Source organism: Narcine bancroftii, chromosome 14 (assembly GCF_036971445.1).
Source record: "Narcine bancroftii isolate sNarBan1 chromosome 14, sNarBan1.hap1, whole genome shotgun sequence".
In the NCBI taxonomy this organism is placed as follows: Eukaryota; Metazoa; Chordata; class Chondrichthyes; order Torpediniformes; family Narcinidae; genus Narcine; species Narcine bancroftii.
In genome coordinates, this window is record NC_091482.1 from 9,062,594 (window position 1) to 9,323,253 (window position 260,660).

At 40.0% G+C, this 260,660-nt stretch overlaps 4 protein-coding genes across 12 annotated transcripts in view; 2 read left to right on the forward strand and 2 right to left on the reverse strand.

Annotated features, from left to right (window-relative positions):
* The window catches only part of LOC138750000 (small G protein signaling modulator 2-like), a 291,864-nt gene extending 285,181 nt beyond the window's left edge, over window positions 1–6,683 (forward strand). Inside the window, exon 24 of the mRNA XM_069912144.1 lies at window positions 6,507–6,683. The gene's annotated coding sequence lies outside the window, so the exon portion shown is untranslated. The remainder of the gene's footprint in view (window positions 1–6,506) is intronic.
* The window catches only part of mnta (MAX network transcriptional repressor a), a 165,912-nt gene extending 87,810 nt beyond the window's left edge, over window positions 1–78,102 (reverse strand). The window contains exons 1-5 of one of the 4 annotated variants that reach the window (XM_069912151.1): window positions 78,007–78,102; window positions 70,458–70,537; window positions 28,409–28,913; window positions 16,611–16,652; window positions 16,390–16,501 (exon numbers count right to left, since the gene is read on the reverse strand). In XM_069912151.1, coding sequence (XP_069768252.1) covers window positions 16,390–16,501; window positions 16,611–16,652; window positions 28,409–28,913; window positions 70,458–70,467 — 669 coding nt within the window. In that variant the 5' untranslated portion in view covers window positions 70,468–70,537; window positions 78,007–78,102. Of the gene's footprint in view, window positions 1–16,389; window positions 16,502–16,610; window positions 16,653–28,408; window positions 28,914–51,269; window positions 51,578–59,977; window positions 60,854–70,457; window positions 70,538–78,006 lie in introns of those variants that run through there. The other 3 variants (XM_069912152.1, XM_069912149.1, XM_069912150.1) reach the window with 3 other exon arrangements.
* Window positions 78,103–80,094: 1,992 nt separating this feature from the next.
* mettl16 (methyltransferase 16, N6-methyladenosine) lies at window positions 80,095–153,606 on the reverse strand. 3 transcript variants are annotated; one of them, XM_069912146.1, is made up of 11 exons: window positions 153,438–153,606; window positions 146,687–146,815; window positions 127,110–127,306; window positions 115,155–115,295; window positions 112,092–112,207; window positions 110,371–110,513; window positions 102,245–102,314; window positions 101,222–101,311; window positions 88,119–88,292; window positions 86,190–86,777; window positions 80,095–81,578 (listed from the first exon to the last, which is right to left on the reverse strand). In XM_069912146.1, the coding sequence occupies exons 2-11, from the start codon at window positions 146,812–146,814 to the stop codon at window positions 81,513–81,515; spliced, it is 1,713 nt and encodes a 570-aa protein (XP_069768247.1). In that variant the 5' UTR covers window position 146,815; window positions 153,438–153,606; the 3' UTR covers window positions 80,095–81,512. The 3 variants fall into 3 exon arrangements, with proteins under 3 accessions (XP_069768247.1, XP_069768249.1, XP_069768248.1); XM_069912148.1 differs by lacking the exon at window positions 153,438–153,606 and adding an exon at window positions 152,959–152,981; XM_069912147.1 differs by lacking the exon at window positions 153,438–153,606 and adding an exon at window positions 151,568–151,772.
* LOC138750003 (lissencephaly-1 homolog) lies at window positions 151,842–242,151 on the forward strand. Of its 4 annotated transcripts, none has more exons than XM_069912155.1 (11): window positions 151,842–151,920; window positions 178,593–178,823; window positions 216,150–216,234; window positions 216,980–217,054; window positions 218,233–218,439; window positions 222,126–222,294; window positions 223,462–223,564; window positions 227,306–227,534; window positions 230,930–231,031; window positions 235,662–235,818; window positions 238,048–242,151. In XM_069912155.1, the coding sequence occupies exons 2-11, from the start codon at window positions 178,792–178,794 to the stop codon at window positions 238,119–238,121; spliced, it is 1,233 nt and encodes a 410-aa protein (XP_069768256.1). In that variant the 5' UTR covers window positions 151,842–151,920; window positions 178,593–178,791; the 3' UTR covers window positions 238,122–242,151. The 4 variants fall into 4 exon arrangements, with proteins under 4 accessions (XP_069768256.1, XP_069768255.1, XP_069768254.1 ...); XM_069912154.1 differs by lacking the exon at window positions 151,842–151,920 and adding an exon at window positions 153,902–154,017; XM_069912156.1 differs by lacking the exons at window positions 151,842–151,920; window positions 178,593–178,823 and adding exons at window positions 214,498–214,570; window positions 215,168–215,255.
* The last annotated feature ends 18,509 nt before the right edge of the window (window positions 242,152–260,660 follow it).

Here is a 260,660-nt window from a genome sequence, read left to right on the forward strand (position 1 = left end):
TTACATAAGAAATTGAAGGAATATGGAGAAGTGTCGGGGTACAAGATTAACGCAAGTAAAAGTGAAGCAATGCCAATGAATAATGCGGATTTCTCAAAATTTAAGAAAGAATCACCATTCAGATGGCAAATGCAAGCAATACGATACCTAGGTATACAAATAAATAAAAACCTCGGCCATCTATATAAACTCAATTATTATCCACTAATGAAAAAATTACAGGACGACTTAGAGCATTGGAAAGACTTACCACTAACACTAATAGGAAGGATAAACTGTATTAAAATGAAGATTTTCCCAAGGATACAATACCTATTTCAGGCATTGCCAATACACTTGACGGAGAAATTCTTCAAGGAGTTAAAGAAAATAATAAGGAAATTTTTATGGAAAGGGGGGAAACCGAGGATAGCACTAGATAAATTAACAGAATGGTATAAACAAGGAGGCTTACAACTGCCAAACTTTAAAAATTATTATAGAGCCGCACAATTAAGATACCTATCAGATTTTTATCAAACAAGGGAAAAGCCAGATTGGACTAGATTAGAACTAGATAAAATAGAGGAGAAGATACCTGAACATATTATATAAATGGGATGAAAAATTGGTACAATGTAGGAATTCTCCAGTATTACATCATCTGCTCAATATTTGGAAGAAGATTCATGTAGAAAGGAATAAAACAAATTACCAATTACCAAAACTACTACTGACGCAAAATCAGCTAATCCCTTTTACAATAGATAACCTTTCCTTTAGAGAAGGGGAGAAAAAAGGGATCAAAAGAATAGAAAATTGCTTTTCAGGAAATAAATTATTATCCTTTGAACAAATGAAGGATAAATATAATATAACTCACGATACAGTGTTGGCATACTACCAACTGATATCCTACTTGAAGGACAAATTGGGAAGCAGTCTGAGGTTACCAGAGGGAAGTAATTTTGAATATGTGTTTACAGACACAATGATAATCAAAAAAATTATAACAAATATGAATATTAAACTGCAAGAAAAGGAGAATGAGGAAACAAATGGTAAAACTAAACAAAAATGGGAACAAGATTTAAACAAAGATAAAGAAGGAAACATGGGAGAAGTTATGTTCTGGAACTATGAGAAATACAATAAACACGAGGTTACGTATGATACAATATAACAGGATACACAGGCTATACATTACACCTCAAAAGTTAAATAAATGGGACCCAACAGTATCTGACAGATGTTTTCGTTGTAAAAAGGAAATGGGAACAACAATTCATGCAATCTGGACATGTGAGAAAATGAAAAAATTTTGGGAAGATCTAAACCAGATATTAAATAAAATCACAGAAAGCAATATACCAAAACCGAGAGATCTTCCTCCTAAGTAAAATAAAAAACAAAGAATTTGGACGATTTGGATGGTGCACAAAAAAGATTTGTTAGGATAGCCCTAGCTGTAGCAAAAAAATGTATTATGTCAGCCTGGAAATTAGAAGATAACTTGAGAATACAACAATGGTATATAAAAATGAATAAATGTATTCCATTAGAAAAAATAACATATAATTTAAGAAATAATATTACAATATTTGAACAAATATGGGAGCCATACATGAAACACAATAGAGAAAATCTACCAGGGACATCTACCACCTAAAATGACAGAAGGAGAAGGAAATGAAAAGAATTGACTCAGTGGAATTTCTTGTTTATTTTTATTGAGTGACAACATTGTTTGACGGTTTAATGCATCTTAGATTCTGTACTTTAAATGAATGGGAGGGGAGGTAGGGAGGGTGGGATGGGAAGAGGGAGGGGGAGAGAAAACGACACTGTATATATTTGAAAAGAAAAATGTATGTATCTTGATCAATGTGGTTGAAAGTGTGAAAAATAAAAAATTTAAAAAACAGTAACCCAATTTTCACTGCAATTCAAAACCATGCTGTCTTAAAAACAATACTGGAAGGACTCATTCAGTTGCTGCTTTCAATGCCAACTGGAATATATGAGGAAAACATTTGGTCAGATATGTCAGGCTGAAGTCGCTTTTAGATGGACATCTTTTTAAAAAAAAAATTAAATTTAGACATACAGCATGGTAACAGGCCATTTCAGCCCATGAGTCTCTGCCGCCCAATTTACACCCAATTAACCTACACTCCTGGTAAGTTTTGAACAGTGGGAAGAAACCGGAGCCTCCATAGACATGGGGAGCATGTACAAACTTCTTACAGACAGCGCGGGATTCAAACCACAGTCCCAATTGTTAGCTCTATAAAGTTCACCGTGCCGCCCACATATATCTGTATAACAGTCAAGAAAAATGGAACAGCCTGGGTGCCGGCTGTCAGACTATGACAAATCCCTAATGGGTTCCCTACCTTTGTTGTGGGTGTCTTGAATGTTGTGGTTTGTTGAGTGTGGGGAGACAGGACTCAACAGCAAATTTTGTACATAATTGATAACTGATTGATTACTGGAAACTGAGTTCAAGTTTGAAAATTTATCAATAAAATATTCAAAAAAAACAGTAATCCCTTATTAATCACAGAGCAGAGCGCGTCGGAGTCTCCCTCCCACCCACCACCCCTACCGAAGATGCGATTTACCAGGATCATTGTTTAAAGATGGCTCACAAAACCTGTGAGGATCCCAACCACCCCAGATGCAACATCCTTCATCTGGGAAGAGAAACAGGAGTTTCAGAGCCAGATCCACCAGGCTGAGAAAGAGCTTCTTCCCACGAGCAGTGAGAATGCTGAACGACTCCCCGTGACTCTACTACTTATTAATAATATTTATTTTAATATATGTATATAGGTTCTGCGTAATTGTGTTATTTGTCTGTATGTGTGTTTGCAGTTTTTTTTTGCACTGTGGACCAGGTTGTTCAGATACAATCGGATGATAAATAAACTTCAACATTTCTAATAGTGAGGCATAATGTGGCCATTTAGACCTTATGAAGGGTCACTGACACCACATCATCCGTGCGAACGCAAGTTTCAAGGCCAGCCTGGTCCAATCAGACACATTCATACATGTCTCAACACTGAACATCATGGTGTTACGAGCCCAAAGGACCCCAAAACCCAGCAGCAATAGATATTAACCAAGACAAGTAGTTTTTTTTTAAAAACAAAAGAATATTTTTAATCAACTTTAAACATGAAAATAGAATCAAACTTTAACTTATCTCTATACTTAACTAACCCAAATTAACCTCCTTCTAATTCTAAGTGCATGTGTATGTAATGTGTGTGTAAATTTAAGAAAAGTTATTTGGTTCACATTCAATCTCACTTCTTCTTCCAAGTTCTCTGGATGCAGGCAATTCTTAAATTGTGCACAGAATTTAACATGTATAAAGTTCACCAGGCTTTGGTGAAAGGTAAATGTTTACCGCTCAGGAAGGTTCTTGCGGGGTGTGCAGAGAGAGATTTGTTGTTCTAGGATTTCTACAACTGAGGTACCACCATGAGTCACCTCAATGTCTCGCTGATGAAACTTGACCCATCAGCATTTTCCAGAAGGCAACCTCTATCACAGAGTTCCTTTCTGTTCCTCATTCCAAGAGAAACATTAGACAGATAGCACTTCCAGCCATGTATTGTTCTGGAACTTTCAGTTTCCAACCAGCTCTTCCTGGCTTGCACTGTTCAGCTGCTTTCAGTGTCAGACACACAAGCTGAGAGAGCTTGTCTTTTCTCTCTCTCTCTCTCTCTAAACCATCCAGCCTGTCTCCAATTCCAAATAATGGTCTATGCATTTCATGACATCATTTCAATTAGCACCTACTCGTGAAATGTGCATAAAAGTCTCCAAAGATCCTGCAATGTTACTGAATATAAATTCTTCAGTCTTTCAAATAAGATCGCTTTTAAAATTTGTGTATGTATGTAACCCCCTAATCTTACCAAAATTTTCCCAATATTTATTCATTACAATGGCCTTACTAGAGAATAAGTAACAAACTAAAACAATGACGATTAAATCTCTCCCCACAGATGCTGCTTGATCTGCTATAAATGCTTCTCATTTTAAATGGATTTCCAGCATTTGCACAACTTTCCTTCGCCATATCTTTGCCTGTCATGCCACAGGTCTCAAAGGAACTTCCCCACTGTAGTGACTACTGTTATGGAGTAAATCATGTGTTGCAACAGATGCTGTCGTCAAAGTCTGAACTAATGGAGTTATACAATTTAGCACGAATAATCTCATATTTCAGAAACTATGTTTTAAAAAAGATGACAATTTATTTATTTATGGGGATAAACTGAGTACATCTTCAAGATCCATTAATCTGCACTGTTTTCATTAACTAGAATAGCCATTTTCAATGGGTGCCACAGTACACCTGGAAGGGGTGGGGGGGTGCACAGACTGAAAACATATTTTTATGCATTTTATGTAGTTGGTAGGAGAGAAGTATGGAAGAAACCAACTAAATGACTGCTTGACAGGGAAGGGGACTTTGAGGACAAACTTTGAGCAGAGTCCTAAGTGCAGGGGGGCGAGGTGGTGCCAGAGCTAAAAGGTTGAGAATGGCTGATCTAGCAGCGGACAAGATTTTATTGTATCCCAGTGTTCCATCCTCCTGTACTGAACAGAACCTCAAGTTCGCTCCACAAACTCATCTTAATCCCTGTGTTCTGGTGGTTAGCACAAATATGTAGCCATAGAACCATAGAGCTGCAGTGACACAGAATGAGACCCACTGGTCGATCTCCTCAATACAGAATCCCAGCAGAGCAATCCTGGTAATCCCATTCCATTGGAATTGACTCTCTCAGTTGCCCTCTTAATTCACTCTTTCTTGATTTGATTCTGCTTCCCCCAGTCCTGTCCTGCAGATAATGAATTTCATATTATTTTATAAATTATAGAACTTCATATTCCATATAAAGGACACTGTTTGACTTTCTGAGTTTCTAGCATTGTTTTTACTTCAACCACAGTGTCTGCAGATTTTCAGGTTTTATTTCCAATTTCATATTATTATTGAGTAAGAATATTTTACTCACATCTGCCATGCATCTTTTTAACCTGAATTTTTCAATCAATCTCTCCAGCCCTGGAACCATATGCTCATGACAGTGGCATCTCTGTATTAGACAACAGAGAGCTGAGGAACTCAGCGAGTCAAGCAGTATCTGTTGGGCAAAAGGGATTGTTGATGTTTCAGGTCAAAACCCTGCATCAAGACAGAATCCGGGAGAGGGGGATGGTTGGTGATAGGTGGTCTGAGAAGGGGTGAAGGATGGGGTCAGCTGTAGGTAGGTGGAGGAGAGGAAGGAGTGGAATTGGGAGGCATAAATATCTAACTGCACTGTGCACGGGCAGGATTATGAAGAAAGAAACAATAAGGAAAGGCAACAGATAACCCTTAGCCAATTTGTAGCATTGATGAAACATGTTGAAACCCTTCAGATTGGTGCTATTTCTCTGCCAATAAACTGATTTGGGATTTGAACATCACCAAAGACTCTCAAAAACTTCTGGAGGTGTACCGTGGAGAGCATTTTGGCTGGTTGCATCATTGTCTGGTACAGAGGTGGACGAGATAAAACTCGGCCTGCTACATCACAGGCACTAGTCTTCAGACCATTGAGGACATCTATAAAAGGCGGTGTCAAGAAAGCAGCCTCTATCCTCAAGGTCCCCCACCACCCAGGCCATGCCCTCTTCACTCTGTTACCATTGGGGAAGAAGATAGAGGAGCCTGAAGACGAGCACTCAGTGACACAAAGGCAGCTTCTTCTCCACTGCCATCAGATTCCTGAATGAACAATGAACCATAGACACTGCCTTACTTTATCTTTTTCTTGTACTATTTTGCATTTATTTTGCAACGTGATTTATATAAATGTTGGCCCCAGTGAAGCAGCTGCAAAGCAAAGAATTTTGTGACATGTTCTTGACAATAAATTCGGATTCTGAGTGAATTAAATTCATTTGAAGAACTTAGGGCAGCTCATCTTAAATGATGCAGGTTTTGTCTCATGGAGAAGAGGTAGAAAAAAGGAGATGGGTAAAAATCGATTCACTGGACAACTGTTGTCACCTTCCATCCCTAGCTTCTCACAAGACGCTTCCAATAAATATTGCAAATGCTACTGAAAATGCAGGCAGAAAACAATGCAAGAGTCCCCAGTTCAACCATTTGCTTGTGGAATAACTGGGCTGACTTGGATCTGGTTGTGATGGTCTCTGAATAAGAGACCAAGTACTTCAACATTGCACTTAAAGTAGGGCAAGAATTTTGATTATTTGGCTTTGGATTCTATCCAAAGCTCAAGTAACCCATCTTTCTTTCTTCTTGACCAGTATAAAAAGAATGAGATATCCAGGGGTATAGTCGCATAACAGTTACAATGCTGGACCAACCAATTGACTACTAGATTACACAATTTCATATACCATGGCAGACGGGAAATATAAAGTTTTAAATTTTATTTATAGCATGGTAGAAGCCGATTTCAGCCTTTTAACCCTGTACATTTTGGCAGGTGGGAGGAAACCAGAGCATCCTGAGGAAACCCATGTAGACACGGAGAGAACGTGCAAACACTTTACAATCAGCGCTGGATTCAGATTGCTGGGCTGTAATCGTGACATGCTAACCATGCCACCTAATTCAATTAACCAACCAACCTCTGGAATTGAAAAGCTACTACGAGTAACCTATATGGAACATTAATGTCCTTCAGGAAGAGTAACCTGGTTGAGGAGGGTGGGGGGGGGGGGGTGAGAAAATGGCACTGTATATATTTGAAAAGGAAAAAGTATGTATCATGGTTAATGTGGTTTATGGTGTGAAAAATAAAAAAAATTAAAAAAAAAAGGAAGAGTAACCTGGTCTATGTGTGACTCCATACACAGCCAACAGCAAATGAAAATAACTTCCAAGTTCGAGAGGATTAGGGGAATGGCCAAAAAGAATCCAGTTTCCAAAGCAAGAAATTGCACAAAAATTATTCAATAAAAATCTGCTTGCATGTTTCGTGCTTCAAAGAGGTAGGTGGCTATTCAATTCAAACCACAATTCACTGGCAATTTGTTCCTGTTACTTCACTTATTTATATTTCATTGAAGCCCTTACAAAAGCACTCTTGATCACTTTTCAGTTTGCACACCATTATATCTTCTAACCCCCAGAACATGGTGTGGAAATATTCACTCACGAGAACTCGTTTATGATTTTCGGTCTGACCAGCACACACTGCACCGACAAGCAACTTAGTCATCTGAAGACTGTGGACTAGATAAAGGGCAACAACATTGAGACATTTTACTGCACAAAAAAAAGTTGAAAATATGACTTTGTTCTGGTTCCACAGATTTTGATGTTTCTAAGTAAATTATTTGTGGAGCGCAAGAAATAAAGAGATAAAATGCCTGAAAAGTTCAACAAATTAGGCCACATCTGTGCACTGGGGAACATGGTTACCATCAAACCGACTTTCAACAATGTGTCACGATTACACACAAAAGCCCCAAATCGTGACAGGAACACACAAGCTTCTGGCTGAGATAACAGTGTCCCCACTGAGCTGAGCGAACAGTACTGTTTGTCAGGGTAACACCATGGTAATGGGTATATTGTCATGCATACAAGTACAATGTGCACAAAAATTCTTCCTTCTTACAGTTACTTGGTTTAAAAAACCCTCAATAAAACTCTTTAAATTATCTTACGGTAAGAGAGTAAATATAAAAGATATTCACAATTATATTTAATGTAATTAAATATTCACAATTACAGCAGTGGAAATAAAATAGTGCACCTGGTATTCCCAGTCTCCTGTCCAAGATCTGACCAGGCCTGAGCCTGCTTAGCCTCTGAGAGCGGACGAAATTGGGTGTTTGCAGACTAGTGTGGCCACCAGAAATTGCATTTCAAAAAGCACAGAATACAAATCGAAATTTAAGGACAAACTGAAAAGTTATTAGGATTGCTGGAGTCTTACAGGGCTTGGGGGGGGGGGGGGGAGGTGGCTGGAAAAGCCACTTTTGATTTCTGCGATATTTCCAAAACAACTGCCCTCTTTATCCAGGAAAATTCCACACCAGGAAAATTCCACACCAGGAAAATTCCACACCAGGAAAATTCCACACCAGGAAAATTCCACACCAGGAAAATTCCACACCAGGAAAATTCCACACCAGGAAAATTCCACACCAGGAAAATTCCACACCAGGAAAATTCCACACCAGGAAAATTCCACACCAGGAAAATTCCACACCAGGAAAATTCCACACCAGGAAAATTCCACACCAGGAAAATTCCACACCAGGAAAATTCCACACCAGGAAAATTCCACACCAGGAAAATTCCACACCAGGAAAATTCCACACCAGGAAAATTCCACACCAGGAAAATTCCACACCAGGAAAATTCCACACCAGGAAAATTCCACACCAGGAAAATTCCACACCAGGAAAATTCCACACCAGGAAAATTCCACACCAGGAAAATTCCACACCAGGAAAATTCCACACCAGGAAAATTCCACACCAGGAAAATTCCACACCAGGAAAATTCCACACCAGGAAAATTCCACACCAGGAAAATTCCACACCAGGAAAATTCCACACCAGGAAAATTCCACACCAGGAAAATTCCACACCAGGAAAATTCCACACCAGGAAAATTCCACACCAGGAAAATTCCACACCAGGAAAATTCCACACCAGGAAAATTCCACACCAGGAAAATTCCACACCAGGAAAATTCCACACCAGGAAAATTCCACACCAGGAAAATTCCACACCAGGAAAATTCCACACCAGGAAAATTCCACACCAGGAAAATTCCACACCAGGAAAATTCCACACCAGGAAAATTCCACACCAGGAAAATTCCACACCAGGAAAATTCCACACCAGGAAAATTCCACACCAGGAAAATTCCACACCAGGAAAATTCCACACCAGGAAAATTCCACACCAGGAAAATTCCACACCAGGAAAATTCCACACCAGGAAAATTCCACACCAGGAAAATTCCACACCAGGAAAATTCCACACCAGGAAAATTCCACACCAGGAAAATTCCACACCAGGAAAATTCCACACCAGGAAAATTCCACACCAGGAAAATTCCACACCAGGAAAATTCCACACCAGGAAAATTCCACACCAGGAAAATTCCACACCAGGAAAATTCCACACCAGGAAAATTCCACACCAGGAAAATTCCACACCAGGAAAATTCCACACCAGGAAAATTCCACACCAGGAAAATTCCACACCAGGAAAATTCCACACCAGGAAAATTCCACACCAGGAAAATTCCACACCAGGAAAATTCCACACCAGGAAAATTCCACACCAGGAAAATTCCACACCAGGAAAATTCCACACCAGGAAAATTCCACACCAGGAAAATTCCACACCAGGAAAATTCCACACCAGGAAAATTCCACACCAGGAAAATTCCACACCAGGAAAATTCCACACCAGGAAAATTCCACACCAGGAAAATTCCACACCAGGAAAATTCCACACCAGGAAAATTCCACACCAGGATATTGGAAAATACTGCACCACTTCAGATGCAAATTATTTTAAGCTACTTCCAACAAAATGTGATCCAAAGTTTTACTAATCCACCTGATACATTGCAAACTAGAACAAACATTACAGCACAGTACAGGCCCTTCAGCCCAAGATGTTGTGCCAAACCATATATCTACCAAAAAAATAAAACCCTCATGAGCTCATAACCTTCCAGTTTTCTTTACATCAATACAAGATTACAATTCAAATAGTAGTCTCATGACTGCAAAACATATTACAAAATGGAGAAAAGGTGCTATTTAAATGCAAGCACACTCTTTTTACACCCAACCTGAAAATTCAGACCATTTACACCACCTGAAAAATTGAGGAAGGAAAACTGAGGCATAATGATGCTTTTAATCCAGATCCTTCTAAATCAGTCCTATCCACAAATCTGTCCAAATGTCCTTAGAATGGCAGAATTGTATCTGCTTCTACAGTCTCCTTCGATAGCTCACTCCAGACACGGATCACCCTCTGGGTGAAAAAGCTACCCCTTCAGATCGCTCAAATTTCTCCCTTCTCACAAATCTATGCTCTCTAGAATCATCTACCCTGAGAAAAAGACTGACCATTCTCTTTATCCATGCCCTTTATGACATTATAAACCTCTGCCAGGTCATTCATCAGCTTTTTATGTTCAATAAATGCTATTGATAAAGTCTATACATTTAAAAAGAACTGTATTTTTGGGGTTTCCCACAGAGGAAGATATATGCAAATATGTAGAACACCTTCAAGAGGTGTAGGGCATCATGTGTTTTAATTTGCATCTGAATAATGAAGAGTTGGAAGTTGAGGCATTTGAAGTTATTCTGAACAGTGTTTATGGTACAGTACACAAAGATAATGATCAAAACTATAGGTCAAGGGCAACCATGATAATTAATGAAGCAAAAAACCAATCCAGGGATAAACACTGCTGCAAATACTTCAGTTGTAGCCCAAGGTCTGAGCCATTTCCAACACCTTATGCAGAGGCAGAATGTGGTGAAGTTGTGCACTTGCATGGGAGATACTTGTTCAGGTGGGCTGAATATTGGTTGTGAAATTAACCACATAACCATATAAAGCACAGAACAGGCCAATTTGGCCCTACTAGTCCATGCCGGAACAAATCCCCACCCTCCTCGTCCCACTGACCAGCACCTGGTCCATACCCCTCCAATCCTCTCCCCTCCATGTAATTATCCAGTCTTTCCTTAAATGTAAATAACAGCCTTGCATCAACCACCTTTGCCAGAAGCTTATTCCACATCCCAACCACCCTTTGCGTGAAGAAATTTCCCCTCATGTTCCCCTTATAATTTTCCCCCTGCAATCTCAAACCATGGCCTCTGGTTTGAATATCCCCCCACTCTTAATTGAAAAAGCCTCTCTCTGTCCCTTTTAAAATCTTGAACACCTCCATCAAATCCCCCCCTCAATCTTCTACACTCCAAAGAAAAAAAGCCCCAGGCTGCTCAACCTTTCTCTGTAACTCAAATCCTGACATCCTGTCAACATTCTCGTGAACCTTCTCTGCACTCTCTCTATTTTGTTTATAGCCTTCCTATAATTCGGTGACCAAAACTGCACACAGTATTCCAAACTTGGCCTCACCAATGCTTTGTACAATTTCATAACATCCCAACTCTCGAATTCAATACTCTGATTTACGAAGCCCAACATTCCAAATGCCTTCTTCACCACACCATCGACCTGAGTATCAGCCTTGAGGGTACTATTTACCACAACTCCTAAATCCCTTTGTTGCTCTGCACTCCTCAATTCTCTACCATTCAATGTATACGACCTATTTAGATTTGCCTTTCCAAAATGCAACACTTAACACTTATCCGTATTAAATTCAATCAGCAATTTCTCAGCCCACTCATCTAGCTTTCCTATATCTCTTTTTAAGCGATGGTAATCTTCCTCACTGTCCACAATACCACCAATCTTTGTATCATCTGCAAACTTAGTTATCCAATTCATCAACCCTTCTTCCAGATCGTTTATATATGTAACAAACAATAGTGGACCCAGGACCGATCCCTGAGGAACTCCACTAGTCACCGGCCTTCAATTTGACAAACAATTTTCTACCACTACTCTCTGACACCTCCCATCCAACCATTGCTGAATCCATTTCACTACCTCCTTATTTATACTTAATGCCTCCACCTTTTTTCCTAACCTCCTGTGGGGAACTTTGTCAAAAGCTTTACTAAAGTCTAAATAGACAACATCCACAGCCTTCCCTTCATCAATCTTTTTTGTCACCCCCTCGAAAAACTCTACAAGGTTTGTTAAGCATTATCTACTCCTGACAAAACCATGCTGACTATTACCTATCAATCCCTGTTCTTCCAAATATTTGTAAATGCCATCCCTCAGAACACTTTCCATCAACTTACCCACCACAGACATCAGACTCACAGCTCTATAATTTCCTGGCTTACATTTGGACCCTTTCTTAAACAGCGGAACAACATGAGCCACCCTCCAATCCTCTGGCACTACCTCCGTGACCAGTGACATCCTAAATATCTCTGTTAATGGCCCCACTATCTGTACACTAGTCTCCCTGAGTATCCTTGGGAATACATTGTCCGGACCCGGAGATTTGTCCACCTTTATCTTTTTTAACACTGCCATCACTACCACCTCGGTCATCCTTATATGATTCATGACCTCCCCACTATTCTTCTTTATTTCAACTGGAACAATATTTTTTTCCCTAGTGAATACCGAGGAAAATAAATCATTTAAAATTTCCCCCATCTCCTCTGACTTTTCACATAGCCTACCCTCGCTATCTACAAGGTGTCCAATTTTATCCCTCACTAATCTTTCACTTTTAATGTACCTATAGAAACCCTTTGGATTTATTTTTACTCTGCCTGCCAAAGCCCCTTCGTGCCTCTTTTTGGCCTTTCTAATTTCTTTCTTAAGAATCCTTCTACACTCCTTGTAGTCCTCTTTCAATTTCTCATCACCCTGCTGTTTATACCTCTTGTACACCTTCCTCTTTCTCCTAACCAAATTTCTAATATTCCTCGAAAACCAAGGCTCCCTATGACTTCCAGCCTTTCCTTTGATCCTCACCGGGACATATCTACTCTGTACTCAAAATTTCTTCTTTGAATATTCTCCATTTTTCAATTACATCCTTCCTGAAAAAAACATGTCCCACTCAATACTCCCCAAAGCCATTCTCATTCCTTCAAAATTTGCTTTTCTCCAATCCAGAACCTCAACTTTAGGCCCTTCTTTGCTCTTCCCTAAAACTACCCTAAAACTAATAGAGTTGTGATCACTAGACCCAATTTGTTCTCCAACATTCACCTCAGACACCTGACCTATCTTGTTCCCTAACAGGAGATCCAGTATTACACTGTCCCGAGCTGGTTCCTCTACGTATTGATTAAGACAACTATCTTGCACACATTTGACAAACTCTAGCCCATCCAGCCCTCTTAATGTATGGGTATCCCAATCAATGTGAGGGAAGTTAAAATCTCCCATGATCACTACCTTATGTTTATTACACATATATGCTATCTTTTTATAAATTTGTTCTTCGAATTTTCTTGGCCCAATTGGTGGTCTATAATATTAGTGCTCTCATGCCTCCTCCACCCCTCAATTCCACCCAAACAGCCTCACAGGACGATCCCTCCAAAGCACCCTGCCATCTCACGGCAGTAATGTCCTCCTTAACAAGCAGAGGAACTCCTCCCCCTTTTTACCCCCTGTTCTATCACATCTAAAACATTTGTATTCTGGAATATTTAGTTGCCAGTCCTGACCCTCCTGGAACCAGGTCTCACTAATTGCCACAACATCACAATTCCAAGTGCCAATCCATGCTCTAAGCTCATCTACCTTGTTCACTATGCTTCTTGCATTAAAGTACACACATTTCAGAGAATGACCCTCACATATATTCCCTATTCTACCTTTTACCTTAACCTCCATCCTTCCTTTGTTACCCTTATCATTCTTAACTAGGTGGCCATGCACCCTAGACACTGCTCACAAACTCTGGGCTCCACCCCCGTGCCACACTAGTTTAAACCCTCCCCCACAGCTCTAGCAAATCTGCTTGCTGGGATATTCGTTCCCCGCCAGTTCAGGTGGAGTCTGTCCCTTTTGTACAGGTCCGACTTTCCCCAGAAGAGATCCCAATGATCCAAAAATCTTATCCCCTGCCCCCTGCACCAGCTCTTTAACCACACATTCATCCTCCACATCCTCCTATTACTACCCTCTCTAGCGCGTGGCTAATCCAGAGATTACTACCTTAGAGGTCCTGTTTTTTAACTTCCTGCCTAATTCTATGTATTTCTGTTTCAGGACCTCATCCCCACTTCTAACTAAGTCATTGGTCCCCACATGGACCACGACTTCTGGCTGCTCACCTTCCCCTTGCAGAATGCTATGTACTCGATCAGAGATATCCCTAACCCTGGCACCAGGGAGGCAACAGGCCAACCTGGATCCCCGATCTCGTCCAATAAACCTCCTATCTGTCCCTCCGACTAATGAGTCCCCAACCACAATTACCCTGTTCTTATCCCTCCTTCCCTTCTGAGCCTCAGGGGCAGCCCCTGTGCCAGAGACCTGACCCCCACGACTCGTCCCTGATAGGCTGTTCCCCCCCCAGCAGTATCCAATGCCGAATACATGTTGCTGAGGGGCACTTCCACAGGGGTACTCTGCACTGGCACTCTCCTTCCTTTCCTCACAATCACCCAATTCCCTGACTCCTGCCTTCTAGGGGTGACTGTCTCCCTGTAACTCCTCTCAATCACTGCCTCAGCTTCCCTTATGATCCTCAGTTCATCCATTTGCAACTCAAGCTCCCTAACACAGTCACTGATGAGTTGCAATTGGATGCACCTTTTGCAGGTGTAGTCGTCAGGAACAGCTGTGCTGTCTCTGACTTCCCACATCCCACAATTGGAGTTCTTGACTACCCCATCTGACTCCATTACCTCCTTTCTCAATGTATATAGGTTATTTAAAAGAAAAACTAAACAGATAATACTAAAAGATTAACCAAAGAGGACACTTACCACACAGGGAGCTCCTTCTTACCGAAGTCCCTCGAGCCAAAGTCCCAAGTCTCCACTCCTTCACTGCCCCACTCCTCACTGGCCCCTCCCTCCCCTTTCACTCCTTTTTATTGGCCCCTTGACCAATTAACCCCTTGACCAATTAACTCCTTGACCAATTAACTCCTTGACCAAAAATTCTTACTGACTTTCTCAAAGCAAAATATTTTTGCATTTGAGGAGATTAAGAAGACCACTACATCAACTGAATTTATACATAGGTTTAAATAATTAATCAACTATATAGTTTTACATGTGTAAATAATTTAGCTAATTACATGATTCTAGTGTCATGTTTGCAGGACGAGTAGTGTATATACACATGGAGTGGCTTCAAGACAATGTAACTGTTGTTCCCCAGTGCCAGTAGTGAGTACAGCATATCACACAGTAATTCTGATACATTGTAGTATCCTCATGCTGGGAGCACAGCACATCATACAGCAAGTAAAACACAAAGTCTGCAGACACCATGATTGAAGTAAAAACACAATGTTGATTTTCTCCAGCATTGTGCCTTTATTTATATCACACAGTAGCTCTGATACATTGTTATATTCCAAGACTGCTTGTGAGTTTTACAGCATATCATACAGTAACTGACATATTGTTGTATCCTAATGCTAGTTGAGTACAGCATAACATACAGTGCAACTCTAACACATTGTTGTATCCTAATGCTGGTGCAGTAGAAGTCCAAAAATATGGACTGCTCAGGGATTGGGTCCATCTGGATTTTTGAATTTTCTGGATTCCCGGGTAGTACTTTAAAAATTAAAATTTAAGGTGGAATAAAGACGTGATGAACAGGTACATTTTGATAGTTTACAGCATCCGTCATTTATCAAAACGAGCAGTTTTAAAGAAAAATAAAGCCAATGGGCAAGGTTGTGTGTGAATGCTGTGCATCCACAGCGCTGAAGCACGCAAAAGGCTGCTAAATTTTAAAAGTTTGAGACTTCTCGAAAAGCCCAGATTCTCGGATGGTCTGGATTTCTGGAATCTGGAATTTTGCACTTCTACTGTAGTGAGTTTTTTGTTGTTGTCTTGAATTAAGGATGTGTTTGAGCTCTATCTTCACTGCAGCAGACACACACTCACACTCTAGAAAATATTCTGAGAACTTGGTGTTAGGTTGTACATCTCAATAAAGCCATCATTAAGAAATCCTAGAACTGAAGCAAACATCAGGTCCAAAACAGTACCATCACCCCAAGACAGGTGTCGATCATACAGTCCAGACCACCAATACCACAACCTTTCTCAGTTTGAATCTTGCTGAAGGTCCTCATTTAAAATTAGTAAATGCAAACTCATTGTGAGCACATTTACTTATCTCAGCTCTTCTATGATTTTTCTGGCATGTATCGTTAGCTTTGATGGACAAGCGGCGTTATTTATTTCCACGGCAAACTTTTTACTTGGTCGCATTTAAAGTTTTATGGATTTTTTTCTGAGTGGGAACTACAGAATTGCTTTCTAGAAAATGCCAACATCGAAGAAGACTGACCACAGAGGCTGAAAAGTTTCCTTTGAATTCTTGAGCAACAAAACTGAATTTTTTACAAATCAGCAAAATCAAGACTTTTTAATTTAACTCTGCCAAAGAAAAATCACCAACACCACAAATCTGACTGCTGTGAAACAGAGAGACTCGGCAGCCTGGTCATTCTGATTCCCTGGAAGTTCAGTAAACATTATCAGAATATCTCCGCATTATTCATACCTGAATATATCGCAAGGCACTCCGCAAAACACTAAGGTTTGAAGTTTTTTTATCATCCAGATTGGGGATGTTCTTTTTCAGCGTTTCAAAACATTCCTTTAAATGAGCACGCCTGTGAACCAATCAATGCAAAGGAGACATTAAACTCCAGCAATTTTAAAAAGGCAACATTGCCTGTATCTTCCCATCCAGCCAGAATATCGATATCAGCCAGTACATACCTATTCTTCTCCAGTTTATTGTGGACTTCCCGTGTCCCTGCCCTGGAAATGAAAAGGAAGAATTGTTTACAGACAATTCCGGTTACTCAACCAAACTTCACAAAAAATCAAATGCAATGAAATTAAATGAAAGGTAACACTTGTGAGTTTCACATTCATCGACAGAGGGTTCCAAGAATCCATCAATGCAACGTGGTCTGCAATTTTTCTGTTCATTCACATGCTCTGCATCACCTGCCCTGTGCTGTGAATTGGTTGGCGCTCCTCCAGATTTCCTGCAAAAGCCATTTCATTCTGAAGCTTTTGGCATCAACATGGTGCGCTCCTCTAAGGTCTTTTTTTTAATGGCTCTACTGGTTTCAAAGCTGAATGCCCTCAGTGAGTCTGATAATCTTAACTTGCTCTGCCAAACTTAATGAGTTACATCAGTCTATGAGCCTCAACACAGAATGTTTAAACATCTAATCCTAGTCAATGAATATTGATTAACAATTTGATTAGAGATTACATTACTATCCAAAATCAGTTAGCCTTAATAAAGGGACCCCCTGGTTTGTCATTTCCTCTGGGCCTACTGAGGTTTCCTTTAGATTAAACACCACAATTTCTATTAAATAAGTGGGTCATGGTGCAGACGACGTGGTCCTGGTTTTTATTTAAATCCCTTACCCCTTTTTATTTAAGCACCTGGGGTTTTTTTTTCCAGTTCTTCACAAGGGTCATTGACCTCTCTGGTCAATTTGTATAATTATACAAGTTTATTCTCGGTTGTATTGGGGCATGCAGGGGTGGAGGGGGGAGGGGAGGGGAAAAAAAAATCAGACTCAGCACGTTATACTTAAGTGTGGTAAAAAAGTGTATTGTTGCCAGAATTTAGGAGTCTTTGAAAATCAAAAATAAAATATTTTTTAAAATCCACAATTTTTCAGACTAACCTTTGAACCTGAGAACTCTCACAGCCAATAGACTTACTTTTTTCTATTTCTACATTAAAGCAGCTTGTTTTCCATAATCCAAGCACATGTTAAGAGTAGACTACAGAGAGCTGGCTATTTGACCCATACCAGTTTTGTGAAGGAGCTATCAAAATTGCTCCATTTCCTTTCTCTTCCTTCCAACCCTCAATGTTTTCATGCTCATTCATTTACTGGGCTTATCTAAATTCCTGCATTACAGTGCAACACCGACCACACTTCCTGAGAAGACTGAAGCAGGCAACCATCATGCCAACCTTCTGCAGGAGCTCTAACGAGAGTGAGGTACTTGTTGCTGCAGAGAAATGATTTGGAGGTCAAACCACAGGACCACAAGAGTGGCAGAGAAGATAATGGAGGGTCATTTCCTTTCCCCCCCCCCCCACCCTCCCCAAACTTGAAGTAATCTACCAGGATCGTTGTTTGAAGAGGGTGGGCAAAATTGTCAAGGATCCCTACCACAGCATCTTTCAGCTGCTCCCGTCAGGGGAAGAGATACAGGAGGATCAGAGCCAGCACCACTAGGCTGAGGATCAGCTTCTTCCCGTGGGCAGTGAGAATGCTGAACGACCAAAGGATCTGCTCACACTAACCACCTGAGACTCTAATCTTTATTAAGCAATATATTTTTTATATGCTGCATGTATATTTGTCCAGAGCATTATTTTTTTGTCTGTATGTGCGTTATGTCTGGTTGTGCGCCTACATTCTTTGCCCCAAGTACTGGAGAATACTATTCCGTCAGGTTGTACTTGTGTAATTGGATGATAATAAACTTGAACTGTGAAGATTTAAAAGGGAGCCAAGTGTAAGAAAGGTAAAGTCCACAACGACATTATGCAAGTTTGATGGCAGCACACATATCCCTCGGCCACCTCTTCCCAATTACACGAAGAGCAGACCACAGGGGCTAGGATTAGGTGTCAGGAACCCCCGTGGTTTAGAAGGCAGAGATGTACTGATGTAAGCAATCTGCAAGGTCAGGAGGAAGTGGCATTTGTTCATAGAACTCCAGGTGAAATTTTAAAGCAAGTGGGAGAAAAGGAAAATATAAAGAACCCCATTAAATCCTTCAAATCAAGGAGAAGTTAACAGCCATTAATGTCCAAGTTGACATTTTTGTAGGTTTTGCTATCCAAGGCCAAGGCCAAACAGCCGTTTATTCCTAACAGAATTATAAGCGTGGTTAGTTTTACAGTTAGCGCAAAGCCTTTACTGCGCCAGTGATCGGGAATGGACCATGGTTTGAATCCCACGCTGTCTGTAAGTTTGTATGTTCTCCCAGTGTCTGAGTTTGTTTTCTCCGGGGGCTCCAGTTTCCTCCCACCATTCAAAACATACCCCACAGCCCCATGTTGGTCCCCACACTGATCCCACTGCCCCATTCTCTTCCCACAGCCCCATGTAGGTCCCAACTGAGCCCACTGCCCCTCGCTCTACCCACAGCCCTCACACTGATGCCACTGCCCCGCTCTCTCCCCACAGCCTTGGGTCAGTTCCCACAATGATCCCACTCTTTCCCCACACTAATCCCTACTTACAAATAAAATGTTTACAGGTACACTACAGTATCCCGTATAGCTTTGCTAAGTATATAATATTGTGTTCTCACAACATCCACATCGCATAACATCCAGTTTCACAGAACGTATTGTTAAGTGGCACATACCCTTTTGCCCAATGGCTTGGCCTGCACAGCGACAAGGAATTCCATAAATTCACCACCGGGTAAAGAAATTCCTCCACATTCTGAGTCTGTGCCCTGTGGTCTCAGACTCCCCCCACCATAGGAAACATCCTCTCCACTTCCACTCTATCCAGGCCTTTCAGCAATTGATAGGTAAAGCAGGGTAGTTCAAACCTTCCAGACAATGTGTTTAAACCATGACTAGCAGCATGCAGTTTCTACACCTCAGCTGCAACTTGCATCCAAAAAAAATTTGTCAGGAATAGAATGGAAAAAAGGCTTTGTTTTGTGCAAGAAAGAGTCAATTACGTAATGCAGGGATAGTGAGAACAGTCACAGTTAAAACAGTGGAAGGTCTGTATCTTTTGCCAGCAAGAGACCCATTTAAGTCTGAAAACGGCAGGAAAAATTATCCTTGAATCAGCAGATTCATGGTGGAGGACAAGGAAAGGATACTGATGCACAGTTTCACGGGCACCTTGATGACTACACAGAATCATAGAACAATTACAGCACAGAAACAAGCCACCTTCGCCCCTCTAGTCTGTGGCAAACCATTTTTTTCCCCAAGTCCCACTGACCTGCACCCTGCCCATAGCCCTCCCATCCATGGACCGGTCCGAATTCCTCTTAAATGTTAAAATTGAGCCTGCACTGTATGTTTAACTATATAAACCCACTGGGATTGATGGTTCTTTGTTGATTTGCTTCAAGCTGGACTCAGTGAAATGTGGGTTCACCTTCTGTATTCTGTAGCGATGTGGTAGCCAGTGGCAAGTGTTTTTCTGCAGACAGAAAGGCACCAGGAGAGAGTCCATGCCATCGCCTCAACTTTCCAAGTGGTACTCCCACAACCCCACTTCCAAGTTGATCGCAGCATTAGAGTTTTGACAATAAGTGTGTGGGTGGGTGCGCTAGAGATATTGCTGCAATAATATTTAGAACCACGTAATCCAAACTTGCTGGTGGCTAGTGGTAGAATCAGAAATCATAGGGTCAGCTTGAGGTCCACTTTAGCAGAGAACTGCATGCTAGAACAAAGTGAAGACTGTACAAAACCAGAATTCTGTCCTTTTGAAAAACGAATTCTGCTCAGTGGGTGAGTGAACTTTGGATAAGGATTCTGCTCAGCAGCTACCCCACCATAACCATGTTTTGTCAGAAGATGTACATTCAGAAAAGGGCTACATATTCTCAAAAAAGGGCAAGGTGTTGCATTGCAGACATTATGTTCACTGTTAAAAGGTCTCGGAATGCATTGTCAAGACTTTCTAAAGCCAATAGTTTGTGACCCAATCAAAAGATTTTGGCTTTGCATCGAGGCTTACTGAAGTTTACCACTGTGGTGCAGTCTCCAAATTAAGCTACGGCCACCTTATTCCAAGGGAAATTTGTGGTCTTGGTCCCCAACCAACCAATTTTCCCTTGCAACCGCTGCAACTGTGTCTGCCTGTCCCGCATCGGACTTGTCAGCCACAAACGAGCCTGCAGCTGACGTGGACATTACCCCTCCATAAATCTTCGTCCGCGAAGCCAAGCCAAAGAAAGAAGAGAAATGGGTAATCAGTAACGATAGTTATGGAGCAACCAGCCACAAATGCCAACTGGATGTGAAAGAAGTTCAGATCCAATAAAACAATTTACCAGCTTTTTGTACCACAGTCTTTTGATGTTCCAGAAGAACAAAGATCCCAGCCATCCCAGACAAGCAAAAAGCCAAAGTTCATCAGGAAAATAATTCAGATCTGTTCAATTTTCTTAGAGTTCTGATGCTTTTGTGTGATCATGAAGTTTCCATCAGCACATCAGCCTGGTACATCACCAGCAAAACCCTCCCAACCCATCGAGAAAATTTACAGGGAACATCTTTTCTTAAGTATGGTTTTTTGCTCTACTAATAAGTAGAAATTCTGCCTGGCCCACAGGTAAAAGGATCTCATGGTTGCATGTAAAGTCCTGCATGTTCTCTGTCAATAAATCTGAAATTTAAACTTTGACAGCTCATGTCATTGATGCGGAAGGCTACCGTCAAAATATTAAACCAGGAATTGCTTTTGTATCATTCCTTCGGGCTTTATCAGGGTATATTTTACCAACTTATGTGGAATGCACAAATAACTCTAACTGAATAAGGGTCGGTATTTTCTTTAATGTTTTGAGGATCTTTGTCCAGTTCAGAAGGATGAACAAAAAAATATCATTTCACAAAATTGCTCATTAAAAAAAACTTCAGAAAGATGGGGACTTTTAAATATATACTTGGCTAAGGGGATCCTGGAATTTCAAAACATTTTGCAATGACAAATAACAAAATCACTATTCCATTCTCCAGAAGTCACCCTGAATGTAATCTCAACCTAAAAACAATGGAATTCTCTTTACATTTTTTTTCACCCAATCTACAGCCTTAAAGTTTAATCCCTCTCTTGGAAGTCACCCATCAGTGGCTAAACAAAACATTCCATACTTCAAGCAAACTCAGAGGTCCCAAGAGTTAAGAAATACACGTGATTCACAAACTATTGCAGAGATATGGGGCAATCAAGGCTCACCACTAAAACCTCATTTTAATTTATTAAGATGTAGCATTGAAGCAAGCTGCAGCTATCTGTATTCAAGGCTGTCAAAGATTTAATTGTGAACTAGACCACAAAGGAAATCTTTAATCCTCGTTATTGTTATATAACTGGCCGACTTTAAGATAAAAGGCTATTTTGGGGCTTCTTTCCTAATGAAAGAAAATGATGGGGTTAATACTAGATTGATTCAATAAACGATTGCACTACACTTCATTACACTACATTAACCTGGAATAGGGACAGGCTAGATAAACCGCTTCTAGATTCACAGCTTTCGACAATAGTTTTTTTCCCCCACTCATCACTGGCAAGGTCAACATTAATGCCCCTTGAACTGAGTGACCTGCTGGGATATTTCAGAAAGGTTACCAATAAGTGCTGCTATATAGGATGATCTGAAACTTTAAAATTTCGCCTCAAAAATCAGGGGTCATCTTATACACCAGGTCTAAAATCCGAACTTTGACAGCAAAGTCTTAACACTCTGCCATGTTCCCCCTCCCGCTGCATATCCTATCCCCACCCCGCCAGTTCCAACTCAAGTGTCCCAGTCAGGGCCTAGGCGCACTCACACTGACAACCCAGCTCGCGTACATGCAAGTGTCCCAGTCAGGCCCTCAGCGCACCTTCCTCGCATGGACAACCTGGTTTGATTCCGTCCAAATGGCGACAGTGAAAAGAATGCGTGCACATTGAGAGGCATTGCCTGTTCTGCAGGCAAACCTGTGCGTGTCCAACAAAGTCTCAGTGTTCCCCCGCAGGGTCCATCTACTGTCGGTTTGGAAAAGGCTTTAAACAGCCTGTGTCAGGAACCGACAGTGGTTTCTTTTAAATTATGCCAATAAAATTAAAACCTTTACAGGGTAATTTGGTATTAAAATATCGTGACAACATCACTCCAATGGTCAGTGGTCAGTGCCAGACTTTGGAGGGTGGGGGAGTCATCCTCTACAAAGAGTATAACTCAAAACCTACATTTTAAGTGAAAAATCTGGGATTGTTCCATACTCGTGTCATTCTATAGTTGGCATTATGGTAAGTGTTATTCATACTGGGTCTTGGGGCACATGAGCTACAACTGGTAGAGCACCAAATCTGCCTCCATGAACAAGCCGAAAGATTCACAATATCTGGTTCCCATGAGTTAGTCTCTAGTAGCCCGCAGCCTGTGAGGGTTCCTCAGCCGCTAAGCCCCTCATTCCTCCTCACTGACCCTTAAATTTCTAGAGTAACTGACACAAGGTGGCTACAAAAAAAAAATCAGAGTTTATCAAGGGTGGTGGTAACAGGAGAACAGGGACGGTGGAACAATGAGCCCTTCAAGCCTACTCCACCACTGGTCGAGATAATGGTGATCTTCTACCTCAGTATGATCATCACATCCTTCCATTCCTTGACATCCAGAAATTTCTGTTTATATCCTGATATTTGCCTGTTTTCAATGTATTCAATGACAGATTTTCAGTTGTCCTGGGCAATAAATTCGAGAGATTCACCATCTGCTGAGTGAAGAAACCCATCCTGGAAGATGCAAGATAAATGGATGTATCCTTACCAGCTTCTGAATTTATTGTCACGTACGCGTCACAAAATTCATCGTTTTGTGTGAGCATTGCAGTGCAAACACTTATATAAACCACCTTACAAAATAAATTAAAATAGTGCAAGAAAAAGTCAAGGTAAGGCAGCGTCTATGGTTTATTGTTCATTCAGGAATCTGATTGCTGAGGAGGAGAAGCTGTCCTTGTGCCGCTGAGAGCTCGCCTGCAGGCTCCTGTACCTTCCCCACCCCCGATGGTAGTAGAGTGAAGATTGCATGGCCTGGGTGGTAGGGGTCTTTGAGGATAGAGACTGCTTTCTTAAGATACTGCCTCTTGTCGATGTCCTCGATGAAGTGAAGACTGGTGCCCGTGATGTCACAGGCCCAGTAACAACCCTCTGGAGTTTTTTCTTGTCCTGAGCGTTGGCACATCGAACTGGACAGTGATGCTCAGTCCTCAATGATCTCTTCCCCTCTGCACTCCCAGTCTTGACGAAAAGTTTCCAACCCGAGAAACATCAACAACCTTTTCCAACACAGATGGTGCATGACCTGCTGAGTTCCTCCAGCCGATTGCAAAACTCGAAAATCTGTAGACACTGCGGTTGAGGTAAAAACCCAATGCTGGAGAAACTCAGCAGGTCAAGCAGTGTTCTTTATATAGCAAAGGTTAAAAGTACATAACCAACGTTTTGGGATAGAGGCCTTCATCAAGCTATGGAAAAATGTCAGCAGGCATCCATAAAAAAAGAGAGGTGGTGGGGGGAGGGGGGCGGGCGGGGGGGGTGGGGGAAGAGATGTGGTCACAGAGGCAGCAGATTCTGAGACTAGCCTCCGCAGCAAAGAGAAGTACCTTCCCTACGTCCACCCTGTTGAGCCCTGCAAGCACTTTGCAAAGTTTATTGAGATCACTTCTCCTTTTTCTAAACTCTGGAGAAAAGACACAAGTAGCTTTGCAACAACTGCCTTCTTGGAAATCATCGCTCACCATCTGCCTATTCCAATAAATAGCCACAAGGTGGTTTATTTTCTGATACCCCTGATCAGTACCCATGGATTGGAGGGTAGCTAATGTTACCCCACTATTTAAAAAGGGGGGTAGAGAAAAAGCGGGGAATTATAGGCCGGTGAGCCTTACATCAGTAGTGGGCAAAATGATGGAATCCATTATTAAGGATGTAATACCGGAGCATATGACTAGCAGAGAAGGGATCGGACGGAGTCAACATGGATTTACAAAAGGTAAATCGTGCTTGACAAATCTATTGGAATTCTTTGAGATGGTGACAGGTAAAAATAGATGGGGGAGAGCCAGTGGATGTGGTGTACCTGGACTTCCAAAAGGCCTTCGATAAGGTCCCGCATAAACGACTGGCTTCCAAAATCAAGGCTCATGGGATTGGGGGAAAAGTATTGATGTGGATTGAGAACTGGCTGGCAGTGGAAGACAGAGAGTTGGGATAAATGGCTCGTTTTCTGAGTGGCAGGCGGTGACCAATGGGGTGCCACAGGGATCTGTACTGGGACCCCAGCTGTTCACAATTTAATTTCATGATCTGGATGAGGGGATTGGATGTAATATCTCCAAATTTGCAGATGACACTAAGCTAAGAAGGGTTTTGTGCACGGAAGAGGGGGTCAGGAAGCTCCAGTGTGATTTGGATAAATTGAGGGACTGGGCAGATCCATGGCAAATGCACTACAATGTGGATCAATGTGAGGTTATCCACTTTGGTAATACAAACTGGAGGGCAGATTACTATTTGAATGGCAATCGATTAAGAGATGGGGAAGTGCAGAGAGACCTAGGGGTACTTGTACACCAGTCTCTGAAGGCGAGCATGCAGGTACAGCAGGCGGTTAAAAAGGCAAATGGTATGTTGGCCTTCATATCAAGAGGGTTTGAGTCTAGGAACAAGGATACCTTACTGCAGCTGTACAGGGCCTTGGTGAGACCCCACCTGGAGTATTGTGTGCAGTTTTGGTCACCTTATCTAAGGAAGGATGTTCTTGCAATGGAGGGAGTGCAAAAGCGATTCACCAGGCTGATCCCTGGAATGGCAGGAATGACTTATGAGGAAAGATTGCGCAAATTGGGATTGTACTCGCTGGAGTTTAGAAGATTGAGAGGGGATCTCATAGAGACCTATAAAATTCTGGCAGGACTGGACAGAATGGATGCAGATGGGACGTTTCCAATGGTGGGAAAATCCAGAACCCGGGGCCATGGTTTGAGGATAATAGGCAAACCATTTAGGACCGAGATGAGGAGGAATTTCTTGACCCAGAGGGTGGTGAATCTGTGGAATTCATTGCCACAGAGGGCAGTAGAGGCAGGTTCATTAAATCTATTTAAGAGGGAATTAGATCTATTTCTTCAGTATAAGGGTATTAAAGGTTATAGAGAGAAGGCGGGGACGGGGTACTGAACTTTAAGATCAGCCATGATCTTGTTAAATGGCGGAGCAGGCTCGAAGGGTCGAATGACCTACTCCTGCTCCTATCTTCTATGTTTCTATGTTTCTATCTCACCTCTACCTTCAAAACCAAGTTCACATGCGGGGAGGACAAGAGTGAAATGGAAAATAGCAGGGGCTCTGCAAACAGACAGTTTGATAAAACTGGCATTACTGTTTAGATGCCACAAGTGGAAATTTTCTTGCCCACGTACAATGTACGTGACTAAACCTTATACAGTGTTTCAAAACAAGGAGTGGATCTGTACAGACAGCCCCAAGTCACAGTTTTTTTTTGAGGGTGGGGTTGGGAGGGAGTCCCATTTTTAGAAAACGCTCAACATTATGATTTCCTATAACATGAAGCTGCCTGCCTCAAGACATGGGAGTTGAAAAAATAATAAATGTTGTGCTTATTTACCAAGTTTTAATTTCTACATTGTGGGCGGCAGTTAGCGCAACACTATTATAGCAGCAGAAACTTGGGTTTGAATGCACTGCATAGGGAGTTTGTTCATTCTCCCTGTGTCTGCGAGGGTTTCCTCTGGATGCTCACCCGCCAAAACGTACAGGGGGGAGGGTGTTGAAGGATAATTGGGGTATTTAGGCGGTGCGGGCACATAGGCCGGAAGGGCCAGTTACGGTGCCACATACATATATATTTTAAAAATTAAATTCAAATTAATTTGATAGGAATTAATTTTCATTCCGTACCCCAGATTATTTGGAAGTGATACGTGAATTCTGTGAGGGTAAATTTCTGGTACGACGCAAGTTTCAACTGTATCACATTTCTGAAACAATATGTTCACACTAGGTAATTAAACGCATGACGCCAGAGGTTCTGATGTCACTACACAAAAAAAATGAGTTTATTGTCATATACATGGTACAATGTACACATGCAGAAAAATTCTCACTGGCTGCAGTAATATGGAAAATGGTAACGCTGTCGGAGCTGCTGTAACTGGAGCACTACTGCTGGTGAGGATCTGCGGGGAGCAGAGACGCAATGCTCCCTCGGGGCCCTACTGCCCAGTCGGGCTGCCATCAGCTCTGCACAGCCTTTAGATGGCCTGCTAATGAAGCCGACAGCGGTTTTATTTCAAAGTTCTGTGGCCACGATAGGTTGCAGACTCTGGGGAAGCAGGGGGGCTGGGGCAAGGCACCAGAAAAAACAGGGAGAACACCCTCCCGTCTGAAAGGGAGAAGCAGAGGAGACGACCCACGGGACGGTGACGGACCAGTGAGGGGTTTTGTGGCTGAAGAACACACGGATGGTGGGCTATTGGTGGCTTGAGGTGAGGTACAGCACTTGATGGATTCACACCACAGGCAGTGGACAGCTGGAGACTAGCTCAAGACTGGCTGAAGGGGGCAAGGGTGGGGGGGATAAATACGGACAGTGTATGTCACATGAATGTTAAAAAAAGATGATATTGTTTGTTTGAATCTATGAAAATCAAAATAAAATATTCCAAAAAAAAAGACTGGCTGAAAGATATTGGAACTGGGATGCGAGAGGGTGCTGAGGGTTCCTGACTGTGTCGGAGGTTTGGATCTAGAGCTCGGGCTGCTGATGGTTTGGACTGGACAATGTGTGGCTGCAGGAGTGAATCCACAGACAGGCATGAACTTCAGGCAATTTCTGCTGACCGCAAACCTGTCTGCCTTACAGCAGACGAAAGCAAATTCCGTGTAATATTGCCCTGTCTTTATTACATGACAATAAAAGAAACTTACTACCAGAAAGGGAAAATCTAATTAAATTATCTCAAACTGTTTGTTGGGCAATGCCACCAATATTTTGCATTTCACTCTCATCTTCATTGAATTTCACTGCCAGCACGGCAGGCGAGTGTCTAAGGATCAACATAGGTTCAGCGTAGTTTGGCTCTAAAGGTTGTCGTAGCTGAAGGGTGGTCGTGGGGACAAGCTCCCACTGCTAAACAAATAATCTTCGTGGCGTGCATCTCAAACAACTTCTGATAACCAAGCCCAACTCTCCTTCACGTGGGGCATAGTTTTTATGCTCGGCGGAGCTGTTCTCACTGACAGGAGAAGGGGCAAAAGCGCACCACTGGCACCTTGAATCCAGTTGTTCCAGGCAGTTGGGGCTCATTAATAACAGATGGCAACTCATCTAGAGAGAGAAAACTCCGATTTAAAACTTCCTTGTGGCTATATCCGCTCATGATAAAGGCTTTAGGAGTAAACCCCAAGGAAAAATCCAGAGTTGGAGTCCTGAAGGCGGCTGAATGCTGTACCCAGCACCGGCTCGGCAACTCCTGTGATGCTGTTGGCACCAAACTGTATCGACCTTTGTCCTTTCTTTGGACATGTCATTAGAATGGGGTGGGGTTCCACTGCATGGACAACAGATGGATTTCCATATCAACTCTGCCCTGGCTCACACCCTGAAGAGGCCACTGCAACTACTACCAGCAGCACAGTACCATGATCAACCACGACCGACGGAGGCCACACAAAGGTTCAATGGAAGGATGTGTTGGAACATTGATGGTTTAGCAGTAACAATAGTCAATAGTATCAGTGACTTACCCTCCAGGCCGTCGCCTTTGATCTTGGGGCTTTCCATCATCCAGAGAGCTTGACTTTAGACTTCCCGGCTGCTGTGACAGAGGCAACTGCTGGATGACATGGTGTGGCGGAATTGCAAGCACCGAGCTCGGAAGCTGCTGAGGTGCGCTGCTTACCACCGCTGGACCATGGTGCGGGTCGGCAAATGGCGAAATCGGAGAAGGATGGAGCACAGGAGGCGACCGGGAAATATCTCTGGCAATGCTGGTGGGGCTCCGGACTGGCTGGTGATGATGTCCGACTTGTGGAGGCAGCGGGGACGGGGTCAGAGAAGGACTGACCACGTGCGACACGACGACAGTAGTGGCGGCGGCAGCGAGAGGAGGCAGAGGCTTCTGCACCAGGAGGGGTGGGGCAGTGCGCAGTTCGGGTACAACCCCTTCACCGTGAAGGACGTTATTAACTCTTTCCAAGTCCACTTTTCTGCGTTCTGGCTCCCTTTCCAAAAGGAGGTTGTCATGTTCTTCTGCAAATTAAAAAAGTTAAGAAATTAAAAGTTAAAAAGAATCTCAAGGTTGTATGTGATGTCATGTATATACTCTTGACAACCTCAAAAGACTGAGAGCAAAAACAAAAGTCAGGGACATTGTGGCGCACAAGTTAATTTGCTGATGACTGTGCTATGGTTGCCCAATGTCTTGAAGCCTTACAGGAGATCACCAGTTACTTTGCCAGTGCTACCGAGAGCTACGGATTGACAATCAGCCTGAAAAAGACAGAGGTTCTGTACCAACCAGCCCCTGGCTCAAGCTACGAAGAACCAACTGTCCTCATTGATGACACTCGTCTAAATGCTGCCAACACATGTTTTGCTACCTGGGCAGCACAGTAACATCCTCAGGTTCTTGAGATGTAGATATTGAGTCAAGAACCAGAAAGGCCTGCTTTGCCTTTGGTCAGCTGAAAGATCGGGTTTGGTCACAGAACATCAGGTTGGCCACCAAGTGCTAGGTGTACAGGACCGTTGTTATATCAGCCTTGCTATCTGAATGGGAGAGGTGATGCCCATATCAGAGTCACTTACGTCAGCTTGCAGCAGCGTCACCTACGTTCTCTGATGAAGATCACCTGGTGAGACAAGGTCTCCAATAGTGAGGCCCTTTCTCGAGCTGGAACGCCATTAGTTTCAACCTTGGTGATGTCAGCTCAACTGCACTGGGCAGGAGGTTGTCAGAATGCCTATCGGAAGACTGCCCAAGGTCAGCTTGAACGGCCAACTGTCCAGTGGTACCCAAAAACAGGGAGACCAGCGACTACAGTACAAGAATGTCCTGCACGGGAGCTTCCAGAAAGCTGACTTGGTCTCATCAACGTGGGAGGATCTGGGTCAAGGTCACTCGGAGTGGAGGGATGCCATCAGAAAAGGTGTGGATGCTGCTGAGAACAAGCTCAAAGAGGTAACAGAGGAAAGGCACAGGATGCCCCACAACAGAGCTTCTGCCCCTGTTGCCCCTACAGGCCCCACCTGCCAAGCATGTGACAAGCAGTGCCTGTCATGGATCGGTCTGTACAGCTGCTCCAGGACACACATATCAAACCCCACAAACTGACTGAACGGAACCAACATCACGCTACGGGATGGATAGGCAGAAGAGGATACTCTTGACAATAAATTTGAACTTTGACCCAAAATTATTTCCGTGCCCTTTTAGATGCTTACAGACTATCAGATGTGTACTTGACCGCCATCAAATTCCAAACCCAAATTTAATTCGAACATCTTACTTCATGAAATGGGATGGTGGAAAATCCCATTTTGGAATATTTTACACAAATAATTCTCACTCTGTTGAATAAGTAAGTGCCCTATTGTCTGAAAAAAAACAATCAAGATATTTTGACTACGGTGCTTAAAATAGTTATCCTGGGGCAGCAAAGCAGACTGTTCTCGGATCCGGAGAAAGCCCAAGAATTTGCAGAACGCCTGCAAAACAGACAGAGAGATGAAGAGACGTAACAAGAAAAAGAATGACAACAAACTTCATATAAAGAAGAAAAATAATGTATAAGTAAGAACTAAGAAGGGGAAGAAAGGAAGTAAGGAGGGAATTAAGAGGGTGAGCTTTGTTATATGTGAAGATAAAAGTTTTTTCTGGAGGGGGCTGGGTGGGAGAGAATAACAGTCACTGCGAAATCAGTTGACGCTTGCGAGCGGGTTCGCAATCCAAATGGAGAGGGGAGTTGTGATTGCCCGGCAAGGGACAAGGGGCAACGCAGAGAGGGGGGGACATTTGGGGTTAAGGGAATTTTAGATGTGGGAATAGTGGAAATATTTTATGTTTTAGAAGTGTTGACTTACAGTGTGTTCGAAAAAAGAAAAGAGAAATGGATAAGAAGGAAAGGTGGTGATGAGGAAGCGGAAATGAGAGGTAAACAAAGTATGAAATGGCCATATTAATGGAAATATGAAATATTAAGGAAGAAACTGTTAAATTTACTGAAGAAAGAAAAAATTGATATAGCATTCGTGCAGGAAACACATCTAACTGAGTGGAACACAAAAAATTAAGGGGAGACTGGGTAGGGCACATAATGGCAGCATCATATAATTCAAAAGCTAGAGGAGTAGCTATATTAATCAATAAAAATGTACCAATCAAAATAGAGGAGGAAATAATAGATCCAGCAGGGAGGTATGTAATGATAAAGTGTTAGATATATTCAGAATTTTGGAATTTGCTCAATGTATATGCACCTAATGAAGAGGATCAAAAATTTATGCAAGATATCTTTTTGAAGATTGCTGATACGCAGGGGAATATACTGATAGGAGGGGACTTTAACCTTAATTTGGACTCAAAGATGGATAAAACTGGAAAAAAGACTAGCAGAAAGAACAAAGTAACCAAATTTATGGTTAAATCGATGCAAGAAATGCAATTTTTGGATACAAGGAGGAGACAACACCCAGAGGAGACAACACCCAAAGGAAAAGGAATGCTCATATTATTCGGGTAGACATAAAACATACTCAAGGATAGACCTGTTCCTGTTGTCAGCCCACATCCAAGGGAGAGTTAGAAAAACGGAACATAAAGCTAGATTGTTATCGGATCACTCACCCCTGTAATTAGCAATAGAGCTGGAGGACATCCCACCGAGGATGTATAGATGGAGATTAAACTCCATGCTACTTAAAAGACAGGATTTTAGAGAATTAATTGAGCGCCAAATTAAAATGTACTTTGAAATAAATACGGAATCAGTGAAATATATATTTATACTATGGGATGCAAAGATATTTTGACCAGAAGTACTCATCCACCGTCAAATTTCAATCCCAAATTCAATAAGAAAATCTTGATTGAATTTGGGATCAAACTTGATGGTGGATTTTGATCAAGGACAGAGTATTGTGCAGTGGTTCTCAACCTTTTTCTTTCCAATCAAAATCCACTTTAACTAATCCCTTTTCTATCTGTGCTCTGTGATTAGTAAGGGATTACTTAAAGTGGTACGTGGGTGGGAAGGGAAGGTTGAGAATCACTGCTCTAGACCCAATTGTTACTGAAATATTTTGCTTGAGAAAAATTGTCATTAGCCCATTTCCTTTGGAGTGATGAAACCGTGCACATAACGAGTCAATAGGTACGATTAAAAAATGGTTTTTAAACATTTTCTTTCCACCCACATACCTTCTTAAGCAATCCCTCACTAATCACAGAGCACCTATTGGCATAGGGAATACTTAAAGTGGTATGTGAGTGGAAAGAAAAAAGTTGAGAACCACTGCACTATTGGGAAAAGTTGAATCCAAGTTATATTTGCATCCGCAAACATTGAATTGCTGGAGAAATTCAGTGGGTCCGGCTGAATCCGTGGCAGGAATGGTCGAGTCTACAGCGGGAAAGGGAGAGTTTGATGATTATCAAGGGGCAGAAGATGCTGGGGAAGAGCTAAGAGAAGAAGGGAGACGTGAAGAGACAGGTAGAAGAAAAGACCGGGGGGAGGAGAGGGAAAGTGGGAGGAAAGTTAGAGAGAAGAGGCGGAAACAGTGGAACTAGAAAGAGGTGGGATTAATTAAAATGAGGAAAAACGGTATTCATGATATAATTCAATAATTTTCGTTCCCACTGCCACTGTTTCCAACTTTTCTCCCGTTCTTGTTCATCTAACTTTCCCCCACCCTACTCTCTGTGATTCCACCCACCTTGCCCATATCCTATCACCCCCCTCCCCTTCCCACTTCAGTCTCGGTGAAGGGTCCTGACCCGAGACGCTGACTGACCATTTGTCTCCACGGATGCTGCCCGACCTGCTGAGCCTCTCCTGCAATGTTTGCTCAGGGTTCCAGTTTCTGCCATTTTTGAGTTTCTCAAATTTGCTTTAATGAGTTCGCTCTTAAGTAGATTGACTTGGATATTAAACAAATGCTCTGATCTCAATAATATCTTCATGAGCTCAGATCACAAAGGAAGCTATCATCTGCTTTGACTCAAAAAGATTAAAAATTGTCTAATGGTTTTAATTACGCTCACAAGGCTGGCATGAAATCAAGATTCTGGGTCATCTCCTGCCCTTTACCTCACCCATTGTAACCTGGACCTGAAAAGAACAGAGCTGATTTTTTTCCTGTGACACCCACAGTTGGTCACAGTTGAAGCCCTAACTCCAGTGGTAAATCTTGGAGTTAGGGCTTCAACTGGGGTCAGTTCCAATATGCTGGCGAATCCACAACCACTCAATGACTCGGGGGGGGGGGGGTGAGGGTCCTCTCTTTTGCTTCTTTTTCTCTGAGTGTAAGGGCACCCGACAATTTCCGCTAATGGCAAATCTGTCTGCCTTACGCCAGGCAAAAGCAAATTCCATGTAAAATTACATTTTCTACTTTATTAGTACATGACAATAAAAGAATGTTGAAACTTGAAATGATAAGGTTGCAGCTCAAGCCTCAATTAAGCACAAAAACCTAAGCTAACTGCTCAGTGCAGATTGGAGGGGCTTTCAGATGCTTCATTAAGCTGATGCATCCCTCAGGAGACTGTAAAGAAGAAGAGAGAAGGTTTTTTTTCTGGACTTCACTAGTTCAACATTAACTATTCAGACAATCTAGGAATTATAACCTAACAATATACCCAAACATGTTGTACACAAGAAAGATTCTGGATTTCCTTCCAATGAACCCCAATCAGTGAAGAGAGCAACATCTGCTCCAAAATCACGTTCAGCACCAGCACTCCACAAGGATGCACATTCAGTCCTCTAATAGCCATTACTATTCCAACTCCATCTTTAAGATGGATGGTGACACCACAGTCATAGGTCAAATAAGGATGAGACCAAAAGGCAGAGGAGAGACGGAGAGTCTGATGGAATGGTGCCAAGATAGCAATCACACACAACGCCAGTAAGGCAATGGAGCTGATTGTAGGTTTCAGGAGTGTGGTGCTATGCCATAGGTGCTCTTTGGTTCATAAAGGATTACTTAAGGTGGTATGTGAGTGGGGGAAACCTTTTACTGACTAGAAATGGAAGACCAATCCCATCCCGGACTTCACTCCCATCTCCCTGTTTCCATCAGTAACACAGGCTTCCACGTAGCTATCAGGCTCCTGAATGATCCCTACATCAGTGTTTTTATGCTGCCCTGGCTTGGTTCTAATTGATCTCTTTACTGTAACATTACAATTATGCTCTTGCTCTTCTACTTTGCATGCACAGAGTTGCTCAAAGAAGAATGCCCTCACCGTACCAGGTATAAAGTGTCAGTGAACGCGAATTAAAAGCAATTCCAAGTATTTACCATATTCAAACAAAGGTAAATTATATTCCTCAATTTGGAGGAAATTAAAAACCATGTCCAAATCGACCTAATCACAGCTTCTTGATTTAAATTATCCTTTAAACGTTGATGGAGTGCTGTATCAGGAATCTTGGCCGTTTCCCAAACAAACACAGAATTTATGATGAAGAAATCTAAGGTGAAGAAAACTCATGGGCTGCTTTGAATTCTTCCTATTAATCGAGGTGGTAATTGATTGAAAATGCTAACGGAGATATTGTCTAATGCTGCTATTATTCTGACATTCCAAATGAAGCACAAACTTCCCTCTTTCCTTCTTAATCCACAAACTGTAGCAATTAAATTGAATTTGGTTCTCAAATTTCCAAAAGTTGTAAGCTTCGAGTTCAGTCTCTCAACTTGCAAAACATCCAATATGATCTCCAAAGCATTCTGCAGCTCATCGAATACTTTAGCGAGCGATCCACGATGCAAGTGGAACTGATGCTGCGACTGTAGTGGAAACACAATGAACTGCTGGAGGAACTCAGCAGGTCTCGCAGCACCCAAAGGAGGTGACGATGTATTACCGACATTTCAAGCCTGAGCCCTTCTTCAATCTAGAAGAACTCAGGCCTGAAACATCGGCTATAAATCTTCACCTCCTACAAATGTTGCGAGAACTGCCGAGTTCCTCCAGCAGTTTTTGCCTTCAGTCCACGATGCCGCGTAACTTTTGTTCTTCACTTAGTTTTGCTTAATGGCCCTTGGCCTGCCTTTGCTTTCATTTTAAACCCACCATTGACCTCACGGGATTTAAATTTTAATTCAGTCATCGAGTTTTATGGCAAGGGAAAGGCCCTTCGGCCCAGCTTGACCTTGCTGACCAAGTTGCCAACCCATTTGCCTACATTTGGTCCATTCCCTTCCAAACCTTTCCTATCCTTCCACCTCTCTAAATATCTTTTGAGCATTATGATTGTTCATCTCTACAGCTTCAACTGGCAGTTTGTTCCACATTCCTACTGCACTCTGAGAAAAATTGCCACCTCAAAAATTGCTTCTCACCTTAACCCTTTTGACTCTGTATCCCAGTTTTCTGGGACTGGTTTTATACCTGACCACCAGTGTTCATTCTGTAGTTTACCCATGGACCCAGTCTGGATGATTTATTTTGAAAGGTTAAAAATGGCCAGAGACCAAAGGGTTAAATCTAGTCCTAATTTTGGATTCCCCTACCCTGGGAATCAGGGAATCACTAGATGGACCCAACTCAGCCTCCTACACTCTATGGAGAAAAGCCCCAACTTAGTCAGCCTCTCCTTACCATTCCCTCCTTATCATTCCCGGAACCATTCTGGTGTAACTTTTCTGCACCTCTTTCCAGCTTCGTGACTTCCTCCCTATTGCTGGATATCCCTCATATGGCTTCATATTTAAAAAAAAACAGCATATTAAGATGTTCTGATGAATCCGGCTTTCCCAAGAAGAAAATCGAGTTACAGGGAAATGTTAAACAAGATAGGAATGAGGGGAGATTTGATAGAGGTTTACAAAACTATGATGGGTATAGAGTGAGTAAATGCAAATAGGCTTTTTCCACTGGTGTTTGGTCAGGTACAAACCAGAGGACATGGGTTAAGGTGAAAGGGGAAAAGTTTAAGGGGAACTTCTTCACACAGAGAGTGGCAGGAGTATGGAACAAGCTGCCAGCTGAAGTAGTGAGTGCGGGCTCAATTTTCACATTTAATTAAAATTTGGACAGGTACATGGAGGCAGGTCAGTGGGACTAAGGCAGAATAACAGTTTTGCACAGACTAGAAGGGCCGTTTTATGTGCTGTAATGTTGGAGGCTCTTTGGATGCATTGACATGGTGTTTAACTACTGGAGATATAATGTTTTGATGATACCAGTTCAAAATGCACCAAGTAACAAGAATTTAATGCAACAGAACATCAGAATAAAAAGCAGGATCCATTCATTTGCCTCTTGAGGACCTGCTCCACCATTCATCAATAATAGCTGATCTTTCAACCTTTTGCCAGTAATATCCCCATATCTTTTGCCAGTAATATCCCCATATCTTTTGCCAGTAATATCCCCATATCTTTTGCCAGTAATATCCCCATATCTTTTGCCTGTAATATCCCCATATCTTTTGCCTGTAATATCCCCATATCTTTTGCCAGTAATATCCCCATATCTTTTGCCTGTAATATCCCCATATCTTTTGCCAGTAATATCCCCATATCTTTTGCCTGTAATATCCCCATATCTTTTGCCAGTAATATCCCCATATCTTTTGCCTGTAATATCCCCATATCTTTTGCCAGTAATATCCCCATATCTTTTGCCTGTAATATCCCCATATCTTTTGCCTGTAATATCCCCATATCTTTTGCCAGTAATATCCCCATATCTTTTGCCAGTAATATCCCCATATCTTTTGCCAGTAATATCCCCATATCTTTTGCCAGTAATATCCCCATATCTTTTGCCAGTAATATCCCCATATCTTTTGCCTGTAATATCCCCATATCTTTTGCCAGTAATATCCCCATATCTTTTGCCAGTAATATCCCCATATCTTTTGCCAGTAATATCCCCATATCTTTTGCCTGTAATATCCCCATATCTTTTGCCTGTAATATCCCCATATCTTTTGCCAGTAATATCCCCATATCTTTTGCCTGTAATATCCCCATATCTTTTGCCAGTAATATCCCCATATCTTTTGCCTGTAATATCCCCATATCTTTTGCCAGTAATATCCCCATATCTTTTGCCTGTAATATCCCCATATCTTTTGCCAGTAATATCCCCATATCTTTTGCCAGTAATATCCCCATATCTTTTGCCTGTAATATCCCCATATCTTTTGCCAGTAATATCCCCATATCTTTTGCCAGTAATATCCCCATATCTTTTGCCAGTAATATCCCCATATCTTTTGCCTGTAATATCCCCATATCTTTTGCCAGTAATATCCCCATATCTTTTGCCAGTAATATCCCCATATCTTTTGCCTGTAATATCCCCATATCTTTTGCCTGTAATATCCCCATATCTTTTGCCAGTAATATCCCCATATCTTTTGCCAGTAATATCCCCATATCTTTTGCCTGTAATATCCCCATATCTTTTGCCAGTAATATCCCCATATCTTTTGCCTGTAATATCCCCATATCTTTTGCCTGTAATATCCCCATATCTTTTGCCAGTAATATCCCCATATCTTTTGCCAGTAATATCCCCATATCTTTTGCCTGTAATATCCCCATATCTTTTGCCAGTAATATCCCCATATCTTTTGCCTGTAATATCCCCATATCTTTTGCCAGTAATATCCCCATATCTTTTGCCTGTAATATCCCCATATCTTTTGCCTGTAATATCCCCATATCTTTTGCCAGTAATATCCCCATTACTTTTGCCTGTAATATCCCCATATCTTTTGCCTGTAATATCCCCATATCTTTTGCCAGTAATATCCCCATATCTTTTGCCAGTAATATCCCCATATCTTTTGCCTGTAATATCCCCATATCTTTTGCCAGTAATATCCCCATATCTTTTGCCTGTAATATCCCCATATCTTTTGCCTGTAATATCCCCATATCTTTTGCCAGTAATATCCCCATATCTTTTGCCAGTAATATCCCCATATCTTTTGCCAGTAATATCCCCATATCTTTTGCCTGTAATATCCCCATATCTTTTGCCTGTAATATCCCCATATCTTTTGCCAGTAATATCCCCATATCTTTTGCCAGTAATATCCCCATATCTTTTGCCAGTAATATCCCCATATCTTTTGTCTGTAATATCCCCATATCTTTTGCCAGTAATATCCCCATATCTTTTGCCTGTAACATCCCCATATCTTTTGCCTGTAATATCCCCATTTCTTTTGCCAGTAATATCCCCATATCTTTTGATTATTTCAACATCTAGAAAACAAAGAGACTGTTGGTAAAAATATAGATAAGAGAAATCCCAGTGAAAAAAGTTACCAAAATCCAGGAACTGATAAGCAGGAAGAGGAACATCAGTTCAGTTACTGCCTTCAGCTCAGAGGTTGCATGAATTCCAATTGCAATTCCAGTGATATTTCATGACATTTTTACGATACTGATTATAGCAAGTCAAAGGATGTACAGGTTTATAAATGGAGCACTGTATCATGAAATCCACAGTGAATCTTTACAGGAATATATTGTTACTATGGTGTCAATCTATAAACTGGGCTGGGTGAGGACTTGGACCAACTTTTTAATCGAAACACCACTTTTAATAAAGCAAAGTGCTTCATACCTTACCTAGCTTCTAAAATATATTTTCCACAAAATACAGCAAGCCGAACTCTTGTCAGAAATTGCAAATATATCCTCTCAGGAAACCATGTTAATTTCCTCATCAAAACAGCTGGTTGGATGCACTCTTCAATGCTAACTCCTTACAAGAATGCCATTTTATCGAGTGACTTCCAGAGGAATTTTCTGAGTGGCTAGATATCTATGTGCACAGATCTATAATGAAACACAAAAGCCTGAAGATACAGTCCCGTGGATGAAGTAAAAACACGATGCTGGAGAAACTCAGCAGGTCAAACAATGTACTTTAGACAAAGCGGATAAAGATACACAACCAACATTTTGGACTTAAGCCCTTCATCAAGGTTTGGAAAAATGTTGGCATTTAAACAAATGGTGGGGGAGCATGGTCCCAAAGGCATGATGTAATAGCTAGTCAAGGGAGAGAGAGCATAGCAGCGAGCAGGGAGAGGAGGGATAGCTCTGTGAGGAAAGAAGACAAGGGGAAAGGGAAGGGAGGGAAAATGGAGAGATGTTTAGCAGAAACCAGAGAAGATGATGTTAATGCCATCAGTTGACTTCTCCGGTTTCTGCTAACCTCCTCTCCATTCTCCCTCCCTTCCCTTTCCCCTTAACTCTCCACCCTCACAGAGTCATCCCCCCTCCCCCTGTTTGCTGCTGTGCCCTCCCTCCCTTAACCACCTATTATCTCCTGCCTTTGGGACCGTGGTCCTCCCCCTCCATTTTGTTCTGATGCCTACTGACATTTTTCATACCTTGATGAAGGGCTCAAGTCTGAAATATTGGTTATACACCTTTATCTATGCTATATAAAGTACACTGACCTACTGAGTTTCTCCAGCATTGTTTTGCACATCTAGAATTCTGCTGCAATGATAAAGCAATGTCTAAAAGTAGTCTGTACCTGTAAAACAAAAAGTTTAATTACTGAAAGCAGCTCTTCCGAAGGTTATTTAGAGATTACCTGCTGCCAGCAAGACAAGTTTGCAATTTAGCAGGTGTTTGTAAATTGACAGACCTGTGTGAGAAGGAACCAGTATATGCCCTACTTTTTATAAAGATCTGACAATCACAAATGCACCTGAACTGAGTTGATTATGCAGTTGTGGATTTTGTGTGTATTTCAGACAGACAGACAGAGCATTGCCTCAATACTATCCATCTCATTCATCATCTGAGGAGGATGACAGTAGAACTAACCAGCATACATTTGATATTTTGGACAATGATACCAGCAGCCCAGGTTCCAATCCACGGCTGGCTGCAAGGAGTTTGTACGTTCTCCCCGTGTCTGTGTGGGTTTTCTACGAGTGCTCCAGTTTCCTCCCACATTCCAAAGACTGACAGGGTTAGGTTAATCAGTGACATGGGCTGGAAGGGCCTGTTACCGTTCAGCGTCTCTAGATGAAATGAATAATTCACAGAATATTCTCATGCAAGTAGAATATGTAGCAAACAGCACCCCCACCCTCCCCCAAAAATAAATATATTTTTTTAAAAAATCACTCATCTACATTTTGTGCCTTTATTTATACAAATGAGACAAGGGGGATCTCATTGAAACATTTCGAATGTTGAAAGAATAGATGTAAAAAAGTCATGGCCCAAGAGTCTGGGACAAGCAGGCAAGGATGGCCACTTAGAACAGAGATGAAGAGGAATTTCTTCAGTCAGAGGGTGGTGAATAAGTGGAATTTGTTGCCACAGGCGGTCGTGGAGGCACGGATGGCGAGGCTGTTGGTGTCAACATAAGGAGTGCTCCACGTGTCTGCGTGGGGTTTCCCCGGGACTCCAGATTCCTCCCCCATTCAAATGTACCAGGGGTGTAGGTTAATTCGGTGTAAATCAGGCCCAAAATGGCCTCTAACCGTGCTGTATGTCTAAATTAAAAATTTAAAGTCTTTGGAGGCATTAAAGGCAGAGGTTTGATAGGTTCCTCGTTAGCTCGGGGAAATCAAAGGGGAGAAGGCCGGGATGTGGGGCTCAGTGGGAGAATGAATCAGCTCATGATTGAATGGTGGGGCAGACTCGATGAGGTGATTGGCCTATTTTTGCTCTTATAGTCTTAAAAAACATCAGTGAGTAAACAATGAGAAGCTGGAAAGACTCATCAGGTCAGGCAGCAGCCAGTGGTAAGTCAATGTTTCAGGTCAGGACCCTTTATCGAGAGGAAAGTAGGAAGAAGAGATGTCAACTAATGGGGAAGGGGTAAAATGGTGACACTGGGGGGGGGGGGGGAAGAGTTAGACAGAAAAATAAGAACAGAAGTGGGGGTTTATGTAAAATTAGAAAAATCTGCATTCATGCCATTGGGTTAAAGGCTATCCAGAAGGAATGTGATGTGTGGTTACTCGAGTTTACGTTTGGCCTCCTCCTGGCAATGAACGAGGACAGACGAGTCAGTGTGGGAATGGTTGGACACTGGAAGTTCCACTGAAAAAAAATGAGGGCGTTCAGCAAAGCAGCCTTTTGAACTCACCAATGCAGAGGATGCCATATAGAGTAGACCAAATGTTCAACTTCATTATCACCTGACTGTACAACCCCCACCCCCCCCCATCAAAAAGGGTTTCTCCAGATTACGAGGCATGCGCGCGCACGCACACAATATGCTATTCATAATTATCACAAATGCATGTACATAGAGATATAATTTAAAATAAATATTTTGGGATGATTTACTTGGTTACAGGATGATGTTCATTAATCTCACAGCCTCCAGAAAGAAGCTATTTCCCAGCCTGGCAGTCTTGATTTTGATGTTCCTGTACCTTCTTGATGTTAGTGGATCAAAGATACTGAGGGCTGGAGGGAAAGGGTTTTCTATCATTCTTTGAGACACATTTAGACAATGTTCCCGGTAAATGCCATCAATAGAGGAGAGGGAGGTGCCAGAGATAGTCTCGGCTGTTTTAATGATCCTCTGCATTGACTTCTGGTCCAATGTTTTGTAGCTACCATCCCACACAATGATGCAGCCACACAGGACACTTTTAATTGTGCTCCAGTAAAATGTTGTCAAGATAGAGTGGGGGGGATGGGTGAGGGCGACAATGGTCATGCCCTCCTCAACCTCTAATCAGATGCTGTGTGTTCAGGATAGATCATCCTTGAGAAGCACACGAAAGAATTTTGTGCTCTCCAATGGTTCCATGATCCCCCTTGTCTACATCGTGTAATAGAGAGTGGTCCACCTTCATCCTCCTGAAGTCCACAATTATTGGATGATGTGTATGTAAATTTTGAATTAAAAAAAAATTTAGAAATACACGGTAACAGACCATTTTGGCCCATGAGTCCGTGCTGCCCAATTTAAACCCCATTAACCGACACCCCCACACCCCGGTACATTTTTGAATGGTGGGAAGAGACTGGAGCCACCGGAGAAAACCCACACAAACAAAGGGAGAACGTACGAACTCCTTACAGACAACACAGGACTCAAACCCTGGACCAATCCCAAACACTAGTGCTGTAAAGGCCAAGTGTGCTCTGCCTCACCTGGAAGGACTGTTTGTGGCCCTGGATGGAGTTGAGGGGAAAGATGTGGGGACAAGTAAAAATGGTCAAGCAATGTTTCAGGTCTGAACATTGCACTGTTCATCTGAATAGCAATGATGTGATTACTTTATTTCAATCAGGAGGTGCACCTCAAGTGGGAAGAAACCCTTTCCCACTTCCTTTGTGCAGTCTTTAGTGCCTGGACCTTCCCATTCACAGACTACATGATGAATGCGCTCTCCTCTGCACCCCAGTCCAGTCCCGGCAGAGTTTACGCACCACAAAGAAGAATCCTTTCAATTTTCATTCTCACTATACCACCCCCCCCACCCCGTGGTTGCAGCTTTTCTCCAAGAGGTTATCAAATTCACGGAGGTCTTCCGAACTCTAGCAGCACCTGCATCCCATCCACAAACCACAAAGTCATCCCAGTGAAACAAAATAAAATGAAAGACCGCTCAGTCAGAAAAGACAGGTCAACAGTGTGTGCCTTTTTTCCCTGTTTATTTTCAATTTTTGTTTTAGACATTTTTTTCTTTTGAAAATAAGTTGAGTTGAGAGTTGAAAGGTTGGCTGGTTCTGCGTGATGCAGTGTGTCACCTAGCTCTCTGTTATAACCATCTGCAGGGTTGAAGAGGCAATCCTTTACTTTGATCAGTACATGGTGACTGGCCACTGTCGTGCCAGGACTGCAGAACAATTAAGAATGAGGAACTTGTAACGTTACTGTCCCTGGTTGAAAATTTCAGGGCAACTCAAAGTGAGACATACGGGGAGAGCTATGGTGTTACGGGAAAGTCAGTGGCAGGTTCAGGGGGTAGTACGTGAGCTTTTATTTATCTTTTTCTCAATGTATTAGATTAGGATGGCTCAGACGTGGTGCAAGATATTTCCAAAATAGTGTTGGCTCTCAAATTACCATGACAGCAGGCAAGAACATCACTGGAGTCTCCCTTTCCTCTATAGGCGATATTCACTGGGAGCAATACTCAGTCTAATTGATTGTCATCTGATTACACAAGTACAACCCGATGAAACGGCATTCTCCGATCCTCGATGCAAACCACACAGACATTAACACACACACAGAAAAACAATACAAATACAGGACAGGTATATCACCACAAATAAATAATAAACATTGTTATGTAAATATGAGAGTCTCGGATGGTCAGTGTGAGCAGATCCTTTGGTTGTTCAACATTCTCACTGCCTGTGGGAAGAAGCTGTTCCTCAGCCTGGTGGTGCTGGCTCTGATCCTCCTGGATCTCCTTCCCGATGATTTTGTGCATCCTCTTCAGAAAACTATTGCGGTCTGGGGGGGGGGGGGGGAAGGAGGGAGATTCAAGTGATCCTCTCTGCCACCCTAATAGTCCTGAGGATTGACCTCCGATCCATTTCTCTGCGCAACCGTACCACACTGTGATGCGGCCAGCCAGGACATTCACGATAGAGCTCCTGTAGAAGGTTGAAATAATGGTGGCCAGTAGCCTTGCCTGCTTCATTCTTCTTAGGAAGTGCAGTTGCTGTTGTGCCTTACTGACAAGTGTGGAGATATGAGTCCACATAAGGTCACAGGTTAAGTGAACTCCAAGGAACCTGGTGCTCTCCACTCTCTCCACTACAGAATTATTGATGTACAGTGGAGGATGATCATTCCTGGTCCTCTTGAAGTCCATGATCATCTTGTTCACGATGAGAATCAGGCTGCAAATAGGACTCAAAAAATTATAGATGACCTTTTTACATCCAGCACACAGCATCTTTGATCTGCTACATCAGGAACATCGAAAATCAGGATTTCCAGGCTGGGAAATAGTTCTTCCTGCAGGCTAGGAGATTGATGAATGGTATCTTGTAACCAAGTAAATTATTCCAAAGATTTATTTTCTATCTTTCTGTATATGTGCTTATTATGTGTAGGGCATTACATGTGTATGTGTGTGCATACTGTCCAGATAAACACTGTTTCTCCTAGCTGTATTATGTGCAGTCAGATGATAATAAACTTGAACTTGCTAACCTGCAGATTAGTTTATATTCTAGGTGACCCCCCCCCAGTTCGGTTCTTACATGGGAGAATACCTGGAGTCCTGACAGGATTGAAAAATATAGATGGTGGATGTCAAAAATGAAACTAGAAAACAGTGGAAATAGTCAGTGGGTCCAGGACCCATCTGTAGACCCTGTGACAGAACCAGCAAGGCCAGCCAGCAATAAGGACCATGCTATATTATCATTTTTATTTAGCCCTGTGAAATTAAGAGCCAAGAGCAATAAGCACCTATAGAGGGAAATAGACAGTCAATGCTTTGAACCAAAACTCAGGTTTTCACCGAGTTGCTCCAGTATTCCAATTTTACTCCAGATTTCAGCCTTTGCTGTTTCTGGAGTCTCAAAGTGAAGACTATTTGCATTGATGACCAACCAACAACTCCATCCTCCCTCAATCCCCCAGTGGGTAAAACCTCAACTTCGGTTGGTGTGGCAATTAGCACCAGTAATCGGGACCGGGGTTCTAACACGCGCTGTCTGTAAGGAGTCTGTACGTTCTCCGTGTGGGTTTCCTCCCACCACTCGAAACATATTGGGGTGTCGATTAATTGCGTGTAATTGGACGGCACGTGCTCATGGGCTGAAAAAGCCTTTTATGTCTAAATTTAAATTTAGGCACTGGATATAAAAATTGGGATGGTGCTTTTTGTATGAACAATGTCACGCGCAACTGGAAAGGTACCAGGAGTCGGGTGCTTGAATTATGAGTGAGAGGCTGAATAGGTACGTGGTTGCAGAAGGTTTAGAGGGACATGGCCCAAAAGCAGGTAAATGGGAATAGCGTGGACAAGTGGGGCTGAAGGGTCTGTTTCTGCAGTGGCGTCACTAGGGTTGGTGTCACACCCCCCCCCCACCCCTTCATGGATCTCCTCCCGTACCAGACCATACAGAATCCTTAGTAACGTTTTTTGTACTAATGTTACTCCTGAATCGTAATTTCCGTATATCACTGAATATAGTGAGATAAACAACCAGCAAAATTAAAATGACACCTTTAAATTACAATATCATACGCACAACTTAAATGTATTTAAAAATACTAATGTCCACAATATTGTAGCTAAAACACCAGAAAATTTGACAAAAGCAGCGACTATAAAAACACCAGCAGCAATGAAAACATCAGCGTATGCTTGTAGCGAGTGAGGACGAAATGTCATTGTAATTAGGTAATAATGACAGCTCTGACCGGAGCGCATTAGAAGGTACAAAAAGTAAATTAGCATCGAGTTTTAGCCTTGTAGATATATTGATACATGTCAACTGGGATTTCAAAAAATGTTTTGTTGTTATAACTAACAACAGGGATATTTTTATAAAAATTATAAATTTCTACTGAAGGACTGTACAAATTTTTTTATTTTTATAGACAGTCGTTTTGGTATCACCCCCTTTGATGGTGTTTCCCAGTGTGGTCTACACCCCCTTTGATGGTGTCACCCAATGCGATCCACACGCCCCCCCCCCCCCAACCCCCTTAGTGAAGCCAGTATGTTTTATGAATGGATAAATCTGATTTTATTGCTGAAATGATAGTGGTGGTAGCAGGCTGCAGTCCTGTCTTGCCTATTTCACTGAGCAGTGCCATCAAATGTCCTGATATGGCTGTAAACCAGAACATTATTGCCTGCGTGTCATCTGCTGAGTAACGTTTGGCTAAAGGTCACTCACAACTCCGAGATGGAAAATAATCTTTGCACTGTTCTGCAAACAAACCAATTGCATGGCCTGATAATGAAAACAGGATTCTACAAGACACCTGAACCAAGTGACTGGCACAGAGAATATCTCCTACACTCCACAAACTCGATTCATTTTGAACAGATATATAAAAAAATCTGAACTGATACCAGAAGAAGTTTGCGCTCCTCGTTAAATGAGAAGCAAACCCTCATTTTCTTCACAAAACATTTCTAATTCTATTTAACGCAAGTCACCAGAAATTTAGTCTTAAACCAGTAAGTTAAAGAAACTTTGAATTTTAAACGTCAATTCCTCTCATCTCAACTTTAATCGTCAGAAAAGCAGCATTACCAGTATCTTTATAACGGCTGTCAGGCTCCCCTTACCACCCTCCCCATATACCATCCCAGCACCACAAAAAACCGATCTGCACACTTTTTCTTGCACTGACTGTAATATTATCTACATTTTATGTAATTTGTTCATTTGTTTACACTTTTAGGGTGGTATGGTTAGTGTATAAACAGCGCCAGTGAGCAGAACTCGAATCCGGCGCTGTCTGTAAGGAGTTTGTACGTTCTCCCTGTATCTGTGTGGGTTTCCTCCGAGTGCTCCAAGATGTACCAGGGATGTTGGTCAGTTGAGTGTGAATTGGGCAGCATGGGTTCGTGGTCTGAAAGGACCTGTAACCGTGCTGTATGTCTAAATTTAAAACTTTTTAATTTAATGTATATGTATCTTCTTGAGTACAGATTTTTGTACTACCAATAATTCTGCATGGCTCACTAAAAAAGGAATCTCAGGATTGTATGTCATGTCATGATTTAAGTTGAAGTTTGAACATATTATCTCTCTATACAGGATAATTTACTATTTGAGTTGTTTTTTTTTGACAAAAGTACCTGTTTGGCCTCACCGACAAAGAATTTTGGTGCACAAGTGCATTGTATTTGTGTGTATAATTTTGCCCAGTCCTAGGATATCTGCTTCTCCCACCAGTAATTAAGCTTTAGGTTTCCAGGCTCCCAAGAAATTCCCACCACACAAGTTCATCCTGCATTGGCTGCTGAGTCTTCAGCTAATAAGGTCCCACGGTTGGAATTCCTGAGCTAAACCATCCAGATCATCCTCCCCCACTCTCAAATCCCTATCCCTTGACTTTATTGTTTGATTATTCCTCCCAGCAAGTGCCTGAGGTTTAACATCTGTTTTCCACTCATCTCTGAAAGCTGCATTTTCTGACATCAAAGATGGTCTACACAATGACGAGGTGTTAATGAATCACACAAAACTGTTCAAATAAGGAAGTGGCAAACTGGTACTGATGATAAAAATCCATTTATTTCCCCTTTCCAGGAATGAACTTGTCTGACTGTTTAATCAGCAGATTTCTCATTTTCAAGTGAGAGAGGAAAAGAGAAATCAGTGACAGCTGATGGGATGTGAAAGGGGAAGAAAGGTGCACATTATTCTCACAAAGGTGTTTCAGACCTCCCAAACCGCTGAGAAGCCAGTTTCTGTGAGCGATTGATAGGACTCTCTTGCTGGAGAGTCCAAGAATAAGGGGGCACAGAGTTTAAATAAGGGATTGACTGTTCAGAATTGCAACAAGGAGAAAAGTCATTAAGTGACAGGCAGGATCTCCTTGGGATTCCCTGCCCCAACAGTGTTTGATCACTGAGTATATTCAAGGCTTCAACCCCATGTCCTTGCTCACAAAGGGACTCAGAAAATGGGAACCAAGCTCAAAATTGGACAGGACCTATGATCTAATTAATGAAATTTGCGAATTGAAGGTACAGTGAATGGTGACAGAAGGTTGGCTAGCATTAGAACAGGATCTAGAACAACTGGGGAAGTAGGCCAAGGAATGGCCATGAAATTTAACATAGACAATTGCAAAGTGCCACAGTTTGAAAAGTCAAACCAGAGCAGGTCCATAGCAAAGTCCTGGAGAGTGTTGTGGAACAGAGATCTGAGGGTATGGCTACGTAGTTCCCTCAGGCTTCTACCACTTACTTACACTCTAGGGGAAATTTACAGAGGTAAATTAACCTTCCAATCTTCACACCTCTGGGATAAAGCCAAGGCATCTGGAGAAAATCCACACAGTCACAGGGAGAACATGCCATCTCCACCAACAGCATCCAAACACCCAAATCTATAATAATGGTTTTATTTTTATAAAAACTCAAAAATGCAGGAGGGACTCCAGCAGGTTACGCAACGTACATAAGGGGTAAAGATATACAAACACTGTTTCGGGGCTGAGCCCATCTTCAACTACCTTGAGGAAGGGCTCAGTCCCAAAACAAAGGTTCTATATCTTTACCTCCTACATGTTTTTACTACAATCAGAGCATCTGCAGACTTCTGTGTTTCACTCTGTTTTATTTTAAACTGCTTTCATATTGCCTTTTTAAAAAAAAACTCTGCAAGCATCACTTTTGTAAGGCGATACTTCACTTTTCGCACTCCTACACTCCCCCCCCCCCCCCAACATCTGCAAATGTACTTGTGGCTCTTCGGTTAAGCTTGCATCTGACTACCCTGCGATGGCACGTTGAATGCCTGCATCTGATACCCACTCGTCTCCCTCACCGGGAGTGTTTGGGCAGCAGGCGCAGAATTCTGAAACGAAAACAGATAACACTGGAAACTCTCAGCAGGTCGTGCAGCAACATCTGCGGGGAGTGAAACAGAGTCAATGTTTCAAATCGAAACACGAGAGGCTGCAGATGCTGGGAAACTGCAGCAACATACACTCGTGGAGCATCCTCTGCGACTCGTGTTGTTTGGGGCATCAGGCAACACTAATATCCACTCTTTGTCTGCCTTACGGCAGGGACAAGGTAATTTGGTATAATAGGACATGTGCTGCACTATTACATGACAATAAAGGAATCTTGAATCTTCTACACACAATGCTAGAGGAACTCAGCAGGACAAGGCAGGATCCGTGGAAGGCAAGGCCAAAACCTTTCATCGAGTATCCTTGCTGACGATCTATTGCCTTCCACGGATGCTGCCTGTCCCTGCTGAGTTCCTCAGGCAAAGTTTCAGGTTGAAGACCCTTCATCAGTACTGGGTTTCCTGAGGTTGGAACTTGAGCAAGGAGTTATTTGGATAAAGGATCAACGGCATATTCATAACCATGCAATTGTACAGCAGAGAAACAGGCCCTTGGTCCACCGTGTCCTGGTCAACTGTTGTACCTATCTACTGTCATCACGTTTACCCACATTTGATCTCTAACTGCTATGGAGCAGCATTTCAATTGAGTCATAATTTATGGTCATGAACAAGTCCATGAAATTCGAGGTTATTGCAGCAGCGTCAGAGCCAAACATTCATTTTATAACCATCTTACGACATGACTATAAAAAATTTTAAATAATAGCCCACAAATAATAAGGCAGTGTTTTTGGTTCAATCATTATTCAGGAATCTGATGGCGGTGGGGAAGAAGCTGTCCTTGTGCCGTTGAGTGCTCGTCTTCTGGCTCCTGTAACTTTTTCCTAATGGTAGCAGAGTGATGGCCTGGGTGGTGGGGGGGTCTTTGAGGATAGAGGCTGCTTTTTTTAAAGACACCGCCTTTTGTACATGTCCTCGATGGAGTGAAGTCTTGTGCCTGTGGTGTCGCAGACTGAGTTAACAACCCTCTGGAGTTTACAACCCTCTAGAGTTTATTCTTGTCCTGAGAGTTGGCACCTCCATACCAGGCAGTGACGCAACCAAGCAGAAATGCTCTCCACAGTACACCTGTAGAGGTTACCGAGAGTCTTCAGTAACATACCGAATCTCTTCAGAAACCTCACAAAGTATAGCTGCTGGCGAGCCTTCTTTGTGATTGCATCAACTTGGAGGCTTGTCTTAGAGCAGCCATTCCTACGGGGGCCCTACAGGCATTGCCTTCCACGGATCCTGCTTTGTTTTCTTTGCACTTCGCTTAACAGAATTATTTTTTTTAAATGTAGTCAGTAGGTGAGAAGTTCAGAAAAAAACAAAACTTGCCTGCTTCACAGGGAAGGGGGCCCATAAACATTGAGCAGAGTCCTGGGGGGAACCAGCTGGGAGAATAAAAGGTTGGTCTGGACTCTAGACCAGTGGTTCTCATCCTATGCCATAGGTGCTCTGTGGTTAGTAAGGGATTACTTAAGGTGGTATGTGAGTGGGGAAAAAATAGATTGACAATCATTAATCTATACACTTCTTAAATGTTGTGGGAGCTCCCACTTCCACCACTTCTTCAGGCAGTGAGCTCCGAACATTCCACCTCAGATCTCCTCTACGTTCCTATGTTCTCTTGGTTTGTACACAACCAACAAGAGGACAAGATTCTTACTATCTACCCCTCATAATTTTGTATAGGTCTATCAGATCACCCCTCAGCTTCCTCCAGTTCCAGGGAATCAAGTCCAGCCTATCCAATCTCTCCTCACAACTGAAACATTCCAACCCGGGCAGCACACTGATGGACTTCCCCTGCACCCTCTCTCTCAAGCAACCACATTCTTCCTACAGCGTAGAGACCAGAACTCTACCCAATTTCTACAGATGTCTGGTGGAAAGTGTGCTGACCAGCTGCATTACAGTCTGATATGGGGACACCAATACCCCCATGCATAAAGTGCTGCAAAAGGTAGTGGACACAGTCCAGGACATCAGAGGCAAAAATCCCCCAACCATTGAAAACATCTACAGGAAACGCTGCCGTCAGAGAGCAGCAGCAACCATCAAGGATCCACTCCATCCAGCACACGCTCAATTCTCACTGCTGCCATCAGGAAAGAGGTACAGCTGCCACAAGACTTGAACCACCAGGTTCAGGAACAGCTGCTACCCCTCCACCATCAGACTCCTCAACCACAAACACAATTGGGGACTCATTTAAGAACTCCTACTTTTGACTTTATTGTGTGTTTATTTTTCTCCTCTCTGTACTGCACAGTCATTTGCCACATGTGTTTCTTTTAGACATACGGCACAGTAACAGGCCATTTTGGCTCACAAGTCAGTGGCGCCCAATTTACACCAAATTAATCTACACCCCTGGTACGTTTCAAACTGGGAAGAAACCGGAGTCTCCAGTATAACCCCACGCAGATACGGGGGAGAATGTACAAACTCCTGACAGACAGTGCAGGATTCAAACCCCAGTCCTAAACGTTGGTGCTGTAGAGGTGTTGAGCTAACACCAACTGTACCCTGTACATTGTTCAGTTTTTTTTTGCACTACTAAAAAATGTGGTAATTCTGCCTCACCTGCAGGAGATATTAATTTCATTAATATCTTGCAAGTTTGACAATATGTGATGCATGTCAATGGAAAGAACGCCTTACGACAACAACTACTACAATGTTTTCGTATCGCCTTCATCTCCATGAAGACTGAACTCCACACGATGGGAAGAATGTTCTTTGTTCTGCTTTTTCTCTCTGGGTCTGAAGAACCCCAGCCACCAGATGGAGTTTTAACCACGATTGGATGATTACTCCCCATACCAAGACTTTCTCTTCACTTACTCTCGCCAATGTGATGCATCTGGGTGGCACTCTTGGTGCAGCCGTTAGCAGAACGTCTTTACAGCGGCAGCGATCACTCGCCCCGCCTCTCTCAGTTCCGGAACACTGCTCCCGACTCTGCTCTCCATAAAAGCAACACTGGATCCTCATTATAGGATGTCACCATAAAAGGTAAGGTCACCTTTTTTTTCCTCCTTGAGCCAGCTTTAATGTGGGTTGCGCCATAAAAAAAGGGCTACTGATTTTCCATTCCTCCTCCCCACTTGCTGATTCAACAATGATGAATGACTTTTCTATACTCAGTCAGGTGAGTTTGGCATTACTGCTAATATCAGTACTTCTTGTCTGCCCTGAATTACTGGCCTAGAACCACCTGCATGTGGGACTAGATCAGATGTGCAACTTGGTCAGCGTGGACAAGTTGGGCAAAAGGGCCTGTTTCCCTGCTGTATACTTCAACAACTCAGCTATTTAAGGAACTGGCCAACTCACCCACATCACAATGGATTTAGGGTCACAGGGGAACAATAACATGCCTGAAAGGCATTAATGAATGTTTTTCACTATTTAGGAAACAGTTGCGTCTTTATAACTATCGGGAGTTTCAGTAACTTGTTAACGATACTTGTTTTTTCATTCCAGATTTGTTTGGTTACTTGAACTTTCTTTTTACCTTGATAGGATGTTTTTTTTCATCTCTGGATCCAGTCCAGTAACTTTGTTATGCTAAAAGACTACACATTTATCTGAGAAGACATGTTGCCAGAATAAGATCAGGTTTACTCCACAGTTTGGCTTGAATTATAGGGGGAGGGTTTGTAAACTGGGTCTTTATTCACTGGAGTATAGGAGGTTGAAGTTTATAAAATTACAAGGGGCATGGTAAAGTTAATGGTGCTAGTCTTATTCCCAGGGTAGATAATTCTAGAACTAGAAGGCAGAGGTTTAAGGTGAGAGATTTATAACCATATAACCATATACAGCACAGAACAGGTCAGTTTGGTCCTACTAGTCCATGCCGGAACAAATCGCCACCCTCCTAGTCCCACTGACCAGCACCTGGTCCATACTCCTCCAATCCTCTCCCCTCCATGTAATTATCCAGTCTTTCCTTAAATGTAAATAACGTCCTTACTTCAACCACCTCCGCCGGAAGCTTATTCCACATCCCAACCACCCTTTGCGTGAAGAAATTTTCCCTCATGTTCCCCTTATAATTTTCCCCCTGCAATCTCAAACCATGGTCTCTGGTTTGAATATCCTCCACTCTTAATTGAAAAAGCCTATCCACGTTGACTCTCTCTGTCCCTTTTAAAATCTTGAACACCTCTATCAAATCCCCCCCTCAATCTTCTACGCTCCAGAGCAAAAAGCCCCAGGCTGCTCAACCTTTCCCTGTAACTCAAACCCTGACATCCTGTCAACATTCTCGTGAACCTTCCTTGCACTCTCTCTATTTTGTTTATATCCTTCCTATAATTCGGTGACCAAAACTGCACACAGTATTCCAAACCTGACCTCACCAATGCTTTGTACAATTTCATCATAACATCCCAACTCTTGAATTCAATACTCCGATTTACGAAGCCCAACATTCCAAATGCCTTCTTCACCACACCATCGACCTGAGTATCAGCCTTGAGGGTACTATTTACCACAACTCCTAAATCCCTTTGTTGCTCTGCACTCCTCAATTCTCTACCATTCAATGTATACGACCTATTTAGATTTGCCTTTCCAAAATGCAACACTTAACACTTATCCGTATTAAATTCAATCAGCAATTTCTCAGCCCACTCATCTAGCTTTCCTATATCTCTTTTTAAGCGATGGTAATCTTCCTCACTGTCCACAATACCACCAATCTTTGTATCATCTGCAAACTTAGTTATCCAATTCATCAACCCTTCTTCCAGATCGTTTATATATGTAACAAACAATAGTGGACCCAGGACCGATCCCTGAGGAACTCCACTAGTCACCGGCCTTCAATTTGACAAACAATTTTCTATCACTACTCTCTGACACCTCCCATCCAACCATTGCTGAATCCATTTCACTACCTCCTTATTTATACTTAATGCCTCCACCTTTTTTCCTAACCTCCTGTGGGGAACTTTGTCAAAAGCTTTACTAAAGTCTAAATAGACAACATCCATAGCCTTCCCTTCATCAATCTTTTTTGTAACGCCCTCGAAAAACTCTATAAGGTTTGTTAAGCATGATCTACCCCTAACAAAACCATGCTGATTACTACCTATTAATCCCTGTTCTTCCAAATATTTGTAAATGCCATCTCTCAGAACACTTTGCATCAACTTACCCACCACAGACGTCAGACTCACAGCTCTATAATTACAAGGCTTACATTTCGACCCTTTCTTAAACAGTGGAACAACATGAGCCACCCTCCAATCCTCTGGCACTACACCCGTGACTAGTGACATCCTAAATATCTCTGTTAATGGCCCCACTATCTGTACACTAGTCTCCCTGAGTGTCCTTGGGAATACATTGTCTGGACCCGGAGATTTATCCACCTTTATCTTTTTTAACACAGCCATCACTACCTCCTCGGTTATCCTTATATGATTCATGACCTCCCCACTATTTTTCTTTACTTCAACTGGTACAATATTTTTTTCCCTAGTGAATACCGAGGAAAATAAATCATTTAAAATTTCCCCCATCTCCTCTGACTTTTCACATAGCCTACCCTCGCTATCTACAAGGGGTCCAATTTTATCCCTCACTAATCTTTCACTTTTAATGTACCTAGAGAAACCCTTTGGATTTATTTTTACTCTGTCTGCCAAAGCCTCTTCGTGCCTCTTTTTGGCCTTTCTAATTTCTTTCTTAAGAATCCTTCTACACTCCTTGTAGTCCTCACCTTGCTGTTTATACCTCTTGTATACCTCCCTCTTTCTCCTAACCAAATTTCTAATATTCCTCGAAAACCAAGGCTCCCTATGACTTCCAGCCTTTCCTTTGATCCTCACTGGGACATATCTACTCTGTACTTTCAAAATCTCCTCTTTGAATATTCTCCATTTTTCATTTACATCCTTTCCTGAAAAAATCATGTCCCACTCAATACTCCCCAAAGCCATTCTTATTCCTTCGAAATTTTCTTTTCTCCAATCCAGAACCTCAACTTTAGGCCTTTCTTTGCTCTTCCCTAACACTACCCTAAAACTAATAGAGAGTTGTGATCACTAGACCCAATTTGTTCTCCAACATTAACCTCAGACACCTGACCTATCTCGTTCCCTAACAGGAGATCCAGTTATTACACCGTCCTGAGTCAGTTCCTCTACGTATTGATTAAAAAAAACTATCTTGCACACATTTGACAAACTCTAGCCCATCCAGCACTCTTAATGTATGGGTATCCCAATCAATGTGAGGGAAGTTAAAATCTCCCATGATCACTACATTATGTTTATTACACATATATGCTATCTCCTTATAAATTTGTTCTTCCAATTTTCTTGGCGAATTGGTGGTCTATAATACACTCCTATTAGTGCCCTCATGTCTTCTCCACCCCTCAATTCCACCCAAACAGCCTCACTGGACGATCCCTCCAAACCATCCTGCCACCTCACGGCAGTAATGTCCTCCTTAACAAGCAGAGCAACTCCTCCCCCTTTTTACCCCCTGTTCTATCACATCTAAAACATTTGTATTCTGGAATATTTAGTTGCCAGTCCTGACCCTCCTGGAACCAGGTCTCACTAATTGCCACAACATCATGATTCCAAGTGCCAATCCATGCTCTAAGCTCATCTACCTTGTTCACTATGCTTCTTGCATTAAAGTACACACATTTCAGAGAATGACCCTCACATATATTCCCTATTCTACCTTTTACCTTAACCTCCATCCTTCCTTTGTTATCTTTATCATTCTTAACTAGGTGCCCATGCACCCTAGACACTGCTCGCAAACTCTGGACCCCACCACCCTGCCAAACTAGTTTAAACCCTCCCCCACAGCTCGAGCAAATCTGCTTGCCAGGATATTGGTCCCCCTCCAGTTCAAGTGGAGTCCGTCCCTTTTGTACAGGTCCGACTTTCCCCAGAAGAGATCCCAATGATCCAAAAAACTTATCCCCTGCCCCCTGCACCAGCTCTTTACTCACGCATTCATCCTCCACATCCTCCTATTACTACCCTCTCTAGCGCGTGGCTAATCCAGAGATTACTACCTTAGAGGTCCTGTTTTTTAACTTTCTGCCTAATTCTATGTATTCCTGTTTCAGGACCTCATCCCCACTTCTAACTAAGTCATTGGTCCCCACATGGACTACGACTTCTGGTCCATGCGAGTCCCCAACCACAATTACCCTGTTCTTATCCCTCCTTCCCTTCTGAGCCTCAGGGGCAGCCCCTGTGCCAGAGATCTGACCCCCACGACTCGTCCCTGATAGGCTGTTCCCCCCCAGCAGTATCCAATGCCGAATACATGTTGCTGAGGGGCACTTCCACAGGGGTACTCTGCACTGGCACTCTCCCTCCTTTCCTCACAATCACCCAATTCCCTGACTCCTGCCTTCTAGGGGTGACTGTCTCCCTGTAACTCCTCTCAATCACTGCCTCAGCTTCCCTTATGATCCTCAGTTCATCCATTTGCAACTCAAGCTCCCTAACACAGTCACTGATGAGTTGCAATTGGATGCACCTTTTGCAGGTGTAGTCGTCAGGAACAGCTGTGCTGTCTCTGACTTCCCACATCCCACAATTGGAGTTCTTGACTACCCCATCTGACTCCATTACCTCCTTTCTTAATGTATATAGGTTATTTAAAAGAAAAACTAAACAGATAATACTAAAAGACTAACCAAAAAGGACATCTTACCACACAGAGAGCTCCTTCTTACTGAAGTCCCTCGAGCCAAAGTCCCAAGTCTCCACTCCTTCACTGCCCCACTCCTCACTGGCCCCTCCCTCCCCTTTCACTCCTTTTTATTGGCCCCTTGACCAATTAACCCCATCACTTTCACCAAGCTCCTCTTCCTCCTCCGACTCACAGCCCGGGATCGGAGAGGCAACTTTTTAAACTCAGAGGCGGGCACAATTACAACATCCAAAACGCATTTAAGAAAGGTTTGGAAGGAACTTGGCCAGATACAACCATAAGGGACTACCCAGAATGCCAACTTGGTCAGCATGCATTCAGTATCTCAATGCACAGACCAGTCATTTTATGTTAGCTATTTTTTAGTGAGGGTGGCACAGTTGGTGCAACGCCTTTACAGTGCCAGCGATCGGGCCCGGGGTTCGAATCCCTCACTGCCTGTAAGGAGTTTGCACGTTTTCCCCGTGTCTGCGTGGGTTTTCCCCGGGGACTCCGGTTCCCTCCCACCTTCAAAACTTACCAAGGGTGTAGGTTAATAGGGTGTAAATTGGGTGGCACAGACTCATGGGCTGAAATGGCCTGTTACCGTGCTGTATGTCTAAATTTAAAGGTTAAAAAAATTAAATTTAAACCCTTGCTTTTAACTTGCAAGTGACAATGCCAAACTGGGGAATGGATAAAAAAGGAAAGCAAAACATATAAGTCTGCAGACACCGTACTTCAAGAAAAAAAACCCCAGAAAGCTGGGGAAACTCAGCAGGTCAACCAGTGTACTTTATGTAGCAAAAATAAAGATATATAACCAACATTTCTGGCTTTAGCCCTTCATCAAAGTATGAAAAAAGGTAAACAGTTGCCCAAAATAAATGGTGAGGGGAGGAGCATGGTCCCATAGGCAGGAGGTAATAGTCCACCAGCATACAGGGTGAGGAGTAATGGCTCTGTGAACGGAGAGGGAAAGGGGTGGAGAGCTGAAGGAAAGAAAACAAAGAGAAGTTACCAGAAACTGGAGACATTGATGTTAGTGCCATCTGGTTGAAGAGTGCCTAAGTGGAAATTCAGGTGTTGTTACTCCAATTTACGGGTGGTCTGGGTTTGACAGTACACGAGGCTATGTGTGCATGGGAGTGTGGCGCAGAATTGAAGTGGTTGGCCACTGGGAGATCCCTGTCATTGGTGAAGGTGCTCAGTGCAGCGATCTCCCAGTGTGCCCCCAGTCTTTCAGTGTAGAGAAGACCATAAAGGGAGCACTGGATGCAGTCGATAACTCCTGCAGATACATTAGTGAAGTGTTGCTTCACTTAAAAGGACTGTTTGAGGTCCTGAATGGTGGTGAAGGAGGAGGTGTGGGCACAAGAGTGACACTTCCTGTGACCACAGGGAAGGTGCTGGGGGTTGAGGGTGCCACAAATGGTTGAGAGGGATGAGTAGATGAGGGAGTCCAAATGGAAAGGGGGAAGGAGGCTGGTGTCAAAAGGAACACAAGATAATGAGCACAAGATGTTTTAGCACTGGAGCCGATGCAGATCTCCACAGTTCCCTCTCCCCAGTTTTAAGAACAACCTACCAAAAGGGTGGGTCAAAGATTCACTAGAAGATTAAGGCTTTAGTTGAAGCAGATGGGTGCTATCTAAAACATTTATCTTCCAACCAGCAGACAAAACAAATGTTAAATAAGCAGAGGTCATCGTCCCTCGTCGGAGAGAGATTTAGTTTGAAAATGCCAAGTGGAAAACCAGTATGTTTTTGTTTCAGCAGAAGGCATGGCTTCCGTAACTAGATCCTTGGATCTTGCTTTGCATCTGATGATGTTATTCACATTCTCACACCAGCTTGTTAAATCCACAAGACCAGCAGGCTGGGGAGGAGGGACAGACGGGAAGGATGTGCCAACAATTGCGTGCCTGGTTCGGGTTGGTCTACCTGTTGTTCAAGAAGTGCTTTTGATGAGATTGACAGATCGTCATTTGGGGATAATACTGTTCCCTCACTTGTGACTCAATAATCCCTTCCTCATCACCAACCAGAAAGAAAGCAACAATATAAATCACCATCAATAATGAGAAGACTATTTAGAATTAAATAAATAATGAGAAGTTTGTTGTCACAGGAAAGAGTTGAGGGGGGGGGGGGGGGGCGAGAATTCTCCGTGCACTCAGTGTAGGAAAATGTTAAAGGTATTTCCACTGCACACCAACAACTCTGTAGCAGAGAGTGGAGAGCACTAAGTTCCTTGGTGGTCACTCCACATCTCACTTGTCAGGATAGTGACCGTACTTTCTGTGAAGACGGAGGCAGACACCATTAAGTCAACCTTCTGTAGGAGCTCTATTGAGAGTGTCCTGGCCAGTGTGGTACGGTTGCTGCAGGGAAATGGATTGGAGGTCGATCCAGAGGGCCGTAAGAGTGGCAGATGGGATCTCTGGAGACTCCCTCCCCACCATTGACACGATCACTAGGATCTTGTCTGAAGAGGACCCCTTCCACCCTGTGCACAGCATCTTTCAGCTGCTCCCATGGTGGAAGAGATCCAGGAGGATCAGAGCCAGGCTGAGGAACAGCTTCTTAACACAGGGAGTGAGAACGCTGAAGGACCAAAGGAACTGCTCACACACACCATTTGAGACTGTCACATTCATGAAACAATACTTAATATTTGTAGAGATGAAATACTTGTCCTGCTTTAATTGTTTGTCTGTATGTATGTTATATATGTTTGCACCAAGGACTGGAAAACATGGTTGGAGGTGTGCAATCAGATGACAATAAAAAAAAAGGACCCCATGACTTGACTAGAGGCAAACAGACTGTTAAACTGGGGAAGCCATTTCCCCTTTAAGTTTTTAATTGTCTCTTTGAGAAAATGAATGATGCAACACCATTCACTCATCACCACATCAAACCGTCTAATATGAAACCAGTTTCCATTTCAGGGTAGACTGGCATTTGCAAACTCCAGTTACCGAGGTCTTACAGACAGAAAGGGATCACCTCCAAGACAGGAGGGATGGGCTTGACGAAGAAAAAGGAGAGTACGCGGGAGAGAGGTGCTTTGAACTTCAATCACTCGACAGTTAATCCTCCCACCACATGCAAACCGATCATCAGACAGGGTGCCCAAGGTGGAACGGATCTGAAATTTACAAGAGACAGGCTTGCCCCAACGCACGTGGTAGCGGGGTGGAGTCAGACACGTCACCGCTGCTACTATTATTAACAAAAGCTCGTGGAGCCAAGGCTGGAGAAATGTATCTCCCTGCTCCGTGCCTCCCCTCATGTGCATCTGTCTCCCCCCCCCCCCCCCCACCTTCCTGCGGGCGACTAAAGAAAAATTAGAACTATCGAATGACACCTTCCTCCCCTCGCCATGATGCGTCATTATGCAAACAGACTACAGTGTTTTTTTACACGTCTGTCTCCGCCCTGCCTCCGGCAAAAAAAATCCTCTTACACACACTGCAATTTGCTGGTTTTCAGTAATACGGCGGGGCTTCGATCTCCACATCCCAACTGTTCCACGTGTCAATTTTAACGTCTGCAGTCTTACACTGAGAAATGCGTTTGCCTGTCAGTTGCACCCAATTCCTGCAATGAAATCGACTCGTAATTTATCCCAGCGTTTGACTGCAAAATGTACACTATGGAATTAACCACGTTCTCTCGTCATCTCAATTTGAAACAGTATCACGAGTAACAATGAAATGCAACATCCAAACTGCTACACTTGAAAGAGACTCGTGCGAGAAATGAAAGGCGACATGGATTTTCTGCAACTCGAGTCAGTGCAAGAGACAAGCATCCGCATTGGTCAGAGGAGCGAGAAATGTTACATCCACGCGCTCTCTTACCACGTGTTCTCTGTTGTTGCGCCTGTAATTCCAAAAACCTCGCAGCTTCCAACAGTGTTTCGATACTCATACTCGATCCTATCAATCACTTTTTAAAAAAACCACTGGGCGATTTTTCTTTTCTTGCAGTTGAGACACCAGCGCAGCAGGGGAGGGGGGGGGGGGGCAAATGTGTTTAGTTTTAATTTGGTTGCCTTAAACAGGCCCACTGGACCAGATCAAGAGGAGAACGAAATCTCCTTTAAACCCCCGGAATCTTCCAGATGAGGGAGGGAGGGGGGAAGGAGGGAAAAGAGGGGGGTGGGGGGGAAAGTCTCAAGATGGCGCAGTACACTGCCCCAAAATCCAGCAATCACAACAAGCAGTAACACTGCCCACTCGCAGTCCGATGCAAACCACGTCCCAGATCTTACAGCGAGACGGATGATGCTTTCAACGCAATTCTGATCAAACGAGAGCTCCTGGATTCCTGGCGCCTCTTTTGTTACAATTGGTACTCCACATGGAAACAATCCACAATTCAATTCCACAAGCGAGCACTTTTTTGATACGATCCCCTACGTTGCAATGTATCCAAATGAGGCAAAAAGCCCTCGGTGGAAATTCACCAGTCTTTGCAAACAACCACCACGGCACGGCTCATTTACATCTCACTTGATCCGCCCTGACAGTCACACCAATCGCGCTGGAGAAAGCCTAACAGTAGTAATTTCACACGGACGCCCATCGTTAAGCTGGGGGAGGTTTGGTTAATAAAGGCACATGAAAATACCGAAAGATTGTGATCTTTTAACGTGCTACAGCCGGAAGGTGTTTATTGCAGAAGGCTTGTGATTTTTTTTCGCGTGTTCTGTCACAGACACGTTTCCCAGGGCGCTGGCTCCCTGCCACAGGTTGAGGTGAGGGTTTTCTCGGGCCAGTTTGTGCACTGGTTTGCCATTTGTTTTGCACGAATCGTACAAAATGGTGGCTCAGGCTAGGGAGGGTGTGGTATCAGGAGACAGAGGTTGCGGAAGGGAGTAAAAATGTGTTTGACAAAAACCGAAACGGAACAACGTGGTGAAGGCGGGGCTTGTATCAAACTGGACGCGTGATGTTTAAAGGGGTGGATCGTGGTTCTGGCGTGTAGCCACAGACAATTGCAGGTCGACTTGTGAAATCGAGTGGCAAGTTTTTAAAAAAAAACCTGGCTTCCTCGCGACATGGACGATTTCTCAGTCGGAGCCCTGTATTTTGTGCGTGGAAGGTTTGGGTTCATACATGATCCTAAAACGAAAGTGATCTGGATACAGGGGTGGTTATAAACCTTGACAACCAGACGTCTCGAACTCCAGCTCAACCTTAACTCTTTGCTTACTATGGTGTAGGATGTTTAGAAAGAGGAAAATTCTTACCCAGCGTAATATTCAAGCCCTAGCTCCCGAACACACACTCCAATCAATGTGGTGGGGGGGGGGGGGGGGGGGGGGAGGCAAGCAGGAGTGAAACTTCTGCTCTCATTTCTCCTGATCCTGTGGTTCGTTCATTGAATATCTCATCAGATTCTTTTATTGACATGCAATAAAATAGAAAATGTGATATGGCATAAAATTGCGGATTTGGACAAAAGTGGGCGCTTTTTTCCACCATTCAAAAAATGATTAGCCCAGGGTCAATGGTGAAGAACAGACCAGATGGTTTCAGACATTCCAGGATTCGCTCGGCTAAAGGAATCGCTGAAACAATAGTGAGGTCATGGCAAATTGAATTTAACGGTGTCAGGATAGCACCATCTCTGGTCTGTGCACAAATTGACCCGTTTTGATGCAAGTAACGTTGTCTTCCCTTTCCTGCGGGTGCTGCCCGGTGTCTCTTGAATTCTGGACAGATCACATGTCAGAGTCGCAATGTTTTCCCCAGGGTAAAAATGCCACAAGCGTTTCAGGAGTTCTGTGTGGGGCAGATTTTATTTTTCTTACAGAGAGTGATGGGTGCCCGAAGCAGATACGATGGTTAAAAACGCAATGCTGGAGAAACTCAGCAGGTCAAACAGTGTATTTTATAGAGCGAAGATGTACATAACCAACGTTACGGGTCTGAGCCCTTCATCAAGGTATGGAAAATGTAAGCAGGTGTCTGAACCAAAGGATAAGGGCTGAATTTCTCTATGGTGTCTACCGCAGATACTATGATGGCATTGTATGTTCTCCCTGTGGCTTCCCCGGGGTTCTGGTTCCCCCCGCCCCCCGCAATCGTTCGAAACATTCTGGAAGTGTCGGTCAATTGGGTATGTCACACCATGCTGTGTGCAGAAACTTGGGCATCGTGTTTGGCTGAGGGGCTTGTCCCTGTGCTGAACTATTCCATAAATGAACAAACCCTCACCACACCATCAGCCAGCAACACCTCTGTCGTGCCCTATCAGTACCAAGAGTAGGCTGAGGGAACGAGAGGCTTGAATAAAAAGAACCTTGCTGGCCCGGATTCAGGGAGAGGTGGCTCAACCTTTATGGTCCAGGACCACAGGAGAGGAGTCATAGGGTATGAGTCATCAGTGGGCGGGCCAGCTCCATATATACAGTAGCCAACAATAACTATATACAATGGTACATAGTGTGACATTCATTCTCTCTTTTTCCCTCCACCATGGGACTAATCTTTTAGCTCTCTCCAAACCAGCATGGGTATGTATAATGGGGATTTCCATTGTCCCCTCTCACATTGATTTTATATATGTGTACACACTCTCCACTTCCATTTTGGACCCTCAATTCTTAGCACTTTACATTATCAGCCACTGTGGGGAGTTGCCAACAGGCCAGGAACAAAAAGTATGGTCCAAATCATAGTCCAGTGAAGACTGGAGCTGTAGCCACTGTTAGTTCATTTACGGGTCCCAGATTGCATTCTTCTATCCAGGTAACACTGACTAATCGACTTATGTCATCCTTTCATCTGTGTGGTGGTACACCCACAGCCTACTACAGGTATCAACCTCTGTACCTGCAGGAGTGTAAGGGGACGGGACAACACCTGGCCGGCTGTCAATCAGTCGGCCTGAATGGATCAAGCCCCACATGGTCAGGTGTCAATTATCCTCCGGGATATAAGCCTGCGCCGTCCTCCCAAGGCCTCACTTGGAGTTGCTGCAGCCATAGCCTGCCTGGCTCTGTGGAAGTCTTTGTGGATTAAAGCCTGTTGTACAGTCTTTACCTTGTGTGTGTCTGATTCTGACTAACAGCGCACCACAGTCTGATGGTGCCTATCTTTGACAGTGGCCTCAAGGGGTTGCAGACTCCAGGGACTGATGCAGGGAACCAGAAAACTGGAAGACTGCTCTCCCTCCCCCAATTCGAGAAGGAGATGCAGAAGACACAGTGACCACAGCGGCAGTCCAGCAAGGGGCTCTGAGGCTGAAGGATACACAGATGCGAGAGGGTGCCAAGGGCTTCCTGACCATTTGTGTCAGAGGTTTGGATCTGGATTTGGGTTGCAGATGGTTTGGATTGAAGTCTGTGAGGCGAATCTATGCACACTAGGTGACTCTGGAGTGACTCTCTTTTACTTCTCTTTCTCTGACTGTAAGGGGCACTGGGCAATTTCTGCTGATGGCAAATCTTTGTCTGCCTTACGATAAAGAAAATTTTGTGTAATATCACATTTTCTATTTTATTGCATGTCAATAAAAGAATCTTGAATCTGATGAGATATTCAATAAACTAACCACAGGATCAGGACAAATGAGAGCAGAAGTTGGCCATCTTGCCCATCAAGCCTGCACTGCTATTCAATAAAATCAGGGCTGCACTGGCATGGACTCGGCTGCACTTACCTGCTTGTTCCCTATAACTCATTCTCCCCTTCTTTGGGGCAAAGAGGTCAGCGTAATGCTGTTATAGCGCCAGCGATCGGTACCGGGGTTCTCATCCTGTGCTATTTGTAAGGAGAGCCTTAAATACATCTAATAAAGCAGCCTCTACCAATTCCTTGGTTGGCAAATTCCTCAAAGAAGGTCTTGCAAAAGGAGAGAGAAAATTGCAAGAAGGATGCAGGCTATGGGAGGAATAATAAGAGGGAAGGATGACCAGTTGGAAGATATTTTCTCCAAGAGGTGCTTATTGTTATGAAGGGGGATTTGACAGAGGAGATGTTGAGATAATGGGAGTTTCCAGAAGTAAAGCAGAGTCACTATTTAATAAAAGAATGAGTAATTTCATTACCCAGGGTGGGTAGAATGTGGAACCTATTATGCATGTTGAGGCGTACAGCATTTTATATTGAAGGGAAACCTAGATAATGTGATGAGAGAGAAAGGAATGCTTGATGAGGGAGGAGGCTTGTGGAACTGATACACTGGTAGGTTAAATCTAATGACATGTTTCCATTCTGTAATTCTATGCAAGTTTACAGAAGGGAATTGTGATCCAAAATGTGCATCTGTTTGTGTTTTTGGCTACTCCTATTAATGCAACCCCATGTGACACTCTTCCATACACTACAGCTGCGTGGAAATACTGAACGCTGATTTAACAGGTTACAACAACCACCATTTTCAGGTGGAGCTGACAATGCAGAGAAGTAGAATATTGAAATTGCCAGGCAAGTAGGATTTCAGAATTTATTTGGGGTCTTACAAATCCACTTGCACCTGACAAAGCAAAGTTAGAATCAGATGGGCCAAATGATCATTGTTAACTGGTTGCATTTGGTCAAAGTCATACTACACAGGAGGGGCTGCAGTCTTTTGGTTTCTCTTTTTGCTTATTTGTTTTCCCTTTTTTTTTGTTAGCATTTGACAAAATTGTGTTTTTTAAAAAAAAAACATGTGATGTATGAAATTTCGGACTCCAGAAAACTACTCAATTGGAATAAGTGGAGTTCGCATTCATAGACCACTTCAGACTTGCATTACAATATATAAGTCACGCAGCATCTGAAACATTGACTACCCAATTACTTCCTACAGACTCTATTTGACCTGCTGTGTTTCTTCAGCACTTTTGTGCATTGCCCTACTGCAGACTTTCCTGTTTAACTCAGATGTATTTAGTTGTTTCTTTGACAAAATCTTAATTTTCTTCCTTGTAATCACAAAGACCTTCTTTTGGATTTTTCACCCCAGAATATCTGGCGTTTTTACTCTTCTGGCCTTTTATACCACTGCCCAGAGTATCCCACAGGCAGACGGGATTGGTTATGTCATCTAGAAGAGCAATATGAAAGCCATGTGTGTAACTCCTACATGGATGCCAATTATTTTTGGCCCAGAATGAAATTCAAACTTCTAGGTAAATTTCCTCTTCCTTTTTTTTTGGTAAAAATTGGAAGATTCAACTCATATAAATTTAATGTGGAATATTTCTTTGCTTAATATTCCATACATGTTAATATTTTTTTTGTCAAAGGGCATAGAGTCAAAGGAAAAATAAATGGCTACATTTGTGCAAGTGCATGGTTAGGTTGCATGGAGTGTTACAAGAACAATGTTAAGGCTATAGAACATGATATTGAATATTCACGAGTGATTCTGGAATGATATTAGCATACGAGGAATGTTTGATGGTTCTTGGACTGTACTCCTTTGAGTTCAGAAGAATGAGGGGTGACCTCATAAAAACATTTCGAATGTTGAAAGGCAAAGTTGTTTCCCATGGTGGGGGAATTGAGGACAAGGGGGCACAATTTCAGAATTGAAGGGCTATCTGGAGTCAGGCTATCAAGGGTTATGGGGAGAAGGGATCAGCTCGTGACAGAATGGCAGAGCAGACTCAATGGGCTGAGTGGCCTAATTCTGCTCCTATAAGATGTCAGAAATATTTATGACTAACAATTGCAAAGCCCTTTAATTTCCAAATCCATCTGGATCTAAGGTGTTGAACCTTGCAGAATAGGGTGACTGGGGGAATCAGTTTCACAATGCAGCTCCACTTGATATGAGGTTCAAATGAATCTTAAGATGTCCATAAAATTATACCTCAATAACTTTTTGTATTTAAAAAAAAAATAATCTGATTGCTCAGTTGAAAAAAGATAGGATAAAAGTAATATTAAGATATTGTTAAATTGTTGTTAAAGTTCCTCACACAGAGAGTAGTGAATGCGGGCTCAATATAACACTTAAGAAGAATTTGGACAGGTATGTGGATGGGGGCGGTATGGAGGACTATGGACTGGGTGCAGGTCAGTAGGACTAAGCAAAAAATGGTTCAGTGTTAATCAGGCATTTCAGATTGAATTGCAACATTTCACACTGAGTAAATATCCCTCAAAGCATAAACATATTTACGATACATATTGCAAAATGGTGCAAATAATTTTGAATCTAGTGTCTGCAACATGGAAAGATATCATGCTAAGAGTATTTTTTTTCCATACACCCGAAATTTTATGGGTTATAACTTTTTTTACACAGGAATTGATGAGGTGACTATCTCTAAATCATTCAGTATTTGTAGCATTTCATTTCAATAGAAGGGAGCTGTTTGCAGAATTAGATCCTGGTATTTGTCAGCCCACATGAACAATATAGTTCTTGAATAATACTCCCACCACTTGAGGAGATAGATATTTTTCAATCATCTTAAATTGGACTACAAAAAGTATAACTGGACCTGGGTTAGATTGACTTAACTCTAGCCATATAAAGAATCCTGACTTTGAAAGAAGAGGTGGCAGGTAAATCTACATAATCCTTTCAAAGTTTCTGTGCTCTGAAATAACACTGGACAATGAAGATTTTGCTTCCTAAACACTTTTGGGTGTATTTTCTTTCTTTTTCTTTTTAATATATTTTTTATTGAGTTTAACATATAAGCATACATAACATATAAGCATACATAAGAAATGATGATTCAGTCATGGCTATCCCTTGTAGTCGAGGATGATGGACTTCATTCTGTTGCTCCACCAGGTGAAGATGTCTGTGCGTGTATTTGTTTATCACGTACTTGATGTTGCACTCCAAGCACACGATACTTCACAAATCAACCAACTAGTTCCAATTGCATGAAAACAATGACAATTGGAGCTGATGGATTTGTCACAGTCTTCATCCACCTTCACAGCCGTTGAGTTTGAAGTAACTTTGACCACCTGTTCCACCGTTGAGATCTTGGTTGGATTGTTCTTTGTCCAGGACCTCACCCTTGACCTTACTGCCATGGGTGACCCTACCAGGAACAATAGCTCCAGACGGCACCGCTCTTGGGATACAGGTACACACAAGTTTTTCCACCACAATGAGGTGACAATTCATGGAAAAGAAATGACGATTACATAATGAATTGATTGTATACAAGCAAATATATACCAAAGGGAGAGGGGAAAAATGAGTAAGTAATAAAATGGGCATATCTACATTATAGTTACTTGTAATAACTCCATCAAGTAGTAAACAAGGCTTTTACTTAAATGTGCAGTGCTCTCCACCCCCCCACCCCCCAACCAGGCATGGCATAGGGCCCCTGTAAAAATGGCTGCTCTCACAAAGAAGTCTCACCAGCAGCTATACTTTGTGAGGTTTCTGAGAAGAATCGGTATGTCACTGAAGACTCTCGGAAACTTCTACAGGTGCACCGTGGAGAGCATTTCTGGTTGGTTGCATCACTGCCTTGTATGCAGGCGCCAACTCTCAGGACAATAAACTCCAGAAGGTTGTTAACTTAGTCTGCGGCATCACAGGCACCAGATTTCACTCCATTGAGGATATGTGCAAGAGACGGTGTCTTAATAAAGCAGCCTCTATCCTCAAAGACCCCCACCACCCAGGCCATGACTTCTTCTTTCTGCTACCATCAGCAAAAAGGTACAGGAGCCTAAAGCTCTCAACGGCACAAGGGCAGCTTCTTCCCCACTGCCATCCGATACCTGAATAATGATTGAACCGAAGACATTACCTTGCTATTTGTGCACTAATATTTTTATTTTTGATAGTAATGTTGTAAAATGGTTATAATATGAATGGTTACACCATGACACTGAGGCAAAACACTGAATTTCATGACTTGTTCATGACAATAAATTCGAATTCTGATTCAATGGTCTTCATTAATTTGTAAATTTCATATCACTAAGGCAATCCTTTCATCGGTCCACCAGAAATTTTCCTATCCATCCCTTTACCATCATCTCTGCAACTTAAAACTATACTTCCACTTTGGAAGTATAGAGTCTTTGACCTGAAACGTTTCTCTCTTCTTCGGTGCAACGTGACAATGTTGCGTATTTACATTTGCAGATTTTATTGAACAATAGATCTGGACTTGAATGAAATTTCACCTTGATGGATCTGTTGTCTAATTCATTCTGAAATCCTGAGATGCATGCTGTTAACCATTCCTGGACCTGCAGATTCCCCCCCCCCCCCCATTCCTCTTGATTATTAATCTAGTTGCTCCTTCACTGTCCTACTTTACCCCTCAAGTTGGGGTTTCAATAAATGTTCTTCTAGGGCAGGGGTGTCAAACTCAAATTTACGGAGGGCCAAAATTAAAAACTTGGACTAAGTCGAGGGCCGAACTAAATATTTATTGAAAATTTTCAACAACATCTGCATGTTTTCTCTTCTTTCAACATATGTAATGTTAAACTTTTTCTTATTAAAATAAATGTTTAATAATAGTTTGGATAAACTCTTTCATTGTCATTGGGCCATTTCCTTTGGAGCTCTGAAACCGTGCAAATGACGAGTCAATGAGGGATGATTAAAGCAGTGGTCTTCAAACTTTTTCTTTCCACCCACAGACCACCTTAAGCAATCCCTTACTAATCACAGAGCACCAATGGCACAGGGACGCGAGTGGAAAGAAAAAGGTTGAGAACTGTTGTATTGTGGTAACTCCACATCTGATTAGGTTAATTGTTAGGCAAGTGGTCAGAGAAGGACCCCCCCCCCCCCCAACCCCAAGAAAGGCTTAAATCACAGGAACAAAATAAGCTTCCGTCTCACTGCTCCCAATCTTACACACAGTTCTGATGTGGAATGTGGGGTCGCAGCTCCACGTTCACCCGAGTTCAGGTGCTGTCTGTGTGAAGTTTGTACGCTCTCCCCTTGTCTTGGACCAACAGGTCGGTCGCCTGACGAAGGAACCCGAACCCCCCGTTGAAACGCCGGCGTCCGGGGCGGTGGAGGAATTGGCTGAGAAGAGCGTGTTGCTCCCACCCCCTCCCATGGTTGGAGAGGGATTAAACTGCGATCTCACAGCGCCGGGCTCGTCTCCAACAAAAGGAGCGGGAGGCAGGGTCCGCCGCGCACGGAGCGAGGGGGAAGGCATCGCCAACGAGACGTTCGGTCCGGCGTCGCCGCTGAAGCGCAGACCCAGCGAGGATGGTCCCCAACTCCAGCAGCGTCTGTGTGTCCGGGAGCCGGGCAGGCTGAGTGCGGCGCTCCGATCCCCGGGATTCGGGACTCTGAGATCCCTCCACACCTCCAGCGTCTTCATTTTCACCTTCAGTGTGCATGCGCTATACTGGCACAGCGGCCAGCGGGCCAACTCTAATATATATTTAATATGATCTTGCGGGCCAAATATAATTATATTTGGCCCGCGGGCCAGAGTTTGACATGTGTGCTCTAGGGAAAAGTAGGCATCTCCTACACGTGCATCGGTGTTAGATTATTTCAGAGCACAGAAGCATTGAAAGGATTTTGTAGATTTTCTTGCCACCTCTTCTTGCAAAGAAAGGCCACTTTATATGGCCACAATTAAGTCAATCCAACATCAGTAATGGTGACTATAAAAGTACCAGAAGTCACAAAAGTATTTTTAGTTTCTCAGTGTGCAGTTGAAAAAAAAAATCTATAATTATAGATTTTAGATCCACAAATGGGGATTACTCAGAACAGAGTATGTTGGACTGTCTGATGTCAACGTTGCCCTGTCTACTCCTTCTTACTGTTATCTGGGGACTTGCCAACATCTAGAGGTTCAGGTGCATATGAAATTGTGACCCATTCATTCTGAACCCAACCAGAGCCAGTCTGCATATTCGGGTCCCATTGGGCTCAGGAAGGGTAGTCATGGAGTTGTGCAGTGTGGAAACAGGCCCTTCAGCCCAACTTGTCCACACCCACTGAAATGTCCTACCCGGCTCCATTTGAGTTGCATTCCTCTATAAGGCATCAAAGGTTATGGAGAGGCTGGGCAGTGGGGCTGAGTGGGGAAATGGATCAGCTCATAATTAAATGGGGCAGACTTGATTGGACTGTATAGCCTATTTCTGCTCCTCTGTCAACCCATCCTATCGATGTATCCAACTTTTTTCCTTAAACATTCAATAGTACCTGAATGACCCCTCAAGTTCCTGTTAAATCTCTCCCCCCTCCATTAAATATATGCCATCTGGTTACCAATTCATCTACTCTGGGCAAAAGATTCTGTGCACTTACCTGACCTATTCCCCTAGTGATGTTTCCATGCAGACAGCTAAAGGAAAGCTGGAGGCAATCATGCCATCAAATCATTCTTCACACCAAAAGTCCTCGACTTCTCAATAAGCATACCTGGGTGCATCCAGATGTGATGGCATCGTGATATGCAGTCAGAAGGGAGTCTTACGAGGGTTCCTTAGCACTGATTCTTGCTGAATTCCATCCAGAAGGTTAGTAAGGAAACAAGGGCAAAACAATTGGCATAGCAATTAGCAGAAATCCTTTACAGCACCAGTGATCAGGAGCAGGGTTCGAATCCTGCTCTGCCTGTAAGGAGTTTGTACATTCTTCCCGTATCAGAGTGGGTTTTCCCCGGGGGCTCCAGTTTCTTTCCACCATTTGAAACATACAGGGGATGTATGTTAACTGATGAAAATTGAGCAGCACAGACCCGTGAGCCGAAATGGCCTGTTACCATGCTGTATGTCTAAATTTAAATTTACAAGATATATGCTGGTGGGGGACTTCAGTGTCTCAGTACGGTACTCAAGTTCGTTTATGTGTCATCTGATTGTACAGGTGCATGAAACAGCGTTCTATGTTCCACGGTGCATAACAGTGTAAAACACACATACAGACACAATGCACGTAGAGATAAACAATACATTTACACAGTACATATGAACATATATTAAAATAAATATTATTAATAAATAGAATGTTTGAGCAGTCATTCAGCGGCCTCACTGCCCGTGAAAAGAAGTGCTTCTCAGCCTGCTGGTATTGGCTTTGATACTCCTGTATCTCTTCCCCGACTGGAATAGCTGGAAGATGCTGCATGTAGGGTGGTAGGGATTCTCCCTGATTTTTGCGAGCCCTTTTTCAACAACGATCCCAAAAACAAAAATCCCATCACTGGGGGGTCAGGCGGCTCCAGTGATCCTCTCTGCCACTTTTATGGTCCTGTGGATTGACCTCTGATCCAATGCTCTTCAGCAACTGTACCACACAGTAATGCTAATAACTCACTGTCCTTCTCTACACCACTGACTCACTTTCCCTCCTCTCAACACCACTGGCTCATTGCCCCTCTCCCCTCACCACTGACTCAGTGACCCCCCCTCACTACACTACTGACTTGGTTCTTCTCAACACTACTGACACAGCCCCACATGCGCTCGGACACCTTCCAGCTACCAGTGACCATATTCATTTATTAATATCCGCACGTACAGTAGCTGTGGCCAAGAACAGAATTTTTCCAGTTTTAGCCTGTGTAACCCAGTTCAGTGTTGCCCCCGTTGCTGTGGCCAAGGTCAGTGAATACAGCATTATCCCAGCAATTGAGCCCGAGGACCTCTTGGTTTGCTCATTGTTAAAGGAAGCAAAACGTTCCCTGACGATTGAACTAATCAGTTCTACGTGTCAGGATTATCATAATGCAGGCACCTCACAGACCATAAGCAAGTAGATTTGCTAACAGCAAGTCCAGCAACAGAATCAGACTTGTGTTTGGACTCAGTGATTCGTGGATTCCACCAAGAGGTCACCTCTGAGAAAACACAGCAGGATCAGTCTCCACGTGTCTGATGGTTTGCTGCATGCACTGGATTTTATCCTGTCAAATGTTTCAGAGTGTTATCTAAGAATGTTACTGAGCTATCGCTGACTGAAACCATATGGGAAGGATAATCTGACAGGAATCGTTTCTTCACCACACGCTATTGATATATAGTCAGCATTTGAGCATTTGGCTATCATGTGGTATGTTCTTAATGACATGCACTTCCTCCCTCTGCACCTCATAACCAGTGGAGTAATTCCAAAATATTGTGCCAAGAAATAAAAGCTGAATAACTCTCACATTTCTTTCAATGACTAAAATCTCTTCAAGTTAAACATAACACACTGTGGCTTCAAATAAACTACCAGATGCCACTGAAAGGAAATGGAGAACAGACCAGGAGTAAAAATCAGAAGTAAAACACAAAAGTCTGCAGACACCGCGATTGAAGTGAAAAAACCCCCCCACTCTGCTGGAGAAACTCAATAGTGTGCCTTTGGCCCGTCCGCATCTGTGACAAGGATCTCCCAGTGGCCAACCATTCCATGTCCCGCTCCCATAATCACGTGTCTGTCCATGTCCTCATGTACTATCCCACCAAGACTACCAATAAATGAGAGGAAGAAATAAATGAGAGGATTTTTTCCATCTGGGCACTCTCCAGTTGGATGGCATTAACATCGACTTCTCCGGATTCTGCTAATCTATTCTCCAATCTCTCTCCCTTCCCTTCCTCCTGTCTTCTTTCACTCAGCTTTCCACCCCCTTTCCTCTACATTCACCGAGTCATCCTGCTTGCTGGTGTTCTCTCCCTCACCTCTCCACCTATTACCCCCTGCCTTTGGGATCATGCACCTCCTCCCCCACAATTTCGTTTGGACGCCTGCCAATGTTTCCATACCTTGATGAAGGGCTCAAGCCCGAAACATTGGTTAAGTATCTATCTTTGCTATATAAAATGTGCTGTTTGATCTGCTGAGTTTCTCCAGCATTATATTTTTATTTTTTTGATTGAAAAGAGGGTTGGTGCGAGAACACAGCCTTGCTTCACGCCATTGTTAATGGAGAAGGGTTCAGAGAGCTCATTGCTGTATCTGACCCGACCTTGTTGGTTTTCGTGCAGTTGGATAATCATGTTGAGGAACTTTGGGGGACATCCGATGCGCTCTAGTATTTGCCAAAGCCCTTTCCTGCTCACGGTGTCGAAGGCTTTGGTGAGGTCAACAAAGGTGATGTAGAGTCCTTTGTTTTGTTCTCTGCACTTTTCTTGGAGCTGTCTGAGGGCAAAGACCACGTCAGTAGTTCCTCTGTTTGCGCGAAAGCCGCACTGTGATTCTGGGAGAATATTCTCGGCGACACTAGGTATTATTCTATTTCGTAGAATCCTAGTGAAGATTTTGCCTGCAATGGAGAGCAACGTGATTCCCCTGTAGTTTGAGCAGTCTGATTTCTCGCCTTTGTTTTGTACAGGGTGATGATGGTGGCATCACGAAGATCCTGAGGCAGTTTTCCTTGGTCCCAACAAAGCTTGAAAAACTCATGCAGTTTGGCATGCAGAGTTTTGCCGCCAGCCTTCCAGACCTCTGGGGGGATTCCATCCATACCTGCTGCTTTGCCACTTTTCAGTTGTTCGATTGCCTTATATGTCTCCTCCAGGGTGAGGACCTCATCCAGCTCTTGCCTTAGGGGCTGTTGAGGGAGCTGGAGCAGGGCGGAATCTTGGACTGAGCGGTTGGCACTGAAAAGAGATTGGAAGTGTTCTGACCATCGGTTGAGGATGGAGATCTTGTCGCTGAGGAGGACTTTGCCGTCTGAGCTGCACAGCGGGCTTTGGACTTGGGGTGAGGGGCCGTACACAGCCTTTAGACCCTCGTAGAAACTCCTGAAGTCGCCAATGTCCGCGCTGAGCTGGGTTCGTTTGGCGAGGCTAGTCCACCACTCATTTTGGATCTCCCGGAGTTTGTGCTGAAGATGGCTGCATGCGCGACGGAAGGCTTGTTTCTTCTCTGGACAGGACGGCTTTGTAAGGTGAGCCTGGTGGGCAGCTCGCTTCTTTGCCAGCAGTTCCTGGATTTCCTGGCTGTTTTCGTCAAACCAGTCCTTGTTTTTCCTGGAGGAGAAGCCCAGTACCTCTTCAGTGGATTGCAGTATGGTAGTCTTCAACTGATCCCAGAGGGTTTCAGGGGATGGGTCCGTGAGGCGGGTTGCATCGTTGAGCTTTGCTTTGAGGTTTGCCTGGAAGTTTCCTCTCGCTTCGTCTGACTGCAGGTTTCCAACATTGAACCTCTTTCTGGGGGCTTTACTGTTCCTGGGCTTTGGCTTGAAGTGAAGGTTGAGCTTGCAGCGAACCAGCCGGTGGTCAGTGTGGCTTTACGCGCTAGGCATGACCCAGGTGTGGAGCACATCTCGTTTGTCACTTTCTCGCACCAGGATGTAGTCCAGGAGGTGCCAGTGTTTGGATCGGGGATGCATCCAGGTGGTCTTAAGGCTGTCCCTCTGCTGAAAAAGGGTGTTTGTAATCTTCAGCATGATGCTGAACCAAGTCATGAAAGACCCCAACAATGAAGACGCTGTTTACATCCGGTACCGCACGGATGGCAGTCTCTTCAATCTGAGGCGCCTGCAAGCTCACACCAAGACACAAGAGAAACTTGTCCGTGAACTACTCTTTGCAGACGATGCCGCTTTAGTTGCCCATTCAGAGCTAGCTCTTCAGCGCTTGACGTCCTGCTTTGCGGAAACTGCCAAAATGTTTGCCCTGGAAGTCAGCCTGAAGAAAACTGAGGTCCTCCATCAGCCAGCTCCCCACCATGACTACCAGCCCCCCCACATCTCCATCGGGCACACAAAACTCAAAACGGTCAACCAGTTTACCTATCTCGGCTGCACCATTTCATCAGATGCAAGGATCGACAATGAGATAGACAACAGACTCGCCAAGGCAAATAGCGCCTTTGGAAGACTACACAAAAGAGTCTGGAAAAACAACCAACTGAAAAACCTCACAAAGATAAGCGTATACAGAGCCGTTGTCATACCCACACTCCTGTTCGGCTCCGAATCATGGGTCCTCTACCGGCATCACCTACGGCTCCTAGAACGCTTCCACCAGCGTTGTCTCCGCTCCATCCTCAACATCCATTGGAGCGCTTTCATCCCTAACGTCGAAGTACTCGAGATGGCAGAGGTCGACAGCATCGAGTCCACGCTGCTGAAGATCCAGCTGTGCTGGATGGGTCACGTCTCCAGAATGGAGGACCATCGCCTTCCCAAGATAGTGTTATATGGCGAGCTCTCCACTGGCCACCGTGACAGAGGTGCACCAAAGAAAAGGTACAAGGACTGCCTAATGAAATCTCTTGGTGCCTGCCACATTGACCACCGCCAGTGGGCTGATATCGCCTCAAACCGTGCATCTTGGCGCCTCACAGTTTGGCGGGCAGCAACCTCCTTTGAAGAAGACCGCAGAGCCCACCTCACTGACAAAAGGCAAAGGAGGAAAAACCCAACCCCAACCAACCAATTTTCCCCTGCAGCCGCTGCAACCGTGTCTGCCTGTCCCGCATCGGACTTGTCAGCCGCAAAGGAGCCTGCAGCTGACGTGGACTTTTACCCCCTCCATAAATCTTCGTCCGCGAAGCCAAGCCAAAGAATGTTTTTACAGGAGTAGAAGTCATTCATCTGTGCCGAAGTTCATCCTCTGAATAACTGCCACACACCTTTTTAAACTCACAAGACAATAGGGGAAAGGGCGTACCCAATATGGGCCTTAGCCTGATGACCACCTTCATGCGGTAGGGACGCCAATGCAACATGGCAGCCACCGAGACCAGCTCTGACGAGAATGCCTGTGACTGTTTATTTTGCTCACTACTGCCACCCTGAGTCTGGCCAGAAAATTACTCCACTGGCTTCTTCATTAAACCTTTGCAGCAAACTGAATACCAAGACGGAAGGATCGGAAAACTCACTTTTTCCTCCCTGCTCCATGACCACCGCCGACAGGGCCTACAGGACTTCCAGCACCTACAGGGGTGGCAGCACCCACTTTGAGAATCACTAGTTATATAGAAATAAATGTAACAACGTGATGGAAATGTATGGATACAAAACTAAGGGTGAGAAGAGACTTTGAAAGATTTCCTTTTATAAATAATTTATTGTGAATAAAGTCTATTTTTGGCTCAAAAAATTCTAATCACATGCTGAATTTTCCCACACACCTACTTAATTTTCTTAAGAAAGATGATTCATCCAACTATCTTATCGTAGCAAGGCAGTTAAATTACTTATTGGTCAGTTTCAAAAGACCAGAACTATTCACTTGTAGAAATCAGTTCAAAGTTGCTAGATAAGTTAGAATCCCTGAATTGTTCATCAGGTCATAAGACCATAAGACATAGGAGAAGAAAGAGGCTATTCAACCCATTGAGTCTGCTCCACCATTTAATCATGAACTGATCCATTCTCCCACTCAGCCTGGCCTTCTCCTGAAAAACCTTTGATGTCCTGGCTAATCAAGAACCCGTCAGTCTCTGCCTTAAATACACCCAATGGCCTAGCCTCCACAACCTCCTATGGCAACAAATTCTACAGATTTACCACCCTCCGGCTAAAGAAATTCCTGCACATCTCTGTTTGAAGCGGATGCCCTTCAATCCTGAAGTTGTCCCACCAGAAGAAACAGCCTATCTACATCTACTCTGTCCATGCTTTAGAAATTTGACATGTTTCTATCCGATCCCCTCCTCCTGAATGATCCAGAGATCATCCAACTTGAGCTCTAATTCCTTCATGCAGTTTTGGAAGGAGCTGCAGTTTGATGGACTTCTCAAAGATGAAGGTCATCAAGGATACTTTTTGCTTCCCTGACTATCTACTGCCCTGCCCTGGCTGCCATTCCCATTGTCTATTAAATAGGAAAACCTGTCCTTTCCTTACCTCAGCATATCTCCTGTTGACTGTTGGGAGGTCTGTAATACAGCCTCAGCAAAGTGACAACACCCTTTCTGCTCCTGGTCTATACCGGTAGGTCCTCATTTCAGGAGGCCTTCTAGGATATCCTCCCTCAATAGTACAGTAATTTTTTCCTTGACAGTGTAACACCATCTTTTTTTTTGTTTTTACAAGCCATTGGTCTCACTTGAAAATTCTACACCAATGGATACCGAGTTATCAGTCCTGTCCATCTCTCAAATATTCCTCCATAATAGCAACAATGTTGGGTTAAATAAAGCAAGGAAGACAATTCCACCATGCACACAGCTGCTCCCGTCGGGGAAGAGATACAGGAGTATCAGAGCCAGCACCACCAGGCTTCTGAACGCAGGCAGTGAGAATGCTCAACGACTGCTCACACTAAACCACCGGAGATTCTCACAGTCATGAAAGAACATTTATTTATTTATATAGCTGGAAGACTGGTCCTGTGTATGTATTGTTTGTCTGTATGTGCATTATGTCTGGTTGCATGTCTAAATATTTTGCACCGAGGACCACAGAACAGTTTCATCAAGATGTACTTGTACAATCAGATGACAGTACACTTGGCTTAATCTATCTCTCTAAGAGATGTAATTTTACCTTTGCATCCTCCTCGTGTGCATTTACCTGCCTGCTCTGCCTACTGGATGTAATAACCTCTCTAATAGGTGATTGCACCTCCACATCTGAACATCTTCTTCGATTCCTTTGCCCCTCCCAACCAAGTGTAGATCTTCTCCCAAAACACGAGCAAACCTTACTGCTAGCATATTGGTCCCATTCTGACTTAGGGACAACTCGGCTCTCTTGTTCAAGTCCCAACTTTCCCAGGAGCTTAAAGCCACACACTGATCAGACCCATCCTCCTATTCCTTGGGGCACCGGCAGCAATCTGCAAGTGACAATAGGGATCCTGCTCATTATTGGGATATCTAACTCCCCAAACCTAATGCGCAGAACATCATGCTTTCTCCTATGTATGTTGTTGGTGCCAATGTGTACCCTGCCCGCAGGCTGTTCATCCTTCCCCTGCAGAATATCCTGCAGCTGTTCCAAGGCACCCTTGACCCCAACATCAAGGAAACATTTCGTTTTGCTGTAAAATTCAGCAGTTGCTTGTGTCTCCATACCAACCTAGTTTCATTTGAAACCTTTCCCACTCATCAGAAGGCGCAACAGCAACTGTGCTTCCTGAGAAGACTGAAGCAGGCAAGGTGAGCGGCCGCCATCATGTCATTCTTCTACAGGAGCTCTATCGAGAACATCTTGGCTGGCTGCATCAGTGTGGTACGGTTGCTGCAAAGAAATGGATCGGAGATCGATCAACGGGGCCATTAGGGTGGCAGAGAGGATCACTGGAGTCCCTCTCCACATTTCTCCCCCCCCCACCCCCAATTGACGTGATCTACTGGATCATTGTCTGAAGATGGCACACAAAATCATTGAGGACCCCTTCCAACCCACACACAGCATCTTTTAGCTGCTCCCTTCAGGAAAGAGATACAGGCTGAGGAACAGCTTCCCACGGGCAGTGAGAATGCTGAACAACTCAAAGAACTGCTCATACTAACCATCCAAGACTCTCATTTTTCCATAACGATATCTATTTATTTGAAAATATGAATACTGTCCTCTATATGTATTATTTGTTGGCATGTGTGTTGTCTGTTTCGTGGGATTGTACTTGAACAATCAGATGAGAATAAATGTAACTTGAAGCCACAGAAACACCTATCTATCCCCCTCTAAACCCATCATTCTCCCCTTCTGTGCAGCAAAGCCTTCTGTGGGGCCAGGCGCTTGGCTATTGCAGCCTTTTCCTCCTGTGAGGCCAACAATATCCAACATAGTGCACCTGTTTAAGATAAAATAACCACAGGGGCTCCTGCACAACTTGATGGAGAAATTAATCATGAAGAATTCAATACACCTAAGGGAGGGGAGAAAAAGTCACTGTATATGTGTGAAAAAGAAATAGTGTATATCATGGCTAATGTGATTTATGGTGTGAAAAAAAAAAAATTAAAAAAAAAAGAAATACAAAAACCAGAAACCAAAAAAAGGAAGAAAGTGTGGGAAAAATGTGCAATCACTTTTTCTTTTAAGCCCAGATAATTGTTTAAACTAATAAATCAGACAATAACCAAAAAAAAAAAAAAAAAAATTCAATACACCTGCAATTTAAAAAGGCTGTGTCAACAATGGTGACAATAAGAGCACGGTCACGAAACCCATGTACTCCTCATTCCTTTGGAGAATTTCTTTTACATGGTTCTGCTTTCATGTGACTCGAGGATCTCTAAATTGGTTGATTCTCAACTGCCTCCCTGAACCGAGCAGATAACAACTTGGAAAAGGTGTCAAAAATTGCTTTTCAGAGGTAAACAAGGATTCTTCAGAGAACCAGAGCAATACACCAAAGAAACTCAGCAGGTTTTGTGGTGTTGTGTGTGGGGGAAACGTGGCCTCCCTGCCTGTCTGGAATGCACGTATTGTGGGTGGTTACGAGTCCTTCCTATGATTCAGAGGTCACATCACCTGTCAATCAAGGTGGGACTTTGGCCACTCATTAATGCACACCTTGCCACTGGCTAATTTAAATCACCTAGAGTCATTATTGGCTCGAAGCACAGATTAGCACTGTATATAACACCAACACACAGCACATTCTCCCCTGCCTCATGGTCCAAGCCCCAGATATCACTCCACGTCAGGTCGCTACTATGGACATTGCTAGTAGGGTGGATACTACACTGAAGCTAAACTGTTAGTAAGGTATTGTGATACGTCGGTACTTGTAGAGACCCTCAACCCCCATTGGTCAGGGAACCAGGTGTGTGCGGAAATCCCTGTTTTAGTATGTGAGCAGGTTGAGTATAGGTTTATCGTTGTCGGAGTCCAACCAAAGTCCGAGGTGAATACCTATATTATCACTTAAATAAAGAGTGATCAAGAAATGTTTATCATTCTCTCCTGTTTGTTTCCCATGTGTTAATAAAAGTTGTGTGCGATTGTGTCCAGACTCGTCTTTCTGTGAACCCACTGAACCTGATATTCTTCTCAACATGATATCCTTGGAAAGCAATAGGCAGTCGACTTTTTAAACCCCAGCCCTTCATCAGAGACGCCAAAGATTGAGCTTTTGCCTGAACATGCACAAAAGTGATGGGGGGAGTGGAGGATAAGGGCATCCATTCAGAGGCACTGGAAGCAGAGATTGGGTTCTCACTGGATCAGTTATGATTTATTATTATTATTATTCACAGTTTAAACTTTTGTATTAAAACCATATTTTCTATTTGGGAGGAATAAGGGAAGTAAAAGAGCAAGATTATAGCAAACTACCAACATAATTAATTTGTGAAATGAACACATAATTGGCCACTGAACATCAACATAGATTAGGTGGGGTTACCAAAAAAGGAAGTACAATATTAATAAGAAACTAAGAATTAAAGGACTAAATTTCAAGCACATCATACAATGCGTCAGCTAATTTGAGAATTAGGAACAGTTTAGATTCCTGCAAAGGCGAATAGAGTAAAAACAGTGAATCAGAGTCGAGAAGGAAACATGCACGTGGACTGTAAAAAGTTTCACACGTGTGTTCTTTGGCTTGGCTTCGCGGACGAAGATTAATGGAGGGGTAATATCCACGTCAGCTGCAGGCTTGTTTGTGGCTGACAAGTCTGATGCGGGACAGGCAGACACGGTTGCAGTGGTTGCAAGGGAAAATTGGTTGGTTGGGGTTGGGTGTTGGGTTTTTCCTCCTTTGTCTTTTGTCAGTGAGGTGGGCTCTGCGGTCTTCTTCAAAGGAGGTTGCTGCCCGCCGAACTGTGAGGTGCCAAGATGCGCGGTTTGAGGCGATATCAGCCCACTGGCGGTGGTCAATGTGGCAGGCACCAAGAGATTTCTTTAGGCAGTCCTTGTACCTCTTCTTTGTCTCTGCTCCATCCTCAACATTCACTGGAATGACTTCATCACCAACATCGAAGTACTCGAGATGGCAGAGGCCGACAGCATCGAATCCACGCTGCTGAAGATCCAACTGCGCTGGGTAGGTCATGTCTCCAGAATGGAGGACCATCGCCTTCCCAAGATCGTGTTATATGGCGAGCTCTCCACTGGTCACACGTGTGTAAAGAGTAACAAAAATGCCAGTAGAAAAATGTAGTTCCTTTACTGTCGGAAATGAGAGATTTGTAACGGGAAATGGAAATTAAGTAAATATTTTGACTTGAAAAGGGGTACTCAGCAATCTTCCACAAACCTTAGAGAACCAAGAATTTAATGAAGGTAAGAAACTGCCGGAAATTAGTATCAGCAAGAAAATAGTATTGGAGAAATGAATGGCACTAAAAGCTGATGGACCCCAAAGAGATGACAACTTGCATCCCAGAAGTAGGAGAGGAGAGGTGGTCACCCCATTGAATTAATAGATGGATTGGTTACCATTTTCCAGAAATCTATTCAGGTGAGACAGGAACGTTACCGCTATAACTCTCAAGGAAGTATGAATGGACTGCTCTTTTTATCCCTTGTGGGCATTCATGAGGCTAGGAATCAGTGCTGCCCAGTAGACTATAAGCTTTGGGGTCGTGATTTTCAAATACTCTTTTCCACAGAAGTCCAAAAATCTGTTAATCTTTTGAACAGGAGAACTCGACAGCACCTAGGAGATCCCTGCAGAAGGAGTGAAGGATGACCTGTTGGATTGGATGGAGAGAAAGGTTTTATTTCTGTGGAAGAGCTAAAGCAGAGGTCATCAAAACATAACAGTTATTGAAACACTAAACAGAAATTCAGAAACTTTTTTTGCCCATGGAGTGGCGAGAACAGAACTGTTGCTATAAGGACTGGATGAAAATAACAACTTTAGCAAGTTGTTCTGGATTCCGAGTTAGAATATGGGGGAGAAGGGAATAGACAAGTTTGGTGACAAAATTAGGTAACAAGGAAGAGCTTCAAATGAAGTATTCAGGGCAGTACAAATTTTGAGTCTAACTTACTGTTTCTGTGAGTTTGTATACTATCTCAAAGAGATAGGTGTATCCCACAAATAGGCAAGACAATTTTGTCATGACAGAACTGTCAGTCATAGCCTTTGAAGGAGGGTGACAACTCACAGGCATTCAGGAGGCTAGGGATCATTGCTGTCCAGTCGACAATAAGCTTAATGCTAGGATTGCTAGGATGTTGCCAGGTCTTCAGGAGTTGAGTTACAGGGAAAGATTAAACAAGTTAGGACTTTATTCCTTGGAGTGAAGAAGAATGAGGGGAGATTTGAGAGGTTTACAAGATTATGAGAGGTATAGACAGAGTGGATGCAAGTAGGCTTTTTCCACTTCGATTCGGGGAGATAAATAAGCTGAAAGCGAAAGGTATAGGGGAAAATTTTTCACTCAGAGTATGGGAATGTGGAATAAGCTGTTACCTGATGTGGTGAATGAGGGCTCGATCTTGTGTTTTAAGAATAAATTGGATAGATACATGGATGGGTGACGGAATGGGAGCAGGTCAGGTCAGTGGGACTAGCAAAATAATGGTTGGCACAGTCTAGAAGGGCCGATTGGCCTGTTTTCTGTGTTTTAGCATTCTATGGTTTGATTGTGGTCTTGATTTTCAAATACTCTTTACCTCAGAAGTCTAAAATCTATTAATCCTAGGGATTTGAAAAGGAGAACTCAACAGCACCAATGAGAATTCCTGCAGAAGCTGACAACCAGCATCAGAACATCATTCAAGAGGGTGAACCCTTGCAAGGCATCAAGCCCTGGTGGTGTACATGGCAAGGTACTGAAAATCTGTGTCAACCAACTAGCCAGAGTGTTCACAGACATTTTCAGTTTCTCAATGCTGCAGACAGAGGTTCCCACCTGCTTCAAAAGGGCATCAATCATAGAGCAGAGTGAGCTGCCTCAATTACTTTTACCAATAGCACTAAGTTCTTCTGTGATTAAATGTTTTGAGAGCTTGGTCATAGCGCCAGAATGAGCTCTTACCCAAGTAAAGATCTGGACCCTCTGCAATTCACGTACTGTAACAATTGCTCCACAGAAGATGCATTATCACTGGCTCGCTACTCATCTCTGGATCACCTGGACAACAGAAGCACGTATATCATGCAACAGCTCAGCTTTCAACACCTTCATAGCCTCAGTGTTGTGTCTCCAAGCTCCAAAACCTGGGCCTCTGCAAATGGGTCCTTGACTACCTCATCAGAAGACCACAGTTAGTACGACGTGGAAAAAAACAACTCCTACACACTGACAATCAATCAACAGAGATGCATCTCAAGGATGAATGTTTATCCCACTGCTCTACTCGCTCTACACCCATGACTGGGTGGCAAGACACAATTCAAATGCAGTCTACAAATTTGCCGATGTGGGTAGCATTACAGGCAGCAACAAGGAAGTGTACAGGAGGCAGATAGATCAGCTGGCTGAGTGGTGTCACCACAACCACCTTGCATTCAATGTTAGCAAGACTAAGGAACTGATTGTGAACTTGAGGGGGAAATCAGGAGGTCATGAACCAGTCCTCATTGAGGGGTAAGCAGTCCAAAGGGTCAAGAACTTCAAATTCCTGGACATCACGTCTGTCGTAGCATTTCCATGATGACACAATCATGAACAAGGCTCGTTAGTGGCTGTACTTAGTGAGAAGATTTGGCAGGTCACCAAAGGCTCTTGTGAACTTCAAGTGGTGTACCGTGGAGTGAATTCTGATTGGTTGCATCCCTTTCTGGTACGGAGGTGCCAATGCACAGGAAAAAAAACCAGAAGATTGTAAACTCAACCAGGGCCATCATGGGCATCAATCTTCACTCCTTCGAGAACATCTACAAGAGGTAATGGCTTAAGAAAGCAGCCTCCATCTTCAAGGACCCCCACCATCCAGGCAATGCCCTCTGTTACCATCAGGAAGGAGGCACAGGATTCTGAAGGTTAGCACCCAGCAGCATAAGGACAGCTTCTTCCCCTCCGCCAACAGATTTTTGAATGGATAATGAACCACAGATGCTACCTCAATTTCTCCTCTTTTGCTCAAATTTATTGATTTTTGAATGTAATTTATAGCAATATTTTCACTGTTATTGCTGCACAAAACAACGAATTTCGTGACATTCTTATGATGTATTCTGGGATTCAATGCAAAATGGGAGAGGGAAATTATACCAAAGGCCACATGGTGGCACCAGGTATTCTAGTTTCAAACAGCATTTCGAGCAGGATGGAGTTTTGAGTTGAATTCATCCCATCTATTCACATAAATGAATCAGGGCAGCCAATATGTTTGAGCAAATTAAAAAGAGGCCCAGACAGTATGGATCCAGACCCTTCTTCTCCATCGTTTTACAAAGGCGGAAGGTGCAGTGGAATGTGGCATTTTATATTTGAAAACAACTGCTGCCACAAAGTTCTCAGCTACTTGCTGTGCATGGACAAACCGCTCTTGTCACTTTTCTCACCGAATTCTATGGGCCACCCTCACCTCCACGCACAGATACTAGTAGACCCTCGCTACCGCACTTCTGGAGCTCGCTCGTTACAATTCTGCACCGCCATTCATCTTCTGCCAGATCTACATGTTAAAAAACCATTTACAGAGAGCGCAAGATTTGAACCCCCGTTCCCAATCGCTGTAAAGGCATTGTGCTAACCACTAAAGCCAACCACGCTGTGTGCAGGGTGTAGCTTTCCCCCACCCCCCACTATCAACAAGTGGTAATTCTGCCACCCCAGCAGGAAAAAAAGTCTCAGGGTTGTATGTAATGTCATGACAAAGACACACGCCCAAAACAGAGGTCACCCTTCCTATAGATGATGCGTGACCTGTGGAGTTTTTCCAGCACTTGTGAATTGCACTGTGGACGTGGATGCCCTCTTTTGAGCTGATTGATCTGTTCTGAGACTATCCCTTCTGAACCTTTTTCCTCTCTTTCAAAGTTCACCATACACAAAATTATAAAGACAGAACAAAGGTTTCATTTTATAGTCTGAATTATAGCCTGATTAAATCTGATTTAATTGAATGGACAATTTCTTTAATAGCATGCATATTGATTGTTCACTGGATTTCATGTTATAAAACAAAATGGCATGAACTGCTCCCTTTAAAAATAATTGTACAGAAAAATGAAGTAACTATTGCATTCACAGGGTAAGAAAAAATCTCAGGGTTTACAAAGGGATTTGAATAGTTTTGAATAAAATTGGAAAGTGGCATTTAAAATATCTTTATATAAAGGAATTAGTTTTCCCCTGCCTGCCTGTTTCTTGCTTATACCTTGAAGAAGACTCAGGCCTGAAACATTGGACACCTTTTCCTCCTGTGGACACTGTGAGACCGGCTGAGTTCCTCCAGTATTTCTGTGTTTCTACCACAATCACAGCGTCTGCAGCGTTTCACCAGTTCTCCCCTAAGGTTATTTGTTTTTTGAACGAACCAAAGACCCGAGCTTTCTAGAATTCTTCAGAATTCCTTTCAAACAGAAATTTCTGAGACGTGAATAGCTGCCAAGTGTCTGTGACCAGGACAGAACTCCACTCTAATGTCTCACAAAATTCATCTTCTGTGATCTTGTTCTTGTAACTTCTTTCTCCTATTTCCTTTTCTCTCTCCTTCCTCCCACTTTGCTTAAATTGCTTCAAGAATTCTGTTCTGGCAGCAAGGACACAATGATTTATCTGAGACATTAGCTTATTGGGAAAACACGAAACGAATGTCCAAGTCAGCATCAAGAGAAAAAACACTTCATACAAAGGGGGGTAAAGATGATGGAAATTCTATCAAACAGAACAGTGGATGCAAAAACTCTGGAATAATTCAAGAGCAAACTGGGAGCTGCAAAGTGGAGTATTCCAAGTTAATTCTGAACGTATGATCTAAAACGTACTAAAACTGCAATTATCCTGTGTAAGTCGAATTCTTGCATGAGCAGAAGTCATCAGGAAATCAGATTGTGACTTCTCTTATTTCCAGGCCCATCTCCTTGGTTGGAATCAACTAACTGAGCAGATCTTTGCAAATGAATCTCCTGATAAATTAGCTCCAAAACATGGGAAATATTTGTTCACTGAAGTCATAACAGCACAGCAATTTGTTTTATTTTTTTTATATATAACTCCTCTGACGAGGGAAAAGGGCTGCATGCTAACTGTATATGCACTTGGTTAAAAGAAACACACCATCCTCAAAATCCAAAAGACAGTATATAAAAAAAACCAAAATCTGGTAACGCATGCTTGGGATACTGAATCAGAAAAATAATTAAAATACGTTGACGAGATGAAAATATTGCTTTAACTAACCACCAGTTTGAAAATCTGATTTTGCAGATAGGTAGAGAGCTGGTTCATCAGGTCCCTATTTTCACCCTCAACCCAGTGCATTTCGACATGGACATTCTTTCCATCCTTTTTCACGTTCATCAGGCATTTGAACAAAAAGCAGCTCCCACTCCCTTTTGCAGTTTCTTCTACCTCCGGGCTTGCTACAGTGGAACTGGCTTTTGCCTGCTCAATTGCATCAACGGTTCCAAAACCAGGAGAACCCCTCTCACATCTCAAATTTTCTTCATCAGTTTCCATAGAGTTTTCGTGATCAACCGGCAACATGCTGAAGAGATTCCTACTCCCGTTAACTGGGAGCTCCCCTTCATTATCTGCTTCAACATTGCTTCTCTCGGCACCGTCAGGACCTGTACTGGCACAAGAATTATTTTTAGAGGCACTTTCTGCTTCTGCAGCTTGCAATGCATCTGACATGGCTCTGGGGAGCTCCCGAAGCTGCCTCGCTTGATCTCGTTTCTTTCGACGAACATGAATCCAAGAGTTACGCACGGCTGTTAGGAATAAACTGACTTCATCTTTACCACAGGGCACGCGTTTAAAAAGGACCTGGGGAGACAAAGGAGAACTGCTGTACGGTAAATGTCAATGAGGCCAAAGTGATCTTGCAGCTATTCATGCGCTGCTGCTCCTTGTGTTTGAAACAATGCTTTATTGAACCTGTGGGGAAATCCAAGGACTGGAGCTCATTAAGACCTGGAATGGATAACTTATTGCAGGAGAGAGATAATTATTCATTTTTCAACATGTCAATAAAAATCTGCTGCAAGGAGAAACTGATTTTTTTATTTTGATTTTGGAGTCTGAGTTATCAAATAATTTGATACACCACAAAAATTGCAGAGCTCAGGACTAATACGTGTTGAAAGACCTCAAAATAAGTGTGAACCCTAACATAGTTTACTTCCATGACATTGTCAATTACATTTTCAAATTGGAGGGCTTTTAAATCTGGCCTCAGCAGCAAACAATAAGCATTGGAAACCGCTGGGGCCTTGGAAATTACTGTTCAAAACATTTCCGTTTTCAAATAATTTGGATTAAATCATGCAAATAACATGCAAAAAGGAAAACGTGAAAGGCCTACACATCCCCTTCAATTTCTATCAGTGACTCTAAGAAAATATTTTGTAAATGTTACTTCATTTGCACACTTAACCTGTTCACCAGTTTACATTAAAACCCTGAGTAACTGTTCACATGGTGCACTTGGTAAATATAATGATCTGGTCTTTTAAATTTTGAAGTTCTTGGGCAGGGCTGGGATGCAGAGACGGTGATGATCTTAAATCAGGGCGGATTTAGAGTCATTACATGCTGCAATAACAATATTTTTAAAAAAAGAAAGAGTTATTACATGCTGCAGTTTAGCTCCATAAGATTTGTGTGGGGGAGAGGAGGAGGACTTGGTTGGAATTCATGATCCTACGACATTTTTCCCTGTTTAACAGCCTACTAACAAACCAGAAGTATATATCTGAAGCTTTGGTATCACTAATAACATCACGGCTTGGCAATCCCTGAATTGTCACTGTGGTTTAATTATCCATAAAAAGTAGATACTTGTACACTTTCATCTTCCAATGTTCTGCAATTACCAAATATGCTCTATGGAATATGCATTAGTCTTTCTAAAAATGTATAATTTCCTTATCACTCCATTGTATCCACAATACAAAAGTCAAATCCCTAATGTAATATAGATTTCTAGGGAAGTATAAGATACTACTTGATCCTTGGCTTCAATATCCTATCAATGACTGTTTCTCATGTCTTGGAATGGAGATTTCTACTTGTGATATTAAGACAAAATATAGAGAATAATACAGTTTAACATTCAATAGCAACACCATGGATTCATGTTACAAATAGAAAGAATCTGAGATTTACCTTCAATTCAGTTAGAATTTTTTCCACTGTTGCTGTCACCACTTCTGTAGCTTTAGAAGATACAGATCCTGTGCTTGTAATTTTATTCCTCAGTTCCTTAACTGTAGATTCCAACACCATGAAAGCAATGGGTTTTCGTGGCTTCTCCAGTTTCCTTTTCTTGGATGGAGGAGACTGGGGTGATAAAGAAAGAGCATGCTCACAATAGGTACTGCAACAACTCTTTACGAATCAATTACTGTAGTGTTTACAGAGAGAGAAAAAAAAATCAGGCAAAGTGGAACACTGCAAAACATTTTGCAACAAATTCTTAGCTTATTAAACAAAATCTACAGCTGGGTATTTAGTTGAACCTCACCTTGACTTGCAATAAAACAATCACTTTAATGTTCAAGTTGTAAAGAATGTGAGGTGGTAATACAGCAGTGAAGAAAAAGGACATGTAAAGTCTGAGTGAGTGGGACAAGCAGTGGGGTCTCCCCTTGACTCACGAGAGCAATGGACTGAAATCAGAGTGTCTGAATTTTAGATCAGGTCAGGAGCGGGAGAGAGGCGAGAATAACATGTACCTTTTTCATGGCTTCAGAACATGATGAATGCTTTAAATCCAATTCCTTTAGCATGAAGTCACCATTGGTATGTTGGAAATACAATATCTAATTTAACAGCAAGTCCCACTTACCTCAAACCTGGCCCTCTAGTTCTAGACTCCCCTGAGCTGGGAAAAAGATTCTGACTACATATCCTATCCACACCCATCTTAATTTTATAGAACTGTACCCTTCAGCCTCCAACATTTACAATGAGAATAAATCCTGCCTTTCCAATCTGTCCTAACCACAACCCTTCATTCTGGGTTGGATCCCAGTGAATCCTGTTCGCACTCTCTCTGTACATTGGTGATATTGATGACGGCATTTGTACGGTAAATGGAAACCAACCTCACACAAAGAGAAAGGACGTTAATTCCAGGAACATTTTCAATTTACTGAAAAAAGTTATGGTTTAGAAATAGTTTTACTACTTTGTAAATGTTTCTTTTCACATCAATCAAAGTGACATTGGCATTTACTGGATTAAGTAATTTAGTGAATTAGAATTATCCAACCTGAAAACAATTTCTGTGCGTTTTTACTACAATCACTGCATCTGCAGACTTTTGTGTTTCACTCCTGCAAAACTTTTGATGATTGTCCATTTTTATTCCTCATCCAACTTCAGTTCTACCATGCCCCTCCCTGCTTGGTAGATCTACCTCACAGTCTTGGATAATGTCTTAGGACAGTTATTAATGTGTGGTGGTTTAGTCAATTTACACCCCCCCCACCCCCCCCCCCCAGCAGCAGGACTGCTGATGCCCATTGAATCCCTGCTCCAATTAGATGACTCATCAATGGTTCAGGATAAAGGGAATCAGCCACTCAGGATTGAGATTTAGAGAAATTTTCTTTCAGAGATCAGGAATCTTTGGAATTTGGTTAGAAAAATGCCCAGTATTTGGCAATTTCAAGAATGACAGGCTTAGATTTTAGGGAAAGATCAAGTAGGGAAATGTTTGGTCTAAAATCAGACAGGATACTCATGAATTATGGTAAATGGTGGTTCTTGGAGTTAATCCTGCAACTATTTGAGTGCAGAATGCAATCAAGCCTCATTTTCCCAGTACAATACACAGCTATACAATCATATAGTGTGCAGCAGGTGAACAGGAGTAATTCCTACCTTTAACCTATTAAATACAAATGTTCTATTTCCCTAAGTAACTTTACTATCAGAAGGTAAGGCATGCTATTTGTTTCCACAAGGAGGTGGTTTTTAAAAAGTGTTTTTTAAAAGAATCAAAAACTGGATAATCCATGGGTTACTGAAAATACAACACTTCAGTAAAGATTAAGGCAGAAAATACAGTGAAACCCCATTATAACGCGATCATTGGGGCTCCATAAAATCTCATCGTGAAAAGTGGGGTTGCGCTAAATTGGGTTTCACTGTATTTCCCTGTTAAATTTACATACTACACCATCTCCGTTTCTCCTTTATTTATTCTGTATGCATTTTAAAATCAATCCGGGAGCCCGATGCCAGAATCCAACGAATCATTGTGTTATATCCGAATTTGCGTTAAATCGTGGTGTGCAAAATCGGAGTTTCACTGTACCAATGAAAGAATGTTTGCCTTGATGTGATCGTTTCTTGGACTCACAACTACCACACAGTAAATGACATGAACATTACTGGTCAGGGTTAGCACAAAGGGCCACTGAAGAGATGGTTAATTATTTAGTTCTAAATATAGAACATTAAGTGATGCTTTTAACGGGAATGATTTTAGGTGAACCAATTGTATAAAAAGCCACTTTAAAGTTTGCTGAAAGCATGAAGTATGTTTATCTGAGAGCTTGTTGAAAATATAGATCGATTAAACAACAAAAATCTATATTTAACTGAGTCAGTGTTAACCATAGAAGACTTTCCCCTCAGCTTCAATCCTCTGCTGTCCTAAGTTTCTTGTGATATTGTTCAGTTAGTAGTCCTAAACAGTGCGTGTCCACAACTGCAGAGATCAGATGATGTAATCCTCATTTCACTCTGCAGATCCACGTCAAGAAACAGGAATCATGAAACAGCAAACCCCAGTGAACGTTTGCTCTCATCTGCTGAAGCCAACTGTAACATTCCAACTGCTCTGTCTGAGAAAATTTGATTCAATGAGGCCTAGCAACTATAATTTATTTCATACCTTAAATTATATTTTGGTGTAGACTGAACAAATGTCTCTCTCTCTGGCTTGGCTTCGCGGACGAAGATTTATGGAGGGGTATGTCCACGTCTCCTGCAGGCTCGTTGGTGACTGACAAGTCCGATGCGGGACAGGCAGGCACGGTTGCAAGGGAAAACTGGTTGGTTGGGGTTGGGTGTTGGGTTTTTCCTCCTTTGTCTTTTGTCAGTGAGGTGGGCTCTGCGGTCTTCTTCAAAGGAGGTTGCTGCCCGCCGAACTGTGAGGTGCCAAGATGCACGGTTGGAGGCGATATCAGCCCACTGGCAGGCACCAAGAGATTTCTTTAAGCAGTCCTTGTACCTCTTCTTTGGTGCACCTCTGTCTCGGTGGCCAGTGGAGAGCTCGCCATAGAACACGATCTTGGGAAGGCGATGGTCCTCCATTCTGGAGACGTGACCCACCCAGCGCAGTTGGGTCTTCAGCAGCATGGATTCGATGCTTGCGGACTCTGCCAGCTCGAGTACTTCGATGTTGGTGATTAAGTCATTCCAATGAATGTTGAGGATGGAGCGGAGACAGCACTGAAGGAAGCGTTCTAGGAGCTGTAGGTGATGCCGGTAGAGGACCCATGATTCGGAGCCGAACAGGAGCGTGGGTATGACAATGGCTTTGTACACGCTGATCTTTGTGTGTTTCTTCAGGTGGTTGTTTTTCCAGACTCTTTTGGGTAGTCTTCCAAAGGCGCTATTTGCCTTGGCGAGTCTGTTGTCTATCTCTTTGTTGATCCTTGCATCAGATGAAATGGTGCAGCCGAGGTAGGTAAACTGGTTGACTGTTTTGAGTTCAGTGTGCCCGATGGAAATGTGGGAGGGGCTGGTAGTCATGGTGGGGAGCTGGCTGATGGAGGACCTCAGTTTTCTTCAGGCTGACTTCCAGGCCAAACATTTTGGCAGTTTCCGCAAAACAGGACGTCATGCGCTGGAGAGCTGGCTCTGAATGGGCAACTAAAGCGGCATCGTCTGCAAAGAGTAGTTTACGGACAAATGTAGTTCTAAAACACATCTGTAAAGGGTAGTGCAATTTCATGTTACATTGGCCCGTCACCCAGATTGGAGTCATACAGAATGACTTCAGACCACCATGTCCAGTCTATCATTAATCTTATGTTACATTCTCATCACCCTGCCCCCCCCAAAAAAAATAGGCTACACAACTCACACTTCAGGAAAAATGGTCAATTCAACTACAGTGTATCAACATACCTGCACCAATGTGTGGGATCACTTCTGTGCAATTACAAACAAACTTCACAAGCATCCAAATCAGGACTGAACCAGGTTCTTGGTGCTGCAAAGCAGCAGCTTTACGAACAGTGTCACTGTGCGACCTAATAAGATGAACTTTTGAGGGACTGAAAAGTGTGGAGTGCAGAATTTCTACAAGAAGCAAGTCTTCCCCTAATTTTCCTTCTGGGGATTAAAAAAAGGAGTAATACTTTCTTGAACAGAAAAGCATCCATAATAGTATTTCAATGCAATTTAAGGTATGAAAATATTTTGAGGTGCTTCCACGTCAGACATAATGGATTCATACAAGCATGATCTGCTTTCTCAAAGACGATTTTTTTCCCCCCCCTCATACAATAAACTTGTCATAGGTCCTGTACCCTAAGAAAATGCAGATCTGCATTACAACATTGGCACACTAAGATAATTGATTTTGCAATTTTTAAACACACCTTGAGAACATACAGAATAAAATCCAATTCAACTAGTTGTATCAAATGCCTGAAATTATTCATAATGTAGCAAATCAGAAAAGCTAACAATGAACTTCAATATTCTGTCTTAAGTGGTGTTATGAAGTTTTATTTACTTGAATGATCTTTGCTAACTGTGGTAACACCAGAGGCTAGTGGAATAGATATTCCTGGATCCACAAGGCAATAGATAGCATCTAATTATAGCAGGAGACTAGAGTTAGAGCACATGACTCACTGGCATATGTATCAGGCCATTTCACCAACGTGTAGTACTTGTGGCCTACTGGTAAACAAGCAGTATTTGCATCTTCGGTTATAAAAATACTTCTGCTGGATTTCTGTGGTCTTTCTCATTTGGGTTGATTTTTTAACTGGCTTGACGCCGTACTTTCTTGTCATCACTCCCGTCACCATCCTTGTCAATCTTAGATTATTGATGAATGTCTACCTGACATTGCATTCCCACCTTTTATAAGTCTATATTTGAGGAATTGTTAACCAGGTCAAGTTTTGCCCAAATTTCTGTCCTTTCACCACCAACTCTTGCAGATTCCTTCATAAGTGGCCAATAATGAGTTTCACTCTATGACAAATACATTTTTAATTCTGCATCGACGTAGAAATTCCATCTGGCCCACAGGAATAAAAGAATTTCAGGGCTCTATGTGATGTCTTGCATGTACTCTGACAATAAATCTGAACTTTGAATAACCACACAACCCAATTTCTTGGCTTTTTTTGGGCTACAATGAAGGTTCTACGCCACTAGAGGGCCTCATGTTCAAATCAATATCAATTCAGTGAGAGTTATCCAAAATGGACAGTAATTTAAAACTCAATTTGTGAAAAGTAATGTACATCTTCATTTACAATATTATCAATGGAATTACAGGAATATGAAGTTATTTGGTAGATCTGTGTTGAAGATGGAGATGCAACCATAATCAAAGATCTGCCATTGTTTCTTAAATACATCTCAGCAGAGTGCAAGTTTAGCAGCGATGGTGTACATCTTGGGGTTAGGGTTACATAGTTTAGCCATTTTACATTTAATGTAATATGAATTAATACCATGAATGCATTTTTCTACAAGATATTCTATTTGAATTACTGTTTAAGGCTGAGACAAGTTTTCTTTGCGATTAATTAACGAAGTAAAGCGAAAAATAATAATACTAAATTTCAAGTTATATTTTGTTTTCACACACATCTTTAATGATCCCTTTGCCAGGTTTATTAACATAATTTTTCAGTGGCTGATGGTTGGTATGATGCCAGTAAACAAAATAATGTCTCTGGAGACAGCTTGCACTACCAAAGGAGGCAGAACACAAGAAAATAAAAACATAAGGCCAATCAGCTCCCCCCTCACCCAGCCTGCCCTGTCTCATAATATGATCATGACTGCCCTCAACTCCTGTGCTAGCTCCCCATAATCCTCAATTCTGCAATTTTTCAAATATTTATTCATCTAATGTTTTTGCTTCTACCAAACAAATAAGCTTCACTCTGTGGTTAGTATTTCATTGTGCATTCCAAAAATCTTGGCTTTTCTCCCCTACCACAATGAAGAGAATTTTTAAAGATTCACTACCCTCCAAGAAAAAAATTGCTTTGCTCCTCAGTTTAAAATGAGGTCTCAGATTAGCGTAGTGGTTGGTGCAACACTGTTACAGCACCAGTGATTGGGACCAGGATTCAAATCTCACGTTTGTAATTCTCCCCGTGTCTGCGTGGATTTTCCCTGGGGGGGGGGGGGGGGGGGCTCTGGTTTCCTCACACCATTCAAACGCACTGCAGATTGTCGCTCAATTGGGTGCAATTGGGTGGCATGGACAGAAATGGCCTGTTTCCGTGTAGCATGTCTAAAATTAAAATGACTGGCCCCTTATTTTGTAGATGAATCCACGTGATAAGGATTTTCTAGCTCTCCAAGAATTGATTTTACAGACTTGTAGAAAACCTATTCTTTATGATAATGTCAGAAAACTTTCTGCCTTTAATTTTATTTTCTAGTCCTCCTGTGAACGTTCTGCATCCAGTTTGGTTTGTTAATGACTTAACAGCCTTAGCATTTCTCATACACTTTTCATTTCAGTTTCTTTTTAATTTATCCATTTAGTAATTCAGGGAGGGTTAATTTGGATGTCCTTCATTTAGTACCCGCAGAAAATGTACCCGAACTATTTCCTCTCAAATAGTATTTAGTTTACCAATCTTTGAGTTGCATTAAGTTTTTCCACTCAATTAAATTAATTCTCATCAATTTGAGAGTTTTCCCCAGGGAAAAAAAGCTCTGGAAGTGGATCCAACTGGAAGGTTTTTTTTTAAATAAAAAGAGTGTGCACTGAGTCAGCTGAATGGTCTTTTGGGATCATCGGATTCTCCAAGTAGAAAACTCCAGCTGAAAAACTATGGGTATACCCTTCTGAACTGTCCTATTCTGTGTTGTACCTTTTACAATAAAACCCTCCACCTATGGGGATAAGTGGATGTTGGATAAGTGTATTTTCCAGTCGCTTGAGATTGTGTGTTGAATGATTGGTGAACTAACAGCAAGGCATGCCAATTTTAAATTTCCATGATTTTTACCTAATTATTTTCCTCGATTTTTTTTGCTGGTCACCTGAATTCCAGATAGCAGGGGTTTTACTCTACTACAATGAATTGTAGAAGATGGTGACACAAGGAAAGTAAGACTTTTAACACGATGGTAAAAATTCATCACACACTAAGTGGTAATATGATAGGAGATAACTTCAATATCAAGTTATTTGGCCTTGTCACTGTTGGAAACTGCTGAATGAGGCTCATAGGGTTACGCACATACAAATACTAAAAAACATCAATGGGAGACCAACTCCTGGTGAACATATGAAGAAATATTTTTATATCTTCTCAAAGTGTCTCAAGATGCTTCACACAATTATTTACTTTTTAGCACAATTAATTACTTCTGTACTATAAGGATTATGACACAGAAATTATTACACCATTGTGCACCTGCAGTATCCAATAAACACCACAGTGATGACTAACTGGAGACTGCTTTGGATAGTTTTACTTCATCAATGGATACTGGCCAAACACTGAACTCCTGGCACGTCTTGAAACAGAACTTATTTTTAACTCTAACTCAAACCTGAAACTTTGCTGTTGGTTTGAAGAGATGGGGGTGGGTAGAAGCCTGTTTTCCTGCAATTGGTTCAGGTAGAGAAAGAAAAAAATTCAAAACAAAACACAGTTTGCTGCTCTTGATTCACAACTAACACATCTCTTTTTGTTGCTTGGAAGAAAAAAAGCGTCAAGAAAATTCAGCTCCCGGCCATATAAAATCGGAAGTAAACTAGGCCAATTTTTCTGCCCAACTTGCTCCTTTTGTGTTTCTTGGCAGCCTGTCCTGATTGTGGGTCTTCAGGAGGTGACTGGGTCAAAGAGAGAAAAAAATCCCCCTGAGAAGAACACTAATCGCTGTGCACATCAACTGCAGCACTGAATGGAACTGTTGCTGGGTTACTGCGAATCAGAAACCACCAGCGCACTGGTGGCAGGTTAAGTGCATCTAATGGAAGGCTAGGGAATGTATTATTAACAACGTGCTGCTACCCAGACTGACAAATATCAGCTTCTTCTCGTAGGTTTATTAACACCCAAAACATTGTGCTCAATGCTCTATATTTCCAGTGAAGAGAATATCTGGTATGGTTATTTTAAATGTTACATATTCAAAAGCATTTGAAGTAGTTTAAAAAAAAAATTAAATCATGATTTACCTTGATTTTTAATCTTTGGCTTTGAGACCAAGCTCACCAGGTGCTCTCAATTGTATTGGAAAATCATTAGTTATTGCTGATTCCTGCAGTCACTTTGACTGTATTTAATGCTTCCTCTCCTATCAAAATATAATGTGTCTTTGGAAATACTTGACATATTTAGACAGTTTTTTTTTAAAGTCAATTTTTCTTCAAAGCACCACATTTACAAAAAAAAAGAGCAAAACAATTCACGTCTCTGTCCAAGGATAATAAGTCACTTCAGCTGAGGATTTTCCTGAAGAGGTCTGGTATATATTGCTACATCAAGGTCATTTCACCAGTCATCTAATTTACTTTAAACCTGGTATAATGCTTAGATATCAATCAGGGTCCAAACTAACAAGGACTGGTATTCCAAGACTGCAGCTGGAGTCCCTAATTTCTACAATTACATGTCCAAACCACCCCATTAAAAGAGGATCTATGTTGACAAGGACTTAACAATGACAAACATTCATAATCTTTACTTCTGGATACACAAAAATGGAAAAAAAAATAAAAAGAATACTCATAGAAAACCTCATTAATTTGCAAAGCAGTTAATGTGTATCAGCTGGCGTGTCACTGCTGCTCCAGACTGCGTAACACAAACATTAACAAGCCTGAGAATCCCACACTGTGCCCGAGGGGAAGATGGTAACAGGCAGAGGTACCCCAGGAGATTTCTCTCTGAAACTAGGGAAAGCTGCAGAAAAACAGCACATCAAATAGCACACAAAGTACTGTGAACCTTAATAGTACTGCAAAAATCTAAAAAGAAAACTGCACAATGAGAGAAAAAAAATGTTTTGAAATTTAAAACTAGCTCTCCTGATTCTACAGGGGAGTAGAGGAAGTAGGAACAGGAGTAGGCCAAAAATGGCCCATCGAGCCTGCTCTGCCATTCAATACGATCATGGCTGATCTAACTTATGACCTAACTCCACCTACCTGCCTTCTCCCCATATCCCCTAATTCCTCTATCATGTCAAAATTGATCTAACTGAATTTTAAATATGTTTAATGAGGCAGCCTCAACCACTTCCCTGGTTAGAGAATTCCAAACATTCACTACTCCCTGGGAAAAACTATTTTTCCTCATCTCTGTCCTAAATCGACTCCCCTGAATCTTGAGACTGTGAACTCTCGTTTTAGTTTCCCCAGCCAGCTCAAAAAACCTTCCTACATCTATCCTATCCATACCCTTCATAATCCTATATGTTTCTATAAGATCTCCTCTCATTCTTGATATAAAACAAGCAGAATGGTAGCTATAAAAACTGAAACATACTTTGATAAATCCAACAGTGTAGATAAATATAGGAAAGTAATTGTTTTATATACTGAAGTAACCTGCTGGCAACAAAATTCTGTGTGATTGTTTCATTGCTTTGCAGTAATAACGCGTAGCAGGTTAATAATTGGAAACTTGTACGTCACCTTTGTTTTGCAGCAGCTAAATTTGAAAGGACATCAAAATGTTGTTTGGAGCAAGGTTGTCTGTGCCCATGTGTATTGGTTGAGGGATAGAATTAATCACAGAATAACTTTGCTTTATGTTCCAATTGCTGGATTATACAATACCACATAGAAAAGAAAGCTCCAGGGTTCAAATCGCAATCTGCTTCAGAAAATAAATCAAAGCTGAGGTGTCAATGGGATAAAATAAAAATGCCAGTATCCCTAGACAAGGTATCCAGTAACCCTGTTGCAAAGATGCTAGTGTGAATACAATTAGGTTGTGATGCTTCTATTACGTCTTGAAGAGGAGACTAATCACCTTTACACACTTGGGAGAGGTTGCCAAAATACTATGAAATTATATCAGTCTGTGTTTAGTACTTTAAATTAAACGGGGAGGAAAAAAAAGGAAAATTTAACAATGTACAAAGGCAGTTAATATTATGAATAATGGGAAAATGCAAAATGCCCAGAGATTTTAACAAATTCCAAGGCTAATTAAAACTAAAGCTTTGGTGCTCTATCGACATCCTTATTTGTAGTTTCCCAATTGCCTGAGGAATCTTCTGAAGATTAATGAAGTTATTTGATTGATTGGAGATAGACAAAAGCTTTCAAAAAAATGAAAAGTCCAGCCAAAGGCAACTTTAATAATTTCTTACATTAAAGTATGGTCATCCTTTATTTTTAAAATTAAATGTGCACAAAATAATTCAAAATTATTAATGAGTCTTTGGAGAAAATAGTTTGGTGATTTGGGAATTCATCAGGAATTATGGTACCCTGTAAATCGATACTTCCATTCAAGTTCTGAAACATCTGGAAGAACAGGAGAATGAGGGAGCGATAGCTAGTGACAAATCTCAAATCGTAACAGCAACGTCATATGTTGCAAGTATTAAACAAGTACTACACTAAGACAGCATCCATGTATCCAACCAACAATAACCTCAGATACAATAATGATCACTGCATGCTGTGCTCAGTCAAATGACAATGTAAAATGGAATTACAGTGATGTCTTCCAACATGAATAGTGGCATCTCCAAAGTCATACACTCCTTTGTTGTATCAGAACTGCTTTTGGACTGAAAAATGGTTATTTCTTGTTTAGGGAACAAGTACCACCAACCACTGCATTGTTTATTGTACATTATGATTATCAAAATAAATACTGCAAGTAAGAATCAAAATATGTAACAGTGAGAGAAATTAACCTTAGCAAAAACACATCTGGATTTTGAAGGAATTAATCAAAAAAAGTTGCACCAAATATTCAAAATTATGATTTAAAATACAAATTGTATATAAATGTAATGTATGTATCTTTCCTCAATAGAAAAGTTGAAGAATGAGGAGGGACTATCACATTAAGATAAGAGATTTAAGGAAATTTAATGCAGACAAGAGTGAGGTGTTGCATTTTGGAAGGACAAACCAAGAAAGGACATGCACGGTAAATGGTCGGGCACTGAGGAATGTGGTAGAACAGAGGGATCTAGGAATACAAATACATAATTCCATAAAGTGGCATCACAGGTGAATAAGCATATTGGCCTTCATAAATCAAAGTACTGAGTACTGGTGATGGGATGTTATGTTAAAGTTGTATAAGACATTAGGGAGGCCAAATTTGGAGTACAGTGTGCAGTTTTGGTCACCTAAATGCAGGAAAGCTATTAATAAGATAGAAAGCATGCAAAGGAGATTTACTAGGACGTTGCCCAGACTTCAGGAACTGAGTTACAGGGAAAGATTAAACAGGTTAGACTTTATTCCCTGGAGCATAGAAAAAGGAAGGGAGATTTGAGAGATGTATTTACAATTATGAGGGAGATAGACAGTAAATGTAGATTTTTCTCACTGAGGATAGGTGAGATACAAACCAAAAGACATGGGTTAAGAATGAAAGGGGAAAAGTTTAGGGGGAACTTCTTCAGAGAGTGGCGGGAGTGTGGAACAAGCTACCAACCAAGGTGGTGAATGCAGGCTCAATTTTAACATTTAAGGGTAACTTGGGAGAGGTATGGCGGGTTATAGTCTGGGTGCAGGAAACTGTTTCTGTGCTGTAATGTTCTATGGAAACAAAATTATGATCACAATCTTCAAAAGAGAATTCACCAATCTGAAAGAGCAATCCTATTTCCAATTTCCCTAATAACCGTTATGACATCCTATGGGCCTTTTACAACCCTTTTTTCAGTGGGTGGTTTACTAGTTATTTCTGATAGTCAATTCATGGTTATTCAAGATATTTCGCTTTGTCAAATGAGACTGGGATTCAATTCCACAGTATTTCCCCCTTCAGTTAACAAATAATAATTTATTTAATTGAAATTTAGATTTTTAAAAATTTAGACATACAGCATGGTAACAGGCCATTTTGGCCCATGAATCCGTGCTGCCCAATTACACCCAATTAACCCATAGCCCTGGTACGTTTTGAATGGTAGGAGAAAACCGGAGCCCCCAGGGAAAACTTATGCAGATATGGGGAGAACATACAAACTTCCTACAGCCAGTGTGGGATTTGAACGTCATTCCTGATTGCTGGCGCTGTAATGGTTTTGCAATAACCGCTACGCTAACCGTGCTGCCCTTGCTTTTCTGCTTGCATTTTTCAGGAATGTTTTTGTAGAAAGACGAACTGTTAAAATTTGCTGTGGATGGTTCTTCTCGGACTTGTCTACAATATAGCCTGCGATATATTCCTTCATGTTGTCATTTAAAGGCACAAAGTCCTAAAGGTGAAGCAGTCCAACTCTCACAGGAATTGTGAAATAGTTTAAAAGTATGAATTGTATCAGAATTGTCAAAAGCTTTGAATTGCAATGCTCTGGCAATTATGACAATTACAACATAAATGCTACTAATCACTGGACTCTGACAGCCCGACCCATCCCTTTTGCTAGCTAGCTCGTTAAAGTAGCACAAAATTATTTATTCCCCAACAGTTGTTCACAATTGCTAATAAATTTAAATTTTGAAGCTCTAAAATTAAAACATTGCATATTCTCAACGCACTTGTATTTACTGGCTAAATAGATTTAATAATATAATTTTATTCTTTCTCCAACTGGACCAGGTCTTATTCAGTGAACCAGAACTGATAATATCAATCCACAACTGCAGCAGGACCAATATTCATGTCACGCCTGTAATTTTACGCCTCAACATTCTTTGGAAAGCTGAGGCTTAGAAGTGCAAAGCAATATTATTCTATCCCGCAAAGCACACATTTAAACTCCACTTTAATAATGTTGGCAAGATTATGGAAATAGTTGGCCCTGTCTGTAATCTTCCATTTTATTTTAAATTGGAATAGAAGATTGAAGACTGATTACGTCTCAGTGAATGCAATACTTACAGGCATAATTACATCGTCATAAAAACTCCATGCCAAAGCCCACCTCATGGTTCGTCCTTGACAGAATTCAGTGTGAGTGACTTTGGGGACCTGGGTGACATATAGCAGGTGCTTAGACACAAAAAAAAAACAAAAGCTTGACTGATTGTATGTTAACAGATGCATTTGGCCTGGGGTTGTCAATTTTGGTTACGTCAATCAAAGACAAATTCAGTGAAATATTACAAACTCCATGCCAAAGCGAGCACTATTTAGCACAATAAAACTATCATGTGGGTTTTTTTTTCACCCCAAGTATAATTTTAGTGCAACATACACGGAAAGAAAAATATCCCCCGAAGGAGATCAATTGCCTTCAATCTGTCAATTTAAATTATTCACAATCAATTCCTCGGATGGCTATTTTTTTAATTAAATTTGTTCTGCATATTGGCTCATTAATGGTGCAGCTCCTTTCATAGCCACTGGGAACAGAACTTCATTATTTTTAAATATCTCCCTTTTTAAAAAGTAAAATGATCCTAATTCACGTTTAAACATTAACCCAATTGTGAAATCAGGAAAATGACCTTCACCCTGGCCTCTGTCACTATTTAGGAGCAGGCATTTTGGAGTGCTGCCAATTGGCTTTGTGCTTCAGAAAATAACATGCTTTTACTGGTTTTCCTTAGCACAGAATACACTGTACAGTGAAACTGTAAGGATGAATCATTATCCAATGAATCAAGTCTCAATGGACATTGCCAGTAAATGCTTCACTGTTTATCACAAGAACTAGAACATAGTCATACAATGGATTGCCAACTCACACAAATTTTTTGGGGAACTCAAAATTACAAGGTAAATTTAATGAAAAGCCAAAAATATTCTCAAATGCCAGATTTCCATTGCAAGTCTGCCAAATTTTCTGATGTCTGATGCATACAAAGTATCATTTCAATGGCGAAGCAGTATGTTGGCTAGAATTCTCTTCAGAATTAGAGCCCACTCTCTTTTGTTTTGGCTTCCTCATTCAGTTCTTACCCCTTGTTGTCGAAGTTCTTCTTTCAATGGAACCAAACTGCATTTCTTCCCCAACATGCAACTATACCACCTTGAAAAAGACAAAAAATAAAATTGGCAATACTATCCAATGTACCCTAATTGCTTGAATGACACAGATTTTAACCTGTATTTAAAGAGCAATATTCACATCAATTATTATATGACAAGTTCTGGTAGACTTTATGTAAATGCCATGAAAAGATCGACTGAAAGACACTTCACTAACTGGTACTCTTCAGAAATTGGAGCATTTCAGATGGACTGGCCAGGTTTCAGAGACAGTATTGAGTATTTAAAGCAAAAGATAAACTTTTGGTGAAGATGGGAGCAATATTCAGCCAGTGGAGCACCTCGGCTGTGTTTTGCTCATATCAGCTGTTTGAATAAAGTTGTGAGAAACAGCACTGGGTTCGCCCAGGATGAAGAGCTGGTTGATGCTGATCACTGTTGCAGTGATTCTCTTAATCTCTTTTCCTTATCCCTGCTTAGTAAGTCACCCTGGTCAGAGGCTTTATCTGAAAACTTGGAATGGGGGTGGGGGGAGAGAGGGGGAGTTTACTATATATATTGTTATTGTTCGTCTTTCGGGCAGCTCCGAGAAGGGGGAGGAACCTGCAGATGCAGCGACAGTTAAATGATTCAAAGATTGTGATTGATAATAAAGTAAAATGTTTTAAACTTTATATATTCATACAAGTGAAGTTTGTTCAGTGCAAGTACCATAGAGTACTTTTTTTTTAAAAAAAACTGTTTATTCTTAATGCAGGTGTATTAGTTAGGCATTGTCAGAGTCTGTTTCAAACTACTGCAAAATACACTTTTCCAGCATCTACCAATCCCTATAGGTACCAGATCTTTGACAGTACAGGTATAAGCACCAGATTTAAAAGAGAACACAAACCAAAGCGGCAATTGTGCTGAGGGAGCCCAAGTCAATGGGGTCTGTGACAAGGGTGACTCTGTCCTAACACGGTGACAGAGCCAAGGGTGACACGATGACAGAACCAAAAGCAAGCATGGCCTAAGGTGGTGACAGAACCAAGAGCTATCCCGGCCTAACATGGTGACAGAGCCAAGAGCAAAGGCAAATTATTTTCTCAGCCAAATCTTTGTATGAAAAGCCTTTTTATGAACTCTTCCATTAGCACTACAATGGGCTCCAAGTACTTTACCAAAACTATCAGCAGGTAATTATTTTTTTCCCAGTAATGTGCGCTGTTGATAATTCAAAAAAGGATTAAGAACTGTAATTTGTGCGCTGGTTGGGTCACGTCTCCAAAATGGAGGACCATCGCCTTCCCAAGATCGTATTATATGGCGAGCTCTCCACTGGCCACCGTGACAAAGGTGCACCAAAGAAAAGGTACAAGGATTGCCTAAAGAAATCTCTTGGTGCCTGCCACATTGACCACCGCCAGTGGGCTGATAACGCCTCAAACCGTGCATCTTGGCGCCTCACAGTTTGGCGGGCAGCAGCCTCCTTTGAAGAAGACCGCAGAGCCCACCTCACTGACAAAAGGCAAAGGAGGAAAAACCCAACACCCAACCCCAACCAACCAATTTTCCCTTGCAACCGCTGCAATCGTGTCTGCCTGTCCCGCATCGGACTGGTCAGCCACAAACGAGCCTGCAGCTGACGTGGACTTTTTACCCCCTCCATAAATCTTCGTCCGCGAAGCCAAGCCAAAGAAAGAAGAAGAATAATTAATTGCAGTAAAAAATACAACAATCTCTTTTCTGGAATTTTACATCTAAGCTCCCTTTAGTAACTGACAATTGAGAGGGAGGTACCAATTGAACAGATAGTACATGATGGTGGGAAAGGGTGGGGAGGAGAAGCAGGTCTTCTCCAGCCTAATAGCCAAGAGTGACTATTGTTCCTTGATTAAAGAAGCATCACCACTCCCACCCGAATTTTCCAACCACCCAGAATACACAGCCAATTTACAGCAGTCAATTAACCTACCAACTATCGGGTTTATGACATGTGAGAGAAAACAAGACCACTCAGGTGTAATCAATGAAGGGTCATGTAATATTCAAATTTTAAATGAAATTTTGAATGGCATTTTTAAAATCAAATGAAATCCTGAAGGACCAATTTGACGACAAGAATCTGCAGTGCCATTTTACTAAGCTCTAGCAATTCAGTCATATTTCCTAATAGTCTCCAATACCCAGATCACCTCATCATTCACAAAATTCTACAACAAAGTATTCTGCATCTTGTATCTCAGTACTAAAGATATTTCCAGCATTAGCTGTTTTTGATCACTTCCATACATTATAATGATTTCTACACAGACCTCAGTTACTGTGAAGAGGGAGAGGATGCTATATAAATAAGTTTCTTCTTTCTAAATTCTGTTATGAAACTATCACATATTTGTTGAGGATTCTCTTTCAGGCTAAAAATGCTATTTTTCCTTCTCAGAAAAATAATAGCTCAGATTACCAACCTTATTTTCAAAGAACATAATCTAGTTAGAGAAATTCTTAACATAATTCTGTTCTTCAAAGCACTATCCCATGACACCTAAAAGAGAGTGGCCTAAATGGAACAATGAGATCTCATCAATACTACAACTGCAATAGCACATCTTGTTTTATCTATTCTAAACCTCCTTTAATGAAACCCATTATCCTACGAATTCTATTTGTTGTTTCCTGCATTCATGAACTCCTGTTATCTAGACCTTGAAATTCATACTTTAAGTAACTCCTCCCCCCCCCCCCCATCTTCAATCCCTTACATTATATAGATCATATTCCCAACCAATGTTCTTAAATATAGAGTGCACAACCCAACAATTATACTGTGGAAATAGAAACGCTCCAGGCCCAAATGAATGGAAGACATGCAGAGTGCAGGGGAGGATAGCAGGAAAGTAAAAGTATTTAAGAATAAGAAGTGTTCATGCAAGAACGGGTATGTTAAAATAGTTTATGCAGTTTTATTGATATTAACTAAATTTATGACAAACTTGTGCTTCTTTTAGCTTTGCATTTTATCAGTGTTATACCATGCATCATATATTTTGATTACACTCACACTAATTCACTTCCAATGTTTCCATTTGAACTTCACCTGTTCTTCAGTTCATTATTTTCTCTCAAACCCATGCCCGTGTCCTCCCTCTTCCCGCCCCTCATCCAGTGGTGTCCTCTTTTCTTGTCTATCCAACTCTCCCAATTTAATTTGTCCTATAATCCTATCAGCTCTTTGACCACAAGACAATAGGAGCATAAATAAGCTATTCAGCCCCTCAAGTCTCTCTGCCATTCAATCATGAGCTGATCCATTTTCCCCCACTCAGTCCCACTGCCTGGCCTGCTCCCCATAGCCTTTGATGCTCTGGCTAATCAGGAACCCATCAACTTCTGCCTTGAATACACCCAATGATTTTGCCTCTACAACTGCCTGTGGCAACAAATTCAACAGATTCACCACCCTCTGGCTAAAAGAAATTCTTCCGTATCTGTTCTAAGCAGACACCCTGCCAACCTGAAGTTGTGCCCTCTTGTACTAGACTCTTCCACTATGGGAAACAATCTTTCGACATCTACGCTGTCCATGCCCTTTAACATTCAAATTTGTTCAATCAGATCCGCCTTATTCTCTTAAATTCCAATGAATACAGACTAGGAGCCATCAAATGCTTCTCACATGATAGTCCTTTTAGTCCCTGAATCATCCTTGTGAACCTCCTCTGAATCCTTTCCAATATCAGCATATCCTTTCTTAAACGAGGAATCCAGAACTGCTCACAATACTCTGTGAGGTCTCTCTAGTGCCTTATAAAGCCTCAACATCACATCCCTGCTTTTATATTCTTTTCCTCTTGAAATGAAGGCCAACATTGCATTTGCCTTCTTCACTACCGACTCAGTCTACAAGTTTACCTTTAGGCTATCCTGCATAAGGACTCTCAGGTCCCTTTACATCTGGGCATTTTCTATTTTCTCCTCATTCAGAAAATAGTCTGCCCATTTAGTTTTTCCAACCCAAGTACATGACTGTAAACTTTCCAACACTTGGCACTTTGCTGCCCATTCTCCTAAACAAGTCATTCTGCAGCCTCCCTGTTTCCTCAACACCCTTTGGCCTACATTTTATGCTTGCCATCTGCCCTTCCCACTTTAATCTTGAGAAAGGGTCCTGACCGAAATGTTAACTAACCATTTCTCTCCATAAATGCTGCCTGATTAGCTGAGTCCCTGCAGCTTCTCAATATTTGCTCAATTAGACATTCCTATTCTCTACCCTTGGACCAATGCTTTTCTAGGCTTCAAATATTTTTCCACTTTGGTTGAAGCATGATGCTCAGACCTGGAATATCCATACAAGTGATACAGGCTAGATTAAGTAAACTTAATATCCCTTAGGATAGAAATTGGAATTTTGGTTACAGTAATCATTCCTGATCTCTGTCCACTTCTAGTAACCAGTAGTGTGCTATATAGACAGCTGATGACCACAGGATTTTACTTGTCTTGATTACATTTGTAGCTTCCAATACCATCAACCCTTACACGAGGATTACTAATTGGATAAGATATCAGAAAGCAATTGACCAAATATGTTGCAGTCAGAGTCATAACCTTTCGCAAAGGCACTGAGAAAATAAGGGGTAATAATCTAGTTGACAACAGGAAAATACAAATCATTCAAAAATGATCAACTTTCAACAATGATTAACTGCAATGCAAGGCTCATATACATTAATTACAGTATTTTAAGAAAAACTGTTACAAGAAGAATTATAGACTCTTCTCATAAAAATATAAAAGGGAAGTCATTTGCAGTTTTACCTGCTTGTCAGCTTTAAGATACAAGCTCTTGATCAACAAATAAATGAAATAGGTAAGAAGCTTCACAACATATCTGCATAACTGACCTTGATTGGTGCTGAAGGCAATGTAGGCACAAAAAAGTCCCACAGCTGAGAATTCTGTCACAGCTCATTGTGTTCCATGTGCTGCTTTGTGAATTTTAACACTGCTATAATGTTCATCTCAATACTCCAGTAAGTTACCCCCTTCTAATATAAAACTGAATGTAGCCTTTGCTTTGCATGAAAGAGTTTAACTTCTAATTTCTGCAAGTTGGCTCCCAATAAAAAAAAAGTCTTCATAAATAGTGTTCTTAGAATTTAACAGAAAAGTCAAACTGTAGAGAAAATTGTGGAACTGCTGAACCTCAAGTTTTCTTTTTGATCTATTATTTTTATACCATATTTATTAAATTAACTGGTTTAATAATTTACAATTAAAACTGTTTAAGGTGCCCTAACATACTACCTAAAAATGCACAATTTCAAATAATTACTAAAATTTCAATATATTACTAAATTGTATAGGAACAAGAAATAGATTTAATTGGGGGAAGGAAGCAAGATACAAATTAAGGCACAGTGGGAGTGACTGCTGCTCTAAGTATTAACTCAGTGCATTTCATTTACATTTGAATCAAATCAAATTTGTGGCTGTCTTCTCAGTCTAGATTTTTTTTAATGATGAATTGGTCATAAGACAAATGATGTTCTGATGGATTAGCATTAAGAATTTGTGGACTCTTTCCATTCAGTTTATCAGTCCTTATTTTATTACATTTGGAATCAAATCAGGCAAATTTTCAAACTTTTAGTATCAGTTGACAATCTTCCAACACGGAGACCATGTCTAGACATAATGGGTAATAATATGCATCAAATAAAATTAGGACATGCTTTAAATATATACCAAGTTCATTAGCAGATTAAAATGGAAAAGAAAGACAAACATTTCAGACATCGTCTTTGTCTACTTCATCAAATGGCACTTCACACTCTCCATTAGAATTGTACACTTTCCACTGTCACTGGTTTCATTAGAGAGATTCCTGTAATTTTTCATTTATTAATCTCACACAATGGTGAACAGTTGTGGTCTAATAAAAATGCTGAGTGATATTTTATATTGAGTTCTAGGCTGGCAAAGGGCCTAAAAGATAAACAAAATTATAATTATATATTACATTTTTATATTTGATTTTAGTGGCATGCATTCACACATAATACTTTCCTCATTATCCTTGGTCAACATAGAAAGCAAAGGCACGAAGTATTGAAGTGGTGAATGTTATTTGCTTAATAAGACGCAATATTTCATAAAATTCAACCAGTCATAGTTGAATATAAAATGGATATAAAGCCAGCTCTTTGCATCAAGAACTGCAGATGATGAGCCCTTAATTAAAATTATCCAAGAAAATTGCATGGTACTTAACCGAACCTCTTATTTGGAAAATATTCATCCTCTGGTTATTCAGCGCCAGCTAAAATGACATTTTAATAACTGCTATAATGAATGTTTCAAGATCTTTGTATCAATACTGAGAAGGACATGAAGGATAGTGAGATCTGGGGCATATTGATATCACAAAGGAGGTGATGTTGGGTTTATGGAAGAACCTTTAAGTGTACAAGTCTCCAGAACCTGATGGGATCTAACCCAAGTTAATGAGGGAGACAAATGAGGAGATCGTTACGCCTTGTCAGGGATTTTTGTATCCTCTCGAGCCACAAACGAGTTCGTGGAGGACTGGATAGTAGCCAATATTATTTGTTTGTTTAAGGACAAAAGGGATAAACCCATCAAGTTATGGTACTGGGGAAAATTCTTGGGGATAGGATTATTTGCATTTGAAATAGCATGAGTTTATTAGGAATAGTCAACATGGGTTTTTGTGGAACAGATCATGTCTTATGAATTTGATCAGGATTTCTTTTGAGGTGATAAAAATGATTAATGAGGGTAGGGCAGGAGGTATTTTCATACATACATTTTCGTAAGATATTTGACAAGGTGCCTCATCATAAGATCAAAATTTGGTAGATTAGATTCAAAATTGGCTTGGCCATCGAAGACGTAGAAGGGATTTTTCTCTCAATGGAGATGTGCAACCAGTGGTGTTCTGCAGGGATCAAAATGAAAATATGGAAAGGCTAACTAGTAAGTTTGCAGAAGTCATGAAAGGTGGTTGTGTTGTGAATAGTGGAGGTTTTGAAAGGGTACAGCTGGACATACTTCAGTTAGAGATCTGAGCAGAGAAACAGTGATGGTGTTCAATGCAGACAGGTGTGAGCTATTGCACTTTTGGAGGTCAAAAAGTGGGGGAAAGTATACAGTAAATGGCAGGCCTATAGGAACATTGATATATGCATGATCTTGGGATGGATGTCTGTAGCTCTCGGAAAGTGGCAACACAGCAGATAAGGTAATAAAGCAGACATATGGCATGCCTTCATCAGCCAGTGCTGAGTACAAAAAGCCAGGAGGTCAAGCTGCAGCTGTATGAAGGAGGTTAAAATCCAGACCATCAGAAGGTAATTCCTGATGAAGAGCTCAAGCCTGGAACGCGAATTGCCTGCTGCTTTCTATCGATGCTGCATGACCTGATGAATATTTTGTGTATTATTGCAGCTGTAAAAAAAAACTTGACCACAAATCCCTCATGTGCTTACAGATGCTATTCATCTTAGAGTTACATAAATTGGAAATTGTTGATGTTACTGCTGTAAAGGCCATGAAAACGCCCAAAGAGAAATGTGAAGTCTCTCTGTTGAGAAAGCAATGTTAATTCTGTAACCAGATTCTTATTTCAGTTACTTATGTAAGAAGTCATTGTGGATTATCGCACATTTTAAAATGGACAACACTGATTGCAGTCTTGGAGCCTTGAGGAATAGTTGTTGAGAAAATTCTGGGAATGCCATGTAGGATATTCTAAAAGATTTTAACATAACCTTCATGGTTGTCCTGTTGTTCAGAACTTCACATTGTTGAGACTTCACAGAAATTACAGAATGTATAAGTTTGACTGTTACATCCCACTGCTTTTCACTGGAATTATCAATACCTCCTTCAGGTCATTCAAATTAATAAAACTCACTTAAGTGGAGTCACAGAGTGAGTGAAGCAGAGATCCAAAGTATAAACTGTGATGCAACATACTTTATTGAAAATTGTGCATTTAGTCAAGAGTCCAACAGCTTGAAACATATGATAATTGAACTTAGGATATGTCATAGCAAAATGTAACTGAAGAAAAATGCCTTTCCTACCTCAGTCTCTTCTTTAGCTGAAGGCTATCATGGATAATTCTTTTCACAAATTCCAACTCGCCACCCTCAGCCATTATTTCAGTAATTCCACCTGTGTTTATAGAACTGGGAGGTGGACGACTTGGATTTCTTGAATTTACACCCTATTAATTAAAACCATTGATTAAAGGCTTGGTACAGTGAAATGTTCACTTTAGATATTACTCAGCTCCTTAACATATCAACATGAGCTAGAGCTGCCTCTATTATTTCTACACACAAGGAATAGTTTAGAAAACAATGCAGAAAATTATCAGCAAAGGGAATATTATAATAAGAAATAAGATGCTGGAATTTAGAACAAACACCAGACCACAAACAAAAAGCAGTATCTGTAAAGGCAAAAGATGTCCGTTGAGTTACTGGATCTAGACCCTGCATCAGAGGAAAGAGGAATGATTGTCGGGGGATAGAACTATGAGGAAGGAGTGGGACAAAGGCTGGTAGGTGAAAGGTGGAACCACAAGGGTGGGCAGATGGAAGTAGGTTGGGTATGGAGAGGGAAGGAAAGATGAACAAAGGGAAAGAAAATTGGGTGGACACGTTAGCGTGTACAGAACATTAGTGGGGCGATGAAGGAGGGAGCAATGAGAGTTTATTGTCATGTATACAAGCACATTGTACACAAGCACCAAAATTGTTATTTCCTGCAACCACACAAATGTGCAAGATACACCGACTTCAATAGTATACAGAGAAATAAATAATATAAAAGTATAGATAGATAAATATTCAAAGTTAGTAAGTGCAAAAAAAAAAGTGATGTTTCAATCATGGAAGCCGACCTTTTGGAGGAACCTGACAAATTTAGGGTAAGTGTGGTAGGGGAGGTTACAGAGCCTGGTAGTTGTTTACTGACTTAGTACAGGGAAATTCAAGAGTCTAGTAGTTGTTCAATAAAAATTGCTCTTGTAGCTGGACTTCAGGCTTCTTTACCTTCTGCCTGAAGGTAGCAGTGAGAAGAGGTTGTGACCAGGCTGATTGGGGTCTTTTACGATGTTGCCTGCCTTTTTGAAGCAACATCTCAATGGATGGGAGGTCAATGCCCATGATGGACTTGACTAAGTTTGCTACTTTCTGCAACCTTCTAAATTCCTGGGCACTCGAGTTACTAAACAAGACCATGATACAACCAGTCAGAGTACTTTCCAGAGTACACCTGTAGAAATTTGATAAGAGTATTTGATGACATGCCAAATCTCCTCAAACATCTTAGAAATTAGGTATTGATGTCCATTCATTGAAGTTAAATAGGAGGCAGGGATGGTTACTTAAAATTAGACTTCATACCATTGAGTTGTATATTACAAAAGTGGAATATGAGAATGTCTAATATAGTTAATTCCCCATGAGCCTTCCCTAAAGTAGCAATAAACTGATAGAAATATTATCCAGCTACACTTGTGATATCAAGCTAATATAGGTAAATGGTGACAGTCTCTTTCCCAGGGTATGGGAGCACAGATTTAAGGTGAAAGGGAAAAGGTTTAAAGGGGACCTTCAATCAGAGTCCATATCTAGCCAACAACATTCTGCACTGAGAATTACTTGATTATGGCTTGTAAAGACAATATTTCAATGTGATGCTGTTTTATTTGCATATTTTGAAAGCTAACACAGAAGCAAAAGGGAAATGCAAACAAGGAGAATATTTTTTAAGGAAATAGCAATGGAGAGTTTACCTGAGCTTCCATTTGATTTGCAAAAAATGGTGGGTTACACATGCAGAAATCATAAATAATCTCCGATTCCTCTTTCAGAGCATCCATCAACAAGGTCTTCTGAGGAACTTTGACCACTGAAAAATAGATTAAAGTGCAAATATTTATCTTGCAAAGCTCCAAGTCACACCTCTCTTTCTAGTCTTCTTATGACAAAAAGAAAAGGTTCACAAAGAAACATAAAGAATCAAAATACCCATTTAAACAAATAAATTATTACCAGAATGCTCAAAAGCAGCCAGAACAAAAAGTTGATTTAATTATTTTGGCAAAACATTGGAATTATTTGAACAGTTAACTTGGAGAAAACAAATATCAACATTCTGTACCTTTTTACTGTCTGTCCTCCATAAATCTCTTGCTTATTTCAATCAAGCCTTTAATCTTCCCCCACCCACCCTACACTGTACTTTGCTTGCTTAGTCAGCTACCAAGTAGCCACTATATTCGCTCACACTAACATGTTAGCACTGTAAACTTCTTTCACTTTTATTACTGAGCTGGGAAGGGAAGGTTGAGTGCCACTGCTCTAGACCCAATTGTTACTGAAATATTTTGCTTGAGGAAAATTGTCATTGGCCCATTTCCTTTGGAGTTATGAAACAGTGCACATAACGAGTCAATTAGGTACATTTAAAACAGTGGTTTTCAAACTATTCCTTTCCACTCACATACCACCTTAAGTAATCTCTTGCTAATCACAGAGCACTTATGGCATAGGAAATACTTAAGGTGGAATGTGAGTTTTAAAAAAGGTTGCCCACCCCTGTCCTAAATGAATACTTTGCTTCAGTATTCACAAGAGAAAAGACCTTGATCAGGGTGAGGTCAGAACAGGCTTGTGTGCTGGATAATTCTGGTGATTAAGGAAGAGGAAGTGATGAATCTTCTTAAAAACATCAAGATTAATAAGACCCCGGGGCTCAAAGCGATATACCCCAGGTTGCTGTAGGAAGTGAGGGAAGAGATTGCTGGAGTAGTAGCTATGATCTTTGAGTCCTCTTTGGCTGCAGGGAAGGTGCTGGAGAATTGGAGAATGGCAAATGCAGTCCCCTCGCTTAAAAAAATTTAATGGGGAGAATCCTGGGAATTATAGACCAGTGAGTCTGACATTAGTGGTGTGCAAACTATTGGAGAGGATTCTTAAGGAGCATTTGGAGACGTTCTGTCTACTCAAGGATAGTCAGCATGGCTTTGTGAAGGGAAGGTCGTGCCTCACGAGCCTAATTGAATGTTTTGGAGAGGTAACAAAAGAAATTGAAGGAGGTAGGGCAGGAGATGGTCTCTATGGATGTTAGCAAGGCAGTTGACAAGGTCCCCCATGAGACTCATTCAGAAAGTCATGAGGCATAGAATCCATGGAACTTTGGCTACGTGGATACAAAAATTGGCTTGTAGGTAGAAAGCAGATAGTAGTAGTGGAAGGGAAGTATTCTGCCTGGAGGTCAGTGACTAGTGGAGTGCTGCAAGGATCTGTTCTGGGACCCCTGCTCTTTGTGATTTTTATAAATGTCCTGGATGTAGAGGCAGAAGGATGGGTCAGTAAGTTTGCATTTGATACAAAGGTCAGAGGAGTTGTGGATGGAACTGAAGTTTGTTGAAGGTTACAAGAGGATATAGACAGGATGCAGAGTTGGGCAGAAAAGTGGCAGATGGGAGATCAATCCAGATAAGTGTGAGGTGATACATTTTGGAAGGACAAACCAGTACACTGAGTACAGGGCTAATGGTTGGTTACTTAAGAGTGTGGATGAACAGACGGACCTTGGGGTCCAAATCCATACATCCTTTAGGGTCGCTGTCCAGGTTGATAAGATAGTTAAGAAAGTCATTGGGATGCTGGGCTTCATTAATAGGGGAATTAAGTTCAAGACTATAGAGGTCAAATTAAAACTCTACAAATCTCTGGTGAGATCATTCTTGGGAGTATTCAGTTCTGGGCACCTCATTATAGGAAGGATGTGGAAACAATGGAGAGAGTGCAGAGGAAATTTACCAGGATGTTACCTGGATTGGAAAGTAAGTCTTATGAGGCAAGGTTAGCAGAGATGGGACTTTTCTCTTTGGAGTGCAGAAGGATGAAAGGAGACTTAAAAGAGGTCTACAAGATTATGACAAGCCTGTTTCCCAGGACAGAAATAGCAAACACCAGAGGTCATGTGTACAAATTGAAGGGAGGGAAGCTTAGGAGAGACTTCTGGGTCATTTAAAATTTAAAAAAAAACGCAGAGAATTGTGCGTGCCTGGAATGCCTTGCCAGGGATGGTGGGGAGAGGCTGAAACATTTGGGGAATTTAAGAGATTCTTGAGAGGCACATGGATAAAAGAAAAATAGACGGTTTCGGGGAAGGGAGGGTTTAGTACTTTTTTTTTAAGGAACATATGGGCTGGCACATCAAGGGCCAGAAGGCTGTGCTGTAGTGTTCTATGTTCCATGATAAACTTAGATTTTTAAAGATATAAATCACAAAAAATAGTGTCAAATCATCTTCTGAAAATAATTTATTTTAAAAAAATTAAAAACCTAACTAAAATATACTCGAGAGCCTACTTGCATGCAGGTTATCCAATTTAACGTTTGGTGACTCCATGATGGATGCAAATGGGCAATAGAAAATAACCACGGTAATTTAATTGACAAATGTGATGAGTTTTCCAGCAGTGTCTCTATCTACTATTCACAATTTTTATTCAACCTCACAAAAAAAATTACTGAAAGTTGTTTGGCAGAGAAAATGCTGAATTTTTTTTGTGTACATCATAAGGAGCAATATGGTTGGAGAGAGAAATCAGTCCCGGGTTAAATTAAGAACACTGGAAGAGGGATCAGCCGTTAAACAAAAGCAGCTATTCAAAGCGATTATGATCTATTACCTTTGATTAGCAAATTATTATTGATCTTGTTAAATTAAAATAAGGGGAGAAATGAAAACAAGTTGAATCCTTCAAAGCACCTTTTTGTCATTCCTTAATGACAAAAATGAATATCATTTAATCTGTAAAAATAAATACCTTCTTACAAACCTTTAATGAGGTCAGAAAGATTGTTCTGATCCACGTTTTTTGTTGCATAGTTAAAGCACATATCATCCACTTCAGTTGCAAGGAAGAACCAACCATTCATAGTAGCCCCAAGCAAAGGATAGATACAGGAGGCACCAGTTCCTTCAATGCAGATGATATTTAATATTAGTGACCAAGCTCAAAATTCTAGTATGGAATTTTAAAGTATATATGCAACCCAGTGAAAAGGTGAATTTCTCAAAAAATTCACCAATTCAGTGACTCACCAGGGCTCCTTAGAGAGTACATTCAAAACCCCAACCTCTACTAGCAAGGACGACAAGGGTGACCAAAGCACGAGACTAGTATCTAGAAGTGGTTTTCCAAGCCACACCCCCCTGACTCAGACCTATCGAACACCCACAGCATGCACCTCAAGGACTATAGCAGTTCAAGAAGGCAGCTTACCTCAAGGGCAAATGGGGACGGGAAATTAAACACTGGCTCAGCCTGTGAATCCCACAGTCCTTGAATGAATAAAAACTTGCAATTCCAGCTCAATCCAACATAAAAATTACGTCATGTAATATTAATGAACTGCTTGCATTGCTGGTATACAGCAGCTTCTGATGTGGTTTCAAATGCAGTCAGATGCTCCAGCTCCTTTCTTGTATTTCACATGACTTGAGTGGTTTCAATGTGAGAATGAACAAATTGAGAGATAGTCATTCAGTTTTCTGGTTTTTTTTTGAGAGGCTTCTCATCATTATTTGTCATTTTGCAAGCAAACAACAGGAGTGAGGAGGCTTGCAGCCAGTTTTCAAACAAGTCTTAGCCTGCAGTAATATTTCTAAAAGTTTTTTTTTAAAAATAGGTTTTTAAATTTAGACATCCAGCACAGTACTGGCCCTTTCGACCCACGAACCTGTGCTGCTCAATTGACCTGCAACCCCCCTAAGTTTTAAATGGTGGGAGGAAACTGGAGCACCCAGAGAAAACCTATGCAGACACAGGAAGACAGAGCTGGATTTAAACCCTGGTCCTGGTCGCTCACGCTGTAACAGTATTGCACTAACTGCTACACTAACCGTGCTACTCTCTACACTAATTATGCTGCCCTGTTTATCCTTCCTCATCTCATCATCATCAACCCCACTAATCCCATTTTAAACAAACACTAAACTGAGGAGCCTTGTATCTACTCACTTCCCCTTTTTAGCAACCCAGCAGAATTATGCATTCATCATACAAAGTAAATGATGGCACAAAGTGAGTACTTCAATACTTCATGGGCCTCCAGTTTACATTTTGTGAATTAGCTCATGTGAATGAATTTGATCAATTTTGCACTGATTCATTTTTTTTTTAAGTTATGGCAGAAATTATTTTTACAATAGGATTTGGTGTAAATGCACTCTTCCACAAAGATGGATAATTTAACAATGAAACATTTGCATGATCACAATACACCAGCTTTGTTATACTGTAATCTAGTTCCACATTTTACCATTCTATTTTTACATACAAATTCATTCAGAATTAGGGTGTCTGTGTGTGTCTGTGTGTGTCTGTGTGTGTCTGTGTGTGTCTGTGTGTGTCTGTGTGTGTCTGTGTGTGTCTGTCTTTTATTTTTAGATTTCTATCAGAGGAGGGAGAAATATCACAGCTTATTGCTTCTGTTAAATTATACCCCAAAAAAAACAGATTTATACTCAATCTAGTAGTCAGGAAATACAGGTCCACAGAGTCAGAATTTGAGCATTGTGTGTAAATTAGTCACACCTCATTAATATAACATCAGCATAAATCTCGACAACAAGGAAATCCATGAGTACCTACTCAATATCCTATTCAATCTTCTCCAAAAAAAATGGAACAGAATAATAAAAATGCAATTGCTAATTGATCATCCTGAGATTTTTTGCAATTATTAGCATTTGATCGCAATTACTTGGCCACTCAGGCAATTTAGTCTCTACATTAGTTTCAGTACTGAAATAGGATGATGTAATTGAGTATGATTAACCTGGCTTTTAATTTCTCCCTCGTTATCCAAATTTTTACCTCCATACCTCTGCATATAGCAATTCATCTTAAAAGCTGTTGTACAATTGACAGAAACAGGAATCCTACACCTTATGAAAATTATTGTTCGCTGCTGCCCACACAGTGAGCACAGGTGACTGTTTCAACAAAGCAGAATCTCAAAACCCCACGAGTAAAAGAACACTTTAAAAAAAAAATAAGAAGGGAGTCACGTGATGGAGTAGTTGCCGGTCGGGGAACTCCAGCCCTCTCCAGAAAAGTAAAAAAAAGATAGAGAAAAAGCAAAGGCACAAACATAAAAACCAAAACAAAGTGAAAGTAAAAGTGTGGAGAAAATGGCAGCGAAGAAAGAAAAGCCAAAAACAACAGGAAGAAGAGAAGAAGGAAAGATGTCAGAAGAAGAAGGTGAAGGCCTTACCTGAACGCCATGGAGAGAGAAGCCCGTTCCCTGAGGTCAGTCGAAGCCCCGAACTCGGGACGACAAAAATGGCTCACGAAGCCAAACAAAAGTGCGCAACCGCGCATGCGCGATGCGCAAGACAAAAATAACACTGACGGGAGGGGGACCAGCTGAGGAGTAAATCTCCACAGCTGAAACAGACAACTACAACACAACAGCAAGAGGAAAACAAAAAATAACGAGAGCAAGAAAGAAGAGAGTAAAAATAAGAAATCAAAGAAACAACAGATGACCAACCCAGAGGAAGAAGACCAACACCAAGACACTTCTAATAAAAATAAGAAGACCAAAAATACCCAACAAAATAAAACAAACAACCCAACAAGAGGTAAAGGACACAGTTCCTGGAGTGGACTCAGAAGAAGAGGAGGGAGAACACAGAAAAATGGAAGATGAAGGGAAGAGCAAGTACATGGATATATTTTTTTTAAAGAATATATTAAACAGTAAAAGAATGGCAGTCACAAGAATTCAGTGAAATAAAAAGAATAAAAGGTACAGAAGTAAAAGTAAATAGATTAGAGATGATCATGTCAGATATAGGAAAAAGAGTGGACAAGGTGGAAGAATGAGAAACAACCATAGAAATGAAAGTAGATGACTTAAAAAAGAAATTAGAAGAATCTGATAAAAAAGTTAAAGAGACACAAGAGCTGTTAGCTCAGAAGATAGATATAATGGAAAATTATAATAGAAGAAACAATATAAAGATAGTGGGCCTTATGGAAGATGAAGAAAGCAAGAATATGAGAGAATTTATAAAAGATTGGATCCCCAGGGTCCTAGGAAGACCAGAATTACAGGAAGAAATGGAAATAGAAAAGGCACACAGTACATTAGCCCCCAAACCACAACCACAACAAAAACCAAGATCCATTCTAGTAAAATTCCTAAGATATACAACAAGAAAATATATTGGAGAAGGCGATGAAGAAAATAAGAGAAGACAAAAAACCACTGGAATACAAGGGTAAAAAAAATTTTTTTTATCCAGATATAAGTTTTGAACTCCTGAAGAAGAGGAAGGAGTTTAATGCAGCAAAAATGACGCTATGGGAAAAAAGGTTATAAATTTATGTTAAAATACCCAGCAATACTTAAAATTGTGTGTGTGTGTGTGTGTGTGTGTGTGTGTGTGTGTGTGTGTGTGTGTGTGTGTGTGTGTGTGTGTGTGTGTGTGTGTGTGTGTGTGTGTGTGTGTGTGTGTGGGATCCGGAAGAAGCACGAAAATTTGCAGAGTGTGTGTGTGCGTGTGTATATATATATGTGTGTGTGTGTGTATATATATATATATATGTGTGTGTGTGTATATATATATGTGTGTGTGTATATGTATGTATATGTATGTATATGTATGTATATGTATGTATGTATATGTATGTATGTATATGTATGTATATGTATGTATATATATAAAAAATAGAGTATAGGTAAGAACTAAGAAGGGAAAGAAAGGGAAGAAAGGAAGTAAGAAGGGAATTAAGAGTGACCTTTGTTATATATGAAGATTAAAATCTTTTCTGGGGGGGGCTGGGTGGGGAAGAATGATAGTCACTGCGAAATCAGTTGACGCTTGCGAGTGAATTTGCAAATCCAAATGGAGATGGGAGATGTGGTTGACCGACAAGGGACAAAGAGCAACTCAGAAAGGGGAGGGGGTAGTGGGGTTAAAGGAATTTTAGATATGAGAATAGTGGAAATATTTTATGTTTTAGAAATGTTGTCTTATAGTGTGTTCAAAAAAAGAAAGCAGAAATGGATAAGAAGGAAAGGTGATGATGAGGAAGCAGAAAGGAAAGATAAACAAAGATTAATGGAATACATAACCAAATCAAAAGGAAGAAACTGTTAAATTTACTGAAAAAAGAAAAAATTGATGTAGCATTCGTACAAGAAACACATCTAACTGAAGTGGAACACAAGAAATTAAAGAGAGATTGGATAGGACATGTAACAGCAGCATCATCTAATTCAAAAGCCAGAGGAGTAGCTATATTAATCAATAAAAATGTACCAATCAAAATAGAAGAGGAAATAATAGATCCAGCAGGGAGATATGCAATGATAAAATGTCAGATATATTCAGAATTTTGGAATTTATTCAATGTATATTCACCTAATGAAGAAGATCAAAAATTTATGCAATATATCTTTTTGAAGATAGCAGACACACAAGGGAACATACTAATAGGAGGGGATTTTAACCTTAATTTGGACTCAAACATGGATAAAACTGGAAAAAAAACTAACTGAAAGAACAAAGTAACCAAATTTATAATTAAATCGATGCAAGAAATGCAACTTTTGGATATATGGAGGAAACAACACCCAAAGGAAAAGGAATATTCATATTATTCGGGTAGACATAAAACATACTCAAGGATAGACCTATTCCTGTTATAAGCTCGTATGCAAGATAGAGTAAGAAAAACGGAATATAAAGCTAGACTATTATCGGACCACTCACCCCTGTTATTGGCAATAGAGCTAGAGGACATCAAGAATGTATAGATGGAGATTAAACTCCGTGCTACTTAAAAGACAGCATTTTAGAGAATTAATTGAACGACAAATTAAAATGTACTTTGAAATAAATACGGAATCAGTGAAAGATAAGTTTATACTATGGGACGCAATGAAAGCGTTCATCAGAGGACAAATAATAAGTTATGTAACTAAGATGAATAAGGACTACAATTGGGAAACAGAACTGTTGGAAAGGGAAATAACAAATATAGAAAAAGCATTAGCAATAAAGGAAGATACAACTAAAAGAAGAGAATTGGCAGATAAAAAAATAAAATATGAAACACTACAAACATATAAGGTGGAGAAGAATATAATGAAGACAAAACAGAAATATTATGAACTAGGAGAAAAAACGCACAAAATTCTAGCATGGCAGCTTAAGACAGAACAAACTAATAGAATGGTATTGGCATTAAGGAAAAAGGACAAGCAAATTACATATAATCCAACGGAGATTAATGAAAATTTCAGGGAATTCTACACTCAACTATATCAAACTGAAAACGAAGGGAAAGAAGACAAAATAGATGAATTTCTAACTAAAATTGAACTACCGAAATTACAATAAATTAATAAAACCATTTGAAATAGAAGAATTACAGGAGATAATAAAAAATCTATCGAACAATAAAACACCAGGAGAGGATGGATTCCCAATAGAATTCTATAAAACATTTAAAGACTTATTAATTCCTCCCCTTCTGGAAGTAATCAACCAGATTGATAAAACACAAAGCTTACCAGATTCATGCAAAACAGCAATAATTACAATAATACCAAAGACAGGGAAAGATCCACTCGCACCAGCGTCATATAGACCAATATCTTTACTTAACACAGATTATAAGATAATAGCTAAACTATTAGTAAACAGATTAGCCGAATATGTACCAAAAATAGTAAATCTAGACCAAACTGGATTTATTAAAAAAAGACGAACAACAGACAATATCTGTAAATTTATTAACTTAATTCATGCAGTAGAAGGAAATAAAACTCCAACAGTAGTGGTTGCTTTAGATGCAGAGAAGGCCTTTGACAGTAGATTGGAATTATTTATTCAAAGTACTACAAAAATTCAGCCTACCAGAGAAATATATTAATTGGATTAAAGCATTATATAAGGGGCCATTGGCGAAAGTGACAGTAAATGGATATATATCAAAACAATTTAACTTAAGCAGATCAACAAGGCAGGGATGTCCACTATCTCCCTCACTGTTCGTGTTAGCTATAGAACCACTAGCAGAACTGATAAGAACAGAAAATAAAATAAAAGGGATAAAAATAAAAGACAAGGAATATAAAATCAGTCTATTTGCAGATGACATCATAATAGACTTAACAGAACCAGAAATATCAATAAAAGAATTACATAGGAAATTGAAGGAATATGGAGAAGTGTCGGGGTACAAGATTAACGAAAATAAAAGTGAAGCAATGCCAATGAATAATGCGGATTTCTCAAAGTTTAAGAAAGAAACGCCATTTAGATGGCAAACACAAGCAATGCGATACCTAGGTATACAAATAAATAAAAACCTCGGCCATCTATATAAACTCAATTATTATCCACTAATGAAAAAATTACAAGACGACTTAGAGCATTGGAAAGACTTACCACTAACACTGATAGGAAAGATAAACTGTATTAAAATGAAAATTTTCCCAAGGATACAATACCTATTTCAGTCATTACCAATACGCCGAACAGAGAAATTCTTCAAGGAGTTAAAGAAAATAATAAGGAAATTTTTATGGAAAGGGGGGAAACCGAGGATAGCACTAGATAAATTAACAGAATGGTACAAACAAGGAGGCTCACAACTACCAAACTTTAAAATTATAGAGCCGCACAATTAAGATACCTATCAGATTTTTATCAAACAAGGGAAAAACCAGATTGGACCAGATTAGAACTAGATAAAATAGGGGAGAAGATACCTGAACATAGACTATATAAATGGGATGAAAAATTGGTACAACGTAGGAATTCACCGGTATTGCATCATCTGCTCAACATTTGGAAGAAGATTCATGTAGAAAGGAATAAAACAAATTACCAACTACCAAAACTAATATTGACGCAAAATCAGCTAATCCCTTTTACAATTGATAACCTTTCCTTTAGAGAATGGGAGAGAAAAGGGATCAAAAGAATAGAAAATTGTTTTTCAGGAAATAAATTATTATCCTTTGAACAAATGAAGGATAAATATAATATAACTCACGATACAATGTTTGCATACTACCAACTGAAAACCTACTTGAAGGACAAATTGGGAAACAGTCTGAGGTTACCAGAAGGAAGCAATTTTGAATATGTGATTACAGACACAATGATAATCAAAAAATTTGTAACAAACATGTACATCAAACTTCAAGAAAAGGAGAACGAGGAAACAAACTGTAAACCTAAACAAAAATGGGAACAAGATCTAAACATAAAGATAAAGAATGAAACATGGGAGAAGCTATGCTCCAGAACTATGAGAAATACAATAAACACGAGGTTACGCATGATACAATATAACTGGATACACAGGCTATACATCACACCTCAAAAGTTAAATAAATGGGATCCAACAGTATCAGACAGATGTTTTTGCTGTTAAAAGGAGACGGGAACAACAATTCATGCAATTTGGACATGTGAGAAAGTGGAAAAATTTTGGGAAGATCTAAACCAGATATTAAATAAAATCACAAAAAGCAATATACCAAAAAAACCAGAGATCTTCCTCCTAAGTAATATAAAAAACAAAGAATTTGGACTCGATTTGGATGGAGCACAAAAAAGATTTGTTAGGATAGCCCTAGCTGTAGCAAAAAAATGTATTATGTCAACCTGGAAATTAGAAGACAACTTGAGAATACAACAATGGTATATAGAAATGAATAAATGTATTCCATTAGAAAAAATAACCTATAATTTAAGAAATAATATTACAATATTTGAACAAATATGGGAGCCACACATGAAACACAATAGAGAAATCCTACCGTGGACTTCCACCACCTAAAATGACAGAAGGAGAAGATAACGAAAAGAAATGACTCAGTAAAATTTCTTGTTTATTTTTGTTGAGTGACAACGTTGTTTAACGGGTTTAATGTATCTTATAGTTTGAACTTTTAATAAATGGGAAAGGGAGTGAGGGAGTGAGGGAAGGGAGGGGGAAAAAGGGGGAGAAAATGACACTATATATTTAAGAAGAAAAATGTCTGTATGTATCTTGGTCAATGTGGTTTATAGTGTGAAAAATAAAAAAAAATTAAAAAAAAGAAAAGAGAACTCGAGGGGGTTTGCTTCACGCTGTCTGCCAGACAGTCCAAAACCATGCTGTGATAATCCATTGCTGGCCAAATGTCATCAGGCTAAATTTTCCAGTGTGAAATAGAATATTTCCCATTTTTGTAGTTTTGGAACACCATGGAGAGATGGCGAAATAGCTCAATTAATATATGTACAACCAAAATGAAAAATATGTAGCTTCATTTGACATGGAGTGCCTACGTTAGTTGATGATAGATAGGATGCACGGGGAATAGAACAAAAGACTAATGGAGTTTATCTTGGTTGGTTGTAACTATAACACTGGATGCCTGAATTGGCCTAGGTGAGATCACAACCTTTTGTGTGGTCTAATGTAATATAGACCTTATGACCTATTAAATTGATAAATGAAAGCCAAGCTCTGTAATCAATGAGTTTCTAATGTAACCACTATAATCAGACATTAGATCACATTCTGCTCATTTCCATTTAAAAGAAATTAGGTTACTACATCTCTGGACACTGTAACTGGAAATTGGCTTGCAATGCTGTTGCTTCTCTAAATAAATTAGCATCTTGGGAGTTGTTATTTATGACATAAAATGCTGGAAATACTGAGTAGTTCAGTCGGCTTCTGTGGAGAGTAAAGATGTCAGCTTGATAACTTTCCATTGGGTCATCAACTTGGAACAGGTCTCGTTTTTCTCTTTCTCTGTCGAGATGTTGAGTATTTCCAATAACTTCGGTTTTGATTTCAAAATTCCAGGATCTGCATTTTTTTGTGTTCTAGCTTTGGCAATTATAATCAGTTACTTGCATGCCTTTAATGTCAACGTTCCCCTATCACAAGATTTCCACAGCTGGATCATTAATAGCTTTAATATCCTTGTTCCCATCAATGAGTGGAGAAAGTGATGAGGCAGTACAGATTAAAAGTCAGGACTGTTTGACTGGCAAGACTAATTATTTTATTTCACGTCAAGGTGGAATACTGTTACTGGATGACAATTAAATCCAAATAACTTAAATTATTGTTTTCTGGTAGAGTAGAATTCACTATATCTTGAGATATTAGAATTATGCTTTACTCATTCAGCAGGTTCAGTGTTGCCAGAATACCAAATCAAATGGATTTTTAATTAACAAAAACATTTGACACAAAACTTTTTGAAATTTGTGCAGTCAGATGCCTAATGACTTAACCAAAATTATCTTTTTACTACAGGGAGATGGGATAAAGGTTCATGTCTGTGATTTGTCATGTATGAGTTAACAACTATGGAAATTATTTCCAAGAGAGATAACTAATTCCCATTAATCAATAAAACCCCCTACAGTCTGATCCACTCGAGGCGCTATAATAGTAAAATCCACACAGTTGATAATATTCCATTTCATATTGGTTTTTAAAAAAAAAAAATCACAATAGTTAACAATTATTTAAAACTATTAAAAACTTCACATTGACAAAATTTTATTGATGCAAAACAGATTTCTACTTGATGATTTTATTGCCTCAAATTTCTCCCAATAATACTGTTTAGTAAGGAAGTTATTGGAGGAGGCTCCTAGGGTCATGATTTGGGATAATCAGCATGATCCTTTATCCAGAACCCTCGGGGGACAGTGTGTTCCGAATTTCAGATTTTTCCGGATTTCGGAAACCCCACCCAAATTTCCAGTCGCCCGGCCGTCTCCCCCGACCACCGGTCCCTCACCACCCAGACGTCTCCCCCGACCGTGGTCCCTAGGCCGCCCGGCAACCTTCCCCGACCGCCGGTCCCCACTTGCCGGATTTTGGAGCTTTCTGGATTTTAGATGACCAGATAAAGGATCGTGTACCTGTACTGGGGAGGTCTTGTCTCACAAATTTGAGTTTTCTGAAGAAGAGACAAAGATAATTGATGGAAGTGGGGCAGTGGATGTTATTGATATGGACTTCAATAAAGCATTTGACAATATCATTTAGTTGCCTTGCCATTCAGCGTGGGTGATCATGTCTCTCCATCCATCATGATCTCTGACCCTCCAAATTCTAGTTGTTGCCTCCCCTTCCTTCAGTGAAGGCTCCTTCTTTGAGCAGAGTCCGTAGTCCATGTTGATTATACATGGCAAAAATACTGAAGAGGTTTCCTGTTGCCCTCTTCAGTTGCAGTGTCCACACTGGACAGGTAACTCTGGCCATTGATCAGCAGATTCATCTGCCCAGCATTTTTAGTTTTACAGCCATAAATTCCAATTTGTAGAATCTGCTTGTAAAAAAAAACATTCACCATCTGCAATCCATGGCTTCACGCGGCCTTGATTAGGAGGCTAAATAGGTACTACACCTTGCCCAAGGGTGACCTGTAGGCTATTGGACAGAAGGAGCGCCTTACACCTCCTTTTGCCGAGCAATTGCGCAGCACTGACTCTGATAAGGTGATGGCTGAAAATTAAGTCACATGGGATGCATGGCAAGTTGGTAAATTATTCCATATTGTCTTCATCGTAAAGGCAGAGGGTAGTTGTAGTGGGACTGAAGCTCTGAGACCAGTGGTGTTCCACAAGGATCAGTACTGGAATCTGTTGTTTGTAGTACATATTAATGATATGGATGAAAATGTAGGTGGTGTGATTTGTGAGTTTCCACATGGCACAAAGATTGGGGAAGCTGTAGATTGTAAGGAAGGCCGTCAAAGAATGCAAAAGGCTACAGATCATTTTAAAACGTGGATATAAAAGTGGCAAGTGGAGTTTAATCTTTACAAGTGTGGGATGATGCATTTTGCAAGATCAAATGCGAGAGGAAGGGAAACAAAGTAAATACCAGAGTTTAAGAGCATTGATATACACAGTGATCTTGAGGTGCAAGTTCAATCGCCCTGGAAGTGGTAGCACAGGTGGATAAGGTGGTTTAAAAAAAAAGTGTGCTTGCCTTCATCAGCTGGCACTGAGCAGAGAAGCTGAGAAGTCATATCGCAGCTGCACAAAACATTAATTAGGGGCCACATTGGGGGTATTAGATTCAATTCTGGTCTCCACAAAATAGGAAGCATGTTAAAACGTTGGAGAGAATGCAGATGAGGTTCACTAGGACATTGCTTGGATTGCAGTGCATTAGCTGGAAGGAGAAATTGAACACACTTGGATAGTTTTCTCTGGAGAGGAGACAGAGGCAACTTCTGTACATAGAATTATGGGGTAGGGAAGACCTAGAGTCTTTTCCATCAGGGTGAAAATGTCAAGACTAGAGGGCATAAGTTTAATGCGAAAGTGGAGCATGGCAAACCTTTTACATAGTGAGTCAGAGGAGATAGTAGAAGCAGATACAATGCCAACGTTTAAAAGGCATTGAAATAGACACATGAATAGGTGGTGGATGTAAGATGCAATGTTTGGACTGACATCATGGTTGATGCAAATGTGGTGGACCAAAGGGGTTGTTCCTGTTGATGTTCTTGTTCTGTTCTAACTTAAAATTTACCTTCATTTGTCAGGCCAATTATTTATTAAACATATGATCTGGTATTTCTTGGTTCAAATGACATGCTCTGAAAATGTCGTATTTTTGACATTATAATTTCTTGAAATCCTGAAGATATTGAATCATCATCATAATTAATTAATTGAGTTGGGCTTGGGTACGCAGTGAAAAATACAAAATAAAAAGGTTTTCTTTTACCTATGTCGATTCCTCGGATGAGTTTATTTTTATTGGTGCTGCTGCCAATCAGGTCTTCAACCCAATGAATGTAGTTGAGCCGCAAAGGAACAGTAGGAATCAATCTCTCCAATGGGATATCGATCCCAAGTCCAAAATCCTCCTTCAATAAAGTACACGTAAGGGCTCTGACAGCCTTGGGATCTTTAAAATTCAAACTGAAAATAAAGGAAACAAATGGATTAATATCAGGAAGTAAGTTTCCACAAGGAAAGAAGAACATTATTTTATTTTGAAGAAGGGGCACATCACAACTCTGCTAATTGAAATCAGAAATTCATCCAGAATGTCTAACAGGGTCAAATAAGATGCTAATATTGACCATCTAACGTGAGAATGAAAATCTAACCATTCAAATGCTGGCATGTTAAAAATGCCATTGGAATGGTTTTCAAGGAAACAGGTGAATTGCAAAATAGTTAAGGAGTTTTTTTTTTGCAAAGTATGGATTTAAAATAATTAGTGCTGCTATTCTGAGAAGTCATAAAATGTTTCTAATAGAAACATTTACTAGAATTTAATTGGCAGATTAGTGGTAGTATCAGTGACTTTCCCACCGGCAATACTGATTGGAAATCCTGCTCCCTCAAGTGGAGTAGGGCGTACTCATTATTCAAAACAGATTCTTCTCCTGGAGAAAACTACCATGGGAACATGGCTCCATTATGTAAATGAATGGAATAAAAAAAATCTAGATCCAATGAAAGACTGGATATCGAAGTCCATGCTTTGTGTTAAATATGATGACATTATCTAACTACAGATGCATGTACTGGTCACATTGCAAAAATGTACAGATTAGTATCAAGGATACAGTCATGATAATTTTATTCATTCACTTGATGTAGATCCCAAGAGCCAAGTCATCAGCTTTTCACAGAGATCAGACTCCAAGTCCTCTCTTCCCTTCCCACTCTTCCTTCCACCCACTTAGGCGCTTCCCATTGTAATCTCAGAAAGTGCAAAATTGGTTTTTGATCGCCTCCCATCAGCTCTATTAAAACAGACCTTTCAAAATGAGGCAGAGTTTGACATGCACGTCGTCTAACATCATTGGTGGAGACTATGCTACATCAGTGAGACCTAACATAGATTAGGTAACCATTTCACTGAACACCTACTGTGGGTCTAAACTAGAACTTGCTGCCACCATTTCACTTCCCCAAACCATTCCATATGGTTATATCTATTCTTGGCCTCATTCATTGTCAGAGTGAAGCTAAATGCAAACTTGAGGGATAACATATATTCTTCCTAGACACCCTTAAACCCAAGGTCATAACATTGATTTTTCTTATTTTAGGTAACATGGTTTCCATCTTTATCTACTATTGTTCTTCCAACTTCCCCCTCACCCAGTGGTATCTTGCACTTCTCATCTCTCCACCTTCTGTCTAATACCCTATTGTCTTCAGCTTCTTTCATAAATATAATATCACCCACTTTTTACTTTGGTCTCAAGAAAAGGTCCAGATCTGAAAATGCGTGATCCCACTGAGCTCCTCCAGCTTCCTACTGTTTGCATCAGTTTTGCGGACCTATAATTATCCCTCACAGAATCCAAAAAAAGAAGTTGGTACATTATCTTCAAGCTCCAAAATGCTTTGGGGGCATCTTCATGAATTGCTGGAGCCTACGTGCTGAAGATACACCCACAATGCTGTCAGGTTAGGTCTTCCAGGATTTTGACCCACTATTGAATAAAGAATATATTTCCAAGTCAGCAGAGAATGATATTTGGAAATAATTTATTAAGATATTTACAATAAACCAGCAGTTTTGTGGTTGTTGTTGCTAAATGCATATAAAACAATGCATGTTTTGGCTCCAAGCTAGAATAAGGAATGTAGATTCATTAGCACGTTGCTAGTGTGAGGAAATATAAAAAGGGTCCTTTAAAACTCCATTGTATTTATATCCATCTGTTCATAAGTATCAATAGAATGGCATTGTTTGGTCTATTATACCTTTATCAGTTCCCATTTCCCTGCCTTGCAAGTATATCTACTACAGTATTAAATCTCTTTCCACCGTTCTTTTCAGCAATGCTAATTAAAATAGGCAATTTATTACTTTTCAACTAATCAAGTCAACATTGTTATATTATGAAAAGAGCAGTCACTTAATGCCAAAACATATTTAAATCAAAAATAAAATATTTTAAAAATGTTTTAGTTTGTTTATTGTCACATGTACTGAGATGCAGTGGGAGAGGTTTTGTTTTGTGAGCATTCCAGTAGCTATCTCATACTTAGATCAACAAAGTACAAAATTACAAGAGTGTAGAGTACAGAGAGAGATAAGTTGGTACAGAGCAAAGTCAACATAATTTTATAATTTGGGATTCATTCAAGAGTCTGATAGCAGTAGGAAAGAAACTCATCCCCATCAATCTACTTCTTAATAGGAGGGGGGTGCTGTTGAAGACACACGAGTGGCTGGGATGAGTCTATCATTATGTTGGCTGTTTTCTAAGGCAGCAGGAGTTTTTGATGGAGTCGATGAACGGGAGCATATGTGATGGCAGTTTTGCATGGTTTTGTGCGGAGCAGTTCTTGTACCACTCAGTGATACATCTGCAGGGATACTTTCAATAGTGCCCTTGTATGGAATTTTTTTATTTATTTATATGGAATATGGAAATGAGGTCCTGTATTCCGCTGGAAAAGATAACGGATAATTTACGTAATAATTATCCTTTTTTTGTCAAGGTTTGGAGCCCGGATATGAAATATATGGGTTTAAATCTGTAGTAGATTTTTTTTTCTCCTGCAGGTATTGGGGTCGCACCAAACCATGCCAATATTGGACGATTGTTATACGAGTTGATCTCCTCTTCTTTTTTTTTTCCCCATTCTTTTTCTTCTTTCAGGGTAGTTTAGAGGAGGGTGGGGATGGGTTGAGGGGGAAACTACTATGTATATTTGTATTTTGATTTTGATTGTATGATTTATTTTGAGTAATAAATAAAATATGCAAAAAAAAAATATAGTGCCCTTGTAGAAGGTGTTAAGGGATGTTGGTGACATCCCAAATTTTCTCAGGCTTTTGAGGAAGTGAAAACACTGGTCACTTTTAAATCCATACCCATTGCCGCATCAACATGCCTGGCAAACAGAGGCCACCTGCAAATTGGATGAACAGCACTTTACATTCGGTCTCAGCTGTCTCCAACCAGTCGGCATTAATATGGAGTTCTCCAATTTCCATTAACACCCATTCTGATGTCTCTTTCCCTATCACTTTTTACCTCCAATGATCCTTTGACAGGAGCCCAGGCCCAAAATGTTGCTTACCCCTTGCTTCCTTGGGTTCCTGTGTGATCTGCTGAGTTTCTCTGGCATATTTATGAATGCTATTCCTCTGCCATCATTGATTGCTATTCTTCATCATCCAAAAAACCATTTCAAAAGATGGTTTGGTGTTCTGTAACTAAAACTCTGGGATAAGATTGATCTCCTGCTTTCCTCCTGGGTGCTTATGTGCATGTATAAGTAGGTAGAGTAGCTCCTGAACTATTGATCCAGAGATCCAAACTAATGAAGTGGGATAGTAGTCCAATACAGTGGCATAGTTAGGAAATTTAACTACAGTGCAATAATTTAAATACATTTGGGATTTAAAGCTATTATAGCTCTTGGTGACCACAAAACTACATTGTTATTGAAACTCATTTGGTTCAGTAATACTTTCACAGTAGTGGTAAGCTCCATTTCAGCCTTTGGTCAGTCGTTCTTCGTTCTGAAGTTACTTCAGATCCACAACAAAATGGCAAATTTAAAAAATCTAAAATGGTTCAGCAAACCCCTCAGTTCAAGGCAAATGGACTAAATGAAAACTCAATACTTTAATAGAATTAAAATTGATTGTAAACACATCCTTAATATGTAGTTTAAAGTTTCTATTCAAGATTCTAATAATTGCAGTTGCAGTATAATATTGCTTAATTTTAGATAGATCTCAATAAGTAAACTGGTATCCCAACAATGTTAACAACTATCAGGTCATACAAATATCAGGTGTTTATAACTATTCTCATTATTTTGGTCAGGGCAAAGTACAAAGTTAAATTAATCACTCATTCTCTTAAAAAAAAATTGCATTACTGGATTCATCCTTGCAACTTAATACCGCTGTTAAATACCACATTGTGGAGCTTCGGCAGTAATAAAATGTTAAAACTAAAATACAGTAATTATGACACTTTTTAAAAATGGATTAGCATCAGATAGCAGTAGGATGTTAAATTCTATACGAGAATTAATAGAGCCTCTCAATGCAAACAACAACGTCCAAATACTGGAAAACAAAAGTAGAAAGGAAAATGCGAGAATACTCAAAGATTTAAGGCAGAAACTATGGTCATTGATTACAATCATGTTTACCCTAACCTGCTGAGTATTTCCAGCAGATCTGGTTTATATTACTGGATGCGACTATAACCGGGATTAAGGCTGCATGTCAGCTTGGACCAGTTTTCATGGCAGTTTTGATGTTCAATTTGTAACATTGACTTCTGGGGCAAAGAGCTATATTTAGTAAATTAACTAGTTTTGTTCATGATTTTTTTTACTGCTCCTCACCCATTGTTGTCTCAACATGGTGAAAAATCTGGTTACTGGGAATTGTTTTAAGAGCAAATGTCTAGCTGTAGTGTGCACATTAAACTGATAAATCACTTCACGCAAAGGTGGTTGGGATGTGGAATAAGCTTCCAGCAGAGGTGGTTGAAGCAAGGACGTTATTTACATTTAAGGAAAGACTGGGTAATTACGTGGAGGGGAGAGGATTGGAGGGGTATGGACCAGGTGCTGGTCAGTGGGACGAGGAGGGTGGGGATTTGTTCCGGCATGGACTCGTAGGGCCAAACTGGCCTGTTCTGTGCTGTATATGGTGATATGGACACTCAGCAAAGTTGCATCAGCGGTTTAAAAATTAAAAATGTACAAAATTCTAATTAGAATCTTGACTATTGATTGCCGTAACCAAATTTCAAACTGATTTTTAAAATGATCACATAGACATACAATATCAGCAGAAAGAATCAATACAAAGAGAGCCCACAATATTTCTGATATTCTTAACATCCCAAATGGAGCAGAAGATGTATTTTGAATTAGATCTTTATCCTAAAGATAAAATAAGCTGAATTTCTCTTTCTGCTCCAAAGATTATTTCCAAAACTTCAATGTAGCAGCTAGAAAAGGCTCAAATTCCTTCTCCTCTGCATTGAAGCTCACTTAATTGGAAGATATTTCATCAGCTCATTCCATCAGCTGTGCAAGATCCAGTGGCCTGGCCTTCTGTTGAAGCACAATTTACAAACCAGAGAGGAACCAAAGGATTTGTTGCTATGCTCATTCTGGATGCCGACGATCACCTGCCTAATCAATCTTAATTGGTTTACTTAGCGATTTCCGAATATTTTCAAATCAAGATGATTGCTTGAAAGAGGACTATTTTTGAAACAGGATTAATCCCTCCTACTATGGTCATTGCCTAAATCAAAACAGTCAATAATAGGAATGGAAAGTTGAGAGGTTTCTTCAAATGTGACCCACATTTTTGCATGGTATCACCACAAATGACTATTGTCAGAAGCCAGTGCAATGCAGCAGCATCTTAGCGAAGGATCTTTGTTTTGTCAAGGTTGAGGGAAACCCCCATCCTTTTGTGTGCTTCCGTGAAAACGTTGATAATGATTTGGTGTTCAGCCTATAAGAATGTGCAAATACAAGCATCATCTGTATTCTGCAGCTCAGCTACTGATGTCTGAGGAACATTAGATCTGAAGTGTAGTTGACATAACTTTGCATTATCTCTGAAGATTACCACTATTCCTGAGGAATATTTGTTAGAAGCAAGATGTAACAATATGGCAAGGAGGACTGAGAAAACTGATGGAGGAATGAAACAGACTTGTTTAATACAGCTTTCACTGAGAACAGTCTCCAGTTGACTCATTGATTAATATCATGACTTGTGAGCAAAAGATGGAAACGAATTTCAGTGAACAGCCTAATTTGAGGGGTCTTTTCAGCGACCTCTGGTTGCTTAAAAGCTGCTGCCGTAAAAGACAGGAAGTTTTTAGCTGCTTCTCAATGGCTGCAAAGTAATGCACAAAGAAATCCAGGGATTAACATCCCTTCCCTGAAGGAGGAACAGTACCTGAAATTCTTCATTGTCAAAAACATTAAAATGATATTCATTAGGCCAATCTGCGGTGGCAGTTCCAAATAGAACCATTAGCGTTCAACCACTCCCCAGTAAGCAAACATCAGACAATGTAGACCATTGCAGGTCAGAACATGCTGAGTGGCATCTGTCAATGCATCTGTCATTCTGCTGAACTGCTGGACCTCTCATGGAGTCCAGCACTGAAATATAATTGTTTTGGGGAACCCCAGCATAATGGTATAAACCTTCATTCGTTTGAAAGATTTCCAGTGTGGTGATTAAAAGGGAAGAAACCAAATTATTATTTACTTATTTGAATGTTTTAAATTATTTCTCAATGTTCATTTGTTTGTTTCTTTAAAATGGTATCAGAGATATTTAAATATTATTAAAATAGCATTTTACAGGAGGTGAAGCTCCAAACCTCTTGTCAAAAGTCATCAGGGTGGTTTTGAGGCAGGATCTCTGATGTGTGCCTCCTGAGGCATAATTGGCAGTGAGGCTTTGCCAGACCATGCTGGATATCTCTCACGTGCCAAGAGTCAGCTCAATAGATATCCTATTTCCAGAGCAGGCAAGTGCAGGAGGGTTGGGGTTGTCTGGTTCCAGTTTGACTTGGTTGGATTTGTAAGGAAATGATATGCCCACTTTGCACACAAAAGAAGCATCACTAACGATCAAATGAGGAACCAGATAAAATGTGAGAACTTGTAAGGCACTCAACACAGCAACTGATCCAAGAATACGGAGGATTATAGGCCGCAGCATATTGGTTCCAGAATGCAATTTTTTGGTGGTAGAGAAAACAACATAAAACTGATATGTTTACTCACTATATTTTTTGAGGATTTAAAGATAAGTCTAGCAAAGGGCAGAAAGAAAAAGAATTGAAGAATGAAATGCACACGAAATTTGCAACTTGAGAAAACAAAGGACCTCTTCAATTAGTAAACAAAATTGCCAGTACAGCCTCGTGGATAAGGTCATGCCAAAATGAATTCGTTGCTCTCAAATCCAATTTCCTATACCAATACTTTGAAGACTTATTACTGTCCAAGAAGTTGTGATTTTGTTGACTTTAAGTCAGCTTTTTAATTATTGCAAGATTACTTCAAAATGACTTTTTAAAGCCAACAATTATATGGCAGACATGAAAAGCATATCTCCTAAACCATAACATTCTTCATCCATAAACACACCTTTGATCTTACAAGTGCCGAGTTGCAAGTTAGTTTATGAATTTCCTGTCTAATTTTTTTGGACTTTAACAATCCATTATTATAAATTATTTTTGTCTTAGCAATGTCAGAGGTGAACATATTCTAAACTCAGACAAGATTGAGTATCTCAAAAGAAAAAACTTGCATACCTCACAATAGTCAGCTTGATGACTTGAATTTTAATTGAAGTTAAAATTATACATGCTGTGTTCCTTAATGATGTCAGTCCAATCTGCTGAAGGCTGTGTGACAGAACAGTCAGCTACAGGGGGGCTTAATGCAAAGGAAGTGGAAATTTTATTGTGAGATTAACATGCTACAGGGTGCATCTCCCAATTATCTGGAAAAGAAGCCCATAAATGCTGCTTAGGTCTGGGCACAGTTTTTATACTCAGGTATAGGAGTCTTCCTTCATAGCTGAAGTAACACCCACAAGAGTTAATCATAAATTATAAATGATCTTTGAAGATATAAGTAACTAACAGCTGCATGCAGTTTCTATTAAGACTTGCTTTTCTTTACATAAAGCAAATACAAATTTTTGGACTAAAATTTGCATAAAACCTCTTCTATTCTTTAAATTACCCATATAAGTAGATATACATAAAGAAACATTTCTTTTAAAAATTTGACCCTGCAGACACTTTGAACAGAAAGTGATACCTGTTATTTTCTTTCGATCGATATTAAGGTGCTGGAGATTTCTTAAAAAGTCATCCATTTTAAAAAAATGTTTTTATCAAATAAAAGAATAAATCTTGAGAAGCATGGAGACCAATGCTCTGTACAGTGTAAATGAACTGAAGAATGATCTATTAGCTCAAATGAATCGAGAAAATTTTCCTGTCAGTTTATCGTTTGCAAATAGCATTCAGATGGAAGGTGTCAGACCCTCAATCAGTTTCCCTGACCTTTGCTTTAGAAGGTGATTTCATAAACAGAACTAAATGTCTTGTTTCATTTTAAGACAGACCATTGTAAGACCATCTCCTACTCTCATTTTGTAAAATAATAAATTTCTGATTATCCCAAGACAGGACAGTCCTATAGGAAAAAAGAAGCACGGGTTCCATTTTGGTTTGTCTTTCGAGTCCTTTTCTTTTTAGTTCTACTCAAAAGCACGGTAACGTAGGACATGGAAGGATGCTGGAAGGACAAGGACATCAAATGGATTTGTTTACATGTCCAAATGGTACTTAGTTTTGCTCCTGCCCTCATCCAAAATGGTCAAATGTCACTTTCATCTAAATGTAACAGCAAAGAGCACTTACAAGAACTTTTAGTGTTTGGAAACAGAGAACATTAGATTACTGTTCAGAACATGCAAATTAGGTCCCAACCTCCGTGCAAAAAAAAAAAATCTTGCTTCCTATTTATATTTCATTATCACCCCTTTTATGAGTTTATCATACACTGATATTCAATAGGAATAATGAACTATTTTCAGGCATCTGAGCAATGTGCATGGAATGGAAAGCAACCTCTTCAAATTGTAAGTGTCTTATTAATTATACACAAACCAGATATCCAGCAAGGTAAGATATACAGGACAATGAGTAAAAATGTTGAAATATGCTGAATCAATGAACTTTCTTTCTTTGGCTTGGCTTCGCGGACGAAGATTTATGGAGGGGGTAAAAGTCCACGTCAGCTGCAGGCTCGTTTGTGGCTGACAAGTCCGATGCGGGACAGGCAGACACGATTACAGCGGTTGCAGGGGAAAATTGGTTGGTTGGGGTTGGGTGTTGGGTTTTTCCTCCTTTGCCTTTTGTCAGTGAGGTGGGCTCTGCGGTCTTCTTCAAAGGAGGTTGCTGCCCGCCAAACTGTGAGGCGCCAAGATGCACGGTTTGAGGCGTTATCAGCCCACTGGCAGTGGTCAATGTGGCAGGCACCAAGAGATTTCTTTAGGCAGTCCTTGTACCTTTTCTTTGGTGCACCTCTGTCACGGTGGCCAGTGGAGAGCTCGCCATATAACAGGATCTTGGGAAGGCGATGGTCCTCCATTCTGGAGACGTGACCCATCCAGCGCAGCTGGATCTTCAGCAGCGTGGACTCGATGCTGTCGACCTCTGCCATCTCGAGTACTTCGACGTTAGGGATGAAAGCGCTCCAATGGATGTTGAGGATGGAGCGGAGACAACGCTGGTGGAAGCGTTCTAGGAGCCGTAGGTGATGCCGGTAGAGGACCCATGATTCGGAGCCGAACAGGAGTGTGGGTATGACAACGGCTCTGTATACGCTTATCTTTGTGAGGTTTTTCAGTTGGTTGTTTTTCCAGACTCTTTTGTGTAGTCTTCCAAAGGCGCTATTTGCCTTGGCGAGTCTGTTGTCTATCTCATTGTCGATCCTTGCATCTGATGAAATGGTGCAGCCGAGATAGGTAAACTGGTTGACCGTTTTGAGTTTTGTGTGCCCGATGGAGATGTGGGGGGGCTGGTAATCATGGTGGGGAGCTGGCTGATGGAGGACCTCAGTTTTCTTCAGGCTGACTTCCAGGCCAAACATTTTGGCAGTTTCCGCAAAGCAGGACGTCAAGCGCTGAAGAGCTGGCTCTGAATGGGCAACTAAAGCGGCATCGTCTGCAAAGAGTAGTTCACGGACAAGTTTCTCTTGTGTCTTGGTGTGAGCTTGCAGGCGCCTCAGATTGAAGAGACTGCCATCCGTGCGGTACCGGATGTAAACAGCGTCTTCATTGTTGGGGTCTTTCATGGCTTGGTTCAGCATCATGCTGAAGAAGATTGAAAAGAGGGTTGGTGCAAGAACACAGCCTTGCTTCACGCCATTGTTAATGGAGAAGGGTTCAGAGAGCTCATTGCTGTATCTGACCCGACCTTGTTGGTTTTCGTGCAGTTGGATAATCATGTTGAGGAACTTTGGGGGACATCCGATGCGCTCTAGTATTTGCCAAAGCCCTTTCCTGCTCACGGTGTCGAAGGCTTTGGTGAGGTCAACAAAGGTGATGTAGAGTCCTTTGTTTTGTTCTCTGCACTTTTCTTGGAGCTGTCTGAGGGCAAAGACCATGTCAGTAGTTCCTCTGTTTGCGCGAAAGCCGCACTGTGATTCTGGGAGAATATTCTCGGCGACACTAGATATTATTCTATTTAGTAGAATCCTAGTGAAGATTTTGCCTGCAATGGAGAGCAACGTGATTCCCCTGTAGTTTGAGCAGTCTGATTTCTCGCCTTTGTTTTTGTACAGGGTGATGATGGTGGCATCACGAAGATCCTGAGGCAGTTTGCCTTGGTCCCAACAAAGCTTAAAAAACTCATGCAGTTTGGCATGCAATACAAAATTAATTTGTATTAATTACATGACAATAAAAAGGAAATCCAATGATTCACAATCCACCAAGTTACTAATTATGACAATAAACCACAAATATATTTACAAAACAGATTTACCAGTCTCAGAATCAAGACAAGTGAGAGCTGAAAGTTGAGAGGAAATGCTCGATATTTACACGAACAATTAACAACACAATCAGTGTCCATACTACCAAATATATTGGGTTTCCTTCATCGTCACCAAGAGGAAACAGGCTCTGTGTCCGAATGACTAAACTGCTTCCTTTTCCCTCCCCCTCTTGAGTGATTTGAGAGGTAAAAAAAGAAGCATATTTTGATTCCAAGGCCAAACAAAGGCAAAGCACCAGAGCAAGTGATTAACACTCATGAGCTCTATAAATAAAGAATGTGATTAGTCGAGAAGTGCAAAATGGTCTTGGCTTCTAAGTCATGGAATCAGGGTTGAGATAGAAATAGTGGGCAAAAAAAGTCACACTTATAGGGCCCCTAACAGTAGTCACATAGATGAACAGAATTTGTCAAGAAATAATGGGAGCTTTCAAGTCGGGGACAGCATGCGACATGGATAATTTAAATATTCCTGGACGCCTAGGATCAAAAGGTAATCTTAAGGAGGAATAAACGAAAAATGATTTATGTAAACAGTAGGCATCATACTATTTTAGATCTCATCATGTGAACTCAGAAAGGATTAATTAATGACTTCATTGCAAAGAAAGAGCATAAATGAAAACTGGTCTGAAATAAGTATGTTAAATGAAGGCAAGGCTGGCCAAATAATTAGATAAACAGCGTCCGACATTTAAGAAATATTCTCACAGACACATTCAATTGAGAAATATACAATGCCCTCCATAATGCTTGTGACAGGCACTTTTTAAAAAAAAACACTTTATTTGTCCCTGTGATCCACAGTTTTAAAATTGTAATCAAACAATTCATAAGTGATTAAAGTGAACATTCCTGGTTTTATTCAAGGTTATTTGTATACATTTTGCTTTGTCCAAATAGAAACAACAGCACTTTTTATACAGTGTCCCTCATTTCAGGTCATGGGATATCGCAATGGTATATTTATTAAAGGAGTCGTGTTTAGTACTTTGTTGCATATCCCTTGCATGTGATGACTGCTTGAAGTCTGTGATTCACAGATATCACCAGGTGCTGAGTATCTCCTCTGGTAATGCCAGGCCTCAACTGAGCCATCTTCAGCTCCTGCTGGTTTTGGGAGCCTTGACCCCTTTAAGTTTCCTCTTCAGCACATGGAAGGTATGCTCAAGATTTAGATCAGGTGACTGACATGGCCATTTGAGAATTTTCAGTTTTTAGCTTTGAAAAATTCCTTTAGCAGCAAGATCATTGTCTTGCTGTAGAATGAAGCCACCATCCAATGAGTTTGAAGGTACTGCTTGAACTTGAGCAGATAAGAATTTCTGCACACCTCAGAATTCATTTTGTTACCAGCATCACCAGTTACATCACCAGTCAAGATAAGTGCGCCAGTACCTGTGGCAGCCCTACATGCCCAAGCCATAACACCCCCACCACAGATGTTTCACAGGTATACTTTGGATCTTGGGCAGTTCCTTTACACCTCCATACTTTGCTCTTGCCACTGCACTGATACAGGTTAATCTTGGTTTCATCTATCCATAAGATCTTTTTCTGCAGGCTCTTTTAACTACTTCTTGGCAAACTGTAATCTAGCCATTCTGTTTCTGTGGCCAACTCGTGGTTTATTTCTTGTCGTCTTTGTATTTCTGTTCATGAAGACTTCATTGACATATCCACACATTTTTCCTGAAGATTGTTTCTGATCTGTCGGACAGGCGTTTGGAGATTTTTCTTCATTAGGATGAGAATTCTTCTGTTATCAGCAGTGGAGGTCTTTCTTAGTCTACTGGTCCCTTTGCGATTACTGAGCTCGCCAGTGTGCTCTTTCTTCTTAATGATGTTCCAGACAACTGTTTTTGCTAATACTAAAGTTTGGGGCAACGCCTCTTAATCTTGTTTTTCAGCCTCATAACGGCTTCTTTGACGTTCATTGGCACAACTCTGGTCCTCACGTTGAAAAATGGCATCTCGAGACTCCAAAGGTGATCAAAAGCTTAGAAGCAAACCTATCTTTCTTATACTTGCATCAATGAAGCAATTAAACATAATGGAGTTCTCACAAACACCTGTGAAGTCAAATGTCCCAAACATTATGGTGCCCTGAAATAGGGGAACAATGTATAAAAACTGCTGTACTGTAGCTACTTCATGTTCAAACCAATATGAATACAAATAACCTTGAATAAAATCTGGAATGCATGCTTAATCGTAAAAAAAAAGGTATGTGTCCCAAGCATGGAGGGCACTGTGGTTTCTTTGAGAAGAATGACATTAAATAGAAAAATGTTGAAGATTAACAATAGGCTGGAAGATCAAGAAAAATACACCTAAAACAAAAGAAAAAAATTATGAAAGCAAGCAAGCAATTTACTAACAGAGTAAGATTCTATGTGCATGAGAAGGGAGTAGCTGAAGTAAACACTGTTCCTTTTGATCAGTGGTCTTCAAACTATTTCTTTCCACTCACATACCACTTTAGGTAATCCCTATTCGAGAGGTGCTGTGTGATTAGTAAAGGATTATTTAAAGTGGTATGTGAGTGGAAAGAAAAAGTTTTAAAACCACTGATCAAAAGGAACAATGTTTACTTCAGCTACTCCCTTCAAAAGAGTAAATAAGGGAATAGAAGTCATTGGGTGAAGTCCTCTATGAAATTAAAAAATATATGAAATAACAAGAAATGACAAGCATTAAAGCCTGCTCCACTGTTCAATAAAAACATGGCTGATCTTGGTCTCAACTGGACTTTCCTCCATTTGAGTCGGTATGCACTCAAGTTCAAATTTATTGTCAGAGAGCTTACATGACATGAGATGACATGCAACCCGGAGATTTTTTTTCCTAAAGGGCAGGCAGAATTTCTAATCGGTAACTGTACAGTGTGTCCAAGAAGAAAAATATCCATATCTAAAATCTCAACATATTGCAAGTGCTTTGGATAATTGTGAATTGTCTTGGAAATCTGCTAGATTAGCACCAAACTATTACAGATTGAATTCTATTCTCCCATCTTGAGATTTTAAGATAATAAGAGTTCGGGAGCAAGTCATTAACTACAAGGGTTTCTGACTTGCCCTTGTAACCTCTGCATTTATGGTTCTTATACTTGAACAAGATTGAGCAAATCAACATAGTTTCAGAACTATGGTTCTTTTGTTTATATGTTTACATCTTATTTTAAAATACTTCAGATGCTCCAGGCTAATCTCCACATCATGAGGGTGAAAAATGCTGTGGTTTACAAAATTTTTGTTGATTTGAGACAAGATACACAACTCTTCAACTATATTGGTTCATTGAAATGGTGAAAGTCAGTAGTTATATAAAAGGAAATAACAGCATAATGATTCAGCATTTAATATTTTTAAACTTCTATATTTATTATCTGTGGACTATGGAGAACGAAAAAAAAACAATTTTACGAAAGAGTGTTGAAATGCTCATACATGTTGCTTTGCTTTGCTGTAGAGATGGTTACTTAAAAGTACACGACTTTGAGTCAAATTGTGTATGGTCAATAACAATCAGAGATAGATAAAAGGCAAATCAACTGACCTGAAAAACAAATAAGATTTTTCCCTTTTTGTACGATTCCTGATTACTTCCTGTTTTCGAGGAGGGGATAATATTTGGTTAGGGCTGGATTAGATGGTCGGATAATGGATTCAAAATTAATTCAAGAATGATTATTTTGTATTTTTTTTAATATATACTTGCATCAGTTGATGCTTCACAAGGTGAAGCAGAATGAGTAACTGAGTGGAGTGACGATGAGACACAAGAAGCAACTAACACCAGTTAGCACTAAATGGCACCCACCTACACAGTATATGAAACAGCCCGATGAACACGTGCTGGCATTAACACCTCACAGTAAGGAAAAGTTCCTCGCCTTTCAGTTGTCGGAGGATAGTCTCCACTCATCAAGCCCTTCTTAGTTCTGAGCTGCCTTCAATAGAAATCTGAAGTAGGTTAAAATTGCAATATGATGAAAGGATTTTGGGCATGCCACATCCATCAGAAGCAATAAAACCAATAGAATGACAAGCCATCTTAATCTGAGGCCAATTCATCAGCAAAATTATTAATGTTTCTTGTCTAGGGAGAGAGACTAATTTGGTCTCTCCACAAGATGAAGGAACCAGCTATCATATTCTTTATCTGTGAGCCTGGAACAGCCACTTACATAAAGATCCTCAAGGGCAACAAAGTTCCTAGTGCTTCAATCAACAATTTTTTCTTTGAGAATATGCAAGTTGTTTTACAATAATAGTTTCGGCATATTTCAATAACGATCAAGATTAATACAAGATATTCCCAAATTAATAGCCGTAAAAATATCAGCCCAAAGATAGAAAAATAAATAAGGAAATGACTATAAAAAGAGAGGAATTCATAATGTAAATACATTATGAATGGATCCCACAGTGATCAATAAGCAGACTTTTTGATATCTGTTCTACACCAGTGAGCTGGATAAAAACAAATGTAGGTTTATCAAATGTTATAAAGTTATAATATAAAAAACTAGAAGAAAATAAAATGATTTATGGAGCACATGATTATATCTTAAAAGCATTCCTCTAGATTTGCAGTGTAACAAAGAACTTTTGCATATCGAATGGAGCTACAAACAGTATCAAGATGAATGCCTAGCTAATCTAACGCTCCTGATGCTGGATGAAGAATAGTGTGCATACCAAGAATATTCTTTGGTCTTGATCAGAAAACACATGTAACATTCTCCCGAGTTAGTGAACAGGCAGAAGTGCGCTTTTTAACTCTAAACATGAAAATGAGTGGTCCAGATCCAAGGTTGGTCTTAGAACTTCTGTGATGGCACCAAATTGCTCTGCATCCTTTCCAACCTCATGACAGATTTATGCAATAATATTACCTCTCTTCAACACCATTCCTTCGTAATCCAACTTGGCAGACAGTCCTATTAGCTCCACTTCCAACATCATTGCCTGATAATTTTCCGAAAGTGCTTCCTCATGAGTTACTTTTGAAAATCCAAAAAGTTCACATCAGGACCTCTTCTTCTTTCCATCTACATGTCACTTTGTAGCACATGGATATTTATGATATTCAATTCCACCTCTTTCAACCCCACTAATGAGTCAGGATGGTTGGACAACTTATCAGTCACCTTTATCTTGGGAATATTTAGTTCTAATTAAGTCTATAACCTGGTAACTATTTCAGCAGAAATAATTAAAAAAAACATTTGTACCATCTTTGATCTTTGCCTCCCTCAGAAAAGGAAATAAAAGAAAATTAAAAATTATAATATTTTAAATTGAGAAAATATTAATGGTCCCTAACAGTTTGGGACAGAGCTAAACCTATAAATCAAGCTTCGTGAGTCAGCCAGAGATAATAAAAAGGTATGTTTTAATATGTTTTGAAGTTGAAATAGTGCTGGGATTAAGAAATTAATTTCTGATAGGGGAATGAGAAGGAAAAATGTTCAAGGAGGGAGAAAATTCACAAAATCAACGATCAATTTACAGAAGGTGTAATCAAGGAAGCAAAAATAAAAATACTGAAAAGTACTGAGACCACACACACAGACAGACACAGACAGACACAGACAGACAGACACAGACAGACACAGACAGACACAGACAGACACAGACAGACACAGACAGACACAGACAGACACAGACAGACACAGACAGACACAGACAGACACAGACAGACACAGACAGACACAGACAGACACAGACAGACACAGACAGACACAGACAGACACAGACAGACACAGACAGACACAGACAGACACAGACAGACACAGACAGACACAGACAGACACAGACAGACACAGACAGACACAGACAGACACAGACAGACACAGACAGACACAGACAGACACAGACAGACACAGACAGACACAGACAGACACAGACAGACACAGACAGACACAGACAGACACAGACAGACACAGACAGACACAGACAGACACAGACAGACACAGACAGACACAGACAGACACAGACAGACACAGACAGACACAGACAGACACAGACAGACACAGACAGACACAGACAGACACAGACAGACACAGACAGACACAGACAGACACAGACAGACACAGACAGACACAGACAGACACAGACAGACACAGACAGACACAGACAGACACAGACAGACACAGACAGACACAGACAGACACAGACAGACACAGACAGACACAGACAGACACAGACAGACACAGACAGACACAGACAGACACAGACAGACACAGACAGACACAGACAGACACAGACAGACACAGACAGACACAGACAGAAGCTAATGTCAGAAATGTATACTGGCAAGATTAGGTGCAAGACAGGGCACACTCACTGTAAATAGCAGAGTAGATTATGCTTCTAGCTTTACATGTGGCTGCTTAAGATCCAAAATTGAGACTGAAATGTTAGGGCACATGCGAGGAGAAATAATTGAATTGGTTTCTTTACAGCTATGGTCACAAAGAGTTCTACATCTTTCTCAACCTTTGAAAAAAAGAAAAAAAATCAAGCAGGCATACTGAAATTGATTTCCTATCAGCTTCCTTGAATTGGGAAGAATCTGACATTGTTACCACTGTTAATTAATAATGTTCTTGGAAAACACTTACGCGATGAAGCTTAATGCAGCCTTTATTTTGGCATTGAAATGCCATTACAATTGAATTTGCTTCAACAATGGAAATTACACAAAATCCTTCTAAACAGGCAGTCAAATAATCAGAATTGTTACAGCATTTTAAAAGAAAATAAATGCAATTTGAATTTCACAAGGTTCCAGGGAGTTGTGGCATTCTGACAATTTTTTGCAGAGACAAAGGAGAAACAAATTAATTTGTGGAATCAGACAAATACATCTGAACAGCTTGCTCTGCCAGAAAAATCCTGACGGAAGCAATTTTACGTAGGCCCAATGAAAAGGTTCCCATTCACTCTGAAAATATCCCAACTCTAAATTATTTTGTCATAATCTGCCATTCCAAAACAGTTTCAATGCAGACAAATATTGCATTTATCACAGCCACCAGTTTAATTCTGATCACTCCCAGAGACTATGCAATTTTTTTAAAAAAAAAACCTGAAGTGAATATATTCTCTCTTGACAAAAAAAACAACAAAAGCACAAAACCGTTTGTTTCGTAGCCTAATACTTTGTTTCAAATGGGCTGAGAAACTTTGATAAAATACATGTTGTTGCTTTCTAATTTATAAATTAGAAACTAATAATTACAGGGACACCATGACGATTCAAAAAGGGAAGATTTAAAGACGAATATAAAAAGAATGAAGATATTAGAATATATGTCTATTTCTGTTCTCTGAAAATAAGTGTCTAGTCTATGGCTCCAAGTCATACAGTCATGTTGTATAGCTCTATGATCTTTCAAGTTATGATAGCTAATAAATAAGGCAATGATTTGAACTGCCAAGCTTAATAATGAAAAGTAAGAACCAAAGGAACCATTTAAATTTTGTGGAGCCAGTATGACTACCTTGTTAATTTTAACTTGCTTTTAATTTTTTTTTCCCCTGTTTCAACAGGAGTAGCTTGTGTGGGCAGTTCCTAGGGAAGTTGAGCGTTGCCAACTTGGGTCCAATCTTCAAATGTTAGAAGTCTTAAATGGGTAAACTGGATGAGATTGTCCATTCTGTACATTTTGGATTATTGTTAATCATTCTATGATATCTGTGACTTCAGAGGGAAATAAATCGTCAATGCCATACATTAATAAGATGCTGAACGGTAGGTCATGCATCAGCCATCTTGTGGGCACACATTCAATCACACTCTTCTATTTATTCTATAATTTGTGATTATTGCAGTGAAGGTCAAACTTATCCTCAGTTGACATCCCATCACCAGAGATGTCTACATGGAAGCCCTTCCCCTTCCTAAGTAGCCAGAGCTAATATTAACATATTAATTTGTAATGGCTTTGTGCAACTTGGGAACTGGACCTGGGACTTCCTGCATGGGTGATTTGAGAAACTAAAAGCATCCTGCAACAGAAAACATTTACCAAGCCCAGAAAACCAGCAGCAAATAACTGTGAGAAATGGTAGCACAGTGCTTGCAGAATGGCATTCAGAAATAAAACATTGACAATGAAATGAATTCATTCCAAAAATTAATTTTATTAAAATGTCAAAGCAAATAAACAATTGTTGAACTTGATAATAACTACACAAAGCAGAACTTGAAATTAAATTCCAAGTGCGCTGTAGCAATAAATTCGCTACTCTCCAATGGAGTCAAGTCGAAATCAACAACTCACAGGGTGAAGGTCCTTCCTTCATACTCCCAAAAAGGAAGTGATTTTGCTGGCACCCATGTTAAAGAAAGACTGGTTAAAACAAACATCAATGCAAGTGAAATGGCCAAACAACAATAAAACTGTCAAGAGTTAAAATTAACTGTCAACAATGTTCATCACCATTACAATACTTAGACATTGCAGTCTTTACAGCATAGTCAATTTACAGTCACTTTAATTAAATAAAGTTATCTAAGAAATGATGAGCCGCACAGCTTGCCAAGAATAAAGAATACGGTGGGACACTTAAGATGGCAGCAAAAATTTCGTAGCAGGCTCATTTATTCGTTACCAGACCACATTTTCCTTCTTTTTGAATTTTTTTTTTTATTAACACTGAAATTTCACATCCAAAAATACAGAGTGCATAAGGATATATGTTAAGCGTACCTCACTTTCCCAGTCAAGTTTGTGTACACGTGCTGTTGGAATTCCTGGTACTTTGATGCCAGATAGGAAAAATCTGGAGGTTTGTCTTTATATCGGTTTCTTGGATGCATAGATTTATTAAGGGCCATTCTAAAAAAAAACAACAAAATCGGAGTAACTATAAAATGGAGTTAGTCTGCATCGATGCACAGCTTATACTAAGATGAAATTAATTGCTTCTGTGACCCAACCATTTATTGGTATTGTTGAAGGGAACTCTTTAATAGCTCTATGATCTTTCAAGTTATGATAGCTAATAAATAAGGCAATGATTTGAACTGCCAAGCTTAATAATGAAAAGTAAGAACCAAAGGAACCATTTAAATTTTATTTCTTATAATCAGTATGCAGTTGGGAAAATTTCATTCAACTTTTCTGGTAATCAACTCTATCTTTATTTTTTTCTGCACCATCTCCACTCACTTCAGAACACAGGTTATTGGCTCCACAAGTGAAAACGACACGTGAGAACATGCAAAAGAGTCACTGTCCTCAGAGACCATCATAATTAATATTAAAAAATAATTATTTTCCTTGCCCTCTTGTCGACAACATTAAAAATAATTACTTAACTGGTAAAATTACCAAGCGATATCCCAAGTTCTAACCACTCTGAAATGGCAACTGATAAAAAAGTGTTCGTATCCTTGGAGGTACCGTACCAATCTTCGTCCGCGAAGCCAAGCCAAAGAAAAAAAAAGAAACTGTACCAACAGAGGAAGAGCTCGAAACTGAGAGCAAGTAGGAATATACAAAACAAGAAAGCATGAAATTGAAAATATACTCTTATCAGCAACATTTCACTTTTATCCAGAGTTACAAGATAGTCTTTCCCATACACTACACTGAATGACCAAAGGAACTGCTCACACTAACCATCTGACATTCTCATATTCAGTAAACTATTATTTATTTATTTGAATAGATGAAATACAGTACTTGTCCTGCATATGCATTGTTTGTCTGTACGTGTGTTATGTCTGGTTGTGTATCTGTATATTTTCCACTGAGGACTGGAGAATGCTGTTTCATTGAGTTGTACTTGTACAATCAAATGACAATAAACTTGATGACTTGCTCCTTACCTCCAATTTTCAAACACATTAAACTATCTACAATTCAAAATGCAGTACAAGATAAAATAAGTAGCAATCATGGAGCTGAGATAATGAATTTCTGGCAGCCTTTTGATAGTTTGGGCAATTATTTGCAAAGTATATGAAGAAGCATATTAAGCCACAATTGGGAAACTGCATAATGCAAATGATTTTGTCTTCTTATAAATATAATCAAATAAAAGGCCATAGGCCAGAGACCGAACCTATCAATTTCTGCAGCCTTCAGTTCTAAACCACCGGTTTGAGATCAATTACAACTTGCTCCTCTTACTTACAACTTACAAATTATTCAAAGTGGCATAAATGGAAAAATAATCTCATTTTAAAACAGGTTTACATTTTAATCTGTGACAGAATTCCCTCCAAAGGTTTAGCAAAATGAATTTTATAACCTGAACAGCATCAATGCTATATACAAAACACCAGGATTAATGTAATGCCACACCAAACTCCTATTTATACAATTTCTCCACAGAAATGCATTGCAATATTCATTGGTTATTTTAGTGATGTTTGTGGACTGGAAAAATCTGATTGGCAAAGGAGAAATTGAGAGCATCTTCAGCAGTTTCTTAGTGAAGTACATTCTGAAGCATACAAGCAGGCGTACGAGACCTAACATTGTACAAGGTGCAGTGGCAGACTTTTAAGGATATTTTAATGACTAAGCATCCATCTTTAATCAGCAGGAAACTGCACAAACGGATTGCAGATCACACCATAAAGACAGCAGTGAATGTCTTAAGTAACAAGGAAAATTGGAGAATGGAAGAGAGTTACGAATAACATAAAAACAGGTATTAAAAGTTTCTATGGCTATTTAAAATGGGAAAAGAGAACACACTAGTCCAACAGAGAGTAGGCTAATCAATTAATAATATAAAACAAGGAGACAGCAAAGAGGTATTTTGACTCACTCTTCATCACAAAAGGTACATCTCAGAAATGGCTGTTGGTTGGGAATTACAAGGCAGTGAGAAATTCAATCACCAGAGAAGCAGCAGTTACTAAATTTTTTGGATTTGCAGATGGACAAATCTCCAGTCTTTATGGATCTCATCCTAGAGTCTGAAAATATTGAAATAGTTGCTGCAATGATTTAACTTTCCCCATATTTGAGGATTGTTCCATTAGATTCAGGAAATACAAACCAAAAAAAAAACCAGTCATCTTAAAATATGCCACAAGGAAAATGTTGTAAGCAATTATTAAAAACATTACAACCAGACATATTGGCTATATATCTCAAATTTTCCAAAGTCTATATGATTTGTCAAAGAGAAATAATGTTTGATTCATTGCAGTTCTTTGAAGAAATAAATATTAAGTTGTGTCTTTTATTCCTAAAACAAAAGAGTGACATGAGAAGTACAGTATATAAATTTAGAGGAGGTACAGATAGCCAAAGTCTTTTTCCCATTATATGAGTCTCTAAAATTAAATGGGATGGCTTAAAGCAATGGTTTTCAAATTTCCCCCTAAACTCACATGCTGCGAAACTTGAGCCCTTTAAGCGATGAAAATGATGAGAAAGATGGAAGCCTGACAGATATGCTACTTCAGTTTAAACTTGCTTAAGCAATCCCTATGCCGTAAGTACTCTGTGATTGGGAAGGGATTGCTTTAAGGGGTATGTGAGTGGGAATGGAAGGTTGAGAACCACTGCTCTTGACCCAATTGTAACTGAAATATTTTGCTTGAGAAAAATTGCCATTGGCTATTTCCAATTAGGTACGATTAAAATAGTGGTTTTCAAACTTTTTCTTTCCACTCACATCCCACCTTAAGTAATCCCTTTCCAATCACAGAGCATTTATGGGATAGGGATTGCTTAAGGTAGAGTGTGAGTTTAGGGGGGCAATTTGAAAACCACTGCTTTTAACCATCCCATTTAATTTTAGACAACTCTAAAATATATATACTGTGATGTGCCAGGTGGACTGGTCCTGGCCCTCTAGTTTACAATTTGTATGTGACAAGGCTATAGGCAAAAAAGGTATAGATTTTAAATTTCCCAGATGTTGGGTTCTAATACAAATTAAAAGCAGATTAAACAAGAGATTAATTCCTTTTGCTTGAGACTACAACATTAACATTAAGAAAAATGAGCCACCATCAACCACTGAAACTTCAAATAAATAACTCGAAATAGTTATTTTTGAAGATAGACTCAGTGGTAAATTCCATTGGGGCAGCACAGTTACCGGTAGTGGTTAGCACAACGCTGTTACAGGGCCAACAATCAGGACCAGGGTTTGAATCCTTAAATGAGTCTGTGATTGAGCTTGTTGTTGAGCAGTCTGATCAGAAGGAAGCCAATCAAATTTAATAATCAACTGATGTACTGTTTGTTATGAACAACGTTTTTACAAACATTTTGTTTTAAAGAATTCAAAAGAAATAACTTGCTTTTTTGTCATTGCCAGAACAGATCCAGGCACGATTTCCAATTTATAATTCTTTAGATCTCTGCTGTAAGTGCTTTAGCTTATTAAGTGAAGCATATTCTTTGCTAAGGCTTCCTGGTAAATAAACCATGCTGAAGAAAAGCACAGTGCAGGCCCTTTGGCCCACTTAAGATCCATTCTAACCCTTCCTTCCCTCACAGAATTAGAACTTCCGGAACTATGGAAATTGACTCGCTCATTAACTTCATGCACTGCCCAACCAGGGCCACCATAAACTGGAGGAGCAAGACCTTATATTCCATCAGGGCACTCTGTAACTGGATATCATTAAACACCGACTCCTCTGGTTTCTGCTAGTCTACAGATAGTTCTCCCCTATCCCTCTGTCTCCTTTCCTCCAGCTCTCCACCCACTTCTTTCTCCATTTACAGAGCTATACCCTCTCCTCCTGGGCCCTCTCTTAGCACAGTTAGCGCAGTGCCGTTAAAGCGCCAGCAACTGGAGTTAGATTCTGGCGCTGTCTGTAAGGAGTTTGCACGTTGTCCCTGTTTCTGTGTGGGTTTCCTCTGGGTGTTTCCTCCCACCCTTCAAAAATGTACGTCAAGTGGGGGGCAAAAGGCTCATGGGCCGAAAGGGCCTGTTACCGTGTGGTCTGTCTAAATTTTAAAATGTATCTACTTGTGCTTCTCCTCCTGTCTACATTTTGCTCATCCCTTGATAAAGGGCTCAAGGCCAAAAATTTTACTACAAAAAGTACACTGTTTGAGTGTTGAATTTCTTCAACATTGTACTTTCATTAATAAATCTTCTTTAAAACTACTAATAATCTCCTCCAAATTATGCTTCACTTAACTATTAAAGAGAACATTTGTCTTATTGCCAAAGTAGCCAAGCTGCCAACTCGTTGAATCTTACTTGGTACTGGGAAATAGGTGAGAAGACCTGGAAGCTCAGGTTGCAGGAAAGATGATCACATCAACCTAGTCTCTCAAATGAGATCACCAATTTCACAGGATAGGCAGATTTGCTATGACAATAGGTCACTCTTCCAATGACTAGATTTCAGCATTGACATGTAACATTCAAGTACATAATGCTTGCTACTTTTCTACAGCACTTACACCAATGTTGGCAATATAAAAAAGCAGACCATCTTTTGACCTAAACAGAAATCCACTGCAAAGGATCAATGTATCATCCAAGGGATCACAGCATGATGAATTGATTTGAGAACAAAAATATCATAAAGACAGAAACATTACAATGCAATGAATAAGAATAATCAAATCCTGTTCACACGTTTTGACATAACGCACATGATAGTTTCTGAGCTTCAACTCGATTCCTTCCCACTTTCATGTGAATAAAAACCTGATGAACGCAGTGAATCTATTATCCGGCTAAGCTATTCCTTCTTCTCCACTCCTCGGCTTTCGAACTGCCGAACAAATGCACACGTCGCTCGGATTTCAGATCAGTGGCCAACGCCATGTCGGCCTTGACGGCTGCGCACAAACTGAGCCGCGGTGCGACCCGGAAGCGCCTCCGTTCACTCTGGGAGTCAGGCTTGAGGATTGCACAGGCGCCATTCAAGGGAGCATGACCTTAACGCTGCGCCCTTTAATCCCGGTGGCAACATTCAGGAAACGCCAAATGACATTTACACGAGGTAAATCTGCCACACCACTGACCTCTTTTTGTCCCCTGACTTTGAGCTCATTCTTCTGAATAGACATGCTTCTTTCTGTTTGCCTAGCTTCAAGATGATGGCTTGTTCTAGGACTCTGTGACTCGGTCACAACTTGAGAAGAAAAAAAACAGTCGCGAGAATAGCTGTGCCGATAAATCCTCAATAAGGCATAATTTACTAAATCATGGGGAACTCTTCATCAGGTGTTTTTCTCTCACTTTTCCTTGCTTGTGTCAAAGAAATAAGGGCATGAGATGTTCTATTTAGTGTTTAACCTACTGCGTCCAAACTATGCTGTTTAGAATAAATTAACGCAAGACTCATAAAAATATATATAATTTCTTTAGACTAAATAAACAGATGCTGAAAGAATCGGCATAATCAATGACAACACATTATGCAAAGAAGCATAATCGGATTTCATGGACACCCAAGTTCCAGAACAAAATCTCAAACTGCTGGAGAAACTCCCTGAGTTAGGCAGCATGTGAAAGGGATACGCAGGGTTTCAACCCTAAACTTTCCAATATCCTCCATGTTACATGTCAATCCTGAAATCTAGTCATTGGAAGAGTGACCTATTGTCATAGCAAATCTGTGAAATTGGTGATCTCATTTGAGAGACTCGGTCGATCGTGATCATCTTTCCTGCAACCTGAGCTTCCAGGTCTTCTCCCCTATTTCCCAGTAACAAGTAAGATTCAACGAGTTGGCTACTTTGGCTGAATTCCTGCATTAGTTTTATACTCATTTTGTTTTACAATCTGATTTCAACTGCTACTCAATTGAAGAATGGAAAATGAGATTAGTGTAAAAGGGTGGTCAGCATGACCAAAGGGCCCGTTTCCACACTGCTTCTACAAGGTAAGATCTAGATGGAGCTGACGATGCCAAACTTTCTTTTTGTTTTAAGCCTCAAAGAGTGGCGGCGAGACCCATTCTTAAACTGTTGCAGTTGATGAGGTGAAGGAACCCTCGCATGAACCAGTTAATTAGGAGTAATATATGGCACGGGACCTGGAATAGTGATGTTCCCATGTGCCTGCTGCCCATATTTGTGCGATTATTATGTAGTGTAATTGTGCCTGCAACCATGGTCCAGAGAGACGCTGTTTCGTCATGTTAATCAACTTGAACTTGATCCCCAACCTCTTGCTTGGTCACCCTGAAGATAAATGGAATTTGATTTTCTCTAAAGCTCAGGGCCAACCTTAAACCATAATTAACGTTGAAGTATTCGTGAATAGGAGCTACAAAAATATATAGAGAGTTGCACACAGAGCAGACCAGATAGAATTGAAAGCTCTGGCCCCAAGAGCACCCTGCTCGTTTCCTTTATTCAGGGCAACATTATCTGGCTTATGAAGACGTGTCTCCGGTCCAGGTGAGATGGGAAATAACATAGCTCCCCTTAAAACTCCAATGCACCAAGAAATAAAAATAATTTCCTCAAGTATAAAGATAATAAGTCAAGTTCTCATCGTAATCAAGCTCACGTTTCTCAAAAGGCCGCGCTCGAGCGCCCGTCAACGCCGCCGTCACGACCTCACCACGCATGCGCGACCCCTCCCCGAAAACGAGTTCCCGCCGATGACGCATGCGCCGGACCGGAATTCCTCCCCAGCGCTTGGACTTCGCGTGTCTTTTCAACGACCGCGCTGCCGGATCTGCGCAGGCGCGACGCAGCATCGCGGGGGGGGGGCGGGGACCCCGCTCGGCGCCCGTGCGCAGGCGCGGCGCGACGCGGCATGGGGGGGGCGGAGACCCCGCTCGGCGCCCGTGCGCAGGCGCGGAGCGTGGCTTCTGACACTTGGGGAGGAGGACGGAATCTGAGAGGAGGAGGAGGGGGGGGGGAAAGAGAGCGAGAAAAACGGACCGGTTGATGTGCGCAGACTCCACTCGGGGAGAGAGAGAGAGAGAGAGAGAGAAAAAAACCCCGTTTGAACGAAGAGGAGGAGGCGAAGGGGGGGGGGGAGGGAGGGAGAAACGGCCGCCGTCGCCATCGTGTTTGACAGCCGGAGAAAGCTCGGGATTCCCGTCTGAATGGTCGCCGCGAGCCCGCCGACTCCGTTCGGGGTGAGTGGTCGCCGGTGACTCGGGGCCGGGAGGCTGATGAAAGCAGGGCGCCGGGGCGGGCTGGCTGGGTGGGTGGGGGAGGGAGAGAGGGAGGGGGGGGTGCGGCGGCGGCCGCCTTGCTGTGTGGTAATAAAATGGCGTCCGGCCGTTGGTTCAAATGAGCTGCCTCTTCTCCTTTACCGATGCCTTTTCACCGCGACCTCTGGGACCCCCCTCCACCCCGCAGCCCCCTCTTGAAATCATCTCCATGTCGCCGACGTGGCCTTTCAACAGACGGGCATCCGTCTTTTTTTTGGGGGGGGGGGAAGGAGAGAGAAATGGTTCATTATTTTCCTCTTGAGAGTTTGACCCAATTGTGTTTTTTCTTTCCTTCCCCCCCCCCCTAAGATCAATGCAGGTTGGTTCCCTCTGCCAGTGTGGCCAACGCCCGGCTCCAAGCCCCTCCATTCATTTCCACTTGCTGGAAATAAAACTGTGCGTAACAGAATGGATGGATGGGGCAAGGTTGCAGGTCCTGAGCAGGACTGATGAGTTTTGGGTGGGTGGAGTGAGGAAGAACAAGATTTTTTTTCTCTCTCTCCTTTTACCGCAGGGTGGATCTTGACTTGTGAGACGCCCAAACCCTATTATGATCGCGATGTGCAGGTATCCCAAATGCTCAGCTTTGTTTTCTTTCTTTCTTTGGGGCTTTATGATCATACAAAACCCTGATGCAATAGCTCATGACCCGTTTTTCAGGGCTGTACACGGTCGATGCAGAGGCATTAAGCCACATGCGTCTTGCTTTCAGGATTAAAATCACGACGTTTCTTTTTCAACATCCCCCCCCCCCCCCCCCCCAACCCACCACCTTTGTCATCCTGCTGCCTTTGCAGAAAGCTCACTCCGAATGTGTTAAAATGCAGGATTTGAATTCCCCCCCCCCCCCAAATTGATTTTTAATTGCTCAAAATCAGAATGTCTTCATGGGGTTCAACAAAAATCAGGGCAGTTTTGTGCCTCACCAAGGCAGAGGCGTGTTGTTTTGCAGCCTGTAAAGTGTAACCATTAGTGTGAAGAGAGACCAGCATTACTTTACAGATCCCATCACCAATTTGACTTTTTATTAGCATTTTGCTAACTTGACCGTGGAGGATAAATGTAAATTATTGAGCAGTGGATAGGAAAATCATCCAGGATTTGATTTGGCATGTTGATTTGGAAAATCATCCAGGATTTGATTTGGCATGTTGATTTGGCAAATCAGAAATGATTTGAATTGAGATGTTTTCTAATTAAAGCTATATTTTAAATTTATAATTGCAAAATGTTTTTTGAAACATTAATGGCATAGTGTGTCAGGATAGCATTAAGTAGAATGGACCCTCAAAAGTGGTTCTTTAAGAATAGAAAATGCATAATTTGTCCAAATTTAAAACTAATAAATAGAGTTAACAAGAAATATAACAAAATTATTTATTGCATTGTGATAATTAGATTCTTAAATCTTGGTTTTGGTCCATTCACTGCAGACTCGAACAGGCAAGTCATAGGTGAGCATTTTAAGTTAAACCTTTGACTGAATTTATCACTACTAATTTCTCCACATGGAGAGTGCAGTCCAGCATTGTACAAGTGAAAAAAGATGATCCGAGATTATTTCTGCTTGCAAAATCCTCATCTTGATTATCTGAATTTGAAACATAGATTTTGTTTTGATAATTCTTGATGAATTTGAATGCACATTTCACTTTGTTTCTTTTCTGCCTTCTGCAGAGAATTTTTTGGAATTTAAAATTTCAAATTGTCTATTTTGGACTGAGATTCATAAGTTTGACCAGCAACTTTCTGAAGTGCTTCTAATAAAAGTCTTTTTAGCACAGCACGTATATTTTTGATATGACCATTTTCCAGTTTAATCTTCTGTTGTGTGAAATAGGCTTACAAAATTATACATTTTGTTTTCATTTGTTTCAAACTTAAAGTACAATAGCTAAAGTTATAATTTGCCAATTGTTCCTAGTTTACCTACGCTGATTACTTTTCTGTATGGAGCATACCTTGATTCAGTATTATGACTTCTGATGACATATCTCAATTATGATTGCAGTCCAATAGCAATTCCATGAGGATCTTTTCATTTTGGGGGGTATTTCATGATGGCAATAAGTTGCTGGAAATAACACAGACTGAAATTTTTCATGTAATTTCTTCATTTGCATCTATCAAGCATTCTGGTAGAAGTAATCCAATCCTAGATTTTATGAATGCTGTTAGTAATCATCTTTTTTTTATTTGATGGCTCTTGAAGAAACCCTTAGTCAATAATTTTATGAGGAGGTTGTATGGGTTCAAAACAAAATCATGGCATCAAATGATCTCTGTCCAAACACTTCTGTAAATCTGTCTGATTTTGAATGTTTTTTTCAATTTACTCCCTTAAACTTAATGCTTATATCATTCTTTTGAGTTTGACTTAAAAGGTTGGGTTCTATTGTTTTAACTGGAAATGGGAGAAAAAAATGGTTCTGCTTTATTTATCAAATTTTGGTCTGAATTGAAAGTTATCCAAGATTTAGGCAGAAGTTATATTTGCATCTTTTCGTCTATTTTGGGGTACCTTGTTATTTGAAAGCTCACCAAATAGGAATAGTGCCAAAATTTAATGATAAGCTTTGAATAATTCAAATTTTAATTGCTTATCTTTAGTATTGTATTATTAGATCATGCATTGTATTGGTAATTTTATTAAACTCAAAATCTCCAAATAGGATAGATACAAAGAATCTTGGATGATAAAATGAAAATGATTTTAACTGTTTGCATCTTGGAGAATGATGTAGTTCAATAACATTGGCTTATCAGATTAAATAAAGTAAATTTGATTTACTGAAATATTCCAAGCAAAATATAGGTTTTAATTACATCTTCTTATTGGAAGTTGCAGTCAGCACTAGTGGAAGAAAATTAAAAATCTGAAATGAAAACAAAATGCTGAAACCACTCAGAAGACATCCACCAGCAATGGTGAAAGTTTGTGTGTTTCTACACATTCAAGTTTGACCTTTAAATTTGCCATATTTCAATGTCCCATTTGTCCTAATCCTTAGAGGGAAATTTAATAGTTCATATCAGTGTATTGCAATTTGTAGGGAAAAATGGTAGTAAAAATTATTTGAAAATTATCCAGTTCCACATTGTACATCCTTGATTCTTCAATATAAATCTGTTGCATCAACTAATCTATGTATACAGGAAATAGTCCTATTGGAGAGAAATAAGCTATGCTGCTTTATTTTTTTTGACAGGACTAAGTCTATAGCTGATGGACCATGGTTTTTTATTAGCTAAGGCTTCTATGGATTGGAACAGAGCTGGTTAAATAGATTTGATGTGTTGTTGAGGAATTGAGTGGCAAAGTATACTTGGATGGCTGAATGTCCTCTTCCTATTTCTCTGGTTTATCATCTAAGCATCCAACTGCCATTGATTTCATGAGTAAGTGCAGGATAATAACAATTTACTCAGAATGGACACTCTGTTAATATACTCTGTTAATAGTAGTGTAATATTAAAATTTCTAAGGGAGAAACAGGAATATTTACTAAAAACATGAAGCTTGCTAAGCACAGCAATAGATCAACGCTTGAAATTAACACCTGTCTGTTAATTAGTTTAGGCTGAAGCAGTACACTGAAGTTGTGTCAGCAGGGAGCTTGACTGATTTAACAAACTGAAAGCATTGCATGTTGTATGCTTGATTCACAACTTCGTTTATAAAGCATGCGCTTTTCACAAATCACCTTTGTGTGTAATAAATACCCCCATTCCTATTCTCTCCAGCCCAATGATCCTCAGAATTAAATTCTTCAGGTAACTGTTATTCTTTATTTTCATCACCCTATCATTGATAATTAAAAACACAATGCTAGAGAAACTCAGCAGGTCAGTGTACTTTGTATAGCAAGGATAAATAACCACTGTTTCAGGTGTGAGTCTTTTAATCAAAGTATGAGCAAAATGTAGGCAGGTGGCCGTTTATCTTTGCTATATGAAGTACACTGACTTGCTGAGTTTCTGCAGTATTAAGTTTTTTTTTTAAACTTCATTCATGGTGTCTGCAAACTTTAGTGTTTTATTCATTGATAGTATGACTTCATTTTTATGTTAGAAATGTTTTGTTTTTCAATGTTTTTTCTCAATATTTTTGTTTTTTATAACATGAGGGAATAATGCCCTACCTTAAGGGCATTCCTCAGAAGATCCATAAAAAAACTTCATCTTTAAAAATTGAGTCTGATGTTGTGATTTTGTGCTCTGTACTCCATGTGATCTATAACTTTTGATCTTGGCTGGCTTAAACAAAGGCTGTGGTGTCGAAGGTTCTTTGAAATGGATGTCACATTAAGGAGCACGTATTCTTTCCCTGATTCTAGTTCGTGGATTTAAAAACTTAGCAAAAGCTCCAATTCATTGAATGTAGTCCAGCAGTCCATGATATCGTGGCTTTTAATGGCATTATGCAGGTTTAGATGGAGATCCTAATGTTACATTCATTGCGTTAGGTTGCTGATGTTGGATTTGTTATATTTCCTTCAGCTGATCAATGACTTTTTATTGCTGGTTTCTCAGAGTTCCTAAAATTACCATGCAGGTCTTGTAAGCAAAGCAGGTTTTGCTACTTCAACTAAAAATGCTTCCAAATTTTGCATTTGCTATTGAAATGCAAGTCAACTATGATTCAACTCTTGTTTTGGCTCTCATTGTTACTTGGGGAAAGTTTGTAATTATCCTGATAACTAATAGGAGGGTATCAACATCTAACTTATTTTTTCTCTGTAAAAGTTGCCAGTTTATTGGAATTTAATGAACTGGGTAAACTTGAATTCTTTAGGAACCCCGATATTAAATTTACCCGACATGATTGAACTCAAATTTCTTAGCTCAGAAATCATATCTTTTAAATGTAACCAGGATCATTTGTTTCATTTTTTTTGTGTAGAAAAAATATTGGTTGACAAAGTGAACAACTTTAAGACTGCAACAGGAGTTTGAAAAAGTAAATAACAAAAATAATCAACTCCATCAATTTGGGTGAAGCATTCATTTTTGTTGGCTAACTTCTTTTTCTGAGAGACATTAAGAAAAATGATATTTTTGACAGTGTTTTCCTTGATCACTACTGTTGATAGTTCTATTCTGGATTTGCTGAATTACTTGAACTCTTCAGAGGCTGCGGTGCTTTGGTTTCAAATCGCCAGTTCAGGCTTCCAGTTACTAGTTCAAAAACATAGCCACTGTGCAACCACATCCACAGAAGAAACTAACATGTCTCTTTAAAGATGTTAAATGAATATAGAAGTTGAGGGTTAGGGTTACCCAAATGTAACTGTACTACAATATGTCAAGTTTATTTTCCAGCAGATTGTTGAAGGTGATCAGTCTAGAAGAACACTGTAGTTTGCTCAATTTGCTTGGGATTAGAAGAGTTAAATTGAAAAATTTTGTTTGCATGGCAAAATATTATTTCATATATTTTCCGAAAGAAAAATATGTATTTTTTTAATTCAGTAAATCTGCAAATTTTCTTTTTAAACATATTTGACCATCAAATGAATCACTGAATATAAAGATTTGAAAAGGAAAGAGGAGCTGGTGGGAGAAGATCAACCAGAATCTGATTGAATGATGGATCTGGCTGACATTGTGGGTTTGACTGGAGGTGCTCCAATGGTACTTTTGACAAATCCCTTGTGTATGGATTACATTGGAATTTGATTAAGAGCTGGTTTGCACATGTTTAAAAGGGGAAGTGCACTGGATGACATCTAGTATCCCCCTAAATGGATATTCTTCATGTGAACCAAGACAATGAATGTTAATTATTGGCTTTGTAAGAGAAGGCAGTATAGCCAAACCAACCACAAATCCAGCATCACAAGAATTTTTGAACAGGGAGTTATTAGAAAACCATCAGATGAGAACATTGGTGATTAATTTTTTTGTGCCCTAATCTAACTGGAGGCAGTGGGAAAAAATATGGAGTTGCAGTTGCTCGATGACATAAGCAGATTTTAGTGGATAAATCTAACTTTTGCAGACCTGAAAATAGGTAATAGTTTTCTCAATAAAAAGAGGAAATCCTGGATATTTAGAAAGTCAGGTGGCATCTGTGAAAAGAGAAAGTTAATATGACAGGTCAAGAGACCATTTATCTGAACTCATTAACTGCATTTTCAAGTTTGCCACTGGAATAATAAAGACTTCCTGTGTTTAAGTATTCCTGTGTTTTGTCAAACTCTGGTTTCCTCTATTTTCACTAACATTAAATTTTTTTCATTGCTAGGGTGCAGAGTCTAACCGTTTCTCTTGGGGGAAATGTGGGATTGATCGATATTTTCGATGCTTTAAGGCACTTTTGTTTCTATTTGTATTTACAAAACAATTACAACCTTCTGTCTTAAAGGTATAAAAATGCCAATTTTGTATTTTGGCACTGTTTGAAAAATAATGTTCATTAAACATATTAAATGTCCTTAAATTTACAAAAAAAAAATATGGAAGTAATTTTTATTGATCAAAGTCATGGTGTTATGGTTTGAGTGTTTGGCTGTTTAATGCTCTTTGTGTAGAATCTGTGCAGTCTGAACATGTAGTGATGCACTGTTTTTCAGTTCTTTGAATGGAATTGTGTTGTCATCTTGATCCATAGCTGAAAAGTTACCTTATCCCTCAATTTGAAAATTATGCCAAGAACCTTTTTGGAAATCTTGTCGCGTGTATGACCAGTTATTTAGCTTGTAGTCACGTTAGCAGTTGGTAAATCTTCCATTTGCTTTCATAATACTGTATAATTACAAATCATGTCATGTTTTATATTTTCTGTTCTTCAATTCACAATTCCTTCAAGCACCAGCATGCGATTTAGTGTTGTGCCTCTATAAGATTGATGTCACATTTATCATGGACTTAAATCCTCAGTTAGGCTTCCTATTTGACCTTTTAATTCAGTCATGTATTCACGAGAACTTCATAGTTTTTTTTGTCATATTCAAAATTCAGTCTCTGGATAAATCTTATTAAATTAAATTTGTCCTATAGAAATATGTACATTTTGTTTGTATTTTCTATTGTTTTCACTTTGTGTAAGGTGATCTTGTGGGTGAGAGTTTTGTATGATGTCACTGTATCTCAAAAACATTGCATGTAATATAGTGTAACATACCATCAGGAATGCATTTTAAAAGATCCCACAATCCTAACATTTTATTTCATCGATAAATTTTGTCGTGGGTAAGACGTTAAATAAGCCTTGGTTTATGTAGTATTTGATGGACTAAGTAGTCCATCAAATGCTTTGGTATTATCCAGATGATGGCCTGTCTTCAGCATAGATTCTATACTCCAGTTTTGGAGTATTTTGACTGAATGAGATGGTCATCTGATGCATGGGATCCAGGGAGTGCAGATGGCTTGGATACAGAATTGACTGGCCCATTGATGACAAAGGGTCATGATGGAAGGTTGATAATTGTGTTATTTGAGCTGGAGACCTGTAACCATTGGTGTTCCACAGGGATTGATGTTGGGACTTTGTTATTTGTGATGTAAATGACTTGGGTGACAAAGTTTATAGATAATATAAAGATTGGTGGAGTTGTGGACACTAAAAAGGCTATCTGAAAATGCAACAGAATATAGCCCATTTACAGATATAGGCAGAAAAATGGCATATGGTGTTTAATATGGTTAAGTGTGAGGTGTTGCATTTTAGGATGTCAAATGTAAGGAGAACATATATGGTTAATGGAAAGGTTCTTTTAAAAAAGATACTTGTATGCAAAGAGATGTGGAGTACAGATCCATAGCTCATTAAAGTGGTCATGCAGGTAGTTAGGGTAGTAAAGAAGGCTTATGGCATACTTGGCATCATCAGGAAGAATGGGAACAGAAGAGGTATCAGCATGTTGCCTGGTTTAGTGGGTATCAGTTATGGGGAGAGATTGAACAAACTTTTGTCATTTTTGGTGTAGTGTAGGTGGCTGAGGAGAAACACAAGGAGTAAATCAAATAGATTAAAGGTCAGAATTAAGAATAAATAGTGAGGGAATACTCCCATTTCAGACTTCCCTGAAAATGGTGGTTCTTTGCATTCTAGATCTGATTATATGTTACTGAAATGAGTCAAAAGAAGGCAACTAAAATTTTCAGAATGGAGGCTGGATTTCCTTTTATGACCAGGTTTACACAGATTAGCCTGTTTGCAAGGAAGATCCAAGGCAAAAGAATTGAAATTAAAGATTGAATGATTTACATGTTGAGCAAACAAAGAATTGCTGGAGGAACCTTAGTCAAACAGCATCCACGGGTAGAAATGGTCAGTCACCATTTCAGTTCTGGACCTTTTATTGAGACAAAAGTGCGAAGGGGCGATACTATGCTTTATAAAAGGGGAAAGAACTTGGAGGATGGGCCAAGAAGTGATAGGGTGTAGAACACACATTTCAAACTCTGGCCCGTGGGCCACGATATAATTATATCTGGCCCGCAAGATCATTTCAAAAATGTATTAGAGGTGGCCCGCTGGCTGTCGCGCCAGTATAGCGCATGCACAGCTAATACTACAAATCCCAGAATGCATTGGCGTCAGCCCGCTAATTGCCCCCACCTCCTCTGTTTACGTTGCAGGGACTCACCGTGGACTCTGATTTTGGGGCCTGGCCGGTGTCAGGGGAAGCCAAGGCTGCTTCCCAGCGCCCGGAACCGGAGGCCTCGGGCCTGACCTTGCCAGGACCGTTGCCCACTCCCCCTCCCTGCCGCAGGCCGACCCGCGACTCACGGTGACGGGGCCGCTGATCCGCCGAGATGCCGCCCTGCAGCGAGAGCCGGTGCCCCCGCACTGTCGTTGTCCAACCCGGTCGCCCGCAAACCCCGCCCTCCCGCACACAGGCCTGAGTAAGGATTATGAATTTTAATCTCAGGATAAAACGATCTTCCAATAGTTTCATGTCACAGTGATAAATATATTCCTGGTTAAAAATGGTCCTGCACCTGGATACAAGCTCATTAGGCATAAAACTTGAAAAGTGTGTAAATCAAAGGATATCTGTACCAATGGAAAAAGGGCATGGCAAATAACCCTGCTAGAGTTCATGCCCACAATCAGTCACCCATTTGATTGTTTCAGGAATCATGTTATTCTCCCACATTCTCAATAGCCCTCAGATTTTACTATTCGACAGCACACTAGCAACATTTGACAAATCCTCTATAGAGAAATATTATTTATTGAATATTTTAGTTCTTATTTGTTAATGCTTCTGGAAAAAGTTTATCCAAAACTATTATTAAACACTTATTTTAATAAGAAAAAGTTTAACATTACATATGTTGAAAGAAGAGAAAACATGCAGATGTTGTTGAAAATTTTCAATAAATATTTAGTTCGGCCCTCGACTTAGTCCAAGTTTTTAATTTTGGCCCTCCATGAATTTGAGTTTGACACCCCTGGTGTAGAATGAAAGGTGGAGAGACCAGTAGAGGGAGAGATCACTAGGAAATGCTGGGGAAGAAGAGTTAGAGAAGAAAAGTATAGGAGTAGGTAAAGAAGAGATGGGGCTAGGTAGGAGTCACCAACGTTCATGCCATTAGGTTTAAGGCTGTCCGGGAGGAATGTGTGTTCCTCAAGTTTGTTCTCTCCCTGACAATGCACAAGGCAGAGGACAGATATATTGTTGCAGAAATTATTGGTGGAGTTGAAACTTAAAAAAAAAACTTAAGCTTAGATCCACCAAGATGGAAAGCTTTGCCTTAACTAGAAGGTTTGTTTGTGGCCCTGGATGGAGGCGAATGGGAATAGCTACAGACAAGTTTTTCACTTTTTGTGGTTCTAATGAAAAGTGCTTTAGGATTTGGAAGGGTGGGTGGGGATCTAAGAAGATGAGGGAGTCTCAGAGAGTCTTGTACCTATGAAAAGAGAATAAGGGTGGAGAGGGGAAGATGTGGCTAGTGAAGGATCATGCTGACATTGGCCGTGGTGTCAGAGGATAATGTATCTAATGAGGTTGATGATGTGTGGAAAGTGAGGATGAAAATGGATTTCCTTTTTCTCCTGGGGGGGGGGGAGGCAAGTTGAGTGCAGAAGTATGATAAATTGAGGAAACACGGGTGTGGGGTTTATCGATAACTGTAAGGGAGAATTCACCTTTATTAAAGAGGACGTCCTCGGTAGTAGGCCTCAAACTGGGAACAGATAGGGTGGAGGCAGAGGAATTGGGGAAAGGGATGGTGTTATTACAAGAGATAGGCTAAAAAGAGGTATAATCCAGTTTGATGTGTCTGTAGATATTTTGTCCCCTGAAATGGAAACAGAGGTCAAGGAAGGCGAGAGATGTTAAACAGTCCAGGTAAATTTAATGGTTGGGTGGAAGTTGACAGTGAAGTTAATAGAATTGTCAAGTTCTGCACTGATTACAGATTGTAGCAAAAATAAAGTTATTGATATAGCAGAGGAAGAGTTGGGGGGTGGTACCCAAGTAGGATTGGAACCGGAACTGTTCCATATACTCATTTTTTTTAAAACTTATAATGGGGTTAGGTTCTGGAAAACCCATAATAAGTTGAAAAAATAGCAAGTCAAAAAAGAATACCGCACATACCATTTTTTATAATTAAATTTTGAATACCTTATTCCATACTGGGAAAAAAAACCACGTGGTTGAGTCAGCATTGCGAGCAAGTATACTGTACGATACTCTCACGTGATGTGGCCATTGCCCAGCATCGTGGGAGAGTAGTGGGAGAATAATGAGAGTACTGCATATCTCAAGCGCTGGAACAGATCAGAATTCAAAATTTGAAGTACGGATTTGAACAATTGTAACTTAGAAAAATTGTAAGTTGGACCATAGTAAGTAGGGAGCCGTAGGCAGAAGCAGTTGACCAGGACATTTCTGTTTGTGAATTTTGAGTAGGAGATTAAAAACTCGTGGTGCAAGGTTGGAGAACTCTTGGGATGGAGATGGTGGCAAGGAGATCACAAATGATGAGGTCCAAGATGATATCCTGATTATGGTTAGTGCAGTCTTGGTTGATGGATAGATATGAGGAGGTGTCCTAGAGCTGGAATATGGCATCTGCAATGTTAAGATCTGTGCTAGCCCATACCTGAATCTTTCTTGTCTGCAGATCTTGTGAAGTTGGGGTTAGTGAGTGAAGAACAGCATTCAGGGGTGGCTGTGGTTAGAGTGAGTGAGTGAGATGCAGCCCAGTTGGAGATTAAAAAAAGTTCAAGAGGAAACTTGCTAGAGGCTTGTCAAGCTACAGGCCAAATGGAGATAAATGGAAGGATCATTAGTTGGATGTTAGGATTCCTTGTCAAAGAAATGGACACAGGAAGAGGCGATGGAAGAAGTGTTCACTATCTTGCTGGGCGTGAAATTGAGTTGTGGGCATAGAGACACAAAGGTGTGACTTTATCTTTGAATAGACAGTTCAGCATCCGAGAGAGGGAAGTCGAGGGAGAGGATGGAGAAGACACATGAATTGGAGCTAGGATCGGGTGGGGGTTGGGGGGAAGAAGTAATGAGAGTAGTAAGGTGGGGGGAAGAAACATAGAGGTGGTAAGGAGTTGGACAGAGAAATGTGCATCATCTTTGAAGACCAATGAACTCTTACTGTGCCAAGAAGTGTAAATTAAAGAGTAATTTACAAAAGCTTTTGAGAAAAAGTGAATTGTGCTCATTTCTTTAATGCAGTCAGTTTTTTTAAAAGGACAACATTTTCATGCAGGTATATCAGTAATTTGAGTTATGACGTATGGGTGAGCAGTTAATTTTGGATGTGAGATTCATAAAACTTTCAACATTGGGTGATTATCTTTTGCCCAACTTGATAAGTAAGGATCATAGACTTGTGGATTAATGTATAATAGTTGGCTTTTGTGACTAGACAATTATTATGCTTTTATGTTAAAAGTGGTAATGAAGAAAAAGAATCTTGGTCTTTTAGTCCAGCATTTCCTATTTTCCAATGCATAGATAATGCATTTGCAATACATTCCAAAGCTAAACTTTCAGCTGCCTGGTGCTGGTGTTTCGTAGTGGTTGGTAGAACTCAGTACTACTCCTTTCATTCCTGTCTTTACAACCTCTGAGATCAGTTGGTGTACTGAATTTGTTTGCATCCAACTGGTTTATTCTTGTCAAAATAATGACTTCAGATGTAGTAGTTTAGATGCAACAATGATATGCCATTGATTTTGTAAGACTAAATTGTGGTAGTATAAAGAAACTAGCCTTTTATTCAATTTTGGTTTCTTAGTTTTCTTGGTTTTAATTGATGATTTGGTTCAATGGGAATACTTTAGTTAATACTGAGTAATAGAGCAAGTGCTGCTCCAGGCCTAGAAAGACTTCAAAGACTACTGTTGACTCCAGACTCGCCAAAAGCTTTTTGGCGCTTTTAAAATTGTGTACCAGTGATCACATGCTCATGTATATATTATTGTGGTTAAAGGTTCTGTGAGGTATTTTGTCCCGTATTGGTCACAATTGATGCATTCTAGATAATAGAACAAAACTAGTTCAGAAGACTGATAGTATATCGTATATCACCAGACTTCACTCCAACGAGGGCATCTATGTGAGGCAGTGACTTAAAAAAGCAGCCTCTATCCTCCAGGACTCCCACCACCCAGGTCATGCCCTCTTCACTGCTTCTTCTTCTTTGGCTTGGCTTCGCGGACAAAGATTTATGGAGGGGTAATGTCCACGTCAGCTGCAGGCTCGTTTGTGGCTGACAAGTCCGATGCGGGAAGGCAGACACGGTTGCAGGGGAAAATTGGTTGGTTGGGGTTGGGTGTTGGGTTTTTCCTCCTTTGTCTTTTGTCAGTGAGGTGGGCTCTGTGGTCTTCTTCAAAGGAGGTTGCTGCCTGCCAAACTGTGAGGCACCAAGATGCACGGTTTGAGGCGAGATCAGCCCACTGGTGGTGGTCAATGTGGCAGGCACCAAGATATTTCTTTAGGCAGTCCTTGTACCTCTTCTTTGGTGCACCTCTGTCACGGTGGCCAGTGGAGAGCTCGCCATATAACACGATTCTGGAGACGTGACCTACCCAGCGCAGTTGGATCTTCAGCAGCGTGGATTTGATGCTGTCGGCCTTTGCCATCTCGAGTACTTTGATGTTAGGGATGAAGTCGCTCCAATGAATGTTGAGGATGAAGCGGAGACAACGCTGGTGGAAGCGTTCTAGGAGCCGTAGGTGATGCCAGTAGAGGACCCATGATTCGGAGCCGAACAGGAGTGTGGGTACTCTTCACTGCTACCATTGGGGGAAAAAGGTACAGGAGCCTAAAGATGAGCACTCAACAGCATAAGGACAGCTTTTTCCCCACTGCCATCTGATTCCTAAATAATCAATGAATCAAAGACACTGCCTTACTTTTTGTCCACTATTATTTTTCTTGTATTAAAGTTGTAAGATGGTTATAATATGAGTGTTTGCCCTATGATACTGTTGCAAAACACTGAATAGATTCTAATCATATAATAGTCATTGGTAGATTGGCAGGTTGGGGAATTTTCCTCTGATGGATTACTGTTTAAAAATAAATAGTTTAATGGAAATTAGAAAATAATTGCGAGATTTGTGTGTTTGGACCTCGTTCTCAGAGTTGAGGAAATAGTCTATGAATAATTTAAGGCAGAATTGGCTACATCCAATGATAAAGGGTTAACGGGGAAGGTGGAGTCAAGTTTGAACAATTTTGATCATACTGTTTGATGGAGCAGAATCGAGGGACCCAGTGACCTTTGCTCCTAATTTGTTTTTTTTTGTGTATAGATATGATCTTTCACCATAGAACTAGAGAAGAAAGTATCAGGATATGATAAAGTGTAATCAAGGTGATCACTTTAAAGTTGGATCTATAAGTAAATGAGTGAATACCAAAAGTATTCAGAGAGAATTTCAGATCTTTGCCTTGCTGCGATAAAGTGGTCAATACTGTAACTATCCGAGATGCTTGTTGATGAACGAGTTTAGAGAAGATTACAGAGGGAAAAATAGTGCATTTTAATAGATTGAATAGTAGAATGTATGGTTGAAAAGGGGTGAGCAGGCAAAAGCATAAAATGGATGTTCAGTATTTGATCCTGAACTGTCAACTTCAATCTGAGAATGACTTGGAAGATATGTAAAGGGAGCTGAAGGTTATGGCTTTGGACACATCGTTCTTTTATTTTATTTTATTTTTTTGACTTTTCGTGCTCTATTTTTATTTTTTTTACAGTAATGTTATAAGATGGTTATAATAGGAATGTTTACACTATGAAAACACCCAATTTCATGACTTGTTTATGACAATCAATTCTGATTCTGATGTTCCAGGGATCAGTCTCCGAAGTGCCTCCAAAGCATTAATCCTGCTTTACACAAGGGCACCAGTGCAGCTCACCGTATCCCCAATGTGGGCTCTTTAATGCATCACCTCCCAGCTTTTGTTTTTGGTTCCTCTCACTGTTAGGCTTCCCAATGTCTTTCTACACACAGGTCTTTGGCACGGAGAATCCTATTCCAGGCCATGGTTGTGAGACCTTCCTCTTCACAGGTGGATCTTCCTGCTTGGGCCACGATAAATATCGGGGTGCAAGAATACCATATTAATCAAATGGCTCACTTTCCTTGTAGTGAGTGAGAACATTGTTTCATCCGGTTGTATTTGATCAGATGACAATAGACTTGACTTGGGCTTGGATTGGGAATGATTGGGAAACTCGAAGGCAGTTGGAGGACACATCGTTCTTGAGAGATTTTGTATTTTAGGATGTTTGTTGATTGAGTTTCATATTTCATGTTTTTAATCCTCATTGGAATTACAGTGATTCATTGCAACACATCAAATTGCTTATTTTATTTTATAACTCCGTTATCACCAAACTGATATCATATGCTGCATTAAATTTCTCTTGCATGTGCTAAACTTCAGGTGACAAACAGTAGATTCTGAATGAAGATTGTGGACTGAATGAAGGTGGATAGAATCTACTAATTAATTTGTAGAGTCTGATAGGGATCTAGGTTGGAACTGGACTTGTTTTCATTATCCAGATCAAGATATTGTGGATGTTGTTGATGTTTGTGATTGATACAAGATTAAAATAAGTAATCAGAACCCTGTTACAAAATTAGTTTGTAATCTGATTTTTGATACAATGGAAGAATATTTTTGTATTTGACAATTATTTTTAATGTAGGTAATTGTAATATTGTGCACAACTGCATTCAGTGCCAAAATGAAAAGTTGATCAAATGGGATCTGGTGGTTTTCAACCAGTAAGCCGTGGGTCCTGGCGTGTTTCCATGTGGGTCTTTAAAAATGTTAAAATACAATACTTAAAATTAGATAAATATGTGTTTAGAGCTGCCTTTGACTTGAAAATAAAGCTCAGTCATTGTCATTTGTGGGCAATGGCATGTTAGGCTAGAAGCCAGGTGGGCCTCAGATCAAAAAAGGTTGAGGACTACTGGACGTGCCGATGTCCAGAGGGGATAAGCACTGGATATCGGCAGTCAAGAAGCAAATTTGAAGTTAAAACATTTAATATAAAGGTAGATAACATTGATTTGGCCTTGTCTTGCCATTGACTCCCAGATTCTGAAAATGAACACTTTTTAAAAAAAAAAAATTGATAATATAGAGAATCATTTAAAATAATTATCCTTGGTTTAAATGCTGCAGTTTATGGTATAGATTTTGAGATCTGGGACTTTTAATTCCAAGATAAACTTTAAAGATTTAACTGAAATATTTAGATTGTTGATAAGACTAGATTTTGGTGGGGAGGAAGACAAGACTGATTAGGAAAATTAAAGATTAATGTTGATGAGCTATGCACAAGTATTTTTTTGTAAAGGTTGTAAAAAATTGTGGATGCTTGAAATAAGATAGCAGAAGTGATGAGTACAAATCTCTATAACTTCCTGGAACTTATTAGAGAGGAATTTTCCAGAATTATTCCTTTTCATTTAAACAAAGTAATTTGGGCAATAAAAATCTCATCATAGATCAGCAGTTGTCTTTGGGTTAGAAAGTGTGTATACCCTTATCATTCCTGAACCTTTAGCATATAATGTTACCTAAGAGTTCATTGCAGGATTGAGGGAGTTCCACCATGTTTGAAATTTTATTTTTAGATTATCTTAATCCATGAAATCTTCTGCTCTTTTGTGTAGATGTAAAAGTTAAATGTAGTTCTTTAAATGTTTATTGCCCCAACAACATTTTTATAAGATTATTTGGTTATTATGTCATTTTTTTTTTAAGACCTTGCGATGCAAGTTGGCTCCTACATTTTCCTGCATTACAAAGAATTTCACATATGGTCACTGTTATAAACTTGAGTCAGAAGATTCTTAAAGGTACCATATTAATGTAATGTAGTTCAGATTATTTGAAGAATAAAGATGTTTCTTACAGAATTGCCTTTGACTTGAAAATATTGCTCAGTCATTGCCACAATGAAGAAATCTGTATAATTGGATTTAAAAACATGAAACTGGCAGTGAGAAACTGGCTATTCATTGTTCTGGTAACAATGCTATTCCTATTTTCTCTGAACATTCTATTTGATTCTGTAGTTTTAACTATGTCGACAACCACTTTTGTTTAAAGTTGACTCATCCACTCTGCTGTGATATAAATGTTTTACAAAATAAAGCAAAATGGAAAAATAGTGATTTTTTTAAAAATCTGTCTATTTAGCCTAAATTACTTCATAGATGGCTGTATTCCTTACCACGCACCTCCTTTGAATAAATTTCAGCCAGCTACTTTATTAATAGAGTTAATATTTATATTCCCATTGATAAATTGTCTTTACAGAAAGAACAACATGAGGCTATTCATTGGTCCTTTTTGTGCAGGTGTTTGCTGACTTGGCACCTAAATGGCCCAGCTCTAATAATGAGACTGTGGCCTCTTTTTCTGTGCTTGGAGGAAATTGTTTTGTCAGCATTATCATCATTTTATCTTTAACATCTTCTAAATAGACTGTTTAAATTCCACCATGTGGCCTTTCCTTGTAATAACTTTTACAAAAGGAACTCATAGCAGGTCTCACCGTGAGCATTGGAGGTCATGATAAATGACTGAAGGTTATATGAATAAGATGGAAAGAGTGCTAGCATGCTGCCTGGACTTCAGGAACTGAGTTACAGAGAAAGGGTAAACTGGTTAGGACTGTATTCCCTGGGGTGTAGAATGAGGGGTGATTTGATAGAGGTATTTAAAATTGAGGGGGATAGACAGAGTAAATGAACATAGGCTTTTTCCTCTGAGGGGAGGTGAGATACACCAGAGGACATGGATTAAGGATGAAAGGGGAAGCATTTAGGGGGAACTTCTTCCCACAGAGATTAGCAGGAGTGTGGAACAAGCTGCCAGATGAATTAGTGAATGCAGGCTCAATTTTAACATTTCAGAAGAATTTGGACAAGTACATGGATGGGAGATGAAGGGCTATGGACTGGGTGTAGTCAGTGGGACTAGCAAAAAAAAAAATGGTTTGGCACAGAATAGAAGGGTCGAAGGGGCCTATTTAAGTTGTAATGTTCTATAGTTTCAGGCCTGAATCCTTCAAGGTATATCTTTACCTCTTATGGATGTTGCAAGACCTGCTGAGTTCCTACAGCAGTTGCAACTACAGTGTCTGCAGACTTTCATGTTTTCACCCCACAAAACTTTTACAACCTCGCTGTAATTCTGGTTATAAATTGTCCTATGATGTCTCCAAGACTTGGCAAATGGACAACAGCTGAATTTTGAAAGCATCAAGAATGCTTATTTTGCAGAATACCCTCCTTGTCAGGTCCCTTCTGCTAAGATGGCCTCAGTGCCACCACACAGTGCCTCTGAGGTGGGGTGGAATGGGATGGGACTTGTCCATCTCCTTCAAGATGTCCATTTGCCAAGGAGGTTTGGAAAGAAAACCAATGGTCTCTTTAGAGATTCATGTCAAACAGCTCTGGATCCTAGTACTCTGTGCTCTACTGGTTGATCCCGGGGATATCCTAGAAAGACACATCAACCTCTGTTGGAAGATTATTAATACTGAAAATGACTTTGTCTTTTTGACACTTGATCCTCCAGAATTGCGAATTATTTGTGACTGTGTTGCAGACTGGCTAATTTCTTGAGTTCAGGATTAAGTGATGAGGGGCACACTGAAGCAAAGGCTATTTGGGAAAAGGACACAGGTTGAATACTCGCACATTGCTCAAGGGATGAAATTTGTGTTTAACAGAAAATAATCTTGAATACTTTGCTCTGTAATATGTGGGGGAAAATAGTCACGATAATAAAATATAAATTATGCATTAGAATGTGTGATTTCAGTGACTGGCGATATGTGGGTACTATATACTAGCCAACTTTATAATTAAAATGAAGCATTTTGAGGTACAGCATCCAGAACCAAATGATACTCCAAGTTTAGATTCGAACTCTTTCAAAACAGTTCAACTATAATTTTTTTAAAAAGCAGTACAAGTTTTCATAATGTATGGAAATTCATTCCAAATTGTCACACATGTTCACCAATCTCAGTCATGGAGTCATTGGAACATCAATATATTCCAGTTAAAAAAGCAGAGGTCTTTTTTTTTTCGTAGAAGTATTCATTTTGGAATGACAAATAAAACCATGGCATTTGACTTGACTGAGTAACTATTCAGAAATTGCTTGGGGAGATGAGTGCTTCAAACTTTGGGTGATTAGGTCCCTGTAGCCTGGTAGATTTTATCAGGTGTCTTTTTAAAAAAAAAGTTTGAGACATTTGGGGAAGTTTTCTTTGAATTTAAAGAAAAAAAATTTTTGAAAGTGATGAGGTAGAAAACAGACTCTAAATCTCAGCATCCCAATTGGGGAACGCTGGAAGCTGTTAAAGATATTCGAGCACAGACTTCAGGGGAAAAAAAAGAAAATCTGGCAAAGACCAGATGGTTTTGTAAAAGGGAAATAGTATTTGATAAATTTTATCTTTAAAGCAGTAACGTGCTGTGGATTTGATAATTTGCAAAGATTTTCCAGAATATACAAGTTCATGGTGTAGGAGGTAACGTTAGCTGGCCAACAGGAAACAGCAAACAAAAATAGGTTTTTTTTTCCTGCTTGGCTATATGTAATCAGTGGTGTGTCCTTTTCCCAAATAGCCTTTGCTTCAGTGTGCCCCTCATCACTTAATCCTGAAATTGCTAAAATTGTTGATAATCCATGGTCATGCAGAGGATTGGAGGAGGATGTAAAGGCACAAAGGTAGATTATGCGAGTGAGCAAACAATTGGAGTACTCGGGAAAATAAGAATTTCTCCACTCATTCAGAAAATGCATATCCTTATTTTTCTTGTGTATTTTCTGAATGAGTGCTATGAGGTGGTCTGCTTGTCCTCCCTGCATGATTCACCAAAAGGCAAATAAACTGGCTCAACTAATTAGAAATAGGAAAGATGACATTGTTTTTATTAATTACATGGGGAATTGAATACAAAACTGGTCATGTTTGTTATCCAAAGTGTACATAGTAATGGTTTATAAATGTGGTGAAAGCAGTTTAATTTTTTTTACTGTTATCTGATGTGTGGCCTTTTAAGGAAAGATTGAGCAGATGGCACTTTTATTCACTTCAGTTTAGAATATTTATGGGCCTGAGCTGAAATCTTGAGCTTTTGGAACTCGAGCTTCAAAGGGTGTTGAATTTTTTAAAAGTCAAAAGTAAATAGATTAATGTTATGCAATGGGGAATACAATATTGGTAGTGGTAGGCAGAAATATGGAGATATGGTTATAATTAGGTCAACAGTGAGTTTTCTGAATGATAAAGCAGGCTCCAAGGCCCTACTCCAAATTGGTTTCTAATATTTTCATCGATTATGAATGCAAAGATCCAAGTTATCGTGGCATGCTGATGTGCTGTGCGAGTTATTTAAGGATGAATGCACTTGCTTCACCATGGTTATTGAGTTGAAATTATGTTATACTTGGGGTTGTTTCAATCAGCCATTATCAACAAGGACCCTACAGCCCCCTTGGGGCCACAGCACATTTTAGTGTTGGACACGAACTGAAATCAGAAAAGATTTTTGTTTTCTATGTATATAGTTGGAGAAAAGTATGGAAGAAACCAACTAAATGATTGCTTCACAGGGAAGGGGGGTGGGGGGAGAACCATAAACTTGGGACTCTGCTCAAAGGGGCCATAGCCATAAAAAGATGGAGAATGGCTGGTCCAAATTGCCCAACTATTGTGGGTGGGACTGCCAGTACCTGTATTTCAATTGCTCATTTATCGTCATCCTGAGAATAAGGTGCTTGTTTGCTGCTGCAGACTTGCCCTAATTCATTAGCCTGCAAAATATGTAATTTTTAGTTGTGGCAATGCAGTTGTGTTCCTTGAACATAGTTGAGGATGGGAAGAATCAATTATGAAGAGACACAAGTTTCACATGTCCTGAACATCTATAAGAGCACAAGAAATGAGCAGGGGTAGACCATTTGGCCTGTCAAGCCTGTTGCCACCATTTATTCATGGCTGACCTATCCTTGGGCTCTTCTCTATCTACCTATGGCCCCTTTTCCCCATGACCTTCTGCAATTCTTTAAAAATCTCTTAAACACAATAAATTATGCAACCTTTACTGCTTTCGCGGGCAGAGAATTCAACTATTCCTCCTCGTCTCTATCCTAAATCTACTCCCCTGAATCTTGAAACTGTCACCTATTTCTAGTCTCCTATTTCGTAGAAACCACTTTCTCGCCTGTGTTATTTATAAAGATGATACAATTTTTTTCATCAAAGAATGTTTGTGATTAGTTATATTTTTCAATAGTATAAACTCTTTTTAGAATTGTTTTGACTTTTGGATCCATTTTCATTAAATTCTGACAATTGATTCCATTTTTAAAAGCTATAAATTTCAAATACAAAAGGGAATGCTTTTGTGCATTTGTTATTGATAGTCCAGATGGATTTTGGTAACCAAATCTTAAAGAAGAGAATCTGATGCACTGATTTCAGAGTGAATAGGAAATGTATAGACAATAATTTCAGTCAAGAAGTGCATCTTGATGTTCGTGCTGTATTTCTGTGGACAGCTTGCTGCAATTCAAGTTGTTTTTCCATGTGGTATTTGTGCATGCTTTGCATTTGATATATTTATTTTAAAACCCATATAAATCTGCTACTACTGAGTACAGCATGTCTTTTAATCTCAACCAAACTTGGGATAAAATTGAGATCAGGCAAGTAATGAAATGAAAGTAACCACTGAAGAGCAAGTTGGCAATTTTCTACAAGTGATGGTGATTTTAGAGATGTGAGAACAGATTCCCAATGTACAATTTTAATAGTATTAATTTTAATAGGACAGAGAATAGAAAGGACTATTATAAAATAGAGGCAGGGCTAGGCTTATTAATACCTCCTTGGATCCAGTCTACCATTCAGCAGTCATAATCAACCTTTACATCCGAATTGTATCATTTCTTCAGGAAATAAGCCGAATTTGAGATCCTTTCATCAAAAGAATAATGATGTAAACTGTATTCTGCTGACCTGCCAGTAGCTCACCAATGCACAGAATTCTTCCATAAAGGCTTATTTTTCTCTGAAATTAGTGATGATTAACGTTTTACAATCGTTCATATTTTATATGAACAAAACTTTTGTTTTTATTCCTTGGGAGCAGAATATTCACTTGGATTCATGTTCAGTCATATGATTTTCTGCACACTAAATTGTCAATTTTAGCATTCCCCCCCCCCCCCCCCCCAACCCTAGTCACTTCTCGATTGTTCATAATCCTTTGTTACTGGTTTCTAAATTGGTGCAATTAACGTGCTTAAATAGTTGTTTAAATTCTGTAAGTGTTTGGAAAAAGTACATTATAGGATTCTGTAAGAGTGTGATGCACTTCCAATTGGCTTCTGGGTTCTGTCCAGCCCACTTCTCGCAATCACGAGCCACCTGCATTCACAATTTACCTATCTATCTGCAATGGTATTTTGTTATCGGAAGCTGTCATTCTCATATTAGAGTGCAAGGCCTTCTTACCATATTTGGCAAGGCCTGTTCTTGAAGTGCTTTGACAGCTAATTAAACCATACTATTCTTCAGCCAAAACTCTTTTATTTAAAAAAAAATTGTTTTTATAAAGTTACAAAAGCAATGGTTTCCAATTTTAAAGTTATAATTAAGTTAAATTGACTAAAACTTGCTCATCTCCCTCAGAACCATTCCTTTCCTTTAAAATGAAGAAAGTCGTTGAAACTTTAGCAGGTTAAACCAAACATTCATTTAAGCAGGTATCTTGCATAACTGTTGACAAACTACAGGAACTTTTGGCACTCTGTTGCTGAGCTCAGTGTGGATTCCAGGAGAGAATGCAGTTGGAATCGCAACTTTCATGATATCTCAGGAAGATTAGATCCATCATATTCACCTGAGTAGCCCTTGAAGTTTGTTAAATTGTTGATCTGGCTCCTTTGAAGGTCATGGGGTGCTCACACATTTCAAAAATTTGCTTTGGTCTCAATTAGTAATATCAGATTTTTAATGTAGCTGTTGAAGCTGTATTAAATCATTTTTAATGTTGTGTTACTGTGCTTTTGAATCCTTACACCATCCAAATACAGTAACACTTAAAGCTGACCAGTGGTTAAAAGCTTACTTAAAATTTACAGTACAGAAATTGTCCATTCATTCAGTGGGCTCCATTTTATTTTGTCTAATTTTCTCTTTCTCTTCCATATATTTTTTGTCTTCAATACATCAGCACAGTTTGCTTTAATAATTCCATATGATTAAAATCTAGAATTTTAGCACTCGGGATGTAGAATTATTTATTCAACAATTGGTTTTATTCACAATTAGTTTACATTTATGATTTTCTTGTTCTCCTGCTGCATTAATTAATTTCCTTAAAAGCCTGCTAATTTCTGCCACTTCGACGTTAGACCTTTAGAATGAGGCCATTTGGACTATCAAATCCATTGGCCATTTAAATCATGGCTGGTGTATTTTTCCTCTTGGCATTCTCTCACCTTGTTCCTTCATCCTTTGATACCCTTACTAATCAATAACCCATCAATCTCTGCTTTTATTATACTCAATGACTTGGCTATTACAAGCCTCTACTGTGGTAACATGTTCCACTGATTCACCCCACTGAAGAAATGTCCTCGACTCTGTGGTAAAGGGATATCCTTTTATTCTGCATGCTCTTTGTCCCAAACTCACCTATTACTAGAAATCTCTTCTCTGTGCCCAGTCTATTCAGCCCTTTCAGTGTTCAGTGAGATTTCCCCTTCATCTTTCTTAACTGCACTGGATGCAGTTGGATCAGTAATCAGGAAAGCAAATGCAATGTCAGCATTCATTTCAAGAGGACAAAAATATAAAAGCAAGGATGTAATGCTGAGAATGTATAAGACATTGATCAAACCACATTTGAAGTATAGTGAGCAGCTTTGAGCTCCATAATCTATGTTGGCATTGGAGAAGTTCCAGAAGAGACTTATGAGAATGATCCCTGGGATTCCCTGCTTCCTCAACATGACATGTAGCTGCACCTATCTGTATTCATGAAGAGCAGTGGTTTTCAAACTTTCCACTCACAGACCACTTTAAGTAATCCGTTTGCCATAGGTGGTATGTGATTAGTAAGAGATTACTCAAGGTGGTATGTGAGTGGAAAGAAAAAGTGTGAAAGCTACTGATGTAAAGTTTAATGTAACTGTTCTCTCTGTCGCTCCCTACTTTCAGGTGTGCATAACTACCTTGCTTCATCTTCTGTTTTCCCCATTACCCCATCTTCAATAGCTTTTTGGATGGCACAGGAGTACGTCTTTCAATCTGGGTATTCTTTCCCATACTTGTACATTCCATGTTGGCCAATTTTTTTCTTGTTAAAACTTTCTTTGTTTAGTCTTTGGTAAATTCTGTGAGAAATTCCTAATCAATTTCTCTTTCGGACTATGCTTTGCACAACTCAAATGTGAAAATGAGCTCCCTTGTTGAGTTCCCCACTTTGGTCTTTTTAAAAAAAAAACACATTTGAAATTGTATGTTTAGCAAACTTCCTCCATGAATATTTTTATAAAAATAAGGTAAAAGCCAATATTCCCACTAAAATAGTTATGTTTTAACTGAAAACCATGTTAATTTTCTCTTTGGATGCTTAATGTTATTGCATTATCACTAGACCAGTTATGAAGTCAGAAATTATTTTGAAGATTTAAATAGATTGGATTGTCAAAATCTATATCTCAACTGGTATGGCTACAGCTATCCATAACTGTACCATTAACTTGTCTCCCAAATAAAACATTTGGAACAGATTAATACTAACAATGGTTTCCGCATTCAAAATAATTTCAGCGATGAGTGTGGTGAAGTTCTAAAGATAATCAGAACTTTTGGTTGATAAACAATTGTTCTAAATTTGAAAAATTCTCTTTTGATTCCTGCACATTGGCAGGCAAGTATTTGATATTTTTGATGTTTTGACAAGATACTGACTTTCTTTCTAATTTAATTTGCAGGTGAAATGAATATTGGTTGTTGAATGTCACCAAGCCTCTCATTGATTCGTGGATTTGGCTACGGTCAAGGTGTTTTGGATTGGCATAGGGCCACGGTGTGACAGTACTCATAGCAAATTAGGAGTTGCAAGGAATTTTGATCTCCTGTGGAGGAGGCAGCAGCTGCTGTGCAAATCAGATTTGATTTCACACAATCAAAATGGTGTTGTCACAAAGACAAAGAGATGAACTGTAAGTACTCCAGAATCTGATTGCATTATAGTATAAGTTTGCACTTGTGCCTTTTGGTTTACCACCTGATTTAATCTACGTCTATTAAAAAATGAATATTAAAACATTTCACTCTTCAAATCTTTGAGAATTAAGATAACTGAAACTTGAGAATGAAACAGTTTTCTTTACTCCTTGTATGTGGATGAAATATTTACTTTAAACAGAATTTGAATTTCTAAGGAAATAAAAAAAACTTTTTTAGTTGGTGTATTATTGACCTTGGTGGTTGAAAGTCAACTTGCTTTAACTTGGAGTGAAACACGAAAGTCTTGGCCCATTTGAACCTTTCCAACTCTGAAGTTCCATGCTGTCTTGGGCAGAGCAGTTGCCGTACAATGCAGTAATGCTTCCTGACAGGATAAAAGTCAGAAGACGCCAGAGACATGCCAAGTTTCCTTGGGCTTCTGAAGTAGTAGAAGCTCTGGTGTGCTCTCTTGGCCATTGTGGCATGGTCAGACTGGGACAGGTAGTTGGAGATGTTTACTTCCAAGCCCTTGCAGCTGACTACTATCTCCACTTCAGTGCCATGAATGCAGACGAGGGACAGTAATCTTTCCCTCTTCTGGATGACAATGATCAGCTCCTTTGACTTGGTGACATGGAGGGAGAAATTATCCAGGCACAAAACCACTGGTCCTTTATCTCCCTTCTGACTCTGTTAGATGCAGTTGCAGATGAGTTTGGAAACCCTGTCATTGTTGTGTAGAATGAATTAGGGGCTGAATACATGGCCTGATAATAGTTTAAGAGTTTATTGAATTAACTAGCATGTTAACTTGCAGTAGTATTGTAGTTTGTCAATTCAACTCTGCTTTTCTCTGTAGTTGAATCAGAACTGCTAACTTCCTGCCGTAACAGTTCCAGTCCCGTGTAGCCAAATGCAAACTTTTCAAAACTTGCTAAATGTCTCTATAATCTGTTGCTGAGATTGCTAAGCATCCATACTGGGGCCAATCTTTCATTTGAAAGGGGAATCCCAGCATGGAGGTCAGATGGAAGTTTTTTGATTTTGATTTTAATCTTTTTAAATATTTCTTGATGTTTTAATTAGGCTAGTTACATCCATTAGAGTATATTACTTTTTGAAAATTGTTCATCTTGGCTTTGTGTTGGATGTCATAGGTTTGGGACATTCTATAAGAGTAATCTGGGGTGATTAATTTTGCATATGGTATACAACTTGTTTTCCTATGGTGATGGGAATGAGTATTCAGGATCCTGGATGTGATACCAATTAAGATGACTGCTTTGTCCTGGATTATGTTGAACTTTGAGGCATATTGGTATTGTATTTTTCTAACAAGAACATAGAACATAGAAGCAGGAGTAACTAACTGGTTATCAGCCTTCCCTGCCATTTTGTGTGATCATGACTGCTCTGCCTGGGGCCACCTGCTGAATCCGCCAATCTTTCAAAAATGTACCTACCTCATTTTATATTCTGGTAGTGAGTTGTCTTCTCAACCCTGCAGAGAATTTCTGTGTCGCATAGTGTTAAATGACCAGCGCCTAATTTTTATAACCTGTTTGAGATCATCGTACCATGAATGAAAACATCCAAACCTATTCCTTGCCATGGCCCTTCAGGATCTTGTACACTTCAATAAGGTCGCCCCTCATACTTTTTAAGTTCCAAAAAAAAATACAGACCCAATTGTTTAGCCTATCTTTTTGGACAGTCCCCCATCCAGGAATTAACCTGGCAAATCTCTTTTGTACGACCTTCCCTGCTACCATATCCCCTTTCAAGTCAGGGGATCAAAACTGCCCAGTTCTTCCATATTTGTCCTCACCAACACCATGTACAATTGAAACAAAGCTTTTCTATTTTTCAACTCCAATTCTTTTGCCATAAAGACCAATGTGCTATTTCCCATTTAACTAATGGATACACCTGTCTGATAACATGCAAAGCACCAAGATCCTTCTGTACGACTTATTTTCAATGTTTCTATTGAAATAATATGCCTTTTGACTCTTTGTGCCCAAGTGCATGAACTGAGGAGAATCCAGCCACAGCTTTAGCACACTCATGTTGGGAATCCTTGCATTGAGGATACAAATGTTCTTGGAACCATCTTTTCTTGTTATCTGCTTAATTGTCCTCAATTATTCACAACCAGATGTTACAGGCCAGTAAAATATTCATCTAAACTAGTTTTGAAAAGTCTGTCTGTTGTACATTTTCACTGTTTTACTCTTTTTGTTTAGCTTTGCCAGGTGAGCAACGTTTGGGCATTCTTTCTGAATTCTTCATTGATCAATTCCCTGACATAATAGTAATAATAGATGTCAAACCATGAGATTACAGGTTACAATATATGTATTTCTGTTACTCATTTGGTCCAGATTGTCTTTTGAATGTCTTCAGAATCCAGTAATTTTTCCATATTTTATTCAGCATGGAGAAACACTGGTGCATTTAATGAAGGAGGCTAGTAGATGATCAGTGGTTTGTTTACTTGATTATGTCATGAAGCCTCACGAGGTCTGGAATTGATTTTGAGGGTTTCTCTCTCTCTCACATGTGTACCGTTGGGCAGCACATGTGGTTTCTCATGATGGTGGGACCGAATGAACAAGGGTTATGATGGAAAAGTCTTGTGGGTTGTAAGGTATGATTTTCGTCAGTTTGACCACTTTGAACTTTTGATGATTTAACTATACAACACCATTTTCAATTTAGACAGTCAACCTCAAATGTTTGTGCAGAGTTTTGCACAGTCCTCCAGAATTGTCTATAGCTCTGAGAGGAGCAAAAAGTGCCTTGTATTTATTGTTCACACTGAGATCACTTCCATATCAAAGGCAGGTTAGATGACTATATTGCAGGGTACCACCACTTGGTTAGCAAAGATGACCTTGTGCTTCCAGTTGCCAGTCATTGTTAACTTTCCATTCTACCCCCAATTTCGCCTGTCTTTTCTTGCTCCAATAATGCTTGGTGCAAGTTTGAGGAGCAGTACCTCAGCCTTGGTCCGTTGTCAATGTCAGGACTTAATATTGAACATAACTTTCAGTTAACCAACTTTTCTAATTTCCATCGGCATGATTGTACCTTTTGTTTTTTTCCGTCACTGAATGCTTGTTTCAGAAGAAAGGTTTGGTCTTCCCCATCGCAGGCTCTCCCTCTGTTCACTCCACACTCTCCAATAGAAATGTACTTGTTTTCTCAAATTTTCTCCTTCTGATGAAAGGGTTTTGCAAAACTTGGACTGTTTCTCAACCTGTTGATGCTGCTTAACCAGCAGAGTGTTTCCAGCATTCAATTTTTGTTCTGAAACTGTCATTGGAAATTTTTTTAAAATTTCAAACCCCCCCCCCCCCCCCCATTTGTTCATAATGACAATTACACAAATTGATTCTGACAATGCAGAAAAAAAACTGTAAAGGAGCATGGTTTTTGCCAGCAATGTCAAAAGCTGCAGGTGGGTAGGATGGATGACTGTTCTCATAATTAGATTGGATGTTGCAAGTGACTTTGAGCCACTCATCCTGATACAGATGATGAGAGCTATTACATGATTAATAGAACATAGAATTTAGAAATTAACAGCACACAGTGTTGTGCCAACCTAATAACCTACTTGTAACAACTGCCTAGAATTTCCCTACTCAAGAACCCACCATTTTCCTCAGTTGCATAGCCTTTAAAAGGTTCTATTGTATCTGGCTCCACACCATTGTTGGTAGGACATTACATGCATCCACCACTCTATGGACAAACTTGCCTCTTCATTTCCCCCCTGCCCACACCCATCCCTGCCTGGACTTGGTCCCAAGCACTTTAAAGCTATGCTCCCCTTGTGTTACCCATTTTAGCCCTGGGAAATGGACTCTGGCCATCCACACAATCAATATCTTTCCTTATTTTGTGCAACGAAATCAGATCACCCTTGTCCTCAGTCTCTCCAAGGAGACCAGGCTGTTCACTCAACCTATCCTTATAAATCTCTTCTGCATCCTCTAGAGCAGGGGTGTCAAACTCAAATTCACGGAGGGCCAAAATTAAAAACTTGGACGAAGTCGAGGGCCGAACTAAATATTTATTGAAAATTTTCAACAACATCTGCATGTTTTCTCTTCTTTCAACATATGTAATGTTAAACTTTTTCTTATTAAAATAAATGTTTAATAATAGTTTTGGATAAACTCTTTCCAGAAGCATTAACAAATGAGAACTAAAATATTCAATAAATAATATTTCTCTATAGAGGATTTGTCAAATGTTGCTAGTGTGCTGTCGAATAGTAAAATCTGAGGGCTATTGAGAATGTGGGAGAATAACATGATTCCTGAAACAATCAAATGGGTGACTGATTGTGGGCATGAACTCTAGCAGGGTTATTTGCCATGCCCTTTTTCCATTGGTACAGATATCCTTTGATTTACACACTTTTCAAGTTTTATGCCTAATGAGCTTGTATCCAGGTGCAGGACCATTTTTAACCAGGAATATATTTATCACTGTGACATGAAACTATTGGAAGATCGTTTTATCCTGAGATTAAAGTTCATAATCCTTACTCAGGCCTGTGTGCGGGAGGGCGGGGTTTGCGGGCGACCGGGTTGGACAACGACAGTGCGGGGGCATCGGCTCTCGCTGCAGGGCGGCATCTCGGCGGATCACTGTGAGTCGCGGGTCGGCCTGCAGCAGGGAGGGGGAGTGGGCAATGGTCCTGGCGAGGTCAGGCCCGAGGCCTCCGGTTCCGGGCGCTGGGAAGCGGCCTTGGCTTCCCCTGACACCGGCCAGGCCCCAAAACCAGAGTCCACGGTGAGACCCGGCAACGTAAACAGAGGAGGTGGGGGCGATTAGCGGGCTGACGCCAATGCATTCTGGGATTTATAATATTAGTTGTGCATGCGCTATACTGACGCGGCGGCCAGCGGAGCACCTCTAATACATTTTTGAAATGATCTTGCGGGCCAAATATAATTATATCGCGGGCCAAATTTGGCCCACGGCCAGAGTTTGACATGTGTGCTCTAGAGCATCCACATCTTTCCTGAAATGAGGTGACCTGAACTAAATATCATAAACCAAGTTCTAATCAAGGTAAAGCAATGCTATTACAGTACCAGCGACGTGGGTTCAAATCCGGTGCTGTCTGTAAGGAGTTTGTGTGTTCTTCCTGTGTTTGCCTGGGTTTCATTTGCGTTTTCCAGTTTCCTCACTCCCTTAAACCTACAAAGCTTTTAGAGCAGTTGTGTGTAATTGGAAACACAGGCTCGTGGGCTGGAAGGGATTGTTACTGTGTTATATGTCTAAACAAGGTCTTGTATAATTGCAACATTACCTCATGGTTAATCAGAAATCAACCCCTCAGTTCATCCATACGGCACAGAATCCTCCCATTAACATTGTATTCAGCTTTCAAATTTGACTTATTGAAAAGTACCACTTCACAATTTTCTGGGTTAAACCCCATCTGCCACTTCTCAGTCCAGCTCTGCATTCTATCAATATCATTTTGGCAACCTTCCAGAAAATCCACACCACCACCCACTTCTATCTCATCCACAAACTTACTATCCTTTTGTTTGGTAACATTGTAATAGTCAAGTTTGAAAATGATTCCAGGAGGGTCTGTGTTTCTACTGCCATTAATGGTTCTTTAAATGGTCTGTAAAACTCAGGTGGGAATCCATCCCCCCCTGGTGATTGATTAGCCTTTTGGGTACCCAGGGCCTTTTAAATTTCTTCCCTTGTAAAGGGAGTGTCTAGTTCTATCCTTTTTCTCTCTTCTAGTTTTGGAAATTCAACATTCGACAAAAATTCTTCCATTAATTCTTGTCTCCTAGTAATTCTGATTTGTATAATTTTGTGTAATATTGTCAAAAAATATCATTGATTTCCTTTTGTTTATATGCTAGAGTATCTGGCTCTGTTTTTATAGCATTTGTCATTCTTGATTCCTTTGCTTTAATCTGCCAAGATAAAACTTTGTGTGCCCGTTCACCTAACTCATAGTAATGTTGTTTAGTTTTTAATATAGCTTCTATATGTTTGTATTATATCTTAGCTTTTCATTCTCCAGTAATCTGTATTCTTGTAGTCTTGTTCTTTGATATATTTTTCTAATTCTATATCTTTCTCCAAACTATTTACTTCTGCCTTATATTCTCTCTTAAGATTCTTTGATTAGGATATAATTTGTCCTCTCAAATTTGCTTTGAGCATGTTCCATATATTAAAAAAAAACTATTGCAAGTAGACGATGGATTTATTTCACAAAATATTTTTTATCTGTATCTTAATAAATTCACAGAAGTCTGTTTTTAAGTAGCGTGGTATTAAGACACCATCTGTATACATTTTCTTGCTTTTCCATTACTGCAATAGTTAATGTTAGTGGGCTGATAGAAGCCTTGCTAGGTATTTTGTTTTTATCACTCAACTGGGCAGATATTTAAAAAAAATGTCAATCCTTGGATATGAATCATGCATCCTTGAGTAAAAGGAGTTGTCTCTCTCTCTGTTTCTTTCTCTCTCTCTCTCTCTCTGTCTCTCTCTCTCTTCTCTCTCTCTCTCTGGGATTTAATAGACTTCATATATCAATAAGATTAAGATCCTTCATATATGAAATTGTGATTTTTGTTGCTTTCGCCCTCATTATTGTTCTTGCAGATTAAATGGGTCAAAGCATAAATTAAAATCTCCTCCAACCAATATATTGTCTTCCCTCTGCTGTTTTTAAAAAGATATCCTTCATAAAAGCTTAATTGTCATAATTTGGAGCATAAATATTCATAAATGTCCATGCTTCTCCATCAAAGGAAGACTATATTACCCATCATCTTTTTAATTTATGTTCCAATTTGGTAAGATGTGTTTCCTGCAAAAAAATTATGTCCGCTTTTAATTTCTTTCAATATGCCAAGCTCTTCACCGGCCTGTTTATCCCATTAACACTAAAACTAATAAACTTTAGTGTTTTATCCATACCATTTTTCAAACAAATATTGTGTATCATTAAAATCTTCCAATTTAAAAAAAAAAGTAATTTTCCCTTGGGAGAGACCATCCCCTTGGGACACACACACACACACTCACACACACACACACACACACACACACACACACTCTCACACACACACACCCTTAGCTCTGATAGTGATGTTAACAAAAGAATCTGGAACCCCGCAAAAACTGCCTCCGGAATCTTCTGAAGAAGAACCCCTCCCTTTAGCGCCATCTTTTAAAACCGCTCCTCTCCTGGTGTCATTTTTCCCCTTAAATCAGAGTTCTCACCCTGCTACTTCCTTTTAGCAGTAAAAGCAAGACTGTTCAGTACTTCTCAAAATAAATTTTTAAAAGATGCGTCTTTCAGTTAGTCCTGTTTTGAAATGGTCTTTTCAATGTTCTCATTTGACGACTTTAATCTTTTCACAACTTTCTTAAAAATTCTTCCACTTTTTCTGTTCTTAAAAATTCATCGATTACCTTCTGAGGCATCACCATCAACGATGCTGGGTAAATCATTGAATATTTAAAGTTTTTAGATTGCAGTTACTTCATCAAATTCCTTTCTTTGTTTGACCAAGGTAAGACTAAAGTCCTGAAAAAAAATTACGTTTGCATTGTCCACCACTAATGGGCCAATGTTATTTTTCGAATATTTGTATGCTGATCCCAAGATTGCATCTCTCTCCTGGTAACTTAAAAGTCTTACCAGGACTGGTCATGATCGCTGTTCACCAGTTCTTCTGGGTCCGAGGGTATAGTAAGCCCTTTCAATTTGCAACTTTGCATTTAACTTTTGTCCTAGCATTTGTGGGATCCATGTTTCAAAGATGCTCACTCTATTCCTTCTCTCATTCCAATGATTCTTATATTGTTATGTCTGCTGAAATTTTCCAGATGATTGATCTTGTCAGTCAATCCTTTTCTGTCTGTTCCTTGTTTTTGCTTTTTCTTCTAGAGCCTTGAGCTCAGCCTCCACTTAGTCATTTGTTCCGTTATATCTTCCACGATTTCTTTAATTTCTGATATCTTTTCAGATGTCTCTTATCAATGATTCAACACGTGAAACGAGTGCACAAAATTTCCATCCTGTTCAGGATGAATGCTAAATCTTGGGCCGACCATCCAGGTCTGGTGAGTTCAGCCAGTCCCAAAGCCCCTCCTGAGCCGCTCCTCATTGGGCTTTCACTCAGTGTTCCTGGCTGAGTTGTTACTTCAGTTTTTGTTTGCCTTGGTCATTTAGCACTAGTTTTATCCATTTTTGATGATAAAATTCTGGTTTTTGAGCTTTCAAACCGTCTTTTTAATACTTTTTATGGAGAGCTCTTTCAAAACACATCTGCTGAGATCCTCAGCAAGGCCACGCCCTCCCTTACTCCTGTTCTTTAACAAGGGAACCACATTTGCAACTCCAATTCTCTGGTACTTCTCCTGACCCCAGTAAAGATTTTTGCCAGTAGCTCAACAATCTCCTCCCTTGCTTCCCACAGTACCCTTGGGTAAATCTTGTCTGATCCTGGCATATGGTATAACCATGCTTTTCAGAAGCTCCAGTACATCCTTTTTTTTTTTTTTTTTTTCACACCATAAATCACATTAGCCATGATATACACTATTTCTTTTCACACATATACAGTGACTTTTTCTCCCCCCCCCCCCTTTCCTCCCAAACCACCCCCCCACCCCCCCCCTCTCATCCATTTTAGGTATACAATCTAGGTTGCATTAAGCCAGTCAGACAATGTTGTCATTCAACCAAATTACACCAGAAATTCTACTGAGTCCATTCTTTTCTTTCCTTCTCCTTCCATCAACTTAGGTAATGTTTGTCCCCGGTAGGTTTTCGCTATTGTATTTAATGTAAGGCTCCTATACTTGTTCGAATATTTCAATGTTATTTCTTAACCAATATGTTATTTTTTCTAATGGAATACATTTATTCATTTAAATTTGGTAGTTTCTTCCTTTTAATTTGGTTATGTATTCCATTAATATTTAAAGACATATAGTTCAGCGTAGCCCTTTTATATTTTGTTTATCTTCTCTTTCCGTTTTTCCATCATTACCTTTCCTCCTTTTCCATTTCTGTTTTCTTATTTTCAACTCTTTATAAGACAACATTCCTACAACATCTAACATTTTCCTTATTCTCCTATTTCTATCTTATTTATCCCCAATCTCCCCTTCACCTCCTGAGTTGTCCTTTATCCCTTGTCGGACAACCACATCTCCCCTCTCCATTTGGATTTGCGAATCCACTCGCAAGCGTCAACTGATTTTGCAGTGACCGCTATTTCCCCCCACCCCGCCTCCCCCAGAAAAGATTTCACTTTTCTTATGTCACAAAGGTCCCTCTTTTAATTCCCTCCTTATTCTCTCTATTCCATTACCTTCCCTTATTAATTCTTGTCTATACTATCCATATTTTCCTCTAAGTACAGATACATTCATGTATGCTCATTGTCTCTATTCACTCTTATACCTCTTTACCTGCATACATATCAATCGTGATCATTTTTACTCTCATTACCCGTCTTCATCCCTCAGTCTATTTTTGTCTTTATCTTTACCCACATACATATCAGTCGTGATCATTTTAACTCTCATTACCCGTCTTCCTCCCTCAGTCTATTTTTGTAATTGTTCTGCAAATTTTCGTGCTTCTTCTGGATCCGCGAATAGTCTGTTTTGTTGTCCTGGAATAAATATTTTCAATACCGCTGGATGCTTTAGTATAAATTTATACCCTTTCTTCCATAAAATCGCCTTTGCTGTATTGAACTCTTTTCTCTTCTTTAGGAGTTCAAAACTTATATCTGGATAAATGAAGATTTTTTGTCCTTTATACTCCAGTGGTTTGTTGCCCTCTCTTACTTTTTCCATTGTCTTCTCCAGTACCTTTTCTCTTGTAGTATATCTTAGGAATTTTACTACAATAGATCTTGGTTTTTGTTGTGGTTGTGGTTTAGAGGCCAATACTCTATGTGCCCTTTCTATTTCCATTTCATGCTGTAGTTCTGGACATCCTAGGGTCTTAGGGATCCACTCTTTTATAAACTCCCTCATATTCTTGCCTTCTTCATCTTCCTTAAGGCCCACTATCTTTATGTTATTTCTTCTGTTATGGTTTTCCATTGTATCTATTTTTTGAGCTAGTAGTTCTTGTGTCTCTTTAGTTTTTTTATTAGATTCCTCCAATTTCTTTTTTAAGTCTTCTACCTCCATTTCTGCTGCTACTGCCCGCTCTTCCATCTTGTCCATTTTCTTTCCCATTTCTGTTAAGGTCATCTCCATTTTATTTATTTTCTCTTCTGTGTTGTTTATTCTTTTTCTTAAATCCTTAAATTCCTGTGTTTGCCATTCTCTAAATGATTCCATGTATCCTCTAATAAGAGCAAGTATATCCTTTACCTTGCCTCTCTTTTCTTCTTCTATTTCACCATACTCTTCCTCTTCTTCTTCCTCTGGGTTGGCCATCTGTTGTTTCTTTGCTGCCCTTTCCTCCTCTTCTATCTTGTTTCTATTGTCTTCTGTGGTCTCTTCTTGCTGCAGGTGTTCTGCAGCTGTCGTTGCCGGCTGTGGAGATCGACTCCCCAGCTGGTCCCCCCTCCCGTCGGTGTGTTTTTTTTCATTCGCATCGCGCATGCGCGAAACTTCGCGCATGCGCGGTTGCGCACTTTTGTTCGGCTCTGCGAGCCATTTTTGTAGTCCATTATTTACCGACCTGAGGGAGCGGGTTTCTCTCTCCGCAGCGGGCCTCTTCGGACAGGTAAGGCCTTCACCTTTTTCCTCCTTTGTCTTCTCTTCCTCTCTTCTTACCGTTGCTTTCGACTTTTCTTTTTTTGTCGCCATCTTCTTTCCACCTTTATACTCACTTTTCTGTAACTTTTATTTCTGTGCCTTTGTGTTTTCTCTTGTTTTTCCCGACTTTTCTGGAGAGGGCTGGAGTTCACCGTCCGGCCACTACTCCATCACGTGACTCCTCCCAGTACATCCTTTTGATGTCGATATGCTCAAGTGTTTCAGTCTGCTTTAATTGCCACAGTCCTTTGGTGAATCCTGAAGCAAAGTATTCATTAAGGACCTCCATAATCTCTGACTCTGTACCCTCATATCCACGAAAGGTCCTGATGGGTCCTATCCTCATACAACTCCTTTTGTTCTTCAGAAAAAGAATCAGGATTTATTGTCATGAACAAGTCATGAAATTCGGGGTTTACAGCAACATCAGAGAGCAAACGTTCATGTTATAACCGTCTTACAACATTACTCTAAAAAATAAATAGTGCACAAAAAGTAAGGCATTGTCTTGGGTTCATTGATTATTCAGGAATCTGATAGCAGGGAAGAAGCTGTCCTTGTGCTGTTGAGTTCTCATCTTTAGGCTCTTACACCTTTTTCCCAATGGTAGCAGAGTGAAGAGGCCTGGGTGGTGGGGGTCTTTGAGGATAGAGGCTGCTTTTTTTAAGATATCGCATCTTGTAGATGTCCTCGATGGAATGAAGTCTGGTGCCTGTGATGTCTGGAGTTTATTCTTGACCTGAGAGTTGACATCTCCATACCAGGCAGTGATGCAACCAACCAAAATGCTCTCCATGGTATACCTATAGAAGTTAACGAGACTTGGGTGATGTACCAAATCTCCTCAGACACCTCACATAGTATAGCCACTGGCAAGTCTTTTGTGATTGCATCAACGTGGAGACTCCAGGGCAGATCCTCAGAGTTGTTGACACCCAGGAATTGGAAGTTCTTGACCCTCTCCACTACTGACCCCTCAATAAGGACTGGGTCATGTTCCCCTAACTTTCTCCTGAAGTCCATCACTATCTTTTGGTTTTGCTGACACTGAGCACAAGGTTGTTGTCATTATACCATTCATCGAGTTGATCTATCTTCCTCCTGCACGCTTCCTCATTGTCATTTGTGATTCTGCCACAACTGTGGTGTCATCGGCAAACTTGTAGATAACATTGGAATTGTGCCTGGCCACACAGTAATGGCTGTATAAGGGGTAGAACAGTGGGCTCAGCACGTATCCTTGGGGTGCATCTGTATTGATAATCAGTGAGGAGGAGTCGTTGCTTCCAATTCATACAGATTGTGGTCTTCTGATGAGAAAGTTAAGGATCCAGTTGCAGAGGGGAATACAGAGGCCTAGAATTTGTGGCTTCTTGACCAGCACTGAGGGAATAATTGTATTGGAGGCTGAGTTGTAGTCAATGAAGAGCAGCTGTATGTATGAATAGCTGTTTTCAAGGTGATCCAGAGCTGAGTGGAGAGCTAGTGATATTGCATCTGCTGTGGAGCAATTGTGACAATGGATGAATTGTAGTGGGTTCAGATCTTGGGTATGTGTTAATTCTGGCCATGACAATAGAAGTTAGTGTTACTGGGCCGTAGTTGTTGAGGAATGTAGAATGCTGTTAGATACCTATAGGGAAACATTATAAAGAAAGAAGTGTTCGGGAGCTGTGTGCTAATGTTGGGATGAAAGAAACATCACACAATAAATACTGATGCTGCAATAATGAACAAACAGCAAAAAGCTAGAAGGACTTGACATCCATGTTGAGACATCCATATTAAGAAATGAGCAGTTGACTTTTCAGGTTAGGATCTTAATGAGGGGAATTTCGTTAGGGACCAGTGATAATGCAGCTCAAATTCTGCCTACTTGGATAATATGGTTGAATAATTTCTAGTTTCTTCAGTATAACATATCAAACAAAATGCTGAAATTCTAAAATCGAGCAGTCTGGTTAGTGCCAAAAAAGGAAATGAATCATAAGTAGAAGTCAGTTATTGGTCCCTCATAGCTACACTTCCATTCATTAGCTAATCTTTTATCTTCATGGCCACTTTCCTCACTAACCCCTTTAATCCTTGTATTTTAACATATACAAATCTATCTGTTGGAGTAGTGAATGTACTTAGTGACTGGGCGTCCACAGTGCTCTTTGGTAGTGAATACCAAAGATTCAACTGTGTCTGGGTGAAAAAATTTCATTTATCCTGAATGGTTGACCATCTTAAGACTCTTCTGGGATGTTTTGCATAATTTGCAGAATACTTGGTTTTCCTAGATCTTGTACACTTCTCGTAAACTCGCCACAAATTCACTTAAACATTGAATATTAAATTTTTTAATCTTATTTTTTGTGGTATTGAATTCAAACTTGTCTGAATCTTTGTCAGTGTATCCAGTAAAGGATTTAAAGAGTGGAAAGAAATTTTTTAAATTTTTAAAAGACTATTTCAATGCAAGTAATTTTGACATTTATCTATCATGTATGCTTGACCACACTAATTCTTGGTTTCAAAGATGTATCTCATTCAGCAAGTTCAGAAATTGCTTAATTTTCAAATTGGCTTAAAGCAGTTTTGTATATCAAGTTTCATGCTATTGAAGTGGCAGGGAAACACCTGTCTTCACGTTTGGTGCTGTTTAATGCTGAACAGTTGTGCGTTCTGAATGCAAACAAAATCAAGTTGCATATCTAGCCTTTTAAAGTGAATCCAGAATGGAAATGGGTTATCGTATCTGCTTTGAAATGTTCAAAGGCAAATTAATCTTGATGCAAATGGTGTTCCTATCTGAAGTCAAGTATCTCCCATTGAAACAAAATAATGCCTGCAGTTTTATGGCACATAACACAGTTGATGTTGTTTCTGTGATATTGCACATGACCTCTCACTCACTCCTAGCTGTAAACCCCTCCAATGTTATCGGTAATCCATTAATTGAGCAAATTGCTGTTCAAACATGGATGCAATGCAGTTTATTATCTTTATTTTTTGGGCATTTTACAAAGTAATGACATCAAAGAGCTTTAGGAATCTTGAAGATGGCACAGGGTCTGGTGAGTCGGAGAGAGAAATAAAATTTGCAGCTGGAATCAAAGACAATGGCTTTGATTTTTTTTGTTTAAACACTGATTTTATTTTAAAGCAATGAAGTGAAACTGTTATTAGAGATTTTCTGTCTATAAACTGAGATTATTTTGCATTTCTTAATGATAGTTGGCCAATAATCTGTCTTTATGATGAGCTGGACCTGTTATTGTTTAATTTGGTTCAACCAAATGTGATAATTAATGGGTCAACACTTTCTACACCAAAGATATTCAAAACTATGATTTTAGCAAAAGTGAGCAAGTTGAAAAGTATAGAATTTGTGATAGTTTGTCTGGGTAATTTATACTTTTAATTGGAACAAGTCTCAAACATATTGGGAAAGGTTTGATTTTGAAGAAATATATCAGGCCAGATGTGAAATGGTTAGGAATTTGAATTAACAATTAATAAATTGGCTTAATGGCACAAATATTAGGCAGATCCTTTCCTGTTCTATATGCCAAAATAGAGGATAACACGCTGACCACCCCAAAGGAACTAAGTTAAAGAAAAACAGAAAATAACTGGCATCTCATCTTTCTACAGATGCTGCTTGTCATACAAAGTGTACTTTATTTCAGATGTCCAACTTGTTCAATTTTTATTTTTCTGGAGATAATTTAATAATTGGCGGGTGCTTAGCAAACTTTTATATTGGCAAGCGAATGAATCTAATAATACATGTGATTCAGTTTCCAGGGCTGGGTACTTGCCTGTGTTTTGAAAGATTAGGTGAGAATTTTTATGCTTTGATCTTCCAAACTTGAAAAGTTTGTTATTAACTTTCACAATTACTTATTAGCAATTTGTGAGGGTGGTATTAAGTACCAACAGTACCTCGCAGTGTTGGTAATATTACCTAATTTCAAAACTGAACTGATGATTTTTTTAAATGCAAGAAGCCAAAGTCAGTGGTTAAAGTTTCTTTCGACTCTTGGGAAGATAATTTTCTTTTCAATTGGAATTGTACATACCTCTCCAGAATCTTGAATAGACAGAGAAAAGGAAGGGGGAGAACATCAAAATAATTGTCCTCATGTCAGTTGTCAGAGAATGACCAGTCTCTAACAAAAATGAAGTGACAAAAAAAAATCATAGTTGATGTCGATTTACAAAGATTGCATGAAGGCTTCCAATCTTTTGAAATTAGAACCAACTAAATGAACAAGAGTAGATCTGAGAATGCTGGGGCAATTGCTGACTGGAGTCAACTGTTCCAATTGGACCTATCAAATTTCAGCCATGTCAAGCTTGCGTGATCACAGATGGTGGTGCATCTGTCACTCAGTTTCTGTCGGGAGTAATACAAGAGTTCCATTCATTTGAATGAGGATTTCTAGCCTGCATATTAAGAAAAAGTAAAAGAGATTATATTTTGTTGATATGGTGGACGGTCTTGTGTTTTATTGGCCTTTTACTTGCATTTTCTAATTAATTGTACCCATTTTTGTAATAATTATGCAATATTTCCAAAATCTTTCAAGACCGACTTCCCATCTCCCCAGTTTGGCTTTCTGTCACAGGTCATCCGGGTGTAATGGGAGTAGGACCTCAGAAATACAGTACACTGGCTGGGACCTAGTCACTGCTGAGGTTTCACTCCCTGCCTCCCAGATTGGAGCATCCTTTATTCAGACCAAGATCATGAACTGCCGCCAGAAATGGTCTATCATAACTAGAGAGCATATCACATCCTTAAAAATGAAACTGTTAGCTAAAGTAGAAGCTTGTCGAGTACTAAACCCATAGAATACTGACTGCTCAAAGCACCACATGTTAATAATGATGTGTTTGCATTAGGGAGAGCACCACATATAATCAGAATAATACCTATATTCTGATTAAATTACAAAACAATTAGATGAACATTATATTTTCTGTAACTGAAATGGATGGAATAATTTAGTCAGAACTTTGAAGATGCCATCGGAATAAGAGCCTTAAAGGTTTTGGCTCTTATGGGGATGTTGAACTAAATGACACAGTAAAGATAGAGCAAGTTTTTGAGGAATGAAACTGTGAGTGCTGTTTTGAACTTCTACATACATTGAATTGTTTTCCATGTGTATAGAGGTACAGAGAAAATAGTTGAAGAATGCCATGCACTGCATCCTCTTGAGGGGGAGTCATTAAAAATTCCTTTGTCATGTAATAATATAGAAAATAAATAACACAAAAAGTTCTTTTGCAAACAAAGTTGCCATTAGTATTGCCTGGCACCTCTTACTCTAAGAGAATGAGAACAAATTCATACATATAGCTGCTCTTCATAGACTACAGCTCAGCTTTTAGTACAATTATTCCCTTAGTGCTGGTCAAGAAACTACAAGCTCTAGCCCTTTGTACCTGCCTCTGCAACTGGATCCTTGTCTTTCTCATCAGAAGACCACAATCATAACAAATTGAGAGGGAGTCATTCAAAATTCCTTTGTCATGCAATAATATAGAAAATAAATTACACATAGGTAAATCTCCTCCTCCACTGATTATCAACATGGGTGCATCCTAAGGATGCGTACTTAGTCCTCTGCTCTACCCTTCATACAGCCATGATTATGGCCAGGTACAATTCCAATGCTATCTACAAGTTTGCAGATGACACCATTTGTCGGCAGAATCACAAATGGCAATGTAGACGCCTACAGGAGGGAGACGGATCAGCTCTTTGAGTGGTGTCACACCATCAACTTTGCACTGAAAGTTAGCAAAAGCAAGGAAATGATTGAGGACTTCAGGAGGATGTCAGGGGAACACAACCCAGTCTTCATTGAGAGCTCAGTAGTGGATTGGGTCAAGAACTTCCAATTTTTGGGTGCCAACATCTCCAAGGATCTGTCCTGGAGCCTCCACGTGATGCAACCGCAAAGGAGGCTTGCCAGGAGCTATACTTTGAGGTGTTTGAGAAGACTCTCAAACTTCTACAAGTATACTGTAGAGCTTCTGGTTGGTTGCATCACTGCCTGGTATGGAGGCACCAAATCTCAGGACAAGGAAAATCTCTAGACGGTTGTTAACTCGGTCTGCGACATCACTGGCACCAGACTTCACTCTGTTGAGGACATCTACATGAGGTGGGCTCTATCCTCAATGACCCCCACCACCCAGGCCATACCCTCTTCATTCTGCTACCAAAGGGGAAAAAGGTACAGGAGCCTAAAGACGAGCACTCAGTGACACAAGGCCAGCTTCTTCCCCGCTGCCATCAGATTCCTAAATCAATGAACCAAAGACACGGCCTTACTTTTTGTGTACTACTATTTTTTTTTAAATTGTTGTAAGATGTTTATAATGTGAATGTTTGTACTATGATACTGGTGCTAAACACCAAATTTCATGACAATAAATTCTAATTCTGAGACCAATGTGGCTAGGTTGTACTGTGCTTATAAAAGAATAAGCAATTACCGGTATCTGAAGTCCAATGCAACTGGTTGCACTGTGGTGTGTGATTGAGAATACTTGTGTGTGATATTACCACTGTGACCTGCTTACGTGAGTTTTAATAAAGGTTATTTCTGCCTTCATTTTGGGTCCAGGTGCTCTGTTCTATGCGTCCACTGAACTTTCCCTTCCCATTCAACACCCACGTTTGATCCATTGGCAACCCGAGCTCCAGATCCTAACCTCCAGTATGGAGATCCTAGCTAACTACAGGAAAGAAACTGCCTTGAATCATACTTGGATTCCCCCATCTGGAATGTCTTAAACCCATCCACTTCCTGGAACAATGTAATGATCAGTTTGACCCCCTCCAAAACTCTCATATGCTTGGCCAGACTTGTTCTTGCCCTGAATAACTTTTGATGCCTCTCATTTCCTTCAAATCAAAGGAGTAGCCATAGACACTTGCATCAGTCCCAGCTATACCTACCTTTTTGTCAGTTATGTCCTTGTCAAACTTCCTTGGCACCACCCCTCAACTCTTCCTCTGTAACATTGATAACTCCACTGGGGCTGCTCCCTGCACTTGTTAATTTTATAAATGTTGCTACGAACCTCCACCCTGCTCTCAAATTTACTTGGACTATTTATGGCACTTCTTTCCTCTTTCCAATTCTCTCCCTCTATTTCAGGATGCTAGTCATGGGGTGGGATTAGTTCCATATGGCCTCCAAAAAGGCAGGTAGAACTGGGAATCAAGTGATACTACACCTTTGATTTGAAGGAAATGAGAGGTGTAGAAAAGTGAACAAAAGTTCTGCCAGGCAAGTGGGAGATGGGGGAGAAGAGGAGAAATGCCCATAATGTTACAGGAATAGATGGAAGACTTTGAGATCATTCTGGGAGTGACAGTGTTCAGGCTTTGGACATCCATGGTGAAGATGAGATGGTGGGCACCAGTTTCTTGCAGTTCTTGTATTAAGCTATGTTGTATCTGGGCAGGAATCTTCCTGGTGTGCATCGATAAAAGTTAGTGAGAGTTCTTGGAGATATGCCCAAGTTCCTTGGGCTTCTAAGAAAGCATTTGATACACATTTTAGTTGTAACATCAATCTGGTTGACCAGGGCACAGTGTTGGTGAAATTTATTTCAAGATATTGGAGCTCTCTGCCTCAGCACCATTGTTAATCACAAGGACATGTACTCCTCTCCATTTTCAAAGCACAAGGCATAAGAGCAGAAATGGTTATTTAGCCCTAGAGCATGTCCTGCGATTTAATCATGAGCTGATACATTTTTCCACAAAGCTCCACTGCCTGACCTACTTCCATAACCTTTACCCTGTCTAATCAAGAACCTTTCAGTCTCTGCCTTAAATACACCCAATTACCTGGCCTCCACAATCTCCTGTGGCAACAAATTCCACAGGTTCACCACATTCTGGCTGAAGACATTCTTGCGTATCTCAGTTCGAAGCAAACACCCTTCAATCCTAAGGTTGTGCCTGCTTGTCCAAGACTCTCCCACCATGGGAAACAGCCTCTACTCTGTCCATGCCTTTAATATTTGAAATCGTTCAATCGGATCCCTCTTCCTTCTCCTAAATTCCAACAAATACAGGCCAAGTGCTGTCAAACACTCCTCATTATAACTCTTTGGTTCATGGAATCATCCTTGTGAACCTCTTCTGAATGTTCTCCAATGTCAGCACATCCTTCCTTAAATGAGGAGGTGCAAACTGCTCACCTTACTCTAAATAAGGTCTTACCAGTAACTTAAAAGTCTCATCATCACATCCCTACTCATTTATTATTCCTCTTGAAATGAATGACAGCATTGCATTTATCACCTTTACCACCAACTCAACATATGTTTACCTACAGGCTATCCTGCACCAGGACTCCCAGGCCCCTTTACATCTTCAATTTTCTACCCATTTAATAAAAATAGTCTGCCTATTTATTTTTCTACCAAAGTGCATGACTACACTTCTGACATTGTATTTTATTTTCCACTTGTCTGCCCATTGTCCTAATGTAAGTCCTTTTGCAGCCTCCCTGTTTTCTCATCACTACATACTTCTCCACCAAAAATGAAAGCTACTACATAAGCTACTACTTATGAAATTAAGATGTAAGTAGATCAGCAATGATATTGAAGGGTGGAACCAGCTTCGGTTAAAAGTTGCAACAAGCCTTTTGGCCCTTTGTCGCTCGCAATTAAGAATGAGTCAGCTTCCAAAACTAGGACTTTAGCCTAGGCTTGTTGTTCTTCAAGTATACATCAGGCACCAAATTCCAGACATCTTTTACACACAAAGAAAAGTTTTTCTCATTTTCTTCCTGTTCCTCCTACTGATATGAGGTGTATCAATCTGGTCCAGCTACCTGTTTCTGTTTGAAACATAGAAACATAGAAGATAGGAGCAGGAGTAGGTCATTTGACCCTTCGAGCCTGCTCCGGCATTCAACGAGATCATGGCTGATCTTAAAGTTCAGTACCCTGTCCCCGCCTTCTGTCCGTAACCTTTAATACCCTTATACTGAAGAAATAGATCTAATTCCCTCTTAAATAGATTTAATGAACCTGCCTCTACTGCCCTCTGTGGCAATGAATTCCACAGATTCACCACCCTCTGGGTCAAGAAATTCCTCCTCATCTCGGTCCTAAATGGTTTGCCTATTATCCTCAAACCATGGCCCCGGGTTCTGGATTTCCCCATCATTGGAAACATCCCATCTGCATCCATTCTGTCCAGTCCTGCCAGAATTTTATAGGTCTCTATGAGATCCCCTCTCAATCTTCTAAACTCCAGCGAGTACAATCCCAATTTGCACAATCTTTCCTCATAAGTCATTCCTGCCATTCCAGGGATCAGCCTGGTGAATCGCCTCTGCACTCCCTCCATTGCAAGAACATCCTTCCTGAGATAAGGTGACCAAAACTGCACACAATACTCCAGGTGGGGTCTCACCAAGGCCCTGTACAGCTGCAGTAAGGTATCCTTGTTCCTAGATTCAAACCCTCTTGATATGAAGGCCAACATACCATTTGCCTTTTTAACCGCCTGCTGTACCTGCATGCTCGCCTTCAGAGACTGGTGTACAAGTACCCCTAGGTCTCTCTGCACTTCCCCATCTCTTAATCTATTGCCATTCAAATAGTAATCTGCCCTCCGGTTTGTATTACCAAAGTGGATAACCTCACATTGATCCACATTGTAGTGCATTTGCCATGTATCTGCCCGGTCCCTCAGTTCCATGAAGCCCTTCTTCCCAACTGTCTTAAGTTGCTGCATTGGCTTCAGTCACCTCAGAAGCCAAAAAAGCCAGTCATCCATCTTCCTGAGGAAGAATCCATCTGGTCGTTTGGTTCTAATAGAAAATATAGACGGTTGTATTTATAAAAATGGCATTTGTCCAAAGGGAAAACAGTGAAATGTAAATTGATTGAATTTGATTTGAAGATTAAAATGTGCTTAACAATGTTAACATGAATCAGGATTGAATGAAGCATCTTGTGGAAGCTTGACTTGTGTGGAGCACTGACAGCAAAATGTAGTGTGGAAATGTCATGCACAATGTGAAGAAATTCTATTTTAATTTGGAGATACAGCATGGTGACAGGCCATTCTGATCCTTCCACTTGCTCTAGTCACTTACACCCATGTGATCAATTGACTGACTAACCCATGCGTCTTTGGATAGTGGGAGGAAACCCATAAGGTAAAAAGTTGATCAAGCATGGTGGAACCAAAAAGATGGAAAATAGCAGGGGAGAACTAGAAATTTCAGACACGGTGGGAAAATTATTTCACAGAAATCAAGACCGAGTGTGTTTGTTTGATTTGCAAGGAATCCGTCAACTTTAATAATCTATCTCCAGATTTACATATTACATCATAATCATTAAGGTGGACATTTGGACCATGGACTGTATTCACTGGGAGTCGTGGAGGAATGTTGTCCCTTTCTTGATCTTTTCTCCCAGTTTTTTATTTTGCACTTTTTGAATGAGAGTTTTGAAGAATTTTATTGTCTTCATTTAATTAAATTTAAGAGCAGCAGATACAGTCTGCTGTAAAATGTGAGTGCATCAGTAAACAACTGTAATATCAACTGTTTAACTGTTCAATAGTGTCATATAGTTATTTTGATAGAAAATGAATTTTCAATGGCATGGACGTTTTCTGGTTTAAAAACAGTTTCTCTTGCAGTGTAATTGGTTGAAAACTACTGTGCTTAATATTGTTTGGCCCGTGATGTGGCCTACAACCAAAAAAAATTTGGCCACCCCTGCCTTTATGAAAAATAGAATTGAGCAGCGTCAGCACAGATTTATGAATGGGAAATCATTTTGTTTCATTCCGTTCTTTAAGTATCTGACTGGTAGAAAAGAGTGAATTGGTCAATGTTGTAGATTTGGATTCCAGAAAGCTTTTGTCATGTACAAGATGTTGGTCAGCAAGGTTAGAGCACATGGAGCTGGGAAATATCCTGACATGGATTATGATGTAGCTGTCAGCCAGAAAGCATAGCAAGAATATTCTGGCTGAGGAGACCAATTCTTTGCAGATTAAAGAGCTGAAATTGTGATATGGAAAGAGACTTGATGTGGATAAAGGAGTGGAGAGAAAATTCAGAATAGAAAGTGCATTATGTGAAATATAACCGAAAATCAAAATATTTGTTAAATGGTGAAAGTTTGGGTGGTTTTGACATTCAAAAGGACATACATATCGCTGCAAGCAAGAAATTTGAAAGGTAAATAATGTCAGGCTTTGTATCAAGGCAAATTTGATTTTATAAGCTAGATGTTTTTAATGCAATTGTGAAGTCTTGGTGAGAATGTACCAGAAATATTGTTTTTAATTTTAGTCTTCTAGTCTAGGAATGGATGTGTTTGTCATAGAAAGGTGCTCTGAAAATTCACTCGACTAATTCCACGGATTGTGGATTGAGTCAACTCTTAACTGTACCTACAGAGTTCAAAGAAAGAGGAGATCTCATTGCTTACAGTAGTATGGGAATTGACAAACTAGATACAGGGAGGGTGATTCTCCTGACTCAAGAATCTAGGGACAGTTTGAGAATAAGAGTTAAGCCATTTAGGAGTTAATGCAGAAAGTTTTCTTCCCTCAAAAGATGGTGGACTGTTGGAACTCCCTATGGAGGGCCATGAAGGCTCAATTATTAAGTTTTGTAGATCAGCGAATGTCTGGATATTAAAGGAATCAATGGACATGGTAAAAATATTGGAAAATTGAGCATGATCTTGATAAATAATGGAGCAGGCTTGAAGGGCCAAGTAGCCTTGTCCTATTACTTCAAAGTCAAATTTATACATGCATGACATCACATACATCCTAATATACTTGTGTCTTGTGTTCTGAGTTCCTTACTTTTTATGTTAATTGCCTTAATTTAAATTATTGGACTTTTTGGTTTTTGATGGAAAATTTTAGGATACACTGACAAAATATTTGTCTGGGGTGGGGTCAACAAATTATCCCTTTGAGCACTATATGATTGAACTCCCAAAAGAGTAGAAATTGTAACTGATTGTAGTACCTATATGCTAAATGAGACACAGGAACAATTACTCAAGTAAACAAAAATCTGTAAAATAATGCTTTGATCGTGTCTGACGTGCTCACTATACAATTTCTCTTTAAGTGGCATGTATCAAGTTTCTTGTTTATTTGCCCTCATTGTTGTAAATTCAACAAACCTAAACAAAGTTTCTAGATCTTTGTAACAAACTGGTATTTAATCAGTTGCAAATGAGTGCGTATTTTCCTTCTATTAATTAAAGAATTGAAAATTCTAGTTTTCAAACATACCTTTTTCACTGTTGAAGAAAATAGTTGCTTCACTTAATCTCATTGTAATGTGGGAGCTTGGAGGGACTCAGCAGATCAGGCAGCATCCAAGGACAGAAATGGTTGGTCAACATTTTGGTACGGGAGCTGGCAGTTTTTCTCTGATGTTGCCTGATACGCTAAACTCCTCCAGACTCTATACACTCAAAATTCCAGCATCTTCAGTTTTCGTTTCTCTGGTGATTACTTAGTTACATTGCTATTCAGTAATGGTTGTTGAAAGGCTTTGGTTGTGAATGTGCAACTGCAATAATTATAGACCACTTAGAGACACTAGTGTGTTTTGACAGTTAAAGGGTAGATTTTGTTAGCAATGAGAATTTTGATCTCTGCTGTTTTGAAGGTGATGTAATGCTGCAAGGAGTAATATACTTCCTCTTAGTCATGCAGTTTAGCGACAATAGATGCCCTTGTTTTATGGGCTTCTTACAGTCTTCTGAGAGTTGTTGACTGCTGTTTCTTGAAGCAATTGTAGACTTATTCTGGCATACTTACAACTCAAAACAAAGAAATGCATGTGCTTGTATATAAGGAATGCCCTGAACTCAAACTTGTTATAATTCCAACTCAGCAAGATATCTCAATTTTTTTTCTTTGAACTTTCTAATGAAAGATGGTATTATTGTTCCTAACTGTACAAATTACCCTGAAGATGTTCAGAATTGCTGTAATTTTAGTTTTTTTTATTGTAAAATTTGGGTGCTTACTTGTATAGATGTGACCTGGTGGGATAACTCTCTAGAGTTGCTTTGTGAAAAATGATGAGATCAGGATAGGAAAAGGAAAAATAAAAAATGTGGGTTTCTATGAGGGATGCTGGACAAAGTGGTGATTCCTGTCTTCCTTACGGTTGACAAAGTTAAAGAATTTCATGGATGTTACATTCTAAATGTAGTATTACATGACAATAATGGTACCTTTACCTTTTATAGATGGAACGAGGGGAGGTGGGGGAATGGAAGCTGGAGAATGATGTGGAACTAACTAAAAGGAAGGGATGATGGGCGGAAAAGAAGAAACACAAGTTGGACAAATGTGTAGGTGATAGGCATAGTAAAATGGGAAAAGGGAACTAGGTGAGCCATTTAATATTAATATTTTTAGATCTGGATTATTGCATTTTAATGGAGAAAAGAAAAATGTGCCAATTTTTGTACTTGTGTCATTTCTATTTAAAATACTACTCATGGCGCACATTATCTCGAAAATATATAATTCTCTGGGTGTGGCTGTTCAGGCCTTGAATATGTTCAAATCTGATATTGTAAATTACTGGAAGCTAGTGGGAATTGAGCAAAAAGATTAACATAAGGTGTCTTCTTTTTGACTCTGGTCCATGGGTTCTGAAATGACTTGAATCCATAAATTTTGATGGAGACGATAGTGTTGGAGGTGATGCATTGTTTCCATCATTTAAGTTGAGTGTCTGAATGTTTTTGACGAATGGACTGCTGTCCAAATTGTTCCTTGTGTAATTAGGCTGATCTTGGGTCAAGATTCTAGTGAGGTGGCAGGATTGTTGCATTTCTCTCAAGAATTGATTTCTCCACCTTCCCACTTTTCCATGATAATCCACACCCCCTTGGTTCCATCCTCTCTTCAGATTATTAAATAAATTTACATTCGTCTGGGTGGTGCTTTAAATTGAAGTCTCTAGATTTTTATTAAAAAAAACTCCTGGAGAAACTCAACAAGTCAGGGTGCATTTATGAGAGAAAAAAGTCCAAGCCCTCATTAAATACAAAGTGTAAAGGAGAGATTGCCAATTTAAAAATGTGAGGAAGAAGCTGTCAAGTGATAGTTGAATCTAGATATGGAGTTGAATAATCCTATTTGAATTCCAGTAAACATGTCAGTTGTGCCTGTGGATGGAAAAAATCCCAACTATGATTCAGAAAGCAGCTCTTTAGCCTCTGTAATGACTCAGTCAAATTTGTGTTTGTAGACTGACGTAGTGACAATTCTAATGTTTCAAGCCATGTTCTCTTGCCAAATGTTAGAAATAAACCTGTGAGTTTGTGATTAATGTTCCATTTGTTCCTTGGGCCTTGTGTTTCATTTTAATTTGACCTTTTTTCTGTCATTGGCCTGAGATGGTGTTGAAGCTAGATCATTAGATTTGCTTTCGATGGAGTCTTGAATATTTTGGTCAAGGATAGAGTCATATTCAAGTTCTTTAATGTGTCCTTCCAGCTGATGTGATGGTCTCTGTACCTTTCATGAAATTTCCACTGAGTAAATTTTGATTATCAGGGAATTTCTGGATCTTCTGTCTTTGGATTCATCTATGTTTAGGTCACAAGATTTTTGTCCCAAAGCCTGGATGCTTTGGTTCCTTAGAGTCATAGTAAAATTTCAATTCAAGTTTGCCTGTTGTTCAGTTAAATTAGCTTCTGATCACTTTTCTCAAACTAACCTGTTGTATTTGTGCTTTTTTGTGTTTTGGCATTGCTTTTGTTTGAAGCCTGAATGTTAGAGCAGTCTATTTTCTTCCAAATTAATGACAATCGGTTTTAAATTTTCATTGCTTTCTTTCAAGACAAGAAAGACACTCATTCAGTGTTAACTTGCGTTTTTAATGGGGCTTTTATGACTTCTGCTTTTGCATTATTCAGCAGCTTTTTGTTTAAAACTGTGGGATTTGGCTTCCCACAATCAATTGTAAACTGAATTTCATGTTTTGGTCATTTATTTCCAGGCAGTTGGAAATGTACACATACTTGGCATGTTCAGAATAGAATTTCTTTGGGAGAAAATTTTCAGGGAGACATCAGGGGTAAGTTTTTTTTTATCCCCCAGAGTTGTGCATGCCTGGGAATGCATTGCCAAGTGTGGTGGTGGAGGTTGAAACATTAGGGGCATTTAAGACTCTTAGACGGGCACGTGGATGAAAGAAAAATAGAGGGTGAAGAGGTAGGAAGTGTTTCGTTTTTTTTTGGTAAGAATATTTAGGTTGGCAAAACATCGAGGGCCGAAGGGCCTGTACTGTCTATCTCTCTCAAGATTTAATCTTTATTTTCAGTGGTGGTATGGAGCAGTCTCACAGATTGTTCTGGATTTTTAGCCTAGGGGAAGGCTGACATTTGGTGATTTACTGTCAATAAGAGGTGTATGGAAGTTGGAATCTGTATCATGATTGACTTGTATCTGAATTACTAAGATGGGGGCTGTTGAAAGGTTTGATGATTGCACTTGTCCACGTCTTTCAGATTGGATAGTTCAGTTCCTAATTTAGATTCCTTTCTTCAACAACACAATTTTAATTGAAAACAATACTCACTACATACCACTGTACGGATTTATCTCCTCTTGCAACAGTCTAAACTGTACTATTTAGCTATATTTAAAACAAAACTATCGGTGTCCTGGAGAGGCCGCTGTGTCCGATGTCACGCAGCGCACGATGGTATTGCATTTCGTTTCATTTAGTCATGATCAGTGCTCATGAAGTTGTTTCTCAGAATGGAAAGAATATCTCAAATGTAGAATAATAATCTGCTTCTACTTTTTAAATCAAATTTACTGAGTAGTGGACAAATATGACTTTGGCTGTGAATGGTTTGGGGAAAGGGATATAGCAGAAATGAATGGGATGAATCCGACCACTCTTCCAAAAGTTTATTTCTCAAAAATGACCTAAATTGCTGCTTTCATTGCCGTTGATTCAATGAGAAATGTTCCATAAATCTGTTAACTTGCAGGATAAATAGTAATCTTTGAATTGATTGAAGAGATGCTGTTCCAAAACTACTGAAAGCACATGATGTAGTAATTTTGTTAACATTTTCCCTTATTCTTACTCTCTCAAGATGCTGACTCTTGGGGGGGTGGGGGGGGGGGGCGGTGAAATCTGGAGATCAGCGTGGTTCTCCTTGATCTTGTTTCTGCCTGTCATTATTTACCCCAGAGGTAGTTTGCAGGAAATGGGTAACTGGATACTTACTGGTCAGTAGTGAGAAATGTGACGGGTTTTAAATTTCCTTGTTCCTTGGCTGCACACAACTAATGCCACAATCCATAAATTATTCCTGTGAATGTGTTTTCTTTTGTGAACTGGCATTGTACAAGCCATTGTTCTATTGCTACAGGGAAATTAATTTTTTTTTTGCCTCGCAGCAGCAAGATAAAAAATTAGTTTTCCGACAAGAATATTGATGAGCTATGTTTTTTAATGATGTTCAACTAAATAACTAATTCAGAGTTTGAAAAGATTAATATATTCTTCATAGTTGTATAAATTGTACCATTACTCTTACAATGTTACTGAAATGGTTTGAACCAACTTGCTTCTATAACATATTTTCATTTTAGGAAAAATATTAATACTGTAAATGTATCTTGAGGCACAGTAGCATTATTGGCTTAATTTGACTTTTTAACAAGGCACTGATTTAATGTTTTTTTAAAATATTTAACTTGGACTCTTTAATGAGAAGTCGGGTTGGTTTGCAACATTTGGTTAAACTGACAATTTGTGTGTAGTTTGAAGCGTCCACAAATAGCTGTGTAAACGTCATTCATTACTACATTCAGTATTAAAGGGGAAAACTACACTTTCCACTGGCATTCATATTTGACTCTGAACGTGCACCATTTCAGTTAACAAAGCATTGAAGCATCCTTGATGTTATTAGTGGAGCATTAATCTGACGACCCTTTTGAGAAATGCTGACTGAGCATACGAATAGTTTAATTTATTCACGTCTTGGGAGGCTGTTTAAAGGTATCATAAATATTTACATTTGTGGGATTTGGGAACAGTTTTACAAAATTGTCTAATCAAAAGAACATTTGTTCACTTAAAGGGAAAGGGAAAGTGTCAAGCTGTGCAGACATATAAGTGCTCGGCTCCATCAGAGTAATCTAATTTCTCTTGGGTTTGGGGAGAGAAAATTGAATATGGCTTTACTCCTGATTGCTCTCCAGCAACCCTGCCAATAAAGCAAATGAATATACCTCTGGTAGACAACATTAGGCTCTGATGCGATGCCCTCTCTGCAGTTCCATATCACGCAGTTGAAAGTCTCACAGTCATTCGACTTCTAAATGGAAAGGAGAGGAAAGTTGCAACTTAATCTAACTGGTTGTATCAACAATTAATGTCAATGTTTCTTTGTTATATGTTTAAAGTGGAGTTGATGTTTTCATTTGCAGTGTTGTGCTCTGGAACTTTCTAGTTTCAAGGTGGCGGTAAAAACCTTCATGAAAGTGTTTGAATGAGAACAAGACTTTGTTGGGAAATAGCACATGGTTGGGTTACATTGTTTTAGCAAGAGTATAAACAAAACTGGGAGCCATCCATGCTGTAACCTACTGCATTGACCACCTGGTCTGTGGAATACATTTAATTAAACAGAATATCCCAGGGTGATTCGTAGTAGAGTTTTCAAACAAACTTGGTACAAAATGACCGATGCAACATTACATTAACAATATGGTTCATTCACTCTTCCTTTATTATGCAATGCAAAACATGTATATGAAAGCTGATGAGCAGAAATTTGCCCCACTGCTAGGAATGCAAGAGTGTTTAAAGGACAAGCATGAAATAGAGAGAATAAGGATGTGAATTGTAGGTTTTGTTTAAAGTGTGGTTTCCAGTGGGGTTGATCCAGAGACCAGAAATGGTTTGTAGTGGTGTAGAAAATGTGAAACAGTGAAGGTAGAGTTCCTTGAGGCATTTGAAATTAAGGATTTGAATTTTAAATGCAAGATGCTGTTTAACCTGATTCTAATGGCGATCAGCAAGTACATAGACAATAGGTGACATTGTTAGAAATGGGCAGTTTTGTTGGCCCAAAAGCATGGTCTAAAACTCACCATGTGGTTAAATGTGAAACCCATGGTGGGCATTAGATTCTCAGTGTTTCTTGAAATTTTATTTCATCTGTTTGATGAGAAGTCATCTGAAAGTTTGAAATGATAAATGGAAGTGGTGGAATTCTAAAATAAAAACAAAATGTTGGCCCAAATGTTTCCAGTATTTTCAAGTTGATTGTCATCTGACTGAATATGTACAACCAGGAGAATGGGCTTTCCCTGGATCAGTGCACACACTTTTGCAGTGCAATTCATCTCTTGACAAATAGGAAAACTGACAACCTGAGGGGATGTGGAGGAACACCATATTCACCCAAGTTCCCAGTAGTATACAACTGACCTTATGAGTACGTAGATTTGCAGTGAATAATGAAGACTTTTACATTAAGATGGTTGTATGTATAAACACAATGCAGAGTGCATAATAATTGCATATTCATTTTATAATATTTTAATCTACATGTATAAATGTTTACAAATAATTTGACCGTTTCATTTATAAGAGACATAAGGTTACAGGATACTGTTCATCAATCTCAGGCTGTGAGAAGAAGCTATTTCCCAGCCTGCACTCCTGATTTTGATGTTGGCCCTCTTTCTGATGGTAGTAGGTTGAAGATTCTGTGTGATGGATGGGAGGGATCCTCAATAATTCTTTGAGTCCTACTTAAGCAGCGCTCCTGGTGAATGTTGTCGAAAGGGACACTGTGTCAACTATTTTAATGATCTCTGCATTGACTTCCGATCTGATGCATTGCAGCTACCATACCACAATGATGCAGCCAGACAGGTCTCTCTCAGTTGTGCTCCTTGTCAAGCTGGGGGCTCCTCAACATCCTTAGGAAGTGTAGGTCCTGCAGAGGCTTCCTGACAAATGAGGTGGTGTTGTGGGTCCAGGATAGGTCGCCTCTTGTATGCACACCAAGGAAGTTGGTGCAGTCCACTTTCATCATGACAGAAACATTAATGTTTCGTGGATAGTGGTCGACCTTCATCCTCCTGAAATGCACAATCCTCTCCTTTGTCTTTTCCATGTTGTGACAGTTTGATGAGTCTCCCAACCTCCTCTCTGCAAGCCAACTACTGTTCCATCATTTATTGTATGTTATTTTATGTTTGTATTTCATTTCAGTTTTTGTAAAAGCAGGGAATTTGCTAATTTTTGAATTCTACTTCACATCTTCGGAAAATATGTGATGCACTGATTTTTACCGAATATAATGCTTATTGATTTTTTATCTTTTACTTCATTGATGGCCAGACCTGCAATTTTGATTAAGTGGAAAGATAATACTCCACCTACATATACACAATGCTTAAGTAATATTATGTTTAAGTTTTAAAAAAATTAGATATGCCATCAAAGATTCAAATATCAAAAAGACGTGGGGCTCATTTATGGACTTTTATCAAATATCTTAAGAATTAGGGTTGTTCTGTAACTTTAGTGCTGTGCTGTCCATTTCCAACTTGTTTTCACTTGATTCCTTCATGTTAATTTTTAACCTTGCTTAGTGGTAGCGGTTTTGAATTTTTTTTTTAATTGTGATTTTTTTTTTCTTTTGGATTTTTTGTGTTGTTAAATTCTGTGTCTTTAATATGATTTTTTTAATCATGAGGAAAATTTTTGTAATAATTGTTTTGAATCTTGTAGCACAATATTTAACTGTACTGTTTAATGTAAATACCAATAAATATTTTAAAAAGAAATGATGTACCAAAAAATGTTACATTTCCAAGCATACAAATTTCTGTTGTAATATCAAAATTGTGCAAACTTCAAACACGACAGCTAATTACTTCTTAGTGTAAAATTTCCAACGGTATCAACTTATAGTAGTTTACCATTACCTTTCTGATGGCAAATTGAGATGGGTGAAAATAACTTCTGCAATGAAGTTTGTAAATCAATACACTAACTCCTCAATATTTGTGAGGGATGGGACATGAAGTTCCCACAATTTTAAAAAAAATTGCCATTAAGGAAGTTGGCAATGAAATGTAAGTTATAAAGGTCAATATAAATATAACAAGAGAAATCAGAACTTGGTCCCTTGCCTTAAACCTATCCACATTCAGCACTTATACCTGATTCTGACCTGGGTCTGGCCACCCATCTACTATTACTTATACTTTTCACACAACCCTTTTGTTCCAGGACATTTGCTCCTTTTTAATGGAACGTCTGTTGTCTAAAAAGCAACGAGACAGGAGGTGCGGGGGTGGTTTCATTCCACTCTTGGCTTTTTTTCCAGCAGCAGACCTAGTAACAGTCCAGGAATTTTGGCTGTGTAAAAAGCACTTCCGGCATTCCAAGACTAATTTGGGTAGGATGTGAATGTACATTTTTTTTTAGTGTATTTACTGGTAAGCCTTTAAAACTTGGGCAAAACATGCAAGTAGGACAACAGGAAAAAACTTTTTAATAATAATACCGCTGTCCCACTCGCTGTTGCTCTGGCCATTCATGGAGATGGGAGAGGGCAATTACAAAGTGTGACTGGATCCAGCGTCAACCCAGCAAGGTATCATTCCCAGTACATCACTGATTTGACACCAGGTCTGCCAGATAGAGCTGCAATTATACAACAAAGGTAAAAGGTACAGTCAGTCTGGCAGGCACTTGGGGTCTCGGATATCTATACATGCTCCTATAAATGCAGAAGTCTGAAATGAGCTGTAGGTGAAATAGCTGGAGATGAAATGAGCTGGTGGTCAAATAGTGATGCATCCTTTACCAGACATACAGTTCTGTTTGGTGGTTGAAGCACTGATGTGTTGCTGGGAGGAGAATGAGAGATGATTTAATTCATAAGTAATTCATGGTTTTGACGATAGAAGTGGGGTGGCTATTGGCCTTTCAAAATGGGGCTTGATCATTCATGAATAAGATTTATTTTTTAAAAAAAAGTATGTTTCAGAGGGTACTGAATCTGCAACTCTATAGAAGGAGGATATTCCAGACAGTCACTGGCCGACCTTCAGATATTAAGGGAGAGGAGATTAGTGTTGCGGAAGGGCATTGCGATAAAAGACCAGCCCCCATACTGATCCCACTGTCCCACTTCAGCTATCCCCAGATGTCTCTAGTCACTTTGTGCTGTGAGCAAGCTGGTCTGTGGGTTTGTCCTCAGTTTGAACAGTCTGAAGCTCACTGCCCTGCTCTCTTTCCTCCCTTCTTCCCCTCCCCCACCTGCCATTAGCCCCCAACAATAGATAGCAGTGATTAGTAAGGGATTACTTAAGGTGGTATGTGAGTGGAAAGAAAAAGTTTGAAATCCACTGCTATAGATCAATCCTTGAAGTAGATTTTCCCATGGTCTTTTAAACATTGTGTGCATATGTTTTATTAAATTGTGTGCTTATTTTCCCATGCTCTTCGATTAATTTTTGTGCATAAATAAAAGTAACATTTGATTGCAGATCCTTGTGTCCAGACTCGTCTCATGAACCTGACACTTTCTCAACACAACAATAACCAGTGTAGGAACTGACAGCACAACCCACCATTATCACCCTAATTTCAACCTTGCATATAAGACTGGGGGAAATATTTTTGAGCCATTTTTGGTGAGGGGAAAGTGGGTCTAACATGCCGTCCAATACAGTACGTTATGTTTTACGTGACACTAGCCGCTGATGCTGTTGAGTTGCACGTCTTGCCTCTTTTGTTTGTGGAATGCTGTCTTACTGTCTAAAAAGACTCACTGACCAGAGAAAATGCCGGATTTCTTTGTTTCAGTACAAATGACAAAGCCAACTTAATGGCAGCTTTCGTTAAGGAAATATCACAGATATTTTTGTGATTTAAAAAAAAATAAAATAAAATAAATAGATAAATGATCGCTGGCACAAATTGCAGTGTAATCCATCTCTTGACAAATGGGAATACATGTGAGAAACATGAGGGGGATGTGGAAGAACACCATATTCACCTAAGTTCCCATTAGTATACAATTGGCCTGGGTCTGCAGGTTATAAATTGGTGAATGATGAGGACTTTTACATTAAGGTGGTTGTATCTATAAAGTAACACCCTGGCACTTTTTTCATCTGGGTTTCTGATTTTAGATAATTGTGCTCTTGAAGGAAATGTTTAGAAAAATTCTGAATTTTTTAACTCCCATCCCCGTGTCCCCCCTTCGTGCTGGCTTTTGCTGATTTGTACATTCTGAAACCACAAGTAAATATACAGTGACTGAAGCTTTACAAGAAAGTGTTACAGCATCCAAAGTAGGCGTGGCGATATTTGCTGGGAATCTTTGTAGCAGTATTTTGAGGTGGATTCCCATGTAAGTTTGGAATCTTTGAAACTTCAAACTGGGAAAAGGTCATCTAGCTAAAAGTTCATTTGTGGCATTTAAAATTGAATTCCATAATAACCACCACCAATGGCTGTGACTTAAAGGAATACTCAAAGTTAATTAGCTATAATAAGTTTATGCAGTTTTGTTCAACCTTATCGTTCTGGGCACTCTCCAACCAAACGCCATTAACATAGACTTCTCCAATTTTTGCTGTGCTCTTCCCTTGAGTCTCTCTCTCCTTCCCTATTCTTCAGTCTTTCCCCACCCCTTTCAGTTTCCCACCCTCTTCCTTTCCATCAGAGTTATCCCCATCATCTCAACTTTTTTTCCTTTTCTACCCTCCCATTGTTAGTTCTCCTCTTCTTCCTCCATTCTCTCCTCTGCTTTCTTCCCCTCCCCCTCCACCCCACACTCAAACTTTTTTTATTCAGGCACCCGCCCGTCCATTGCTTATAACTCAATGAAGGGCTCAGGCTTTACTTCCTATGGATACTGTGTGACCTACTGAGTTTCTTCACAGCTTTTATGTATTACAGGTACACGATCCTTTATCTGGAACCCTTGGGGGACAGTGTGTTCCGAATTTTGGATTTCGGAAAGCCCACCTGAATTGTGCGACCGTATCCACCCTCACCCCCTTCCAGTCCCTCGGCCATGCCACCCGGCCGCCTCCCTCGACCACGGCCCCTCAGCCACCCAGCTGCCATCTCCCTCAACTGTCGTTCTCCACTTGCCAGATTTTGGAGTTTTCTGGATTTTCGATGTCCAGATAAAGGATCGTGTACCTGTACCTAATGAAACCAGTTACCTTGATTTATTATCCTGATATTCCAGCTCTTCTTCACCTTTCCTAACCTCCCCACCTCTCTGATGCCATAAATTACCAAAAATTTATTTGAAGTATTGATAAGGCCAGTTACAATTGCAATTCTCTGCCTGGGAGTGTGAAGCTGAACCAGGTGATTTCCAACAATGCTTACACTTTTGACAAGAATTCTGATCTTGGAACTCACGTCCATCTTCACTATGGTTTCCACACTTCAATTTTCTACAGTACCCCCTATTCAAAACCCTTGGCCTGAGACTTTTTTTGGTTTTCGGAACAATGGAATAAGTAGTACAGTGGCATCTTCCTCTTTGGCTTGGCTTCGCGGACGAAGATTTATGGAGGGGGTAAAAAGTCCACGTCAGCTGCAGACTCGTTTGTGGCTGACAAGTCCGATGCATCAGCAGATAAAGAACAAGCGGCAGGCTTTTTGAGTGGCAAATTCACATGAAATAATGTGTACTACGTACCAAAGATGTGTACTACTTACTGCATCCAAAAGAAGATAAATGCAACACCAAACACCACTCCATCCATATAGAATCAAGATCTTCACTTTTAGCTTTATGTAGTTTTTCATTAACTTCTGTCCATCACTTGCAGCATAATTCTTAAAAAGTTTGTCCTTCTGTTTCTTCACATCATAGAAGACCTTGGTCGCTCCAGTACCATACTCTTCTGTAAGACCTTTCACACTTGCACCACTGTCCAGTTTCACCAACAGCTTGAATTTCTGATCTATAGCTAAACGCTTTCTCTTTTTCTTATCACTGTCACCCATAGTGGTATCTGCAGGCCTTTTTGCCATTTTCAGCTACACTGCAACTCCAGTGATCTGAAATCGGATGATCTGAAATCCTCAATTATCTGAATTTTTTTTGGATCCAGAAGTGACCTCTATTGGGCTCCAAAAAATTTGTGGATAATTGAGGATTTCAGAAAAATCGGAAATCCTAATTCAAAAAATTTCAAAGCTGAAATTATGTCATTTATGCCTCTAAAAAGATTTGGATAAACAAGTATATCAGAAACGATCAGAAATCCTCAGTTACCCAAATTTTTTTTTGGGAGCCGAACTGATGTCACAGGTTGGAAATTTTTTTTTTAGAATTTTGGTAAAACCTGAGTAGAATTTTAGGTTTTTGCTGTTGGGTTTATCTTAATTTTGTTCAGGTCGTTTTTTGGTGAGAAACATGCTTCAGCACCTAATAACCTGAATACACCTGGGATTGTCTGATCTCAGAGCAAAGAAGGCACAGGACTGGTCAGTGCTTGGGAGGGGAGACCACCGAGGAACACTAGGTGCTGTCAAAGTGACGACTCTCTGCCTTACTGTAGACAAAAATTAAAGAATTTCATGTATGTTACATTCTAAATGTAGTATTACGTGACAATAATGGAACCGTTACCTTTTAAAAAGCCTTCCTTTGTTGTGGCTTAAACAATGTTACAAGTGATTTGCTGTTGCTACTGGGCTGTTTTTTAAAAAAATGACCAGTTATCTGAAATAGGCCCAGTCGCAAACCATTCTGGATAATTGGAGATGTACTGTATATCTTTGTATACCAGAGCTCTGTTGTTATCAAAATGGTGCCAACAAAGTGTCAGAGTCCCACATGGCCAAGTCAGGTGGTGAATTTTTTTTCAACTTGTGACGTTATTGTCAGCACTTTTTTTAAAAAAAAACTCTGTTTTTGGATCTTTTCTGTTTTCGGGACTTTGGATAAGAGGTATTCGACCTGTACTACCCAAACTGCCCTAATCTTCTCTTCACCTGCTGTTGAAATCCTCGGTTTTGTCATCTTTGGACTTGATCTATTTCTGGCTGACTTGCTTTGTTCTTGATACCTGTATATTTGAGGTCCTTATGCCTTTGTTATCTAAACCACTGACTTCTGGTTAAACCATAATTGATGTTTTGATTTTAAATTCTTGTTCGCATTTTCAGATCCTTTCATTATTTCATCCTTCATCTCTATTAGCTCCAAACTTTTCACCCTTCTTCAATTTTGGTCTCTTGAGGATCATCAATTTAATTGTTCCACCAGTAGTGGAGGTTAATCAGCATTAAAATTCCTTCCCTAAACCCCTGCATCCTGCTCTTTTATGAGTCAATCGTCATTTGACGAAACTTTGAAATCTCTTCTCGTCACTCGTGTTTTGACAGTAAATTTGATTAACCTAATCTCTGAAGTGCCCTGACATTTTTTGCTATGTGGTACTTAGTATTGAAGATTATGCAGCCGTGTTTTTCAAGAATTCTTTTTATTGGACAAGACAAAGAATGTGATTAACTAAAATTCTCTCTGGAAAGGTGATTCTCATGTTATCAACATAAAAGTTCATCATTTGTATTTATTGTTAGTCAGTCAAATTGTTTTAACATGTTTGTTCTTTTGAAAGCTTCATAATGGAAAAGCATCTTTGTAATAAAATAATTTAATTTTCAAAGGTTATGAAATTACAAAAACAGTTAAGAAATTTAAATCCTCCATGGGATTACTGATACATCTTCTCCAACTTGCAAAGATTTTTAAACTGCATATACTCAAAGGATGATTTTCATTTGAAAATGTTAGGTTTTGGAGAGGGTTAAACTTCAATGAAAATATTCAGTAAAGAAATAATAATGTTCAATGGAAAATATAATACAGCTATTGCTAAATATTATTGAATATTTTTCCCAGGAGTCTGGTGGCAGGGTTGTTTCATTTGTATGTAGATATACTCCAACCATTAAACAGCAATGACTGCATGACACGATGTAAGGACTGAAAAGCTGCAAGTTCCTTGTGTTTTCAGTTAAATTTACTCTGTCAAATGTTCATTTTTGTGTAATTAAGTGCTGTTAGAACAATGAAATATGAGGTTATTTAGCATTCCCAAGTCACTGATCAAGGTCTAAATTATGTTCTCAGGTGTAAAAACATGGAGAACATTTTTTTTGCTGACATTGTTCATTTTTCTGTTACACTGTCTTTGAACAAAGCATCAACACTTTGAGAGAAAAAAATAAATATTTTACAGACGTAATGTATGTCAATAGAGGCCTCCAGTTAAACAAAGGCTAATATTGCATCTCCTGTTTCTTTTGGCTTGGAGATGTTTATTCTCAGATCGATTTATTAGGGATTTTCAAAATGTCACCTTTATTAAGCAGAAAGTAGTTAATTGTGTCCTCTTTTAAAAATGAGATTTTATTTTTCAGAAATCGAGCAATAGCTGACTATCTTCGTTCTAATGGCTATGAAGAGGCTTATTCAGTTTTTAAGAAGGAAGCAGAATTAGATATGGTAAGTCAAATTTGTTTGCAATTCCACAGATCAGATTATGTGAAATTAGATGTTGCTGTCCAACATTTCTTGAGCCTTCAACAGTGTGACACAATTCCCTAATAAGCTTGCACACAACTTTTCTGGAGCTCAGACAATTTTCACTGTGGCAAAAAGTTCCTGCTGCCAACAAAGTGAGTTTGTTTTTTTGGCATTAGAAGTGTGGGGACAGTCAAGTGCTTTCTACTTAGCATGAGTGCATCAGCTTTGAAGCTTCATTCATTAAAAATATTGGAAGAGAAAAAATTTTTTTTATTGGAGAGTTTTTAAATTTGCCTCCAATATATTCTACTTGAAGAGAGAATTGAAGTATACATTTATTCTTATGGTACATTAATGAGATTGCATGCAGAGTAGATTTAAATTCCCACTCTGTCAAATAAATTGGAGCAGAAGTTGTGTTTGATGTTGATACACAAAAAAGGATCTCTTTAAAAACAATTATCAGTAATAATAAACATAGTATAGAAGAGTATGGAATTAAAGAAATTGCAACCCTCAAGCAAAATGGGGATTATATTTTTTTGCTTTTTGGATGATTCAGGCAGACAACCTGGAAGTCGATGATTGGGGGTCATATTTTTAAAAGTGAGGTGGGAAGTAATTACCAGATACAGAAAAGTGTTTTTTTTTCCTCTTCCCATTTATTATATGGATGGAAATACGGTCTTATTTCATGTGTCTTTTTTAATGTTTTTTTCTCTAGAATGAAGAATTAGACAAAAAATATGCTGGACTTCTGGAGAAAAAATGGACCTCTGTGATAAGATTACAGAAGAAGGTGAAGTCTAACCATAATATGTTTGTCATATGGATGAAACAAAGGCGATCAGGCTTGTGCACATTTGCTTTGTATTTTATTTTGCCTCACATTTGACTCATTTCCAATTCTGTGTGAAAGATGAAAAAGGACTCATGGTAGTAGAAGAGTGTAAAATTCCTTTTTGATCCTGAAATGGGCATCAGAGCCCCCCAATATTAATATCAATTTTGGAAAGGTTAAGGCGACCTTGAACTGGAATCCTATTCATTGTCCACCATCCACTGAGAGTATAAATTATTCTAGATGACAGCTCAGCAAAATTCAGCATTCCTAAAGTGTCATCTGTAATAATGAGGATTTGATTGACGAAATTTTAATTTTCTATAAACCAGTTTTATTTGTAAATGGAGAAATTCCTTTAACAAAGTTTATAGAGCTGTCTTAAGAATTTAGGTTGAAGACTTAAAACTATTTGGTTATTTTGTTTCATTGCTTTCTTCCCAAGAAATGTAACAAACTTTATAATACAAAATCAGAAAAAAAATGTTCGGACATAAGTGGTGGTTAGTTTCATTTTGGGACTAACTGACTATATGGTGTATAGGAACAACAGATAGAAGTGATTTTTCTTGAAATCTGTGCCCCAACTAGTTTTGAGGCACCTTTTATTATAACATCCAACCATCTTGAATGTGATAGAATTCGGCCTGCAGGGTGTGGAGAACTGCTACACATTTAATTAACTTCAAAATAGGTAGGAATTCTTTTACTGAATTTATCCATCTCCAAAATGAAATCGCAACATCTAGGAAGCTTTCTTGTAGATTTATGTAAAATGAAACACTTCAAAAGTACTGGACATTTCTCCATAGAAAGCAGCATATTTTTTCATATTTTCCCCCTAAAGTTTAAAAATTATTTTTATTTTATATTTGATTGGCTCTATATTGTAGCTATCAGCTACCTGGACCTGAGGTATACTTCATTGCTAAATTGCTCAAATAGGTCCTTTTAAACATTCAAATATTAAAATTGACCAGTAATAATTACTTTCCCAATTGTGACAAGGTCTTCCAGTATCCCAGCCTCGTGCCTTGACAATTGAATATTTAAATTTGAATGCTATCATTCGTCGAATTGCCTTTTCTTAATTCTGGGCGGGAAAAAAACCTTACAATATCTCATCTGTTTCACAGGTTATGGAATTAGAATCAAAACTTAATGAGGCGAAAGAAGAATTTACATCAGCAGGTCCCCTCGGTCAAAAACGTGACCCAAAAGAATGGATCCCTCGTCCTCCAGAAAGATATTCTCTGAGTGGGCACAGAAGTCCAGTCACACGAGTTATTTTCCATCCAGTTTTCAGTGTCATGGTGTCAGCCTCTGAGGATGCCACAGTAAAGGTAAAAAGTAAAGGAAAGATGTTTACTTTTCATTATCCACCCGCAGTATTTATGTAACAGGCACTTAACTTTCCGTTCAGTTGACAGTGTATTGTATGCTGCTGAGCCCCAATCTTTAACTGTCTGAAACTTATGAAAGGGAGAATAGTTGGCCCTGGAGAAGCTGAATATGTGATTGAGTAAATCCACAGCAAAATTTTAAATTTCAGTATAACATTCAAATACACTGTACTTGAGTTTAAACAGTTGGGTTTAAAAAGTAAAAAACAAAATGATGGAGAAAGTCAGCAAGTCAGTGTACTTTATATCGCAAAGATATTCATAACCAACGTTACGGGCTTGAGCCCTTCATCATACCTTAGCTCAAGTCCGAAATGTTAGTTTTGTATCTTTACGAAATAAAATACACCATTTTTTACCTGCTGAGTTTCTCCAGCATTGTGGCTTTATTTCAATTACAGTGTCTGCAGACTTTCATGTTTTACTTTTTGGTTTAAACCATCTGCTTTCAACTAATTCCGTGCACCCTCAATGTCCAAAGTCAAAAGTTCACTCCTGGCCAAATTGCTATGCTCATTTGAAGAGTGGAGAGGAAAAAACACCTCAAAACACAACTACCATCAAACAGAATGAATCAGAATATAGTGTTATGAAATTCGTTGCCAATAAATTGTCAGTTGTGTGTCTTAATTACTTTTTTTAACTCTTCCATTACGCATAGGAGTTTTGGCCAGGAGTGAAGTTTTGACTTTGGATATTGAAGGAGCGCTGAATTGGTTAAAAGCTGATTATTTAAACCCAATTGTTTACACTCGTTAAGTGCAAGTGAAGGCATTATTTATTTTATAGCTGATCAGGGCAATTTTAATAAAGCACTGAAACTTCATTTAACAGGCTGAAAATGTGACCGACTCGTCACATCTTCTAGGAGTGGATCGCATTAATAATTGAATAACTTGGGGAATTCATTCTTGGTGATATAGCCTTCAGAGTATAATTAGAGTTGGTTTAAATGGATACATTTTCAAAGGTTATAACTATTTCTTAAAAGGAGACTTTTTTTCCTGTGGGTGACATTTCTATTCTGTATGCTTTTAAGCAGACAAAATATTATACGGCAAAAATTACCTTCCTCACTTATTTGAGTACAAGTCAGACCAATTAAACAGCAGCTGTGTATAAAATTTGAAAGCATTATGCTTTGTAGTGTATTTTTAATGTTAATTTGTATATCATATCTGTCTTTCCTGGTTTGGTATTATTTGAAGCAACCTTATTCATCTGGAAAATGCTATTTTAGAAAAAAAAAACTTTATTTTCTAATGTTAAAAATTCCACTATGACCTCCTTGGATATTGTTAATTTATTTCCCATTTTTCCTTGATTCTTGATGTATTCACTGCTCTTCAATTTTGTTTTCCTGCATGATCTTGGAAAATTAATGTCAGGAGGCTTTGAACATTATGGGTGATCTCAATCTTGACATTCTTGCCTTCACAGGGCAAGAGCTCATGTTAAAATATTCACAAACTATCAATCAAGGAAAAGGATTTTGACTTTCTCCAGTTTAGTCCTTTTGATCATGTAGAGTCCAGATGCTCAGCTCTTCGTGATGTCCACGCTTTAATTCCCTCTGTAGAAAACAAACATGTTTGCCCATGATGGAATTAATAATACCAAGGAAGATGCATATAATCTCTGCAACAGTAAAGATGCTATGTTAGTATATTATATCTAATCATGATGTAGTTCAGATTGGCACTTTTAAATCTCCTTCTGAGCATTCGTTTAATAATTAATATTTTTTCCACAATGGTATCTGCTACTAAGTTATAAGTGTTAGCCAATGAAGTGCTTCATCCAAGGATGTCAAAGTGTAAGTAGACAGTGTTTTAGCAGTGGATGTATTCTATTTATTAGGCAATGGAGGAAAATTCCTAAGAGCCGCAGGATAGGTTTTTCACTAAATAAGTAATTCCAGTATTTTCTCAGACATGTTCAGGTTTGATTTATGATACTCATAAAATTTCAGGATTTAACATTTGCTGTTGCCAAATGGTTAACTTGTGAGGAACTTTGTAAGAATGTTAATGCACTTTAAACCTTTCAAGTAAAAGTTATTTCTCTTTTTCTCTCGTTCTAGTCTATTTTAAATAAAGCTAATGGAGAATGCATGTGGCAAACTATCCCGCCCACTCATCCCTGTCTCCTTTATCCGCAAATCCTTCATAATAGTCCAGAAATCAGGACACACGATGATCTGTATTCTTATGAATACAGCAAGGAATAACATCCAACACATCTATAATTTAAATTACTGCTTAATTACCTGGTGATTTGGAAGATTAAGTATTTAATTCCAAGATTTAAAAAAAAAACTATCATGTTGTCACAAACCGTTAGGATTTGTTTTAAGGCTGTGATATCTATCAAATCGAATCACTGTGCTGATCGATCTGTGTAATTGCTAAATGTTAATAGGTATAATTACATCATCAAACTTTTTACATTTGGAGGAAGGAGAGCTTTTATTATTGATGATAGCAGTGTTATAATTGGATTTTTGTGATAGTTTCAGTCCTTTCTGAAGTCCCGCACATTGAACAACTCCTCCTGACATATCGATAGGCAAGAGCTTGGCAAAAGATACTCAAAGTTGATTGGTAGGTTTCCTTCACTTAAACCTATATTAGGTGCTATATTTGCTGTACAGGGTTACCCAAATAGCTGCTCACATATAACCCACTGAGGTTCCATTCATTTGACTGTATTGTATATTTAAAATTATCCACGTACATAATTAAATTGCTAAAATTTAGAGTGGAAGCTTGTCATGCTTCAGATCACTGTAGCAATAGATGACTTTGTCTACCAAACTGACAAGAATTTTTACAGCTGCTTGCTGAAATTCATTAATCTATTCTAATTGTGGTGATGGAGGTAAAGGCTTAATTCTTATTTCCACATTCCAGGCAGGAACACGCTTAATATCTTTACTGACTGGTAATAATAGATCGCACAACCATGGAGGGAATTGAAACTATATTTTTCAACAAGTGCCTTTAGGTTAGGACAGGCGAAGATCAAAACAATAACATTTTTAAGCTTGTGCCTTGATAACTCGAAATAAATATAAAATGCTGGAAGTACTCAGCAGGTCAATTGCATCTGTGCAAAGAGAAGCAGCAAGTTGGCGATGCCTCATTGGAACACCTTGAATAACTCTGTTCCTTTGCACTTCAGTACCATAACTTTTAAAATGCCTGTGATTTTGGTTTGTATATTTCTGTTTTTTGAAGTTGTATTTTCCATTAATAGATTTATTTCATGATCATGTGCTCCAAATATAAGCTATTAATAGAAAGACTCTTAAATTAAAGGATCTAGCACATAGATCTATTAACTTTCTATTAGCAAGTCATGGGTCATTCATAAAAATTATATTCACATTAATATTAACCTCAAAGTCTGTTCAGAATAAATTAAAATTCAGACTTGATGTCATTCGTCATCCATCTTCCTGATACCTTGGCATTAGTTTTACAGCAGTGGTGTGGATTGTGTTGTCAAGCAACACACAAGTAATTAATTATTCATTAAGATGGTTGATTTTTTGTGCTCTCTGAATGGAAGAAAAAAATCATTATATGTGTTGCAGTTTCACTCTTTTTATATTTTCCGGTTAGGTCTGGGACTATGAGACTGGAGATTTTGAACGTACGCTGAAAGGTCACACAGACTCTGTACAAGATATCTCCTTTGATCAGAATGGAAAGCTGTTGGCATCCTGCTCTGCTGACATGACCATTAAACTTTGGGATTTCCAGAGCTTTGAATGCATTAGGACCATGCATGGTGAGAGTCTGGTCTCTTTTCCTGGGGAAGGGTATAAAAAGCAAGAATATCCCTTTTTATGCAGTGGGTGGAAACCATTTCTTCAAAAATATTAAACCAAGGCAAAAGGAATTTTTCTAAAAGCATACTACACTCAAATGCTTTAAATTTCTTTTCATTTTGTAGATGACAGGTTTACCCCATTTTGCCATACTATATTTCTAGTCAGAAATGGTGGACTGCAGTTAGCTAATGCCACTATGGATTGATCTTGATCAGCCTATGTAAAGGAAAGTAAATCTGTAAGGAAAGTAAATCTGTATGAATTAAATTTTTTCTGCATTGTTCTCACATTCAGCATGGGTATGGTTCTACATGGTGGCTGGAGCTGTATTTCTCTTATTGAATGTAATTGTGTCTCTGGTATTTTGTAGTCGAGGTGTATACAGGGATATGGACTTGGGCGTGTGTGATTAAATCCCTTGGCATTGTATGGAAAATATTGACCCCTCATCCCTCTTCAGATCCAATTTTTATTGTGTGTTTCTCACTCATAATATCTAGAATGGACCCATCAATAATGTGATGTAGCCAAGTGCTAGGTTAATCATTGAATAGCATGTTGAAACCTTTCTTGTGTTGAGAGGTAAAAACTGGATTGTTTGGCAGTGTTGCCCCTTCGGGATCTTTTACTGTCTGATACAATTATTTGATTCACTTGAATGATTTTAGTTTTTTTTTCCCCCAAGTGCTAAATTTACTTGATGTCCCTTCCATTAGCCAACATCAACTCCACCTCAGCCATCCATCCTCGCGTCTTATGTGCGAATTCTTACAATGTGCAAAATACGAGAGTAGGACATTTAGCCTAATTCACCCTATCACAAGGTTTTAAGCCCAATAGAGGAGTTTCCATTCACATGGGAATGCTTGGAAATTGAATTGATGCTAAGCAATGTAGCCAATGCTTTAATGTTACCACCATCATTAACCTGCAAGATCAAAATTTGACAAAAATGTAATAAAAATAAAAACATTTAAACAAGATTGCTCTTGTATTCAACAGTTTTAAAAAAATTTGTAAAAGAGAAAAAAAATAGACTTTTTAATGGGACCAAAAAATTTATGTTCAAGATGGGTTCTCTTTTTTTAAAAAAAAACTTGAAACCTTATCTAATTCATTTTCAGGCCATGATCATAATATTTCGTCAGTAGCTATCATGCCTAATGGAGATCACATAGTGTCTGCCTCAAGGGATAAAACCATGAAAATGTGGGAAGTCCAAACTGGGTAAGTGTGCAAATAATATCCACTGTTTTTAGGTGAATTTAGTTTCTAGTGTAATTTATTTTTGACTCAAATGCAGAATTTGTCACTGCATTTATCTGTAGAAGTAGTGTGTTTGAACAAATTTTTGAGTTTCTGTTTCATAAATGTAGACCAGAAAAGTCTCAATAAAGGGTCCTGACCTGAAACATTGACTGTCCATTTCTCTCTATGCTGCCCTAATATGCTGAGTCTCTTCAACTCTTTGTTCAAGATTCCAACATCTATGCACAGGACAACTCTGATTATCCGAAACGGTTGGTACTTGGGCCCATTTCAGATAAACGAGTTTTTGTTATGGAGAACCGGTCATTTTTTAAAAAAAAAAATCCCAGTAACAACAGTAAATCACTTGGAACAATGTTTAAATAAACAACAAACAAGTTGAGGCTTTTTGAGCATTAAAATGTTTAATTCTCACCCAAAAAAAAAATTGCTGGCCACCGCTGATCACCGACATATAACAGTTTATGACGTATCCCAATCAAGACCACAATCCTGCCTAGGAGCCCGAGGTCGGTTCGGCTCCGTACTGTATTTCTCTCAAGGCTTACTAAGTTTTAACAAATTACAGGTATGAAGCAAGCTGGAATATTTTTTTTCTTCCTTAAAACCTGTATACAAATGTGACTGCCATCAGACTCCTGAATAATCAATGAACCACAGACTCTGCCGTACTTTTTCATGCACTATTTTCAAAAAATTTATAGTAGGGTGGTGCATGTGAATGTTTGCGCAACGATACTGCCGCAAAACACCAAATTTTGTGTTTTGTTTGTGATAGTAAATTCTGATTCTGAACAGCTTGTATGCTAATATTTCTAATTAAGTATGTATCTTTTTTTAAAAAAAGTCCTTGATATGAAAATAAACTTTGCATCAGCAGTGTCCAGATAATCCAAATAAATTCTAGTAGCTGCAATGATAATTCCACAACCTATTTATTCCATGTAAAATGCATCTTCATGAGTTATTGAAAGCTCTGATTTTATGATTCATGATACTGAAATCCATTTGATGTAGTCATAGAATCAAAAGTACAGTATAGTAAACTCTGTTTCAATTTAGTTTGCATTTTTCAGTTTGAGTAAATTACACTTCCAAATTTCTGATTTTCCATCTACGAAGCATTTTAATATACAATAATTTTTTTTGTATTTGATGGATTTGTATATGGGGTTTAATAATTTGAAATTGCAAATGATGAAACACTTCAAATGCTAATATGTAATACTATAGCAAATGAATTGTTAAGTCAAAATAGCAATGGAGTTGGGCTGTTAAAGGTAATGAACAGAGTAGACCCCAATAGTTCGAGCAAACTTTGAAATACAATAAAACAATAGGGTAATCACCTTGTAGATTGACCAGGTTGATGTCATGTCTGATGAGCTATGGTTCTGAAGAGCAGCTTGACACAGTCGTCCATAATTTATTGCGAAGGCAATATGCTCCCATCTTCCACCAGTTTGCAAGGAAAACAGTGAACTTGTCTCTTTAGCATCCACTGGTATTGATAAACTATCTGAATACTTGCTGATTCAAAATGATGTCCATGGGCTATTATAGCCTTGTGTGGCATTATACAATGCAATGAACTATGCGAGTCCTGAGATTAACTGACAAGATTTTAAATGTTTCTAACATTCAGAAACTATTAAATCAATTAGAAAACAAAATAAGATTGAAACCCTTAAACAATTAAAAATATTAGACTTTGTGAACAGAATGATCCTGCTCCCTTGGAGATCTTCAAGTGTGCTTTCTCTCCTTGCACAAGGTTTAACCTGATCTATGGTCACTGGGTAGATTCATGTAACTAATGGAGAATTGCAGCATATTTGTACTCTGACAAGTCCAGCTTCCAAGTTTGGAAAGGAAGGCATCAGCTAGGCCACATCTGTGTTCATACGAGAAACCAAGTCTACATTTGGATGAAAAAATGGGTGGGTGGGTGAGTAAATTTGCAAATGACTCAAAGACTGTTGGGATTGTGGAGGGATTTCAAAGAAATGCAGCCGGATATGGATCAATAACCAATATGGGCAGCAGTAAATGGCAAGAAGAGTTCACTCTGAATGCATGTGAGGTGCTGCACTTTGGGAGGTCAAATGCAAGGACACAATTAACAGGAGTCCAAGGAGCCTTTACGAACCAGGATCTGGGGGTCCAGGTCCATAGCTCCTTGAAAGTGACCACGCAAATAGACAGGGTGATAAAGAAAGGATTTGACATGCTAGCCTTTAATAGTCAGGGTATTAAGTATAAGAATAAAGAAGTCACGTTGCAGCTATACAAAACTTTGGTTGGGTTGCACTTGGAGTACTGTATGCAGCTCTGATGTTCCCATTTAGAAAGGATGTGCAGACCTTGGAAAGGGAAAGGAGATTCTCTCCGGTGTGGAAGGCTAAGGTAGAAGTTTGTCTACTTCAAGCATGCTGTTCAATTTGATAATCAGATTATTTTTCCCCCAGGGTGAAATTATTAAATATTAGAGGATGTGCATGAAAGATGGGGGGGGGGGGGGGGCTTTAGAGAAGAACTTTTTTTTAAAATGATGGGTGCATGAAACAGGATGCCAGGGGTAACGCTGGATTCAGATGCGATTGTAGCATTTACGAGGCTTCTAGATAGACATGTGAATTGCAAGAATAGAGAGAGATGTATTTTGTGCAAGGAGCAGAGGTTTAGTTTAATTTGGCCATCATATTCCATGCAGACCTTGTGGGCTGAAGAGTCTATTCTTGGGCCAAGTACAAGCAGATGAGTTTTTGGCCTTAACTCTTCTTTGACTGTTGCTCCTGTTTTGGGCACTGGTGGAATGTCAGTGATAACAGATCATCAACTTAAAAACCGTTTGAAGTGAGGGATTTAAGGAGAACATGATTGTTAAAGCACCGTGTACTTTGTGCTACATGAACTAATTGATTTTGAGACCATTCCAATATGCATCTTAAGTAAAATACAAACTTATTGGAGAGGACAGATAGGTTAATTTTGGATCTCCCAGAAAGCCAGGGGCAAGTGTTGGCCTCCCTGAGGGTGGTTCTTTTTACTGTTATTTGGCTAGGTAATTACACGCCATTCAAATTTGAGAATTTTATCTGTTTACTAGTTGTAGATAATATACCTGTAGGAATTTGCCGAGTGGTGAGATCAGGATATTTAACGTTTTTTTTTAAAGTTAATAATATTGTGGACATCGTATGTTACTTCCTTAGCTACTGGTTATAGATATTGCAGTTTGCATTCAAGCTGCCTTGGCTGCACATTTTACAACAATGTTTAATAACAAAAAATCCTTCAATAAGTTCATCTAGTCTGAGACTTAACTCTGCTACAAAAAGAAATGTTAAAGATAAATGTAATGGATTTTAATAATTTAAATCATACAGGAAGGATATTTGGAGTTCTGCTAATCCCATTCATCTGTATGAAATTAAATTTAAACACTAAATATCAATTCTATGAAGTTTTGGAAAACTGGTTTTAAATTGCAATGTTGTGCAGTCCATTAATTATTTGCAGTAATAAAGTGCTACTATATTGATAAAAATTTGAGCATTGAATGCAAGTGCCAGAATTGGAGAGTCCTATTCTCTGAAATCAAGCAAGTTACTTGTTTGATAAAGAGACTTTCTCAAGTTTATTGTATTTCTTTCAGTTTTAAATAATTTCACTTTTTTAATTTTTACACACCATTAGTTATTGTGTGAAGACTTTCACGGGTCATAGAGAATGGGTGCGCATGGTTCGACCCAACCAGGATGGAACCCTTCTGGCCAGCTGTTCCAATGATCAGACAGTGCGTGTATGGGTAGTAGCCACAAAGGAATGTAAAGCTGAACTTCGAGAGCATGAACATGTTGTAGAATGCATTTCTTGGGCACCAGAGAGCTCCTACCCAACTATTTTGGAAGCAACAGGATCTGAGGTAAGAATTTAAGAGGTAGAAATATTCTATTCAAATCCAAATTCATCAGTTATGCCATCTAAGATTTGTAATTTTCCATCGAGGAATGAATGTAATAACTGGCTCCACAAAGGTTCCAATTACACTGGACAACAATTTTTTTTCCCCCAAAAAGGTTTGCTTCTTGAAAAACATTGGACATTATGATAGACATCTTCAAGCTGAACAAAAGATAATTTCATGTAGGAAGTTGGAGAAACATGAAATTACCGTTTATTGAATTTAGGACGTTTAATTGCAGAATGACGCTGACACACTGCGTTTGTTCAACTGACCTAAAAACATTTTGCTGCTGATATTTGTTTGTACTCAGCATCTGATGCCTCTTGTGTCCAACAAAAGGCAGCCAGCACTTAAGGATTCCATTTGCCTTCTCCCTGGTTGCAATGTCCTGGTGAAACCTTTCACCGTGTTCGTCACTGACTGCACCGAGATCAGCCGGGAAGACGTCCAAGTGCGAATGCAGAAAATGAATTTTCAACAACCTGTTGCACTTTATGCTTTTGTAGGCTTGAAGTAGATTTAAAATATCACAGGAAATCACAAAAATGGGTTATTTTTTTTATATAAAAGGTACCTGCTAGGAAAAATTTTAAGGTGATTTTCGTGATTAGCAGCCCAAAATCCATAAAATACACCCAAAAGTTTTCAGGAAACAAAATGTTTGTTGTCCAGTGTTTTTTTTAAAACCAGTTCTTGCATTCCATGAGACATTTTCACTGAAAATGGTTTGTTTTATACAGTTGACTCTATTGAAATCTTTGGAAACATTTAACTCGTGGTGCTGCATAACATACCTCAGTTACTCTGTTATTTCTAATAGCTTTTAAGATACTGCAAAAAAAATGTGCCGCTTTCAGTGTTCTTTTATGATGTATTCATGGTTTCATATAGATAAAACTTAACCAGACCATGGAACCCCTGATCTAAATTGTCTTTACACAACAGAGTATTGTCAATAACTAAACACTGTATTTTGTTCTCCATTCGATATTCTACAAGATAAATGGCACAATAACTGGTTTAAAATGGTGTTATCCTTGCAGAAACTTTGAATTTAAATTGAAAATGTTTTGGAATAATATTGTCTAGGAATTGTGACGTTGTGCTACAGCTACAAAATATATTTTGGTAGAGTATGTCTTCAGTACTGGTTGTCTAGCTATAAGAAAGATATCATTAAGCTGGAAAAGGTGCAGAAAATGTTATTGGGACTGAAGGGCTTGTAAGGAGAGACCAGATAGCTAGGGAGTTCCTGCAATGTAAGAGCCTACAGGTGGTCTTGCAGAGATATATAAAATTATGAGGGACTTATTTTCTTTTCCTAGGGTAGGATCATCTAAGATAGAGGGCTGAAATTTAAGGGGAGAAGGGAAAGATTTGAAGGGAGCCATAGGGGCAGCTTTTTCACACAGTGGTGGGTATGTGAAATGAACCAACAGAGGAAGTGATAGACAATTGTAATACTTAAAACATATTTAGGCAGATAGATGCATTGGAAATGTTCAGAAGGTTGTGGGCCAAACACAGGCAAATGGATGAGCTCAAGTAATCAGCTTGGCTGAAAACCCCGCTTCCATGCTCTACAGCTCTTAACTCTAGGAAGTCAAAATCAAAATTCTTTACCATTGGATTGGAGATTTCAGATCCAAAGAAATTTCAACCCAAAACATTGACCATTCTTTTTCTCCCATTGAAGCTGCTAGACCCACTAAGTTCCTCTAAAAGAATTTTTTTTTTTCCTCCACATTCAGCATCTGCAGCCACTTGATAATTCAAGATTTTCCATGCTGCTGCAATGTCCAGCCTTTGAAGCATTTCAACACATTTACTAAAATCTGTTCTGGAGGGCTTCATAGACATTGCACCTGGCATTAATCATTTGTGTTCCTTAAATAATCAAATCAAAAATTACAAATTATTTCGATCCTTCAAGTTCAAAATTGCTTAGACTTTTCATAAACCATATTTTTTGGAACTTTGAAAAGTTTTGTGAAACTGCAAATCTTGTGTCATTTTCATTAAAACAGTGCAATTGGTGTCCATGTTTTATGTCGTTACTGTTGAACATAATAGTTACAGAAAAATTGATTTAGGAAATGGTTAGTTACTGAAATCAAAACTTCATCCATTTATACACAAAATATAGTTAAATAGCCAATAACTACTCCCTCCGACAATTCTTCTAAATGCTATACCATTTTGTAATTCTCAGATCAATGCGCATGACATAGTTTGTGATTGTGGGGAAGGTAATCTATCTCGCCTTATTGTTTGTTTGAATTTTTCTCCATGAAATTGATATCCTTTATATTTAGTACTTGACTGTTTCTAGAATTATTTCAGAATGTCCATATTACATTGAATTTTTTTGAGCATTTTATAATCCATTTCCATTTCTGGTGAATACTTTTAGCTTGAGCTTTTTCCATCATGTTCATTGAGGGTTTACAGAAATTCATCCTTCTAGAATACTCAAATTACTACCTAAAAAAATTGAAATACAGAGGGAAACATGAAAGTCTACAGACACCTTGATTGAAGTAAAAACACAATGCTGGAGAAACATTTTGTTTGGGCGCCTGCCTACATTTTGCTCCTACCTTGATGAAGGGCTCCAGCCTGAAACGTTGGTCGTGTATCTTTATCTTAGATATATAAAATACACTACTTTTTTCAGTTTCTCCAGCATGTTTTATTTTAATTGAAATACAGAATCAATTGATGCGGGGAGAAAAGTAAAATGCCTTTAAATTCTCATGATGCAGCTCTGCGTAACAGAAAATGGGGATGTGGACTATTTACTCAATGCAATTCCCACCACCGTAACAGGGGAGTCATTTGCATGTATTGTTTAAGTCAGTCTTGTATATTTTTTAACTCTGTACAAATACGATACTTAGCAGCTACACAGGTATGAAAAAAAATGAAGTACAATCTGCAAATACCACAAGGCCTTATGTACATTTAACTGTTTTGCTATGAACCAAGAGCATGCTGCGCATGGGTGATGTTATTTTGAAACTGTACAGCAATGGCATGAAATGGAAAAGTGGGTGCAACAAAGGACCATTCCTCCTTTCTAAGTTCTGCCAAAGATCGACAATCACTATTGGCCTCTCTCATCTTCAGACACACAGTTAACATTGAAAGGCATTTATCCTCGAGTCTAGGGGCTTGCCATCAAACTGAATGCTTAAGCTTGCCTCATCTGACCATTAGAAAATATTTGTCCCACGTGCAACTGATCATCTGGAAATAGATTCAGTCATTAATGTAACTATAAATCTGGTATTGACTCGGTAGAGTATCTTGTTTTCTTTAATGAATTTTAACGTACTTTTAACATCTTCTAGACTAAAAAGAGTGGCAAACCTGGACCTTTCCTCCTATCAGGATCCAGGGACAAGACAATTAAGATGTGGGATATTAGCATTGGAATGTGCCTTATGACACTGGTGAGTGCATACCATTAGTTGAAATGCATAAGCTTTTCATTGAAAAGTTTACATGTGGTCTTCCAGTGAGTTTATAATAGTTAGGTTTTTACTATTTTCTCACCCTTGATGAGTAATCTTTGAGCATCCACTATATCAATGGTTATTTGTATAGGTTATAGTTACCCAAGAATCCATAGTCCATTGTGAGTGAGCACGAGAGAAAGAATAGCTGATTTATATTATAAAAAATGAGTTATCTAATTAAGAATAATTAATTTAACTGTAATTTTGTGTTAGTTGATACAATTGTTGAAGGACAGAAAATTACATTCTCTAGCTTTAAAAACTTTGCCATTAAGTAACACTTTTGTGTACTCTATCAAGAATGGTTTTTGCATATATAGTGGAACCCCGCTATAACGCAATGGTCACGCTAAATCAGGGTCACAAAAAAACAGCGTTTTTTAAAAAAAATATAGAACACGTGTACAATATCTGTATTTGCAATCATCTTTTATTTCTTACAATCATCATTTTATTTCAAAAAAACAATTGAGCGTTCATTTCCTGAACACAGCAGATCGCTGGCGGTGAGCGAAATTCAAAATGCTTCAGAGCTGGAGGATTTTTATGTGGTCCACATCCTGGGTCTTCAGCCAACATTGGCTAACCTTGAGGTGCTCAAATGGCTTCAGACACTTTTGGGGGTGGAGGCTCCTCATTGTCGGGAACCAGTGCTATAATAATGTTACGGACAATCTCTAAGTCCATCAGATGCTCGCTCGTATGTCAGGCATTCATCATCGGCAGAATATCACTGGTGAAAACCCTCTGCTAATTTCAAACAGCCTCTGCACCTCACCCACCTCTTCATCTGTGAAGCTGAAGAATTCTTGCTCATCATCTTCCTCTTCCCTTGGTGGATTGTCAAGATGAAAAGGCTGGACGCAGACTCCCAGTATTTTTCCCCACACACAAGGAGCTGAGTGGAAAACTTACTTAACATTCATGCTTCTCAAATAGTCTTCCAGTGTTGTTGATTCATCTACAATTCTACAAATTAATTCACGCCTGTAATTCTGCTTGAACACAGAGATGATCCCCTGATCCAGGGGCTGGATCTTAGATATTGTGTCTTTTGGGAAGTAAGAAACTCTTTCCATCGCAACTTACTAGGTTGGAGCTGGTGGGTGGGTGGGACAGTTGTCAAGCAAAAGAAGTGCTTTGAGTTCCAGCTTTTGCTTATACAAATGAGCGCAGACAGCAGGAACAAAAGTTCTGTAAAACCAAACCACAAAGATGACACTGGTCATCCAAGCATGCTGCTATGCATGTATTTCAACGGTAATGACATCATGTCGACATGGTGGAAACAGCAGAACGAGTGAAATTTTCCAATTATGAGTGGTTTTTAACTTGTGTTTGTCTTTTTAACACAAAACAACAACATCACGTGATCTTTGCGTTGTTTGAACCCCTCACATCAATGGGGGTCATCTTCTCCAGACCATGTGTGGTCTGGGATCATCTCGTAGCAGAGGCCTGTTTCGTCACAGTTGTACATTTGTTCTTCAACATAGCCATAGAGTTTTTAGTTCTGCCAGGTATTTACTGGCAGCGGCACTCTCTGCTGAGTGAATTTCTCCAGACAGTGTTTAAACCAATGTAACCATCAATTGCTAGATTTGAACTGTAAGGTCTCTTTGTTGATCAGCTGGTCAAATTTCTCTGCTTGAACTTTGAGAATAGGCCTGGAAGTCAGAAGACCTTCTAAGCACGCTTGAACGAACCACTCGTACAGGGAATCATCGAGGCTGAAGTCTTTGGCTCTCTTCATGCATTTGGCGTTTAGTCCAGCCTCTTCCTCATTTTTCCAAAGTGACGTGTGTAATTTATCTTCTTGAGATTTCCAGCCACAAAATGTTGATTCAGTTATGCCACGGTTGTGTGCAACTTGGATTTGACTTTTATTCTTGATCACATCTTCTAATCGTGCATTCCATTTTGATCTGAAAACTATTTCAGTTCCAGAAAGAGGAAAAGAAGGGTCCACTGGCTGATTGCGTTATATCCAGGTTGGTATTAAATCAGGACACATTAAATTCGGGTTCCCCTGTCATTGGTCCACCACAATTATTGTGTTGATCTGTTAACTTGCAGAGACAATGTTACAAGTTCTGTTTAACTTCTAAATAACTAGTCTTCTATGGAGCAAACAACTTACTGTTATTTAAATTATCCTATAGATCCATATTACTATTCACTAATATTTGAAACCAAATGACAACTTTTTAGTAGTTTTTTGAGGGCTTCATTGAAATTTTCAATGGAACCAGGAGAAAAAAACAGGGCATTAGCAAGTAGAGATTTAGGGAAGGGATGGAATTTGGTGGTGACAGAGGAGGTGAAAAAGAGGTGTTCTGTGTGGTTAATAGGCGGGGTATAAATGGCTCAGAAAGAGTGTAAATCAGACAGGGACCATAAAAATATGGGGATAGTGCCGGAGGATTGGCGCATTGCGCATGTGGTTCCGTTATTTAAAAAGGGTTCAAGGAGGAAGCCTGGCAACTATCGGCCTGTAAGTTTGACGTCTGTGGTAGGTAAATTAATGGAGAAAATTCTTAGAGATAGTACTTATAAACATCTGGATAGACAGGGTCTGATCAGGAGCACTCAACATGGATTTGTGGGAGGAAGGTCATGTTTGACCAATCTGATTGAATTTTTTGAAGAGGTGACTAGGAATGTGGATGAGGGTAGCGCAGTGGATGTTGTCTATATGGACTTCAGTAAGGCCTTTGATAAGGTACCACATGGAAGGTTAGTTAGAAAGGTGCAGTCTTTAGGTATAAATTTTGAGATTGTCAAATGGATTGGACATTGGCTGAAAGGGAGAGGCCAGAGAGTGGTAGTGGATAATTGTCTGTCAGGTTGGAGGCCGGTGACCAGTGGTGTGCCTCAAGGATCTGTATTGGGCCCATTGTTGTTCGTTATATACATTAATGATCTAGATGATGGGGTGGTAAATTGGATTAGTAAATATGCAGACGATACTAAGATAGGTGGAATAGTGGATAATGAAGAAGGTTTTCAAGGATTGCAGAGGGATTTGGGCTGCTTAGAAAAGTGGGCTGAAAAATGGCAGATGGAATTTAATGCTGATAAGTGTGAGGTGCTTCATTTTGGAAAGAAGAATCAGAATAGGACATACGTGGTAAATGGGAGAGCATTGATGAATACAGAAGAGCAGAAAGATTTAGGAGTAACGGTACATCGTTCCCTGAAGGTAGAAACTCACGTGAATAGGGTGGTGAAGAAGGCTTTTAGTATGCTGGCCTTTATCAATCATTGCATGGAATATAGGAGTTGGGAGGTGATGTTGAGATTGTATAAGACGTTGGTGCGGCCTAATTTGGAGTTCTGTGTGCAGTTCTGGTCGCCTAATTAGAGGAAGGATATAAACAGAGTGGAGAGAGTGCAGAGAAGGTTGACCAGAATGTGACCTGGGTTTAAGCATCTAGAGTATAGGGAGAGATTGGACAGATTAGGTCTTTATTCTTTGGAGCGTAGAAGGTTGAGAGGGGATTTGATAGAAGTATTTAAGATTATGAAAGGGATAGACAGAGTGGATGTGGATAGACTATTTCCGTTAAGAGGAGGAATGATTAAAACAAGAGGACATGAGTTAAGAATGAAGGGGCAGAGGTTTAGAGGTAACATGAGGGGGAACTTCTTTACTCAGAGAGTGGTAGCCGTGTGGAATGAGCTTCCGGGAGAAATAGTGGCGGCGGAGTCAATTGTATTATTTAAGAAAAGGTTGGACAGGTATATGGATGAGAAGAAGATGGAGGGTTATGGGCATTGTGCAGGGAGGTGGGACTAGAAAGGGGTGTTTGGTTCTGTGCGGACTAGAAGGGCCTAATGGCCTGTTTCTGTGCTGTAATTGTTATGTTATGTTAATCGAAAGATGTTTGTGCAAATGGCAATAATTGAAAAATTAATGGTTAAGAGGAAAGTTGTAAACATTAAATCAAAACTATCTAATTAAAGATGCAACCAGAATCTGAACCATTAATGGTAAACTTTGAATTTGAAAACATTGGATATGTTCATGTATGACTACAATGTGCTCACTGCAGGTTTAACTTACTAACATTATTTCAAGACTTTTTATTAAAGTAGAATCCGTGAAGTAACTTCAAATTAAGTTTTTTCATTTTTAAAAAAGGCTCCCTTTAACTAGAAATTTTCACTGGATGGCTGTACTATATACTGTCTGCTTTAAAACCAGATAGTCTTTGTTTATTCAAGTTGCAATGAATTTTTTTTCCCAGTTGAGAGGTTGGCTATTATGTGAAGCTAATCAAAATATCTCAGAATGCACTCTTGAGTAGGCTTAGTAATGGCCATAAAATGTTTCTGCCATGAAGTTGATTTGCCTGTAACAGTGAAGTTAATGGTCCATACTCCATCAGCTCAAAAGAAAAGAAAATTCATATTTGTGAAGATTAGAATAAGATACAAGACCAAATATTTGTGTGTGATCATATTTTTAGTCCACATTTCCTTTTGCAAGGGATGACACTGGCAATATGTTGCTACATTTTCAAGTGGAAAATTTCCTAATTACGCTTTCTATTAAATGTAGGTTGGCCATGATAACTGGGTACGTGGTATCCTGTTTCATCCTGGAGGAAAGTTTATTGTGAGCTGTGCTGATGACAAAACTATTAGAGTCTGGGACTACAAGAACAAACGGTGCATGAAGACCCTGAATGCACATGAACACTTTGTTACCTCTCTTGGTGTGTAGAAATTTAGTTGTGTTTGAATGATTGTGTTTCACATCTTACAAAGATGATCAGATTTTAAGAAATGAATAGAGTGCCAATGCATTTTTTTTTGTTGTTGCTGCTACTTTAATGTTTATGTCTAGATAAAAGCTTCTGGACCGAAACGTTGTTATTACTTTTTAGTGCAGAATATTTGAAGAGGAGTCAATGTTATTAGTATTCTTGGATAAATCACCACTTTAAATTGCTTTAATTATTATTGATTATATAACTATCAATGTTTCACCACAATGTAGAGAGAGAAATTAGTAATATGTACAAGCTGTTTAAAGGTGTCCTTTGTGGTACGGGAAGAGTGCCAGAGTGAGGCCCATTGCAAACTAGAGGAACCACACCTCATATCCACCTGGACAGTCTACTGCCCAAAGGTATGAGAACATAGGCCTTTAGCCTGTTGAGCTTGTTCTGCCATTCAATAAGATTATGGCTGATCAGATGATAGACTTATCGCCAACCAGTGAATTTTCCAGTCTTAGGTAACAAGTTCTCTTCTTCTGAGCTACTTTTATTTCACTCCCTTTTCCACCCACTCAACCCTCCACTCATTATCCACCACATCCTTTTCCACCACATTCCTCACCTCTGTCACCAGTGTACTCTTCCCTACTCCTCATTTCTATCTATTATACCACAATTGTCATGGTTTATGGATTCCAGCACCGGCAGCCTTTGTTTCCACTTATCACACCCCCACCACCATTATTCTGTATGACTCCTTTTCCTTCACGTGGCGTTTTTTTTTTTGTCTCTCTCACATTGTCTGACATCAATTGTCTTTGTCAGTCATCCTTCATTTCCTGGTTCACCAGTCTCCAGTTCATCCCCTTGCATCCAGTTTTCTTTAGACAAGCTATCTCTCCACTGTGCACTCCGTTCTGGCCCAAACTTTGACAGTTCCCCCGATGATGCCACTCAACCTGCTGAGTTCCTACAGCCCATTGTTTAGCTCCCTATTCCAGCATTCTGCAGTCTCGACCCTCTGAAAATATCAGCTCGTCGAGCAGCAGCTGCAGAATAGAGAAACAGAATTTGAGTTTCAAAGGGTACATAGAGATAAGAACTTGCTCGGAGAGAGTGGTAGTGGGTCACAGAATCTTCAAGAAATGCACACTCCACCCTTGCTGGCCATCAATCGCCCACTTGTGCAAATCCTACATTAGGGGTGGCACAGTTAGTACAGCGGTTAGTGCAACGCTGTTACCGCCCCAGCAAGTGAGGTTCGAATCCAGTGCTGTCTGGAAGGAGTTTGTGTGAGGTTCGAATCCAGTGCTGTCTGGAAGGAGTTTGTGTGTTTTCCTCATATTTGCATGGGTTTCCTCCAGATGCTCTGGTTTCCTCCCACCTTTTAAAACATACGGGGGTTGAGAGTCAATTGTGTGGTGTGGGATGAAAGGGCCTGTAATGATGCGGTTTTGCTGAATTTAATTTTTTAAAATTAATTGATCCTGCCTTTATTTCCCAACATGCTCACCACACCCTGCCCCTCCCTCGCAAGATTCAACAATTTACCTACACATCTGCCAAAAACGTCAGTTTAATTGGCCACTGTAAATTGCTCCTGGTCTAGGTGCGTCGTAGAATCTGCAGAAAACGATGAGGCAAAGGGAGAATAAAAAGGGAAATGGTGGGATACTTCCTATTGATGCAACATGGCCTCCTGAGTTTCTCCAGCATTTTTACATATTGGGAGAAACACCTCTTTAATTTGCCTGGCAGGCCATGAGCACGTGGGGTGCTAAAAAGATGGACAACGTTTACATGATGTGCTGGCTCAGTCATTCAGTACATTCTTGGATCCAAACAAGATTTTCTTTTCCCTCTTATTTTCTCCATTAAAATTGAGTCCTCAATAAGGTAAGAAACATTCTGCAGACGCTGTGATTGCAGTATACACAAAAACGCAGGAGGAACTGTGATCGCACAGCATCCATGTTTTGGGCCTGAGCCCTTCTTCAAGGTATGTAGGGGGGAAAAAAAACAGGAAGAAATTATGTTATACAAAGCCTTAATCCATTTTCTATCTGGTGGTCTTTCTCCAGTGTTGGTGTCCCCTCTGGAAAAGATGTATTGGCTTTGGGATAGGGTGCATAACAGATTCACCTGTTCTAGGAGATAAAAATGTGTAATCTCTAATTCTTGATAATTTTGTCTCCTGTATCTAATTCGCATTTTCTTCTACAGATTTCCACAAGACGGGTCCATTTGTTGTCACTGGAAGTGTAGATCAAACGGTAAAGGTGTGGGAGTGCCGCTGATGGAATTGATCTTGTTTCCTCCTTTCCCTCTTTTTTTCCCGGCCTCACCACCCAAAATCCCACCCCTCCAGATGCACTCAGTTACCATGGTTACCCCTCGAGCTCTGTTTAATAACTATTGTCCTTTAATGTAAATTATTCTGGATGTAGATTGAGCTATTAAATGTTACACAAAAGTATTCATGCATGGTGAATCCGAATTGTATACTGTAAATTACATACGTTGTCTAGAAGTACCATAGGTAAAGAACAAGGGCTAGCATTGGTCATATTAGACCTGGAAAGCAGAAGTTGATTGGATAATTAGGGCACTAAAAATGACTGAAATTAAATCAACAATGATGTTCTGGGTCATTGGAAATTATCTCTAGTTTCACTGTCATTTTTATCTGAAGCACCAAATGTGTTGATTCTGTAATCCTTGAATCACTTTGTGTGGTACTAGGGCTTATTTAATGAATGTGTAGCTGTGTTGTTCATAAATTGTCTACCATTCTATTAACCTGGCGTAAGTGATTACAAACCAATATCCATTAAGCTCAAAAAGAACAATGAGTAAATTCTGACGACCATTGTTAGATACCCACGCTCGGGTTGGGATTAACATTAACATTGGGTTTCACTTTATGATAAATGGGACTACTCGTCTTTCTAAACCCATCCTCCAACCTTGAAATGTAGTAACAATGGTCATAAGGACGTGACTGCTGAAGACTGCTTATTTGAGCATTTGACCCCTGCAGAATGGTATCTGTCTTATGGTTCCATTGGAACTATATTGAGAATCTTGAGTTTATGCTATCCAAGGATTACATTAACTGTAATGCTTCTGAGCGCTGACAAATTTATTTTGGCGCACACTGTAAACTTGTTAGATTTGGTTGGACAGTACATAAGCTTTAAAATTGAAAACAAAATGTGTGAATACCTAGCTTGCTTTTAAAAATTGTTGTTTCTAACGATGGAGCCCTTGTAGCACCATTTTCCATAATATAGACACATTGTATTCATATGTTTTAACAAAAAAATAGTGATATAATATTCACCCCATTTAAAAAGCCACTAAATACACAATGCTTTTAACTAGGATATCTTTTTGTTTTAAACTGAGCATTTTTGTAAATGTCTAGGGAAAAACATGCTGAAGAGAAATTTTGTAGTAAATATTGCAATTTATTTTAAAGCTGTTTTTTTATTTAAAACATATGGAAATCTTGTGCCTAATCCTATCAACACTCCCTGCTTGAAGCAGGGGACGCTTATTTAATGAAGGATGTACTCTACAACTTGAAATATTTAAAGGAATTTGCTTTCTAGGACAGAATGGTGTTTAAAAAAAAAAAAAAAAGCTACGTAGACGTCTATTGGCAGCACCAATCAGTTAAACGGTGCTTTAGAATAACAAATCATTAAAAAGGCCTTTTGTGCTTTTATAAAGTAAAATATGCACCATACTATCTTAAAATGTCTTGACTTAAGCAATAGCCCAGTTGAAAGATGGACCTTAAATTCATTTTGGAAACTTATTTGTTTTCAGTTTTTATGTGCAAAAAAAATCATAGAGAACACCACCAGTTTCCATAATTTCTCCATGATCAATTTATAAAATGTCTTTGGATGAATTGAACTTTTCTCCTGGACTTTGCTAATGCATAGCTTATGAAGGAGCCAGTGTCGAAAGGAGGGAAAAAGTGCAACTTAAAATGCCATATCCGCATTAGGAATTGCATCAAATTCTGCTTTGTCGTGTCCAATCAATGCAATTTCTTGTTCGTTCTGGAGAGTGTGCAGTGATGTTTTGTGAATTTAGTGGCTGCCTGCCATTGTAACTGATGTAGCTCAATAGCAGCAACAGTAAAAGAGCCAGATAATTCCAGCATTGTGAATCTGTGAACATCAATTTCGGGAAGAACAATGTGCTCATTAGCCGTAATTCACAGTAGCAGCTGTAAATTACATGCCATGCATCACGTGTAATGTTTTAAACTTGTTATGAATGCAGTATAGTAATTTATAGCTGCGTTTGGGTAAAGTTCCTAGTTGTCAACCAAAATTTTAAGTTGGCCTTGACAAGCACGCTGCTCCGTTCTTCTGTGTATTTCTGCTATCATTCTGACCTTTGCGACTCACACTTTCATGAAATCTCTGATACATTGGTATCGCAAAGTTTGTGATTTGGACAATAGCAACTATTACCTGCAAAAAAGACACATTTATCGTATTGCAGTTGAACTTGTGTCTACAGCACTTTCGTACCATTTTGTTACAGCTGTATATAACCTACATGTTTCCCCTTAAACATTGAGAGCTGAAGTGTGTTATTTCAGTGACAAACATTCTAAAATATTTGCTTACTAGTATTTCTTCTGAAAAAATAGATTTCAGCTCTGGTAGTCAAATAAGATTGTATTCGTTATTGATTGTTGTCACAAAAGTACACATAACTGCCTACAAAGCAAAGGTTTTTGAATAAACTCCCTTACCTGTGTTTAAAATATAACAACGTCAATTTATGCAATAATAAGTTTCTGAACTTGGTTCGAAAGGAGTTTCTTTGCTTTCAGAACTTGAAATATACTCTTGTGTATTACCTTAATGGGCGGCAACTATCTCTCCTGACACCTTAAAATGAAAGCAAAGTCTATTCAACCAATACAGGCAGTTTATGGTACCAGAGTTGTACAGTAGTCAAATTTCAAGATTTTTTTTTTTGCTGGTAATTTTTGTTAAAGCACTTTTGTCAAAACTTGACCTAAAATGGCACTCTTGCTGACAAGTCTGCAATGAGTGAATGCTATTAAGAAAATAGATTCAATGGTACGTTAATGAAAGCTCGGAGGTGCTGTGAAAAACACGAAGCTGTCGTTGTCATAGCTCTGTTTTAAAGTTTTGGCAACAATTTTGGTTTATTTCAAAGGATATTTAAAATATTTTCTGAACAGGTGATTTAACTCTAAACTTAAATTCTATCTTCATTTATTTTTGACCTATAATGAATTACAGTTCATTCCATTTCAGAGCATGTAGAATTTTTCAACATGAAATCTGTCTTGACCAAAATTATTTTTTATCTTGCCCTCTTCGATCCAAAAATCTGTACATAAGAAACATCTGTTATAAAGAGGAAACTGTTCTTAAATGGAATAACCTGCATATTCGCTTGCGGTAATCGAAAAGCTTTTTTTAAAACTCTATACACATTCCAGAAATTAGCCCTAGCTGCCTGTGTGCCCATTCCAAATCGTGGTTTACCGTAATATAAAACGCTTCAATATAGACTGGTTGAAACCATCTAGTATGATTTGGCCTTCATTGAAGTTGTAAAAGAGAACTTGTATAGCATCTTGCACTTTAAAATAACAAAAAAAAACCGTCCTGCTTTCTTCAGTGCGTGTGTGGTGTGACCAATGCTATGTCTAAGGCACTCAACCAACCTAGTAGCTAGCAAGTGTAAGGGGCTATGGAGCACTGTAGTTTTGAAAGCTTGGTATAGACTCACCAAGCCCAGTCGACTGTCAGTATCCTGCTACTCCTATTTGCCTCTTCCTCTTTTTGTGAATTGCCTGGTTCAAACTCTTCTTAAATGGCCATTCCCACTGAAGCCATTTTTAACCCTTCAAACTGTTTTGTCAGCTATTTTACTGGCTGTTAATTGACCTTTGCCATTCCCACTGTATCACGTGATTGGCTGCTTTCTAGTCCTGCCCTTTCCCTCAGTGTTCCTAAGGTGTTCCTGAAGACCAGTAGTGAACCTCCAAGTAGACGTTGTACTCATCACTGACACTATGGCAAGAAGTAATTTTGCAAGCAGAAGCAAAGGTTGCGATTACAAGTTACCAGGACTGTGAGAAGATAATTGAGCTATTGACACAGTACAAGCAATCAGTTAAGGAATGTATATACTGCTGTGTGTTTTACAGTCAGATTTGTTGCTATCAAACTGTGTAAAACAAGATTTATTCATGTTTTCTGCATATTAAAATCTTAATGTACCAATTGGTAAAGACTATTAAAATGCATACAAAACTGCTGAGGTGTTTCTTTTCCCTTTTCTCCTTGTCTGCTAGATTTTATTTAACTGAACCTCTGGTTTTCAGGGGTTGAGAATTGACCGATACTTTCACGTGTACAGTCTAGAAATAGAAACTCACAGCAGGCCAGGCATCCTCTGTAAAGAGAAAAGTCTGGTTAACTTTGCAGGTCAAATGCTCTTTGCAGGTTGAAGGCAATCTAACAACGTCAACAGTTTCTTTTCCACAGGTGCTGCCTGACCTCTGGATACTCCCAACAAATTTTGGTTTTATTTCAGATTTCCAGCATCTAACATTCTTCTTTTCTCATAAGTAAAATTGTTACTTTAAAATGAAACTAGATTGTGTGGCCACACAAATGCTGGAGGAACTCGGCAGGTTTGGCAGGATCCATGGGAGGAAGTAGTCAAGGGCTCGAACCCTTCATTGGGAATAGCAAGTAATAAGCAGACACCTGGATAAAATGTCAGGGGGAGGAGCAGATCTCAGCAGAGTTTGGAAGAATCTGCGGCCAACCTCTTCCACGATGGATGCGTGGAATTGAGGTTGGTAGTTCTGGATTGATCTGTGGTAAGCTTGTGTGGATTATGTTGCCATAAGACCGACACCGCAACTGGGTTGGGGATGAGTGATGAAAGAAACCAGCCGTGTCGTATCTAGCACATGAAAATTCAATCTTCAAGCCATCAGCTTTGAAAATGAAAACATTATCTTTTTCCACTTACCTGTCCTTGTTTTTTAAAAAAAAATGAAATTGTCATGTTGTTTAATAGATAATGGATATGCAAGTTTTTTTAGACCATTTAATCCATGGACTTCACTTTGAGGCTATTTTGATTCCTGTGTTAACTTAAATTCCATCATGAAAGTAAGATTGCCTTCAGCAAAAAATAATTACAGCAGGGCATGAAAATCATCAATGTGGCCACGATGGTCATTTTACTGTTTCCTTTAATATTGTCATAGACTCCTGCAGCATGGAAACAGGCCCTTTGGCCCAACTTGTCCACACTGACCAAAATGTCCCTCCCACACTTGTCCCACATCCCTGTAAACCTACCCTATTCTATGTCCAGTTACTTTTTCATATAAACGTTGCAATAGTACCTGCTTCAACCACCACCTCCAGCACCCTGTTCCATATACTAACTGCCTCTTTAAAAAAAAAGTTACCCCTTGGGTTTTCTCCCCCCCCCCCTCACATCCCTATGAAAGAAAAAGTTTGAAAACCACTGTTTGAATCGACCCTCATTGACTTGTTATGTGCACCGTTTCATAACTCCAAAGGAAATGGGCCAATGACAATTTGTCTCAAGCCAAATATTTCAGTAACAATTGGGTCTAGAGCAGTGGTTCTCAGCCTTCCCCCTCACATACCACCTTAAGCAGTCCCTTACTAATCACAGAGCACCTATGCCATAGGGATTATTTAGGATGGTATGTGAGTGGAAAGAAAAAGTTTGAAAACCACTGCTTTAAACCTATGTCCTCTACGATGCACTCATCTGGTCCATCCCTCTCGTGCTCTGTTTGTTACACATTTAATACAAAAGCAGTTGAAAGCCCCCATTATAACTTCCCTCGTATTTTTATATATTTGTTAAAATTTATAAAGTTAAATGATTTCTGATGAGTTGCAAAAGGCCATTATTCAAAAACAATTGGGCTGCTGGATTTTTTTCAAGTGACTTATCTTGCTGAACTCGCACCAATAACCTCTTTGAAGGTTCGCTAAATACAACCCAACCTCTGAGGGCTGTGATCATACTATGTGGCCCTGTTGCATTTAAAAATGCTATCCTGAGCTATTGCATTTTTTTCCCTACAATGCAACCTTAAATTGAAGAAATCTTAAGAAAGAAATTAGAAAGGCCAAAAAAAGGCATGAAAGAGGCTTTGGCTGACGGTAGAAATAAATCCAAAGGGTTTCTATAAGTACATTAAAAGTAAAAGATTAGTGAGAGATAAAATTGGACCCCTTGTAGATAGCGAGGGTAGGCTGAGTGAGAAGTCTGAGGAAATGGGGGAAATTTTGAATGATTTCTTTGCCTCGGTATTCACTAGGGAAAAAAATGTTGAACCAGTTGAAGTAAAGAAAAATAGTGGGGAGGTCATGAAGCATACAAGGATAACCGAGGAGGTAGTGATGGCTGTGTTAAAAAAAGATAAAGGTGGATAAATCTCCCGGACCCAACAAAATATTCCCTAGGACACTCAGGGAGGCTAGTGGACAGTTAGTGGGGCCATTAACAGATGTTTAGGATGTCACTGGCCACGGGGGTGCTACCAAAGGATTGGAGGGTGGCGCATGTGGTTCCTCTGTTTAAGAAAGGGTCCAAATGCAAACCTGGGAATTATAGGCCTGTAAGTCTGACGTCTGTGGAGGGGAAAGTTGATGGAAAGTGTTCTGAGGGATGCTATTTACAAATATTTGGAGGTACAAGGATTGATAGGGAGTAATCAGCATGGTTTTGTCAGGGGTAGATCATGCTTGACAAACCTGATTGAGTTCTTCGAGGGGGTTACAAAAAAGGTTGATGAAGGGAAAGCTGTGGATGGTGTCTATTTGGACTTTAGTAAAGCTTTTGACAACGTTCCCCACAGGAGGTTAGGAAAAAAGGTGGAGGCATTAGGTATAAATAAGGAGGTAGTGAAATGGATTCAGCAGTGGTTGGATGGAAGGTGTCAGAGAGTAGTGGTAGAAAATTGTTTGTCCAATTGGAGGCTGGTGACTAGTGGAGTTCCTCAGGGTTCGGTCCTGGGTCCACTATTATTTGTTATATATATTAACGATCTGGATGTAGGGGTAGAAAATTGGATAAGCAAGTTTGCGGATGACACAAAGATTGGTGGTGTTGTGGACAGTGAGGTAGATTACCGTAGATTAAAGGGTGATTTAGGAAGGCTGGAGGTGTGGGCTGAGAAATGGCTGATGGAATTTAATACAGATAAATGTGAGGTGCTGCATTTTGGAAAGGCAAATTTAAATAGGTCATATACATTGAATGGTAGACAATTGAGGAGTGCAGAGCAACAAAGGGATTTAGGAGTTATGGTAAATAGAACCCTCAAGGCTAATACTCAGGTCGATGGTGTGGTGAAGAAGGCATTTGGAATGTTGGCCTTCATAAATCGGAGTATTCAAGAGTAGGGGGGTTATGATGAAATTGTACAAGGCATTGGTGAGGCCAAATTTGGAGTACTGTGTACAGTTTTGGTTACCAAATTATAGGAAAGATATAAACAAAATAGAGTGCAGAGAAGGTTCACGAGAATGTTGACAGGATTTCAGGGTCTGAGTTACAGGGAAAGGTTGTGCAGACTGGGGCTTTTTTCTCTGGAGCGTAGAAGATTGAGAGGGGACTTGATCGAGGTGTTTAAGATTTTAAAAGGGACAGACAGAGTAAATGTGGATAGGCTTTTTCAATTAAGAAAGGGGGAGATTCAAACTAGAGGACATGGTTTAAGATTGAAGGGGGAAAATGAAAAGGGGAACACGAGGGGAAATTTCTTTACGCAGAGGGTGGTAGGGATGTGGAATGAGTTTCCGGCAGACGTGGTCGAGGCGGGATCATTGGTTACATTTAAGGAAAGACTGGATCGTTACATGGATAGGAGGGGACTAGAGGGCTATGGACCGGATGCTGGTCAGTGGGACTAGGAGGGTGGGGATTTGCTACGGCATGGACTAGTAGGGCCGAACTGGCCTGTTCTGTGCTGTAAGTGGTTATATGGTTACATGGTTTTGCACAGGTTTTTATTTCTGATTTAAAATGCCATAAGATAATCTTGTTCATAACATAGGGAATAGTGAGGCTCGATGCCACACGCATGCCTTTTTAAACAGAAGGTGCCATGTGCCCTTTGGTGCTGTCTTACCTTTCTGTACAGGAAGCATTGACCTGCAATCCAAATGTCATGTAATTAATTTTTCAACCGTGGCAATAATTGGGCAGTTATTTTCATTTTGATTCTCGGTATGCTTGAATTTCTGATTGACTGTGCTGTGTTTTTGATTGACGGTGCCTGTATTATTACATAAAAGTTCTAATTTTTATTACGAGCAATCGAACTACTAACGCATGAAGAAAATTGATATAGATAATGAATGAACTTTTAAAAGTTGTAACCACAAGGACTCCATCAGTGTTGCAAACTACTGTGCAATGTCAGCAAGTAATAACAGGGTGTGACTTGAGATTTGTGATCTCATCCCAGATGGTCATTAATCCAGCCCTCCTTGGATGGCAATGAGTGATTTTTTTGGGGGGTGGGGGGGGGGGAAGCAATAAAGTAAGCAGATTTTGTTAGGATCAAGATTGTTTAAAGCAACAAGACAATAAATAGGGATACAGCAGGGGTAACCATAGCCCACCTCACTGACAAAAGGCAAAGGAGGAAAAACCCAACACCCAACCCCAACCAACCAATTTTCCCCTGCAACCGCTGCAACCGTGTCTGCCTGTCCCGCATCGGACTTGTCAGCCACAAACGAGCCTGCAGCTGACGTGGACTTTTTACCCCCTCCATAAATCTTCGTCCGCGAAGCCAAGCCAAAGAACCATAGCTGTACTGATAACTTCATTTTGTGGTTGCTGATATCACATCTTGCTATATTTGACTACAATTAAGTGGTGTTCTTTTCAGGCTGACAGGAAGTCTCCAATGCAAATATCCTGGTGCCTTGATGTGAACAAGAGTGCTAATGGATGATGTCTAGAGAGATGTAGGACCTGCAAGGCTGCAGTGCTGGAAACCTGACACAAAACCCCTGCCCTCCCTACAACTGCTCCTCACTGGAGCCAAGTGGCACGGACCTGGCATAAAATAATCTTGCGCTCGGCGTGGAGAGGCTGTGTGTGAGGGCCCCCTGAATATCTCTGGGTTGGGGGGAGAGAACAATGAAACAGAGGGTGGCAGCTGTTTGTGTCATCTTCAACAGGAAGGGAGGCTGTGGGGTTTGGATGGACCCAGTGTGGCCAGCTTCCTACACACTGCTGGCCAGGGTGAAGACCCTTCACCAGGTGCTGAGTGTCTGCACCACTTACTTCAGGTCCAAAGGCAGATTCCTCATGTCAATCTAGGCCGATTCATTAAGGAGGGAGCAACACCGGAGAGCAGGAGTTTGCACCAAACTTAGCATTGCAGCCTGAAAGGGTATCATTTTGAGGTGTGAGGGAGGACAGACTCATGAATGTTTGGATTAAGATAATTCTACCCTTTATGGATTGTTCCAAGCTGGGTGGGGACTAGTACATTCTGAATTAACAAGAAGCCCAGCATCAGGGAAACCCGATACTCAAATCACACCCTTGTACCCAAAAGATTAAAGTACCTTTACACCATACAGATACTTGCCTATATTTTTAAAGAAACTACAATTTTCAGTAGTATTGAGTGTGTTCCAAATTAATCTCCTCTAAGGGTCAAGTGGATGGTACAGGCCTCATTGGCTAAAAGGGCCTGTTACTGTGATGTATTTTTAAATTTAAAAGTAGCCTGGTTTTCAAATTGTGGGTATTTTAACGTGGTGATAAATTGGAGGTTGCAAGGAAGATGGGATTATTCTTGAAGGTTCTCTTAGACATGGTCTGTAATACTCTGTTCGTCCAAGACAGAAGCTGTCATAATTTTTTTTAACTGAAAATCGAGAAAACTGTTGGAGATCAAAAATTTTTTTAAAACTCAACAGAAAACCGTGCGAATTCTCAGTAGGTCAGGCTGCATCTGTGGGTTGAGAGTTAATGTCTCAGGTCAAAGAATAGTTTACTTTGCAACTACTATTACATGGCAAGTGTATTTACTCAGTGTTGAAAGGACATTACATTTTACGTTCCACATATGAGAATGCGATAGTTGGTGGTGGTTTTAATTGTTGTTTAGATCCATTATTGGATAAATTGCAAAAAATCAGTAACCAAAACAAAAAATGCAAGAAGAATTTTAATGTTGATGAAAGACTTGAATTTAGTTGATATTTGGAGAAGATTGATCCGAAGGAAAGGGATCATTCATTTTACTCTTTCAAATTTGATTCTTGTTCTAGAATAGAATTTTTTCTTAATTTCAGCTCGATTACAGAGACGAGTAATGCATGCAGAATATAAGGCTAGTTAGAATCGGAAATTTATTGTCACAAAATTTGTTTTGCAGCAGAATCACATAAACCACTATACAAAATGAATAAAAATGGTGCTAGAAAAAGTCAAAGTGAGGCAGTGTCTTTGGATCATTCAGGAATCTGATGAGGAAGTAGCTGTCCTCAGGCTCCTGTACCTTTTACCCCATGGAAGCAGAGTGAAGAGGGCATAGCCTGGGTGGTGGGGGTCTTTGAGGATAGAGGCTGCATTTTTAAGACACTGCCTCTTGTAGATGTCCTCGATGGAGTGAAGACTATTGCCCGTGATGTCGCAGACTGAGTTATCAACCCTCTGGAGTTTTTTTAAATTCTTGTTCTGAGTGTTGGCACTCAACTGTGTACCAGACAGTGATGCTACCAGCCAGAATGGCCTCCACTGTACATTTTTTAGACGTTTTTGAAAGTCTTCGGTAACATACCAAATTTCCTCACGAAGTATAGCCACTGGTGACCCATCTCCATGATTGCATCAACGTGGAGGCTCCAGGATAGATCCTTGGAGATGTTAACACTCATGAATTTGACCACTGCTGTGCCCTCAATGAGGACTGGGTCATGTTCTGACTTCCTCCTGAAGTCCACAATCGTCTTGGTTTTGCTGACGTTGAGTGCAAGGTGGTGGTTGTGACCACCTCCCTCCTGTACATCGCCTCTTTGCCATTTGTGAATCTGCAAACCACAGTGGTATCGTTGGCAAATTGGATTTGTGCCTGGCCACACAGTCCAATGAGTTCTATTTCCTTCCCTTCCTGCACTGGACCTGCTTGCACATTAGCTGAGGAGTTTAGAACTGGGAGGAGTCGCAGTCAAGATATTTTGGGGCTGAGAAGAGCAGTTACTTCACAAGAATGTGAATCTTGGGAACAAATAAATCCTCAATTTGCTGGAGGAACTGTGAAGGCCAAGCAGCATCAGTGAGGTGGGGACACTAGGAATTGTCGATGCTTTAGGTCTCTGCAATCTCTTGTGGATGCTATGAATCGTCAGAGTCTGCTATCCGGAGAGCCATTAACAATAATTTATTCACAATAAATTATTTACAAAAGGAATACCGTTCAAAGTCATTTTGCATCCTTAGCTTCGTATCCATCACTGTGTTGCTGAATCCCTTTCTCTTTAGCAGCACCGCCCCCCCCCCCCCACTGTTGTTTGAGGGGCTTCCCCTCTGTCTCAGTGCTGTTGAAGATGGGATTGAGAGGGCTTAGTTACCAGGGAATGGGAGGTTGTGGCAGTCGGTAGAGAAGGTGGGAATGAAGCAAAGATTATTGAAAAGTGGAGTTCAAGGGGGCTGAATAGTCTGCTGTGTGTGTTTTTTTTTTTAAATTCTGGTTTCCAGAGGCTTGTACTGTACTGATTGAAGATGTGTGAGGAAGCTTGTTTTCTGCAGCTTCTCAACATCTGTAATTGATCCACTGCTGGTGGCTGTGGTTTGTTGTGTATGAAGGTTGTACCAAATCCTGCAAGGCCAAGTGTTAGTGAGGAGTCTATTACTAATTACGTTGTCAATTTAGATTGTGTCTTTTGTAATAGTTTAAATGTGAATGTTGATCATGTCTGAAGTCCAGCCACATTTCAGATGGAAAGATTGTTATCAGCAATAATGCTTAAATAAAAAGCTAATGTGTGGCAGGAGTTCAATCATCACACGGCTATGCGTGGAAATGTTATTAATAGCTGGAAAGCATTCTACTTACTGAATTTAGACTGTTTCCTGAAGAGAGCGTTTGTTCGTTGTGTCTGCACCCGAATCCTTTGAACAGCTGATTCACTTCTTTTTCTGCAGCGTCTTTTCTCTTGGGTGTCAAGGTCTTGAAATGTTCGTTGCCTTTGACTGGAACAAGGAGCATGTGTTTACAGAGTTAAACAGTGAACAAGATGCCGCATGTTTATGGGGTCAAAGCATGAACGAGGGGTGCAGGTTTACGCGGTCAAAGCGTGAACAATGGGCATGGGTTTACGCGGTCAAAGTGTGAACAAGGGGCATGGGTTTACATGGTCAAAGAGTGAACGAGGGGCGTGGGTTTACGCGGTCAAAGAGTGAACGAGGGGCATGGGTTTACGTGGTCAAAGAGTGAATGAGGGGTGTGGGTTTACGCGGTCAAAGCGTGAATGAGGGGTATGTGAGGACTTCCATGACAGAGCATCAGAGATGTTTTCCTCTTTCAAACATGACTTTCCTTGTACCACCATCAATTCGGCCCTCACCTGCATATCCTCTATTGCCCTCACCTGCATATCCTCTATTGCCCTCACCTGCATATCCTCTATTACCTGCACAACTGCCCTGGCCCTCTCCACCCCCACACACAACAAGGACAGGATTCCTCTTTTCGTCACCTACCACTCCACCAGCATCCACCTCCAACACATCTTCCTCCACCTACTCTGTGATCCCACCATTAGACACATTCATCTCTCTGCCTTCTGCAGGGACCACTCCCTCTGTGGCTCCCTTGTCATCCCCTTGGGACCTACCCCTGTGACCACAGGAGATGCTCCACTTGTGCCCACACCTCCTCCCTCACCACCATTCAGGGCCCCAAACAATCCTTCCAGGTGGAACAACATTTCACTTGTGAATCTGCAGGGGTCACCTACTGAGTGCTTCCACTGTGGTCTCCTCTACATTAGAGAGACTGGACACAGACTGGGAGATCACTTTGTTGAGCACCTCGTCTCTGCCGCAATTGCATGGATTTCCCAGTGACCACCCATTTAAATTCTCCATCCCATTTCCTTGCTAACATGTCTGTCCATTGTCTCATGTACTGCCAGACTGAGATCATCTGTAAATTGGAGGAACAACACCTCATCTTCGAGCTGGGCACCCTCCAACTGGGTGACGTTAATATAGACTTTTCTGGCTTTCGTTTAAATCCCACCCCCCCCCCCAGCCCCATTTCTTCCCTATCGTCTCCCCATTCCCTGTATCCTTTCACACAGACATGATGAATTCTACCTCATCCCTGATCACATCCAATTAACATCTTCCTCCCCCATTGTTTGAATTCTGAGACTTTCTGATATATCCAGATAAATGTTCCAATTTTCCCTTGAAGAAGGCCTCAGGCCCCAAACGACAACAATATATCTTTGTCTCCTATGGATGTTAAATAGACCGCTTGAGATCCTCCAGCATTTTGGTGTTTTTACTACAATCACAGAGTGTTTCACTCATTATTAGCTTAGACTCCAGTTTATGCTTTCATAAATTGAGGTTGTCCTTGAAAGAAGTTTAAAGGAACATAACTTCTGTTTGCTATACAGGGGAGCGGGCTGAGAATTAAATATCAAAGATAATTGCTAGCATTTGAACCAAATCTTTGCAGGAAAGCAGAGATCATTGTCGTACTGGACAAAGACAAGTGAATGTTTTCAGCTGTAAACTGGTATTTTATGTGCCATCTAGAGGAAGTTTCTGGCCAATGCCTATAAATGTCCAAATTGCATCAGCCTTTGAATCACTTTTGTTTGTAGTGCAGGATGGAACTAACTGATCAGACACAGCTTTCTAAATAATCTTCCATTTGACAAGTGTCGTGGAGAGTGTGCCTTAATGATAAAGCCTCCTTTAATCCTTACACATTGCTAAAGATATTTGTGTCTTTATTTTACGCAGCTATTTTCCTTAAATTTGGAAAGAAGACCCTGGGATTTCGTGCTAAAACAAAAGTCTTGGTTTTTTGATTTCCCTGGTTTCCAGAAACACTGACGCTGCTTGGAACTGGCGGTTGTGTTGGCTGGTTCCTCGGGTGGAGCTGCACAATAGCAGCTGGGCGGCTGGCAGAAGGTGGGGATTCAATGTCCCACGAGGCCATTCTCATGACAAAATGAGCCTTCAGTCTGCAGCTGTGGAGCAGAATTGATGAGCTCTGTGTTCAACTCCAGTGGATTTTGAGGACCCCCCCCAACAACACTCCTTCCCATTTACTGAAAGGGAAGAGAAGGAAAAATAAATGAACAGAACTAATATTTTGAAATTCTACCTTCTCACCCCATGTCACCTTTAAAAACAATGTATTTCTGTTTTATATATGACACATCCATTAACTGAAAAATAAATTGATCCATGTTAATGAAAAAATAAAATTGTTTCCTGTGTTACGTTAGTGTAATAACGATGTTAGAACGTGGCAGCACAGTACAGGCCCTTTGGCCCACAATGTTGTGCCGACCCATTTAAACCTACTCCACAATGATTATTTTTCCCCCATCTCACACCCATAACTCTCTATTTTTCCTGCATCCATGTGCCTATTGAGTTTTTTTTTGGACTGTCGCTATTGTCCTGGCCTCCACCACCACCCACGGCAGTGCATTCCAGGCATCTGAGTTGAAAGAAAATGACAACTCCCCTAAACTTTCCTCCACTCACTTTAAACAGATCTATTTGTCATTGTTGCCCCAGGAAATAGGTGCCGGCTGTCCACCCTATCTTGGCCCTTTCTAATCTTACATCCCGTACTAATCCTTTGGACTCTGTGTCCCTGATTACTGGGACTAGGAACATGCGCATTCCAGGACTGGTTTTATACCCAACCACCAGCTGGTTCTTACTGGTAGTTTACCCGTGGACCCAGTCCGGAGTATATTGTGAAAGGTTGAAAATGGCCAGAGACCAAAGGGTTAAATACCTTTCATCCTTCAAAGCCAACCTTGCTCCATATGACGTGTTCTCCAATCCAGGCAAGGTCCCAGTAAATCTCCTCTGCACCCTCTCTGCAGCATAACCTAAACGTAACACTATACTCCAGAGTTATATGGGGCTGGAACTCGTTCAATTATCAAGCTAGTAATACCACGTCATCAGACACTGTCAGATTTGAATTGTCCTGCAACATATTTGTTGTCTCGCGAATTAAAGTACACATAATGTGTTGTTAATCTCCCTGCAGCCTGCTTACATTTAAATCAGAATAACAGCCAGGCAATTGAAATGGGGGAGATTGTCCATTTCCTAGTGCTTGCCAGCACTGCTTTCCTTGCAAAAGTTCTGTGGACCTGACCTGGAGCATCATTCTCAACACTGGCAGAGGAGAAGTGAGCATTCCGAATCGCATCACCTGGCCTTGGCCCAAAGAGCTTGCAGCTCCATCAACACTTAAAGCTTAGCCTCATCCTGGTCACAGCATATCATGGGACATCTGGGACGATCCAAATGGCACCCTGCAGGAGTTTGTTCCCGGATCACATGATCTTGTTACAGAGTCGTGCCAAGTCACACACCATGAGACTGGTTCTTCGGGTAAGACAGCGAATTCCCCACCATTGCCAAAGACGGGTGATTGAAGGGATAGATGTGTGCATGTGAAATGGGCAGCAGATCACCACCTGGTCACTTTTACCCCAATCCTGGAAGAAAGTGGGGTGAAAACCTATTGCTCCAATCTTTTTCACTTGGAGTACTGTTAAAAATATGAACAACTCATACAAGTGTGTTGTAAATGGGTCTAGTAATTGTCCTGGAATGCTGTTGCATGACCATTACAATCCAACCACTCTTGGTACAACTGGAGGTAATTTCAAGTCAAGTTTATCGTCGTCTGATTGTCAACCCGACGGATCGGCGTTCTCTGGACCTTGGTGTAAAACATGGCCAGGCGTAACACATACAGACAAACAATACCTATGCAGGACAAGAAATCATACATACAATTAAGTAAATATTATTTTGTAAATATGAGAGTCTCGCATGGTGAGTGTGAGCGGTTCCTTTGGTCCTTCACATCCTCACTGGTGAGTGGGAAGAAGCTGTTCCTCAGCCTGGTGGAGTTGGCTCTGATCCTCCTGGATCTCTCTCTTCCCCCGACTGGAGCAGCTGCCAGATGCTGTTTGTGGGGTGGAAGGGGTCCTCCCTGATCTTAAGCAATGGGTTTTCACTTATTGTTTGTGGTACAGCAGAGCTTCCAGTGGTGAAATGATGAGAAAGGACAGACATTCCAGGTGGCACTTGACTGAATGGAATGTTTTTGTATTTAGACATACTGCATGGTAACAGGCCCTTTCGGCCCATGAGCCCATGCTGCCCAATCGACCGACAACCCCGGTACATTTTGAATGGTGGGAGGAAACCAAAGGCCCCAGAGAAAACCCACGCAGACACTGAGAGAGCACACAAACTCTTTAAAGACCGTGCGGGATTCGAACCCCGGTCCCGATCACTGCTGCTCTAACCGCCACCCCGATTTACTCCTGATAATTATATTTCAGAAATAAAAGCAGGCAATACTGGAAAGACTCAGCCGGCCAAACAGCCCCCGCGGGGAGAGAAGTGGTGTTGACCTCTTCTGGGCTATGTTCATGCATCATTTGAACTCAAAGTGCAAAGCAGGAGAGATCCCACAACTGGTGGGATTACGGTAAAAAGGGGGTGATCTTTTGCAGCTTCAATCAATGAAAGGTGACTGGTCAAAAGCTTTATTCCTCTCTCCCCAAATTGCTGCCTTGCCCTCGGAGTATTTTCCCAGGGTTAAACTGGTTTACTTTAATATCTAACATCTGTTTGCCTTCTGAAATAAAGGGAACAGTCTGGAGCAGATGGAAATGAAGGGATCGTCTCAAACAATATTTACTGACATCAGGTGCACAAAGGTGAGGTAGGGCTCTCAGCCAAGGGCCTGCGCACCAACCAAGCCCATTTATCCAGAAACTTGACTGATGTGAATATTCCCCGGTAAAATCAGAATCATTTCTACAGGGAGGGTAATTGGATGTAAATTCTGTGCATCAAATCGATCTCAAATCACTCCCAACCATCTGGTAACCAAGCTTGATTGGGAATTGCCCAAATTTTGTTTATTCATGAGCAGGGGGGCCACAGATCAGCTGGGACCATTAACACTTCACGGTGACATTTCAAGTTCATAACGATAGACCAAGTAGAAAACGGTCATTCCATGAAAATGAGCAATTTATATTTCTGGTACATTTTAGGACAAAACCCCGTGGGCTCATGTAACATCTGTTATAATCATTAATAATAGACTGTTAATGGTGGAGAGCGAATAGGCTTGTCATTTAATCAGGTTTCCAATGATTTCATGATTTGTTCACATATTCCGAACACCTCACTGGTGAGTCCAAATTTGTTTAATTTCTCCCCCCACCTCTGTTCAGCTCAATTCGATGCGTCCAGCCAAAAGTCCAAATTACACGAGTTCAGGACAAAGAGTCTGAAGGAATATTTAGACCAAAAAAGAGAGAGATACGCAGCTGAATTGTGATCCTTCAGGCAATGCAGGGTATAATTAGAAAGGATTTTGATATGAAAATGTCCAGCGGAGAAAGAGGGAGACTTGTACAGTGCTCACTTTCTAAACTGCTTACTTAAGGCTAAGTCATGAAACTATCAGGAGAAAATATTTTTAGAAACCAAACCCCGTGTGGACAACACAGAATCTTTTTAGTCCTTTTGTTTTGCCGACAGCTTGTGTGATGGTAATGTAAACAATCCATACAAATCTTGTAATTAAAAGGTAATGATATTCAGATGAAAGAACTAACCATGTTCAGATAATTACTACAAATTAATCATCAAATCGTAATCAAGGATTCTCCACCAGAAAATAATCAGTCTCATGAAAATTAGAGCAAATTTAATGTTAACCAATTATTTTAAATTCCAAATTTTTGAAAGAAATATATTCCAATTTTGCTTTAATTTGTTTGGAAGAGTAAAAGTAAATTTGCAAATAATGATTGTTCACAAATACTGAAGGTTTGAAAGACTTTTGGACAGGTATACGGATGGGATTAGAAAGGATTTGGACTAAATGCAGGCCAATGGGTCTAGCCCATGATTGATGAGATGGGCCAAAGGGCCTGTTCCACGCAGTACGATCCCATGGGTTTCTCCTTCATTCTGCTTGGCCACAGGAAATCAATTTGTGCACGTCAGATGGGCAAGGCAGCACGTCGGGAGCATCAGAACCAGAAGCACCAAGGCTGAGGAACAGGCAGTGAGGATGCTGAATGACTGTTGAACTGCTCAGACAAACCCTCCGTGGACTCAACTCTGTATTTAACAATAAAATGCATTTATTTTAATGTATGTATGTATGTACTGTGCATATGTGTCATTTGTCTGAATGTGTGTTTGCAGTGGTTTGCGCAGAGGACCAGAGAATGTGTTTCGTCAGATTGTACTTGAACTTGAGACAGGATGGTAAATATCTGCAGAATCGAGTGAGCTTGTTCCTGGCTCCATCCCTCATCATCCTGACTTTTCCTTATTGGAGACTGGCACATACGAATCAAGACGGCCCAGCCTATGGCCTCCAGGAACGCAGACTAACAAAGTAAGTACACACATTTTGACTCTGTAGCCCTGTTATAGTCGGTCAAAATCAACATTTGATATTGTTTGAGACGATCCCTTCATTTGCATCTGCTCCAGACTGTTCCCTTTATTTCAAAAGGCAAACAGACATTAGAAATTAAAATAAACCAGTTTAACCCTGGGAATACTTCGAGGGCAAGGCAGCATTCTGGGGAGAGAGGAATAAAGCTTTTGACCAGTCACCTTTCATTGATTTAAGTCTTGGGTACTCCACTCTTGCGAGCAAAATTCCAACTTGCGTCCGGTCCCTGTTACGTAAGTCGGGGAGTACATGTACATTATGTTGGCCTTGAATCCAGAGAGGATCCCATTGTAGAAAGCATGGTACTCGCTCTGCAATTTTACAACTGTTCTAAATCTGGTGCAGAGACTCGATAGATTTCAATCAAGGATTAAATTCTGTGTTCTGCCTTGAAAAGTCAACCTCTTTACTTTTGGAATAGGACATATAGCATCAATTTTTAAAAATACTTGAGAGAAGTTAATTAAGGTAAAAATTAAGTAAACAGTATTTGAATTCTGTTGTTTGTAGGAGAGTGATGGAAAACTAGAAGTCATAGGAAGGGTAACTGCATAAACAATTTTAAATCCAGCTCTTTCTCAGGCAGGCCTTCGGGATTGATGGTGGTGTTTCCAATGGACTTTGTGTTTTGATCTGGTTAATGATAGGTGGGGGGAGAGGGGGGGGTTTAGTTTTGTGAGATGGTTCATCCCTTAGGTCCTCTGCAGCTTCCAATGCTTGAGCTCAGGGTTCTCAAATGTTCTGGCCTTTGGCCAACTGAAGAAAAGGGCGGGCGACTCTGATTGATCTAAATCTCTTGAGTTCTGCACAAAGGCAGGGGGCAGCAGCAAATGCAGTCGTCAATATAGCAGCTCCATTGGGCCTGGCTACCGGACTCCCAAAACTGCCATTGTCTGAGGCATATCCTGAGATGGGGTGAGATAACCATTCAAGCATATGCTCAGAGCCTCCTTGAGGGAATTCACCATTACGGCTGAGCATATTACACTCCCAACTGTGGTTGGATATCTGTCACTGATCTAATTTACGTTTTCTACTCCTCATTCTTGTGTTTCCATGTTAGTGAATATTATTCCATACTAATGAAGATTCTTTATTTAAGAGAAATCTGGATAGGTACATGGATGGGGGGGGGTATGGAGGGCTATGACCTAGGTGCAGGTCAGTGGGATGAGGCAGAATTATAGCTCAGCACAGACAAAGAGCCTGTTTGTGTGCTGTAGTGTTCTGTGTTTCCAAGTTGAACAAGACGGAATTGTTTCACTTCAAGGAAGTACATCAATTGGGGCATTTTCCTTCCCCACTGAGCTACCTAAGCAGATACAATACCAGATGCTGATAAATTTAATTTTGAGCATGTGATATTAAACAATTGTGGAACAGAGAGGGCACATTACAGGGCACTTGTGGTCCATTCTGTCCACTGTTGAAAGCTTACAAGTCTATCTTGTTGGTCGATAAGTTGAATCGGGCTCGGAAAGGAGAATGGTTGAGAAATGTCTGTAATCCTAAACTTGGTTCACTCAGACGTGTCATCCTGAGCTGCGTGAGATGCTTGTCTCGCAAAGGCAATAATGTAGGTCAATCTTTTGAGATGTTCACAGCAGGCAGCCAAGGGATGAAATTCCAGAATGGCAAAGCTTTCTGAAACACAGCTCCTCTCTCTCTTTTTTAAGCAAGTTTTATATTCAGTCACATAAAACAGAGGAGCTGCATTTTTTGGTTCCACAAGGAACATCTCCTGTATGTGATTACTTCCCCCACCCCACCATTGTTCTGCTGGTGTCATGTGCTGAAGAGTAGTTTGTAGTAGTTAGAAAGAGTAGTTTGTAGTAGTTAGAAAGAGTAGTTTGTAGTAGTTAGAAAGAGTAGTTTGTAGTAGTTAGAAAGAGTAGTTTGTAGTAGTTAGAAACGGCATCTCCCCAGTCTTAATTTCACTTATCTAAACAGATTTTCCATGGCAATCTCTTTCATTTCTCTACTACTTGCTTGTATATTGTGCTTTTTTGACGTGCGTAGTAACAATCCCCTTTCTAAATCTTCTTCAGTTTGGTTCCACTTGAAAAGGGCCATCGTGGCTGGTCCGATAAGAGTGCAGTGCTTTCCCTCAGGAAATTATAGGGGATAGTACAGACCCGCCATTCACAATGGGGGCCATACATCCACCCTGGGGACCATAGCACATTTTAAGAATGGACTGAAATCTTAAAATTTTTTTTGGCTTTTTTTTAAATGTAGTCAGTGGGAGAGAAGTATGGAAGAACCCAGCTAAATCTGAGTGATTCACAGGGAGGGTGTGGGGTGGGGGCATGGGCAGATTGAGGAGAGCTGGGTGGGTGCTCCATTCTGAAAGCCATAACCTTTTGACCAAGAGAGGGTATCTTTATATGATTGAAACAGTGAGTCCATTAGTTCCCTAATATGGCCCAAGATTATTTTATTAGCATAAAATAAAAACTGAAAATGTGATATTACACCAAATTTCCTTTAGTCTACGACTCTACTGTAAGGCAGACAAAGTTTTGCTGTCAGCAGAAATTGCCTGGTTCCCCCGACAGTCAGAGAAAGAAAAGCAAAAGAGTCACTGAGTGTCCGTGGATTCGCTTCCAGTGCTCCCCCAGTCCCACAGACTTGGGTCCAAACCATCAGCAACCTGAGCTTCCTCTGACAGGATCAGGAAGCCTCCAGCGCCCTCTCACGTCCCAGTTCCAATACTTGGCACCCCTTGAGCCAGTCTCCAGCAGTCTGCAGCCTGGTGCAAGTACCTTGACCCCCATCGCCAGTAGCCCGCGTGGGTTCCTCCCCTCGAGCCGCCTGTGTGTTCGCTGCCGTGGTCACTGTCCTGTGGGCTGTCTCGTCTGCTTCTCCTCCTCAAATGGGGGTAGGAGGTGGACTCCCCATTTTCCGGTGCACCATGCCAGTTCTCTGCTTCCCTGGAGTTTGCAACCCCTCGGGGGTGCTGCTGATCAAGTCGTGGGATTTTAAATAAAAACACCGTTGGCTCCTTTAACAGGCCGTTTAAAAGCCTGATCAGAGCCAACAGCAGTCGGACCCCACAGGAGAACGCTGTGTCTCCACTCTCCATTGGTCTGTACCAGCAGCTCTGCCTGAAGAGCTGTACTCACTGCTGTGAGCCAATGAGCTCTTAAACCTGCTCTCGCACTTCAAAGTACCTTTTATTTCTCTCCTCCCCCAGAATATTTTGGTTCCAAAACATTTCTGGTATTTTAAAATCTCAACTGTGGATGGGGTCGAGAGATCAGGCCCAAATGCCTATAAATGGAACTTTTAAAAATCAGATTCTTGAATGGTCCTCTCGGTGATTGGCACATTCCAGGCTGCAGGAGTACGTGCTGAGGGACGCACACACAAGGGCGCTGTAGTGAAGAACGACAGTCTAGAGTACACCGGTTACCGGGCATTGAGGGTCTGAGACTGAGGGGATGTCCGTCAAACAGGGGGAAGCGACAAGATGCCACAGTGGTGGTAATGGTGTAAATGGAATTAAATATAACAAGGCAGAGCGCTGGGAATATATGGATGTGAAGGTAAGGGTGGGGACAGATTCTGAACTTTATTCTTTTGTAAATTATTTATTGTGAATAGTCTATTTTTGCTTAAAATATCATCCTTTCACAAGTAAAAGATGATGCTCTTGCACTGTTCCCTGCAAGTTTTGATATACTGTAACCATTTATAACCATATAATAATTACAGTACGGAAACAGGCCATCTTAGCCCCTCTAGTCCACACCGATTTAAGTGATCACCTCTAGTCCCACCTACCTTCTCCCTGTCCATAACCCTCCAATCCCCTCACATCCATGGACTCATTCCACCTTATCTTAAATGACAAAACTGACCCTGCTGCCAACCACCTCTTGCGGAAGGTCATTCCACTCAGCCACCACTCTGTCAAGAAGTTTCCCCTCATGTTACTTCTAAACTTTTGCCGCTTAACCCTTATGACTCCTCATTCCAATCTCACCTACCCTCAAGGGGAAGAGCC

Bases quoted from the DNA above. Each gene is read 5' to 3' on its own strand.
- mettl16 (XM_069912146.1), bottom strand. From the start codon at position 146,814: ATGGCCCTTAATAAATCTATGCATCCAAGAAACCGATATAAAGACAAA. The intron at 127,307-146,686 runs GTACGCTTAACA...CTTTATTTTCAG, and splicing joins AACTTGACTGGGAAAGTGAG to TTTGAATTTTAAAGATCCCA. The intron at 115,296-127,109 runs GTAAAAGAAAAC...TCTGCATTGAAG, and splicing joins CATCCGAGGAATCGACATAG to GAACTGGTGCCTCCTGTATC.
- LOC138750003 (XM_069912153.1), top strand. From the start codon at position 214,485: ATGTACTGTATATCTTTGTATACCAGAGCTCTGTTGTTATCAAAATGG. The intron at 222,295-223,461 runs GTGAGAGTCTGG...ATTCATTTTCAG, and splicing joins ATGCATTAGGACCATGCATG to GCCATGATCATAATATTTCG. The intron at 227,535-230,929 runs GTAAGAATTTAA...AACATCTTCTAG, and splicing joins TGGAAGCAACAGGATCTGAG to ACTAAAAAGAGTGGCAAACC.